The 288,358-nt window shown below is 44.0% G+C and overlaps 1 protein-coding gene and 2 long non-coding RNA genes across 4 annotated transcripts; 1 reads left to right on the plus strand and 2 right to left on the minus strand.

The window, feature by feature from the left end:
* The first annotated feature begins 27,128 nt into the window (after nucleotides 1–27,128).
* Nucleotides 27,129–43,174, plus strand: LOC115094029. Of its 2 annotated transcripts, none has more exons than XR_003857474.1 (7): nucleotides 27,129–27,384; nucleotides 28,129–28,254; nucleotides 29,593–30,971; nucleotides 32,952–33,049; nucleotides 33,422–33,492; nucleotides 36,994–37,024; nucleotides 40,897–43,174. It is a non-coding gene; the product is annotated as an uncharacterized LOC115094029 (long non-coding RNA). The 2 variants fall into 2 exon arrangements; XR_003857475.1 differs by having other exon boundaries at nucleotides 29,596–30,971.
* A 33,379-nt stretch (nucleotides 43,175–76,553) lies between these two features.
* On the minus strand, nucleotides 76,554–97,546 carry LOC115094030. Its single transcript, XR_003857476.1, has 3 exons — nucleotides 96,088–97,546; nucleotides 93,010–93,195; nucleotides 76,554–76,977 (listed from the first exon to the last, which is right to left on the minus strand). It is a non-coding gene; the product is annotated as an uncharacterized LOC115094030 (long non-coding RNA).
* Nucleotides 97,547–126,064: 28,518 nt separating this feature from the next.
* HPRT1 (hypoxanthine phosphoribosyltransferase 1) lies at nucleotides 126,065–238,361 on the minus strand. Its single transcript, XM_029606660.1, has 9 exons — nucleotides 238,154–238,361; nucleotides 202,845–202,951; nucleotides 182,247–182,430; nucleotides 179,210–179,275; nucleotides 173,688–173,705; nucleotides 166,953–167,035; nucleotides 154,262–154,308; nucleotides 129,169–129,245; nucleotides 126,065–127,353 (listed from the first exon to the last, which is right to left on the minus strand). Exons 1-9 carry the CDS (start codon nucleotides 238,172–238,174, stop codon nucleotides 127,306–127,308), a joined length of 651 nt encoding a protein of 216 aa, XP_029462520.1. The 5' UTR covers nucleotides 238,175–238,361; the 3' UTR covers nucleotides 126,065–127,305.
* Nucleotides 238,362–288,358: the final 49,997 nt, after the last annotated feature.

Genomic DNA, 288,358 nt, shown 5'->3' on the forward strand with positions numbered 1-288,358 from the left:
AGACACCTGGACGAGGACCTCAGGCATTAAGATAGAACATGGCATGACGAGAAGACATCACGGTGAGGAGCTCCACGAGACAAAGAAGACCTTACACAGGCTTTGGCAGGCAGGAGCCTCCAGAGCGAAGACTCCACGACGATACAAGGCCAGGAACAACAGACGGAGCAGCCCTTTATAGGGCTGGTACAGGAAACAGTCACCAAGGTGGGGCCAAGACACTTCCTGTGTCTGGCCCTTTAAATCCTGAAGAAGGGAGCGCGCCGGCGCCTAAGGAGAGTGCAGGAGCTGTTCAGGACCGCGGACAGCGGCCTGCACCGATGTACAGCGTGTAGGGCGTAGAGCAGGCCCTGATGTCGGCAGCAGCTCCAACCGCTGCGGGGAGCCCCGGGGGCGGCTCTAGCCGCCGGGCCATCCTGGGGATGCGGCCTCAGTGCCGCGAAGATGAAAAGGCAGCGTTGGGGGCGGTCCCAGCCCCGAAGAAGGCTGCGGTTCCAGCCACGGAGACCAGGAGGACACAGAGCGGCCTCCGGGCCACGTGGGCAGGCCGACGGCGGCGTCCTGCCGCATCGGTGAAGAAAAGACAGCACAACGTGGTAGGTGAGCCTGCTCGCGGGGGAGACCCGCGGGCAACGTTCATAACAAAAACTTGGAGAAGAAAACAAATCTATCCAAACTTGAGTAATTATTGGACCTTTTTTGTCAGCTACAAAAAACTTATAAATAACACAAAAAAATAATTTTTTTGCAATAAGATTCAAAAGTTCTCTCATAACCCTAAAACACTTTTTAATGTAGTCAAAAACCTAACAAAACCCCCGAATCACAATAATATAAATCTCTCTGAAAACAAATGTAACAATATTGCTTACTTTTTAAAAATAAAATATCAAACCTAATAGCCAACATTGACGCTACACCAAGGCAGGAAATAAATATGCATAAAAAAGAGGTCAATAAATGGTCAAATTTTGAAAGCATATCAAGGGTCGAAACAGAAAACCTTATAAAGACACTGAATCCTGCAAGTCATCCTCTAGATGCAGTTTCAACAATGTCACTAAAAACGATAGCAAATATTATTGCTCCTTTAGTAGCATCCATAATTAATCTTTCTCTATGTGAAGGGCACTTCCCAGAAATATTAACATGCGCCATAATCAGACCAATTTAAAAAAAAATCTTGATCCAACCTTACTGAGTAACTGTCGACCCATATCAAACCTTTCATTCTTATCTAAATTAATTGAAAAGGTGGTGCAGAAACAACTTACAGAGCATCTTGAAGAGAATAATATCCTCTACTCTTCCCAGTTCGGATTCAGGAAATACTTTAATACAGAAACTCTATTACTAGCATTAACAGACACAGTTTTGAGAGACTTTGACAGTGGGCAAAGTTACCTGTTAATTTTGCTCGATCTTTCAGCACTCTGATATGGTAAATCATTCAATATTGCTTGACAGACTGGCTGAGATAGAACTAAAAGAAACCACTCTAGAATGGTTCAAATCCTTTCTCAAAAATCGCTCCTATCAAGTCCAAGTTAATAGGGTAACATCAGATAGGATAACCCTTGATACCGGCATTCCTCAGGGCTCTGCATTGTCGGCGACATTATTTAATATATATATATATATATATAGATATATGTTGCCTTTATGTCATCTTTTATCTGGACTAGGTCTTATGCACTTTTTATATGCAGACGATATTCAAATTTTGATCCCGATACACGACACAATTGAAAAGACCTACAAACTAACATAAGAACATAAGAAATTGCCATGCTGGGTCAGACCAAGGGTCCATCAAGCCCAGCATCCTGTTTCCAACAGAGGCCAAACCAGGCCATAAGAACACTAAGAAGATCCCATGCTACTGATGCAATTAATAGCAGTGGCTATTCCCTAAGTAAATTTGATTAATAGCAGTTAATGGACTTCTCCTCCAACAATGTATCTAACAGTAATTAAACAACTGTTAACACACATGAAATTGGTGTTAAACACTGATAAAACTGAAATATTGTCAAAAAGAAAACCCACAAATGTAAGACAAACAAATCTATCACTCCAAGACAATATCACAATTAAACCAACTGACAGCGCTAGAGACCTAGGAATAATTATTGATATTGAACTTACTTTCAAAAAGTACATATCAAATTGAGGGTTACAGCAAACTTTTGACTCTCAGACACTACTAACTCAAAGTGACTTTAGAACAGTTCTACAGTCTCTGATCTTTTCTAGCACTGACTACTGCAAACCTACTACTGCAATTCATTCTTACTAGGTCTACCATCTTCTACACTCCGTCCGCTACAAGTATTGCAAAATGCAGCGGCTAGAGTCTTAACAGGAAGCAAAAAATGTGATCACATAACACCAACTTTGATAAACCTGCATTGGCTCCCAATAAAATATCGAATTCAATTCAAAGTACTTTGTATAACACAAAAACTAATCTATGGTGACCAAACAGATTGGTTAAACCGGTTGTATAAACCACAAAGAAGTTTAAGATCTACAAACAAAGGCCTGCTGGCCATTCCATCTGTAAATTCTGCCCATTTGAGCCAAGTAAGGGAAAGAACTATCTCTTTAGCTGGACCCAAGCTGTGGACTACTCTCCCTACAGAATTAAGGGGTGGATTTATCAAAATGCGGTAAGTACCGCATGCGATAGCAAAAGGGCCGTGTTTTATGCTAATATGGCATTTATTGCAATTTGTGCTAAATACCTGTGTGAAGAGCTATGTTAGTGCAAATTGCGATACCATTTTCAGATTCTGTGATAAGTGCCAGACCTGTTGTATCCTGGCCATAATGTCATGGCCCATAGGCAGGTATTTGTATCCCTATGGTAGGCCCACCTAGTAACTCGAGGTGGGGTTTAGGTAACAGTGTAGGGGGTTAGGGGCCACTTTGACATTCTACGTGACACCTACGAACAGAACAGTGGTCTCTTGTGAAGATTTGCTGGCCTTCGGAGTGAGGAAACTCACTCCAAGATGAGATTTGGGCAAGGTTCTCTCAACCTAGCTTGATGTTACCCAGGTAGAGAGTCCCTCAAGCTAGATTGATATTTTAGTGATATGTATAACACTTGTCATTTTAGATTTAATATGTGTTTTCAATATTTTAATACTGCTATTTTATATGATAATAATGTTACCGTTTTATATGAAGTTTGTAAATTGTTGTGAAGGCTCGTCTAAACGATGGTATAAAAAACCCCAATAAATAAATAAATGCAGATGCTCGAAACACGGTCCCGTGTCGGGGAGCCTGTTTGTTTTGGAAAAGCAAAAAGTACTTTTATCTGCATAATACTAAAAAACAAAAAAACTGAATTATATAGCTTGTGATTAAATGGAAGGCAACACGAAGGTGGTTTTCTGCTGGAAGTGCCTGTTATGATGGATACATGGATAGTTATAAATTAATAAAGAGGACTTATCCTAGTTATTGGTTCGAGTCCTTGGGATATCGCACCATGGTTGGTATCTTTGTGCCAGTTAATAAATGTTGGTTTGTTTTTTTTTTCACGTTAAGCAAAATGGGGTAGATTTTCAAAGGGTTACACGTGTAACTTATGCGCGTAACCCCGAAAATCTGCCCCTGCGCATGCCGAGCCTATTTTGCATAGGCTCGGCGGCGTGTGCAAGCCCCGGGACGCACGTATGTCCCGGGGCTTTGAAAAAGGGGCAGGAAGGGGGCGGGGTCATGGGCATGGCGCGGATCCGGGGGTAGGACCAAAGCCTCCGGCACAGCGGCTGTGCTGGAGGTTGGCACGCCGGCAGCTGGCCAGCGCACGCAAGATATGCCTGCAAGAGGCAGGCGTAAAAAAATAAAATAAAGGTAGGGGAGGATTTAGGTAGGGCTGAGGGGCGGGTTAGATAGGGGAAGGGATGGGAAAGTGGAGGGGGACCAAAAGAAAAGTTCCCTCCAAGGCCGCTCAGATTTTGGAGAGGCCTTGGAGGGAACGGGGAAAGCCATCGGGGCTCCCCTAGGGCTCGGCGTGCGCAAGGTGCACAAGTGTGCACCCCCTTGAGTGCGCGGACTCTGGATTTTATAACATGCGTGCGGCAGCACGCGCATATTATAAAATCAGGTGTACATTTGTGTCCGCCGGGTAGCGCCCACAAATGTACCCTGCGCGCCTAGGATTAAAAATCTGCCCCAATGTGTTTCTTGGTCGTAGAGTAGTTAAGCTTCCTCATTTATGTAGATCCACATGACAAAGGTGGAAGTTGTTTTTGAGTAAAAAGCAAAAGGTCATTGCTCTCGGGGCTTCCTTTATGCTTCTTTGCAAATGTGATATGAAACTGGAGGGCAGTAAATAAAGGTTGTGCTCATAGGTTTATATATCCCTGGCAGAATGTGTAAGATGTGCAGCATTTTCAGAAAACATGAGTAATCAGACAAAACACATCTGTTATTTTTAGTGTGTTTCTAATTAAACTATTTTATGCATCACTGAATAGCACAATCATTAAACAAACCATAGCAATTAAGGGAAATAATAAAATGGTCCTGTTCAAAGGTTTGCATACCCTTGAATAAGAACATAAGAAGAACATAAGAAATTGCCATGCTGGGTCAGACCAAGGGTCCATCAAGCCCCGCATCCTGTTTCCAACAGAGGCCAAAACCAGGCCACAAGAACCTGGCAATTACCCAAACACTAAGAAGATCCCATGCTACTGATGCAATTAATAGCAGTGGCTATTCCCTAAGTAAACTTGATTAATAGCAGGTAATGGACTTCTCCTCCAAGAACTTATCCAAACCTTTTTTGAACCCAGCTACACTAACTGCACTAACCACATCCTCTGGCAACAAATTCCAGAGCTTAATTGTGCTGGTGATATACGCTCAAGTTAACCCACACAGGTTGAGATGGCAATGAAGGGTAGGTATCTACATCTGTACCTTGTTTGATTGTAATTAGTGTCTGTGTATAAATTGTCAACGAGTTTCTTAGCTCTTGAGAAACCCTTGTGCAGTTCATTCAGGGCTGCACTGACTTTGGTGGTTACTGAAGCCTGGGGAAAGCAATAGAACTGTCAAAGGACCTGTGAGCAAAAGTAGGAAAAGGATACAAAAAGATATCCAAAGATTTGAAAATGCCAATCAGTACTGTTCAAACTCTGATCAAGAAGTGGAAAATTATGGGTTTGGTTAATACCAAGGTAGACCCTGAAAGATTTCAGACAACTGCCAGGCTTCTCTGAAACAAAGTGGTGTGGGTGTTTCAGCATGCACAATAAGGAGATACTTGAATAAAAATGGGCTGCATGGTAGAGTTGCCAGAAAAAAAGCCATTGCCGCACCAACGCCACAAAATAGCCTGCTTGCAATATGCCAAACAGCACCTAGAGAATCCTCAAAACTTCTGGAACAAAATAATTTGGAGTGATGAGACCAAAATTGAACTTTATGGTCACAGGCATAAATGCTGTGTTTGAAAAGGAGTCAACACCATCCCTACCGTGAAGCATGGAGGTGGATCTCTGCTGTTATGGGGGAGCAGGTGTGAGCTACAGCGGCACAGGTAATTTAGTCAAAATTGATGGTAGGATGAATGCAGCATCTTATCAGAAAAAATTGGAGAACTTGCATTCATCAGCAGGGAAGCTGTGCATGGGGTGCACTTGGGCTTTCCAACGTGACTGATCTGAAACATAAGGCCAAGTTGACCCTTCAGTGGCTGCAGCAGGAGAAAGTGAAGGTACTGGAGTGGCCTCACAGTCTCCTGATGTCAACCTCACTAAGCCACTTTGGGGAGAACTCAAATATGTAGTTCATGTTAAACCAGTGGTTCTCAGCAGGTGTGTCGGGACACACTAGTGATTCGTGAAGTCCCGGGAGGTGTGTTGCAGAGCCAGCAGAAGGCTGATCTTTCCTCATCAGTCTAGGCAGGAGTTGGCTGATCTCTCTTATTGGGTATGACAGGAAGCTGCTCTTGCTTCCTTCTCCTCTTCCTGGCCAGAGGGAGGTTGTTCTGTCCTCCTTCACCCAGATCAGAGCACAATATCACCAACTCCTGTTCATATAGGCCCGGCAGGACACCAACTTTATCTTCCTCTAATGGCCTGGCAGTGAGGCTGCCGATGCTGTCTTCACCCCAAGGGGCCTGGAAGTGAAAGCAGGAGCATAACAGAGAAATTTGCGTGCTCTGTAGATCCGCTGCTGCTGCCTCATCTTCCTCTCCTCAATGCTTCTTGCCCTCATCTGCTGCTGATAAAGAGGGAGGGAGATTCTGAATTGGACAAGTCTTTTCTGCTGGCTAGGAGTGGGGGGAGGGGGAGAAATGTACTGGACAGGAAGGTGTGGGGAGATAAGAGAGTCAGGAATCTGCTGTAAAGGAAGGGCTGGGGAAAGGAGGTTGGGGTTGCTGGATAGAGAGAGGTGGGGGAGAGAGGGGTTAGAGGCTGCTGGGCAGGGAAGAGAGATAGATGGAGGTTGGGGATGGTTGGGTTGGGGGGAGAGGGGAGCGGGGAGTGGGGGATGCTGAGCAAGAAGGGGTAGGAAAGAGGTGGTCAGAGGTATTCTGGGTAGGGAAGGGCAGAAAGTTGAGCAGGAGAGAGAGGTAGCACGAGGAAGAGGATGTGGGGTGAGGGTGTCAGGAATGTTGGATAGGGATATGAGCATGTGAAGGGATGATTGAGTTGTTGGGAGAAGTGAGGGGTGATGGGGACATGGAGGGGAGTGACTGAGTACAAGGGCCATACTATTTCAGTTTTGAGAATATGCATTTCTTCTCTTTTTGAACTCTGCTTAGTGTTGGAGGAAATATATTTGTTTTTCTAGTCTCCAGCTTTGCATTGCATTCAGAAGGTGGTCTTAGGGTTCCCATTCCAGGTTTTGTTTCCACATTTGTAATTTGTGGTCTTTTATTCTATATTTGGTGAAGGTAGGTCTGTCTGTGTTCTGTGTGTATGTGACTGAGATGAGGTACTTTACTAGAGGTTTGTATCAGCCTTATATGTTGTATTTTCTCAATATTATATTGGAGTGATGTGCAATCATTTTTGCCGAATTGGACTATTTCAAAGAAATAGTCCAATTCGGCATGGGTTGGAGGACCTGAATCCCAAGATGGATTTTCCCCAAACTTCGGGGAAAATTTGTTGTTCGGGTTAGCACGGGGGGGGGGGGGGGGGGGGGGGGGGGGGGGGGGAGGGGCACCTTTATTTAAAAAAAAAACAACAAAAAACCCACCCAACCCTTAAAATGTAGTTATTTACAACCCCCCACCCTCCGGACCCCCCCAAAACTTGCCTAAAATCTGTGGTGGTCCAGCGGGGGTCCCGGGAGCGATCTCCTGCTCTCGGGCTGTCGGCAGCCAGTAAAGAAAATGGCGCCAGTGGCCCTTTGCCCTTACCATGTGACGGGGCTACTGTGCCATTGGTCGGCCCCTGTCACATGGAAGGAGCAATGGATCATTTTTCAGCACTGGCCGGCTAGGGGCAGATCAAAAGAATCTGTTGCCTGAGGCGAGGAATGAGATGACGCTCCCCCATCCCCACCCCACCTCACCCCACCAAGGAACGGCACAGGTCAAGTTCTCAAGAGGGGAGTCTCTAGCGTCATCTCATTCCTCGCTTCAGGTAACAGATTCAGTTGTTTCATTTCTTGGAGTTAGTGCTGCTGAGGTATGGCAGGTTAGATACACATGTACAGAGTGGGGTTTGTTTGTATTATTTTACAATACACCTGGTAGTAGAGGGAGTTTGTGATGCTGTTATTAAGATGACACCAGAATCAGAATATCTTTTTTGTATGATGAGTTGTACAGGCAAATGTCTTAGTTCTGCTCTGCACCCACTGTTAAGAAGCAGGGGACTCCTGTGGGTGCAGAGTATAAGTTAATATTTAGTCCCATGATGCTCATGTGTTCAGTGTGTCACGCATGTGAGCGTCATCTCTCAGGTGTGTCCTGATAGAAAAAAGGTTGAGAACCACCGTGCTAGACAACCAAAGAATTTACAGGATCTGAAACCTTTTTGCCAAGAGGAATGGGCAACTTTACCATATGAGAAAATAAAGGGCCTCATTCATAACTATCACAAAAGTCTACAAGCCGTCATTGATGCAAAAGGGGGCAATACATGATATTAAGAACTAAGGGTATGCAAACTTTTGAACAGGACCATTTTATTATTTCCTTTATTGCTTTGGTTTGCTTAATAATCGTGCTATTCTGTTATGCATAAAATAGTTTAATTTGAAACTCATTAAAAATAACAGACGTGTTTTGTCTGATCACTCATGTTTTCTGAAAATGCTACACATCTTACAAATTTTGCCAGGGGTATGTAAACTTATGTGCACAACTGTATGTGTTCTATGAGCCAGATCAGCTTTATAGTTTTTTTTCAGGGTAGTGCTAAGTCCAACGATTCGACAGTTCACACTGATGCCAGTTAACTCGGTTCAGCTAATTTGGTAGTCTCCTTGATTTGTTTATGTAGTATTGATAGTGAGTTTAATTTCCTAGCAGTATTTTATGTGTTTTGGATCCCTCCATTTTTGTGAGCTAACAAGATATGGTAAATCTTTTTGTTAGTTTGTTTCAGGTTATGAATTTGCTGTTTCATATTGGGTTTACCAAGATCATGTAAATTATTAAAGCAAATAAATATATCAAAATGGACATGTATCTATCTATTTATTTCTCTGTGTGTGTGTGGTCCCAGAGTTATTACTACATTGTCAAAAGTCGTGAATTAACACTGTCATCAAAGTGCAGAATGCAGTGCATTGACAAGTCATTTTCAGGGTAGATGGTGAAGCAACAGGAAAGAAATTCTGCACAATGAGTGCTCCAGGAGGAACCAAAAACAGGAAATAATGACAGCAAAGAAATCTCTGGTAACTAACTACACAGGGCTTGTCTTTCTAGAGACAAATAAGCTGTGGCTAAAATGAACCATATTTATTTGTGATTTTAAAATCACCCGAATGGCAAAAGTCTAAATCCTAAGTCCAGCTGAGTTTGACCATATCCTTTTTATGCCTTAAAAGTCCTGCCGCTGCACACAACTAGACCTTCTTGCTCAGTAATCTATGGTCTGATAGAGGGGAGTCTGAGTGCATGCTTTCAGTGGCAAACAATTTTATGCAAGACAGATGTGCTTACAGACAGTAAGGTGCAAAAAAGCTAGTGGTGGAGGCAGAAGCCCCCATACAAGTGCTAGTGCTAGGAAGCAGCCGATTTGGATTTTTAAATGTAAAAAGTCCCCATTGGCTTTCCAGTGTTGTGTATCCTCAGGTTCCTCAGCTCCGAAATCTTACTATTGCACTAGAAATATAAATGTTCCCTCTGCTCCAGAGAAGCACCGGCAATGCTTTGGTTTCTCCTTCTCTCTCAGTTGCTGCTGTTTTCCAGGGAACATTTGAGCATGTTTAGAAGGAAACATAATAGAGGAACTAACAGAAAAATCTACATTTGGAAGATTACGATTTAGTACCATTCTTCAAATGAAAAACATGCTATTGTGTACATAGCCAGGGCCACTCGAACAGAGTGGGTACAATAAAATTGCACATTCTGCATGTAATTTCAGTTTTTAAATTTGTCTTTTTTAGGATTCTGCCTTGAACCCTTTTACCTACATGTAAAATGAACAGCACATGCCGCCAGCCCCACAAGCTGCCAGTACCCCGCGCCCCCACTCCACTGCTGAGCCTTTTTTAATTCTCCCCACCCCCACCAACACCGTCACTGTCACATTACAGGCTGCCGCTTTTCCAACCACCCAGCCCCATAGGCATTCAGTTCTCTCTCCCCCAACATCTCCCCTCGCTCCACCTACAGACCACTGCGGCTCCACAATCTCTCTTAGGCCGTTGCTCTTCCACCTCCGGCAGCTTGTCTCTCTAGGCCACTTGCCTCTCCTCCTTCCCTCCTCGCCCAAACAAGCTGTTCCATGTACACCCTCTCTCTTCCCCTGTAAGCCCCTGCTTCTCCATCCCACAACACACACCCTCTCCTCTATTCCTCCTACTTATTTTGCATATACCATCAAGCTCACTAAACATGGTAACACAGTAGATGTTGGCAGACAAGAACCATTTGGCCCAGGGGCATCTTTTGGGCTGGGTGACAATCTTGTACTGCCATGGTTGGCCATCCCTGACACTAGGATTTCAGCATACAAGGGCCCTATTGCGGTTGATTTGCCCCCACACCATCTTAAGGTCAGCCCTGATTTAGACCATCTAGTCTGTCTGGTTTCCCCTTCCTAACTATAAGTTGGAGCCTTCCTGCAGTTTTGTATTTGTTGACCATGCCTCCTATTCTTGAAAATCTGATGCAGCTGTGCTGCTAACCTGGATATGTTAGCTTTGTGTTACAAAGCGACCCAAGCCTTGCCTGTCCGTAGCATTTCCACAGCGTGCCAATAGCCTTCGTTGGCGGCGGCAGCAGCTCCCTCTGAGAGGAGCATGACGTGAGGCGTGCTCCGTTTTGGCCCTTCCTTCCCGCCACGATGAACGTCTCCGCCGGACGTCTCCACGGAAGAGATCAGGGACAGTCCGCATTTAAGCGGCACCTTCCTGCAGTTCTTCGCCTCAGCAACAGGTCTGGTGAGTAAGTACTTTGCTGCTTCTGTTGGATTGTGCTGATTATCCTGCTTCTAGTGCTCCCCTTGCTCCCTGGTCTTGCCTTGTGAGTTTCTCTTGTGTGTGAGTTCTGTCCTTGGGCTTCCTTTTGCTGCTTTGACCCATTGCTGGATTCTGGACTTGGATTGTTTGCTGCCTGCCCCAACACTCTGTCTGATGAGATTGGTTACTGCTTGTCTTGGTTGCCTGTTTGGCTCTGGTCGTTGGCGGCTCGTCAACTGTCTCCGCTTCATTCTCCATTTCAAGGTAAGACTGTAACTTTTTTCTTCCATTGGATCCACAAAAATCATAACACTTTGCCTTCTCTTCTCTAACAATTCATGTGATAGAACATATACCATGCAAAAGTGTTCCAACACCAGGCCCAGACCCTACTTCCTATGCCATTTCTTCTACCCATAACCCAGGGGTCAGGAACCTTTTTGGCTGAGAGAGCCATAAACGCCACATATTTTAAAATGTAATTCCATGAGAGCCATACAATATGTTTAAAACTAAATACAAGTAAATGTGTGCATTTTATGTAAGATCACACTTTTAAAGTACAATAAGTCTCTGAAAATATTACACCAGGACTTAAGACACCAATACATCTCCTATTAGGAAAACGGACCAAGTCAGGCTGCTATAGAGTCCTACACAGAAACTACACGCCAGCAGAAAACCTCACCTGAATCACGTGCTGTCCCTCACCTAACATAGAATAAAGAGACCAAAACGCATAACAAGAAGCATGCAGACAAAAACTGAATTGGAAACTGCAACAAGCCAGAGTCTCTGTATGCAGTGTAACAAAGGAAAAAAGAAACATCACACATCCTTATAAAACAAATCAAGAAATATAAAATCATCAGCAGTAAAACTGTACTAACAAAAAGAACATATTTCGAAACAGCTGATGAGTGGAATATCCAATAATTAAAAACTCATATAAAACATTTCCAGATACCAACAAAATATTTCAAAATAGCAGACACAAAGATCCAGTAATGAAAAATAATAAGGATACAAAAATTTTTTTGCTCTGCATACCTGGGAACGTTTGATATCCAGGTGTCCTGAGATTGTTCTTAATTAGCAGGAGGTGGGGTGGTTTGCTTGGAACTTTCTCCTCTCTCAGTCACATACCAGCGCTCTCTCTCACACTGGCTCTCAATGACACACCTATACACACATGCTCTCAGTCACTCACATATACAAATGTTTTTTCTCTCTCACTTATATAGGCTCTTAATTACACATTTACACACATGCTGTCTATCTTTTCACGCTTACACACACACAGGCTTTCAATCACATAAATACATGCTGTCTTTTTCTCTCACACACAGACTCTCATTCACATGCTTACAAACATGTCCTCTCTTTCTCTCATTTACACACAGGCTCTCAATCACATACTCACATGCTCCCTCACCTAAATCAGCTCTCAATCACACACATACACACATGGTCTCTCTCTCTCATTTAAACACAGGCTCTCAATCACATACTCACATGCTCCCTCACCTAAATCAGCTCTCAATCACACAGACACACATGGTCTCTCTCTCTCATTTAAACACAGGCTCTCAATCACATACTCACATGCTCCATCACCTAAACCAGCTGTCAATCAGACACAGACACACATGCTCTCTCTCTTACTTATACACACAGGCTCTTAATCATACATACACATGATCTCTCTCACACACAAAGGATCTCAATCATACACACATACTCTTTCAAACAAACAGGTTTTCAATTACAAACTTACACATACAGGTTCCCAATGGTAAACTTACATTCATGCTCTCTCTCTCACAGGTAGGATCTCAATCACAGACATACTCTCTTTCACATATACAGGCTCTCAATCATTCACATACATGCAATCTCTCACTCACACACACAGGATCTCAAACACACATGCTTGCTCGCTCATTCATTCACTCTCTCTCTCCCCCTTCCCCCCCCCCCCCCCCGGGAACTCGCGGCAGCAGCAGCCACCTCCCAACGCTAACCTCCTTCATTTTCAGCCCTCGCGGAGGCGAAGGCGGAGTCCCATCGGCCGCGGTTGAAGATTTTCATTTTCCTCCGAGCCGCGCTGCAATCTTCTTCCCGTCGGACACTAGCGTGCCTGCGCAGGTCTTCCCGCGCAGGCACCCGATGCTCTCCACTTCCTCCGGCGTGCTCTCTTCTTCCCGCGGCCCGGAAGAGGAAGTGGAGAGCATCGGGTGCCTGCGCGGGAAGACCCGCGCAGGCACCCGATGACTCCAGCGCTGGCACCCGGCTGGCACCCGATGACTCCCGCGCAGGCACCCGGATGACTCCAGTCGGCGTGCTCTCTTCTCCTCCCCCCCGCGGCCCGGAAGAGGAAGTGGTGAGCATCGGGTGCCTGCGCGGAAGAAGAGACCACGCTAGTGTGGTCTCTTCTTCCCGCGCAGGCACCCGATGCTCTCCACTTCCTCTTCCGGGCCGCGGGGGGGGGAGAAGAGAGCACGCCGGTGCCGCTGACTCCAGCTGTCCTGCCGCGTTCCGCCCGGGCTGACAGCATTTTAAGCCCGGGCGGCGGAGGACCGGGGAGCAGCTGGGTCAGCGGGGAACCGCGAAGTATGGCGACACTTGTCTGCGAGCCAGATGCAGCCCTCAAAAGAGCCATATCTGGCTCGCGAGCCATGGGTTCCCGACCCCTGCCATAACCCATCACCTGCTCTATCCCAATCATGCTTAAATTCTATCTCCAATGTGGTTGCTGCTAGCCCTGCTGATAGACTATTCCAGACATCCACCACCCTCTCAGAGGTGTGGTGTTAGTATGTCCCTTATTTGATACAGGTTTTGGCAATCAAAGTCCCACTAGGTGACCATGATTTTTCTTGGCAAGATGCTGCCCTGAGTTTCGCTGCACTTTCTGCAGTCCATAGCACTCGGTCTTCCTGGGCAGTCTCACATTCAAGTACAAGTCATCGCAGCCCTGCTTAGCTTCCAAGATCTGATAGGATTTAGGCTCACTCACAGGCCAATACAGGTAGCGGAGTGTTAAAACCTTGTGCGCTTGATTTCAGCGCACAGTTTTAATGCTCAGCTTAGATTATATTTTAACTCCTGATGCAGTAAGCTAATGCTATTCAAATACATTGTGAGTTAAAAAAAACCACACACCTAAACTTGAGCATTCAGCACAGGGTGAATACATGTTAACTTGAAAAGGGGGCTGGTGGCATCCCTGACAGGCTATTGAGTAAGTGACAGCAACCGCCGCTGCCACCACTTATCAGACATCCTATCTGGCAAAGCAAAGCAGCTGCCAGATAAGTCAGTACTTATCTGGCATGGGTCACCACTACTTAAGCCGAATAAAGTACTTTTCCAGCTAAGTAGTGGTGAACTGTGCCGATAGCCAGATAAGTACCTGCTTATCCAGCTATCTGGCAGATGCTTAGAACTCTGTAAGCTATTAGTCTAAGAAACTGTACGTATAGGGTTCTAGTTATCAGCCTACAATGTATGTTGTTAGTGAATATTCCCTACTATAAATAATGTAAGCTGTGGTAAATAGTGTGCACTACCGCACATCACAAGTTTAAAAATAGACCCTGTAGAGTCCATTTCAACAAAGATTTTTTTCTGTAGGCACAGAATGGGGAAAATGCCTTTTCTGAAGAAAATCCATAGAATACGGTTCCTGAGCATTTCCCAGCAGTTACCTAAGCACGAGCCCAGACGCCTCCTTGGGACATATAATAAGCTTTTCAAGACCAGAAAATATACTGCTTTTGCCTGGACTCTTTTGTCCAGCGGTCATTATTTAAATGAATGATATAATAAAGAGAGGCATGGCATTTCTCTCGGCTGCCTTTTTATTTAGACACATGTAGATTAGATTTTGATTTCAGCACTCTCTTGCCATTTAATTACTGCCTGTTACTTGCATTTATAATAAATGCAATTAAAAAAAAATATATATATATATAAATAGATATCAGAAATACCCTTGTTCCTTCACTTATGTGTAGCTAATTTTTGTTCATAAAAGGGGTAATGTTCAGCTACTAAACTGCTCAGCTAGTTAGCCAGATAAAACTTATCCGCCTAACTAGTAAAGTATTTTCAGCAGCGTGGTCGCACTGCTGATTATATCCAGTTATCTTAAAGTTAGCCGGATATGTTTATCTAGCTAACTTTAGGACAGGCCAGTGGCACAACCAGACTTAACCAGATAAATTATCCGGTTAACTCCACTCCTTCCTGAAACACCTCCTGCCTATCCCTGGAACACCCCTGATTTATCCAGCTAAATTCCAACTGGATAAGTCTCAAATATGCTGTTTTTGCAGTCTAGACTAATAACTTTTCAGTTTTCCATCTAAATAGTTTTAGAGTATCAACCTCATACTGTGGACAAAGGAATGAATGCACCACCTTTCGAAGTGAACCAAAAATGGTGAGATGAAAAATGATTTGCCTTTATAACTTCATTTCTCTTGCTTTGCAGTTTTACAAACGCTGGATTAAGGGTTCAACAAAAAAGTTTTATATGATATCGTTTCACTGGACTAACATTATATTATGACTAGTTTTCAAGACTATACTCCCTCCATCAGGTAAGTGCATCTTTTAAGAATATTTAAAAGCCTTGCTCTTGGGATTATCCCACAGTAGAATTGCAAACAAGTAGAAATGCATGCTGTTTTAAAAATGTCAAAATATACTAAGAAATGTTTTTTTGTTTTTTGCTGACCCTACTCTTGAATTCAGTTTCTAGGGAGATCAAGCTTACAAGGGGCTATCTGGCCTTTAGAAAGTAGTGCAAAACTTGACTTATTAAATTGCTTTTACTAATTCATTTTATTGAGAACTTATAACTTTGTTGTGGTTATTCCTTACTTACAGTAATTATTTTATTTGATGTTCATGAGGGTCATTTTTAAACAGCTCATATAAGAAAGGAAAAAACGTGTGCAAGTTACATGAATTTTCAAAACAGACTTATGTGCATAAGACAACTTTGAAAATTATCCCACCAAAGCTACCCCAAAGTTACACCTGCTATTAAGTGCACAGAAAATATTGGAGAAATTTTACGCACATCATTCTTTAAAATACAAAAATATGCAAGCAAGTCCAAACTGCATCCCCACCCTGCTCTAAGAATGCCTCTGCTCAGTGAGGATAAACTTACGTGCAAACATAACATACACATATAGGGTTACTGCATATTGAGCAGGCATTTTTGGAAAAGGCCATGTGTGCACATAAAACACTGTTTTACCCACTCAAGTCCCTTTGAAAATGACCCCATATGTATATTTAGATTTGTTATGGTTTGTATTTTATTTTATTTTAGTGTTGTGTGTGTGTATATGTTTGTTTTATATCATGCTATATGCTGCTTACAGTTCTGTTTAGAATAGGCGATATAAATTTAAATAAATGCAATAGAAATAATAGCACAAGTGCAATGCTGCAACAGCATCGTTATGCTGAAGGTCTTTAGTTCAATCCCCGAGTCAAGTGGTCCGCTCCTTGGGTCAGCTAAGACTGGTGAAGCTAAGAGGAAGTATTCGTGGCCTCTGATGATGGGGAAGAGGGAGGGAGTTGTGGTCATCACTCGAGGGTAGCATTTAGTGGCCAGATTCAGAGTTCATGATTACAGGGTCTGGATGGAAGCCTGGGGCATGGCTACAATAACTAGACTAGGTAGTTTTTGAGGATATAAAATAAGGGGAGAATCCCTGGCTAGTTATAAATGAATTTTGCAACATGCACATGTTTTTTTGTAAATAACTTACTGTAGAAATGTCTTGCCTCATCTTCTTCAGACCTGTTGATACAACGGAGGAGTTTCTAAGAATCTTGGATGGCTCCCTACGTATGCATCCTTAGGAATAGTCCATACAGCATCAACTGGAAAGTTACATACTTCCCAAGGATCCAGTCTCAAAATTTTGTTTCCCTCATCTTGAATAAGTTCTTTGTCAAAGAATACTCCCAATACAGAGAGAGACAATGGTAATTTTCTTTAAAAAAAAAAAAAAAAATTACCAAGTTCCCTACCTTCCACTCCAGCTTCAGCTTCAATGGGGAAAAAGAAGTAAGTTCAAAAAGGTTCCAAGTCAGTGACAATGTGGCCTGGCAGAAAATTGCCACTGGACAAGAGGACTGCCAATTCTGCTGTCCCACCCCTTGGGCAGCACCTTCACCTCGGAGTCCTTTTGCATACATAAATGTCCATACAGGAATTCTTTTTTATGGCATCTTTAATCCTCATGGTTTGGCCAGGGTCCAATAGTTGCAGGGCATTAACCCCAAAATTCTGTAAAACTTCTTAAAACTCAGCCATAAAACCAAGAAGGAACTATCCTCAGCTCATGATTAAGAACTTACCTTGGATCCCAACCAAAAAGAGGCCACGAAACAATCTGCTTTGGCATTATTTAGATCGTACCCTAAGGACATGGGTTACTATATGTTGCTAGGCCATGCTCATTATTTTTAGACTATATTGATATTCTGATGTGTCCTTTCTAATGAAAGAACAAATGGTGTCTGTATTTCAAAATTATTATTAACTATCAGTATTGATAATTACTGTAAAATTGTCTTTATGGTTGCATGCAAAAGTTTAGGGACCTCTGATCAAATTGTTTGTTTCAATTAAATCTAAGTGAACAGAAGCTGACACAACCTCTGCATGGTACAAAGTTAAACACAACCATCTTTCTGCAACACTTAATGCTAAATTAATATTTATTTGCTGATTTTAACAGATTGAATATGTTGTCAGCAAAGGTTTGGCTCCCCTTCCAGTCAAATCATTTGTACTTATTTTCAAATGATAATAGTAAGACCGAAAAATCTGACTCATTAGGTCTTCAGTTAGTAAGATGAAGACAATCCCACAGTTGAACAAATATTCCTACCCTTTTAACCACTCAGATTGCGATTGTTCTGTCTAGTTTCAACAAGCATTGGCTCCTCTAAGCAGCTATCCAAGCATTTGAAAATGAAGCTGGTTACGCCTGAAGTTATCTGGCTATCTTTAGCTGGATAATTTTAAATGTAATAGGCTATATTCAAAGAAAGCCAGTTAAGTTTAAAGTTATCCGGCTAAAGGTAGCTGGATAATTATTCTGGGATATTCAGCAGGACATTTATCCCACTGAATAGCCAGGGTAACTTATCCAACTAACTTTAGCCAAATAAGGCCTAGACTCATCATTTTGCTATAAATTTTGCGAGAATAGCATTTCGTGTTAAATTTATCACCTCTGTAGAGGCTCATCAAATAGTTAACTATTTATACCACTGAAAGAGGGGGCACTTTGGGGTGGATGAGCTGGGTGGTCGCCCAGGGTGCTGTGAGCTTAGGGGGGTGTCCTAGGTACCACATCACCCATCTCGCGCTGCAAATCCTATCCCAAAGAGAGGCCTGGGGGTAGGGAGGGGAAGGGGGGGGGCGGCTTTTTGCTCAAGGCGCCATATGCCTAAAATCCATCCCTGAATGTTGTGGCGGATCCTGAAGTGAAGCCATTCATACTGGGAAGCCCTCAAATGTCACAGAGTTAACACAGTTCTGTACAGAAGAATGGGTCAAAATTGTTTAAGGGTGATGTGAGAGGCTGATCAACAGTTACTGGAAATGTTTAGTTGAAGTTAGTGCAGCTGAAGGAGGAGCCACCAGTTACTGAATGAAAGGGTTCACATTTTTTCACACAAGGATACTTATTGATGAGTGTTTTTTTTTGTCAGAGTTATTTATTTGATGGAGTTATCTTGCTCTCTTATCAGGGTTTAAATCAGGATCCAATCATGTTGTGAAAGTAAACTGTGTTAAAATACAGACCATCCTAGGGGATTCATAAATTTACTCTTAGCACTGTAATCACATGGTAAATTTTAAGAAACGTATTTTTTAGTAAACATTAACTTCCAACACTATACGATATGTATAACTTTCCTTTTTCATACTAAGATGTGTAATGCTGGAGACAATCCGGATGTGGATCCTTGGGCCGACTGGCCCGAGGGAACAGTCGGTAGGCAGAACTCCCACTGGGCAACAGGATCTTCACCTGGAAACCCGAGACTCCTCCAGAGGAGCTGTGGGAGCCCGGGTTGCTAGGACTTAGGAGACTTCGCCCTGGAAGCCCGAGGTCCCCCCAGGAGGAGCCCGTAGGGACCAGGACCGCTGGGACTTAGGCGAGACCGAAGAAACCCAGGAGTGGAATCCGGACCGGAGTCTGGGCAGGCAGCGGGCGAGCAGAAGTCGGGGTCACGAACCGAGGTCAGGGCAGGCTGAAGAAGCAGGGTCAAAACTACGAACCGGAGTCAAGGCAGGAAACAGGCAAGCGGAGTCAGGCAAACCGTGGACAAGGCAGGTAGCAGGCAAGCGGAGTCAGGCAAACCGTGGACAAGGCAGGTAGCAGGCAAGCGGAGTCAGGCAGAGCGGAGTCAGGCAGGTAACAGGCAAGCGGAGTCAGGCAATCCGTGGTCAAGGCAGGTAGCAGGCAAGCGGAGTCAGGCAGGTAACAAGCAATCCAGAACGCAACTTAGAACTACCGGAAGTAGTGAACCTCGTTGCAAGGCAAAGAAGAGAAGGAACTGCAGGGCTTAAATAGCCCTGCAGCGTCTGACGTCAAAGAAGGGAGGAGCCGGGTTTTCCCGCGCTGGTCCCTTTAAAACGGGAGGTCAGCCGCGCGCGCGCGCGCCTGGGGGCGGGGCTGGCCGCGAGAGCACGCCAGCGGCAGCGTGGGAGCCGGCGCATGGCGCCCGAAGACCCTGCAGGCCCGCGGAGGACCGAAACGGCTGGGGGAAGTGGCGGCCGAGGTCCTGAGGCCGCGGAACGCGGCAACTCCCCGGGACCCTGGAAGAAGGTAAGGTCTCGGGCGCCACCGTGGCGACCGAGACCGCAACAGTACCCCCCTTCTTACGCCCCCTCCGCCGAGGGCCAGGTTTCCCGGGATGGTCCAAATGAAATTGAGTGAGCAATGATTTGTCCAAGATGTTCCGAGCTGGTTCCCAAGAGTCCTCCTCGGAGCCACACCCCTCCCATGCCAGCAGATATTCCCAGCGACGGGCATGGAAGCGAACGTCCAAGACTTCTCGTACCTGATACGTAGTCTCAGTAGACGTAGGAGATGATAGAGCATCTGTAGAGGGATGATGGTACCGGGACAGTACCACCGGTTTCAGCAAAGATACGTGAAACACGTTATGAATGCGAAGTGAAGACGGGAGGCGCAGTCTGTAGGAAACGGTACCAATACGCTCCGCAACCTGAAAGGGCCCGCAGTATCGAGGAGCCAACTTACGAGAGCGGTTAGGTAGTTGGAGGTTCCGAGTGCTTAACCACACTTTGGTACCTGGCAGGAAAACTGGCGCTGGTCGTCGGTGACGGTTGGTATACTGCTGGGATCTTTTTGCTGCGGTGTTCAGTTTGAGTTGAATCCTCTTCCAGAGATGATGCACTAGACGTGCTGTGGTTAAGGCAGCAGGCGATGGAATGGAAATAGGAAGCGGCAAAGGAGGCCTTGGGTGACGTCCATACACAACCTGGAAAGGGGTTTGTCCTGTGGCAGCATGGGTATGGTTGTTGTAGGCGAACTCTGCCCAAGGCAGGAGAGAAGTCCAGTTATTCCCTTTTTCGGAGATAAAACTGCGGAGGAAAGTTTTAAGAGTGCGGTTCGTGCGCTCCGTCTGACCATTAGTCTGGGGGTGAAAGGCCGTGGATAAATTTAATTGGACCCCAAATTTTCTGCAAAGAGCACGCCAAAAACGAGCCGTGAACTGTGGCCCTCTATCCGATACGATACTCTGTGGTAGACCGTGAACCCGGAAGACGTGTGTAGTGAAGAGGAGTGCGAGTTCAGGTGCAGAGGGCAGCTTAGGCAAAGGTACCAGGCGAATCATCTTAGAAAAACGGTCTACCGTTACCCAAATCACCGTATTACCCTCCGAGGGGGGCAGATCCACTACAAAGTCCGTGGCTATGTGGGACCATGGTTCCACGGGAATAGGCAGCGGCTGCAGGAGGCCCCAGGGCCGACCACTAGGCGGTTTTTGCCGGGCACATACTGGGCATGAGTCAACATATACTCGGACATCTTGTCGCATTCGAGGCCACCAGTAATAGCGGCTAAGCAGGTCGAGCGTCCTCTTCCTGCCGGCGTGACCCCCTGAAAGTGAGTCATGGGCCCAAGCTAACACCCTTCTTCGGTCTTTGTGGGAAACCACCACTCGTCCTAGGGTGGAGACTGTGGTGCTAGCTAACTGGATTTTAGCGGGATCAATAATGTGTTGTGGGAGGTCTTCCTTTTCCTCCTGAAGTTCATAACGGGAGAGCGCGTCAGCCCGTACATTCTTCAAGGCGGGTCGGTACTTCAGAATGAAATTAAAACGGTTAAAGAAAAGGGACCATCGTGCTTGTCGAGGATTAAGACGTTGGGCTTGATTAAGGAACTCCAGGTTCTTGTGATCTGTATAAATTGTAACCGGATGAAGAGAGCCCTCCAACCACTGTCTCCATTCCTCCAACGCAAGTTTGACAGCCAGCAACTCCTTATCCCCAATACCGTAATTGCACTCGGCTGAGGAGAACTTCTTAGAAAAATAGGAGCAGGGTAGGAGATGTCCGGAGTTAGAGACTTGTGAGAGAACCGCTCCTACAGCAATGTTAGAGGCATCGACCTCGACAAAAAATGGTCGTGTTGGATCTGGGTGACGTAAACAGGTATCCCGAAGGAACGCCTTCTTCAATTGTTCGAAAGCCTCACAAGCTCCCTCAGGCCAAAGGCGAGTGTTTGCCCCTTTCCGAGTTAGCGCGGTTAAAGGTGCCACCAGGCGAGAGTACTGAGGAATAAAGTGTCTATAGAAGTTAGCAAACCCCAAAAAGCGTTGTAATGCTTTTAACCCCTCGGGTCGGGGCCACTTCCTGATGGCGGATACCTTGCTGGGGTCCATCCGGAAACCCGTAGAAGACACTATAAACCCGAGGAAGGGTAATGACTCTTGTTCAAAGAGACATTTTTCGAACTTAGCATACAAATGGTGGTCTCGTAAAATCTGGAGTACTTGTCTCACATGTTGCCGATGGGAAGCAAGATCCGGGGAGTGTATAAGAACGTCGTCCAAATAGACGATCACACAGGAATGCAATAAGTCTCGCAGAACCTCATTCATCAAGTGCTGGAATACAGCGGGAGCGTTGCACAGTCCAAACGGCATTACTAGATATTCATAATGGCCGTCCCGGGTGTTGAACGCCATCTTCCATTCGTCCCCGGGGCGGATTCGAACCAGATTATATGCGCCGCGGAGGTCCAATTTAGTGAAGACTTGGGCTCCTTGGAGTCTGTCCAACAACTCCGGAATGAGGGGAAGCGGGTACCGGTTCTTCTTGGTGATAGCATTGAGGCCACGGTAATCAATGCAAGGCCGCAAGCCTCCGTCCTTCTTGGCAACAAAAAAGAAACCTGCTCCGGCGGGAGACTTGGAAGGGCGTATGAAGCCCTTAGCCAGATTCTCGGAGATATATTCGGACATGGCCCGGGTCTCTGGCTGAGACAAAGGATAAACTCGTCCCCGGGGAGGAGTAGTACCTGGAAGCAACTCTATTGCACAGTCAAAAGGTCGGTGTTGCGGTAACAATTCCGCTTTTTCCTTGGAAAAGACATCCTGAAAATCAGCATACGGAGCCGGTAATACCGGTACGGTGTGGGCCAGCGGAATCCGTTGGAATCTTTTCGCTTGGAGACAAGATTGGAAACACTCCGAACTCCACTGGATAATCTGAAAATCTTTCCAGCGAATCACAGGAGAGTGTTTCTGAAGCCAGGGTAACCCGAGAACTACCGGATGTACAGCTCTCTCCAACACTAGCAAGGAAATCTCCTCTGTGTGTAATAAGCCCGTCTGCAGAATCAACGGGACGGTCTCGGTGGAGATGCACCCTGATAAAGGAGTGCCCTGAATGGAAGTTATCCGCAAGGCAGGAGTCCTAGATCGCGTAGAGAGATTCAACTGTTGCACCAACTCTTTAGTAATGAAGTTGCCTCCAGCCCCGGAGTCAACTAGGGCTTGCATGAGGAAGGACCCACCTGGATATTCCAAGGTTACTGGTATAGTACATTGGGGAGCAGGACTAAGGCAGCCTAGGGGACACTCCTCCCTTACACCTAGGCGCGGGAGTTTTCCGCCCGTTCTTTACACTGGGCAAGGTAGTGGCCCTTTCCTCCACAGTACAGGCACATTCTTAAGTCCTGGCATCGCTGCCTTTCCTCGGGTGATAAAGATGAACGACCCACTTGCATGGGCTCGTCAGAGACAGTTCCAGGTGAAGATGTAGGTCCTCGCGACCCCGAACTTGAATTCGAGGACCTGGGAGTCACAAACGTCGAACGTCGGAAAGGGCGCCCCTCTTTCGCCCTCTGCTGCAAACGCCGATCAATTCGACCTGCTAAGTCAATCAGGGAACTCAGGGTCTCCGGCAGGTCCCGAGCCGCTAGCTCGTCCTTAATACGACCGGCTAAGCCCTCCAGGAACACCCCCCGGAGGGCCTCATCCTGCCAGCCTACCTCGTGGGCAAGGGTGCGAAACTCCAAAGCGTAGTCCGCCAAGGTCCGTGACCCTTGCCGGAGCTGAAGTAACTCTGAAGTAGCGGAAGCCTGTCGTGCTGGCTCATCGAAGGCCGCTTTGAACTCTTCCACAAAGCGATTCAAGTTCCCCAGTGCAGGATCATTATTCTCCCACATGGGGGAAGCCCAATTCAGGGCCCGTCCGTCCAGAAGGGCAAAAATGTACGCCACCTTGGTGCCATCCGTGGGAAACTGGTTTGGCAGTAGTGCAAAGCGCACATAACATTGATTTAAGAACCCTCGACATGCCTTGGCATCCCCGGCATAGCGAGAGGGCGCTGGGAGCTGCGTAGGGGACTGGAGAGTTACCAGTGGTGCAGGAACAGGTGCCGGTACTGGAACGGGCACGGGCGGCTCGGTATCCATGCGAGACGCCAGCCGCTCTACTGTAGCAGCCAAGGAATCCAGGACTTGCTGTTGCTGAACCAACCGCTGGGCCAAACCCGGAATGGCCTGTAGCCCGGCAAGGTCTGCCGGATCCATGGCCTTGCAAACTGTAATGCTGGAGACAATCCGGATGTGGATCCTTGGGCCGACTGGCCCGAGGGAACAGTCGGTAGGCAGAACTCCCACTGGGCAACAGGATCTTCACCTGGAAACCCGAGACTCCTCCAGAGGAGCTGTGGGAGCCCGGGTTGCTAGGACTTAGGAGACTTCGCCCTGGAAGCCCGAGGTCCCCCCAGGAGGAGCCCGTAGGGACCCGGACCGCTGGGACTTAGGCGAGACCGAAGAAACCCAGGAGTGGAATCCGGACCGGAGTCTGGGCAGGCAGCGGGCGAGCAGAAGTCGGGGTCACGAACCGAGGTCAGGGCAGGCTGAAGAAGCAGGGTCAAAACTACGAACCGGAGTCAAGGCAGGAAACAGGCAAGCGGAGTCAGGCAAACCGTGGACAAGGCAGGTAGCAGGCAAGCGGAGTCAGGCAAACCGTGGACAAGGCAGGTAGCAGGCAAGCGGAGTCAGGCAGAGCGGAGTCAGGCAGGTAACAGGCAAGCGGAGTCAGGCAATCCGTGGTCAAGGCAGGTAGCAGGCAAGCGGAGTCAGGCAGAGCGGAGTCAGGCAGGTAACAAGCAATCCAGAACGCAACTTAGAACTACCGGAAGTAGTGAACCTCGTTGCAAGGCAAAGAAGAGAAGGAACTGCAGGGCTTAAATAGCCCTGCAGCGTCTGACGTCAAAGAAGGGAGGAGCCGGGTTTTCCCGCGCTGGTCCCTTTAAAACGGGAGGTCAGCCGCGCGCGCGCGCCTGGGGGCGGGGCTGGCCGTGAGAGCACGCCAGCGGCAGCGTGGGAGCCGGCGCATGGCGCCCGAAGACCCTGCAGGCCCGCGGAGGACCGAAACGGCTGGGGGAAGTGGCGGCCGAGGTCCTGAGGCCGCGGAACGCGGCAACTCCCCGGGACCCTGGAAGAAGGTAAGGTCTCGGGCGCCACCGTGGCGACCGAGACCGCAACAAAGATGCTTGTCTTGTAGAAAAAGCCACGGCCTGCTCACAGAGAAATGCGCCATTGCTTTCCTGTATCTTAAGCAGACAGGAACTCAAACTCTCACTTACAGAAAATCCTATACATTCTGCATGTAACTTGCCTGCTGTCAGTTGATTTGTGCCGTATCCTTAAAAAAGTGAGATAAACAAAATTCTCTGCTGTAGCAAGCGCTCTGGCACATGCAGGAGTGGACAAATACTGAGAAAATTTGAGCTTGTGTCACTGTTTTTAGGATCCAGGGCAAAAATGTATTTTTGTCACCTTTTTCATGCTTGTTTTTTGTAAGTTAGGTTTGTTTTTGGGACTTTCTTTTTTTTTTGTTTTTTACTCATTTTTATTTTGTCTTTTTTGTTGTTTTCCTTTAGATTTTGATTTGTCAAAGACTTGCTTTTTTAAAATTGTATGTTTGGCTGTTTCCCTTCCTTGCAGTCTTTCTTATGTCATGAGTTTAGAACAGGAAGGGCTCCTCCTGTTAGGACTGGCCCCACTAAAGGTGTTGAGGCAGCTCCTCTTCATGTCAATTCCAGTGGAGCTCCTTCTGTCATGTCCAGGCCAGAAGCATGCACAAGGTACCCAAGTAATCTACCCCTTGGAATTTTCCACTTATGGTCACACACAAATAACACAGTCTAGGCTCTTTCATGTTTCTGAAAAATAAATTTAGAAAATGGCAAAGCAATATAAATTTTGTTTATGAAATAGGGAGAAAAAGGAAAAAGTCATCTATGTCACTTTTTGCAACAGCCTTTTAAATTTTTTCTTAAATCCCATGAAAAGGTAGTTCACTGATTATGCATTTTTACATAAAGCCTATGATAAATAATTTCACAACTTTTGCAGAAGTACACAAGAAAAAGTCTACCACAACTATAGCGAGGCCTTACAGAGTCTCAAATTCCAAAGTTCATTGAAGTCCACCATATATGATGTATTCTTCACTTGATCCACAAGAAGGTATTGCAGCGTACCACAACCCAAGGCCAGAGAGACTATTCATTATTGTTACCTTCAGTCATTTTCTAACCTGTGTATTTCCCTTTCAATACATGTAAAAGGAATATGAATCAAAACAATCCAAAAACACGCACGTAACGAAAAAATGCGGGCTAGCAGGGTAAAAAAAACAGTGGTCCAGCCCAACTCTTCCGCACCAGGAAGAGCAAGAAATGCACGCTGTCAACAGCAGCCACGGAAGAAACTGCAGCTGGGGCCGCGCGCACCGCTTCGTTCGGCCATGGGTCGGCACTCTAGTGTACAAATGAAGAAGAAAAAAAAAAAGTGGCACAATTAAAAAAATAAAAGCAAGCCGCTGCAACACAGGGGCAGATAGGAGGGAAGCATTCATCTTTATTTACTGACGCCATTCGCGGGGGATTGCATGCGGCAAATAGCTCGCTCGCCCCCCAGCAGAGCCGCCGCTGTTCCTCTTTTAGGCGGGGATAGGCAGCGCCCCCGCCCAAAGCCAAGGTTTCGGCTGCGGGGACTGAGTTTTAACAGTAAACAGGGAAGACCTGTTGTTGCCTGGTGGGCGAAGGCGCCTCGCCTGCCTTGCATGGTTAACATCTGTCTGCGAACGCCCGAAAAGAGTGTCTTAAGTAAACCAACTGGGGACCGGGTGGTAAAACGATCGGATGGGAGCTGTAAGCCAGCCAGTGCACCGTCTCTATACTTTTCTGGACCCTCAAAAAAAACAACAAACTTTTGTTTGGGAAGGTTTTGTATTTTTTAAATTTCCACAGAGCGCTTACAAAGCTTGGCCGAAACATAAACTTTGCTGAGAAAAAGTGTTCGCCCTCTCTTTTTGAAAAAAAAAAAAAAAAATCCCTAAAAGGCGCGTCAGCAAGTGTCGAGGTGTGGAAAGCTGAAAGAACCCTACGTTGAGAAATCGGATGACAGTGGAGAAGCTGAAGAGAAAAATACCACTTTCCAAAAAAAAAAAAAAAAGTGACAACTTCACAATATGGCGCCCACAGGGCTTGCTTTATTTGTACTTAAGAAAGCAACCGGAGTGTAGCAATTTATTGACATAATATGGTGTGGTGTGCCCTTTTTTTTCACAGTAAATACATGAAATTACACATTACCCTCATTGCAATGTTTTATGCAAGATGATAATGTAAACATTTCTGGAGAAGGGGCAAAAAGCTAACGACTGTTAACGACAAAAAAACCCCACTTCTTTTGCAAGTGATAAACGCAGAATGGCCCCCTAACAGCAGAGCCCTAAGCTTTTTCAGCAGCGTTCTTTCTTGTTTGTTTCGCTATATGCAAATGAGTCGATGTGTAAGTCACTCGGCAGTCACGTGTCGTTACTCTCCACGGCACACAAGCAAATCGCAGGAACGAATACCCACTCCCACGTCTTCCCTTTCTTAAACTCCTCCTCCGACGACTTCACTCTTGGCTTCTGGAGCGCGTGCGCTCCCTCTCCCAGCGGCTAACTCTCTCTTCCAGCCGCTCTGCGCGCGGCGCACGCACACTGACGTCCTGCCCTCCCACGGCGCTTTTGGCACGCACACTGACGCTCTCCTCCTCCTTCCCTCCCCCATCCACCAAAAGCCCCAACAGTCCCAGAAGCCATTGCAAAAGCCTACAATGAAATTTAAGAAGTTTTTTAGGTTTCGGCGCCATTTTCGATTGGACTGAGGTAAGGAGGGATTTTTTTAGGGAATTATTTACAAGGATTTTTTCTAACTGTCTCGATTGTGCCCGCCTGAAAAATATTTTAAAAATATTTTTAAAAAGCCCGTTTCCTGCCAGTTCGCCTGGCGCGCTTTGAGGGCTCTGGAGGAGCTTCTAGGGCTTCCTGAAAAATAGGTGCGGCAAAGAAAACAAAAATGAGCGGCGGTTCAGTGATCACATCTTTCTTTTTGGGCAATAGTTCTAAAAAGGAAGTGGGTATAATAAAGCAAAAAAAAAAATTGCGAAATTTTCAGTGGGAGTTCCTTGTTTTCAACTGGAGGAAATTAAAAAAAAAAAAAAAAAAGTTAGTGTTAGAAAAAAAAAAATTGTAACTCGATAAAAAAAAAAATTGATCAGTTCAGGTTGTAGCTGTGCCACCTGATAGTGAGTTTTGGGGAATATTTTTCTTAAACCTGGTGGAAGTCAGAAGACGAATTGTTGAAAGATCGAGAAGGAGGGGGAAGTAAACGCTTGTGTGGTTTTTTTTTTTTTTTTTTTTTTTTTAGACCACCATTTTACAGTAATAACGTTACATTTGTCAAATCAAGTCCGATAGGAAATGGTTTAATTGTATTCCTGGGGAGTTCTCGCCTCACCACCCCCCCCCCACTCTTAAAAAAAAAAAATACAAAACACACTGTTCTCTTAAAACGCTGAAGCCTGTAAAGTTTTGTTTTGTTTTTTTTTTTCTTTTTCCCCGCGCATGAAGAGGTGTTTCGGCTTCACAAAACCGTGAAAGATGATTTACAAAGAAATTGGAGATGTTTGAAAACTCCCAAAATTCATCGATCCCAGGCGGTTGGAAGCGCGGGTGACGCAGTCTGAAAAGTGGCGAGTAAGCCTGTAACTTTTTTTTTTCTCCTGAAACACCCGCCTCAGCCCTTCACCCCCCTCCCCCCTTTACCCAAAGCAACAAAAATGAACCAAAAAAAATAACACTTCCCTCCAGGGAGCGTGAAAAGGGAACTAGAAATGACGTCTCCTTTTGGGATGGGACTTGTATACCGTTACTCGGCTCTTGGGGGCAAAGAAAACGAAGCGAAAGAGTTAAAATATTTCGTTTTAATTGAAGATGCAGTTAATGTAAAGCAGATATATATATTTTTTTAATTCCAAGGTACAGTTGGTATCATATGTACGGTATTTTTATTTAAAATTGTTATTCCTGAAGTTCTTTGTAGCAGAGAACGGATTAAAAAAAAGTGGGTATTAATCTTTTTAAACTTTTTTTTTTTTTGTGATGTCAGCAATATGTGGCTCCATAATTTAACCAATGGCCGCCGTTCTGTGACATTTGATGACAGTTGGTTTAAAACAATCAGATAAACATGTAACATTTTTCTTAAAAATAGATTTTTCAATATATAATAAAAATCCAGAAGCTTGTCAGATGGTAAATCATTAGTTATTTTAAAAGTTTTAGACTAACTACATGGGGAAAAACAGATTTTAATATGTACTAGCATTGCTGGACTTTTAGCTTGGTGAAAAATTCTTTACCATGCCTTTACTGGGAATTGATTTTTTTTTTTTTACAGTTTATTAGTATGAATACAATAGTCTTTAAAATGCAGTAGAACCACTTACTTTAATACTCACATATCAGTATTTGTAGTTAAACTGATATATTTATATCCTAAATTTTATTGGTCTTATTTGTTTAAAAATTCCATAGGTATGTATAGCTTTGTTAAAGGCCTTTGGTAAGATAGAATTAAAGGCTATAATAAATTCTTCAGCCAGGTTTACTGTATTTAAATGCTTATAAATTAAATGTTTCCATTTTTGTGGCTCCCAAGAGTTCAAAATGCTAAATAAAATATTCACATAAGTAATTGGTATAATGTGTATTTTAAAGATGTTCTTTCAAGCAAACTACAGGGGTTATAATACATCACAATTGTAGATGAGTTTTTGATTTTGAACATTTTAAATACTTGCATCAGTTTTAATAGGGAGACTGTTGCAAGAGTAAGTATAATGTTTTTTTAAAAAAAGTTTTACACCATTCTGACTAGAAAGACTTTTAAAGTTTTATAAAAATATTTTACATTGTCCTTTCCCAAAGTTAAAGCTTGGTTATTTGAATAAATAGCAGTTTAAAAGTTTTGCATTTATATTTTGTGTGATTTATATTAATATAAATATCTGGCAACCTCTTATTTACTTCCAGCAGCAGCTGAAGAAATCCAAAGGGCAGCTATTGTTCATGCTCATCTGTATACTAAAGTCACCAGTCTATGTGCGGTAATCTGAAGAGAAACTGTTTTGTCAGTAAGATATGGAGGGGAGGCAATAATCCTCCCTTCAGGTACAGTAAACTGGAAGAGTTTGTCAAGTGCTAGCTCAGATAAGTTGTTTCAAATACAGTGTGTCCAAGCTACTACATAATCATTGTTCTTTGAATGAAAATTCTCCTTACTGAGCAGGCAAACAATCTAGCCTTATTTATCATCTGTTCTTAATCATGAAAAATATTTTTGGAAAACTGCTCCTATACAACTTGTAATGAAATTTTGCAAAGTTGCATAAAATTGTAGTAGAGAAAAGTAGTCTTGTGATGGTCTATATAAAATTGTGAGGGAGAAAAATCCTTTTGACAGTATTGTAAATACAGCAAAAATAAATATTAAGCAGTAATGTTGGAAACAATTGTTTTCAGAAAATTGGTGTTGATAAAAATGATTTGAATGCTCTAGGAAGTATTTGCAGCTTTCAGTTGTCAGCTCTTTGGTTTAGAGTGATTTTTCAAATGGATAGTGCTTTTCCTTCTAGGCAAGGGCTAAATTAGGAAACATAATTGTGAGTAATAAGTATGGGAAATCTTGTATGATTAAGAGGAGAGTTTGTTCAGACTGTATTCACATAGAAAATATTACAGATAATCAGTTCTGAGGTTGCTTTTGTGTAATTGGTTCCATAGAGGAAAATAAACTGTCTTGTATATCCTTTGTGTGTTCCTTCTCTTGTATTGCCTTAATAGTGTTTCTGGAGTCTTGTAGCGCTCCAGAAGTGCTTCTAATGTGAAATATAAAAAGATACTTGTGGTTTAGTGAATGTTTTTAGCATTATTTACCAATGATGTTTTTTTCTGAAGCCATAGAACAGGTGGAAATCCGTTATAGATTACAATTGTTTAATGTTGATAGGTAGACCTAACCCTTCATATATCCTCTACAAAACAGTGGTGGTTTTATTGAGACAATTATTAAACTTTTATTGAAAATGAATAATTCATCACTAATTCTTAACAATTGCTAATATCAACATATGGAAATTTATTTGAATGTATTTTGAATGCCTTCATTTTCAGTACTCAAATAGAAAAAAGTAATCTAGTTATTTTATAAGGAAGATTCTATTTTATAATCTTTTCATTCTACAAATCTATACGGTAATTATTTTAATATAAAACACTGGTGATTGGCTTGTTGAATCCATTTTTCTGTTATTTTCAGGTGAGATAAAATCAAATTAATGCTGCTATTACTGCATCCAAAAAGTCCTCTCTGCAATTACAAAGCATCCCATTTGTAAATTCATCAGGGTTTGGTATGACATAAATAACTTATTTTTGGCATGCTCTCTAGGCTGAATGTTAGAACTAGATATAAAGTTAAGAATAGTATTTATCCCATTACTAGAATAAAACATTTAACCTGTGGACTGGATACTTGGTAGGTTGTGATTGCTCTTTATCGAAATAATATTAAGATATTGTAGTACATTTGAGACAACATGGAATCTTTCTTCAGATGTCCTCTATGAATAGGATAGAATATTTCCCATAAGCTATTTTTCTGATGTGATCAAACCTCTCTGACTTCACCTTAGGTCTTCAATTTCTCCAGATAGGCCATCCCAGGACAAGTGCCTCCATATTTAGAATGCCACCAAGTTAAGACTTTTTTTTTTTTTTTTTTTTTTTTAAGAATACCTATCTAAGGAACTCAACATTTCTGTGGAAGTGCAATCCTTTGGCATTACTTGTTGAAAAAATTGTATATTGGGGGAAAAGTACAGTATTTACATTCTAAGAAATAAGTCTTTGCAGCAGCTTTTACAATTGTTGCTATACAAATGGCCAATATATGATTAGCAGCTAATGCAGTAATGAATAGGGGTCAAGGGATATCCTTTCAGGCCCAGAGGAGAAGGGAAGAAACATGTTACCATATGCCTGGGGATCCCTTCCCCCAAGGCTTAGAGAAAAGACCAGTTGCCATGGGTTTGGGGACCCCCTCTGCCAGGTATTGGAATAATTTCATTTCTGCAGGCCCAAGAATCCCTTCAGCAAACTTCAAGGATTGCCACTTGTGGTTTTATAAAACTTAGTGTACATTAATGCTTTAACTTCATTTAGTGGAAGCTGGCTGAAGGGCTTTTGCTCTTAAGAGGTTATTTAATAGTAAGTCATTACTTTTCACTTAGTTTGACCTCAAAATACTGGATGTATTGAACAGTTTAAAATAACATCTGAACCAGTTGGATGGTCATAGACAAGCAGCAGGGGCAGTTGAAATAAATTTGAAGTAAAAAGTTATTACAGTACAAAAGATATTTATTTATTTATTTTTTATATACCGACATTCTTGTATAATATACAAATCAAACCGGTTTACATTAAAACAGAAGATGCAGGCAAAATGTTTCCTTTGTCTAATACATTGAACATTTATAACAAGGAAATTGTTAACAATTAGATTGCATTATAGAAAGATTCAATTATATATGGTTGCAAACTGAAATAAGAACAGGAAGTTTTTAAATACATGGAGGGTGATTTTTGAAATAGAATGAAAGGTGAGTCAGTGAAGCATTTTCAAATCTAAGGTGCTCTTTCTAACTTGAGAGTAGATAGGAAAACATCTTGTTCTGTGTCTCTTGAAGGTGCATTACTCTTAAATAGGTAAATATGGCACATTGTAGTTTGAAAGGAAACTTGTAAATCTATGAACAAAAATCTCTGCTTAAATAGAGGTGAGTCGTGCAAACAATATTGCAAACATTTTTAAAAGGTAAATTACAGAAAATATTTAAGATAGCAAATATAGAACCAGCCAAGGACTTTGGTTTGCTGCTCATTCTAAATGAAACCTGTTTTGCTCATTGTACATCTTTCTCCTTACCACTGAACTTGTAATAGTTGAAGAATTTGGTTTATAACTTTAATATATTGAGCAATAGTGAGCCATTTTAAAGTCTTTTCTAATGAGGTTAGGATGCACTAAAGAAGTTGTGCCCTGAGGCAAATTCAAGAGCTCTTGGCACTATTTCAGATTCTTATTTGACTTCCTTCTTCTGAAGGACAAGTCCATATTACTATTTGAAATCCTTCTATTTTTTTGTTGATTATGTCTAGACTAGCTGATACCTGGTGAAATTCCTCAAAAGCCCCCATTCATGCCCAAGCTCAGAATTCTTTCCCCTCTTCATCACCCCACCCTGCACTTCTGCTCTGACGATCCAAGAAATATTTATATTTTTTCCCTCTCCTACCAATCTGTCTGGTTTTGTGGCCTCCTTTTGCAGACACTCAGTCTCTGAGGCTCCTTTCTCACAGAACTCTGGTTCCTTGTGGCCCTGCTGATAACTCCTGCGTATATATGCTGATTGCTCTACCTAGCTTGGTAAGTATATGCGTTAACTGTAAACTATGCACATAAGTCAAGCATTAAATTGCCAACAGACTCCATCTAGAGGGCTAAGCATATTCCTCTCTTTAGTGTGTGTGTGTGTGTGTATGTATGTCTGTCTGTATGTGAGAGAGAGAATGGGACGTACACATAAAAACACAGATTCTATTCTGCTTTTACCAGACAGACTTCAGGGAAGAGCATTCTATATCATGCTATAGGAAATGTCTGATACCATGAAGTATCCCAGAAAAATCCATTCAAACATAGGTCTTCAGTAATTTAATCTTGTAGGTTTGGAAAATGTTATGTAATATAATCGTATACCATGATGTACTGTTTAAACAAATCTTGTTTTTATTTTAGTACATTCTAAAAGATAAATACTTCATCAGCTAAGAGAGCTTCCATACCTCTCAGATTTTCTGTTCACCAAGGTAGGTGTGAAAAGTAGTGTTTTATCTTATACAATGCCTTTTAAGCCTTATCCAGGCTGTGTAATATTCTTGGAAACAGTGCGAGATCAGTTGAAACCAGTGACCTACATCAGAACTTTTTAAACTGGTAGCTTAATGAGTATTGTTAGCACTAGACTGGTAAAACAATGGGAAGGACAGTAATGAGCTTCCTTTTCCTTATCTTATGTTCCCTCTCCTCTTTTCCCCTCTTACTAATCCATTCCTTCTTTCTCATGCCCATACTTCACTTTCTTTTCTTTCACTTTGTTCTTATGTTTCCTTCTTTCCCCTTATCTATTGGGAAGAAATCCTCAGCTAAGTATTCTCTTTTTGTGCAGAGAAGGGAATTTCCAGCTCTTGTCCTGCATCTTCAGGGCTGGTAAATTATTCATATTAATGATGCAGGTAAACTGATTTAGGATAGTGTTCGGTTCACAGTGCCCCTAAACAGATGTATGTAAAATGAGTGAGAACCACTTTTAATTGTTTAAAATATGTACCAAATGTTTTAAAAGCTCTTAAACTGGTTTAGGTTTTTTATGAACTTTAATATAAACAGGATCATAGTGATGTCTTTTGTATGTAAGACATCTTGGCTACTGAAAGCATGTAATTGATATATCTAATTATTTACCAGCACTCATTTATACTGTATGTATCCTAGTAACTGTATTGCTCTTGGTGAAAACTGGAATCATCATAGTTTGATACTGCAATCTTTTTGTTAGTCCAATGAAATGTATGTGAGCTTTTGAGACCATATCAGTCCATTCTTTAGAGTAATTTTCATCTCATGCTCAGGTACTATATTTTGTATGGTGGTCCAATGAAAGATATTGCATTCTACAAAGATTTGGGGCGTTTTTTTGTTTGGTTTATTTTTTTTTTTCCAGAACCAGTATGGCTATTAGAAATGTTTGAGTATTGTATTTGAAACTTTTTAATACAGGTGCCCAAGTACTGATGTGAAACTTTACTTGGCATCTGTCAATAAAAGGACATGCTTTAATACCACTGGTTACTTGATAACTGTACTTAAGTATCTGTTAGCATACTGTATATACAAAATCAGTTTAACAAGACCAGATGCTTATGAAAATCAGAAATTTGGCCCACTTATTTCAGTAACTTTTTTTTTTGTGTGTAATGTGTAACAGTTTTGTGTAGTACATGGTTGCATTTGTAAATTTCAAATAAACAGTTGGGGTTTTTTTTGCATTAGAAGTCTTTTTTTTTTTTTTTTCTTTTCAATTAATCTTTATTCTGCATCTGCACAATATAGTAGCATGAGTAAAGCAGTATATATAGCGCTATACTTAACATAGTATAATGTGCATCGAAACATACCAGCAGAGAACAATAAAAGGCATTGCATGGACACGGTTTTTATTTCAACCATAAGAACATAAGAAAATGCCATACTGGGTCAGACCAAGGGTCCATCAAGCCCAGCATCCTGTTTCCAACAGTGGCCAATCCAGGCCATAAGAACCTGGCAAGTACCCAAAAACTAAGTCTATTCCATGTAACCATTGCTAATGGCAGTGGCAATTCCCTAAGTGAACTTAATAGCAGGTAATGGACTTCTCCTCCAAGAACTTATCCAATCCTTTTTTAAACGCAGCTATACTAACTGCACTAACCACATCCTCTGGCAACAAATTCCAGAGTTTAATTGTGCGTTGAGTAAAAAAGAACTTTCTCCGATTAGTTTTAAATGTGCCCCATGCTAACTTCATGGAGTGTCCCCTAGTCTTTCTACTATCCGAAAGAGTAAATAACCGATTCACATCTACCCGTTCTAGACCTCTCATGATTTTAAACACCATATTCTATTTATTCATTCACCTCCCTTCTCTCATAATTCTCTTATACAGACCCCTACTGAACATTCAACCCACCTCACACACTTTCAGCACTCAGTGCCCCCCCCCCCCCCCCCCCCCCCCCCCATTTAGTGCTTATCACCCTCCGTCTGGAACTCACAACCATACAAGTTAAAATGTAGCCAACGAAGGGGAAAAGATCACACGTAGAAAAAGTTAAGATCTCTTTAACAGAAATGTTTCCACCGTACTTGCCCATTCCTAAATTAGTTTTCCCAAACTTATTTTGACTAGTTACAAAATCTGTAGCTTCATTCTTATTATAAATCTTTTTTTAAGTAGCAGAGTTAATTTCCTAGACATTGGCATGCTATAGTAAACTAGCTACAGATTTTCTATTAGAAATTAGTGAAAGTACACCTAAGTTTCTCACATAGACTTTGAGGATGTTATCTGATGTTATATTCTATCCTGCTTGTTTTCACTTCATACTGAATTTTTTATTTATATTCTGCCTTTTCTGACACTTCAGATTACATTCAGATATTTCTCTAATCTGAAAGGGCACACTAGCTGACATTTTTTGTTTTGTCTGTCTTTTCACTCTGCTTTCCTTTGCTCTCTAGGCACTCTTCCTCCCCCTGATTTTAAGCACACCCCAGTTCAAATTACTTTCTCCCTCTCTCTGCACCCCATGCTTTCAAGCACTCATACCTTCTCTTTTGCCCCCCCCCTTTTTCCTCACCACTGTTTTCAAATACTTAACCTTCACTCTCCTTGTTTCCACCTACCCCCACCTCCCTGCCTCTTGACTCTTCCATCAGGTGCTATGGCCTCCATTTTGGGTAACCTGGCACCTGCAGTTTTTCCAGCTGTGCCTTACTTGATCTCCAGTTTTACCCTTTGTTTCATAGCAACTAAAAATTCTCTATGCTTGTTTCATGAATTTTTAATTCAGAAACTTTTTGCCGCTGCCACCTCTGTTACTGGGTAGGGGCCTGTTGTGTGCATCTTTCAATTTTTCTATAAAGAAATCATGTTTCTATTGCCTTCCAGCCAGACACCATAATAATGCTCTGTTCTTTTTTTTTTTTTTTTTGTAATCTTTTATCCTAAAATCTAAGCTACATAAGCTCAAAAAAAGTAAATTATCAAAAATTGAAACTGGTGGGCTGAGAGACGCATTATCACTTTAGATAAAAACCTTTTTGAAAAACATCCATTTATTTGTCAGAATTTGTGTGGGCAAACACCTTCCATTTTTACCAAATCTGTTAATGCAACTGTTTCCAAATAGCTCAGTAGCTATACTTCCTGACAATTGTTTATACCCCCAAATGAGATCTCCATTAGGAGAAATGCACCTTAATAGTCCAGTTACCAGATAGATTCTTAAAATCTTTGGACCAGTTTGTCCTGAGTATGAACAGTTGAAAATGCAAGAACAGGCTGTATTTTCTAATATTGACTTGATAAAGGTTGAATGCTTGTGCAGAATTGTTTTGAAATTGCTTTGTTGGGCTGGTTATGAGTATTTAAAATGCCTTATTGTGTAATTAGTTCTTATGTAGATTTTCAGACTTGTCCTGGATAAAAAGCTTTGGGGGAGATGAATTCAAAACAGCTATTAACCTAGATACAATACCTTTTGCAGATTCCTCCAGTTTATGGACAACCTTTGTAAGGTTTGTATGTACTGTATGTGTAGAAAGATGCTTTAAATGCCCAGTTGCTTCTATTTCACAATAAAATAAGAAGTTGGGAGTGCAGTGCTTTTGTTTCCAGTATGAAAAGTTGTGAGACTGATTATTGGAGTACCTTTTCTGCTATGCACGCTCAGTGTAATATAACACATTAATTGAAGCTTTTAAGTGATTTATTTTTAGTTAATATAAATGTATAAGTCCTATCTTTTTTTCCTTAAGTTTTGTCAAATTTGTAGCTAATTATTGCCTGGAACTGATATAAAGCATAACCAAGAATGTCTTCATTTTCACAAGGCAATACTTAACAAAATTTAATGGCTGTGGGGGGGGGGTTCTGTTAGAAAAAAGCAGAATTCTCAAATCACTTTTTGCATTTGAATGTAATCCTGTTCATAAAATAAAAAATATTTAGGGCTGAACTTACACATCTGTCCACCACATTTGCACCTCCAAAATGTCTGAGTGTTCAATTAAACCTTTCCTGGTGAATTTAACCACTTCTCCAGTGAATGTATGCCAGGCCCAAAAGGTTTGGGGTCCTTGAATAGGATGCAGGTTGTGTTTTGGTTTTTGTTTTGTTTTTTAAGAACCAATACTTGGATAGCTTTATCTACAATTGTGATCATAAGTTTACATATCTCTGGTAGAATTTGTAATGTGTATAGTAGTTTAAGAATTCATAAGTGATAAGATGTTTTATCTAATTTTTAATGTTTCAAACTAAAATATTATACATAACAAGATTAGCACAATCATTAAACCATAGCAATAGAGGAAATAATGATACTGTTCAAAAGTTTGCATACCCTTGAATGTTTGTGCTGGTGATATACGCTCAAGTTGACCCACACAGGTTGAGGTGGCAGTGAAGAGTAGGTATCTACATCTGTACCTTGTTTGATTATAATTAGTGTCTGTTAATGAGTTTCTTAGCTCTTGAGAAACCCTTGTGCATTTCATCCAGGACTGCATGGACTTTGGTAGTTATTGAAAGCAAAGGAACTGTCAAAGGATTTGTGAGCAACATTAGTTCGATTTTATAAATCAGGAAAAGGATATAAAGATATCCAAAGATTTGAAAATGCCAACCATTATTGTTCAAATTCTGATCAAGATGTGGAAAACTATGGTTTCTGTTAATACCAAGCCATGGTTAGGTGAGATTTCAGACACACATGCCAGGAAAATTTGATGGGATGCAAAGAAAATCCCACAAGCAACTTCTGCTGAAATGCAGGCTTCTCTGAAACAGTTGGGCTGCATGCTAGAGTTGCCAGAAAATAGCCATTGCTGCACCAGTGCCAGAAAACAGCCTGCTTACAATATGCCAAACAGCACTTGGAGAAGCCTAAAACTTCTGGAACAAAATAATTTGGAGTAATGAGACCAAAATTGGAGAGGAGGAGTAGAGGCCTATAAAGAGAAGCACACCATTCCTACTGTGAAGTATGGAGGCGGATCTCTGCTGTTTTGGGGGTGTGTAAGCTACAGTGGAGCAGGGAATTTAGTCAAAATTGATGGAAGGGTGAATACAGCATCTTAGAAAATATTAGAGGATAATTCTATTTAAAAATTTACTTGCTCCTACATTCAAAGTGAGGTACAATAAAACAAACTATTTCAAAAAACAATTGACGTACTACAAAAACATCAGTTTTATGTGATGTAATATTCAAGCAGCTAGGCAGAATAAGTTTGACATGGATATGTTTTCAGGGCTTTCTTGAAGAATCTGGGTTCTCTGTTTGATCTAATCTCCTTTGGAAGGGAGTTCTAGAGGAAAGTGCCAGCAGTGGAAAAGCACGTGCTCTTGGGTTTCTTCCAGCTGGACTACCTTCGGTGAGGGTACATCTAATAGGCTTTGGTTGAGGATCGAAGTGCTCTTGTCGGGGTATGGATTTTTAAAATTGCAGCACTCCGTGTTGAGGGAATATTGTGTAGAAGAGAGTGCATAATTACGGCAGGTTTATAAGGAATCCAATAAAAAATTGGAAGCCAGTGTAGTGATCGTTACACCGGAGTAATGTGATCACATAGGGGAGTTTAACCGCCTTGCCACCAAATTTTGAATTTGCAAAGGAAGTACTATGTAAGCTGGAAGACTGAGGGAAAAGTGAGTTGCAGTAGTTAAAGCTGGAAATGATTGCAAAACAGTATGAAAGTCATTCTGATCCAGGAGAGGCTTCAGATGATGATATAGACATAACTTGAAAAAAATAGATTTGTGTCAAGAGATTTGATATCTTGCATTGAAAGTGAAGGATCTAGCAAAATATCAAGGTTATGAGCAGTTTTTGATATGGGAATATTTTGATTTTTGTACATAGAGGAAGGAAATTTGAGAGAGAATCATGATTTTGGGTTTTTGTAATATTAAGGGCCAGTTTATTCTGATTAAGCCACTCATGGATTGTGGAGAGACAGTAAAAGGTAAATTCCTCTGTAAAGCCCCAGGATGCCTTGAATGGGAACAAAATTGAATGTTGTCTACATTTAACTTAGTGTACCCCAAGGCTGGTGAGGAGGCAGCTTAATGGAGTCAAATAGATGTTGAAAATCGCTACCAATAAAGCAGAGCCTTGGAGTACACCAGTTAAGTGGGATCCAAGAGGGGACGTATCAGAACCAACTGTGAGCTGATACACTCAGGTAGGATTTAAACCAGAAGAAAACAGAGCCCATTATCCCAAGAGACAGCAACCTTGAAAGAATCGAGTGATGGATGGTGTCAAATGCAGCAAAAATATCAAGTAGAATAAGGACAAAAGAAATTCCCCAATCAAATTCATGTCTAATAGTATTGAAATAAAGGTGTAGTATTTTGGTGTTATGGTATTTCTGAAATCCAAATTATTGATCTAGAGTGTGACTTTTCAACATAACTATCTGAAACACAAGGCCAGGTCTCCCTTTCAGTGGCTGCAGAAGAAGAAAGTGAAAAGGAGTGGCCATTAGTCTCCTGACCTCAACATCATTGAGCAACTTTGGGGAGAACTCAAACATGCAGTTCATGCTAGACAACCAAAGAATTTACAGGATCTGGATGGAGGCTTTTTGCCAAGAGGAATTAAAGGGCCTCATTCACTACTATCACAAAAGACTGCAAGCTGTCATTGATGCAAAAGGGGGCAGTGCAAGATATTAAGAACTAAGGGTATGCACATATTTGAACAGGACCATTTTATTTCCTTTATTGCTATGGTTTGTTTAAAAACTGTTATTGTGATGCGTAATTGTATAATTTGAAACATGTTAAAAATAACACATTTCGTCTGGTCATTCATAATATTGCTCTGCTTTTTTTTTTTTTTCAAAAATGTCATTTTATCCTAAATTCTAAGCTACACATCTTACAAATTCTGCGAGGAGTATGTAAACTTATGAGCACAACTGTATATTGTGAGAAGATTGTTGGGGTCAAAAAGTGTGATTCTGAGGAGTACTACTTGAATTCTGGAGAACTATATTTAGGATTACTTTAACAAACTACATTCTGTATTTAAAATATCCAATCCTTCCATGAAGTACCAGGATAGACTCCAGTAACTTTTATGGAAGGGCTTTGTTTCAAGTGGTTAGTACTGAAGTTGATAGAAATCATCTGCTGTCTTCCTGTGCCTCAACTTACTTAGCTATCAATAGACTGTGTTCTCCTTTCCCCCATATCTAGTCTAAGTGCCAAATTTATGCTGAAGTATTCAGTTGTAATGCCTAATGGAAGGCTGTATAAAAAGCTGGAAATTTTAGTGATTTCTTTATAACATATCATGGTTGTGGCAAATAGTGAACCATTTTGGCCCCAAAATTTACTGTGATAACATTTTTCTGTGACCAATTTTTTTTTTTTTAAGACATCTGTTGAATTGCATTGGGCATGCTGCAGAAGCAACACGTTTTGTCCCAAAGGGATGATGGCTACCCCCTACCATAGCCAAGAAGTGGTGCTGGGGTAAGCCTTGGAGGAGATCTCCCTGCTGACTGGCACAGGTACTTGTGCTACCTAAGCACATCAGTTAGGATGAAGGAGATATATCTATCTAATTTTATTATTTTTTTAATATGCATATTAAGCAGACCCTGTGGTGGTCACTCCACATTGCTTGTTACTTGGCAATGGGAGAACAACTTCTACTTGCAGACTATACTGGCAAATAATTTATAAAAATGTAAGGAACTTAATTCAGCACTATTCAGTTGACTTAAGCCCTTTGCATCAGTGACAGCCTAGATTTGAATGTAAACATTTTAAAACTAAAGGTTCTATTCATATAGCTTTTATTCCACAGAATGGGAGAAAAGTCTCAAATTAACTGGCCTAAATCCAGACCAGGATAATTTCCCATTTTGTTAATGGGTAGGTCTAATTTATTTAACTTTTTTGTTCTTCACGTTTTCTTCCAGCCAATGGCTTTTCTATCGCATTGTGTGAAAAGTAAATCTGTACTGTGTATTTTTGTTCCATTATAGCACCACCATCAGTAACAATAGCCTATTAAAATACCTCTTGGTGTAGGGAGGGGGGTTTCAACCAGTGAACCTTGGGGAGATGTAGCAGCACATCATGGTTTGTTGTGACAAGGAGATACAGACCATTCTGGGCTGCCTCATTACCTCAAGGATAATCCAAGAGAATAAGCTCAAATACCTACCTATTGTGGATATGGAATCTTGCTGTTAAATCATCTCTAAAAAAAAATGTCCTGTATGCTATTTTACGAGCACAATATGTTGATTGTTGTATCTGTCTAAAACACTGTGAATTGGTGGGCACTATATAAAACTAATCTAAATGTCTTCCTTTAGGATGGTAATAAACCTGCTTTGTGATTGGCAATATTTGTTGTAACTGGTCCAGTTCATCATCTGACAGCTGTTGTATTTTACTTATGAATGGTTCTATAATTGTATAATCTGTTTGACTATGCAAGCTCTGAAATGCATGTTATGAGCAGGTACAATCTTGCCCGGCTGGCATGAGGGGTATAGCAGAACATCAGGAGTAAGAAGCTGGCCAGCATTTGCTCTAGCAGCACATAAATACTGGAGTTTGGGATTGCCTATAGTTGCTCTCCAGTATTATATTGCTGCTGTAGTGAGGCTGGAACTTAATGGCAACTGCATGGTCAATAGAAACATTCTTACGGAAAGAAGAACACTTGATGATGTAACCATTTATTTAGGCACCTAAAGACATGATTTTAAGTACCAATGACTTACTAATGCTGTGCAAAAAAAAAGTGAGACATGCCTCTATATTTTGTGAAAAATTAGAAATGTGTACAAAAATGTTTTTATGAAATTAGAATGATTTGCTTCTACCTAAAAGGTAAGGGAAGAAATTTGGCTAGTCTATAGTAAGAATCTTTATTTTGTTTTCTTTACTGTCTCCTTCCCTATTGTGTAGACTTGTGCTTTTTTTTTAAACCCTGCAGAAAATATTACTAAGTAAATGCAGCTGTTAGAACTAAAATAAGTAAAAAAAAGAAAAGTGTAACTTTTGCAAAGTGATATGAAATGTGTAACACTATTGTAAGCTACAGTGATATAATTCATTTGTAAACACAATGGTTCTATTTCAGATCTGATTGTGCCCTCTTATCCTAGTAGAAATCTACCTGTAGCATTCTCTAAACCCATGCCTGTGCTGGGGTCAGAAGCAAGAACTGTATTGACTCTTCGCTAACCTTTCCTCTCTTCCTTATGCTAAGGGTGGTGGAATATTTCACAAGGTAGTGAGGTAGGAAAAGGGGCTAAGACCTTGGGTCAAGGCTTCCCACACCTGCCTTGAGAACCTCACACCCACCTCTGTTTTCAGGAGATCCACAACGCATATCCAGGAGATAAATTTGCATATTGTGGAGCATATGTAAACTTCTCATAAATATTTAGTGTGGATAACCCAGTAACCTTACTGGCTATGGGGTACTTACCATAGTATCTGGAAGCCTTGTTTTGGAGCATACTTAATATTACAATTGAGGTTTTACTTAGAGTTTGTGTTAGTGAAAATAAAGGTAGGGTGGGTTTAGGATGTAATCAAAGCCTGTTTCTATGACTTTGCTATAGGGCACATATGTTACGCAGTCACACCATTTACCTCTCAACTAATTAAAGTATTCCTAAAACCTTTTTTGCTTAAGCATTTCATTTTTGTCTCCTTAAATGTCCTGTACCTCATGGCCAGTTTAAGTTAAGTATTAATGGTTGGAAGAAACTGACTTTCTAATCTGCATGTTTTTTTTAAAAACTAATTATACTTTATGACGAAGCCCATACCGGAATTTATCACGTTATAAATGTGTACCTCTTTCAAGCGCCGTTGTTAATACATTTTGTAACAAGTGCAATAGCGCTGAACACTCTTTTGTGTTGTAGCCTGCGCTCGATTCCTTTAAAAAAAAAAAAAACCAAGAAGCGCACCCCTAGTGAAGGGTATGTGAGTCGGCACCGTGAGCGGCGGCTTCCTGTTTAGTGTAGACTCGGCATGGCTGGGGCGCCAAGCAGAAGCTGAGCTGCACGGAGAATCGCTGGGTCCGTGGCAATAGCAGAGCTGTCTTGTGACTGATTTGCCGAATGCACACTAAATCCGATGACAGGGCTGTATTACATTACCTCAATGAATAAGGAACCCATCTATGAGTAAAACAATCACACTTTTGAAAGCGATTTTGGCGTACAAAAGTAGTTAGTTGAATTTCAGCAGCAGGGTGATAGCCTTAACCACCGTTGGATCAGCTGCTAAAACTAAAAGTAGAAAGCCCTGGCCATCGTTAGTTTATTATGCAAGGAAAGGATTTCCCTGCCTCGGTTTTTAGCAGCGCTGAAGCACTACTGCATCTTAGAATGGCGGTAATAATTATAAAAAAAATAAACGTGCTCCCCAGGGCAATTTTTTTTAAAGAGCTTATCCCTTTGTAAGTTTTATTACTGTGTCATATGTGAAGCTGCCCTTCCATAATCGCCGCTTTCTCTATAAGGTCTAGATTTAAGTAAATGCCCGTGTATAGGTTTAGTTTGGAGCGCTATCATCTTTGGGCATTAGTGGCCGAAGCATAGCCAGAGCTCTTCAGTTTGCCGTTAACTGCCACCAGTGATGGTCTTTATATCTGTAATGAATTATATGGCCTTTTTTAAAGTTGACATTGGCCAGATAACAAAAGTGTAAGATTCAGGTATGATTATGATGCCTAATAATTCTTTTCCTGAACATCCAATTGCTCCTTTTAAACTTGTATCGGATACCTTCCCTCCCTCCTTTGGCAAATTCTGATCGATGGAGCTGTTTCATTTGGTGTTTTAAAGGGAGCTAGGTTTGAAATGAATCATCTCTTGGGACGCTTTATTTTAGGATCATTGATCTTCAGCGTTTAGGGGAGGCTAAGACTTCACTAAACGCATGTTTAAATGATGGGGTGTTGCCTTTACATTTTAAATTATGCGTGGTTTATTTAACAAATAAACGTTACCAAGAGAAGCATCCCACAGCAACCTGTATAACATTTACGGTGAAAAACATTTTCACTGGTAGGGACTGAAAGAATTACAACTTTAAATGTTCTACCTTTTGTAGGTCTTTTTTGGTGGTGTTTGCACTAAATGGTAATCTAATAGACTGCTCCGTTACTAATATGGTTGTAGGGTCTGTGCAGTCTTCAGTTCGCCAACAAGCTGTAGGGTTGGGTTAGGCGAGGAGTCCTGTCTGACAGTATAATAAGTACTTGGGCAGCAAGAGCGAAAATCCTTACTTTAAAGCGTGCTTCTACTCGTTCTCTAGATCAATTGGGGTTCAGCGATGGTTGACTGGGTTGCGAATGCTTATTGAGTTTGAAAAGGCTTTACGAGAGACTATAAAGGGAAACAATCCCGGTCTCTTAGTCCTTAACTAGCCTGGAAATTTTAGTAAGGGTCGGACATTTACACCTACGCTTGTGCATATAAAATCTGGTTATTTGTGATAAAATAACCAATGGTATCTACCTTTTCTGTTACTTTTTTTTTTTTTTTTTTTTATTGCTGTAGACGTACAATTGGGGTAAGCTTAGACTTGGTAAAAGTCTGGTCGCTTGTTCAAGCCAGGTGCAAAAGAAAAAAAACGTGACGCCTCCTATCAGCGAAAGATCCCATTCCTATAAAAGGAGTTCGATTTTTCTTTCACAGCAGTTATTAGTGATCGACTTTTGCTACATTAAAAGTGCGATTCACATTCCCTTAGGAAACTGGATGTCCAAAGGAGATAGCTGCCTTTTTTTTCCCTTAAAGTTTTTACTTTAATTGCCCTTAACCTGCTCTGTTTTTTGTCTTTGTTTTCACACAAGTTGTGCACGTGCTTCTTGGCTATTTGGAAACTAAATGGCACCCGTGCCTTGCGCCTGTAAAAAAAAAGAAAAAGCCTGACCTTTTAGTTCGTATACTAGTGGGGAACTACACGCTCTATTTAGGAAGAAGCAAAAAGATCCCACCGTCAGGCAATGCACGGAGTGTTTCATTGAAAAATATTCGAATACAGTGTCAGTATAAATGTGGAACAACAATGCTTAATTATAGTAAAGACATGATGGAGCTCTTAGCATAAATGAAAGTTGTAGTTAAGTGACATTTAAATATTTAAACCCAGTGAATTATGTTGAATCATTTGGGAAGAAAAAAATGTGCAAAATGAGGGTTTGAAGCTTAAACGTAGGCAGCAGGTACCAAAGATAGCTGACCGCTTGTTTTTTTTCCTGCTAGCTCTAGAAGATTAAAAAGAAATCAAGGCACATGAATAGATGTAAAGAGTAAATAAAACATGTAGACAAAATAATTGTCATACCTCCGATAAACAATAAAAAGATGATTAACACCCATACTGAGACACACTGCTTAGGTGCTTAAGGCAGTAGAGGAGATATTCCCACCACTTAGAAACTGAACATGAAAGTACATACATATTTTAAAATTTTAGTCATGGTCATTACCGCGCCTAGTGGGGGGTTAAACCTCGAGACTCGGTTATTAATCACACTATTATTAAGTCATACCAAATATTGTCATCTGGGAAAAAAAAACCAGGTCCAGATGGGCCAGCATCATGGTACAATTGGTATTTTATATCTTTATTACAGACTATTCCTCGTAAGAGAGAACCTAAGCTAATACTAGTGAAACCATAGTATCATAATGCTTTCAACATTTAATAAATAGGGATGGCTGAGAAGAGCACCAACCTGCTTGTGTGGTAGGTGCTCTTCATCTTATGTTGGGGCCAGTGCAGTTATTTCGGTTTGTGGTTTTTTTTTTTTTTTTAAAGCAATATCTAATTCTGAAAATAAAATATGGTGGAAGAACTTAGAATGTAGTTTATTGATAAACTGTACACGATGGAGGTGATTTCCTTATACGGCCCTGATAATAAGCCTCTTCAAACCCCAGCCAGAATAATCATCCATGTCCTCATTCTGAGTGTATTCAAAATTTTTCCCGTGACCCACCTCTCTTCACCCTCTAATTTCTCATTTTGTTTGTAGTCACAGGTTGCTCTAAATCGTCTTCATCTATTTTCTTCTGTAACTATGCACTAAAAGCTAATATGTATATTGGTGAAACGCAGCACCTGGCTATAAAACAAGTGGCAAGTACAATATGCGTGTTTCAATCAGGTAGTATAACATAGCACGCTACTTACACTCGGGGAAATATTTTATTCCTGATAATTGCCATAGTGGGTTCTCTTTTTAAAAAGCTGTGATTTACTGTTCTATGACTATTAAAGAATCTTTTCACATTTCCATAACTCCCTGATATTCTGGTTACAAGTCATAAAATTACGTTTATACTCTTTTGAATTTAATGGATATGTCGATATGAATTATGCTCGGTACTCTCTCTCCCTAGGCAAACCAGCACCTGATGCCATTCCTCTTCTACACCCTAGAACTCATCATTCGCTGACTCCTCCCAGCCCCAGCCTGATCCCTTTCCCTTCCCTCATCTCAACTGATATGCGCTGTGGGAGCGGCTCTCCACCCCTCCGAACCAGGAGCTCAAAGCATCCCCTTCTTTCCCTAGCCGGACCCCAATACACTCTTGTTCCTCCCTTTTCACCCCGACCCAGCACATGGTAATGCCTTCCGCCTGGCCGACTTCAACGCTCCAACTGAACTATAGTCGAGTTCTGTGCGGATGGGTGCACACTGCCCAGATGCGCATACCTGTCGTGTTGTATGCAGGGCTTGCACATATAGGCATAACGCGGAGATTGTGAGTAGGCTTCTCAGGAGATGGCAGGGTGTACATGTGTACTGTTCTGCTTGCAAATAGATCCTACAGTCTCCCCGCGATGTATTATGTAATGTGTGTATGCATAAAACCTAAAAATCCATTTTACAGACTGATATGCACGTTTAGTTAAACCTGAGAGGAGAGCAGTAGCAAGTGCAAAATAACTCAATCTTAGCATGGTCTTACCTTATGGATTTTGTTTAATTAGATTTTGAGTACAATCAAAAGAAATATAGTAGTTTAAAAAGTCATACTTAGCACCCAATAGGAAAATCTCTCACCTAAAATTGTAAATTACAGGTTTTCCCTATGAACCCCCCCCCCCCCCCCCCCCATCAAATTCACCGTAGCTATTTATATCAAGTTAGCATCTTGGAGATTTCCACATATTGCCGACATTTTTTTCTGTTTGAATTTGTGACAATAGCTGAAGCTATCAAACACAGCCCCACTAATGGTTGTAATCCAGAAACCGACTCCAATAGCTGAAACCCCATTATTTTAAAATAATGCAAAATTTGCCCGTTGCAGCAAGTATGCATTATATAATACTGATGATACTTAACATTTGCTACTGCGTTGACTGAATGGCTTTCTGACAATATCATTCACAATGCCAGCAATCCGTTTTTTGGTCCATGAGTTGATTGGGGCTGGATACGGTGTGGAGGTAGTAGCCACATAGCAGTTGGGGTTTGGGAATGCTGAGTAGCCAGAGCGCGCACACATTTGTGCAAGAAGCCAGTCTGACTCCTGCCCGAGGACTGCCAGGAACTGGAATAAAACGCAGAAGAAACTGATAAAGAGTTGTAAAGAAAGGCTTACAATGCCATTTGTCTTGAACCAGAAATCCAAAGGTGCTGGAGGAAACATGCACCAAAACTGAAAATAAATTGGCCCTAAAGGAAATTACTTTTACCACTATAAAAGCTTAAAAATGGTCATCTGCTGGACCAGTTCTGCTTACTGTACATAAGCTTTTACTACCATCAAAGGAGGGTGCCAAAAAAGCACTCTTCAGGAGCACATCCAAAAAGCCCTGAAAATAGCAGCATCCAAACTTATAACATGAGTTGTAGACAAAATCATTACGATGAAAGTCAATAAAACCAAACATCTTTTTTCATACACAGAACGTCCTCAAAGGCATTTTTCAGTTTTTTTTTTTTTTTTACAAAAAATGAGAAATGATGAATTGTGATTTTGAAAATTTACTTTGAGCGTACTGCTTTGCAATAAATATACTATATCTGGCACATTTGCAAGCCCCATATCTGCTGAGTTTTTAGGTGGTCAAATACTTTTGCAAGCTACTATAGGTCTCAGAAATATTACTACTATGGTAGGTCTACAAGAATACTTAAGTATAAATGAACCCAACTGTTCAGTAGTGGTAGAGTAAATGTAGTGCGTGTTGGAATCTCTATACAGGCACTGAAGGTTTTTTACCGATTAGGGGAAGAATAATCTTGAAGACACATCCTTGGCTAACATAAGCCTTTTATTTCTCCATAGATTAAGTATCCATAGGTAATTTTGGTGCAAGTATTTTTACTTTGAGATAGAAATGTTGATAAAGAAACTAGAAGTTCCACCTAATGCTAATGGTGCTTATTCTCTGGAATGCATGATGTGCTTGGGTAGATCCAGAAGAGAATATATCCATGTCTGACTCCTCTTGATGGCATCTCCTGAAAAGTTTATGTGGAACAGATGCAAAACCAAGATTTTAGGTAACATAATTGCACAAGCTTGGTTGTAGAATAATATGGATCTCCTCCCCCGCCCCAAAATTAGAAAATGGGACAGAAATAAAGACTTCCAAGAAACCAGAATCTGAATGCAGTGATCGCAGGGATGGAGAAAGAAGGAAAAGGAGATGGTGAGAGAACCAAAGATGAGTAAATGAGAGAGGGGAGATAGGGGAGGGAGGAAAGGGAGACAGGACGGGAAGAGTGGAGAGAGACCAGTGATGGAACAGGGGAGGGAGACTGCAGCCTTCTTTTCTGCCACTCGGGGCCCAACTTGTGCTTTGAACATGGTTCAAAGCATCAGTCAGCCCTGAGCTGCAGCGGACTTGGCCTCAAGCACTGCCTGCTCATCTTATTTAAATCTTAGATGCTCACTTCCAAATAAAACTCTGAACAACTTACAAACATAACATTTACAATAAGACAAACATAACATTAAAAACATAAAACAAACAAAAAATCCCATTAAATATTACAATTCTATCAAAATACTAATAATCAAACTAATTATCAATTATCATTATCATAAAACACTATAAAATTCATTCTAAAATACGATTCTAAAAACCATGCTTTACATTGTTTGCAGAAAATCAAATAATCCTCCATCAGTCTAAGCGTTCCAGGAAGAGAATTCTCTGATCTCCGCAGAGGATCTCTCACCGAGAAAGCCCCCCATCCATATCCCCTGAGCCTCCCAAATGCCCCCCCCCCAGACACACACACCCGAGTCACACATAGGGGGCTCAGGGATGTGTATGAGGGTTCTAGGGAGGCTGGGTCACATGTAGAGACTTGGGTAACCTGAGCATCCCAAACACATGTCCCGTTTCCCAGAGAACTTCCCCAGAACCTATTGAACACATCCCTGACCCTGAGCCCCCCAAACATGTGATCCATTCTCCAAAGCCTTCCCAAACCCCCTGTACACATCCATGAGTCCCTCAAACCATGACCCCCTCCCCATACCCAAGTCACATACAGGGGACTCAGGGATGTGTATGGGGGTTCTAGGGAGGATGGGCCACATGTAGATAACCATGTAGGTAACCAGAGTATCACAACATATAACACATTTCCCAGAGAGCTTCCTCAAAACCTATACACATCCCTGACCCCCTCCCCAAACATGCGATCCATCCTCCAAAGCCTTCCCAGCCAAGATCCCTCAGATAATTCATCTCCCAGACCCTCTCTTCACACATCCCTGAGCCCCCTAAACACGATCTATCCCTCCAGAGCCTCCCAGACACCCCCCCCCCCCCAAATACATATACCTGACATACACATTTGGGGGGCAACACTTGGCCCATCTCCTAGACCCCTCCCCCAAAACACATACCTGACCCTGAGCCCTGCCAAACACTTGATCCACGACCCCCCAGACCTCCCACCATCTAAGAGCCTCCCAAACAAGGCCATTTGGCTTGCCTTTACGTTTGCTACTGGTTCATTGGCAGTTACTGAGCATGGCTATGGGATGGGACTGGGAGGCAGTGGCAGTCGGGGGAACGCTGAGCCAGTTGTTCTTGCAGCATTCCATGTCTTGACTCCTTATGCTGCGCTGCATGGGTTTTCTTGGCTCTTGCTAGAGGCAGGCACAGGAAAAGCAGTGCCATACGAGGTGATGGGTGTGTGCATACACGTGAGCACGCTTCCCTGCCCACCTCTTCTCTTCCTTGTGTATTCTCCTCTGCTGGACTGTGGCAAACGGTTATGTCAGTGGGCTTGCTGATGAATAAGGAAGCCTGCTCTCGGCCCTGCAGTGATAGAGGCAGCGCCAGGGTCAGTGAGTCACTGCATTGGTTTAAATAGGCAGGTCAAGGGACCAATTGTTCTGGATGGAAGAGAGCCAGAGTGGAGGGGGGCAGGATACAAATGTGGAAAGTGCACAGAACACCCCATTTCAAAGTTGGCAGTAGCTGTGCACCACGGAGGCTACGCTCATGCCTCAACAACCACATGCAGGTCAAAATATGGCACATGAATAGCTAAGAGAGGTAAACCTAAATATGAGAATTTGATTAATGCAGCACAGGAGAGAGAACAACACAAGATGATTTACAGGATGCAAGATAATTTATAAGTATAGAAAAAATGGAAACAGACAAACGCAGGCTAGGCACGACATGCCACTGGCAGAAAGCCTTTTATAGAGAAAGGCACACTAAGGTAGCACAACTCATCCACTAGAAACTGTACTCATAAGTAGTCATGGTCACATGAGACATTCCCATGTCAACAGATTAGAAAGTTGATACTTGTAAACCAGACACAGTGGTAAAGGAGAAACACACAAAAACAGCATTGCTAACAGATACAGCAGTAATAAGCAACTACTGGGTACTATGGAAGGAGAGAAAGAGGTTCAAGACCAGAAAAATGTGAGAGGCAGAAATTGTCCAAATTGTCTTAGATGCAATCAGTCTGATTAAAAAGATCACCCAAGTGCACCTCTGTATGTTATCTGCATATCTTGCGCCTTTCAAGTAAGATGAGCACTAGCAGTATCCAGGCAGCCCTGACATCCTGGGTTCTATCCCGCCCCTGCCCAACCGGGCCCTCCACTCCACAATTACACGCAGACACAAGAAGTGCCTCAGTCATTGCTGGGATGCAAATTGGCCATAGCCATTTATTAGAAGGCGAATCTAAACTTGGCGCAGAGTCCCGTAACAATCCACAGGGGCAGTGCCGATGACTCCACCCCCCTTCCTGTCCTAGTGGAATCTGAAAGGGGAGGCATGAAGGGAGGGGTTGATCTCGCAATGAGCCCCCCCCCCCCGGTCCAGCGCCGCTGCCAGAGGGACCCCGTTGGGCTGCCACACAGCAATCGTCAAGGCCCACTCCCAGTGCCAGGCATGCATCCATGACAGCCAATCATCAAGAGATGGCTGCCTAGGCGCCTCTCATCTTCATCGCCGCCTCCCTGACTCATACACAGCATTCACAATTACATTAATCTTCTGGACTCTGTTGCCACCGCTGCGACAAGTTAACAAGCAACAAGCCATCATGACTGATAACACCTGGAACTAACTAACGTAGACTAGAGGGGGGATTGGGAAGGAAATCTTGCCATCCTGCACCGAGAGGGAGCCAGCAGGTTTTAAATCTCCCACCAGCCCCTCCCCCATGGCCATCAGCACATCGCTCCCCCATCCAATCGAGTGGCCCGGCGTTGGGGTGCATTCTTGTCATCGCGCCCGATGCTGAGCCAACCCAGGGGCATGACATCATCAGTGCCCCCCACAGAGCCTGGCGCTGCAAGCCTGCCTGAAGTATGCGGCCGGCACCATTGTCCGCCCAGCCAGAGTACGGAGGGGAGGAGAGCAGAACCCCTCCCTCAGGCCCGAGGTAAGCTGGCGTGGCGGAGGCAACACCCCCAGGGATGCAGCAGGCACCCGGTTACTCACGGTACCCGTACCTCCGTGCTAGGGGCACCTTCTATCAAATGTGAGAGACATGGAGATTGTACCTAACTAATGAGATTCATTCCTGTCACGGTATGTACAAAATAAAACAATTTGGACAAGGTGAGACAAGGTGTGGTCAAGGTCACTATAGGTCACGCCCCATTACCAAGAAAAAAAAAAATCATAAAATGCTTTGTGTCACTTTGTGTGCATTTAAGATGTGCCAGTAAGGGAATTAACTTGGATCATGTGGGAGGATTTAAAGTGGAAAAGTGGGAGTTGCATCCCAGATGAAAATAAGAGTAATAATTCAGCTCCAGAAATGAAGATTATCAAGGATGGTGCATGGTATCAGGCACCCTAGGTGAACCTTAAAACCCTCTTCCCCTCCCACCTTCTGCGCTGAAGCTCCTTCCTGGCTCCTCTTCTCTCCCGCACCTCTATCCCTCCTATTCTTCCCCTCCACCTCCAGCCCACCCAGCACCCTTTGCCTCTCATCTTATTGGTCCAGTCCTGGCTCTAGTGGAGATCTTCAGCCAGTTGTGGCAATCGGAAGAAAATTTAAAAATCAGCACTAGTAAGCTGGCTTGTGTTTACAGGCTCTGCGGTGGACCCTTCCTATTGCATGCATTTCCTTGGTACCAGAAAGCCCTGCAGTGTGGATTGAAGTGGAACATACTCAGTGCTGGAGGAATATTTCTCGTTAACTGTTTGGGGGCTGAAGCACGTGTGGGGTTGAGACAGGTCAGACAAAATTGAACAATTGTAGAAATTCCACTGAAGATAAAAAAAAAAAAATGTATCTGCCCAATAGCTCATTGGATGGAATGTGTATGGGCTGTAAATGTTTTCTTTTTTTGTAAACACCTATTTCAATCATACACAAAATAAAAAGAACAGTTTGGGAAAGAAACCTATAGTGTGGTGTCTTACTGACGCGCTAACAAAGCTGTCTTGATACTAGTGAAGCAGTGCAAGGCGGTGCCATTCAACGTACAGCAGCAGTGGCAAGAGGGCGGCTCTCGGGTCCCATCTGCCAGTGAAGACTGGGACTCTGCACTGGCAGGGATTCATTCTAGAGGGGCTGAACTAGGGTGGAGTTGCTTTTCATCAGAGGTCTTGGGATTGAGGGGACAGGGCCTTTGGGGTGGGGAAGAGCTTGAATAAGGGAGGATCGGGGCAATTTTGATGGCTGGTTGAGGCTGGTGAAATCCCGGGTTAACCAGCCCTTTCACTTTGAGCTGGCTAGCTCAAGGTATTGAGACACAGAGACTCTCCTGTCCCTCCTGCTGGTGACTCATTCCAGAGAGCTGGGGAATTGAGGAGGCAGTGTAGAGACTTTGAGGGAAGTTGGGGCCTAGATCCATATGGGGGGGGGGGGGGGGGGGGGGGGGGGGTTTGAATCTCTTCCTTGAGCTGCCTTCCACAGATTCAGTTGATATGTATGCTATCAGTGTGTATGGATGGAAACTTTTGTTTTTTTTTATGGGTTTGTGCAAAAATGTTGTGTTTCACCCACAAAGTGACGTTTCAGTATGCATATTACATTTTCTCTGCACCCTTGCAAACAATACCTTTAGAACATAGCATTCTTAGTATCTCATCAGCATAAGGTAGTTTCAAGAATAATCACTTAATTTACTCAAAGTAACTTTTCACATAACTTGAGAGATGCTTCTGCTTTCCTTTGTTTCCCAGGTCGTCCTCCGCAAAAGAGGAGCTTCTCACATTAGATGGCAAGACAGCATTAGAACAAATTCATTTATTGAAAGAGGTCAGTTGTGTTGTCTGCAGGGGCTCTGAAGGCAATTCTAGTATTCAAGTCATCTTTGCCAAAATGGATATAAGAAGGTACTAGGAAGATGTTTCGCCTTCAACATTTCTGAAGGTCCATTCTACAAAGGCACATTCATTTTATTGGGCTATAAAAATTTCAGCATCCGCCAACTGAGGTTTGTAAAGCAGCCCGATAGGTTTCATCACATACCTTTTTGATACAGAAGCATGGGTAAAAGCATCCTTTGGAAGGAAAGTATTTTCTGCAGCCATTGATGATCTACAGTCATTTTAAGTTATTTTAAGTGAAATATCAAAAAAATAAAGGAATTTCCTACCTGTTAATTTTGTTTCTTAGAGCGCCACTATAAATAGCCCAGATAACCTCAGTGGATGCAATTGGATAAGATTTTTTTTTCCTGTAGCTAAGTTGATGTAAGCATGCTAAATATTACAACGTATTTGAGAAGCTTCCAAATGAGAAAGCCTAGACCAGGGTAGCCAACCTGTGGCTTTCTCCTCATGTGCACAATGAGTCTCTTGCCCTCTGACAACTGATTAGCACTGCAGAGGGCAGGGACTGGAGCAGAAAGCACGTACAATAGAACAGAGCAGAGAAGAGCTACTCTGCTCCAGCCTCTCCTGAACTGACAGTGCAGCTGATTGCTGTGGAGACAGAAGGGAGGGGCTGGAGCAGGAATCAGAGGGTTTTCTCCGATTATCCCTGCTCTATTACGCACCCTGCTTTCTCTCCCCGCCCTACCCCCCACAGCATCTGCAAACAGCAACAGTGGGGGGACAGAAGGGGGATGAGGTTGGAGCAGATAGGACGGCAAAGAAGAGCTAGTCAGTTCCCTGTTGCAGCCCTCCCCATCCTATCCAAACCCGAACCCCACCTGTTGCCTGAAATAGAGGGTTCTTAGGTGGTCTGATGTCTGGAGGGGAAGGACTGAATTATAAACAGCCCCAGGCCCAGCAGTTCAAAACGCTCCCATGACTTGGGATTCAGGGGACAGTAAAGGGGAGGAGGGAGTCACCCAAAGCTCCAATCAGGCCAGAATATTTGTGGGAAGGGAAAGGGTGTTAACACTGAAACATAGTAATGACAGCCAAAAAAAAAGACCAAATGGTCCATCCAATCTGCCCAGCAATTTTCTTTTGGTAGTAACTGCCTCTCCCAAGCTTTGTGTTAAGGACAGTAACCGCTGCTCCATGCCAGTTTTCCCCAAGCCTTATATTAAGGGTAGTAATATTTACAATCAGAACTAAGCTACTGTCAAACCCATAACAAAATTACTTCTGGCCACATTTTTTTTACGGGGTGAGCAACCTGCCTAATAATGCAGACAATGTTGCTTGAATGTGCTTTACTTTTGGACTTGGCTGTAGCAGCGGTCCAGTGCTTTTTCCTTAATGTCTGCTTATCAGTACCCCAGACTGTGAACGTCAGGGACCAGCATTGGCTGTCATCTGAATCCAATTCCCCTTTTTTTTTTCCATCCACTGTCAAAGCAGAGAATGATGTTCCAGTTGCATCAAAACTAATTGGTTAAGGGTAGTAATCTCCATGCCTTCTGTTAAGGGCAGTAACTGATGCGCCGTGCAGGTTACCCCCATGCACCCTATTCTTCATTTCCAACCTCTAACCTTTGGAGGTCCACAGTGTTTATCCCATGCCTTTTTGAATTTGTTTACTGTTTCCATTCTTTCCACCTCTGAAAGGGAGTGAGGGGAGAATTGAGAGACAGGTGGAGAGTGAGAGGATTGCAAGACTCAGGGTGGAAGGATTACGAGAGACTTGTAGGAGGATTAAGAGAAAGGCTAGTGGCAACAGAATGAGACTGACTGATAGGGACAGGGGTGGAAAACTGAGTAAGAGAGACTGGTGTGGGGATTGACAGGGGAAGAGACACTGTTGGAAAGGGGACCTCCCTCCCACAGTCCTTCATCTTTTGAAAACATGAAGCTTTTTGCTACTCTGCAACCCAATTTCTTGGCTCTTGGTGCATGAAAGATTGCATGCCCCGACTTAGACATTGTATTAAGCAAATAGAGTTAAGTTTTAGTTTACATTGGGAAGAACCTGAGCTGCTGCAGAGAAGCCAACAGCAGATTTATATGGAAGAGGCCTACCTCTGCCTGAAGTTTTTATTCTGTTTCTAGCTGCTAGTAAGAAAGATAATTCAGTCTGTGCCATTCATGGTAGAGAAACCCCAATAGGTAAGGAATTTCCCTTATTTAATAAGGCATTAAAAATAGTTTATAACAAGAACAAACTGCTTGATGGATAGAAGACAGTGTGTGATGGTAAATGGAACCTACTCCGAAGAGAGAGCGGTGTTAAGTGGAGTGCCGCAAGGATTGGTGTTGGGACCGGTCCTGTTCAATATCTTTGTGAGCAACATTGCGGGATAGAAGGTAAAGTTTGTCTTTTTGCGGATGATACTAAGATCTGCAACAGAACGGCTACGCCGGAAGGAGTAGAGAGAATGAGATGTGATTTAAGGAAGCTAAACGGTGGTCAAAGATATGGCAGCTGGGATTCAATGCCAAGAAATGCAGAATCATGCATCTGGGGTGTGGTAATCCAAAAGAGCTGTATGTCTTGGGGGGTGAAGGGCTGAGTGCACAGAGCAAGAGGACCTTGGGGTGATAGCGTCTAGTAATCTGAAGATGGCGAAGCAATGTGACAAGGAGATAGCTAAAGCCATAAGAATGCTGGGCTGCATAGCGAGAGGAATAACCAGTAGAAAAAGGAGGTGATAATTCCCTTGTACAGGTCATTGGTGTGGCCTCACCTGGAGTATTGTGTTCAATTCTGGAGACCATATCTCAAAAGGGACAGAGACAGGATGGAGGTGGTCCAGAGAAGGGAGACAAAAATGGTGGGGGGTCTCCAAATGACTTTCGAGGAGAGGTTGAAGGACTTAAATATGTATACCCTGGAGGAGAGGATGTGCAGGGGAGATATGATACAGATCTTCAGATACCTGAAAGGTTTTAATGAGGCACAACAGACAAACCTTCGCTGTTGGAAAGAAATCAGTAGAACTAGGGATCATGAAATGAAACTCCAGGGAGGACGACTCAGACCAACATCAGGAAATATTTCTTCACGGAGAGGGTGGTGGGTGCCTGGAATGCCCTTTTGAAGGAGGTGGTGAAAACAAAAATGTTGAAAGATTTCAAAGGGGCATGAGATACACACTGTGGATCCCCTAAAGGCTAGAAGATGGAAATGAAGAAGAGTGCATGGGGGTAACTTCTTGGTGTGGTGGTTACTACCCTTAACCAATAAGCCTTCATATTGTTGCTGCAACTCCATTATTGGTCTCTGCTTTATCGGCAGGGGAAAAGGGGAATTAGATTTAGACAGCAACCAACAAGGACATTGGATTTTACAGTCTGGGAAAACAAATAAGCATGGAGGACAACCAATAAGCATGGGGGTAACTTGCTGGTGCGGCGGTTACTACCCTTAATCAACATGCTGATACTTTGGATGCAACTCCAACATTGCTCTCTGCTTCAATGGCAAGAGGTAACAGGGAATTGGACTCAGACAGCAACCAACAAAGGCCCTGACTGACAATTTGGGAAACTAAGTAAGGGGGTGACTTGTATGGTGCAGCAGATGCTACCATAAGCTTGCTGGGCAGACTGGATGGAGCGTTTGGTCCTTTTCTGCCATCATTTTCTATGTTTCTAAAACCACAAAAATAATCAGATTCAATAACATTTCTTATACAGTGCATAATTACATTTAAGGAGGAATAGCTGTTAAAAAATCCTCCACAGTCTCTAATGAATTATTTGTTCAAAAATTCACATTAAACTTCAACTGCAAACCCTTCATAATCTGTTCATATAAATCAGAAAAAAACCATGCATTAAGAACATACAATGCTGCCTCCTAGTCGAGGTTCATTGATATTTGTACACATAGTAGATTTTCATAGGTGCGCGCGCTTCCTGGCACACACACGGATGCGCTGATTTTATAACATGTGCGTGCCGGCCCGTGCATGTTATAAAATCATTGGGCCGCGCGCACATGCATGCCGGACTTTGTAATTCATGCGTGTGTGGGGGGGGGGGTGGCGGCAAAGTTCTGCATATTTGTGCAGCGACACATCGCGGCCTTCCCCAGTTCCCTTCCCAGTCCTCTCCAATTAAGGAGCGGACTGGGAGGGAACTTCCCTACCCACCTACCCTAACCTTCCTTCCCAATCCCTAAACCCTTTCTCCTACCTTTTTCAAATTTTATTTTATTGCTTATTGCTCCAGCAGTAGTAACTTGCACGTGCCTTCTGTCCCAGCAGCAAATGGCCGTTGTACTGGCTCCCTCCAGCCCTGCCCCTCCCCCTCAGATCGCCCCTTTTCTTTGGCCCGGCACTTCTGCGTGTAACGGGAGATACGCTCGTGGCAGGGCCCCTTTGAAAATGTGCATGGTGCGAGCAAGGCCCAGCCATACACATAACCTCCTGTTTTAACGCGCGCAGGGGATTAAAAAATCAGGCCAATAGTATAGCAGGATTTTAAAAAACCATAATGCATATGCACAAATTAACATAATGAAAAAGTAAAATATATTTAAATCAATCCCCTAGCAAAATAACTGGCAAGCATTCAAAAGAAAACAGTTGAAATGGGTGCATACCAGATGATTTGACAAAAGTGGTATTCCCCCAAAATCTATTTGATCAAAAATACCCTATAAAAAAAAAAAAAGAAAAACTGAATGTTTATACTGGACTCACATTCATACCATCTTCAGCAGGATGTCAAAAATGTAATCATAATGTACCAAAAAAACTCTCCAAAGAAGATATTTAAAAAAAATATTTCGGTAGATATCTAAATCTTCATTCAAAAATGGGTCTAAACACTCCCACATTGAAAATTAAAATAAAGGCCAGTGTCCCATTCACATCATTCCACTTATTCCCAGTCCCAATGTGGAAATCATACAGCCAAATACCCCTGGCCAAAGACCTTCATTTTTCTGAGACACTGCTTTCTCAAGGGAGTCTATGCAGAAGGGAACCAAATGGGAGACAGTTTGTTGTTAAAACACCATCTGTATAAATATCAGCACTTATTTATAAAGACGCATTCATTGCATTTAAAACCTTTTTGGCAGCTGAGGCACTATGAACCACCACCGAACGACAAATGTTTTCATTATTCAACATACTACATTGTGACGTGGTGGCAATATAACTCATATCCTACTACATCACGAACGTTTCCTCTTCCAGTGGTGTACGCCAGGTCCACTGGGTCTTAAGATTTGGAATGGCAATTTTTTTTTTTTTTGGGCAGCTCTGCAAATTGCCATTTTGTTTGTGTCTCTTGCCATTCACTTTTTACATATTTTTTTTTGATTGGCCATTTTTCCAAAGGCAGACTATGTGTATATATATTTCTATTTAAAATAATTTAATTTCCCCTTTTCACAGTTCAAGGTAGGGCACATAAAACAGTCATAACAAATTTGTATATGATACAGACACAGACAGATACATAATTAGGCTACAATAAAACCAGAGCCTGCATAGTCAAACTCCTTAATGACAACAAGCAGCCTAAGAGGATCATCATAAAGCTTAATCTTCAAGTTCAAAGGCCTGTCTAAATAGGAAGGCCTTTGCTTTCTAAATGACTGTATGCAAGTGATGGAACAAATCATCAGGAAAAGACTTCCAGAAGGTAGGTCCAGCCACCGAGAAGGCTCTCTCATGGGTTTCCTGTAAGAATGGGAGATTTGTGTAGAAGGAACCTCAAATAAGCTACACTGGGATGACCTTAATGCACAAGAAATGCTGCAAATGGGTAGGGTTGTGCAGATCCAGGGTGAGGTTCCATTACTTAGTTACTTGTGGATCAACACTACAATTTTATATTTGCTGCGTTCTGGGCCATTTGTAGCACCATATGGATATTTGCTGAGACCCCAATATAAACCAAATTATAATAGTCCAGGGCAGTAAGAACCAGTGCCTGGAGGACTGTCCAAAAGACCTCTGGACTCAACAATAACTTCAGCCAGCATACCATATAAGAACATAAGAACATAAGAAAATGCCATACTGGGTCAGACCAAGGGTCCATCAAGTCCAGCATCCTGTTTCCAACAGTGGCCAATCCAGGCCATAAGAACCTGGCAAGTACCCAAAAACTAAGTCTATTCCATGTTACCATTGCTAATGGCAGTGGCTATTCTCTAAGTGAACTTAATAGCAGGTAACTGACTTCTCCTCCAAGAACTTATCCAATCCTTTTTTTAAACACAGCTATACTAACTGCACTAACCACATCCTCTGGCAACAAATTCCAGAGTTTAATTGTGCGTTGAGTAAAAAAGAACTTTCTCCGATTAGTTTTAAATGTGCCCCATGCTAACTTCATGGAGTGCCCCCTAGTCTTTCTACTATCCGAAAGATTAAATAACCGATTCACATCTACCCGTTCTAGACCTCTCATGATTTTAAACACCTCTATCATATCCCCCCTCAGTCGTCTCTTCTCCAAGCTGAAAAGTCCTAACCTCTTTAGTCTTTCCTCATAGGGGAGTTGTTCCATTCCCCTTATCATTTTGGTAGCCCTTCTCTGTACCTTCTCCATCGCAATTATATCTTTTTTGAGATGCGGCGACCAGAATTGTACACAGTATTCAAGGTGAGGTCTCACCATGGAGCGATACAGAGGCATTATGACATTTTCCGTTTTATTCACCATTCCCTTTCTAATAATTCCCAACATTCTGTTTGCTTTTTTGACTGCCGCAGCACACTGTACCGACCATTTCAATGTGTTATCCACTATGACACCTAGGTCTCTTTCTTGAGTTGTAGCGCCTAATATGGAACCCAACATTGTGTAATTATAGCATGGGTTATTTTTCCCTATATGCATCACCTTGCACTTATCCACATTAAATTTCATCTGCCATTTGGATGCCCAATTTTCCAGTCTCACAAGGTCTTCCTGCAATTTATCACAATCTGCTTGTGATTTAACTACTCTGAACAATTTTGTATCATCTGCAAATTTGATTATCTCACTCATCGTATTTCTTTCCAGATCATTTATAAATATATTGAAAAGTAAGGGTCCCAATACAGATCCCTGAGGCACTCCACTGTCCACTCCCTTCCACTGAGAAAATTGCCCATTTAATCCTACTCTCTGTTTCCTGACTTTTAGCCAGTTTGCAATCCACGAAAGGACATCGCCACCTATCCCATGACTTTTTACTTTTCCTAGAAGCCTCTCATGAGGAACTTTGTCAAACGCCTTCTGAAAATCCAAGTATACTATATCTACTGGTTCACCTTTATCCACATGTTTATTAACTCCTTCAAAAAAGTGAAGCAGGTTTGTGAGGCAAGACTTGCCCTGGGTAAAGCCATGCTGACTTTGTTCCATTAAACCATGTCTTTCTATATGTTCTGTGATTTTGATGTTTAGAACACTTTCCACTACTTTTCCTGGCACTGAAGTCAGGCTAACTGGTCTGTAGTTTCCCGGATCGCCCATGGAGCCCTTTTTAAATATTGGGGTTACATTTGCTATCCTCCAGTATTCAGGTACAATGGATGATTTTAATGATAAGTTACAAATTTTTACTAATAGGTCTGAAATTTCATTTTTTAGTTCCTTCAGAACTCTGGGGTGTATACCATCATGTCCAGGTGATTTACTACTCTTCAGTTTGTAGTTTGAAGATTATTCCCTTTATAACATACTTCACTTGTCGACATGAGGATAGATTAGTTCTAACCAAATTCTGAGGTTCTTAACATGTGATGAGATCGGAATAGTGCAGCCTTCAAAGTGTAAGTTGGATGGGCCATTTAAAAAAAAAAATGGGAACCATCTGAGGGCTAACTTACTGTGGCGGAGCCATTGTTTGATGGCAGATAAGGAGACAGAAACCAGAGCAAACATATTAGACCAAGTAGAGGTTCTAAGCTAAACAAAATGGATGGCATCCATGTAAATACTATAACCTATGCCCAGCCCTGACAAAAGCCTGCAAAGTGTTAAACAGAGCTGCTGACAGGGCACAGCCCTGCAGTACACCTGTTGTCATGTCATGCCATGATGAAACTTCAGAGCTAATCCTCACTTGTTGGGTGCAGCTAGTAAGAAAGGAAGTAAACCAATCAAGTACTGACTTGGATATACCAATGGCCCTCAAATCTAGATATTAAAATACAATGATTCAGGATGTTAAAAGATGTTATATCTAAAAGAACTAACATTTATTTAATTTAACACTTTTTTATACCGACCTTCATAGTAAAACCATATCGGATCGGTTTACAAAGAACAAGGGATAACTAAGACAAATAACTGAGGATAATAACAATAGAGGTGAATAAGGCAAAGTTACAATTAACAAGGAGTAAAAAAACTTGGAAGCTTAACGCTGGAAGAAAGAACAGATAAGAAAGAAGACATGTAGGAAGAGATTGCTACATGGTACAATAGTGCAATACAGATTATTGTATACAGTACAGTATCAATGTGAGTTAAAGCTAAAGATGATTAAAACTGGAGGTGCCAAGGTCTGCCGTTTTTGAAGGTGCCAAGGTCTGCTGTTTTGGAGGTGCCGAGGTTCATCGTTTTGAGGGAGCCAAGGTCCATCGTTTTGAAGGATAGAGGACCGAATTGGCCAAGAAAGTGTAGGCGATTAGTGATTGTCTGGGGGATCGGGGAAGGCCTGGTGAAAGAGCCACGTCTTGAGTTTTTTTCTGAAAGTTGATAGGCAGGGTTCCAGTCTGAGGTTTGAAGGGATGTTATTCCAAATGGATGGTCCAGCAGTTGAAAATGCTCGGTCTTTGGTCGAGGAAAGGCGTGTGGCTTTCATGGGGGGGAAATTTAAAGTGCCTTTATGAATATCTCTAATAGGTCTGTTGGAGGAGTATAGAGTTAAGGGAATTTCAAGGTCGAGTTGGAGTTGATGATGAATGGACTTGTGTATAAGAGTGATTGATTTGTAGAGGATTCTAAAGTTCACTGGTAACCAATGAAGTTTTCCGAGGAGACATGTAGTCTCTGTCCCGCTATCAAAACCTTGTCTAAAAATATTGAATTTCTGAAAGTCTAAATAATATTGTTCACAAAAGGCTTACTTGTCCAGGTAAATATTTCATTGCTTGAAGACCACACTTTTGTAAAAAAACAAACAAACAAACAAAAAAAAACACAACAAAAGTAAAGATGAAATTGGGTGAAAATGTTCCAGATTAGAAGGATCAAGTGAAAGCTTTTTCAAAATTGGTTGCATAGAAGTTCATTTGAGCTCTGAAGTTAGGTAACCCTCAGAGTGTGAAAGATTGGCAATCTGGGTGAGAGTCTCACAGATATCATTGAGCAACACCTTGTGCATAGCAGCAGCACAGGGATTTAATGGGCTGGATGAGGTGTTCAATCCAGAGATAATCTGAACGATCTCATCTTTAGTCATCATGTTGAACATCTCTCACATCGGTTCCACAACTTCTGATAGATCTCTAGTCAAGCTAACTTCTGCTGAAACCTCTGTACAGATTTAATTTACCTTCTCGGTGAAGAAGTTAGCAAATTCATCTCAGCAAGAGGGAACTACGGCTATGTTCTCACTCTGTTGATGTGCCAGTGCTTTGAGTTAAGTACTTAACTGTATGAAAGAATTTGACCTTGTGTTTATCAATGAGGATCTGGTGATGAAAGACACTGTTTAGCTTAATATCAAGAAGGTCCCTTGGTCTGACCACTGTCTTCTTGAAATTAAAAGCTTAATCCACCTGGAATAAAATGCTAATAGTAAGACCACTCTCAGAATTTCTAAGCGTGACCATATCGATTCCATGAGTTTTAAAGAAACTAACTCCCCTTCAAGGAAATGTTGATAAATCTATTACAGCTGCTACTAATTCTTGGAATACTATTGAGACAAAGACACTGGAGATGGCAGCTGTAAATATTTATCAGATTAATCATTGTAAATCCGCATCTTGGTATACCAAAGCCTTGAAAATAATGAAACAGCAGCTACAGCATCTTGAACATCAGTGGTGGAAATATCCTACTAAGGAAAATAAAACTATTTTATCAAATGTTAGCTGCATATCGTGCCAAAATAAATCTGACCAAAAAAGCCTACTATTCAAAACAAATTCAGTCTGCTGGAGGGAACCCTGTTGACTTATTTCATATAATACAATCTCTTACTTCTGCTCCATCTAAACAGCTACATAATGATACTACTACTACACCAGAACGTTGTAATGACTGTTTTCTTTCAATAGAAAATTAGAAAGATAAGATCCAGATTTCCCTCATGTTATACCCTGAATTCATCAGCAGGCATTTCACGATCTGAAATTGTACAAACCATAGCAAGAATGAACTCTGCTCCATTTCACTTAAACTCTTGTCCTGCCTCTCTGCTAAAAATTCTTAGAGAAGGTTATCAGTGAGTCAGTTTCTGACACTGTAAACCTGTCCCTATACTCTGGCAATATTCTCATATTAAAACAAGAAGTCTGCTGCCAATCCTCTGATTTTGTCAAATTATAGATCAATTTCATCACTGTCATTTCTTTCCAAAATAATTGAAACAATAGGTCTCTCTCAATTAAATGACTTCACTATCGCTTTACAAAAGGGGCAGTCTGGGGGGCGGGGGCGTGGCCAGCTTGGCCGGCGCGCGCAACTTATTTCAGACCCAGGGCTGAAGTAAATTTTGAAATAAAAGAAGTCATCAAAGGTAGGGGAAAGGGCGGTGGAGGTAGGGGAAGGGAAGGTGGGGTGGGGGGTGGAACGGGAGAAGGCAGCACGGCTCGGAGCGGGGTCGGCATGTGCAAGATGCACAGTTGTGCACCCCCTTGCGTGCGCCGACCCTGGATTTTATAACATGCACGCGCCTGTGCGCACATGTTATAAAATCAGGCATACATGTGCGCGCGCAAGGGGGTGCACAATGTAGGCCACGCGCGCTGCTTTTAAAATCTACCCCTTAATGCTTGGGTACTTGCCAGGGACTTGTGACTTGGTTGGCCACAGGATACTGGGCTTGATGGACCCTTGGTCTGACCCAGTATGGCATATCTTATGTTCTTATGTCAAACAAAAGCCCTAGCTTATGATTTGCTATACAGGAGCATCATCATTAGCCAAACAACCCCTCAGTTTTTTTAAATTATTATTTATATGCTTTAAATAGTGAAAGAAAATCTATCCCTCTTAAAATTATTTCAAATAGACTAAGCTTATTCACATCTAATAGAAAATTCTTAAATTATCCAAAGTTGTGCACATAAAAATGAGCACTTATGCGTGTTAAATGGCATATACACAGGTATGAAAAACCTTAATATGCACACATAAATCAGGGAAGGACCCAAAAAACAAATCAGAAGCCGATCCAAGATTGCTATGTAGTGGTAAAAAAAGGATGGAGATCGGTGTATGAAAAAGACCTTTATTAAAACTTGCCCGACTCTGGCCGAATTTCGCTCACCATCGGAGCTCTTTCAGGGGCAACTAAAAACAAATTAAGACACATACATAAGATACACATAAAACCAAATAAATATACATGAATATATATACACACACACAAAACAATGACAATAAAAATACATTGATGTATGTATATGTGTGTGAGAATATCAGTAACAAAAAAAAGGTTCTACTTCTAAAATTATAAGCACATTTCAAAAGGAAAATTAGTTCTTACCTGTTAATTTTCTTTCCTGTAGTATCATGGATCAGTCCAGACCATGGGTTGAGCTTCCTGTCCAGCAGATGGAGACAGACCAAAACTGAAAGGGTATCCTATATCAGGACAGAGCCTACCCTGCAGCCTTTCAGTGTAAGCATTGTCAAAGCAGCAAAAGGCATAAGATCAAGCAAGTAACAGGATAACTATAAAAGTTGTTACAACAATCAAACAATAGACCAATTGAATGAACTGTGTGACTAATTGCTCTTGCATGACTACCCCAGATCATCGTAAAAGATGCTTCCGGTGTCTGTAATGAGAATCCATGAGAGCCATGCAGAGAAACAAAATTACTCCTATAAAAAGGAAAACCAGGAAAGAGTTCGAGTGGGCTGATCCGTGGTACTACAGGACTGATCCGTGGAACTACAGGAACGAAAATTAACAGGTAAGAACTAATTTTCCTTTCCCTGTACGTACCTGGATCAGTCCAGACAATGGGATGTACCAAAGCTTCCCTACAAAGGGTGGGACCGAGACAGTCCCGCTCAAAGTACCTGCCAACCGAAGGAACCAAACACCGGCGCCTGTACATCGAGGTTGTAATGTCTAGCAAAGGTATGCAGGGATGTCCACGTAGCTGTCCTGCATATTTCCTGCAGAGAGACCGATTGACTCTCCGCCTAAGAAGTAGCCTGAGAACGCAAGGAATGAGCTTTCAAGCCCTCAGGAACCGCCCGGCCCTTGCAGATATAGGCTGAAGAAATCGCTTCCTTCAACCACCAAGCGATCGTAGTCTTCGAAGCTTGGTTGCCCCTATTTGGACCACTCCACAGAACAAAAAGATGATCCGAGACCCGGAAGTCATTGGAAACCTGAAGGTAATGCAGCAAAATGTGTTTAACATCCAGTCTGCGAAGGTCACTGCTCCCTGACCCCGCTATATCCTCAGAAGAAAACGCGGGGAGTTCCACCGACTGATTGACGTGAAAAGAGGAAACAACCTTCGGCAAGAAAGAAAGTACGGTTTTGAGAGAGATGCCCGAATCCGAGAACTGCAGAAAAGGCTCTCCACAGGACAGTGCTTGAAACTCCGACACCGTCCTGGCAGAGCAAATGGCAACCAGGAAGACAGTCTTGAGCATCAAGTCCTTGAGAGTAGCCCGATGGAGAGGTTCGAAAGGAGCTGCACAGAGAACCCGAAGGACCACATTTAGGCTCCACGAAGGACAAATGGCCCGGACGGGCGGCTTCAGGTGCTTAGCGCCCCTGAGGAAACAGACAACATCTGGGTGAGAGGCCACCGCATGACCCTCGATGGTGTCCAGAAGGGAACCGAGGGCGGAAACCTGGACGTGCAAGGAGCTGACGGAAAGACCCTTGGAGAGGCCCCGCTGAAGGAAAGTGAGAATCATAGAAACCGAAGGCGAACGAGCTGAGACACTCGATTCTGCTCAGACATTCTCAAAAATTTTCCAGACACGGACATAGGCCAGGGACGTAGACTGCTTACAAGATCGAAGCAGAGTGGAGATAACCTCTTCTTTATAACCCTTTCTCCTCAATCTTCGCCATTCAAACACCATGCTGCTAGACAGAAGCGATCTGCCTGGTCGAAATATACGAGACCTCGCCGAAGAAGACGTGGGAGATTGCCGAGGTGAAGAGGACCGTCCGTCGCCAGATTTACCAGATCCGCGAATGACCGGGAAGTTGATTATCCAGCTGAGCAAAGTGAGGAGAGCAAGGACCCTGTCGACTGCCCGACCGCAAAGAGCTGATGTCTTGGCCCGCACGAGCCAGTTGTCCAGATAAGGGTGGACTAGGATTCCTTCCCAGCGGAGTGCAGCCACCACTACCACCATGATCTCGGTAAAAGTGCGGGGAGCGGTGGCAAGGCCGAAGGGTAGAGCCCAGAACCGGAAGTGTTGGTTCAGGATGTGGAATCGGAGATATTTCTGATGCTCTCGTCGAATTGGTATGTGAAGGTAAGCCTCTGTCAAGTCAAGGGAGGCCAGATATTCGCCTGGGCGGACCGCCGCTATCACCACCCTCAGGGTCTCCATTCGAAAATGGGGTACCCTGAGAGCTCGGTTGACTCGCTTGAGTTTCAGGATTGGACGGAAGGCATTGTCCTTCTTGGGCACAATGAAGTAAATGGAATACTGGCCGGCGCCTTGTTCCTGCACTGGTACTGGGATTATCGCCCCAAGTTCCTGGAGCCTGGCTAGGGCTTGACAAACCGCAGGCCTCTTTAGTGGACCGCAAGGAGAGACGAGATGAAGATCCGGTAGGTCCCAGGCAAATTCTAACGCGTAACCGTTTTCTATCACCTCGAGGACATATTGATCGGACGTGATTTTGGCCCATTCCTTGCAAAACAGAGAAAGACGCCCACCTAAGTTTCATGCAGAGGAATGGACCGGCTGGATCTCTTTGGGGAGCGGACTTGGCGGCCGGGTGTTGCTGACTACCATCTCGGAAGCCACAACGGCCCCGAAAGGAATGAGACCATGACTGGGACCTGGAGGTGCCTCCTCTGGGAAAGGAACCTCGCACCCTGTTGTTGTACTGGCATTGTTCCCGGAAGTGGGTACACGTTGGGAAGAAAGACAGACTGTTTAGGGCAGTCCTCTGGCAGCTTATGGGCCTTGTTTTTGCCCAAGGATTTGATAAGCTGTTCCAGGTCCTCTCCAAAAAGCAACTTGCCCTTAAAAGGAAGTGTGCCCAGCTAAGCCTTAAACGAAGAGTCCGCGGACCAGCTGCGCAGCCAGAGGAGGCATCTGGCCGAAACCATTACCTTGGCCTGTACGTGAAGAAAGTCATACAGGGCATCCGCGCCATATGCAATAGAGATGTGAATCGTGTCCTCGATCGTCTTAACGATCGATTTCGGCTGGGAGGGGGAGGGAATCGTATTGTTGCCGTTTGGGGGGGTAAAATATCGTGAAAAATCGTGAAAAATCAAAAAAAACGTAAAATCGCAAACCGGCACATTAAACCCCCTAAAACCCACCCCCGACCCTTTAAATTAAATCCCCCACCCTCCCGAACCCCCCCCCAAATGACTTAAATAACCTGCGGGTCCAGTGGCGGTCCGGAACGGCAGCGGTCCGGAACGGGCTCCTGCTACTGAATCTTGTTGTCTTCAGCTGGCGCCATTTTCCAAAATGGCGCCGAAAAATGGCGGCGGCCATAGACGAACACGATTGGACGGCAGGAGGTCCTTCCGGACCCCCGCTGGACTTTTGGCAAGTCTTGTGGGGGTCAGGAGGCCCCCCCCAAGCTGGCCAAAGTTCCTGGAGGTCCAGCGGGGGTCAGGGAGCGATTTCCCGCCGCGAATCGTTTTCGTACGGAAAATGGCGCCGGCAGGAGATCGACTGCAGGAGGTCGTTCAGCGAGGGTTCCGGCGCCTCGCTGAACGACCTCCTGCAGTCGATCTCCTGCCGGCGCCATTTTCCGTACGAAAACGATTCGCGGCGGGAAATCGCTCCCTGACCCCCGCTGGACCTCCAGGAACTTTTGGCCAGCTTGGGGGGGGCCTCCTGACCCCCACAAGACTTGCCAAAAGTCCAGCGGGGGTCCGGAAGGACCTCCTGCCGTCCAATCGTGTTCGTCTATGGCCGCCGCCATTTTTCGGCGCCATTTTGGAAAATGGCGCCGGCTGAAGACAACAAGATTCAGTAGCAGGAGCCCGTTCCGGACCGCTGCCGTTCCGGACCGCCGCTGGACCCGCAGGTTATTTAAGTCATTTGGGGGGGGGGTTCGGGAGGGTGGGGGATTTAATTTAAAGGGTCGGGGGTGGGTTTTAGGGGGTTTTAGTGTGCCGGCTCACGATTCTAACGATTTATAACGATAAATCGTTAGAATCTCTATTGTATTGTGTTCCATAACGGTTTAAGACGATATTAAAATTATCGGACGATAATTTTAATCGTCCTAAAACGATTCACATCCCTAATATGCAATGGCACCTTCTAAGCGTTCCGCCTGCTCTGCTTCTGCAGACGGGAGGTCCTGGGTGCTGAGTAATTGCTGAACCCACCAAAGGCTTGCCCGCTGCATGAAACTGCTGCAGATTGTCGCCCGGACACCTAAAGCTAGGACCTCAAAGATCCGCTTAAGAAAAAACTCGAGCTTGTGGTCTTGAACATCCTTCAAAGCTGTAGCGCCCACCGCTGGGATCGTGGTATGCTTGGTGACCACAGAGACAGAAGAATCCAGTTTGGGGATCTTCAGCATGTCCAGGCAATCTTCGGGGAGCAGGTAGAGCTTATCCATAGTTCTCCCGATTCAGAGACCCATCTCTGGAGCTTCCCATTCCTGTAAAAGAAGTAACTTATGCATGGGATGAAAGGAAACGTGTGCGGGAGCACCCTAAGTCCCGCCAGGATCGGGTCCGAGTTAGCCGGCATCGTGGCTGTCACCGTATCCTCTGGGGGAGCATCAATCCCCAAATCCTGTAGAATGAAAGAGATGAAGGGCTCCAGCTCTTCCCGCTGAAATAGACGGAGTACGTGGGAATCATCGCCCTCGAGCGGGGGGGCCTGCGTAGAAAATTCCTCATCAGGATCCTGAAGGAGGTCCGCGGGAGGCTGCGGCGGATCCGGAGGGAGGGGGGCCGCTGGGACCACCTGCACCCAAACGGGGCCCTGCGCATCCAGCACAGCAGGGGGTAGCGGCACGGGCATCAGAGGAATCTTTGGAGGGGGGACCTAGAGGGGGATCCTCATCCTCTTGCAGGCTAGCCAAATATGATTTGTGCAAAAGGAGCACAAATTCAGAAGAAAATTGGGCCTGATATGATATCCCCACGGGGGAGGGGCGGCGAAGGTGGCGAGGGGGGAGCTGGGACATCCCCCTGAGAGTGCACCGGGCTCAAATCGGGAGGTAAAACGTGCAGGTCCTGCTCCTCTGCCCCCTGTAAAGCAGAATCGGCATCGGGACTAATTCCCAAGATGGCCACCGTTCCCACAGTTTGTCGGGTCGGGAACGGCCTGGCCATGCGTCGGGGAGCACGTCCCCAGGCTGAAGTTTTCGGCGTTGCAGAGGAGGGCCCTCCCCACCGGCAGACATCCGGAGCACAAACCATCTCGGGAGAGCCGGGAAGCCGGCTCTCTGGCATTAAAAGTTCAGCACAGCCGTGAGACAAACAGGAATCAGCTGAGCAGGGAGCCCCCGGAGAGAAGTGCAGGTGATTGAACCCTGCTCTCTCCCTAACAGACAACAAATGCCAAATAAACCTGCCTCTCTGCAATTTCCCCAATCCCCCCCTTTTTTTTTTTTTTAAATATGACAGGGGAATAAAATGTCCCTGAGAACGCACCCGAGGAATGAACGTCTGGGGGCAAGGCAGAAGGCAAAAGGGGAGTGACTGGCACCACCAGTATCGCCCCAAGTAAAAGGGTCACCGGGAAGGGAGTCTAGGCTGAACAAGTCAAGGGGCAAGCCCCCCCTAGGCACCCCAAGAGCGAGGGAGACAGGTCTCCTTAACACAGTCGAAGAAAGTGACAATTTAAAATCTGTTTTTTTTTTGTTTTTTTTACATAGAATCAAATCCAATCAATACTTGCTTGAGCTTGCCCACCAAGAAAAGAAGCAAAGAAGGAACCCCATAGGGTAAGGGCAGGGTGAGCTGCCTGCATCTGCTGGAGACAGACAAATACTGAAGGGCTGCAGGGTAGGCTCTGTCCTGATATAGGATACCCTTTCAGTTTTAGTCTGTCTCCATCTGCTGGACAGGAGGCTCAACCCATGGTCTGGACTGATCCGGGTACGTACAGAGAAAAATACGTATATATATATATTATAAAACCAAATGACTAAACAACATATACATGAATACGTGTAGAAATATATAAAAAAGGAATAATTCACCGTACATTAAGATAACTCCTCTACAACTCCTACAAAACGCAGCTGCGAGAATCCTCACAAATTCTCGTAAATGTGACTACATCACCCCAATACTCAAAGACCTGCAACTGGCTTCTCATTCAGCATCGCATAACTTACAAGACACTCACTATAATACACAAGACCCTCTACAAAGAAAACATGCACTGGATGAAAGACACTTTTCTCCTCTACCAGACCCACTAGATCCACTTACAAGTGTACCCTCCACACCCCCCCCCAAACATATCCACCTCAAATCTACAAAAGACCGGGCTTTCTCAGTCGCCAGCCTCTATGCCTGGAACACCATGCCACCTGAACTCAGACTAGAGCAATGTGCTCATAAATTCAAATCAAAACTCAAAACATGGCTCTTTAAGCAAGCCTACCCTTAACTCCTCTATTCTCCACCCTTTCAACACCTCTCCATCTCTCGATACTCCCCCTTTCCATAGAGATCCCCTGCCCTCTCCTTTAGCGCCACCCTCTCAAACTAGATATATCCGCCTATGTGTAAAGCATTGTCCCTACATCCTGTAATGCCTCGCAAATCCCAAAATTTGTGAAATGTACAGTTTATTCATCCTGTTTACGCATGGTACACGCTATTGGATCTTGCACTACTTCTTCCCACCTTAGAGGTTGGGAGACACATTATGTATATAAGGTTTGCGTTAGCGCCTTCAAGCCTTATGCCTGAATATGTATATAAGTTTGTTATATCGCCTTCAAACTTTGCTCTCTTTCCTAGGTGCACTCTCTTCTGCACATTCCAGTTCTTTCTTACCCTGTTTTTTGTAACTGCTCCCTTCCTTCTTTTGTTCTCCCCCTGTTACATGTAAACTGGCATGATCTCTCTGATGATGGTCGGCCAAGAAAAAGCACAAATAATAATAATAATAATAAAGTAAATTGTGTGTGAGAGAATATCAGTAACAAATTAAAAAAGGGGAGGCTACTTCTGAAATTGAAAGCACATATAAAACCATACATGTATGGGATTATATGTATTACCAAATGACTAAATAACATTTACATGAATATGTGTGCATATATAAAAAAGGAATAATTAACCATGCATTGAAATAGTAAAATTACGTGGTTGTATATGTATGTATGCATGGATATCATATCGGTGGATAAAAGACCAGATTGACTTAAATTGTAAAACAACTGGAGAGGGGTTAAAGGGTGCATTTATATTAAAACAGGGTACTTGTGTAAAAAACTACCTAAGTCAATGCACAACATGGTATAAACATGCATATAAACTTTTAGGAATCCTGAAGAAGGCAACTCGGTGTTAAAGTAAGGCACATTCGTGTATAAATTTAATATCGATATCGCAAAAAACGCATAAAAAGAATATATGAAAATAAGAAAAAATAAATGAAAAAATGAAAAATTGCACAGACTCTTAATATAAGAAAACATCGAGGATTATATAGTGAACCACTGCGTAGAATGATTCACTCTAACATGGGTGAGTGCATTCCTTGCTGGAATACACCAAAAGCAGTAGATGGGTGCGTATTGTACTAGTGAAAATTACTATGATTTAGCTAAGAATCCTGAACCAGGGATCAGATAACGAAGTCTATTTAAAGCTGCAAAAGGTTATAACCTATGTAAAGGGGATCGTGAGAATATGACCTGGATGTGAATCTAAATTTTAAAATGCAATATGATTCTAGAGAAATAGCATTCTTGGACATCCTGATCAGAAGAACACAAACTGGTTTTGAAACGGACATATACCGAAAACTGACAGACACAAACAAGTTTTTAGCATACGACAGTTGCCATAACAAATCCCTTTTACATAACCTACCATACTGCCAGTTCCTATGATTAAAAAAAGACTATGTACAGACAAGAATACTTTCACACAAAGGTCCATAGAAATGAAGACCCGTTTTATAGAAAGGGGATACCGATTGTTTCACTAGAGCAGACAAACAGAAACGTTCTACCCTGTTAAAACCTCACACAAAACCTGCCTACTTCTTTTGCAGGGAGTGGCAGGAAGATACCATGAGCACGTCCCGAGGAACACTGTGAAACTCCAGCACATATCCTTCTCATATCGCCTCCAGGACCCACTGATGTGATGTGATCTTGAGCCACCTCTGATAAAAAAAAAAAAAAAAAGAGAGAGGCATCCTCCTATCTCCTGTTCCCGGGGGTGGGTCGGAAAACCTTCATTAGGAGGCTCGGAAGGTTCCACTGCCTGAGCCCATGTCCTGTCTGGGCTGTCTGGGACAAAAGGAAGGTTGCTCCTCTGTAGGGTCGAAAACGCTGGATCCACGAGCACGACCTCTCATGGTAAAGGAGCGCGGCCATCTGCTTCTTATCCTGCAGCAACCGGAGAAGCAGGGATTCGCCCCACTTACTGGCCATTTTCTCCAACTCGTTTCCAAATAAAAGCGAGCCTTCAAAGGGCAATTTCATAAGGTTAGCCTTAGAGGTTGCATCAGCTGACCAATTTCACAGCCGAAGTGCGGACCAAATCGCAGCCCGCATCTGCCAGAAAGGCGGCTGCTGGCTCCATAACTGCCCTAGAATTTACTCCAGAGCCACTGACCTCCTGAGAGAGAAGTAAACAACAGTAAGCCACCAGGGAACAAGAAGAAGCTATCTACAACATTATTGCCACTACTTTACATACCTGTTTAAGGATGGTCTCAATTCTTTCATGAAAATCCTTCAAGGTCGCTCTTCCCGCTATGGAGATAGTTGTTCAATTTGGAGACTGCACAAACCAGTTCGTCCACCTTCAGAAAACGTAAATGCTCTCTCACTACTGGATCCCAGGTGTATAGGCCTTCCAAAACCCGGTCCCCTTTGAAATTAGCCTCCAGGGTCTGCCACTCAAGATCAATCAGTTCTTGAATGGCTTCCATGACAGGGGAAAAAACAAGAGGCTTTACACGCAAGGAGACCAAAATGGGATTTTTCTTTGGCTCAGAACTGGAATCCATCCCAGGCACTCCCAGCATTTTCAAAGTCTTGAGAAATCAGAGCCGGCAGCTCATCTCTATGAAAGAACCGCAACATGGTGCTATAAGGTTCCAGTCCCAGAGGAATTTCCCCATCCTCCAGGGAGACAGGATCAGACTCGTCATCCGTGGCATCTGGATTCTTATCTGGAAGTCCAACTGCTGATCTACCTGTGCTTTACAGCAATAACAGCTCTGCTCTGGCAAGACTGAGCTGGGCTGAGGACTGCGCCTGAAGAAAGGATTGTAACCCTTGAAAAAAATTCTGCCCAGGAAAAGGATCCAAACCAGGAGGTACCTTTGCTGTGCCCAATGAGCTACCTTCTCCTGCTGACGAACTAGTTAAGGGAGTTCCAGGATCAGGCGTTCCTCCTGACACGTCTTCACCCAGGCCCTCATCAGGATGGGAAGAACCAGGTTTAGTAAAATCAGAGGAAGGTAAATTTCCCCGAGCCTCCAAACAGCGTTGGCATAAGTTAGAGGGCATGCCAGGCTGAGATGCCCGAATACGACAGGCAGCGCGCATAGGGAAAGGCACTTAGATTTCTTAGCTATAGGCGCCACTCTTTTTTATTTGTCCAAAAATTAGACATCTAAAAATTAAGTGCCCAAATTTTTAGGTGTCCACAATTTTAGGAAATCTAGGTGTCCCAAAGATAAGTGCCCAAGCAATGCGCCCAAGCAAAGCATATGGCTTAAGCACGCGTCTAGCCCAGACACTGCTTAACCTGGACGCCCATACTGACATCCACCTAAGTGTCCAAAAACTGGATGCACAAACAGGCGCACTGCCTGAACAGACGCTCCTGAAGAGGGCAGCCGAACGCACAGGCAAGCATACGAAACACCACCGCAGCCTAGCACAGAGCGCACAGGAGAAAAAACCTCAGCGTGGGGCCTAGCCAATAAAGACTGCTCAACCCACCAGGCTGCCCATGTCCCTTAAACCTCCCTCAGATCTGGACGAATGTCAGAATGGCACGCCAAGCATGGAGACTGAGTAAGGAGGAAGCCCTACACAAAAGACACTCCTTATGCATCTCTGTATTTAAAAAAAAAAAAATATATATATATATATATATATATATTTTTTTTAAATCTTATTTGAGCTCAAGTCTTTCCCGGCTGAGTACAGAGATGGTCTTCAGTTGCAGAGGGAAAAAGCATATGCCGTCACTGCCGCGCTCGGCTTTCTGTACTTGCTGCCTTTCAGCTGTCCAAGCAGCTAAGTCCATGCTGGCCGAAAAACAAGCTACCGGACCAAGGCACTTATCTGAGGGACCACGGAAATCACCTCAAGAATTCTCAACTGGGAGGAACCAGGAGAGCAGGGCGAATTATTTTTTTCTTCTATTTCTCCTTCTAAAATCTAAATTAATCCCCAGTAGGGAAATGCACGTCCACCATCTGCTGGAGACGGAGAATACTGGCAGGCTGATATCAATGCAAGAGTGTGATGTCAGCTTTGCTCCATCTCCATCTGCTGGTAGAGGTGCATAGCCCACTGGTCCTGAACTCATCTGTCTATGTGCTAGTAAATTAATAGCATATTTTTTTTTCTAGACATGAATTAGCTAGCATATTTTAGTTACCCTATTTTATAATGTGCTGACACTAAGTGCATTAGAATATTAGTACAAGCTTCTTTTAACAATCAGAGGCACTTCTGGCATATCCATTATAGTGGGCATAGCAAAATATGAAGCATGTTCAGAACTGAAATATAAATGCAAAGCAACTCTGCTTGAAATGCACCAGTCTGGCAATGGTGGCTCATTAAAATCTCATTCACATTAAATTCTAATACATAACAAATAAACAAACCATTAGCGCAAAAAATAGAGCACAATACAACTCAGTATTTTAATTTACTATAATTTAAAGTATTAAAAGAAAAAATTTAGACACTTTCTCTCTGCTGTAATTTTTTTATTATTAAATTATATATGTTTCTTGGTGTTTAATGTTTCCATGGAGCTGGCTTTTTCTACAATTTGAATAAAAAGAGATTGTAGTAAGGCACCATTTCTGGATTGGTCTATTTTTAGCACCGGGATCATGTGCTGTATTTGAAGTTTGTTGATGTTCAGAGCTTTCAAACCTTCCAATATCTGACCTAAGGAATGAAACGAAAATCAGATTAAACACTTGTGAGCATTGCTCACATATTGCAACATGAGAAACCAAGTGACAGGGCCAGATTTAGACATAGACAGCATAGGCAGGTGCCTGGATCAACAAATTCTGAAGGTGCTCAGAAAACTGGGATGCCCCTTCTGCTGCTCTCTGGTTTCTAGGAGTGAAATCCACCACCTTCAGTCTTCTGCCTATGGGTGCCGTAGACTTAAATACGGCCCTGCTAAGTGTCCTGTTACAGTAACCGTTCAAAAAATGCCAAAACATACTATTAGCTTTCTCCATTGTTAGTGCTAAATAAGCTAAATAGTGTATAAATAGGAGACATGTAGTTTCATATCACAATAAGCTAAAAATAGTGTACCAATAGGATACTTGCAGGTGCGTTAAGTTCACAATTGTCTGATTTATTACCGTTGACTATTATATAAATGGTCAGCCATACTTGTTTTATGCATGCATAAGTACACTGAACATGTTAACTCTACAGATTTGTACAGAAACTCCAGTCCATATATTTGCACGTACTTAGCTGTCACACACATCTAGGCTTTGTCACATGCACTCACCACTTCCACAGCCCTCGATTCTCAGCTTTTCTTCATCACCCAAACTCTGGCTTCCCTTCTTCATTCTCTCTCTCTCCAGTTCTTATCCCATAGCTATTTTCTTCCTCTCGTATGTTTCTCTCTCATCTTTCTAGCATCTTTCTTCCCTAGATATTTTATCGCTAAGGAAATAATACTGGTGTGGTCTTCACGCTAGCTGGGAGCAGGGGCGACTGGCCAATCAGGGGATCAGGCTTCTCCCAGTGGCCTGGTTGCTCCCATCACGTGTTTTTTTTTATTTTTTAAATATAGATTCCCGCCAAAGAAAATGAGAAGGGCTACTGTGGTCCGGAGAGAGAGTTATACAAAGTTGCGGCAGAGCCAATGAAGCTGTACTGGAAGTGAGGCCTGTGGGCTGCGTCAGGAGCTCATACTGCTGTGCCTGAAGAGGACCTGCGAACTGCGGCAGAGCCCATCCTGCTGCGGTGTGAAGAGAGATCTGCGGGGCCGGTGGAAGTACTTGGCGGACGCCTAGGGCACCACCAGTCTGGGGGCGGCGATGGCAGGACCTCTTCTTTCTGCCCGCATGGCCCAGAAGAGGAAGTGTTGGGGGCCACGCGGGCGGGAAGAAGAGGAGGCCATGCAGTAAAAAGAAGAGCGCAATCCCCCAGCCGTTGCAGGCAGAGGCAGCATTGGTCCCAAGTTCGCGCAGCGTCCAAGAAGCAGCAGCAACAGTGCTACCTCCTCTGCCTCCACGCAGGAAGAGGCATCAAGCACCGGAGGAAAAGCAACGGCGCTACCTCCCCCACCCCCGCAGGAAACAGCAGCATCAGCTCCTGCGGCCTAAATAAAAATGAAGAGTCCCTCTGCCGTGGGGGCTGAAAGAGGAGGTTGCAGCTGTACTTCTACTGGGGAGTGGGAGTAGTGCATGAGAGGGAGTGAGGGAGCGTGTGTGTGTGTGTGTGAGGGCATGTCTGTGTGTGAGGGCATGTGTGGGTGAAAGAGCATGTCTCTATGAGGTCATGTCTGTGTGAATGTGAGAGCATGTATTTGTGCATGTATGTGAGAACATGACTGTGTGTGAGAGCATGTCTGTATGTGTGGTGTTGCAGTGTTTAACAGCACATCTGTGTTTGCGTGTGTGTGAGAGCATGTTCTATTATTGAGCATGTGTGTATATATCATAGAGAGAGAGTGTGTGACTGTGAGGAACAATCCCTCACCTCTCCCCTGCTAATCCACAACAGTCACAGGGCATCTGGAAATCAAAAGATTCCAGGTATGAACAACCGGGGATTTTTAAAAATCTTTTTTAAGTATTGAATGGTGTTTGAAATATTTTATTGGTCTTTGGAAAATGTATACGAGTTTTCAATTATTAAATGTTGTTCTGTGTGTCAGCTATTTTGAAATATCCTTTTTATTAGTATGATTTTACTTCTATTGATGTATATTTACTGATTTTGATGTCTTCTGAGGAATTGTAATATTTCTGTTTTTCCATTGTTGCACTGCATATTGCATAATAATCTGGCCTGTTGTAGTTAACAGTTCAGTTTTTGTCTGTACGTTTGTAGTAATACTTTATGGTTACTTTATTCTGCATTTTTGTGAGGGTCTGTTTGTATTTTGCAATGTGTGACTGAGTTGATGTATTCTGCTAGTAGGCAGCTTGGCTTTTTCTGTTTTCCTAATAGGTGTATTGGATTTTTAGGGGCTGGTGTAATAATCGCAGTGCTGCTTTTTCATAAGTAGGGCTGTTAGTGTTTGAGTCCTGGCAGTTATTGCAGTTTGGATATGGAGATTTACTCTATTGAAATTATAATCCAGTTTACATGTGACTTTCTGAAGGCTAAGCTCATTCCCAAACACACATTACAATAGACCTAATACCAATTCCAAGGGTCTTTTTTTTACTTTTTTGCAAGGTTTTACAGCAATCCATACATATATAATGTACATGTTGTGATATTTTTATCTCACAAGACTAGTTAAATATTCTTGTTCATGTAAATCTATTATAAATGCATAATTTTTAATTGTGTGTAGAGAAGGTGTGACGGGGGGGGGGGGGGGGGGGGGGGGAGGGGCGGCAGTTTGTAATTTTGCCTAGGGTGCCTAATACCCTTGCACCGGCCCTGCCTGTGAGCTGGGGAAGAGCCCATTCTGCCACAGCCCGAAGAGAGTCCTGCAAAGCTGTGCGGCCCCCTCCCCCCACCTTGCCTGGGAGATCCTCTTTCAGAAAGAAATGCCTCATGGTCCGATATGGTTCAATCCCCGAGGGAAGTTCTCCCTCCTCGGGGGGTTCGTTGTCTTCCTCAGGGCAATCTGAATCCCCATAAGTGGGGGTTCCGGGCGGCGAGTGGCTGTGCCTAGGCCTTGAGGGTCCAGGGGCCGGGTCATCCGGTACGTATGGACCCGTTCGGGGAGCAGCCTGCATTGTGACAAAGGCATGAATCCCCTTGAATAATTCCACCCAGGAGAGCGAAGCAGGATCTGGCCTTAGGGGCACCAGGTCTCTCGGGTTTCCTGGCTGCTCACTGCTGCCTGCTAGGTCCGGGGTGTTCCCTGAAGAATCGGTAAGTACGCTGGGCTGCGACCGGCCCTGGCCTGGAACTCCCAGGGCCTCTTCACATTGGGCACATAGGGAGTTTGCTTCCTCGCTCTGTGTGGCTCTGAGGTTGCATGCAGAGCAGAGGCTTATGCCTGATTCTGGCGGTGCTGGCTCCGCTGACGCATGGGCTCTCGTACGCTCCATCTCGTCTGTTAACTCAGCTGGAGTCTGCGCTTTGTAATATGCGCGAAAGATGTGTGCCTACCAATATGCGCTTATCCACATGCGCGTATCAAATCCACTGGCGCCTATCAGCGGGCGCCTAAGGACGTGCGCCTATCAGCGGGCGCTTATCAACGTGCGCACATCCACGTGCGCCTATCAACATGCGCTTAGCAACAGGCGCCTATTGCGCGGTGACGAACCAGGGCAGACAGGCAAAATGGCGACCCCCTTGGCGGGTTGCCACGTAGGCAGACTCTGCTACTCCTCGCTTCCTCGGAGACCACAAGTAAAGATGTACGCCTTACCTTGTCTTCGGCGCTTCCCGGCTGCGACCCGGGCGGTCTCCGGCTGCGGGGGGAGAGGGTGATTACTGTCACCGTCGTGCTCGAGGAAGTGCACCCGCTGCCTCTAGGCCGCGCCCAAACTCGTCTCGCTCGGGGGCCAAGTCCACGCCGGGACCGAGGCTGCCTCTATGCCGCGCCCGAGCCCTTCTCTCTCGGGGGCTAGGTCCCTGCCGCGAGTCGGCCACCGGACAGAGGCTCTTACCTCCGAGGGACCACAGAAATCACCTTGGGAAACTCAACTGGGGGAGGGACCGAATGGTATCACCGCAGGAGTGCGGGGCTCGTCTTCAGGTAGGTTTATTCTATGAATTTAGTCGTTAGAATTTGGAAAAACGCTCAGCGAGCGTGAGGTAGCTCTAAACTGCTTTGGAGACGGAAATTACTGAATTGCTGCACTTCCTGCGGGGGAGTATGTACCCGTGCTGACGTCAGATCCGTCTCCAACTGCTAGCACGAGCACACTATACCCACTTGTTTTGAGTCCATCTGCTACACGCTAGGAAAGTTTATTTTGAGGTATTTTGGATCAATTCTGTTGGGCTCCAGAGTTAACTTGGCATGCTTTTGGGACCGACACATGTGCTGCAGGCAAAGTACATGAGTGCGTCAGTTACCCCATGGGCTGGTTTTGGAAAAAGTTCCCCGGGCCAATATTTCCCTGCAATCTGGCCCCGGCTGGGAGTCAGGGGGGGGGGAAGGGAGACATGGGGGAAGAGAAAAAAAAAAGAACCCTGATGATCTTAGGCCAATTTTAGATCTCAAGCTGGCCCTAGCAACACTAATGTGTTGGGAGTGTGGGGGAATCCCAGCGGCCAAGTGATATCATCAACCCTGATTCAATTTCTTAATGGTTAGGGATCAGTGGCATGTGGTCAGGGCCTTCAAGGAATGCAGTGAGAATCCTCAGCCCTTGATCTTTTTCTTTTCAGCCGCAGAGCCGCGTGCCTGCATGGAAGGCAGGCTATGGCCTATAGGTACAACAGCAGTAGCCTGTGGCTGCTTACAGGCTGCATCACTTCCCCTACAAGGGCACAACAGAGAAGGGGAGGGGGGCAGGGCTGCTGGGCCAATAAGGCGGCACATAGGGAGTAAGCACTCAGCTGCAGGAAGGGATCCTCATGGCGACCGGGCCTATCAGCAGCAGACGCAGTTCAGGCCCATGTGATGCTGTACGAGATGCAGAGCAGCACAGCACGGGGCAGAAGGCAGGACCTTGCTTCAGCTCAAGGCAGAGTCCAGCCTTCTGCCCCATGTGAAAAGCAAAGAGTGGAAGTGTGGGACTGGGCTGGCTGCTAGCTGAAGCTGCGCCCGTGGCCTGGCCAGCCCTGCCCATGCAGATCTGAGAGGAGGAAGAGGAGGAGGGATATAAGTGGCAGCAGGTCTGGTCTGGACTTGTAATAAAAGGTCGCAGTCTAGGAGAGGATTGTGTGGCCATTTCTTTTGATCAAGGTGCTAGCGGCAGCTTTTGAGTGTTGGTGTCAGGGAGAGAGAGAGTACGGGAGGCCTCCAATACTCTCACTGACCTTAACACAGTGGGGACGAGGGACTGGGAAAGTGGTAGCAAGACTGCTGGGGATGGGTGTGGGGAGAGGGGGCTGGGCAGCAAGACTGGGAGGGTGCTGAGGAGTAAGACTGCTGGGGACTGGGAGTGGAGAGGGGGTTGAGGGACTCAACTGCTGGGGACCTGAGGGGGTGACAGGGTATGAGCTGTAGCTGCTCTTGGTTCTGCTTCTCTGAGATAGAAAGTAGGGCAAATTTGATTTTCTCTGTTATTTTTGGGAAATGTGAATATGGACAGGCTGTATAAGCTTGCTTTGGACAGCCGATAATTCGTGGCTAGCGCGGGAAGGAGCAAGGAGCTGAAGGGGGGGTGGGGGGGAGAAGTAGGGTAAAGGAGGAATGGAAGGAACCTGAGCAGGTTAGGGAGCATGGGAAACGGTGGAAAGCGTGGGGGTTTGAATTGGGGTGATTGGCAGTAGGAAAGGGAATGACTTCTTCAGTTCAGGGACTGGCAGCGGCTACCAGTGCGTTAACGGTTTCCTCTGAGGCTCGTTTCGCGGGGATGCTTCGGTTCATATTTACATCATTTTTGCTCACAGACCCCATTATTCCAGGTAGTTCCGCGCTGGGGCTAGCACAGGACCTTCGGTGGGCCTGATATGATGAGGAAAGGCAGGGAGCGAGTAGCACGTGCGGCCCTCTGTCCGTCCAGGCCTCCGGTCAGCAGACGAGGCAGGGAGATAGCAGCGCATAGCATCGCGGGGCCGGCACCTATGGCAGTGCTGCCTAGTGGGCTGGGAGGTAATGTTTCCGGGGCTAGCTCGGGGGAAAGCGGGCCAGAGGCAGGCCCGGACGCAGCGTCAGGGGGGAAGAAGTTGGCGGGGAGGATTTTTTGCCATTGGATTTGTCCATGAATGCGTCAGGTGGGAATTCAGTTCCCAGCCTAAGACATCTTATGGGGAGAGTGTGCAAAGGGGATGTCAAGGAGTTCGGATTTTAGCTGGGAACGTAGAGGGGACAGAGGTTTCTCTGTGGGAAGAGGGAAAGGCACAGGTGAAGGGCTCAGGGGGCGACGAGGAGCTAGAGGGAGAAGTCACAGGGAGGCAGGGGATTTGGGGATGGGCAGCAGGCAGATATCAGTATGCAGACACGGGGAGGGGAGATTCCAGGAGCTGGGATACGACCGGAGGAGGCCTGGGACAATCAGGGAGGAGTCGGGCGTCAAGAGATGGACCCTTGGTCGGGGCGAGGAATGAGAGCTGCAAAACTAGGTCCTCATGCTGGCGTGTGGCATAGAGTGTTTTCCTCGACAGGGACGCGACTCGAGGGGCCGCATGTAAGGGAAGAAGGTAGGTATACAGGAAAACAGCCAGCGGAGGCACATATTGCTGGTGAATGGAGCGGACAGCATGGTTTTGGGGGATGGTCCACATGGCAGGAGAGGGGAAAGGCGAGGGCAAAAGGGGGACACATTGGAGGGGGTGGGTGGGAGTAAAGTGTGGGAGGGAGAGGCAGACAGGAGCATGAAGCTGAAGAACAGGATTTGGGCACCGAGAAAAGGGTATGCCATGGTGAGGTTTCTGTGGCTGTATTTACAGATGAGGAAGATATGGCAGCACCATCCACATCTCAGCACGAAGCTTGGAGAAGTAGAGCCCAGCTGCGCATGCCAGAGTCAGGTCTGGTACACCGGGTAGCGGAGGCAGGGAGGTATCCGAAGGAATGCAGGGAGAGAGTGGTGGCGCAGGTGAGTTGCAAGGGTCAGTGGAGGCACAAGAAGGGCGTGGAGCTCATAAGTGGGAACGAAGGCGGAGGTCAGCAGGGCATAGTACCAGTTCGTCATCATCTTCTTCATCATCTTCCTGCAAGTCAGAGAGTAAGGTGATCCAATGGGGGGAGGGTCCGCGACAGGATATGGGGCATCCTGCATTGGCATCCTTGACAGAATTATGGGAGGGGGTTCCACATAAATTGAGGAGGAAAATTCGTAAGAGGAAATATATTAAAATTTTTCTATTATTGGAAGGTAGAAGGGGGGCAAGAGCGATAGAAAAAAAAGTAGGAAAAAAGGGAAAAAGGCTTCTAAAGGGATTAAGGTGTCTAAGAACATTATTAACTGGGTGCAATGTTTTTTCCGCTTGGCTAGTGTTGTGGAGCATTTCCAGCCGGATCAGTATGGTGCGCTGTTGGCGTATGGGGATAGCAATTTAGGGATTATGAAGGTTGGGCCTGGCTCAACTACGACGAGAAACTTAAGGACAAGATGGCAGGGAACCGATGTATGTCTTGAGGGACACAAGATATTAGCTTGTGGTTAACCCAAATGATGAATAAGAGTGTGGGAAACCTGAAACGCAGAGCGAGTGGGGTTGTGGCGATGGGTGGGGCTGGTTTGGGGGGGGGGGGAGGAGGGGGCAATAATTCCTTTTGGGCCGGCGGAACAGTTGGGAAAGGGACGGCAGGAAGAAAAGGTGCGGCCGGGAGTGGTGACGTCTGTTGGAGATTTAATAAAAGTCATGTGTCTCTTCCCGGATTGCAAATTTCGGCACGCGCTAATTGCAATGGGGCTCACCCAGCTTCCAAGTGCCCGCAAAGCGTCACCCCTGCGGTTAAAGGAGGAAAATCGTGAGTTGTCGAGGCTGGCGGGCTCGCCAGTGAGGTTTGCAGCCATGACTCCGTGGCTGTAAATTTACCCAGATCATAAGGTGGCGCATTTGCTTTTTTGGTGTTTCAAAGAGGGTTTCCAGATCAATTTAGGGATGGTTCAGGTAATTAATAAGGTGATGGTGCGATGTTTGAGGGTCTCCAGGTTGCTTCAGGTATTAATTGCGAATTGTTTAAGTAGCAATATAAGCATTAGGGCCAAGCATATTCCGGGTGTGCAGAACCTCATAGCTGGTACTTTGTCTCGTTTCCAATGGAAGGTTTTTCGAGAATTGGCACCACATGCGAAGGAGTCACCGGAGAAGTTCCCGGAAAAATTGTGGGATCTTGGACGGACGAAGAATGGAATTTGATCCGGCGGTCTGTGGCGCCGGCTACACGGGCGGCATATACAGCGGGCAGGGCAACTGTGTCTCGTTTTTTATGGTCCGTGGCGTGGCATTCGGGGCCTGTTTCGGATGGGAGTTTAGTGCGGTATATTTTAAGAGCCAGAAAATTAGGGTATTCGGCGGGATCGGTGCAAGCTCAGCTGGCAGGATTTGCCTTTTTCCAGAAGTTGCAAGGATGGGGCAACCCGCTGTGTAGTTTCCGGGTAAAGCGGGTCCTTGGGAGGGTGGCAGAGGGATAGCCAAGGCGAGGGAGATTTACGAAGACCGATCGGGTATATGGATTTGATTCAGTTAACAATTCACTTGTCGGTAGTATGTTGGTCCGATTACGAGGTGCTGTTGTTCATTACAGCGTTTTCATTGGCTTTTTCAGGGCCATGAGGATCAGTGAATTGGTAGCGAAATCAAAGGGGGATTGCTCGGAGCAGGGGCTCTTGGTCCGGAATGTTAAGCTGGATACAGCAGTGGTTGAGTTGTTTTTACAGAAATCTAAAACGGACCAGAAAAGGAAAGGGCAAATCATCCCGCTCCTACCAGCAGCTAATGTGGAGGTTTGTCCAGTGCGGTTAACCAAGCTATTTATGAGGGTTAGGCCAGCTCTACAAGGTCCTTTGTTAATTCATAGGAACGGACAGCCGTTAACTAGGTCAATTCACAAGGTATTGCACCTGGTTGTTAGACAGGTGAGGTGGAACACGAAGTTTTACCACTCGCATTCATTTCGAATTGGGGCAGCGTCAGTGACGGAAGGGGGAATATCGGGAGCTGGCATTCAAGCTATAGGCAGATGGAAATCTAATGTATTTTTGACATACATCAGGACATAAAAAAGACAAACAAAGAAAAGGAAAAGAGAGGGGGTTGCAGAAGGAACAAGTCGTACAAGGGGGTAGGGGGTGTGAAGAACGCTTAATAACATCATCTTGTTTTATTACAGAGATACTCAGGGTGGTGTGCAGAACAGGGTGCATCTGGATTGTGGGCCACTCATTCATCCACAGGGTGCAGCGGACAGCATTGAAGTGGCCCTATGGGGAACACTTGGATCTGGACCAGAGGCAGTGGAGCGTGTCCTGGTTCAGCAAGAGAGGAATGCTGTGGGATGAACTCTTGACATTCCTGTGGGAACGAGCAGAACTGTGGGGTGTGCCGGATGTCTTGCTCATTCACCTTGGGGGAAACAATGTGGAAAAAAAAGACATGCCGGGAATTGATCACTTGTATCAGAAAGACCTTTCGCAAATTTGGATACAATGGCCAAGGGTGCTGCTGGGATGGTTCGATATCATTGTCATGCTTCGATGCAAAACAGAAATGTTATGGAAAGCGGGGGTAACGAAAATGAATCGGCAGTTGGGTAAATGGGTAACTAGAGAGGGAGGTTTTTGGGTAAGACATATATGGGCATGGGGGTGGAGGCCGGATTGTTTCAGGGGGATGGTGTCCACTTGTCAGACGTTGGCATGGACTTATTTAATAATTCCCTTCAGGACAGTTTGGAGGTGGTGGTGTTTAGGAGGTTTGAGGCCGCAGTGGGGGGAACAAGAACTGGTAAACAGTTTCTTTTCTGTAGCAGTAAACCCGAGCCCTAGTTAATATTGAAGAATTTGTAAGGTTAAAAGGGGGTGGAATGGGGGGGGGGGGCAACACGTGTAGTTGGGGGGGCTGCTGCACAAGAAGGCCTGCGAGCTTGGGGGCTATAGCTCAGGGCCAGGGCTTGCCCTCGCTGGTGTGAGGTGGGGCAAGGGGGGGGGGGGAGGAGGGTGGCAGTGCTTTACCTCAGGGATGAGGGGTAGGTAATGGGGGATGGGGAGTTGGTGGTTAAAAGATATAATTGTTGTAAGGGGCTCAGGTTTGGAAATAAACTGCGGCCTATGTTAAATGCCAAAAAGTGGTTCATGTTTTATTGGGTGGGGGAAGGAGCGATATGAGAGCAGGCCTAACCTCCCTGAGTTAATCTATTGTGTTCAGTACAGGAAAAATGCATTTGTTTTTATTTCTCTGGTGTTACACATGACAGAGTCTGGCATTTTGGGTTTCCCAGTTAAGCTTTGTCTCACTGTTTATATTTCTAATGTATGGTCAGTTCAATATTTGGTGAGGGTCAATCTGTGTTTTGCATCTGGGGACCTAGGTGAGGTATTCTGCTATTGTGTCGTTTCAGTGAAAGGGTCTGTAGCAGTCAAACTTGTTTTGTTTTCCCAATCTGCACCTCCTAGTACAAGGGTGTATTATGCTCTAGAGCACTGGGCATGTATGTGAACCTGAGAGATAGTATGCGTGTGAGCCTGAGAAAGTGTGCGTCAGTCAGCATGTGTGCGAGAATGAATGTGTACATTAGAGTGTGTGTGTTTGTTCAAATTTTTATGGTATCTCTATTCCGTATTTGGTGAGGGTCTGTGTTTTCCATGTATACCAGGGATAAGCTATTCTGCTAGTGAGTTAATTTCTGTATAGGGATCTATAATCAACCTGGCTTGTTCCACTTTCCTAATAAGAGGTGTACTGGTATTTTAGGGCCTGTTGTATTATTTGAAGTTTGTTTTTTTTCATAGGTAGGCTTGAGTGCTGTCAGTTAGTGCTGTCTTGGTTTGTGAGGTGTACTATATTGTAATATGATCAAATTTGAACTAATGACTGGAAGGGGAACAATATGTAAATCTACAGCTCTAATGGCATGATGTTCCAACGAATGTCGGTATATAAAAATCAACAAATAAATAAATAAAATAAATAATAATACATTTTCAAAAGGAAAACATCGATAAAATGAGGAACGTAGTTAGAAAAAAACTGAAAGGTGCAGCTGCAAAGGTTAAAAGTGTATAACAAGCATGGACATGGTTTAAAAATACAATCTTGGACATGGTTGTTCTTATTTCCTAATGTATCTCGTATTTCAAATGGAAAAGTTTATTTTGTAAGTTATTTTGAAAGATGATAAATAATAAAAAAAAAAAAAATACAATCTTAGAAGTGCAGTCCAGATGTATTCCATGCATTAAGAAAGGTGGAAGGCAAAATGATTACCAGCATGGTTAAAAGGTGAGGTGAAAGAGGCTAATTTAGCCAAAAAAACATCCTTAAAAAATTGGAAGAAGGATCCATCTGAAGAAAATAGGAAAAAGCATATGCACTGTCAAGTTGTGTAAAACATTGATAAGACAGGCGAAGAGAGAATTTAAAATGAGGTTGGCCATAGAGGCAAAAACTCATAAAAGCTTTTTAAAATATATCAGACGCAAGAAACCTGTGAGGGAGTCGGCTGGACAGTTAGATGACTGAAGGGCTAAAGGGGCTCTTAGGGAAGATAAGGCCATTGCAGAAAGACTAAATTAATTATTTGCTTCTGTGTTTACTAATGAGGGAGATACTGGTTCCGGAGATGGTTTTCAAGGGTGATGAGTCAGATGAACTGAAACAAATCACTGTGAATCTGGAAGATGTAATAGGCCAGATTGTCAAACTAAAGAGTAGCAAATCACCTGGACCAGATGGTATGCACTCCAGGGCTCTGAAGGAACTAAAAAATGAAATTTCAAATCTATTAGTTAAAATTTGTAACCTACTATTAAAATCATCCATTGTACCTGAAGATTGGAGGATGGCCAATGTAATCTCAATATTTAAAAAGGGTTCCAGGGGCGATCCAGGAATCTATAGACCAGTGAGCTTGACTTCAGTGCTGGGAAAAATAGTGGAAACTATTCTAAAGATCAAAATCACAGAATATATTGAAAGACATGGTTTAATGGAACAGTCAGCATGGATTTACCCAAGGCAAGTCTTGCCTCACAAATCTGCTTCATTTTTTTGAAGGTGTTAATAAACATGTGGATAAAGGTGAACTGGTAGATGTAGTATATTTGGATGTTCAGAAGGCGTTTGGCCTAAATAAGGAAGGGAGGGGGAGGGAAAGGGTTTGTTGAATTTTGTGGGGAGGGGCAGCGCTCATGAGATAGATGATTCTGAATGCATTAAACTCTGTCTGTACCATGTAATAGCATCCATATTTGGGATATGTGGCATTCATATTTCCTCATACTGTAATAATATCAGTTGACACTGTTTGTCTGAGTGCATATGCTGTTATTTCAATAAAAATTGTCAATAATAAAAAAAAAAAAAAAGAAGGCGTTTGACAAAGTCCCTCATGAGAGGCTTCTAAGAAAACTAAAAAGTCATGGGATAGGAGGTAGTGTCTTTTCATGGATTACAAATTGGTTAAAAGACAGGAAAGAGTAGGATTAAATGGTCAATTTTTTCAGTGGAAAAGGGTAAACAGTGGAGTGCCTCAATATATTTATAAATGATCTGGAAAGGAATACGACAAGTGAGGTAATCAAATTTGCAGATGATACAAAATTATTCAGAGTAGTTAAATCACAAGTGAATTGTGATAAACTGCAGGAGAAAACTTGTGAGACTGGAAGATTCAGCATCCAAATGGCAGATGAAATTTAATGTGGACAAGTGCAAGGTGATGCATATAGGGAAAAATAACCCATGCTGTAGTTACACGGTTAGGTTCCATATTAGGAGCTACCACCCAGGAAAAAGATCTAGGCATCATAGTGGATAATACATTGAAATCATCGGCTCAGGGTGCTGCAGCAGTCAAACAAGCAAACAGAATGTTAGGAATTATTAGGAAGGGAATGGTGAATAAAACAGAAAATGTTATAATGCCTATGTATTGGTCCATGGTGAGATCACACCTTGAGAAATGTATATAATTCTGGTCGTTGCATCTGAAAAAAAGATATAGTTGCGATGTGTTGCGTCCGTCGGTGCTAGACGGCTTCGCCCCATTTGCCTCACCTTGTTCACGGCTCCTCCCGCATCTCTAGGGCAAATGACTGCCGCCACATCTAAAAGCCGACCTCTCCGGCACCCCCGGGACGGCTATGGTGCTGCCTCCCACTATGCTCCTCCCAAGGGCCTACTAGGGTGCACGCGCGCACACCACCCACGTTTTTATTTCAGCATTGGCGTGAACCTTGGGGGCGTTCCCCTCTACAGACGTCACGCCATCCGGGTATATAGCATGTACTAAGTTGTTAGCTCGTTGAGTTAGCAAAGGATTGGTTTCAGCCAGTTCTAAGCTACTCTGCCGCTTCCGTGCTGCCGCTGGTAGCTCTCTCTCTCTGCCCTTTGGGGTATTGCTAACCTGGGTACCCACTCCTCGGGGGCCCTCTGCTTTATTTCAGGTGCCTTACAGGGATCAGGTACTCGCTCCTCGAGGAGCCACTGCTATTAATTGCATCAGTAGCATGGGATCTTCTTAGTGTTTGGATAATTGCCAGGTTCTTGTGGCCTGGTTTGGCCTCTGTTGGAAACAGGATGCTGGGCTTGATGGACCCTTGGTCTGACCTAGCATGGCAATTTTTTATGTTCTTATGTTAGGTTCCATATTAGGTGCTACCACCCAAGAAAGAGATCTAGGCATCAGTGTGCTGCGGCAGTCAAAAAAGCAAACAGAATGTTGGGAATTATTAGAAAGTGAATGGTGAATAAAACGGAAAATGTCATAATGCCTCTGTATCGCTCCATGGTGAGACCGCAACTTGAATACTGTGTACAATTCTGGTCGCCGAATCTCAAAAAAGATATAATTGTGATGGAGAAGGTACAGAGAAGGGCGACCAAAATGATAAAGGGAATGGAACAGCTCCCCTATGAGGAAAGACTAAAGAGGTTAGGACTTGGAGAAGAGACGGCTGAGGGGGGATATGATAGAGGTGTTTAAAATCATGAGAGGTCTAGAACAGGTAGATGTGAATCGGTTTTTTACTCTTTCGGATAATAGAAAGACTAGGGGACACTCCATGAAGTTAACATGTGGCCCATTTAAAACTAATCGGAGAAAGTTCTTTTTCACTCAACGCACAATTCAACTCTGGAATTTGTTGCCAGAGGATGTGGTTAGTGCAGTTAGTATAGCTGTGTTTAAAAAAGGATTGGAAAAGTTCTTGGAGGAAAGGTCCATTACCTGCTATTAATTAAGTTGACTTAGATAATAACCACCGCTATTACTAGCAACAGTAACATGGAATAGACTTAGTTTTGGGGTACTTGCCAGGTTCTTATGGCCTGGATTGGCCACTGTTGGAAACATGATACTGGGTTTGATGGACCCTTGGTCTGACCCAGTATGGCAATTTCTTATGTTCTTAATTGTAATTCAGTTTACCCAAGGCTTTCCAAGGGCCAACCTCTTTTTACTTTTTTTCAAGGTTTTCTGGGGGACACTACTGCAGTGCATGTAAATATAACATACAGTTGTAATATTTTTCCTCAGAAGGCAGTATTATGAATGTTGTTTTTTCATCTAAAATCTGTTGTTAGGAAAGTGCCTAGGATAGAGCTGGGGGAAGAGGAGATCTAGGATGGTGTTGGGAAGAGGGGAGGGATTTGGGGGTTTTTTGTGTGTGGGATTAAAGTGAATTACAATATAAATGAAATTAATGAAGGCTAAATATTTTGTGTTCCTTCTTTCATTTTCAAAACAATGCAGTACTGAAATCTTTTACCCCAGACACACCACCAGAAAAATCTTTTTAGCCTTGAGTCTTATTGGGACATTAAATCTCACTTTTTGAGATAAAGAGGTGGGGTGGACAGTGCAAGTTAGGTAATTAGGCCAGGAAGGGGTGGCAGGGAGGGAAAATTGGTCAATTATGTCTGGGAAGGAAAGGGGAGGCAGAGGGAAAGGAATGCTATTATGCTGGGATGGGGGGGGGGGGGGGGGGAAGGGAAGTGGATGTGCATTTACAAAGGCAGTTAGTGTAACTGGGTTTAAAAAAGGTTTGGATACGTTCCTAGAGCAGAAGTCCATAAACTGCTATTAATCAATAAGGATTAGTAGCTTGGGATCTATTCATTTAATGTTGGGGTACTTGTCAGGTACTTGTGACTTGGTTGGCCACAGGATGCGGGGCTTGATGGACCCTTGGTCTGACCCAGTATGGCATGTTCTTATGTTCTTATGCTTCCTTCCAGGGCCCTGCAATTACAGGCCTTTACTCTGACCACTAGATGTCACCATTGTGCAGTCCTCCCCACCAGAGGCTGTGAACACTGCCTCTGCAGCATCCTCAGCCTATCTGACCCAGAAAGCAGAAGACCTGACCTGGAAATCGAACACAGGCAGTGCCACTGAGCTGACCTCAATAAGCCTATTCTAACTGCACCCTTATTAACCAGCGTCCATTTTCCAAATCCCTGCCGGTGCTTTTTTTAAACTTTTTTAAATTATTATTATTATTTTTTTTTTTTTTTTTAAAGAGTTGTTCCTCCCATTTAATATCCCAAGGATATTAAGTAGGAGGCAGTACAGAAAAGCAGTTTTTTTCTGCTTTTCTGTACTAGTTTTAGTAGCGATCAGCAATTAACACCTGTTCCGGCACTTTTTTTTTTTTTGCATAGGGAGTGAATAGCTAATAGCCTCATTCACATGCATTTGCATGTGATGAGCACTATTAGTTTCTCTCCGTGTTGGATGTGCTTTGTAGAGGCACTAATCCCCTTATTGCATAAGGGGATTAGTGCCTCTACATAAGGGACATAGTTTAGCAAGGACAGGCAATTTTTTTCATTTAGCCTTTTAATCATTAAGATTTTTTTTTTTTGCCCACTAATCAAATGGCATCCTGTTGGAAATTGGTGACTTACAGTTTTTCTTGGTCTGTATCAATTATTTGTTGAGCTAAATCCATATTTTTATTCATGGAAATCTGTTGCCATGATAGCTCAGGATCAGCAATGCTGGGGAGGCATTTCTCTTACCTGCTTATCGTCTGTTAGCCTCGTCAATCTGGGCAATGTAGGTTAAAGTGCCATCTTCTGACCTAGGAAAGACAAGGTCTGCCGTTTTGATAGTTTCCATTAAGCCTCCTTCATGCCAGGATCCCTACCGCACAGTTCTTCCTTGCACAGTTCATAGGCTTCCCCAGCATTACTGTAGGCATAAGACTACAAAGAGAAACCATGTTAGAATACGAGCATACATGCATATTACACTCATGCAAAGTCAACATCCTCTCACAGTGGGATGAGTCTGGTCCAGATTAACAGAAACAGCATTAGCAGGTAAGAGAAATTACTTTCATGTCTGCGCCAGTATCTGGTAGGGACTCACTTCAATACTGGGTTAAACATGGCTTACTGAACCCTCCTTCCAAACTATCAGGCCGATACAGTACAGTGCGCTCCGACGGATGTTGATGGCCCTATTAGGTATGCACGCAGGATACAGAAAGTAAAATGTGCAGCCAAGCCGCACATTTTACTTTCAGAAATTAGCGCCGACCCAAAGGTCAGCGCTAATTTCTTCCGGCACTGGGAAAGTGCACAGAAAAGCAGTAAAAACTGCTTTTCTGTGCACCCTCCGACTTAATATGACAGCATTAAGTCGGAGGTCCCGAAGAGTAAAAAAAAAAAAAAATTTGAATTCGGCCCGCGGCTGTCGGGCCGAAAACTGGATGCTCAATTTTGCCAGCGTCCGGTTTCCGAGCCCGTGGCTGTCAGCGGGCTCGAGAACAGACGCCGGCAAAATTGAGCATCGGCTGTCAAACCCGCTGACAGCCGCTGCTCCTGTCAAAAAGGAGGCGCTAAGAACGCGTTAGTGTCCCTAGCGCCTCCTTTTACCCGGATCTACCGCCGGACCTAATTTAAATACTGAATCGTGCGTGCCGGAAGAGCGGGCGGTCGCCTGCTCTCCCGCAGACTTTACTGTATCGGCCCGTATATATCTGTTATTAGCTTTATTAAACATCACAGGAATCAGTGGGTTTGTCACAGCTCCCACAAGGCAGCCTCATAAACTTCTGCCACAGGCACTTCCAACTTTCTCTGCATGTGAAGCTGCCACAGATCTCACTGAGAGCTCTGAAGACAGTTTTTAAAAATCTAAAAATGGATGTCTTGGAAGCTTATTCTTCTTATTTGCCCCCAAAAATACAAACAGTTCAGATTTCTTGAAAGATTTTGACTTCTCCAGTAACGTTTTAAACATCTCTTCATGCACAACAAACCTTTCTTTAATAGATACTTGGGCTCCAAGTATAACAGATAATACTATCTGCTGAGGCAACTAAAATATTGAACTAGGATCTGTCCTTAAAACCACCTTATCCCTACATGAAAAAAAAAAAAAAGAGAGCAAAATGAAAGACAGCTTTCTAACTTTTCTCACTGAGCAGAACACCACCAGGAAAACTTTTGATTGACAAGAAATAAGGAAGCTAAGGCCAGTAGTTCAAAAGATGGCTTCATTAAAGCCTTTAAAACCAGGTTTAAACTTCAACCTAATAACAGACTTCTAAACTGAGGGTAAGACAACTTGGCAGCCCTCAAAATCCTTTTTTTTTTTTAAATTTTTTATTTATGCTGATTTTTACAATCTTACACAGAAGAGAAGAAATAATACAGATTCTCAATTATATAACAATATAACATTCCATAGAATATATTTATAATCTGCATTGCGGAATAAAGAAAAGTAATGCTCAGGATTGAGAAAGAATTTTGAGCGGTCTAAGGAAAACAGGATGACCTTTTACAATTGAAAATTAAAGACTTCTCCTAGATATTATATTTATATCTGCTTCGTTCCTATTGCTAATTTTTCACGGGGAAAAAGAATCAAGAAATTTTTTTAACTGTGTTATTTCAAAATAAACATATTTGACCATTTCTCCACACCTACATAGATATTTTACAATCATTTTCCCACCCTTACGTTCCACGTCTGTTCTTAATTCTAAGAATTTTTTTCTCCTTAGTTGAGTTGTTCTGGAAAGATCTGGGTGAACCCAGATTTTTCCACCGTGGAAGTTTTCTGTTCTTTTTTTCATGAACAATCTAAAAACAGCATCTCTATCTGTTGCAAAAACAAAATTAACATGTAATGTTGTTCTATTTTCAATTTTAGAGTCTAACGTTACCTCTAATACCTCAGATAAATTTAATGATAGTCCTTCAGCTTTATTCCCTTCAGCTATGTTACTCTTAGTATCAACATAGTATATTTTTGATATAGTAGGCATTGATTTTTCAGGCCATTTCAATATATTTGTCAAATACTCCTTGAACATATCTAAAGGTGAGATTAAATTTAGCTTGGGAAAGTTCAATACTCTTAAATTTAGGTATTTTTGTTGATTTTCAATCATTTCTAATCTTTTATTATGTAATATCTCTGGTCTTGTAAACCTTTGATGACAGGTTTCAAGAGTATTTAATCTTGTTTCCATCCCTTGTTTTTCTTTATCAATTTTTTCTATAGAGGATTCCAGTTTTTTTGATTGAAGATTTGCATCGATAGTTTGCTGGGTTAATTTTACTATTGCTGTTTCCAGAGAAACTATGGCAGACCATAGAGAGTCCAGTGTTATTTCATTTGGTTTTATTGGTAGTATTTTCAATTCTGTTCCTAATCTTGATTCTTCTTTCCCCTTATTAGCTAGGTCCTCTCCATTGCCTTCATTAGTTAAAAAGGATATTTGCGATGGTTCTGAAGAAATTACTTGTGGCGGTGGAGGGGTACACGGAGCTCCGGGGCTAAGAGATGTTTCGGTCGGTAGATCAGGCACCCGCTCAGTGCCTCCATCTACAATGACCACCTCCTCCGGTTGAGTTCTAGGAGTGGACGAAAAGAATGTTGGTATCTGGGATTGAATTGGCTCAGATAGAGAGGTTGTTGTTACCTCTCTTATCTTTGCCTTTCTTTTTGTATGCGGCATTTTTTTTTTCTAGGAAATGTGTTGTTAGTACCAAAAATTACTTTTCTCCAAAGTCTTCTTAAATTACACTCTAACCTGAGCGGGTCGGGAGCGTTTAGGAAGATAAAAAGTGATTACTCACTTACAAAACTGTCCAAGCGGGCCCAGGTGCTTCTTAGTGGCGACAAGCGCCGAGGGAGACTGGCTTTTGAAGCCGCCAGTCCCAGGATGATGACATCAGCGCTGCTGGTCCGTGGGCGGCGCTCCGGGGACCGGGAACCAGGGCTCCTCCACCCCTCCACAAAGCAAGAAACCGGGTTCAGCAAGCAATTTCAGAGGTAAAAAGTTCACTTTTTTTCCCCGCTCCTCCTCCCCAAAATCCTTTTATCATCTTGGTGGGAAGATAATTATCTTCCTCCTGTTGTCAACAGTGCTGCTACGCATACATTTATGTGGCTACTTTTAGACTTTTATTAGGACCACTGAAGAAAATTTCAAAACAGGTCTCAAAGACGCTTTAGAGGTGGAAATGTTTATCTCCCAACATCAGAGAGTAAACTTTCCCCAAATGATATAAAGGAAAATTGGTTCTTACCTGCTAATTTTCGTTCCTGGAATACCATGGATCAGTCCCGAGTCCCGGGATTATGCCTCCCTTCCAGCAGATGGAGACAGAGAAAGTTTCATTGGTACTGGCATATAAGCTGGAGTGCCACCTGCAGTCACTCAGCATTGTTCTGTACTCAAGTCAAGATTATTCCTACAACAATCCTAATAAACATGCAAAACATGCAAGGGGAAAGAGGATAAACCCCACCTTGAAAGAAAACTCTTTACTTTTTAACTCCCAACCAGGAGAACACACTTGAAATCTGAAGTAGCTCTGCAGCCTATATACTATACAACCATGACAGAAGAACGAGCAGACTCTCTGCCACATAGGGCGGGACTCTGGACTGATCCCATGGTATTCCAAGAATGAAAGTTAGAAGGTAAGAACCAATTTTCCTTTCCTGTTCATACCTGGATCACTCCAGACTCCTAGGATGTATCCAAGCTTCCCTAATTAGGGTGGGGCTGCAAGAGTCCTACTCGAAGAACACTCTCACCAAAGCCCATGGCCTCTGGAGCCTGGACATCCAAATGATAATGTCTGTCGAAAGTGTGCAACGACTTCCAAGTAGCCGCCCGACAAATTTCCTGCAGCGATACCAGCTGGCATTCAGCCAAAAAAGTCGCCTGAGACTGAACTGAATGAGCCCTCAATCCCACTGGGACAGGGTGCCCTTTACAGATATAAGCTGTGCTCAATGTCTCCTTCAACCATCATGCTACTGTAGACTTTGGAGCCTTCTGCCTCTTCTTAGGACCATTCCACAACACAAAAAGATGGTCAGACACCCTGAACTTATTAGTAACTTTGAGGTAACATAAAAAAGCTCGTTTCACATCCAAGAATTGTAGGTTTGTAGCGTGTGGAGCCAACGCGTTCAAATCCAAAAAAGCTAGAAGTTCCACGGTCTGGTTAAAATGAAATGCTCTGTACCAACTAAAGGACATGAATATCTGTTATTATACACAATAAATTTCACATACATATATTCAGCTATTATAACCATTTAGCAAACAAAAATTAATTTTTAAAAATTTGTATAATTTATTAAACATACATCTTATCACAACTTAACATCTGACATATAAATATTGCATCAATATCATTAAACAAGAAAAATCTTATCTAAGACATATATATTATATTTTTCAACTTTGTGTGGATACCCAAACTACCCGCAATTTCCCACATAAATACACATAAATACAAACACTAAATATCCCTTAAAATGTACTAACCATTCACTCATCCATCCAACCATTTACTTAAAAATCTCCCCACCACTATTCCACCTTTCCCAAAAGACATATTTTACATACAAGAAAATCACAGTACACAGATTCAGAAAACAAGAACCCTAAAACAGTTTTTTTTTACAAGCATCGTATCTTCAATATCAATTTTAATTTCTCGCGTATTCAATACTGCATGCAGTATTACGATGCTTGTACAAAACTGTTTTAGGTTCTCGTTTTCAGAATCTGTGTACTGTGATTTTCTTGTATGTAAAATATGTCTTTTGGGAAAGGTGCAATAGTGGTGGGGAGATTTTTAAGTAAATGATTGGTTGGATGGATGAGTGAATGGTTAGTACATTTTAAGGGATATTTAGTGTTTGTATTTATGTGTATTTATGTGGGAAATTGCGGGTAGTTTGGGTATCCACACAATGTTGAAAAATATAAGAAAAATATAATATATATGTCTTAGATAAGATTTTTCTTGTTTAATGATATTGATGCAATATTTATATGTCAGATGTTAAGTTGTGATAAGATGTATGTTTAATAAATTATACAAATTTTAAAAAATTAATTTTTGTTTGCTAAATGGTAATAATAGCTGAATATATGTATGTGAAATTTATTGTGTATAACAACATATTCATGTCCTTTAGTTGGTACAGGGTTTTATTAAGTTAAGGACTGTTATACCACTCTTGTCTTATTTATCAAATGAAATGCTGACACCACCTTCGGGAGAAAAGAGGGCACCATCCTCAAAGAAATCCCAGAATCTGAAATCCTCAGAAAAGCTCTCTGCATGACAGCACTTGCAGTTCCAAAATCCTGCAGGTGGAACAAATGGCCACCAGAAACACCACCTTTAACGTGAGATCCTTCACCATTGCCTTTCTCAAAGGTTCAAAAGGAGCCCCACACATCCCTCTGAGAACTAAATTTAGGTTCCTTGAGGGACATATTCTCCGCAACGGGGGACGCAGTTTCTTTGCCCTGCAAAGGAAGCAAACCACATCCAGGTGAGCAGCCAATGACACTCTGTGCATCTTGCCTTGAAGACAGCCTAAGGCCGCAACCTGCACCTTAAGAGAGCTAAAGGCCAAACCTTTCTTCAAACCCTCCTGCAAGAAAGCCAAGATGTGAGATATGAGGCTTGAGTGGAGACCACTCCTTGACTGGTACAACAGGACTCAAAAACATTATAGATTCTGACATATGATAAAGAAGTGGAAGTCTTCCTAGCCTGCATCAAATTGGAAAGGACATCCTCCAAATATCCTCTCTCTCTCAAATGCCGTCTCTCAAAAGCCAGGCTGCGAGACAAAAGCGATCCGCCCAATCAGAAAATATTGGGCCCTGCTGCAGAAGATTTGACAAATGATCAAGACACAGTGGACCATCAACCACCAGGTTGACCAGATCTGCGAACCAAGGGCGCCTCGGCCACTCTGATGCCAACAGAGTCACTTCTCCAGGACAATTTTCTATTCGCCTGATCAGTTTCCCCACCAGGGGCCATGGAGGAAATGTACAGTAGAGTTCCCCGGGTCCACGGTAGAACCAAAGCAACTACACCCTCTGCTCTGTGCTCTCTTCTGCGACTGAAAAACTGGGGTGCCTTGGCATTCTTTTGTGACGCCATCTGATCCAAGCTGGGAGTACCCCACTGGCAACATATCAGAGCCAGCGCCTCTTCCGACAGCTCCCACTCCCCAGGATCCAGTTTCTGCCAACTGAGAAAATCCATCTGCACATTGTCCACTCCGGCAATGTGAGAAGCTGTGAGCTTCGCCAGATGCTGCTCCACCCAGAGAAACAAGTTGTGAGCTTCCTGGGCTACTGCCTGACAATATGCGCACTGAGCGGCCGCTCAAGTCACTCGAAAAAGCAAGTAATGTGTATTGCGCTGCCCTCGTCTCCAAATGATTGATAGACCAGGACTTCTCTTCTGTAGACCACTGCCCCTGGGCTGACTGATTCTGGCACACTGCCCCCTAGCTGGAGAGACTGTTGTCGGGGGTAACTACCACCCAGTCTGGAACCTCCAAGTCCACTCCATGGCTTGAGATGTTCCTGAACAAGCCACCATGAAATTCTAGACCTGGCAGGCTCCTCAAGCAACAAAGGAAGGTGAAACTGCTCTGACAATGGATCCCAACGCGAGAGGAGGGTCTGCTGCAGAGGCCTCATATGGGAAAAGGCCCAAGGGACCAGCTCCAATGTCAAAGCCATAGAGCCTGACACCTGAAGATAATCCCAGACTCTGGGAATCGCTGCATCCAACAATCTGCGCACCTGCTTCTGCAGTTTGAGAATACAAGCATTTGTAAGGAACAGCTTCCCTATTCTGGTGTCAAAATGTGCTCCCAAGAATTCCAGAACTTGAGACTAGGTGAGATGACTCTTCGTCAAATTCACCACTCAGCCCAGAGACCGCAGCTGCTCCAAGACCTGAGACACCACCTGAGCCCCCAGGGCCTCCGACTTCGCTCAAATGAATCAGTCATCCAGATATGGGTGAACCAAGATACCCTTCTTCCTGAGCATTGCTGCCACAACCATCATCACACCTTGGTAAATGTTCACAATGCCGTGGCTAGACCAAATGGAAGAGCACAAAACTGAAAATGTTTCCTGAGGACCATGAAGCGCAGAAACCGCTGGTGATCTGGGCAGATTGGAATGTGCAGATATGCTTCGGTCAAGTCTAGAGAAGCCAGGAATTCTCCTTTGCGCATTGCTGTAATAACTGACTGCAGAGTCTCCATTCGAAAGTGAGGAACCCTGAGAGCCACATTCATCTTTTTCAGATCTAAAACTGGACGTAAGGTCCCTTCCTTCTTCAGGACCACGAAATAAATGGAATACCTTCCCGGCCTTTGTTCTCCTATAGGAACAGGAACTATGGCTCCCAGCACTTGTAACCGATCCACGGTACCTTGAACCACCTTTCTCTTTCAGTCAGGGATGCACGGGGAAACCATAAATAAGTTCTGGAGCAGATGAGAGAATTCTAACAAGTAGCCATCTGTATCATACTGAGGACCCACTGGTCTGTTGTGATTTTGGTCCACTCCTCATAAAACAGAGTCAGACATCCTCCCACACGAGGGAGAGAGGAGTGGACCGGCGTTGCTTCTTTGTGAGGACTTTGCTCCACCACAACCCTGGCCATCTTCTCTGCCTGATTTCCTGCCCCCTCGAAATGACTGATTCCAGGATTGCTGCCTCCCTGCGCTTTTCCTCTGAACTCCTGCCGAGGACCTACCAGGACGAAATTGCCTGCTCAACTGAAAATGGGAGCTCCCAGCAAAGGAACCTCTGTTCCGTTTTGGCTTAACCTCTGGCAGCCTATGGCCCTTGGACTCTCCGAGTCGCTTCACGAGCTCCTCTAAAGTCTTCTCCAAACAGAAGCTTTCCCTTGAACGGTAGGGCTCCCAACTGAGACTTAGACCAAACATCCGCCGACCAGTTCCTCAACCAGAGGAGCTTTCTGGCCGACACCGTAGACATCATAACCCTGGAAGAAATTCTGATAAGGTCATATACAGCGTCTGCCACACAAGCCACTGCTGCTTCCAGGCAGTCCACCTGCTTAGCCTTGGATGGAGATAGCGTACTAGTAGCCTGTAACTGCTGCACTTAGCGTAAACTGGTCCTCTGCATGAAACTACTGCACACTGCAGCAGGAATGTCAAGGGCGGACACCTCAAATATCTTCTTGAGGTGAATCTCCAACTTCCTGTCCTGCATATCTTTCAGCGCCACTGAGCCAGCTACAAGAATGGTGGTCTTCTTAATGACAGAATCAAACCCGTAGATAAAATCCGTGCACGTGCTCAGATACACAGACACGAACGTGTGGATAAAACCCAGGCATGTGCCCAGATACACAGACGTGTACACAGGCTGGAGTTAAGTTATCTCTAATGGAACAAGTCGGGTTCTTGTAGTACCACACTCGTCCCTGACTATGGGTAATTGCCAGGTTCTTCTGGCCTGGTTTGGCCTCTGTTGGAAACAGGATGCTGGGCTTGATGGACCCTTGGTCTGACTCAGCATGGCAATTCCTTATGACCGCCGACACTGACACGTCCACCTTAGGAAGTGCCAACAATTCGAGCGTATCCTCAGGCAATGGATACAGTTTAGCCATTGCCCGGCCTACCTTTAGGTCAGTCTCCGGAGTCTTCTACTCCCTGACCACCAGCTTCTTAACCGACTTGTGAAAAGGGAAGGCTTTTGCCAGACCCCTCAGGCCATCCATGACTGGGTCCACTCCCTCCTGATCTGATTCCTCCTGAGAGACCTTGATACCCAGGACCTCGAGAACATGAGGGATCAAGGGCCATAACTCTTCCTTCCAGAAAAGACGCACCATCTTCGGTTCGTCCTTTTCTATCACCGGCATCTGGTCCAAACCTCGACATCTGGGCTGTTATCAGGCACTGCTGGGTCCCTGTCAGTCCCAGCCGGGCCTGGAAAAGCAGGCCCCTCAGGAGCTCCATCTTCTAAATCGTTGGAGTCGACATCTGGACCACCCAAAGCTATCCTCAACCTGAGGACCCTAGGCACCTTTCACGGCACCGGACCACCAGGACCCTCCAGCTCTTTTGCCCAGCTGTGGCCCACCAGCCCTCTCAGAGAAGTTGCCAGCGGCCTGGAGCATCAAAACATGCCTCATGCATAACCAAAATGAACTCTGACAAGAATGGAGGCCTCAATTCCTTGACCGGGAGAGCCCCCCTCACCATCTGAATCAGCATCTCTTCGGTGAAGAGTCCTGCTCCACTGGCGATGACGGAGGAGGAAGGTCTTCACACCCCCCCCCCCCCCCCCCGAAACAGCCCAGGCAAACCATCGGCACCTGACATGACCACCTTTCCCACACCCGGCGGGGGAGGGGAGGCTGATTTCAAAGGCACTCCCACGCCTGAACACTGCTTCAGCTGCTAACCAGACGCGGTGCTTGCCGGCCCCTATCCACCCTCTCCACCAGAGAGGCAACAGGAACACAGTCTGGCGTGGGACAGCCATATGTAAGCGTCATTGCACGAGTGGCATGCACTGCTGCTCGCCATCACAAAACGGAGTGCCGCTCCGCCTGCACATAGGCCTGATTGCTTGACAAAAGCAGTCCCACCTCCACAACATGGTGAACAGCAGCATTGCCCGCTGCCCAAGAACTCACCTCCAAACAGCTTCAAAAGCTTAAACGTAGCCTTCCCAGCCACTAGTACTCTTGCTGCTCAGCACCTCTTCCCCTGCTTTCAATTAAGCTTTTCTTTTTTTTTTCAATAAGAGAGGAAGCAAAAGGGTACTTCCACTGTTCTCCTTGGGGGGGGGGGGGGGGAGGGAGGGAACTAGCCCCACTAGCTAATCACCCCCCAGCAGCGAAAAGCAGAGGCAGAAAAGGGTCCCCAACTCCCTGCTCGTTCCCCTCAATACTAGGAGGGAGAGCCCCACCAGGGCTTAATAACCTCCAGGGAGGGATACTAACAAATAATTTCACTCTCTTCTCCCTCTTTTTTTTTTCTAGACTGCAGGGATTGTACCTCTACAATCTGCTGGAGACAGAGAATTACTGAGTGACTGCAGGTGGCACTCCGGGTTATATGCCACTGCCAGTGAAACTTTCTCTGTCTCCATCTGCTGGGAGGCATAATTCCAGGAGTCTGAACTGATCTGGGTATGAACAGGAATAAGCTTTATTTGTGGAAGTCTTTGTTGACTTTAGTAAAGCTCCCACTTCTCTTGTTGGCATATACATGGCTAATTATGAATGACTGATGATGAAAACTTCACCACAAACATGGGGTTATAAAGCACTATTCTATGTGCTTATACTTGCTGAGATTAAATCCCTCTGACTGTCCCAAATAGTGTCTCCTCATTTGACCAAAGCTGCATCTGTTGAAACGAATCTTTCTGAACAATGACCTTCCTATTTCTAAAATAGTTTCTCCAAGCCCACCAGGTTAGAGACTGGACAAATTCTTGGGGCAGCTTGAAACTGTCCTGTATCTTTTTTCTTAAGAAAAAACCCAAAAGTGTAATAATAATACAAACCAACAAAAACAACAATCTCACTTCAGAAAAGAAGATGTGTGAAAAAAATCTTATACCTTGAAATATATGAATGACCATCTTATGTCACAAGTATAAGCACATAGAATGGTGCAAATGCACTGAAAATGCGAGCATGGTTATCCTTAAATTTCAAAGAAGTTGAAATGCCACCGGCATTTGATGCTTTCCCAATAGCGGTACCGCTGCCTTATTGAGTTTCAATTATTTCTCCATAACAAATACCAGGTTGTGCTGTTTACTAGTTTTGTGTGTTCTAACTATCCCCTGAAGAAGGAAGGAATACTCCTTCCGAAACGTTGCAATGTCGGGTCAATAAAGATGGTCTTTCTTTAACATCTTGGACACTAGACACACATCAGATTGATCTCTTCGGAGGCATATCTTGGAGATGCATTCATCATCCCGGTTCAACAAGCATGCAGATAAGTGCATTTTATTTATAAGAAATTTGATAAGAAACTTGACATTTTACATGTAAGAAATTTAATATTTTACATGCAGTACAAAAATCTTGAAAAACAAGGGAAAAGTGTGAGCATATACACGTCTAACTATGAATGACTGATGATTAAAACTTCAGCACAAACACGGGATTATAAAGTACCATTCTATGTGCTTATACTCGTGCCATAAGATGGTCTTTCATTTTTGAAGTGAGATTGTTATTTTTGTTATATCTTTTCTCAGCAGCTTCTATTACTTTAGCAAAAGAAGTTGTAATGTTCTCAATATGGAACCTAACCCATGGTACCATCTCTATTGTCACCCACATGAAAACTAGTACTACTGTAATCACACTCATAGTTTGTCTGATCTCCTGCATCAAATGAGTCACCTTGCTCTCCGACAGTGTTATGTTGTTCACAGATGACATGGGTGTTCAGACAGCACAAATGATGATCCAGTTGTAATACTGCAAGGACTGAACAAACCTGAGGCGGCTAAGCCTCCCCAAAGCCTGGTGGGCTAGGGGACAAGCAGACATACATGGGGTGGTGGAAGGAGAGCTTGAGATGTGAGCAGATAGTGGGAGAAAGGATCCAAGATGGAGGGATCAGATCCAGGATGGGAGAGGGAGAAAAAAGGAGAGAAATGACCGCAGTGTGAGGACTTGGATTGGTGTAACAGAGAGGAGACAGGGCTACATTAGGGGGTGAGGTAGACCAAAATTGGAGAGAAGGGCAGGGGGTAGAGAGAAAGGACATGGGGATGGAGAGTGCTGGAGAGGAGATTAGGGATGGGAGGATGAAGAGGGAGAGAAAATTTGAGATGGCAGAAGGACTGGAGCCAGGGAAGAGGGTGAGTGACAGAGAAGAAGCTTAAGTTGGCGAGGGGATAAGAAGCAGAAGAAAGTAGATGAGAGCTGGAGATGGGGTGAGTACAGAGGGTGGAAATGGGGGACTAGTGAGTGCATGAAAGAGTGAAACAGAAGACAGGAAAGAGAATGGTAATAATAGGGAGGAGGTACGAGAGGGGGAAGAAGGTCCAGAATGGGGTTGAAATTGGGAGATAGAACACTAGTAAGTAGGCGAGAGATGAAAATAAGGAGTTTGTAAGGATTGGGAAGGACAATCGGGTTAAAAGATAGAGAGGGAGGTAGGGACAAAATGTGGAGAAATGACAAGGAAAGAGATGTAAGGAAATGAGTATAGAAGAACCTGAAGGAAGATGTGTTGGAGACAGTCAGCTTGGTGATGATGGTGTGAGAGTGAGAAAGTCAGAAAGGAGGCAGCCATTGGAGGGATAAAGACAACAAAGCCAGATATTTGGAGAAGTGGGTTATGCACCTCTGCCAGCAGATGAAGACAGAGAAAAAGCGATGTCATGGCTATATAGTCCTGCCCCAACATCAGCCTGCCAGAATTCTCTGGAAAAGCCAAACTGTGTACAAACCTGATTAAACTTGAACATTATTAGCAACAGGCAACCATTTGTATTTCTTAACCAACAGGAACACAACTCAGCCAAAAAAAAGGAACATATTTTGCCAACTAAGAGCTAGAGAAGCCATTTACCAATTGTTAATGAAGAGCAGGAATAGCGCTCACACTAGGAAAGCTAACTACAAAATCCAAATCTGGCAGCCGAGGGCGGTTCTGGGATTGACCTATCCTTCACTAAAAGGAAAGAAAATTATCAGGTAAGTAGTAATTTCTCCTTCTTTAGCATTTGGGTAGGTCAATCCCAACGAGTGGGATGTAAAAAAACTAATCCTGAAAAGAGGTAGGAGGCTGCGCGTGGCCCAGTCACAAGTTCCCATGCAAAAGTGGCATCCTCCCTAGCCCTAACATCCAAGCAGTAAAGCTTGGAGAAGATGTGCAAAGATGACCATGTTGTTGCTGGGCAAATTTCAGCAGGCGACGACGAAGCTCCGCTCACGATACCACCTGAGCCCTTGTGGAATGTGGTCTAATCTGATTTGGTAAGGCAACTTCAGCAGTCACATAATGACCTCCTTAACCCAGCAGGCAATTGATGTCCACATCGCTGGTGCTCCCTGCTGACCTCCACCATGGAGCACAAATGGGTGATCAGACTTCCGACAGTCTTAGTCACCTCCAAGTAGCGCAGTAAATTACGCATGACATCCACGGCCTTCGAACCCAAACCGGAGCCACTAAAAGGACAGTGTTGGCTTGACTTGCAGTCTTCTATACCAGCCTATCAAAGGCCAAGGCGGGAACGCATACAGCAGGACACCATGTGGCCACTCCTGAACGACAGCGTCTATGCCCATCGCTTTTGGGTTCTGCCAGCGACAGAAGAAGCGTGGAACTTTCGCATTGTTGAAGTTCACCAACAGGTCTAGATCCAATAGGCCCCAGCGGTCCACCAGGAGCTGAAAGACCTCATCTGCCAGCTCCGAGGCTCTTATATCCAAGCTTCTCTTGCTAAGGAAATCGGCACCGATATTGTTCTTTCAAGGAATGTGAGAGGCGGATATGCTTAGGAGATGCTGCCCTGCCCATACTATGAGCGCATCTACCTCCTCCAACACCTGTCAACTGTTGGTGCCTCTAGTCTATTGATCTTCCAATGTTGCTCCACTGCATTCCAGTGCCCTTGCACCAACTCTTGACAGTGAGCCCCCCCCCCCCCTCCAGCTCCGAAAGTTCGCCTCTATCACGAGTACCAACCAATCCGGCGTCTTCAGAGAAATTCCCTTCCTGAGATGGTCTGCATGTAATCACCAGTTCAACTAGAATTTCACCTCTAACGGAAGAAGCAGCCTCACCGCATAGTTCTGCATCTGCGGACTCCATCAGGAGAGCAAGGCACCCTGAAGAGGGCACATATGTGCCCTCACCCAGGGAGCCATTTCTAATTTGGCAGCCATCAACCCCAGAAACTGTAGATAAGGCCACATGGTCGGATAAACAGAGTTCCGAAGGGATCGGACTTGCAATATTGAGTGGATACGAGACTCCGGCAGAAACACTCTGCCTTGTCTTATATCGAATTGAACCCTGAGATACTCAAGAGTCTGAGATGGCTGCAAATTGCTCTTGGCCAGATTTACCACCCAGCCTAGTTCCTGTAGCAAGGAAACCACCCTGCAGAAAACACGAAGACTCTTTTCCAGTGTCTTGGCTCAAATCAACCAGTTGTTCAGATGGGGTGAACTAGAATGCCCTCCTTGCGAAGGGCTGCCGCTATCAATATCATAACCTTGGAAAAGGTCCTGGGAGCTGTGGCTAGTTCGAAAGGCAAGGCCTGAAACTAATAATGATGATCCATATGGCAAATCGGAGGAACACTGATGTTCCTGCCAGATGGGAATATGCATATGCCTCGGTCAGTTCCAGAGACATGAGGTTCTCCCCCTGCTTGAACCGACATTATGACAGCTCACTGTTTCCATCCTGAAATGTGTGACTTATAGATGTCAGTTGACGCACTTGAGTTTCAGTATGGGCCGAAACGACTCTTCCTTTTTGGGCATGACAAAATTAATTGGCCCATATTTTGCTGCAATTCAGGAAGAGGGCTCACCGCTTTCAGAATCAACAGTTGCTGTAATGGTGCTTCCGTTTCTATCCTCTTTCGAGGGGAGTTGCATGGAGAGACCATGAAGGCATCTGGAGGAATGCAAAGAAATTCTAGAGCATAGGTGTTCCGAACCACTTTGAGAACCCATTGATCCGAAGTAATCTGGACCCACCCATGAAACCGGGATAGATGACCACCTATGTCCTGCACCAAAGGTGAGCCCACAAACCTTCACTGAGAAGATCAAGGGGATCCATTTCTGAAACTTGTATTCTTTCAAGGTCTTCGGGGCTGAAAGGACTGAGATCTGCGGAAGGGACAGGATCTCTGGGAAGAACCTCCACTGTAAGGCCAAAAAGACCAGTAAAATCGAGAGCGGCCAGTCGCCCAAGAAGTCTGGGAAACTAGCTTCTTTATCCTCAGGCAAATGCAGGACCTGGGTCTCTCCCCATTTACTTGCTATTTTATCCAATTCACAGCCAAACAAAACAAGCCTTTGAAAGGCAGCTTAGTCAGATTGGACTTTGAAATAGGATATGTAGATCAGTAGGGCAGCCATAGCTGTTGTCTGACTGCAATAACTGAAGCAGCTCCTCCGGTGGCTGTGCATACCAAGTCACAGCCCGCATCAGCCAAGAAGGCGGCCCCTGGTTCTATCATAGGCCCTAAATAGGACCCAACGCCACCAGACTCTTGACAATGCCGCAAGGTATCACAAGCTACCAAGGCGCAACAAGAAGCAATTTACAAGGTCATTGTCACTGCCTCAAAGGCTTGCTTCAGGATAGCCTCAATCCTCCTATCATCAGCATCCATCAGAGCCGCACCTCCCTCTACCTGGATGGTAGTACTTTTCATGACAGAACACACCAAGGCATCCACCTTAGGGAAACGCAACTGCTCTCTGACCTGCAGATATAAACCTGCTAAGAAACGTCCTTTAAAAGATGCTTCTGGCATATTCCATTCCAGATCAATCAACTCCTGAATTGTATCCAAGAGGGGAAAGAAACAAGAAGCCTTACGCAGAGTGACCACAATAGGATCCTTCTTCTGCGTTCCCAAGAAGTCAGGCCCAGCCACTGAAGACCCTCGGGTCTTCAGGGTCTGAGATATCAGACCTGACAACTCATCTTTCTGAAAGAAAAGTTCTATATGGTTCCAAATCTGGGGGCATTTTCTCTTCCTCACCAGGAGAGCCCCCACCTTCATCATCAGTATCATCCTGATCCACCTGCATTTGAGCTCCGTCAGACCTCACTGCGCTATGGCACTTGACCCTGGAACAGGCGGAGGAGCAGCCTGGACCTAGCTTAGTAGGAACTGCCGCTTCAGCAGACCAGCCCTGTAGAAATGTCTGCAATCCCTGGAAGAATTCCACCCAGGAAAAGGAGACTGGGTCCATTCCAGGCCCCATAAGCCTGAACCTAACGTCCCACGAGCCAGAATCCCCTAAGGATTCGCCCCACAGATCAATCAGGGGAGGAGACACCCCTGCAGTGACTCCCTCAGTCCCACTCCCCTCAGACAATGGAGCTGGACCATCGTCAGCAAAATCAGAAGGAGGCAAATCTCCCTGAGCAGCCAGGCAGCGCTGACACAGGCTTAAGAAAGCTCCGGTTGAATGGCTCTGACATGGCAGGAGCACAGAAGGTGCTTAGGTTTCTTCACTGTGGGTGCCATGATATAAGTGCACAGCCCAATGAAGGCTCGCGCCTAGTTTTCCTGTGTGTACAAGCACACCTCTAAATACGGACACAAAAAATGTGCATCCACGCCCACACGCCTAGGCCGCTCGTCCTACTAGATGCCCAAACTGGGCACCTATAAGAATGTCCAATTGCATGCACAAATGAAAAAGGGCGCAGACCCATACGTGTAAGCGTGCGCCGACGGTCTGCAGCAAAAAAGTGCATGAAAGTACCCCGCAGCCTACCATGCGTCAAAATGGGAGAAGCCTGTAAGCAGAGCCTAGCCAAACAGCTGCTCAACCTGTTACGCCTGCACTCTCTCTTTACCTCACAGAACACCCAGACATATGAGCGGGACAGCCGAACACCAACGAAACAGACCCTTCTCCTGCTGTCTTCCTGTCACTAACTTTTTTTTTTTTTTAAATTTAAAATCTTTTAACTGAGCTCAGCCCTCCTTGACTGAGAGCAGGAACGGGTCCTTGCTATAGGGGAAGTGGGCTAAAGCCTTCACTGCTCAGCCTCTCTCGGCCTGCAACCACTAAGTAGAATTTAGTTTCATGCCAGTCAAGGCTACTGGAATGAGGCACTCTACTGAGGGAAGGACTGCATGGTATCAACCCAGGAGGCAAGCAGTGCTACTTAGACATCTCCTTTCCAAATTATTTTTCTCTTTTTTTTTTTAGTCACAGGCAATCCGCCCAAAAGGAAATTTATGTCCACCTATCTGCTGGAGATGGAAAATACTGGTGGGCTGATGCTGAGGCGGGACTATTTAGCCATGACGTGAGCTTTTGCTCCATCTCCATTTGCTGGCAGAGGTGCATAACCCATTCTTTGGGATTGACCTACCTGAATGCTAAGGAAGGAAGCAATACAAATTTCAAAGATGGAAGTCTATAGAATGGCATCCTGACTTTCCTTCTTCCTTGATCTATTTTTCCTCAGGCTCATCTTAGATGACTAACTTCCACATATGATAACCCTTCAGCCTCTACAATCCTTGACCTAACCTCAGTTGGTCTCCAACTAGCTTCTGCAGCCTCCACTCACCTCACCAACATGGTCATCACCTTGACTTAATCTTTTCTAATTGTTCCCTCAAGCTTCTCCACCACTGTTTTTCCCCTATCTGCATTTAACTACCTTTCTCATAAGTCTTAACCACCCTATATCAACATCTTTAGGAATATCCAAGCTATGACCCCTACATCCTTTCCAGTACTGTCTCTTCTCTTCTATGCTATGCTTTTTAACCACATCAGAATCTTTCAATAAGGCTGTCCTTTCTTACAATATTATATTCTCCTCCACTTTGGACAGTCTTACATCACCCCTCCCTCCGTACTGTAAGATAGCAAAAATCCCAATCTTGGCTCACCCCTACAGTTCACTTACATTTCTGGACCAATTATGCAGAGGATCTCTGGCTTAAGACCCACTCTCATGCTGATTTCAGGCACTTCAAATTCATGCTTACCTCTCTTCAATCAGCTATTGCTCTATCAAGCCTATTACACCCATCTCACTGACATCCTGGCCTCCAACACCCATCTACTCATCACACTTAACTCTCTCCTCATTACAGCCACAGCAGTCTTCCTCTCTTCACTTACTGCCCACAGCTGATTTCTTGCATGACAAGATTCCTCTTGAGTTCTCTACCAGTCCTCCATTACTTTTTTCCCCATCAGTCCTCCCTCTCATCACCCCTGCCTCTATCCCATCACTCTCTCCTTTTTTGAAATAGCATAAAAGGAAAACTACTCACCTTTTCTCCTCTTTCAAACTATTGTCTCTCTAATGCCATTCTCACACAGCTCCTCAATGCATCTCCACTGCAGTCATCACTTACATCTAGCGCATCCTCAATCTATCACTTTCTATGGTGACCTTCCCTGCTGCCTTCAAACATGGTGTGATCAAACTGCTTTTCAAAAACCCTTTTTCAGATCCTTCCCCTCTACCAATTATCATCCTATCTCCCTTGCCTCCTTTGTGTCCAAACAACTTTAATGAGCCGTCCAACTCAGCTTCGTTATGCCTCATTCTTGATTTGCTTCAATTTGAATGTCACCTTCTACACTTCACAGCAAGAGGCCTTACCAAAGTCTTCAATAACCTTCTCATGGCCAAAGCACTTTACTCTGACTTTATCCTCCTTGACCTATCCACCACTTTTGACACCATTAACCATCATCTTATCTTTATTCCACATGTATTACATTACCTGCTGCCTAGGTTCTAGACAATTTACAATTCAAAACAAACATAACAAAATGATTAAAACATATAAAAAGCAAATTTAAAAAGTGTAGGTTAATATATAAACAGAGCTAACAAGACATCACATAAAATAAAAAAAAGATCATGTTATAAGCCTCATCCATACCTTACCATATACAAGCAGTGTGCCACATACCCCAGTGCCATCTTAAGCAGCAGTTGATGAAAATCCCAAATACCACACAAGATATGCGCCCAATATGCCACATACCCCCACTACCATCTTAAGCAATAGTTGATCAATTTCCAAATGTCACATGAGATCATCATAAACAACCTTAGATCCAAATCCCTTAGCTGTTTCAAGTTTAAAATATAGGCAATATAAACTACTCTGCCAGTAAAACATCAGAGTAAAATTTCAATCAATAAAATATCTGCTTAAATAAAATTTTAGAGCTTTCTATCAAGCACATCATTTTAGAAAGAGTGTTCCATTTTCTGATGTGGCAATCAAAAAGGATCGTTCACATGTCCCCACAAGGCAGGCCTGTTTAATAGATCGCACATCCAATAAGCTGCACTGTGAAGACTGGAGACAGTGGGTAGGATTATATATTTTTAACATGGCATTATTCCAGTGAAAATAATTATGCCTCAATAATAGGTGTATAAGCAATGCTACCTTGTATTGGAAACAATATTGTATGGGGAACAAATGAAGATCAAACAAGACTGGTGTAATATGCTCTCATCAAGATTTTCTTGAAATAAGGCATGCTGCTGAATTCTGTAACAACTGCAAAGCCCTTAGCCGAAAAGCCAATATACACAGCATTGCAGTAATCATTCAAAGGAAGAATCACTGCCTATACTACAGCACGGAAATCATCATTATAAAGCAGGGGTTTTAGCCCACTCAAAACTCAGTTTAAAAAAGCCTAATGTTACCATAGCTTTAGTGTGTTGGTTAAGAGTACGATTACATCTATCCACACACTGAGGCTTTTCACATGAAGTAATTTGAACTTCAACATCCTCGAGGAGAAAAGACTGACACTTGCCTGCTTTGGTACGTAAATTACCATAATTTCTGATTTTGCAAAAGAGAGCCAGTTTATTAAACAGCCATTGTTTAACAGCAGACAAACAAATTTTACCAATTCACTGGTCCATTTGGCTTGCACCTCAATTTATAACTGGATGTTGTCTGCGTATATTCTGTAACCTAGAGTTTGCATATAGTTCTCACATATAAACAAAGCGGATGATAATGCTGATTCTTGGAGGACTCTGATGAGTATAGAATCCCAGTGTGACTCTTTGTGTCCAAGTCTAACCAGATGGTAACACCAATCTAATACGACATCTTGTTTTTTCTTGGACTGAGATTGTGTTAACCCGATTCTCATCTTACCTTTGCCTATGTACTTTTGGTGTATCCTCTGATAGATCCTCTTCCACTGCTATCTCGTTATTGGTTGTTGTGCCTCAGAGCTCTGTCCTGGGCCCTCTTCTCTCTCAACATTTCCCTTTGGTAAGCTGATCTTCTCCTATGGACTCCAATACTTTATCTTTGTTCTCCCTTTCTTATTTCCTACTCCCAGTTAAGGCATCCTTGTTATAATGTAACTTTATGCTCCTTCAAATTGTCTCTTGTTGATTGGTTGGTTATAGTTACTGCTTAGTTCGATGTAAACCGAGTTGATTTGATTTGTATCAAGAAAGTCGGCATATAAAAGCCTTTAATAAATAAATAAATAAATACCATTTTCATTTGGACTCCTCTCACACCTACCTCTCTGCAGCAGAGCTTTCACCAAAAATCCAGTTGAAAATCTTAGCGCAATTACCCAACATTGCTACTTGGATGTCCCACCATCACCTCAAGCCCAGCATGCCAAAACAGACCACCTTATTCTTTTCCTAAAACCATCTCTCTCTCCCCTCTTCTTTGATCACTGTAAACAAACTTTTCTCTCTTATCCTGTAAATTCAGGTCCTTCAACTCATCTTTCTTCCTCTGCTCACATCCAAACTATTGCTAAGAAGTGTCATTCATTTTGCACTGTCTCCAAAATCTGTCCCTTCTTTTCTGAACATATTACAGAACTCTTATCCACTATCACCTCCTGCCTAGACTACTGCAATCTGCTCCTCATGGGTCTATTGCTGAATAATTCCAGTAGAATCTGCATAAAATTCAAGCTTCTTATACTTGTCTATAAATGTATTCACTGCAGTTCATCACTCTTTTTTATTTTCCCATACACCTCTCTTCCCAAACTTTGCTTATTCGTACCCTTTTTTCCCTCATTGCTAAAGCTAGTTTCTGCACCAAATGCCTAGAATAGTCTTTCTGAATGCAGGCACCAGGCCCCCCTCTTTTACCAGATTCAAATCCAATCTAAAAACTCACTTCAAGGCTCAATCTTCCTCAATTCTTCTTTGATCAATCTGCCTTCTAGACTGGGGGAGTGCATTTCTCACTCTTAAGACAGAACGAAGGCTGATATTCCATATAAGGCCGATTACCAACAACTTACAAACAAGAGATCTCCCTGAAACATTTACAAAAGCAAAACTCCAACGCCATATGTAGCACTTCTGAATTTAGGTTTCAACCAATCAAGGCCTCCAATGCAAGTCACTTCACCCTCCATTGCCTCAGGTATGAACTTTCGATTGTAAGCCCTCTGGGGAAAGGGAAATACAGTACCTGAATGTAATCTGCTTTGAAGTGTCACAAAAGGCGGAATACACATTATTAATAATAACACTGGATAAACATTAGAAAAGCACCAATTCCCCTAGTACTCTTTTCTCTCCTTGCCTGTTTTGGTTCCACCACTCTGAGCCATTTTTTGCTGACTCCTCAGCTTCATAAATATATGTACCGGTATTTGATTCAACCAGAAAAAAAAGTAACAAGCAACTGTACTTGTGCCGCAAAAACACCCACACACTCCGTTCTTTTGTACCCCCTTTAGCTGGAAAACAACAATTAGATTTACAATTTTTTAACACCTAAAAATATCTGCTCAATTAAAAGTTGCTCCTATTGAATTTAACCTCACTGTTCTTAAACCTTCTCACAGTTAAAGCCTTGATGCCTTAATCAAAGCCTCTCATTTTTCACTGTTTCCTGTCTTAACTAGACTGTAAGCTTCAAGAAGTAGATGCTATTATTTGAGTCTCTGTACAGTGTACATTTGGCATGCACTGTACAAAATGACAATAAGAACATGAGGGGAACAGTTAACAAGGAAGCAGTCATTTTAGTAGCATGGATAGGAAATAAATATTGAAGAAAATCACATTGCAAGTATTTATAGTTTAAGCTTTTCAGAATTAATAGATGTTTCACAAACGTATTCTAAGGCAGGAACCCTAGCATCTAGAATTCTGGAACAAATGATGGTTGAAACAAAGATACCAAAAGTAGAGCAATGACAAAAATATACCTAAAATCATAATATACATATTCAAAGTATAAACTCTCTGATCTTTGCTGTAAAGCTCAAAAATATACCAAGGCCACTTACAATCACATAGGGCCTCATTTTCTAAAGTATCGCAGGCCTGTGATACTTTAGGGAATGAGGGGCGGGGGGCCGAAACGAAGGGCGGGCCTGCACTAGCCGGCAGCGATCGCACCGTCGTGGTGCGATCGCTGCCGGTTTCGCACCCAATAGCGCCACCATAGAAGGTGTAGCTATTGGGCGCGAACTCAGACGCGAAAAGGGCCTTACCTTTTCGTCGTCCACGGCGTCTTCGCAGAGTCGGCCCCGGTGACGCTCCGACTCCTCCTCTTCCGGGGCCGACTCTGCCCCCATTTTGGTATCGCACGTGATAAGGGACTTTTTGCGTGCGAAACGTCCCTTATCGCATGCGATCCCTCTGGAAAATGAGGCCCATAGCTTGCTTTTCTGGGAATTTTGCTGCAAAATTTGCTATGAATTGGATCAAATACATATTTGCATTACAGCCCAAAAATCACTTGTGATAACGAAAAGAAGCTATTAAATGCTGGCAAAAGAAAAAAACTAATACAGTATGCTGTTTAAATGTGTAATTACTGCTAATAAAATACATGTGGTTTGGCTTTTACAAACGTAAACAGTAGCAATTCAACGTGTTGATTTGGCCCACAAAGCTGTACAACATTTTAAAAAAATAATACATTTTTAGGTATATCAAATAAATAGCTGCAGTTCAAGGGAAAACTGTGAGCCAACTTTAACCCTGCCAAATAAAATATTTATTAAACATTTTACATGTCCAACAATAGTACTTCCCAGTATATCAGATAACTTTTGAATACCTGAGCAGTAAAAACGTGTAAACAGTTTCAATTTTTTCCCACACAAATAAACTACATATTTTCCAGTAAGGCAATCTGATATAACCATCCTACAGATAAGGGTGTAATAATTTAAAACTGCAGTCATCACTTTTCAGCAGCTTTTTAATTCTGTAAGAGACATTACAAGACAATTTCTTAAAGATGGTAAAAGCAATAGAAGGTTCTAGACTCCTTGCAGCTAAAGCATTTTTTAAATAATTGATAAATTCTTTCAAGTGCAGTTTTTTCTTTCATAAATATAGTTTTCAACATGTCTGTGCACAGACATGTTGAAAACTATATTTATAACCTAAATCCAGAGCTACAAGTACATTACTACAAATAAAAATACAAATTACAAGTGAGAACCATTCTGGTGCATAGGACTGCTTTAATATGTGGTCCTCACTTTTCTTCCACAGATAAATTTTAGATTTACATTTTACATACAAAGCAGAGTTGATTACCTGTAACAGGTGTTTTCCGAGGACAGCAGAATGATAGTCCTCATACATGGGTGACATTAATAGATTGAGCCCTGATGCAAAAAACGTATGTCATAGTTTCTAGAATTTTGATTAGGCACACTGAGCATGCCCTAAACCACATCCACGCGGGGTCCCTCTCCAGTCTTGTAGCATAGAATTATAATTAAAACAAAAATAGGAGAAACCCAACTCCGCAGGGTGGTGGGCGGGTTTTGAGGATTAACATCCTGCTGTCTTCTGAGAATACCCTATTAAAGTTAAGCAACTCTTCTTTTTCCAAGGACAAGCAGGATCATAGTCCTGATACACATGGGTGAATCCTAGCTACAGGCTGCTCCCCAACATAAAAGGAAACCAACAGACATCCAACCGGGGCCAATGGGCACAACAACAATGATGCTGTTGGTAACAAAAGGGGGAGATAGCCTGAACCCAAACAACAGGAGAGTTGGGTTATATACCTCAAACAGGTTCCGAAAGACAAACTGGCCAAACCTACTGACTCGTTGGCCATTTCTATTCAGGTAATAGTGTGATGTGAATGTGTAGAGAGAACTCTACGTCGCAGCTTTACAAAATCAGCCTATGACCTCCAAGATGCAGTCCCGTATGGGCATAACAGAAGGCGATGCAATCTGCTAGCCAATTGGATAGTGTCTGTTTGGCAACAGGAAAACACAACCTATTCCTATCAAAAGAAATAAAAATTTGGGTGGAATGTCTATCGGCTTCTGTCTACTCCAGGTAAAAAGCTAAGGCTCTCTTGCAGTCCGAACTGTGCAGGGCTCGTTCACCTTAGTGTGAAAGGGGTCCGGGAAAGAATGCTGGAAGGACAATGGACTGGTTAAGATGGAAGTCCATCACCACCTTAGGCAGGAACTTAGGGTGTGTAAGCAAGACCACTCTGTCATGATAAATCTTAGTGTAAGGTGGCTAAGTCACTAAGACCTGAAACTCACTGACACCTGCGCGCTGAAGTGATCGCCACCAAAAATGTGACCTTCCAGGTCACATATGCAGCAGCTCAAAAGGAGCTTTCATCAGCTGAGCTAACACCACGATGAGGTCCCAAGATACGGTGGGAGGCTTCAATTGAAGCAGGCTCTGCATGAATTGTACAACTATAGGCTGTACAGAGATGGGCGTACCATCTACACCTCAGTGGTATGCGCCAATTGCACTGAGATGAACTTTAACAGAGTTGGTTTTTAAGCCAGCCTCCGATAGGTGTAGAAGGTAATCAAGCAGTTTTTGTGGGGCAGGAGAATGGATCTAGGGCCTTCTGCTCACACCACACAGAAAAACTCCTCCATTTCAGTCCATAGGACTTTCTAGTGAAAGGCTTTCTAGACGCCACCAGGACCTGAAACACATCCTCTGAGAGATCGAGCGGTTTCAGAATTAACCTCTCAACATCCAGGCTGTGAACGACAGGGCCTGGAAGTTGGGATGCCGCAACCTGTCTTGATCTAGTGGAATAAGATCTGGGAAGTCCCCAGACTGATTGGTCTCCAGATGGACAACTCCCATAGGAGTGGAAACCAGACCTGTCTTGGCCAATAAGGGGCTATAAGGATAATAGTCCCCTTGTCCTCACGAAGCTTCAAGAGTATTTGCTACCAAGGGAATCGGAGGATACACATACAGAAGACCCTTGCCCCAATGACGGGTAAGGGCATCTGAGGCTGGTTTGCCATCTGACCAGTATAAGGAGCAGAACCAAGGCATCTTCCTGTTGCAAGGGGACGCGAATAGATTTACATCCGGGCTCCCCCGAGGCGCAATATCTGATTCGCTATCCCCTGGTCGAAAGACCACTCGTGGGGTCTGAAGGCAGACTCAGCCTGTCCGCTACCATATTCTCTGTCCCAGCTAGGTACATGGCCCTGAGCTCCTTCCCATGGAACAGGGCCCAGGACCAGATCTGGACCGCTTCCTGACACAGGAGGTACGTTCCCATGCCTCCCTGCTTGTTGACATACCACATACCCACCTGGTTATCGGTTTAGGTCAGGACACCTTTGTTGGACAGCTGATTTCTGAAAGCCCATAGCACGTACCTGATCACCCGAAGCTCCAGGAAGTTGATTTGACAAGAGCGTTCCTGAGCGCATCAGAGACCCTGGGTGCTGAACCCATCTACCTGAGCTCTGCAGTCCAGGGTGGATGCATCCATGGTTAGGACAATTTGGGTAGGGGGACTTTGAAAAGAGATTCTCCGTTCTAGATTTGAAAGTGCCCACCACCAGGACAATGAGTCCCAGAGAGACAGGGTTACTTGGATGCAATCCTGGAGGCTTTGAGTGGCCTGGTGCCACTGCGAGCTTAGGATCCATTGGGCTCTGCGCATGTGTAATATGGATGGTTGCAGCCATGTGGTCCAACAGCCTCAATATGTGCAGGACGATATCTGCTGGCTCTGTTGAATCTCTGCCATGATAGTCATCAAGGTGATGGCCCTTTGACGAGGCAGGAAGGACTTGGCCGTAGCCATGTCTAGCAGGGCTCCTATGAAGTCCAATTGAAATTATGGACTGAGATGGGACTTTGGGTGGTTGATGACTAACCCTAGTGACTCCAACACCTGGATGGTCAAGCTCATGGACATGGCGGCTCCTGCCTGATATGTACTCTAGACCATAAGGGAAAACACGTACTCTCAGTCTGTGGAGGTGCTCTGTCACTATGGCCAGGCATTTAATGAAGACATGTGGGGCTGAAGCTAGCCTGAATGGCAACACCAGATACTGGAAGTGCTGTTTTCCTACCACAAATTGGAGATACTTCCTGTGACCGGGAAAGATCTCGATGTGAGTATATGCATCTTTTAGATCTAGGGAGCATAGCCAATCCCCTTTTTGGAAAAGTGGGATCAAGGTGCCCAGGGAAACCATCTTGAACTTTTCTTTTTTCAGAAACTTGTTCAAGGCCCTTAGGTCTAGGATGGGATGGAGTCCTCCTGTTCTCTTGGAATAAGGAAGTATTTGGAATAGAATCCACGCCTTCTTTGCTCTGGTGCTACAGGCTCGATCGCTCTGGTCGTTAGAGAGATGAGAGCTCAGTCAGTATTACAAATGTGATGTGCTACTGGCCCCCAAAACAGGTTCGGAGGGCAATCTGGCAGGACACTCAATAGATTCAATTGGTACCTTTGACGGAAGATGGAAAGAACCCACTGGTCCAAGATTATACTGGACCACTGGTTCACAAAGAACTGCAGCCTTCCTCCAACCAGAGGGTATAACGTCTTGTGTATGAGCGACTGGCCTATGCTGCCAATAATCTAGCCAAAACCCCGTCCCTGGAGTTGACAGAGGTGCCAGCTGGAGCTTGGGGCTCTCTGCTGCCTGGGATGAACGCGGGAGTCCTAATGGTGATGACAGGAGCAAGGGGGCGAAGGATAGTACTTCCTTTGGTGAAAGAAAGACTTCCTTTGTCCTTGTCTTGCCAGCCTTCTCAAAGAGCCTCAGGTAGGGAGTGCTGGAAGAGAGTTGTTGGAGAGTTTCATGGTGGTTCCGAAGTTGGGCCACAGCATCCCTCACCCTATCTCATAAGAACATGCCATACTGGGTCAGACCAATGGTCCATCAAGCCCAGCATCCTGTTTCCAACAGTGGCCAATCCGAAGATATTCTTCCCAGTACACGGCACGTCAGCAAGTCATTCCTGTACCTCTGGTTGGAGATCTGAGGCCTGCAGCCATGTCATTCTGTGGGTGATGATTCCCACAGCAGAGACTCTCGATGCAGTCCTGAAAACATAGGTCGCTTGGGTCTCGTGTTTTCCATACTCCAGGCCCTTATGCACATGAGGGTGTCCTGCTGCTGTTGAGGTAGCTGCTCGGCCACCTCCTGCACCTGCTTGTAGATGTCCCGCGAGTATTGGCTCATGTAGAGCTGGTAGGCAGCAATGTGGGCAACGTTCAAAGAGCCTTGAAATACCTTCTACCCAAGTGCGCAGAGGAATGAGTCCAAGAATGCCTGTCCCTCTTAAGGGTGGATTTGACTACCATGGACTGGTGGGGTAGCTGACTCTTATCGAATCCGGGAACCTTCTGGATGAGGTAGATCCTGTCTGCCTTCTTTATTAATGACAGGCACTGTGAGGGAGTGTTCCCATATCCTCAGCAGCAGTTCCTTAAGAATTTTGTGCACCGGGACTGCCATGATCTCCTTAGGAGGCTCCACGAACTGAAGGATCTCAAGCATATTATGACTGGCATCCTCCTCCATTAACTGAAATGGGATGGTTTCTGTCAACACCCTCACAAACCCTGCGAAGGTCAAGTCCTCCAGTGGAGACTTCTTTCGCTTTTCTGGAGGAGAAGAGTCTGGTGGGAGACCATCTGAGCCACAGAGGAGGATTCTGAAGCATCACCCCTTCCCGTGGTCATAGGTTTCCTCATCCTCAATCATAAGCTACAGGGGATGGAGCCCTAGTTGCTCGGCCTTCATCCAGAGGTGCAGGTACCAGTAAAACTGGAAAGGGGGCCTGCAGGCTTCGGCATTTCTGCTGGCCTAGGTGCAGCTTCCTCCTCTTCGGAGCAACCACCATATCAGTAAAGGGAGGCTTCGGTACCCTGCTGGGCACAAATGCTATCCCAAGAACTGACAAGCTGGGTGGATAATGCACCAATGAGCATATTGTGCTTCTCCAGAGGGTACAAGGACGAGTGATACAGGGTGAGGTGCTGACAGTGCACAGGACCAAAGCCCTGCAGTGCCTGCTCCACCGTCAGCTGGGCTTGGTGCTCCAGCTCCTCCTCAAATATTGCCAATGCCAACACCAACTGGGAGGAAGGAGGGGTGGCCAGATCTTCTTTGGACCTGCAAGGTGGATCGATGACGGGCATCAGGACTCATGGAAACCATCGCAGATCCCTGGCAACAATGGAGGACTGGCTCTCCTCACCGTGGGATCGCTTCGGGGCACCGTGGCATAAGCCAGTGCATCCCCATGCCCGGAACTGTGCATTGACGGGGACTGGTGCTGATGCTTCTTCGGCTTCCCTCGTTGTTCGGCCCAATTCTTCCCTGATGCCAATGCCGAGGAACCAGATGTGCTCGGCCTAGAGAAGATAGAAGTTAGTCTGTCTCCAGTGCCCATATCCACTTACATAACCGACAGCCCCACTGATGTCCATGATGGGTGATCCATCTGTGCAGCTCCCAGGTCCATCTATGCCGATTGTTCATTGACCCGAAGTGTTGCTCCATCTTGTCGAGTCGAAGCAGACGTCTCTTCGGGGTCATCTGGATGCATAAGCAGCAACCCCGGATGTCATGCGATGCCCCCAGGCAAAGGACACATATCTCATGCGGATCAGTGATGAACATGGTCCTTGGGCACTGGGGGCATCACCAAAAAATGGATGTAGCCATGTTGGGACGAATAAAAGAGGTGCAAACTAAAATGATGGTGGCAAGCATCAATGGCCAGCAGGCACCAAGGCACCACTGCCGTAAGGAATCGACCGCAAAACGAACTTACCAGAATCACTGGAAACCCTGACTAGTAACACCATGAGGAGGCACTGAGAGGGACCCAGCAATGGAGAGAGAGAAAAAAAGATACGAGAAAAAAAGGAAGTTTTCCACAAGGCTAAAAACAGCCAAAAGTGAACTCATTCACTCACACCACAAGGCTTACAGCTCTGTGGAAAAAGAGAATGGAGAGGGACCCCACGTGGATGCATGGTATAGGGTATGCTGGGCATGCTCAGTGTGCCTAGTCAAAGTTCTAAAAACTATCAAATGTAATTTTTCAAAGCTTGTATCATGAATTATGTCAATAACATTATAAATTTGTGACAAATTTAACTTAATCTCCATACTATGCACATCTCGTCTTTTGGGAGGGGATTTTCAATTCAGGAAAAAAAATTATTGCCCAGAACTTCAAAATGCAACACAGTTATCTAAAAAATAAACTAGTAAGAAAAGAACTGCAGAGGAATTCTTATGAGTTGCTTTTTTCCTCTCACAATATTGTAATTTCTTGGGAACTCATGCTATCCATTTGCCAATGAAGGCCACAGTACACCCAGTGGCCACAAGGTGTCAATATCATCCATTATAATATAATGCTGACACCTTTTGGCCAGCGCTGGCACTCAGCTGAAAAAGTGATTTTTCTAGATCCCCAAGTTTTCTGGAAAAACATGATTCTGGTTTCCAGTTTTTATATAGATCTACCTTTCCTGAAAATGTAGCTACTCTAGGTTGAATTGTTTGAGAGATAACACAGTAACAGCTTCCCTTGAGAAAAAAAAAAAGAAAGAACATTTACATATCAGGGACTGACTCACACCAAATCCTGACAAGACCTTTATGGAGAAAATCTGGAAATGCTGTACATTTAACTGTGTGGTTAAATGTACTTGGTTGTAATGTTTTGCACTACTGAGATGTGTGAGTAAATTGAGATATGGGGTAAAAGTTTGATTTGGGATAGTTATGTGGGGTAAGGTTCATATAATGTCTTGGTTATTTCATTGTAGTGATCAAAAGTTGATTTGGGAAGATATGTTCATCTGGAAATAACCCTGAACTAGATTGATGGTAGAATAAAAATTGTGTGGAGATTTGTATTTTTTAAGAGGTAAGTTGTGGGTTAATATAACGGTTATTGGTTGATTTATCGACTTTTGGAAGAAAATGATAGAAACGTTTTGTGTTTTGTTTTTGGTCGTCTAGTAAGGATAAAAACATTAAAGTCTCAAGACAGAAACATTGAGAGAAAAACAACCGGCTTTTTGAGACCGAGTCCCTGAGGAAGCCTGATTGGAAGGCGAAACAAGGAGATCCTTTGTTGGACAGGACATGGATAGGACATACAAAAAAAGTCAAGCAACATTGAGAAAAATTTTGTCTTAAAGCAGTAATAATGATGTGCATTGGTCAATTGTAATTCAGAATTACTTGTGTAATACAGAATTTTTATGTTGGTGTGTGAATGGTGGTTGAATGTGTGAGTTTAGATTTTAAAATGTTTAGATAGGTGAATATCTTGCATTTTCTAAATAAATAATAAATTATATTATTATGTATGTTGTCTCTCTGTGAAGTAATATAGTACATTTAACTGTGACAGAGAAAGGCATGAAAAATGAGACAGCAGTAAAATATAATGTAATAAATAGAGTACAAAAATATCAATTTCAGAACTGTGCATCAAGTACAAGACAGTGATTAAATATGGGATAAAATAATTTGCACAGAATACTTCACTTTTTTATAGCTGCATTACAGTAAGATTTATTAATTTTGAACAAGTATATATATCTATATATATAAATAAAACAGTCAGGCTATATTTTGCCAATTCGTTTGTTTTTTTTTAATGACTTACAGTGCACTACCAGCTGTATTGATCTGAAAATCTAACAGCTTTTGTTTTACAACACTGACAGCATAAACAGAAAAAAAAAAGTTAAAAAAATTAAGCTGGAATGATCTGACATTGTAATGTGTTCCATGATTTCTTTTTCATCTTTTGAGTGTCATACACAGAAAAAAAAAAAGAGCTGGAAACCACAAGCACAGAAGACTTGTGAATTAAAGTTGTAACTCAAGAGATGTTTTCTTACAATGTAAATTGTCCCCCAATGTTAAAAGTGATTTTACATTGCTTTGCAGAGGCACCAAAACACAAAATTAATCTCAACTAAAACCAAGCATGATATAACATTACTGAGAAGAAGTGCAAAACATTTTCATTAATTTTAAGTGCTTTGTTGCATGGAATTTGTACAACAAAGCTCTTCTTTAGAAGTAACTCCCTCTCCAAAATACTTACATTTAAAAGGACACTTATGTATACATGAGTAAACTGGATTCTCATCTCTGAGTGAAAAGCAACAATAAAACAATTTAAAAATATTTTAAAATTTATTTTGTTAAAAAAATATTAGGCTATAATTTTTTACCTTTTTTTTTTTTTAAACATTTCTCGTGAATTCAGTGGTCTTGAAAAGTGCTGGGTTGATAGCACTGGAATATGACGTCCTCCATTCATTAGCAAAACAGCTACAATACAGGCAGCTGTAGTACAAGCTTCCTCCACAAACTGCCTTGCTAATGTGCTTGGTCTACCTCTGGAAGGATAGCTTCCAGGCATTAGAAAGTAATTCATTTTCTACAACTGTTCAATATTTGGCCTCTCTGCTGAGACTGTTAATGACAACTCATGATGGTATTTTTTTGAGAAGTAAACAAATGTCCACTGGGAAATGTATTGAGAACATCATAAAGCACATAGTAGATGACAGAAAAGGATCAATCGGTCCATCAATCTGCCCAGTTATTCTTTGTCCACACTTGCAAGGATGTATCCAACCTATTAACCATGGAACACAAGTGCAAGTAAGATATCTTTATTTATCCAGCATAGTTTTTGTCCTCTTCCTCCTTTTCACGCTATCATTTTGGGCAGATGAGCACAAAAGATCCCCCATTTTATTCACATCCAACACCCTCCCTTCCCATATCTAACTACAAAGCATTGTAGTAATCTAAACTACCACCAATATCAACGTAGCTGCTGCCCAAACATCCAGCCTCCTATGTTCCCATGGCCTTTCCAGATGATACCTTGCCACCCACCTGATCTACAAGAAAATTATATGCAGCCTGCCGGAAATATCAAGCTAAAACTAAAAAGGTACCATATAGCTTTCAGCTAGTAATGATTTAGTGCCCTAATGATCTCAGCCAAATATGTGCTATGATCCAGAGGTGAAAGGCTCTTTAAAGCTGTGCCAATCCACAAAAGTCATTCAGTTCTTCCAGCCATTTTGCTCTTAACCTGTTCACATACTACTATTTATTCAAAGAATCATGGGACAACGGCATATTCTCATCAGACTAACCAAACCATCTACTCTATACTCATATTTACAAGATACAGTAAGTTTGAAATTTTTTTTTTTTTTTAATGTGAGAGAACCCATTCCCAGTAGAGACTAAAGTATTGTACTGTGCCATTTTCTGGTTTCTGCATGAGAAACAGAAACAAATACATTGTTCCAGGACAAGCGTGTGGGAGGTATCATAAGGCCAATTAAACAGATTCAAAATCATCTATCTACGGTGCCTCATTATCACTCAATTGGCTTTGCTGGAAGGGCTTTTGAAGGTCCATGCTCAAGATTAGCCCTTGGGAATCTTTTTGAGAACTGTTATCATAAAAATGGATTTAGCATCTTTTGAAGTAGTTTGAGGACTCTAGCGTGGACATGGCCTTAGAGTGATGCAACCTGAGGAAAAGAATGGAAAACAGTTATCACATTCCAACAATCCCAGGTGAAACCAGGTAAAAGACACTGGAATCTCTACAGGTATCTGGCTTTTAAGCCAAATGTTACCAAGCCCTTTAAAAATAAGTATCTAGGACCATTTGTAAGCGCAACATTGAAATAAATGAGTCTACATTAAGCCAGTGCATACAATACATTAAAAAGTGATCCCCCAAGCATTTTAAGAATGCGACTGTAAATGGACTCCATAACCACTTACTATAGGAGGCTGTGATTTTATATTTTTTCTGTTCTTTTAACCAGGTGCTTGTAAATGATTCCAGTGCTACTGCAATAAGGTGATGATAGACTGCTGCTATCACTGCAAGAATGCAGCACCATATATGGAACTGCAGCGACATCACTGCAGGAATTTCATGCCTATAGTAACATTAAAAGCTAATATTGCAATATTTAATGTAAAAATCAAACGATCCCCTCTTTTTCAAAATCACAGCCTTTGATGGTAAGCAATGAGCATTCATTTACAGAAATTTTCTTAAAAACCAAAATCCATAGTAGTAGTCCTCCTTTAAGCTCACTAACGATAAATGACATGGAATCTCTATGACACTGTCATGACATGTTCACTTATGACACCCCCCAAAAAAAAAAAGATCTGGAAATATTTTTAAGAGGCGTGTAAAAAAAATAGCTTTCACCATTTTAAAATAAGTAGGGGAAAATAAGATTTTTCTCTCTCTTGACCAGCAGTTTATTCCTTAGAGGTGCACTCATACTTGCCATCAAACAATCCGTACGATTAATGCAGAACCTGATTTAGTTTATATAAAACTGGAGAGTCAGCTTCCATCTTTGTCATTTCCCTTTCTTTCTGAGCAAAAAAAAAAGAAGAAAACTAACTTCCTGAACCAGCAATAAGGCAGCTGCAAAGATGTGGTTATGCTGTAGTTTCTTTCCTTCCTTCCAGGTATTAAAGGTTACTCCTCATTTTTAAATACCTCTGAAAGCTAGTTACTTCTTTTTTCCCTTCAACAGATTTTTCAGTGACATTAAATGGCTCTCATTTCAGAACCCTATTTAAAATATTCAGATATTTTATTTGTTGTTTAGACTCAACTCAACAAATCAGTTTATAGTTCAATCTCTGCCCTGCTTGACCACTGCAGCTCAGTCAGGGCTGGCGATCATTTTCACAACCATGCAAATCAAAATTGAAGGCAGAACTTTGACAATAATATTCAAAGTCTCTAAAATAAACCAAAAAGGACATAAGACTCATGCAAAATGTTAGCGCGAGCATATGGCATTGAGCATCTTGCAAGCTGAGCTGGTGCAGCAGAGTTGCAGCCTGCGAATGGGAGGACTCGGTAAACAATGTGTGTCAAAGCTCTACGGTCCTAGTAGTTCAACTATTCATTTATGCTTTGTACCGCTCTTTCCCAGTCTCACTAATCACACAAATATGCTGAAAAATAAAACAAAAACAAGCATGTTAATATACAAAACAAAAAGTGCAGAAAAATTTACTTCTAGATAAACAAAAATTATATTTCTAATTTAAGCAATAAAAATGTTACAATATAAGGTAGATTTCAATGTATGATTCAGTTCCATTGCTGAGTTTTTCTGGCCTGTTTAGGTTCCTCTCAGTCCCCACCATCACCATACAAGCATCTTCTCAACACTCAGATACCTCCAAACCACCTTTCCCTGTATGCATCTTTCCTAGACGCTCCAGCCAGATGGGCAACAATCCAGACAGAGATGATCTGGAGGCAGCAGAAGGTACCAAAGCTAGATGAACTATTGTTTATAGCTTTTTTCTCTTTTTCCCTCCTATCCCCCCCTCCTACCTGAAGACCTCATGCATCTGCATTCTTTCAGGTAGCCAGGAAGTTAGACTGCTTCTCAAGGCTCCAATGAAGATATTGGCCAGTCATCAATGTGTGACAGTCTATTCCCTACTTCTGTGGACACTCTGGAGCATCACCTTCACAATGCCCCCAGTACTAGTCAGCTCTAAGAGCAAGGGGAGGTCAATTTCAAACCAAAGACTCTTGCATTGAAAGACACAGTGCAAAGCCAACCTACTGTCAATGCCAGTTTACTACTGAATCTTGTGTCAAACATGCTACAGAAGATCTCGCTATCCAAAAGGGTAAAGCTTGGTTATCAAGGAAGTCTAAACAGAGGAGTTGATTTTGCTGATCAGTACTAACACCTTATTCCCGAAACCAAACAGCTTGACTAACACAAAACACAGCAAGCAGAACTAATGATATGACTGCAGAGGAAAGGTTATCTCCGTCACCTGCTTCATCACATTATAGTTACACTTCATGCAGGTATGTTCTTCAGGTGAACATACCTGCATGGTGACCTAAACAAATTTTCCTCACAGATTCACCTTGGAATACTGCATAACCCTGACGAGGTCGAGCAACGCTACTTACCATTGCTTTCTATTGCAAAGGGGGGTAAGATTTATACCAGGAGTGGGGGGGGCAAACTATTGTCTGCAGGCCATATCCAGCCCCCCCCACCCCCATCAGCTTTTCATCTAGCCCATTAGTTCTTTTGCCTTATAATGCAAAGGAGAAGTATTTATAATTGCATTGTTCTCTGCGAGGCTTCATACACTGTTAGTCTTTGTCCTTCTGTACACATGAATATTTTACCATTCTACAAGTGCTAAATTAAAAAAAAAAAGATAGGGTATTTACCCCTCTTCAGATCCTTCAGTTTTTCCCCTGCTTCCCTCACCCCTAATTCAGCTTCTTTTCCCCCTCAGCCTGTTCATTTTCAAATCCAGCCTCTCTCCTCTTTCCCCAGCCCAACTTACTTCTCCCCTTCTTCCCATTCTACTCTCGTTCTCTCCTCTTCCCCAACTCTCAAGCTGGCAAGTACGCACGGCTTAAAATCCCCAGCTCTCCTCTGCCACGTGCTTTATATTATGTCAGTGAGCCCGAGGTGAGAGGCGCCAACAGATCTCATGCTGTACCTGCCGGTGCTGCACACTTCAAGTTTAGCAAACCAAGCCAGTAGGAGGAGTGCTGGCACGTCCCTTTCTGATAGCTTAGGGGGAAAGTGAATGCTGACCTGGAGCTGAAGCGGAGTGGTGAGAATCTCAGATATGAAGCACAAACATATACCACCCCCACCTCAAACTGCATTTTTTGTGCAACTTTAGAAGAAGTGCAGCTCGCAGAGAAAACAAATCCCAGTTTGTCATATTAAAAATGAGCAACAAATGAAAAAAAAAAAAAGAAACAGTACTTACATTCAAATCTCTAAAGTATTCATTATAATCTAGCGCATATCCCACCACAAATTTGTCTGGCACTTCAAATCCAACAACTGGAAAGAAAGAAATTTCAACTTTTTGTTAAGACACCAGAGGTAACCTGGATTCAATTACTGAATATGTACAAAAGTTTACAGATGCAGGAGGCTTTAAAAAAAAAAAAGGCATTTCTTTTTGGCCTTCTAAAGTTAATCAGACCTAAAAGTACAATGGGGTAAAATTTTCCAAAGTTTAGGTGGGACCTATGCGTGTAAAAGTCACATAGAAAGAATGGCTGAATGCGCTTAATTGGATTTTCAGTTGTCTAACACCACATGCTGTGTAGTTCATAAATGTGCATACATTTTGGCTGTAGAAGAAGCTTCCAGGGGCGTGTTAACATTACTATGGCACATAAAAAAAATACCTCAAAAAAATTGGTACACCTGGTATTTTCTTTAAATCATTCAAATATAGCTACTATATATATATTTGTAGGACCTCTCCTCACGGGGTCAATGGTATTTTTACCAGACTCTCTCTTATGGTACAAGGTCCTTTTTACTTTATATTTTTTTCAAGCATTTTTCAGACATTTTTTTCAAACTCATTTCACCTCACATTTTTAGTAAATTAAACCTTCAAACACAGTCATATGTTGGAAAAAGTCACTTTTCTCATTTGCCAAGATCAATATATTCAGCAGTACTTATCTGCATAACCCAACGCGATCGCGTTTCGGACCCCCCGCTCTTAAGGTCCTGCTTCAGGGGACAAAAATTTCCATCTTATTCTGTGACAAAAACAACCAGTAAGAAGAGTTCAATAGCTATATTCTATCATTTTATATTTTTTAGCCGCGACCCCAATGTTGGAATCGCCTTACTTTGAAACATGGCTCATACCGGATGGCTTTTAAAGAGCTGAAAACGGAAGTCCTTCCCCCTCCTGATTTCTTAATTGGTTGGGCACTGTCGTCCACCAGGTCGGAACAAAGCGTAGGCTTTCGCAAAAACTCAGAAATGAGTTTGAAAAAAATGTCTGAAAAATGCTTGAAAAAAATATAAAGTAAAAAGGACCTAGTTCCATAAGGAGAGAGTCTCGTAAAAATACCATTGACCCCGTGAGGAGAGGTCCTACAAATATATATATAGTAGCTATATTTGAATGATTTAAAGAACATACCAGGTGTACCAATTTTTTTGAGGTATTGTTCACAATTGGGGTACCCGGAATACATAAGGTATATGAGAGCTGATATTGTGTGATTGATAACATAAAAAAAATATTCTTTATTTTTTGTTTGCATTTAAGAATATCTAACCAATACACTAAGTACAATAAGTCAGCAAACAATATAGAACAATTCTATGTAAAAGGAAAAAAACACAATAATTAGATTAGTGGAACAGGTAAAATGGATCTATCATGGAGCTTAAGGAGATTGAATTAGGAATAATACAGGTAAGTACTAATATATTTCAGGGCTCAAATAGGCCATTTCTCGATATAGAGGCATTTTTAGACATTAACTCCACTCTGCAATATCAACTACCATCACCATCATTCTTTTGAGTAATTAATGAAGCTACTTGCGACCTAAAAGGTTACTATTCTTTTGGAACATCATAATAACAACCTCTAACATAGAAGCCAATGTAATAAGACCTGTGATGAAATCTGCGCTGATTTATCTGCACAAATTTTGGGGGCGCGCGCAGCAAAAACTAGCGGAAGCGCGGGAGGTAGTAACGGCTGCATATGTTAATTAGATATGTGCATAAAATCTGTGCATGCCAAACATACGAGCCAGAATGAGCACAGTAATGTGCGCTCAGGGCCCCATGTAGTAAAACAAGCAGACATCCATGCAGAAACCCGCGCGGACACCCATCGGCATATCAACTCCAGTGATTGATTCTCAGAGTGAAAGCTTTTCTTTAAAAAAAAAAAAAAATGAATAAATTAGAGGTCCAGAAGTTGATGTGAAGGTGGGTAGAGCAATATAAGAAAATTGGTTCTTACTTGCTAATTTTCGTTCCTGTAGTACCACAGATCAGTTCAGACTCCTGGGTTTTGCATCCCTGCCAGCAGATGGAGACAAAGTTTTACTGACACTGTACATAACCTAAAATGCCACCTGCAGTCCCTCAGTATTGACCTGTACCCAAGCCAAGACGATAAACCCACTATAAACCTTAACAGCAAAAACTCACCACCCAAAAACAGGAGGGTGGTGATGCTGTAACCAACTGGAATCTCTGTCCCAGAAACTAAGGTAAACAAAGAGTGGATAACCAGCAACTCTGCATTAGCAACAAACCATCAGAATGAGCGGCTGACTCTCCTCCTTCAAGGGGGCAGGTCTCTGGACTGATTGGTGGTACTACAGGAACGAAAATTAGCAGGTAAGATCAGTCAAGACTCCTGGGATGCATCTAAACTGGATGGAACCTGGAGAGTCCTGCTCGCAGAACATTCTACCAAAAACCCCAGGGAGTTGGCGTCCCAACATCCAAGCAAAAATGTCTGGCGAAAGAGTGCAGCGACTTCCAAATCGCTGCCCAAGAGGTCACCTGAGAACATACTGAGTAGGCCCATAAACCCTTGGGCAGAGGAAAACCTTTACAAATATAAATCGACCTGAGCGCCTCCTTCAGCCACCATGCAAATATAGCCTGAGACGCTTTACATCCCTTCTTCGGACAATTCCTCAGTACAAAGAGGAAAACCAATCTATGGAAATCTTTAGCAGGCTTCAACCAACTCAATAATGGACGCCTTACAATCAAGAGAAGGAGGAATGTAAAACTGTCAAATCTGTAACTTCTACCGTTTGATTCTGATGGCCTTTCGACTGAGATGGCCGGCTGGAAATATCTTTGCTAAAAAAAGAAGGCATCATGCGCAATACCACCAAATCTGAAATCTGTAGAAAGGGATCTTGCCACAAAAAAGCTTGGAGCTCAGAGATTCTCCTTGCTGGACAAACAGCCACCAGAAATCCCAGACAAGTCCTTTAACTTTGCCCTCTTTTATGGTTCAAATGGAGCCTGACACAATCCTATAAGCCCCAACTTACAATTCCAAAATATACAGATCTTTCGCATTGGAGGATGATTTTCTCATGTGCGAACAGAGGACAAGCCCTGGCCCGAAGACATTCCCCAGGAGGCTACCTGGACTCACAGAGACACAGGGCAAGCTACTGACAAGACTCCCCTGTGGAAAAGCCAAACTATGTGACACTATAGCCTGAACAGGCTGCCCTCCAATAACAGTAGGCCAGGACTTGAAGACCATCCAAATTCTCCATTATGTCAAGGATGTGGAAGGTCACCTGGCCTGCTATAAGGTGGTAACAACTGCTAAGGGATATGCCCTCCAATGTAACCTTTTCCTTTCAAAAGCTAGGCTGTGAGAGAAAAGTGAGCTTCTTAAACCAAATATTGGCCCCTGGCGAGGAAGACCCAACAGTTGACCGAACCTCAGCGGACCATGTACAGCCCTGATGACAAGAACTGCAGAGCTTTAATGATACGGCCACACCAGAGTCACCAGACTCACATTGCCTGGATCAGACTCTATTCACTGTCGACCATGGAGGAAAAACATAAAGAGGAATGCCTAAGGACTATGGTATCACCAGAGCAGCTATTAGCTGTAAAACAAGACACCTTGGTGATCTGGCTGGTCGCCATTAGGAGAATGAAAATCATCACTGACTCCAACAATTCCCACTACCCGGGATGTAGCTTCCCCCCCTCCCCCAACCAAGGAAAAACCTGCCTAAACATTATCCAAACCAGGCCACAAGAACTTGGCAATTACCCAAACACTAAGAAGATCCCATGCGACTGATGCAATTAATAGCAGTGGCTATTCCCTAAGTAAACTTGATTAATAGCAGTTAATGGTCTTCTCCTCCAAGAACTTATCCAACCCTTTTTTGAACCCAGCTACACTAACTGCACTAACCACATCCTCTGGCAACAAATTCCAGAGCTTTATCGTGCGTTGAGTGAAAAATAATTTTCTCCGATTAGCCTTAAATGTGCTACTTGCTAACTTCATGGAATGCCCCCTAGTCTTTCTATTATCCGAAAGTGAAATAACCGATTCACATCTACTCGTTCAAGACCTCTCATGATCTTAAAGATCTCTATCATATCCCCCCTCAGCCGTCTCTTCTCCAAGCTGAACAGCCCTAACCTCTTCAGCCTTTCCTCATAGCCTTTCCACCTTCCTTAAACACAAAAACTGGGCAAAACATTCCTTACTGAATCAGCACTACAATCCTGATCCTCTTTCCACTTGAGGAACTGACCCAAAAGTCCCCTCCCCCCGAATGCTGCAAGCGGTCCACCATCTACCAGCTCAGTGAGAGGAGTGCAAAGAGAAAGACTTAACCGTCTCATAGCGGACAAGTAAATTCTACCATACAGCCACTTGACATCACCCTTAGGGCCTACTGGTCCCTGGCAAGTATGGAATAGCCATTGTGGCCCACTTCTCGTAAAAGAGAAGTTGGCCTCCGACGGCCAGACCCATCCTTGCTTCATCATGAGGGCTTTGCACCACCTACAACTATACCAAGGCTAACTGCGTTCTGGTTGTGGATTGCCCTGCAGCCCCAAAGAACCTCTAGTTTGACAAAAACCTTTAATGTCCCAAAAATGTGCTTCCGTCACCGACATAGAAACGGGCAAGACCTTCGCTGGACTCTGCAAACCATCCAAACCAATACTTGATGTGTTTCCCGGTTGGACTTTGCATGTGAAACCATGATTCTAAGCCACCTAAGGACACATGGCACAAGGACTGTACCAAACCAGGATAATACAGAGAACCTTAAGTGGTCAACAAACCAAGGCCCAACCGCCATGAAATAGCTGACTCTCCCAAGCCATTCTGCCACCACAACAGCACATATAGGCGAAGCACATCACTGGGAAAAAACAGCAACCTGGTTTGGCCGCTAGGGCAGAATCCAGCTGCTTTGTCCCTTAGGATAATCGAGAAGCGCCACACACCTATACTGGACCCATCAGCTGGCTCAAGCACTCCCCAGAGTAGGACACAAAGTAGAAATGCCAGAACCGAATGGAAGGAACTCTGGACAGGTCCCTGAAAAGGGGTTCCTCCAAGGCCATCCTCTTGGGAATAACCGGCCACACTCTGAACCCTTCAAGGAGGAAAACCCGTAAGAGCTGCCAATTGCCAGAGACATGAAAATGACTCCTGGCCTATACCCATCCAAACTTTAACTGGAGAGAGAGAGAGGCCGCGACCAAAAAATAAATTTGCCACCTGCTAGTCTGCAATGGCTTAGAGAGGAATCAGACATGAAGGAATCCTCCCTTTTGCCACAATAACCAGAGGAGCTGAATCAGTTCCACAGACCCTGCACTTTCCTGCCTATATTAGGGTGAATCTGTCACAGCCCATGGAACTTTCCCTCTCATCCTCCGCAGGAGCACTATTCCTCTAGCTTTAATGATGAGCCCCTGAAACTCCCTTCTGAAGCAAACACAAAGGAGCCAAAGTGAGCAGCATGCGCCGAGAGTTCCTGGTCACCTAGAGCCCACCCCTGCTCGCTTCGATGCCAATGGCCTTCTCTCCCCACCAGAGAACACACAGGCACAGCAAATGCCCAACCTGCACTGAGTGCGAAAAACCATTATGGCAGCCCGGGATTCCACCTCCTGCCCTCAGCGGGAGCACATACAAATGCAGCAAGAGTTTGCAAGCGGGCTCGCTCTCAGACATGCTCAGACCGTCTGACTGCAAGTGGGAGTGCATTATCCTAGGCCTGCCTATTCTCCTACTACCGCAGAATAGAACTAAAAAACTTTTTTTTTTTTTTTTTGGTGAAGGGGCACAGAGCAGCACTTCGCACTACACCAAAATGGCTGCTGTTCCCATGCTTATCAGAAAAGGCCCGGGTTCGCCTCACAGAAAAACTTTGTGGCAACATCTTCAAGTCAGTCCCGCCACAACAGACGTCTCCACTGTAGGTGCTGAGTCTACACAAACGCTCGTAGGAGTGATTCACCACAGGCCCGGCAGCTCTCAGATTGGTGCTTCATTGGCACCATTAAACCTCGTGCACCGCAACACACTGCCACAGTCTGACTGACAGGGTCCCCCCCCCAGGCACCACCTGAAGCCGTCTGGCCTGCTGCACTGTACCTGAAGGAGCTGCAGGAGCCTCACACCCCACACAGACACAGCTCTCAAGTTGTCACTTCTATTTCTTCCATCTTAAAATTCTTAAAAAAATTTTTTTTTTTTTTAAACAAACTTTACTTCCCCCCGACAACAAATAAAAGAAAAGGAATACTTTCCTGAACAGTGGCAAAGTTGGCTGCTGGATCCATAGAGCTCAGCAGGGGAAGGAGGGAACTGGACCACAGCTGTCCTAAACCACTGGAATATTTTGGGCATGAGCTAAAATCGATCAGGAAGGATAGCCCCACCAGGACTTGACAACCTCCTGGGAGGACCCTTCCAATCTTCTATCTTCTTTTTTTCCTCCCACTCTAAATGACAGGTTTTAATGCCATCTACCTTCAGCTGGAGACAGAGAAATACTGAGGGACTGCAGGTGGCACACTAGTTTATGTACATTGTCAGTAAAACTTTCTCTGTCTCCATCTGCTGGCAAGGATGCAAAACCAAGGAGTCTGGACTGATCTGGGAATGTACTGGAACTAACCCCTTCATGATCAGACTCCGACCACCGGCGAGAGCATGAAATGCAGATCAACGATTCTAAGAACATAAGAACATGCCATACTGGGTCAGACCAAGGGTCCATCAAGCCCAGCATCCTGTTTCCAACAGTGGCCAATCCAGGCCATAAGAACCTGGCAAGTACCCAAAAACTAAGTCTAGTCCATGTAACCATTGCTAATGGCAGTGGCTATTCTCTAAGTGAACTTAATAGCAGGTAATGGACTTCTCCTCCAAGAACTTATCCAATCCTTTTTTAAACACAGCTACACTATCTGCACTAACCACATCCTCTGGCAACAAATTCCAGAGTTTAATTGTGCGTTGAGTAAAAAAGAACTTTCTCCGATTAGTTTTAAATGTGCCCCATGCTAGCTTCATGGAGTGCCCCCTAGTCTTTCTACTATCCGAAAGAGTAAATAACCGATTCACATCTACCCGTTCTAGACCTCTTATGCCTCATTGAGAAGCTGCCTTCTCGCTACTGTTCCATCTGCTGCTGGGCTGACCTGCAAAAGAAACAAAAAACCTCCTGCTCTGATCCAGGCACTAAAAACCTGCATTAAAAAATCCACGCTAACCCAGTCTTCCCTGCTAGTATGGCTCCCTGCATTGCCCGTAAATAGATAACTGCTTCCTTTGCATGCCATTAGCATGCACTTGTGCAGAAAAAAATGTGGGTCTGTAAAGCATGCTTATACATGTTTTTTTCCCCACACACAAAACTTTATTACATACCCGTATAGGGATCTGCGCAGCAAAACACGCAAATAGGCACACACAAACCCGTGGCAGCTTCAGCGCACCTTATTACATCGGCTCCATCAAATGCTATGATTTCCATCCTATATACCATATATACTCATCTATAAGTCTATCTCATGTATAAATCGATAGATGATTTTGAGACCAAAATCCATTGAAATGCATTGACCTGTGTATAAATCGAGATTTAAAATGAATGATTTATCAGGAAGATAAGAATTCAAGAAATGCCATGTCAGAATAAAAAAGAAAGGTTAAATGACTAACTGCAGGACAGCTCAGCAGCACAACCAAAGTCAGTTGCCTCCATTGCATGCAAATCTATCTCATGCATATCCATTGTGGATATTCTGAAAATCTGGCCTGTTTGTGGCACTCGAGGACTAGAGTTCGCCATCACTGCTTTAGACGGTAGGCTAAGAAGGATAACAGTAGGATCTAAAGGTAGCTGGATCCCAGAAAGCAGAGTTGCTTTCTCCAAGGACAGCAGGATGTTAGTCCTCACACATGGGTGACATCATCAGATGGAGCCTGGCATGGAAAACTTTTGTCAAATTTTCTAGAAACTTTGACTGACACACATGAGCATGCCCAGCATGCCACTATCCACGTAGGGGTCCCTCTTCAATCTTTTAACATAGAATTCACAAAAAATAAAATAATAAACCAAAAGAAACCCAACTCCGCAGGGTGGCAGGTGGGTTTCGTGAGGATTAACATCCTGCTGTCCCTGGAGAACACTTGTTACAGGTAAGCAACTCTGCTTTCTCCAAGGACAAGCAGGATGGTAGTCCTCACACCTGGGTGAATATGTAGCTATAGGCTGCTCCCAACACATGCAGCGTATAACAGGTGCAAATGTACACAACAACTAGAGCTGCTAGAACAAGGAGAGCAAGCCTGCACCCCAAGAAAGGGTCCATGGGTTTTCATGGTTGAAAAAGGTTACGGAAGATCGACTGGTCGAAATGACTGTCACGTCGTCCATCCTTGTCCAGGCAATAATGAGAAGTGAAGGTGTAGAGAGAACTCTAGGTCGCCGCCCTACAGATCTTGTGGATGGGCACTGCATGCAAGTGAGCCACAGAAACCGACATAGCTCAAACTGAATGAGCCTTAATATAACCGTCAAGCTGCAAGCCCACTTGGGCATAGCAGAAAGAAATATAGTCTGCTAGCCAATGGGACAGGGTCTACTTAGATACTGCGACTCCTAACCTGCTTTGGTCAAAGGAGACAAAATGCTGAGTGGGCAGGCGGTGAGATGCTGTCCGTTCCAAGTAAAAGGCCAGGGTCCTTTTACAATCCAGAGTATGCAGGGCATGCTCACCCTGTGAGTGTGCGCCTTCAGAAAAAAGGTGGGAAAGACAATGGATGGATTGAGATGGAACTCCGTGACTACCTTTGAAGGAATTTCGGATGCGTACACAGAACCACCTTATCATGAAATTTTGTATAAGGGTGGGGTACGACATCAAAAGCCTGAAGCTCACCAACTTTGCGTGCTGAAGTGACCACTACCAAGAAGATGATCTTCCAGGAGAGGTACTTCAGATCGCGAGATCTCAGGGGCTCAAACGGAGCCTTCATGAGATGGGTCAGGACCACGTTGAGGTCCCAAGAGACCACTGGGGTAGTGTTGGAGGCTTAAGCTGTAACGAGCCATGCAAAAACCGCTCTATGAGTGGATGGACAGAAATGGAAGCGCTATCCACCCCCTGGTGATATGCCCCGATAGCACTTAAGTGAATTCTTACCGAAGTGATTTTCAAGCTGGCATTGGAAAGGTGCAACAGGTAGTCCAAAAGTCTCTGTGGGGAGCCTGAGAACAGGTCTAGACAGTGCTCATCACACCACACAGAAAACTTCTTCCACTTGAGGTTGTATGATTTCCTCGTGGAAGGTTTCCTGGACTCCAAGAGAACTCAAGACATGCCCTCTGAAAGGTCCAGGGCCTGCATAGTCACCCAGTCAATATCCAAGCCATGAGGGCTAGGGCTAGGGCTCGAAGGTTGGGGTGGCAAAGCTTGCCGTGGACCTGAGTGATCAGGTCTGGAGCACACCCTAACCAGATCGGAGGAAGGAAGGCCAGTTCCTGCAGAAGAGGGAACCAGATCTGGCATGGCCAAAAGGGCGCAACCAGGATCATGGTGCCTCGATCCTGCTGGAGTTTCTGAAGTGTCTTCGAGATCAGCGGGAGGGGAGGATAAGTGTACAGCAGACCCGCACCCCAGTGATGTGAAAAGACGTCCAACATAGATCCCCTGCCTGGCAGTCCCAGGGAGCAGAAGCGATCCACCTTGTTCTCTGCAGAAGCGAACAGGTCTATGTCCAAGGTCCCCCCATAGGTGGAAGATGTAGTCCGCAAACTCCTATTTCAAGGACCATGCATGGGGGCGGAAGGCCCGACTCAATGAGTCAGCTAGGATGTTGTCCGTCCCCAGGAGATATACAGCTCGGAGGAAGATGCCGTTCTGGAGAGCCCAGGTCCAAATCTGAACTGCCTCCTGGCAGAGGAGGTACAATCCTGTCCCTCCTTACTTGTTCAAGTATCACATCGCCACCTGATTGTCGGTCTGAACCAGGACCACCTTGTTGAGCATGTGCTCTCTGAATGCCCGCAGGGTGTAACAAATCGTCCATAATTCCAGGACGTTTCTGGAAGTACCTTTCCTGTACTGATCAAAGGCTCTGAGTGTTGAGACCCGCAACTTGAGCTCCCCAACCCGTGTGAGAAGCGTCTGTGGTGAGGACGACCTGGGGCTGAGAGATCCAAAGGGCATCCCCCTCTCCAGATTGGACGGCAATTCCCAACATGTGAGAGAATGCCTAAGGGGCATGGTGATCAGGACACGAGTCCGAAGGTCCTGAGTTTCTTGACACCATTGAGAATGCAGCATCCACTGTGCCCTGCGCATGTGCAGCCGAGCGAACGGGCTGACGTGAACAGTCGCTGCCATATGCCCCAAAAGGCGCAGAAACTGGTGTGCCAAAACATGGGGGCAACAGGAGACTATCAGGGCCAGGGAAGCAAGGGTTCGGGGGCAAGAAGGCCTTCTGGACAATGTCCAGCCTGTCCCTGATGAAGTCTAGTTGCAGTGAAGGCTGAAGATGGGATTTTGGGTAATCTATTAGAAATCCCAGACCTTCCAGGGTACATATGGTGGACTGTAGGGAGAGCAGTGCCCCGTCTGGAATTGCTCTTGATGAGCACATCGCTGAGGTAAGGAAAGACATGTACTCCCTGCTTTCGGAGACAGGCTCCCACTACTGCCAGGTATTTTGTGAAGACGAGGGGCGCTGACGCTAGGCCGAAAGGCAACACACAATACTATTTATTTATTTAGAGATTTTTTCTATACCGCAGCACGTTAATAACATCACCTCGGTTTACAAAAAACAATAACATTAGCAACAAGCTTTATAGATAAAATGAAATGAATGAAGAAGAAGAAGAAGAGCACTACTAGTGCTCTTCTTCCTGGTAGAAGAAGAGCACTAGTAGTACTCTTCTTCTACCAGGAACCGCAGATACCTCTGATTCGCGGGAGAAATGGGGATATAGGCATATGTGTCTTTGAGATCAAGGGAACAGAGCCAGTCCCCAGCCCTGAGAGGGATCAGAGCTCATAACAAGACCATCTTGAATCTTTCCCTTTCAAGAAAATGGTTTAAAGCCCTCAGGTCCAGTATGGGGCGAAGGCCACCAGTTTTCTTGAGAATCAGGAAATACCTGGAGTAGAACCTGTTTCCCTGTTGGCCAGACAGGACTGGTTCGATCGCTCGAGCCATTAAGAGGGCGGAGAGCTCTACTCTGAGTATCTGCTGGTTCCCTACGCTTCTCCAACGAGGACACGGAGGAGAATGAGGAGGAGTTTGTTGGAAATGCAATCTGTACCCCTACCTCATGATGGACAGGACCCAGTGATTCGAGGTAACTGAAATCTTCGCTCAGCGAAGTGCTGCAGACAGCCCCCCCAACCGGGGGGGGGGGGGGGGGGTGTCGGTGCCTCATGGTTTGCTAGCTCAAACTCCCTGGCCGCCAATCAAAATCCCACGACGGGGTTCTGAGGAGGGGGGTTGGACGGAGTGCATGGGGTTGACATGCCCTCGACCTAATAGACACCCACTGGGGTTTTGTTCTGGACGCTGGCGGGTAATATTTGTATGGCCGGTAGTAAAAAGGCTGTCTTGATTATTGCCTGGCAGGCTTTGTGCCCAAGGGCTGGGTTCCGAAGTGCTGGTGGACAACCACTGAAAGGTTTCGTGATAGTCTTTCAGTTGTGCTACCGCTTCTTTAATTTTATCCCCAAAAAGGTTTTCCCATGTACAGGGAAGATCAGCCGGATGGACCTGCCCTTTGGATCAGAGTTAGGAAGCACGCAGCCAAGCCGTGCGACGAGCACCAATGCCCACTGTTGCCACCTCATAGCTGTCTCACACACGTCATACGCTGAACGGACCTCATGTTTATCACAGTCAAGGCCTTGTAGGACTATCCTCTGAAACTCCTCCTGAAATTGTTGTGGGAGGCATTCCCCTAATTCTTGGGCTTGTTTCCAGAGGTTTCTGGAGTACTTGCCCATATAAAGCTGATAGCAGTCAATCCTGGCTGCTAGCATTGAGCCCTGAAATACCTGCCGACCAAGAGGGTCAGAGCTCTATGTTCACGGTCTGGTGGGGCCGAAGCATGAGTCCGGAACCTCTTTGCCTTCTTTAGAGCCAATTCCACCATCACCGATTGAGGTGGAAGCTGTCAGCATTCAAACCCGGTGGTGGGCTGGACCAGATAGACAGCATCCGTCTTGCAGTTCACTGGAGGGATGGAGATGGGATGCTCCCAGAGCCGTACTACCAGCTCCTTAAAAATATCATGTACAGAGGCGGAGAAGGAAGGAGGTGAGAGGAGTCTAGTGACTAGCCGGAGGTGAGGGTTGTCTCCAGGCCTCGATGGGGGTCCTGCCTGGTTTACCTACATCTGACGTCACACTAGAGCAACGCTTCGGAGGCCTATAAGATCGGTCTTATTGCAGCATGCAGCCCCCGCCGGTGCGTCGCCTAAGCCACACGCGGCTTTGTGGCGAAATTTGAACTTTTCATAATTTCCTCCGCTCTCTAATCTCCTATTTATTTTCCTGACCTCCGTGACTTCGAGAGGTCAGGAAAATAAATAGGACCTACACAATTGATCATGGGAGCGTCCACAAGAGTCCTTTAGCTACCTTCAATATGCCTCATTCTGTAAGGAAGAGGAAGGCAAGGGAAAAGGAAACCTTGCCCTCAGGTACAATGATAACAACGGGCCCGATGGACGCACATGTGAAGCGGGGAGATACACAGCTGGGAATTAGCTCGCTGGGAGAGTGTAGGGAGGAAGTTTTAACCGACACCTCCCATGAGCACCAAACAACTTTGTCCCCAGCTTGTCGGGTTGCACCTGCGAATCCGGCTGAAGACAGTATCTTAGAACAACTGAGAGCTGAGGCGGCTGGCCCCACGCACGTAACGCGAGAGGGAAGCACCGAAGCGAGGATGGATTCCCGTATCTTACAGCAGAATACAGGTGAAATTGCCAGTGGGGATGAGACTCTGCCAGTAATTGGAAATGGACTTAAGTTGTTGGAGATGAAGAAAGAAGAACTGGTAAGACCTCCTGAGATAACATTAAATTCAATTGGGGATGCTTTACAAACATTAAATACCAACTTGTGAAATCAAGTTTCACCTATATATAAAAGTTTATGGAAAATTTTGGTCCTTGCTTAATTGAAGAAGAAAAAGAAGTAAAAGAAACCAAAAAATGTATAGCCTCTATTGAAGAGGCAAATAAAGAAAAATCTAATTTGTATGCTTCTTTAATAAAAGAAAATCAAATGTTTGCTTTGAGGATGGAGCAATTGGAAAATCAGTCCAGAGTAAAAAAATCTCCGTTTTATTAACTTCCCCAAGGATCAATTCACACCTCCTAAAGAGATGTGGAAAAAATGTGTGTGTGAAGTGTTAAAAGTTCCTGAGCAGACTCTTCCGCTCACTTCTAGAATATATATTATATCCTATCTTTTAAAAAGAAAGATGTGCAAGATCAAAAGGGAATACAGGAATTTACTCCTACTGAACCAGTTGCTCCATCCTTAAATTTAACTGAAATAGTGGAGACATTGCAAGAAAAATCAGTAACACCTGCAACTCTTGTGGTATCTTTTCTCTTAGAAACTTTTCTCTTTTTTTGTGACTCTTGAGATATCTGGGATAACACTAACTTTTAAGTTTAAGAAAGTATCAGTATGATGTCTAAAGTACATCAGGATGTTATCCCAGATATCTCAAGAGTCACAAAAAAAGAGAAAACAATTTCTTCTGCTAAAACCTAGGGTGAATGAGATTGGAGCTTCTTTTTTGATCAAATTTCCTTGTAAGTGTATCATAAGATACCAAAGTAATACACATATCTTTTTTGTGTATATAAACTCAGGCACTTTTTTGTGTATATTATATTGTGTATATGAGTTTATATTGTGTATATAAACTCAGGCACTTTTTTGTGTATATTAACTCAGGCAAATACACCGGACATACCATCTAACCTAGCTCAATCAAGAGCGGATGAGCTAGCACTCTTTTTTAGTAATAAAATCACGAACCTTCTAACACAACTTAAGCCCAGTACAAGCACAACAGCCAGCACATACGTACTCCACAACAAGGAAATAACCCTCCAATCTTTTGAACTCACCACATCCGCAGAGATCCAAACACTTCTGAAGAAAATGAAACCCTCTTCCCATCCCTTCGACCAAATCCCATCTAAACTACTACTTCTAATCCCGGACACCATAAACAAAACTCTTGCAGACATCATAAATTGCTCATTCTCTCCCAGGGTCACTACCCCGATGACCTTAAACTAGCTTCAATCAAACCGCTTCTCAAGAAACCAAACTTGGACCCCAAAGATCCTAATAGTTACCGTCCAATTTCCAATCTTCCTTTCATTGCCAAGGTGATGGAGAAACTAGCAAATACGCAACTATCGGATTACATAGAAGAACACAAAATTCTATTCCCTACTCAATTCGGTTTCAGAAAAGCCTCAAATACCGAATCACTACTCATATCACTGACGGACTACCTGACTTTGGGCCTTGACAAAGGACAGGCCTTCCTTTTGATTTTATTAGATCTATCTGCAGCTTTTGACACTGTAAACCACGCCATATTACTAAACCAACTGGCTAACATCGGTATTGCAGGATCAGCGCTGACTTGGTTTAAGACTTTTCTAGAAAACAGAGGTTTCAAAGTCAAAATCCTGAACAAAGAATCCCATAGATACCCATCATCACAAGGAGTTCCTCAGGGCTCCTCTCTCTCACCTACACTCTTCAATCTATACCTTCTCCCACTTTGCCAACTTCTAAACAAATTGAATCTAAAACACTTTATTTATGCCGACGACGTCCAGATTGTGATCCCCCTCCAAGAATCCATTAATAAAACTCTACAACTGTGGGAAAACTGTTTCAAAGAAATTAATGACCTCCTATCCAGCTTAAACCTAATTCTAAACCAATCAAAAAGTGAATTCCTGCTAATCTCACCGGATAACTGCAAAATCACTACGAACCCGCCAGCCAACTTACAAATATCAAAAGTAAGAGATCTAGGAGTATCCATAGACAACAGACTAAACCTAAAAGCATTTATTAAGCAAACAACTAAAGACTGCTTCCACAAACTACACACATTAAAAAGAATAAAACCCCTATTTCATTTCCATGATTATAGAACAGTGCTCCAAGCAATAATCTTTGCGAAAATAGATTATTGCAACGCTATACTACTAGGCCTCCCATCATCCCATACCAAACCTCTCCAAATGATTCAAAACACGGCAGCAAGAATCCTAACTAACAAGAAAAGAAGAGATCACATCACGCTGGTCCTTAAAGACCTTCACTGGCTGCCAATCCACTTCAGGATAATCCATAAATCCCTAACCACAATCTTCAAAAATATCCATGGACTAGCTCCACTCCATCTACAAATAGCACTTAAAAAACACTCCTCCAACAGACCCACTAGAGAAGTGTACAGAGAACTTCTACAGGTACCACACGCCAATACCACCCAACACATAACCCTGAGAGACAGGGCCTTCTCTACAGCAGGCCCCCCACTATGGAACTCAATCCCCTTAGAATTACGACAGGAACCATGTCTTCCAACCTTCAGAAAGAGACTTAAGACATGGCTGTTCAAGAAAGCCTTTCCGGACTCTGACTGATGATCTCACCAAATACAGAAAGACGGTCTATCTCCCACTAAACTGATACGGACATACCAAACACTACACGTTCTTATTCTTGTTAAATTTCTATCGTCTTATTCTTCTTCTTTTCCCAGTTAGAACCATCCTTGTTTTATTGTAACTGATTTTTTCTGTGCACTGTTATAACTTGTTATAATTTGTAAATATATAAAATGTATACTCATGTTATATTTATACACGTTTATAATGTATTGATCACCCCTGTTTTATGTAAACCGACATGATACGAATCTCCGTGAATGCCGGTATAGAAAAACTCAAATAAATAAATAAAATAAAAATATAAACAATTTTCTAATTTTTTGTCAAATAAGGAAATTCCTTCAAGTAGTTCGTCTCCAATACTGACAGAACATCCATAAATCTGGTATGAAATCCCATAAGTAATAAAGATTGCTCCCTGTTGCGCAGGTATTTCCTTTTGGTTTTATCCCCTCATTTTCTTTTGCAGTTGTGGAATTAGGTCCTACAAATAAATATGGAGGACTAGGATGGGAGTGGAATTCAACAATGTTTCTGAATGAGTTGTTTCTTTTTACAGGAAAGGAATAGATAGTTTATTTTATGGCAACTATGGATAAATATATTTTGCTTAAGCATATTAAGATGCTATATATTTGGATATTGTTTAAATACTCTCTTGTTTTCATATCAAGATGTACAAATGCTTGAAAACATTTTTGAAAATTAATAAAGATTAAATTGAAAAAAAAATCATGTACTGGTACTGCAACCACCTCCTTAGCAGCATCAATATATTGCAGGATTTCTAACATGTTATGACGAGAATCCTGTTCCGTTAATAGTTGAAAAAGCACGGACTCCGCTATGGCCTTGACAAATCCAGCAAAAGATAGATCCTCAGGAGGGGATTTCCTTCTCTTCGCCAGTGGGGAGGGTTCGGAAGGTAAATTAGATTCCTCCGTGGAGGAAAAAGATGCCTCATCTTCCCAAGGATCACACGGGGCTTCCCCTTCACTCTTAATGTCCGGAGATGTGGGAGGTAAAGCCCCCATCGGAGCCCTAAGCCTCAAGTCAGAAGGCCCTGGGGGCATCGGTGGAACCGAAGATGGCACCAGAGGCACTGATGGAATCCTGGGGCATAGAGGCTCTGATGGATCCCCGGGCATCGGTAAACCCCGGGGCATCGAGAGCACTGAACGTGCTGGTCCCGATGGCCCCGGGAGTGCTAAAGGCTGCCAGGGTGCCATGTGTGACTTGGATGCAGTCGACCTCGATGGACCCTCCTCGTCACAGGAATAGGAACTGGTGAAGGCAGCAGCGATGCTCCCTTCAAACTCAAAGGCATGCAGGGCATAGGCGCTGGCTGCATCATTAAGACACTGAGCAGCAGGTCCAGCCACTCCAACAGAGGTGCAAGCACCAAAGTAGTCAGCTCTTGCAGTGGTGGCGGTCCCGGTGGAACCGGAGGCTTGATGCCCTGCAGGGTTGGCCAACTGCCAACCACATACGCCTCTCCAACTCTTCCTCAAAGGCTGTCAAGGACAGCCTTTGAGGAAGCTGAATCGGATTACCCCCCGGAATCACCGGGGAGGATCGAACCTTTCACCGGTGCCGGTGGGGACCGCTGCGAGTCCTCAAGAGGACCGGAGGGTGTGACTTCCTCCGCATGGGACTGGTCGATGCCTTCCCGAGGTCCAATGGCTTCGAGGAAAAAGACTGGTATTGGTGCATCCTGGACTTCTCCCGGTGTTCACCCCGGTCCTTTCCCAGGACCGATGGAGACGTAGAAGAACCCAATCTGGACTGCGAGGATATAGAACGCAGTCAGTCCCCTGTCTTACCTCAGGATCGAGGAGCAGTAGCGGAAGGGATACAGAGTGGGTAGAGGCCAAGACTCCTTTTCCTTGTGGCGTAAACGTCCCTGACACCGAGGGTTCCGATTTTTTGGCACTGAACAGCTTCTCCATTTTCTCCAGGCGTGCTCAGCGACCCTTGGGGATCATCTGGGCACAAATATCGCAAGCATGGACATCATGTGCTGCTCCCAGGCAGGAGACATAGACCTCATGGGGGATCTGTGATGGACATGGTCCGGGGGCACTGGGGGCAGCAGCAAAAGCCGGATGACACCATGGCAAAACGAATGCGCCACATAGTTGATGCTCGGCGGCCACTGGGAGGCGAAACTATTGGCAGACCACAAAGAACCGAAAAACATACTGATACCGAGAGAAAAAAATCCGAAAACACGTAGAAGGGCCCAATGGGACTCAGGAAGAAAGAAAAAGAGAGATTTCTCACCAAAAAAGCACGAGTTCCACAGCAGCAAGGCTTCAGCTTTGCGGAAAAAGAGAGACTGAAGAGGGATCCCGCGCGGACACTTGGATAATGGAATGTTGGACATGCTCAGTGTGTCAGTCAAAGTTTTCCATGCCAGGCTCCATCTGATGATGTCACCCATGTGTGAGGACTACCATCCTGCTTGTCCTTGGAGAAAAATGGTATATCCAAGAGATAATTTCAGACCAATATATCTGGATAAATGGGCATGCCTACCAAATGTGAAAAAATGAACCTCTCTCTCCATAATCCTGCCAACATCTATCTTGAGAAAGGTAACCCATTTTAGATAATTTATCAAGTGTGCAATACCACTGGTAGAACAATTTGTAACCATTTTCTTGGGTGGTTACAAATAGGGAATTGCCCTTACTTGTTCTCAGAAACATTTTAGATCAATAATTGTCAGGAACCTCATGGTCACTATCTTTTGCTTATAAGTGCTTAACTCTCTTCAGAAGGTCTCCCATTCTTTCTATTAGCAAACTGTATATTTTGGAAATTAGACACCTTGCTAGAAAAGGTATCTGCAATCAGGATTTCAAAGGCTGTTAAAGTTCTATCCCCACAGATTCCTAAATAGGGCTTTCATTAATAACTATTTCAGATGTAAGTACTGAAACATAGAAGTATTTACTGTCTTGCAAGTTATATTAAAATCTTTAAGAGACAAACTTTCCCTTCTCAAATAATTGCCTCATTGCACAAAATCCATGATCATTCCAAAAAGAGAAATTGTGAAGTGTGCCATTAGGTCAGGGTTACCCCATAAAAGGGACAACGGGAAAGGAATAGAGGAGATAGCCGCTCTGTGTAACATTTTTCCAAGCGTGTAGTAGTGAACCCATAAAGGGGTATTCAAGGTTCGGGACAGATATGTCCTGACTATGCCATGCACTTTATACTTTTTTTTTTCTTAAAAAACCAGTAGTCTATTCCTGCTCACTGGAGTCAGACTCTATTGGGCTACACCCAAGAATCTTCATTCTCTGAAGACAAGCAGGATGGTAGTCCTCAACATGGGTGACATCATCAGATGGAGACCAGCAAGGAACTTTGATCTCAAAGAATCTAGAACTTTCAAACATGCCCTGAGCATATGCAGCTGAAGTCATCATCCTGCCCTCTAGGCAGAGTCCCTCAGTCTCTTTTTTACATGGAGCCGTGTGGTCACAGGAGCCGGGTTTCTCACGGTATTCAGCTTTGCTCTCTCCTCACAGTTTTTGTAAGTGATTTTTTTCTAGAGCTGCAGCTGTTTTCTTTCCTTTACCTTATAGTAGTTTTATTTCTTTTCCTTATTCTTTCCTCGTCTGCCAGTCACATGGCGGACCTCAGTCACTGTGCAGTTGGGCAGAGTCTATTTCTATCCCTTATTTAAAAAAAAATATATATATATATCCTTGCTCTGTCCGTTTGTGTACCTTTGTCAGATGCTGGTAGGACTGACTGCAATCTGTGGGTGATCTGTGTAGGTTGCTAGGCCTAGGGACTCACCCAAGTTCTACCCGGGTAGGAGTACCACATCGTTTCACTGATCGATCAGCATTAATGGAGGTTCAGACGGTGCAGAGATCAAGAACCACACTTTTCTTGTGGGAGGGAGAGCTCATCCTCCCCATATTCAAAGGAACTAGTTTCCATGGGCAGGAGCCCTGGATGACATAGTCTTCCCTCCTGCTTGCTGGTGATGGCAGTACAGTCTCCTCATGAGATAGGGTAAGCAGGAGTCTGGGCAAGCAACTTGCTGCAGTACCTTTGGTGCCATGCCCAGTAACTGTTGCCCATGCACATCTGTGACCAGCGCACCATTGATCTGGATGCACTGTCAGGACCAGGTTGGGGACCAGGATTGCCATCGAGCGCCATGGTCAACCTTGACGCCATCGGGGTGCATGACTGCCTTCGATGCCGTAAGGGCCTTCTGTGCTGTAGGCATTGAGGATGTGAAGTCTCGATGCACCAGAGTCATCCAGCATCTTGGGCCTCAATGTGGCGGAGTAGCAGCACCAACCTCTAGCGTCGGAGACCAGATCTGTCATCAAGTGCCATGGTCCCCCTCGATGCCATTGATGCTCTCGATCCCATCGAGGTGCTTGAGTGGCCACCCTTAATGCCGACAAGGTGCATGGCTCAATGCCGGGGCTGTCCTCAGGGCTGTCGCGGTACATGGCCTCGATGCCCTGGCCACCCTTGACGCCATTGTGATGCAGAGCTGCCCCAATGCCATCGAAGTACGGGGCCGCAATGGAAGCCATCGGGTGTGTTGGCCACCGATGCCTTTCGTTTCGTTCTAGACAATGTTGAGCACCACTGAGGCACTGGGATCACTACTGAGAATCCTGGTCGTCCCTGAGGCCATCAACGACTGGGGCTCGAGAGCCCTTGAGTGCCACTGAAGCCCTCGAGCGACAGGAATTACGGCCTTAAATGGACTGAGCGCCAGGATCATCATTTACTCAAGTCACCCTGGTACACTGAGGCATTCAGGCGCAGTGGTCTGGTGCCCTCGCTTCCTTGGCAGTATCCCAACGGGGCACTGAGGGGCATTGTGTTGTCCCATCACTGGCCTACAGCTATCAGGCACCATAGATGTCAATGATCTCGGGGACCCTGAGCCACTGGGATTGGGGGGGCATTAGAGGCACTGCCTGGATTAGAGCACCATGGTATTATTGAGTGCTAGCGAGGCTATCGTCAGCCAAAGCCATTGGTGAGGGATGCTATCGAGCTCGCAGCATTGACATCCTCGGACGTTTAGGTGAGCAGAAGAGAACAGTCGATGGCGCTGGCATTCATTGGTTCCTCTGGGAATCAATGGGGAATGTTGGGGCCATGTCGGGGCTGCAGAGTCTCTGCCTGCAAGCGCCCTTGGCATCCTTGATACTGCCGGTCCATCGATGCCTTCAGGCACTGGGGTCTCTATCGGTGCCACCGGGCTATTGAGGTCCATGGGCGCCTGTGGCATCGGGAATGGCGCTATATACCGTCCAACTGATCAAGATTCGGTCAAGTGCCATCAAAGTCCTGGATGTAACGTCGTTTGGTGACCTTGATGTGCTCCATCATTGGTGAGCGTGAAAACGCTATGGGCCCTGTCACCACTGTGGGCACCAGTGGACACGGTCAGATGCCGCAGGACACGACTGCAGAGCATCATGGGCACTGTCAGTCGCCATGGACTTTGCTGCTGACATTCCATAAGAGAAATGGCAGTAAGCCATTCCCGACGCAGTTTCAAGAGCTGTGTCCAGCCTCTTGGAGTGTTATCAGATACTGGAGGGGACGGCAATAGAATACCACTCTCCACCATGCCATACCCAGATCTCCAGTGGTACTGAGGATGCCATTGTCACACTGTTTCTACACACTCCACTGGGAGTTACTGTAACAGTGGCACGCAGCATGTGCAGTCAGGTATAGCAAGGCATCTACTCCAAGTGCCTTGGACAATGGCAGGCGGCATTTTCCCTGTCTGTGCAGTTCTCAGTCATGCCAGGGTTCTGCATCATCACATCAAAATCTCAGCCTCCTCATCAGTTCTACACCACAAAGTGCCTGGAAGCACTGGCGAGGAAAGTGTCTTCACACACTCTGATTTGCCTTTTGGCAGCATGCAGCCACCGACTCCTTTCTGTGCCATGGGATTCTACCCACAAGCACGGCGAGTGAGGTCAGAGATATGCCGCCATCCATAAGATGGGATACTACTAAGAACATAAGAATATAAGAAATTGCCATGCTGGGTCAGACCAGCATCCTGTTTCCAACAGAGGCCAAACCAGGCCACCACAAGAACCTGGCAAGTACCCAAACACCAAGAAGATCCCATGCTACTGATGCCAGTAATAGAGGCCATTCCCTAAGTCAACTTGATTAATAGCAGTTAATGGACTTCTCCTCCAAGAACTTATCCAAACCTTTTTTGAACCCAGCTACACTAACTGCACTAACCACATCCTCTGGCAACAAATTCCAGAGCTTAATTGTGCACTGAGTGAAAAAGAATTTTCTCCGATTAATCATAAACGTGCTACTTGCTAACTTCATGTAGTGCACCCTAGTCCTATTATCTGTATGCGTACTGGTCAGCGTGCTTTTACAGCAGAAGGCTCTATTCTCCAGTTGCCCTCTACTGAATGGGGGTGTGTATGTGTGTGTTCCCTCGCAGCGAGCACAATAGGTTGTGTGCTGCAGCCACAGGACTGACCTAGGACTGCATTCCTGGTTGAACCTTAAACTTAGTAGACACCTGGAGGGTTGTGTCGGGGGTCTTCTCCTTCCTCAGAAGAGGAATATGTCTTTCTACTTCTTCCGTGTCACAAATCCCCTTTGTGGGGAAGCCCCTGGGGCTCCATCCCTGGCAGGTTTATCGCTGAACTGGAGCATCGATTCTTTGAATCAGTGCATCTCCTTGCAGGCCAGGGCTGGAGGACAGCAGCAGTGGTCTTCTGGCCGTTTTTCCTGGGGCCCCTTTGCTGATTACAGTGCCGGTCTTCCCCATCAGAGGGCGGCTGCCAGTGGCAGATTGGTCGCTTCTGAACCTCAGTGATCAGTGATTGTGACAACTCTCAAGGGGTATCCCTCATTCTCTGTCTCCCAGAGAAGGCATGTCGCTGCTTCTGATTGGCGGTTGATCTTGGTTCCTCATAGGATCCAAGAATCGGTTGAGTGTAGCGCTCTCCTTAGGTCGTCATATAGCTCCCTAGTGAAAATGAGGGGTTTCTCCCATCCAGGAGTCACCTTTGATACATGGTGAGCTCAATGGGCGGTTTTTAATTAGGACCACTATTGCCAGTCATTCTTGCCTGTGGAACCCTAACTCAGCAAGGAGGGTTCCAATCCATTAAATTGTTGAGCATGTCTTTCAACCTATTGCCATATCCAGGGCTAAGGGAGTTGGGGGATGAGGGACTCCGCAACAGAGGTGCTGCTCTTTGGTTGCAGTGGCTTGCAAGCTATACTTCCCCATTTTAGGGCTAACCTTGTCTGTGGATAGGGGAGTCCTGGTTCATGCAACAATTATTCCATTACTGGACCGTGTGCTTCCTTAGGGGAAGTATATGTTATCATGGCTGAGGTATTAATACCTAAGCCAGGTTCGGGGTAATCTGTTTCAAGATCACCCTTGCCCTGGTACCCTTAGGCTTTTCAGGCTAGTGAAGAAATCCTGTTCAAAAGGGGTTTGCACTTGCAGCACCCCAGCTTCCTGTCTCTTAGTGAAGTGCTTCTGGATTTCTTACCTGTGAAATTCGCTCTCAGTTTCAGATGTTCCAAGCAGGCTCTTTCTCAATGGGTAACTCCCTACTTGAATCAGCATTGAGTTATTCACTTGGAGTTGAGTTATAGAACCTAGAGATTTATGCTTACCCCAGCAGACCAGCGATCTGCCTCCTTGTTCTTCACGCTTCCGACTTCCAGTTGGAATTTCAGGATGAGGGGGAAAAAGCTAAGGCATTCATATCTTAGTGTATACCTAAAAGGAAAGATGCACCACTGTTTCCCTATATTTTCACCAAGCTCTGGCCAATACTGCCTTTAGCTTTTCTCAATTTACTAGGTTGCCCAAGTGTTTTCCTGCTCACCTGAACTGTCCTGTAGACAGGGGATAGCCCTGCCCTTGACAGGGTGCTGTGCAGGTGAGGTTCAGGCCTAACATCTCCCTGCTCGGGGGTTTAGGCTAGCGATCCCATTTAGGGATTGCCTTTCATCCCTTGAAACTCGATGTTGTCCTACTGGTCAGCTATGTCTGGTGCTTTGGCACATAGGGTCTGTCACAACCCTGCTGTTGCAAATTATTCTTCCAAACATTGTGTTTTCTGCCCATTATGCCTATTAGCCAAACATGAGCATACTTCCGCAGAGAAGTTCTGTCCTTCGGATGTCGGTAGACCGTAGTTTCTTTCTGGGGAGTTCTCGAGCCCCAGTTGGTTTTTCGGTAGTCTTGTATCACCGAAGGAAACTGTGCAGTCTTCATCCAAGAATCCTTCTCTTGTTTACATCTCTAGACTTTTTCCTGTATCTGGAAGGTTCTAGACCTGTCGTCAGGGTTTACTGATCCAAAATCGTACTGGTAATGTTTTCCGTGATGCAGAGTATGTTTTTTGCTGGCACTTGCATCACTCCCCTGTCTTAGGTGACTCTGCTGTGCATCAGGGTTTTGTGTTTCAGTCTTTTCTATGGTTTTCTCTTTGTAGAACCCAACTCTTTTCCCACCTAGACCCCTTTGTGGGTGGGCTGCCTCACAGGCAAATGACAGCGAGATGGTCTTATAGTGCAAGGTAGTTTCCCACTTTGTTCTGCTCGGACAGCCTAAAGCTTGAGATTCACCCATGTGTGAGAACTACCATCCTGCTTGCCCTCGGAGAAAGCAAGATGTTAATCCTCACAAAAACCACCCACCTCCCCTGGGAGTCTGTTTTTCCATGTATGAGCTATATCATGGGCTGAGGGCTGCCTAGATGCTCAGTAGGGCATGTTGAAAGTTCTAGAATCTTTGAGATCAAAGTTCCGGACCGGGCTCCATCCGATGATGTTACTCATGTGTGAGGAACATCATCCTGCTGTCCTCAGAGAACACCTGTTACAGTACTACTGTGCATGTTTAAAAAGTACAGGCGTCAATTTGCAGTTAGGCTCGCCATTGACAACTGACCCCACTATTCCTAAGCATAATGAGATAACTAGAACCCAGAAAGCTACAGCTGAGTTCTTGCACCATAATGTAAATGAATTGTTGTACTGCTGCTGACACCAGTTTGCTTCTTAAGCAGCTCTAGCACTTGTGCTATATATGCAGAGAAAAAAATGTTTATCAATTAACCAAATTTTTATTATCTAGTCAAAGAAAATGTCATAGAACAAATTAACTACTCCATTATTATTTTTAATAGTTTTAGTTAACATACTAAAAATACTAACACTGGTAAGAAACTATACTATTAAAAACATAACACTTACAGTCAGGCCGATATCCTACACTGCGAGGAGTTCTTTTCACCAGCAGGCTGTCCAACAAAAAAATACAATCACACATAATAAATAGGATAAAATAAACACAAAATTCCAGACTCAAAGTAATCATTGATTTCTTCTGATTGGTTGACTGAAATTACCGCCATTATGTACTCCCAATTGTACTTTTATCATGTTAAATTTGGGGAAAAATCCTGTCCAACATCACTGCCAGGATGGTAAGCACTGATGTCTGAAGAGCATGCTAACATTATAAATTCCTTCACCTAGGAAGAATTCTGGGTGCAGCTGGACACACCAAATTGTAGCCAGAAAAAGTTGCCCACTACAGCAGATTACCGAAGTCCTCTACACAGTAAATTTGTATTTATTAGTTTTGCTACAAACTATCATTTGGAGTTCCTGGCTTCTTCCTGCATTCTTCAGACATTCAAAAGCAGCATGGTGATATTTTGGGTGAGAAAATGGAGAAATTACTTACCTGATAATTTCGTTTTCCTTAGTGTAGACAAATGGACTCAGGACCAATGGGTATAGTGTACTCCTGATTGCAGTTGGAGACGGATCAGATTTCAATCTAACGTCAGCCCTAGTACATATACCCCTGCAGGAAGTGCAGCTCTTCAGTATTTTCCTCGAAAAGCATTGTGGATATGTGTGGCTGACTAATTTTATTAACTCGAATAACTTCATAACTTGGTTAAACTCTATAACTTGATCTGGTTGAATTGGCTATAGCTGGAGACCGCCAGTGCCCTCAACCAGAAAGCGTCGACACCCAGTAGGGTGGGTGTCCTAAGTGAAGGAAAGCATGGCTTACCCTTGTATCATTCGAAATTCCATGAGTAACAGCAGCCAAGGGTGGGATGCTGAGTCTATCTGTCTACACTAAGGAAAATGAAATTATCAGGTAAGTAATTTCTCCATTTCCTAGCGTGTAGCAGATGGACTCAGGACCAATGGGATGTATAAAAGCTACTCCCGAATCAGGTGGGAGGCTGCCCGTGACCCACTTAGTACTGCCCTTGCAAATGCCGTGTCCTCTCGAGCCTGAACACCCAGGCGGTAGAACCTGGAGAAGGTGTGGATGGAGGACCATGTCGCCGCCCTGCAAATCTCAGCAGGTGACAACATTCTGGTTTCTGCCCAGGACACTGCCTGAGCTCTAGTAGAATGGGCCTTGACTTGTAGAGGTGGTGGCTTGCCTGCTTCTACATAGGCCGCCTTGATGACTTCCTTGATCCAGCGGGCTACAGTTGCCCGAGAGGCCACTTCCCCTTGTCTCTTCCCGCTGTGAAGGACGAATAGGTGGTACGTTTTTCGTATGTGTTTCGACATTTCCAGGTATCTGGATAGGAGTCTGCCGATGTTGAGGTGGTGTAGACTTCAGGCTTCTTCCGAATTCTTAAACTCATCCGGCGATGGTAGCGAGATGGTTTGGTTAAGATGGAAGTGTGACACCACTTTGGGAAGGAACGAAGGAACCGTGCATAGCTGGATGGTAACCGGGGTGAGCCTGAGGAATGGCTCACGGCAGGACAGTGCTTGTAGTTCTGAGATGCGGCGGGCTGAACAAACTGCCAGCAGGAATGCTGTCTTCAAAGTCAATAGTCGGAGAGACAGTCCGCGGAAGGGCCTGAAGGAGGCTCCTGCTAGAAAATCCAGGACCAGGTTGAGATTCCAAAGAGTACCAACCACTTTAGGGGTGGGTGGATGTGTTTGACTCCTTTCAGGAAGCGTGAAACGTCCGGGTGAAAGCTATGCTGTCGCTCTCGGTGCTGTTGCATGACAATGCGGCCACCTGTACCTTGATGGAGTTGAAGGACAATCCCTTCTGTAGCCCGTTCTGTAGGAATTCCAAGATTGCGGAACTTTGACTGAGTAGTATGATGTCGTGGTCTTCGCACCATGCTTCGAAGACTCTCCAAATCCTAATGTACGTTAAAGATGTGGAGAACTTGTGTGCTCGGAGTAGGGTGTCGATTACAGCCCCCGAGTATCCGCTCTCTCAGGCAAGCCCTCTCAATGGCCAGGCCATAAGAGAGAATCGAGCTGGATCCTCTTGGAGGATCGGCCCTTGTTGAAGCAAGTCTCTGTGTGGAGGCAGTGGCAGGGGGGTCCCTGCCAGTAGTCTTCTCATGTCTGTGTATCACGGTCTACTTGGCCAGTCCGGGGCCACCAGAAGTACTAATCCCCTGTGTAGCTGTATCTTGTGAATGATTGCGCCCAATAGGGGCCATGGCGGGAAGGCATATAATAGAGTTCCCTGTGGCTAGGTCTGTACCAGGGCATCGATCCCCTGGGACTGAGGTTCCCACCTGCGGCTGAAGTACCTGGGTACTTGGGCGTTGGACCGGTTTGCCAGAAGGTCCATGTCCGGTGTTCCACACCGGATCACTATCATTTGGAACGCTGCGGTCGACAGCTTCCATTCTCCTGGGTCTAGACTTTCTCTGCTGAGGTAGTCCGCCGTGATGTTGTCTTTCCCGGCGACGTGGACAGCCGAGATCTCCTGGAGATTTACTTCCGCCCACGACATTAGGGAGTCTATTTCTAGAGACACCTGTTGGCTTCTGGTTCCCCCCTGACGGTTGATGTAGGCCACAGTTGTGGCGTTGTCCAACATTACTCTGACCGCTTTGTCCCGGAGTCTGTGAACGAACTATAGGCAGGCTAGTTTGACCGCCCGCGCTTCTAGGTGGTTGATGTTCCATCCCGACTCTTCTGCGTTCCACTGCCCTTGGGCGGTTAGCTCCTCGCAGTGTGCACCCCATCCTCTTAGGCTGGCGTCTGTGGTGAGCAGGGTCCAGGGTGGTGAAGATAGTCTTGTTCCCTGGCTCAGGTGGCTGACCTGCAGCCACCATCGTAGCTAGGTCCGAACTCTGCCCAGGAGTGGTAGACGTGCGGCGTAGTTCTGAGACAGTGGATTCCATCGCGATAGGAGTGAGCGCTGGAGGGGTCTCATTTATTTATTTATTTATTTAAGGGTTTTTTATATACCGAGGCACGTTTGCAAAACATCACCTCGGTTCACAATGTAACATAACTTAGCAACAAGCTTTACAATAAAATCATTTTTTAACAGGAAGTGGGTTAACAATTTTGGAGAAGATAATACGAAAATTATATACATATGTACATATATGTTTAACAAGGGAGTTAATCAAAACAGTCATATTATTAGCAAGGGGAAGGTAATAAGAGTGGAGGGGAAGAAGGGGAGGAAATCCACAAAGGGTAGGGAGTAGAGAGAATAAATATATTGTGCGTGAGTCAGTAGGATGGTCATATCATAGCTTTGGGGGGAGTCTGTTCGTTAGTCAGGGTACGCTAGTTTGAACAGCCAAGTTTTTAGATTGTGAGCTCGCGCCCATGGCACTACTTCCAGAGTGGATGCCATCAGACTGAGGACTTGCAGGTAATCCCATGCTGTGGGGCGAGGTTTGCTCAGCAGGATTTGTAACCGGTTCCTCAGATTTGATCTCCTTGTGGGAGTCAGGCTGACCTTGTCTTCTTTGGTGTCGAATCGGACTCCTAGGTATTCTAGAGACTGTGAGGGCTGCAGACAACTCTTGTTTGTGTTGACCACCCATCCGAGGCTCTCCAGGAGAGTTTTGACTCTGTTGGTTGCTTGGTGACTTTCCTTTGGGGATTTCGCCCTGATCAGCCAATCGTCTAGGTAAGGGTGTACAAGGATTCCTTCCTTCCTCAGTGTTGCTGCCACCACCACTATGATCTTGGAGAACGTCCGGGGTGCTGTGGCTAACCCGAAGGGTAGTGCCCGGAACTGGTTGTGACGGTCCAGGATTTTGAAGCGTAGGAAGCGCTGATGTTCCTGATGGATCGGGATGTGTAGGTAGGCTTCTGAAAGATCCAGGGATGTGAGAAACTCTCCTGGTTGTATCGCCCTTATTACAGAGTGTAGGGTTTCCATGCGGAAGCGGGGAATCTTCAGGTGGCGATTGACCGACTTGAGGTCCAGGATGGGCCTGAACGTCCCCTTTCTTGGGGACGATAAAATAAATGGAATAATGGCCAGTATTTATTTCTTGTGGAGGTACTGGGGTTATGGCCTCGAGGGCCATTAGTCTGGTCAGTGTAGCTTCCACTGCCACCCTCTTGGAGGTGTCGTGGGAGGGGGATTCCACGAACTTGTCTGGAGGGGTTCGCAGGAAATCCAGGTAGTACCCCTCTCGAATGATGGTTAGGACCCACTTGTCCAAAGTTATCTCGACCCATCTGTGGTAGAACAGAGCTAGTCTGCCCCCTATGGCTTCTTCCCTTGGACGGGTCGACTGAATCTCATTGTGGGGTGCAGCTTGGGCCTAGACCCGAGCCAGTTCCCCTTTTGTTGTGCTTGTTCCGAAAGGGCTGGTTCCTGCCTGTAGGGCGGGGCACTTGACAATTGTGTCTGTATGGATTGAAGCGCTGTGAACCTCTGCCCCTGGATGATCGGGGGAAGGGTCGCTGGTTTCTCTTGCTTTTGTCCTCCAGTAGCCGCAGTAGTGGGGTCTCGCCCCATTTGTTAGCCAGTTTCTCTAGTTCACTGCCAAACAGGAGGGATCCCTTGAAGGGCATCCTTGTGAGTCTCGATTTGGAAGACGCGTTGGCCGACCAGCTTCAGAGCCAGAGATGTCTCCTGGCTGCCACAGCTGATGACACTCCTCTAGCTGCGGTGCGTCCCAGGTCGGAAGCGGCATCCGCGAGGAATGATACTGCTGGTTCCATGGCTTCCCCAGGGGTGTTGCTCCTGGTCTGTGATAGGCAGGCACGTGTCACAACAGTGCAGCAGACCGCTATTTGTAGGGACATAGCGGCGACGTCAAAGGACTGTTTAAGGATGGATTCCAGATGTCTGTCTTACGCATCTTTGAGTGCTGCACCTCCCTCCACTGGGATAGTGGGGCGCTTTGAGACCACGCAGACCATAGCATCCACTTTTGGGCATGTCAGAAGGTCTTTGGCCGCCGGGTCCAGTGGGTACATGGCTGCCATAGCCTGTCCACCTTTGAATGTGGACTCTGGAGCAATCCATTCCAGGTCAATTAGCTGTTGAACGGCTTGGAGCAGAGGGAAATGGTGGGAGGTCTGACGGAGTACCTCTAGCAGAGAATTCGTCTTAGGTTCCCCCGAGGCACTTGTGCCCGGGATCGCAAGTTCCTTCAGGCTGCTGGTGACCAGGTCTGGGAGCTCGTCTTTGGTGAAGAAGCGTCTCATGGTCCGGTGAGGCTCTGTCCCCAGAGGGAGCTCCCCTTCCTCTAGGGGCTCTGACTCCTCCTCCGAGATGTCTGTGTCCCCGTAAGCAGGGCTTTCGGGTGGTGGATTCACTACCCTGGGCCTAGCAGGGCCCAGAGCGTAGCGGTCCTCTGGTGAAGGCTGTGGCCGTGTTACCGGAGGCTCCGTCTGCATGTGAACGAAGGTGTGTAGGCCTTTGAAAAATTCCACCCAGGAAATAGACCTGGATCCAAGCTAAGAGGCGCTGTGTCCCTGGGGAGCCCCGTTTGAGGGGGGTCCCCGCTGGGGTTTGCTAGGTCCAGGGTACTTATTGAGGAACTAGCACTCAGGCCCAGGTAGGGCTGGCCCTGGGCTTGATCCCCCAGGGCCTCCTCACAATGGATACACTGGGCGTCGGCCTCTTCGTGTTGTGCGGCTCTGATGTGGCATGCTGGGTAGAGGCCCTGAACCTTGAGCTCTTTTTCTGATGGTGCCATCGATATAGACGCGTAAAATCTCGTGCGTTGAATATGCATGTATGGATGGATGTGCGCGCTGATGTGCGCACAAGTCGCAGTTATGCGCCTGGCCTAGTAAACGTGAGTTGCGCGCGTAACTTGTGCATGCAGCACTTGAGCATGTAACGTTGTGCGCACAAGTAATGTTGTGTGCACGACTCGCCCTACGCGCACGGATCGAGACGGCGGTCAGGGCGGCGAACAGGGCCAAAATGGCGACGGTGACCACGCAGGCAATATGGCGACCACCTCGGAAAGTCCCCACGTGGGAGAGCCCTTGGCTCTAACCGGGATTGAGCCCTGCTAGGGCGGATCAACCCGGTGGCACTGGTTCCGGCCGGTGACCTGTGCGACTCCTCAAGCTTCGGAGACCAGAGTCTTTAAACAAGATTTCTACCTTATCTTGACTTTGGCGTTTCCCGGTTTCATTCCAGGCGGTCTCCGGCTGCGGGGGGAGAGGGCAAATACCTTCACCTCCACGCTCGTGGTTGCACCCGCTGCTTCTCAGTCGCGCAAGAGATCGGGGGCTAGGTCCCCGCTGAAGGTCGGTCGCCGGACCGAGGCTCACCTCCGAGGGACTATGGAAATCACCTCGGGAATTCTCAACTGGGGGAAGGACCCAAGGGTGTCACCGCAAGAGAGCGGGGCTCGTCGTTGAGGTAAGTTTTCTTCTTATTTTGGGTTTTCTCTGTTAAATTTTGCTCGAATGCTGTGAGAGAGTGCAGATAGTCCTTAACTGCTATGGAGACGGAAAATACTGAAGAGCTGCACTTCCTGCAGCTATGTACTAGGGCTGACGTTAGATTGAAATTTGATCCGTCTCCAACTGCTATCAGGAGAACACTATACCCATTGGTCCTGAGTCCATCTGCTACACGCTAGGAAACTGTTTTTATTTTGTAATAGTCACATCAAAGCCCGTGATGTGCGACTAGCTTACGTATTGTGACATGAGTAGCAAAGTATAATTTTTAAATTACATGAATACTTTGCTAACAATGCAAATTATGGGAAAGGAAATTATAATTTTCTCCAGTACTAGTGAATTTTATAGTGTATGCTACATAGTAGTGGAGAAAACTAGATCGCCACCAGAAATCAGTGTGTCACATCACACAAGACAAAAAAAAAAGGCCCAACATCCTGTTTCTGAAAGTGTCAGGCACTTACAAAAAGTGTACAAAACTGAGAGTGTGAGGGTGATTGTGTGTGAAGTCTGTTTACAGAAAGCAGATGGGGAGAAGATGGCGAAAAGAGAAGTATCTGCTTGGTTTCTCTCCCCTACAGCCAGAGTATAATGTGCTATTAAGGTCTAATTTTAAAAGGTCTAAGCACGCCTATACCAGGAGATATACACGTGGCTGGGCCACACACTGCGTATATTTTTGAACACCCGCAGTAACGCACTTATCTCCTCGTACGTGCCGAAGAATGGCGTGAGGTAGAAGGAGCGGACCATGGGCAGGGTCTGGGCAGGGCATGGGTGGGCCAGGACAGCACCATTAGGCGCTGTCCCGCTGAAGCACGCGCTGGGATCAGACCGGCACGCACAAAAACTAGTATAGTTAGTGGGGTTTTAGGGGTCAGGGTGGATAGAGGAAAGGGGAGGCAAGTTAGGTAGGGAGTTTAAGAAGGAGTGGACTGGGAAAAGGCCTAGTCTGTCGCCATGCACATCATATAAAATCTCCCCCCCTTATGTGCACGAGCTGGCAGTTGGGTGCAGGAAGCGGATGCTCAATTGATAAGCGTCTGTTTCCTGAACCCCTGGCTGTGCGCTGTTTAGGAAAACAGACGCCGATAAATTCGGTTTTCCTAACCGGCAGACAGCCGACGCTCTCGGGCTCCCATTATCAAGGAGGCGCTAGGGGCACACAAGCGACCCTAGCGCCTCCTTGATAAAGTGACCCCCTAATTTAAATATTGCATGGCATCCCCAGGAGGGGCGCCTGCGGGTGCGTTAGGAAAGCGGGCGCTGACTATTCAGCGCCCGCTTTCTGCGCATAAATATTGCATCAGCCCCTTTGTGTTTTAACTTTGCTACTTGCTACCTTCAGGGAGTGCACCCTAGGCCTTGTGTTTGAGGGCATAGATGGCAAAGTAACATTTGCCCTTTCTAGTATTTTCAAGGTCTGGTAGACTTATATTATATTCCCCCTGCTTGGCATATCTGTGCTGGGCCTCCTTGGTCTTTATTCGGAGGGGGCGGGGGAGCCATCCCATGCCCCTTTCTCATTTTGGTCTTCCTTTCTCTATATCTTTTCCAGTGCAACTATATATCTTTTGAGATGCAGCAATCAAAACTGAAAGCAGAGCAGAGAGTGTTGTCTTGCCATGGAGCAAGGCAGATGCATTGTGGCATTCTCCGTTTTTGTACACCATTCCTTCCTGGTTTCTTAGCATTCCGTTTGCCTATTTTTTTTGTAAGTTATTGTTTATTAAGAAACGATCATAATAATACAACCATACTATATATTAAGTGTCATACATTAGTCAAATAAATGAAACAATATACATACTCTGAATCAAAGTCAGCGCTTATTTTCATTCCCATATAGCTTCCCCTCCCCTCCCCCCGGGGGGTTTCCCTTAATGTATTGTTTTCCCTCCAGAAGGTGACACTAAGGGGATACCACTGTATAAGACACTCCGCGAAACCCAGCTATCATGACCCTAGCAATTTAAAGCATCAAAGAGACATCAAGAAGGAGGATCTCAGCCCCCTCCCCACTCTGCAAAATGATAACCTATAAGATTCCTGATTTGTAGCGTTGGAACGCATATGCAAGGGCAACACTGGGGGAGGGCAAATCGAACAGATCAGCTCATGTCTTCCCCTCCAACCTAGTGATATGTGCCATAAGAACTGACCATCTCCTATAATATTGAGACATGGAGTCCCACCGAAGAGCTGCAAGTTTCTCCATATATCATACCTGTCAATTTAATATAGAGTTGTGTCATAGTGGGGGGCTCTGGAGATTTCCACATGTTATTAAGCGGGCGGCCGTGGTAATGTAGAGAAACATTTTCTGGTGGTCATCTTCCAAATCCAAGTAAGGGATTCCCCTAAGAGCCAATACTCTGCCTGAAGCGGAACCTGCTTCCCCAGGACAGTTTCAACCAGCCCTTGACAGTTGCTCCAGAACTGTTGCAGTCGGAGGCATTGCCACCACATATGCCAATACGTTCCGAGTTGGGAACACTGTCTCCAACAAAGAGGAGAGCTCCCCAGAAACCAGGCTGCCACCTTCACTGGCATATAGTGCCTTCGATAAAGAAGCTTATACCGATTTTCCAACTTAGATGCAGACATCGAGAATCGGCCCATGGACTTAAAAACACTCCTTCCATTTTTTGTCGCCCCACAGGGTCCCTAAGTCATGTTCCCACGCAACCAAGTGGGCTGCCTTCCTCCCCGTATTTTGATTGATTAATATCTGATAGAGCTATGAAATTAACTTTTGCACCCACCCAGCCAATATACAATAACTTTCAAAAATAGAGTGGGGGAGCTGCAAATCTGTACGGGGACCTTTGGTTCATTCTGTTTGCTTTTGACCGCCAAAGCGCAGAGGGCAAATGGTTGTAGAGCACCATCCTGTATGATGCCTGGATCTTCTCCTAGATGGTAATGCTTACTGTGGAATCGGGCATTGTGCGACTACAGCGTGGGTTGTTTTCCAGGTGTGCATCAATTTACACTTGTACACACCAGATGTCATCTGCCTTTTGGATGCCCAGTCGTCCATACTATTTCTCTTTTACAGTCCTAGATGCAGTAACTGACTACAGTTTGTAGCCTGAGCGTCATCCTTTTCTCTTACTTTAGCAGGTCATTTATGGCCCCCAGGCACACATCACCTTCAGCGATTCCCCCTTATTGGGTGGCTCATGTGTTCCTCAGCCTTAGACAGAATGCACCGAGGATGTTATGAAATTACGGGCATCTTTGGGTCCAAAAGTTAATTATTATTCTGGGGCACACACGTTAATTATGTTTCTTCAGGTGCACACAGATTTCCTGTTTACAGTGCCATGGTGTTGACAGTTTACATTGCTGATCACATCTGCGAATAAGACTGGTGCACTCTTGATCCTTAGAGTTCTACAGTTATTTTTATGGACGACTACAGGAGGTACTAGCCTGTCAGGTGTCTCTGCCGATGGCATTCTACTTTCAAGATCATTGCATATGGCACAACATCGTAAGCGTTTTTCTTGGATTGCCCTCAGCTCCTTTTCCAGGACCTGTCATCTCAGCTAATGGCTGATAATCTCAAGGCAGGACAATTCTTCGATGCTGCCATAAAGTTTTTCAGTTATTGGTAGATTATACCTGCTAGCCAATGTCCTTCTTATTATTCCTTTGGAGTTCTTATGATAGGACTGACTTCAGTTATTGCTTTGGAATAGACTTAGTTTTTGGGTAATTGCCAGGTTCTTATGGCCTGGATTGGCCACTGTTGGAAACAGGATGCTGGGCTTGATGGGCCCTTGGTCTGACCCAGTATGGCATGTTCTTTGTTTTCCCAGTTCCCTAGAGAGGCCATGACTGGCATAATGCACACGCCGGATGCCTTTGCTCCGGCATTTGCATGTCGGAAGTTTCCAAGACCAGGTCATAAGGAACATCCTTATAAGGTTAATTTATAACTGCACCTATAGCAATAGTTGCTCTTGCACACTGGATTTCTTTTTCTTTTCCAGGAGGAGTGCCCCAGAAAAGACAGGGTTGATGTCATTTAGAGTTTCACAAGGGGCATCACAGTTTGCACAGCATCGGAGTTAACTTGAAATTAATTTTTTCATTGCTGCAAATGAATGGAAGGGTGATTTGTAAATGCCAATAATTTAGTCTTTAGCTTTTACAAAATGTCGTTGGAAGGACCCCCTTTGAAAAGTAACCCCCAAATATTATGGGCCAGCAATCGCCCAGTATTTGCTAATACAGTAGCTAAGTTTTTATTCGGTATAAGTTCAATTTTTTTGACTTTCTGGCTCTTGCAACCTCGCACTATACAATAGTTATAACATTTCTTATCGCATGTTCTCCAGACCAAGCACTAGGCAATTAGCGCTATTTAACTATGCTCTAGAAATGAGCTTAGGGGACCCCCGGCAGTTAGGGGTGATTCAGGACTACCATGTGCTCATTCAATGATTACTGCATACAGCGCATCCAACGTAATAAACCCCATAGGTTTTGGGATGGAGGGCTTGACAGGCTCATGGTGATTATCAGCACATTCCAGAATGGAAAGAGTCACATAGATGGGTGACAATATGCAGTATCCTCCTATGGATTTTGGGGGGGGTGAAGGTGCTATCTCCGGAGTAGCATACATTTCAGGTAAGATATTGAACAAAAGCACTGTTAAAATTCTAGGCAGTATCAGTAGTTGTACGATATGGCTGCAGCTGGGTTGGTGGGGTGCCCACGGCAAGTGAGATGTGACTACTGTGGGCTTGTGGCGAGGGTTGACCATGACCCGGATTGCACAGCATGTGCAATTCTTGAAAGCTGGCTGGGTAGAGAATACCACGCTCCTACGTTGCATCGGGGTGACAGCGAGATGAGTTGATTGTCAAGTCTTTGGCTTAGACGGCCAGGACTGGCCTGCGCATCACCCAGAATTGTGATGGCATGCTTAAGGAGTGATACCTGTTCTTTTAAAGAGCAGGACTTCAGTGAACTGCTGAGAATTTAGTCTGTGATCAGGATTGAATGCAGGATAACCTGAGGGAAGGCTTCGATGACCCTGTGTCCACCAATAGTGCTACATTGCTGTAGCTTGATATTATAGAGCCCTTGAGAAATTGGAGCACAGCTTAGATGGCCCTGCATCCACAACAGTGCTACACTGCAGTAGCAGGATCCTATGGAGCATTTAGCGAATTGAAATTCAGTAGGCGAGGGGTGGTCACACCTGGGGATTGAGAATATTTTTTTGTAATTGATGTTTTGTAAATTGAATGAATGTTAGTAACTGTTTTATAATGTAATAGGTTATATGCTATGACCTATGTTGTGGCCATATCCAATAAAGATCTTCTTTCAAATAATGGACTGACAGTTGTTTTTTCATAAATATGACAGCATGGGACAAGTTTGGGGTTAATTATAGATGGGCTAGATGAGGCGGTTGCACCTAAGATGGTTGTGAATACAAGTAAAAGGTCAGCAAAACAATGCTCTGATTCGATGCCTTTCTGGGTCATTCAAATAAAGTATGAATACAGCACGTGTAGCTGTACAATGCAATCTGGAAAGGAGATTTTTAAAAAGAAAAACCTAGTAGAGAGAGGGGAAGGAATGAGCATAATTAAAATATTCACACATTTTATCCTCAAAAGTCTAAAATACAAGACATGAAATACACTAGCAGAAAAAGGACTTGAACAACTAAATATGGTGAGCAATCTGGAGAGCACTGCATCTTTAAATATGTACATAAATACACTAAATTATATAGTACATTTATAACAGGAAAACATTGTTTGATTTTAACTTAAATGCATATTTTATGTATGCCACCATCTTTATTTCCTAGAAACATCAGTCATTTTTTTTTTAACATCATTTGTTCAACTGCCAAAAAAAAGATCTAGTCAAATTACAACCACTGCTAGAACATAATTGTCTACATTCAGGATTATATTAACACTGCAAGTCCAACTTGCATTGTTTAGGGTAAACAACTCTTAACACCAAAATTTAAATTGCTCTCCAAAGCTTACGGGGAAACTGACCATGAAATCTGTGTGTAAAGCTCTAATCTGAATAAATGACATGAATCTCAATAGGCTGCGATACTTTTAATAGGACCAACAAAGAAAGATGTACATGAGCTCTCAAGAAAACATTTATTAGTCAAGAAAAACAAAGTTGTTTCAAAAATAAAGAAGAAATGCATATAGGAAGATGTGACAGAGGGCAAGCTTACCTGGCAACTTTAACCATTTTTGGGTTATATTGCTTAAGCAGAGAAAGCAAGGTTTTCATTGTTTTTCCAGTATCAATGATATCCTGATGATGAAAAGAACACAAAGTAAGTAAAACAGAAGCAATGCCGTTTTTGGCTTCAGATATTAAAACTCTACATATATATTATACTGGAACAATAATCTTGTCACCATAATTCGTAAAAGCATAACTTCAGCCGAAAGGGTTCTCTGCTGCTATTTGTTGGACAACGGGTTTAGCACGGGGCTACTCGAGAGTGGGGAGAAGAGACATGCAAGACAGGGACAGTGAAGTAAGAAATATTTCACAGCATTCACTCATCTTGTTCTTACAGAATCACTGTACTTTCTTTGAGTAATAACTCTGCAAATATTTGTTCTCAGGAAACAAATTCTCTGTGAACATAGTAATTTAAAGGTTCAAAAACACCAAGCATAGGAAGAAATGCATAAAGTTGGAGCATAAACTAGGCAAAGACAAATATCCTAAAGATATTTATCCCTTGGCATTTGATGCTCTGTCCCATACAATTTTGATAGTTTAGGTTTGGATGGAGTAGTTCTCAAACAGTTCAGTTATCATCTCACAGAAAGAAGCCAAAGGGTTCAGAAGGGGAACACCTACTCTCAACATGGAAGTTTCTCTTCACAGGAGTCCCTCAGGGATCATCCCTTTCATCAGTACTTTTCAATACATATTTATCCCCTTCAGGACAGTTAATGGGGGTCCAATTCTATATTTATATGGACATACAGCTATATATCCCTAATGAAGAGATTCATACTTCACCTACATCACAAATATGTCAAACTTCAGATATTATGAAAAACTGCTTAATAAAAAATATCAGTTATTAAATGCTGCAAAAACAAAAAGAACTTTATGAGGCAAACATTCAATATTTTAAAAGTTCAATACGACTGTGCTCTTTTTATCTGACGTTTTAGGTTCGGAGTCTTGGAGTTATTTTAGACTCGCAATTAACAATGAAGTCCCACATTCAGCATTTGGCAAAATTATTAAGAACTGTTACCCAGTCTTTGATACTCAGAACTTAAGATTATTATAGCAGTTTATCAGTAGGTTTGATGTTTTCTTTGCTACATGAGCTGCAACTGATTCAGCATGCGACCGCTAGGCTTTGTGGCATCAATAAGTTTAAGAACATAAAAACATAAGAAATTGCCTTGCTGGGTCAGACCAAGGGTCCATCAAGCCCAGCATCCTGTTTCAACAGAGGCCAAACCAGGCCACAAGAATCTGGCAATTACCCAAACACTAAGAAGATCCCATGCTACTGATGCAATTAATAGCAGTGGCTATTCCCTCAGTCAACTTGATTAATAGCCGTTAATGGACTTCTCCTCCAAGAACCTTTTTTGAACTCAGCTACACTAACTGCACTAACCACATCCTCTGGCAACAAATTCCAGAGCTTTATTGTGCGTTGAGTGAAAAAGAATTTTCTCTGATTAGTCTTAAATGTGCTACTTGCTAATTTCATGGAATGCCCCCTAGTCCTTCTATTATTCGAAAATGTAAATAACCGATTCACATCTACTCATTCAAGACCTCTCATGATCTTAAAGACCTCTATCAGCCCCCCTCAGCTGTCTCTTCTCCAAGCTGAACAACCCTAACCTCTTCAGCCTTTCCTCATAGGGGAGCTGTTCCATCCCCTTTATCATTTTGTTTGCCCTTCTCTGTACCTTCTACATTGCAACTATATCTTTTTTGAGATGCAGCATACAGAATTGTACACAGTATTCAAGGTGTGGTCTCACCATGGAGCGATATAGAGGCATTATGACATTTTCCATTTTATTAACCATTCCCTTTCTAATAATTCCTAACATTCTTTTTGCTTTCTTTGACTGCTGCAGCACACTGAGCCGACAATTTTATCCACTATGCCGCCTAGATCTTTTTCCTGGGTGGTAACTCTTAATATGGAACCTAACATCATGTAACTACAGCAAGGGTTATTTTTCCCTATGTGCAACACCTTGCAATTGTCCACATTAAATTTCATCTGCCATTTGGATGCCCAATCTTCCAGTCTTGCAAGGTCCTCCTGTAATGTATCACAATCTGCTTGTGATTTAACTACTCTGAATAATTTTCTATCATCCGCAAATTTGATAACCTCACTCGTCATATTCCTTTCCAGATCATTTATATAAATATTGAAAAGCACTGGTCCAAGTACAGATCCCTGAGGCACTCCACTGTTTACCCTTTCCCACTGAGAAAATTGACCATTTAATCCTACTCTGTTTCCTGTCTTTTAACCAGTTTGTAATCCATGAAAGGACATAGTCTCCTATCCCATGACTTTTTAGTTTTCTTAGAAGCCTCTCATGAGGGACTTTGTCAAATGCCTTCTGAAAATCCAAATACACTACATCTACCGGTTCACCTTTATCCACATGTTTATTAACCCCTTCAAAAAAATGAAGCAGATTTGTTAGGCAAGACTTCCCTTGGGTAAATCCATGTTGACTGTGTCCCATTAAATCATGTCTTTCTATATGTTCTACGATTTTGATCTTGAGAATAGTTTCCACTATTTTTCCCGGCACTGAAGTCAGGCTCACTGGTCTTTAGTTACCCGGATCGCACCTGGAGCCTTTTTTAAATATTGGGGTTACATTGGCCACCCTCCAGTCTTCCAGTAAAAGGATGATTTTAATGATAGGTTACAAATTTTAACAGATCAGAAATTTCATTTTTGAGTTCCTTCAGTACCCTAGGATGCATACCATCCGGTCCAGGTGATTTGCTACTCTTTAGTTTGTCAATCTGGCCTACTACATCTTAAGAACTTAAGAACATAAGAAAATGCCATACTGGGTCAGACCAAGGGTCCATTAAGCCCAGCATCCTGTTTGCAACAGTGGCCAATCCAGGCCATAAGAACCTGGCAAGTACCCAAAAACTAAGTCTATTCCATGTTACCATTGCTAATGGCAGTGGCTATTCTCTAAGTGAACTTAATAGCAGGTAATGGACTTCTCCTCCAAGAACTTATCCAATTCTTTTTTAAACACAGCTATACTAACTCCACTAACCACATCCTCTGACAACAAATTCCAGAGTTTAGTTGTGCATTGAGTAAAAAAGAACTTTCTCCGATTAGTTTTAAATGTGCCCCATGCTAACTTCATGGAGTGCCCCCTAGTCTTTTTACTATCCGAAAGAGAAAATAACTGATTCATATCTACCCGTTCTAGACCTCTCATAATTTTAAACATCTCTATCATATCCCCCCTCAGTCATCTCTTCTCCAAGCTGAAAAGTCCTAACCTCTTTAGTCTTTCCTCATAGGGGAGCTGTTCCATTCCCCTTATCATTTTGGTAGCCCTTCTCTGTACCTTCTCCATTGCAATTATATCTTTTTTGAGATGCGACGACCAGAATTGTACACAGTATTCAAGGTGCAGTCTCACCGTGGAGCGATACAGAGGCATGACATTTTCCGTTTTATTCACCATTCCCTTTCTAATAATTCCCAACATTCTGTTTGCTTTTTTTTAACTGCCCCAGCACCCTCAACCGACGATTTCAATGTGTTATCCACTATGACGCCTACTAGATCTCTTTCTTGGGTTGTAGCACCTAATATGGAACCTAACATTGTGTAACTATAGCATGGGTTATTTTTCCCTATATGCATCACCTTGCACTTATCCACATTAAATTTCATCTGCCATTTGGATGCCCAATTTTCCAGCCTCACAAGGTCTTCCTGCAATTTATCACAATCTGCTTGTGATTTAACTACTCTGAACAATTTTGTGTCATCTGCAAATTTGATTATCTCACTCATCGTATTTCTTTCCAGATCATTTATAAATATATTGAAAAGTAAGGGTCCCAATACAGATCCCTGAGGCACTCCACTGTCCACTCCCTTCCACTGAGAAAATTGTCAATTTAATCCTACTCTCTGTTTTCTGTCTTTTAGCCAGTTTGCAATCCACGAAAGGACAACGCCACCTATCCCATGACTTTTTACTTTTCCTAGAAGCCTCTCCAGGTTCACAGTGATTTCGTTCAGTTCGTCTGACTCATCACCCCTGAAAACCATCTCCGGAACTGGTATCTCCCCAACACCCTCATTAGTAAATTTGGAAGCAAAGAATTCATTTAGTCTTTCTGCAATGGCCTTATCTTCCCTAAGAGCCCCTTTAACCCCTTGGTCATCTAATGGTCCAACCGACTCCCTCACAGGTTTCTTGCTTTGGATATATTTTTAAAAGTTTTTATTATGAGTTTTTGCCTCTATGGCCAACTTCATTTCAAATTCTCTCATCACCTGTCTTATCAATGTTTTATACTTAACTTGACTATGCTTATGTTTTATCCTATTTTCTTCAGATGAATCCTTCTTCCAATTTTTGAAGGATGTTTTTTAAAATAGCTTCTTTCACCTCACCTTTTAACAATGATGGTAATCATTTTGGCTTCCTTCCACCTTTCTTAATGTGTGGAATACATATGGACTGAGCCTCTAGGATTGTATTTTTAAACAATGTCCATGCTTGTAGAACACTTTTAACCTTTGCAGATGCACCTTTCAGTTTTTTCCTAACTATTTTCCTCATTTTATCAAAGTTTCCCTTTTGAAAGTTTTGTGTTAGAGCTGCAGATTTACTTATTGTCCCCCTTCCAGTTATTAAATTTGATCATGTTATGATCACTGTTGCCAAGTTTGAGCACATAACTCCAGTACTGCGAACTTTGAATTGGCTGCCAATTAGATGGAGGCCTCAATTTCACTTAATGATTATTTTACACAAACATTTATATTCAGAAACTCATTGCATACTTGCAATAGTCTGCACTGGTATGAGGCAGTCTGAACATTAAGATTATCAGGGATGAATTTATTAGCCCTACCATTATGTAAATCTTATAGTCTGCAAGCTACATATGCAAGGGCTTTGCTTTATGCTGGCCCACAGTTATTGCAATTGAGAATGGAAGCAGATACTGAACTCTAGGGAATTAAAGCATGGCTTTTCTTGCAAGCTTATATATAAAGATCACTAGTATAGTAAGCAAGTCAGTTGATATACAGTCTTAGTTATAGCATTTTTAGATCTTTAAGTTTTAATATGTGTTTTATTTTATGAACATTTTATTTGGAATCCGCACTGACCACAATTTATGGAATTGCGGAATACAAATTTATGTATAAATAAATAAGTGCGCAAATTTCTCCATAAAAATGTGATGCACACCACAGTACATTATAAAAAGTGGCCACTAAAATAACTTTAGAGGGCTGCTTTTTTTTTTTTTTTTTTTTTTTTAATTACACAGAATATTATTGTCAAACTCTATAGTCCCTTATCACAGGATGCTGTAATTTTGGAAACAGCACCAGTCAAAAAAAATGTATATGATATTTTTAAAGCAGTAGAGTGATAGTAAGAATTTGTTCTTTTTAGGTTACTGCATACATGGAGCTGCATTCAGGCAGTGGCATCACCAGCCAACTGCAAATGTCGCAAGACCTTGAGAATCCATCAAAGTATCCATTAAAATATACAGAAAAGGAAGGACAGGTTCTTAAACAGAGGCTGCTTCCAAAAAAAAAAAAAAATAAAATCACAGCTCCTACAGTAAATGATTAGGTTCTTTTACAGCAACAAAGAAAAGCAAAAGTAGAACAGATGGTTTAAGCCATTACAGGCAATCTCCATCACATAATGGAAAAAACAAATGTACCATGAAGCAAGTTTAAAAATGATATGGCATGAAGCTCTGGCAATAAAATACCAATTCTAAAAAAATCTGTTGCTTATAACAACTTAAAAAGTTGTTTATATTATTTTTATATTACAAAATAAGGTAAATCATCTATATTCATTTAAAGCTTTTTGGTGGGCAGTGCCATGTTCCATGATTGCTATTGTATATATAAACGTCTTCTGGGTGATAAATATACAGGTGCACCGAGTTAAGAGACATGATAGTCACCATGGTGTCACTCTATAGCTAACAACTATGGATAATTAATGTGGATGACTTCAAAGTGCAATTTCATACAACATACAGAACATAACAGAAACAGGAGCCCCATATAGTATTTTAAAAAAATCTCAAAAAAGTCATCTTTTTAACAACTAACCCATTAGGTTAATCCAATTTAAAAAAAGGGCTTTCCTTGCACTTTATTTCTATACAGATTTAAGAAGAAGAATACAGGATCCACATTATTTGACCCATCCCATGTAGGAAGCAATTTTCAAATTGTCTGCATCAGGGGAAAGTCACAGGTACTTTTTACCTGCCAAGTCTGGAACCAATTTCCAAAGAGAAAATCTGCACACATACTTTCACTTCAAAAGCTCGCTACGGATACAAAGCAGCCGCAGATATTTGTGTTCACTTTTTGTGCGGGTGGATCTTTCCGTGGAAACAATAAATGTGCGTAGAGTTGAAAATTAAACGTAAACGCACTATATCCACTCCCCCCCCCCCCCCCCCGACCAAAACATACCCTCAGGAATGCCATCCCCTAATTCGGCTAAAAGCATACACTCTGCCTGTATTTTTAGCCATATTTTCAGAGGTGGGGAGGGAACAGGGAACAAATTTTAGACAATCAATTTACTTGTGTAAATCACGCCGCCCCCCCCCCTACTTCATGAGGTTCACCATAAGCCAGTCACACAGGAAGGTAAAATGAAATCAATATACTTACTTCTACAATCAAGACATTCTAAAAAAAAAAGAATAAAAACAAAAAAAGAAAGAATTACACACAGCAGAAAAAATGAAACTGTCTTCTCTGTCACATGCTATTTGACATAGTTCTTTCTTCGTTTACCTTTTGCGCTGAGGCACTTACTTCCCTTCCAGATAAACAAACATAACAGAGGAACTGGATGCAAAATACTACCACTTTAGACACAATTAACCAAAAGGAAGTGGAGGAGCAGCCTAATGGTTAGCCTAGTGGGCTGAGAACGAGGGAAGCCAGGAGTCAAATCTTGCTAACACACCCTGTGACCTCTGGCAAGTCCCTTCACCCTCCATTACCTCAGCTACAAAACTTAGGGTCTGATTCACTAAGGCTTTTCTCACATTCTGTCTCTATGGGAAAAATGCTTGGCGAGCGAGGCCCTTAGGGGCCGGTGCAATAAAAAGCGCAGCTAGCGGGCGCTGAAAAGTCAGCGCCCGCGCTCTTAACGCACGCAGGGCACCCACAAGGGGGGGCACCATGCTATACCCAAATTAGGGGGTCGCGCTAGCAAGGAGGCGCTAGGGGCACTTGCGTGACCTTAGCGCCTCCTTGGTGCCGCGGCTGCCGGTTATGAAAACAGACGCCAGTAAACTCATAACGCGGCGGTCTGCCGAGAGAGGTTTTTTTTTTTTAAAGTTAAAAAAAAAAAAAAAAGTACAGAAAAGCAAAAAAGTTCAGAGAGCAAAATATGCGTCTGAGACGCATAATTTTTTTTTTTAATGCGGAGTGAATGAATAGCAGCCTCATTCACATGGGTCGATGCGAGCGTAGACTTCTTTTGATGGTCAGCGCGTTTCGCTGCCTGTGTCAGTTTTGACCCTTCGCACTAGACAGATGACGCTCCTGGGCCCTAGGCCACCAATGCACTGTCCTACACAATGCTCCATGGCAAACCTTGGAGAGGAGAGAGCAACATGGTGGCAAGCACCGTCTGGCTCTTGATGGCCCCTTTACCTTGTGGTCCCAGAGAGGAGGCTCTTTTGCGTTTCTCCGGGCGGTCCATCTTCGGCCAAGGGGAAGAGGGGGGGAGAGAGACGCTCTGACGACAAGGCACAGGAGCCATCTCCCTCTTCCTTGAGATGCGCGATTTTCTGGGCGTACTGTCTCTGGGCTCGTGGCGACATGCGACCACAGTAGTGGCATGTCAACTGGTCGTGGTCAGGCCCCAGACAGACATAGCAATAATTATGTCAGTCAGTGATAGACATCACTTTACCGCACTGGCAGTATTTGAAGCCAGGCGGTTTGGGGGCTATGGTAGCACTGAAAAGTGCTGTTTTAGTCTTCTGAGTGAAGAAAACTCTGAGGAGAAGTCGGGAGAAAAAAAAAAACAACACTCCGCGTGTGGATGGTAGCGCAGAAGAAACAAGACTGAGAAGAAAATGGCACTCGATCAAGCGGGAAGACGCGCAGCCGCACAGAGCAAAGCTCTGCGACTGCTAGGGGAAGCTCCACCTCAGGGCCGCCGGAGGACGTCCCAGACAGTATTGGCTAATTCAGCCCTGCTATCGACGTGTAAAAAAAAACATTCATAAATCAGACTGAGTTTTTCATGTTATGTGTACTTTAGAGAAAAGTACAATGATGTTATTTCTAATGATTTCTTTTCATCTTGACATGAATGGGGGACATGTTTTTACAGTGAGAAACTACAATTTAAATCATCCCTACGCAGAGAGTAACCATATCAAAAGTGCCAGGTTGAGCCAGTCCTGGTTTTGCCCCACTGCATGCAGTGGTATGTTTTTCCAATTTCTTCAGGATGATAGGTCCCCACCATGCAATGAGTGAAAACAATCAAGACTACTTATGCAGCCCAGTTTAGTTTGTACTGCATACATAACTAATCATACTTACAGAACAACCTAACTATGCAGACATCAACTATCTGGGGAACTTTTCTGCTCAGTCTAACGAAAAGTGTCTAAAATATGCACATACAGATTTATTTATACACAACACCACAGCCTGTTTTAGAAACAATCAAAACTAATACCTGCAATCAAACCTAATTCTATCTGTAGATCAGCCTGATGCCTATAATGAATGTCACTAAAGTATCAGTTTTAGCTAAGCATGAACACTGCAGCTACCTTTCAGCAAAAACAAATGCATTACTCAATTATGTATATTTCTGGAGTCTCACATAAGGCTTTATCATTAGTCTCATATATGGGCCAATACAGTACCCGCCATTGGATGCGCGTTTTCGACGTGCTAGCGTTACGGGGCCGAAAACGCGCGTCCAATCCCCCGAACTTAATAGCGCCCACAATATGCAAATGCATGTTGATGGCCCTATTAGGTATTCCCGCGCTATTCAGAAAACAAAATGTGCAGCCAAGCCGCACATTTTGCTTTCAGAAATTAGCGTTGTTGCAATGTCTGACATTACCCCGACCACTCAACTCTGCAACCTGCCGCTGAACTGCAAGCATGCCAACAGGACTGCCCGGGCTTCCAGCTGATTGATGTTCCAGAGAGACTCTTCCGCTCTCCAGCGCCCTAGCGCTGTTAGTCCCTGACAGTGAGCTCCCCAACCCTGGAGGCTTGCACCTGTCGTGAGAACTAACCAGTCCGGCGATTTCAGAAAATCTCCCTTTCTTAGGTGATCCACTTGCAACCACCGCTGGAAGTAAAAGCAGACTTCCATCGGCAGGTGGAGCTGAATCGAATAGTCCTGAGACTGCAGGCTCCAACAAGACAGCAGGGAGCACTGAAGAGGATGCAAGAGGGAGATCAACTTGCAGGTCACCAGGCAGCTCTCTTCCAGAGACTTGGCCCAAATCAGCCAGCCCTCCTTCTTAGGCACAATGAAATAAACGGAATATCGACCCGTAATTTTCTTGAGCCGTGGGCACTGAGACAACAGCCCTCAGACTGAGAAGCCTTGACAATCTACACTCCACTACCTGTTTCTTCTGCGGGGAAGGCAGGGAGACACCATGAACATGTCCCGAGGAACACTGCGAAACTCCAGCGCATATCCGTTTCGTATTACCTCCAGGACCCACTGATCCACTGTGATTTCGAACCATCTCTGAAAGAGAGAGGGCGCCCCTCTATCTCCTGTTCCTGGAGTGGGTCACCAACACTCAATGGGAGGCTTAGCAGGTTCCACTACCCAAGCCCGCACCCCATCTGGGCTGTAAGCACTGAGACCTACCTAAAGATCGATTCCTCTGAAAGGTTTCTCCTCTGTAGGGTCGAAAATGCTTGGAAGCCTTGGTACAACCCCTCATGCCAAAGGGGCACATCATGTGCTTCTTATCCTCCAGCAACTGAGGAACTGGGGATTCGCCCTCATTACTGGCCAGTTCCTCCAACTCGCTCCCAAACAAGAGTGAGCCTTTAAAGGGCAATTTCTTAAGATCAGCCTTGGAGATTACATTGGCCAACCAATTGCTCTGCCATAACGGATGCCTTTCCGCTATTATCAAAGCCACCCCCCTCTGGCTGAGATGCAGACCAAATAGCAGCCTGCGTCTGAGCTGGCTCCATAACTACCCTGGAATTCATTCCAGAGTCACTGACCTACTGAGAGAGAAGTAAACAAGAATAAGCTTCTTGTTGTTCCCTGGTGGCTATCTGCCACTGCTTCAAAAGCTTGTTTAAGGATGGCCCCAATCCTCCTATCGTGCATATCCTTCAAGGCTGCTCCTCTCTCCACATGGATAGTTGTCTGCTTAAAGATGGTATAGACAAGCATATCCACTTTCGGAAAACGCAGGTGCTCTCTCACCATTGGATCCAGGGAGTACAGGCCTTCCAAAGCCCGACCCTCTTTGAAATTTGTTTCCAGGGCTTCCCACTCAAGATCAATCAATTTTTGAACGGCCTCCATATCAGGGAGAAAAACAAGAGGGTTTACCCAAAGAAAACAAAATGGGCTTTTTCTTTGGCTCAGACATGGAATCTGCCCCAGGTATTCTCAGCATTTTCAACGTCTGGGAAATCAGAGCCAGTAGCTCATTGCTATGAAGGAACAGCAACATAGCCTTATTCGGTTCCAGTCCCCGAGGAATTTCCCCATCCTCCAGAGAGTCAGGATCAGCCCCATCATCAGTACCATCTGGATTCCTATGAGGAGGACCTGCTGCCAATCTAGGTGTACTTCGGCGCTTAACACTAGTATTGGATGAGTGAGAGGCCACTGCCTGTGATTCTGACCTGACAAGATTGGACGGGGCTGAGGACTGCGCCTGAAGAAAGGATTGCACCTTGAAAGACATTCTACCCGAGAAAAGGCAGAAGGATCTATGGCAAAGGCAGAAGGATCTATGCCAAAACCATAATGCAGGTGTAACCACAAAGTTACACCTGCATTATGGAACACACTCAAACAGTTACAACCCTCTCTATGAAAAGGCAATACTGTGCCCACTGAGCTACTGTCAAACCAGTTAAGGGAGATCCAATGTCAGGCATCCCTCCTGACATGTCCTTACCCAGGCCATCATCAGGCTGGGAAGAACCAGGCTTAGTGAAATCAGAGGAAGTTAATTCTCCCTGAGTTTCTAAGCAGCACTGGCACCAATTAGAGGGCATTCCAGGCTGAGATGCCCGAATATGACAGGCAGCACAGAGGGAAAGGCGCTTAGGTTTCTTAACGCAGGCATCATTAGTCTGTCAGTATGCTTAACAGGCGACTGAAGGTGCACATCCAGCTGAACTCATGCTGCAAAATTTAGGAGCATAAAAGTTAGGCTTCGTAAAACTAAGTGCACTTCCACCGCACCAAATTTAAGTGTACAACTAATGCTTCCCAGATTGGGAGCACAACTCGGAGGCACAGCTAGACACAATTGCACGCATCAACAGTCCTGAAGAGGTCAGCTTAATTCGCAGGAAAAAAGCACGCAAAAATGCCGCCGGGGCTTACCACGCGGCGCACAGAAAAGAAAGTCTAACAGGAGGGCCTAGCCTACCCAGCTGCTCAAGTCACCAGCCTGCCCAAGTCCCATAATCTCCCATGGGAGCGGGAACGAACGTGGAATCACGCACTGAGCATGGAGAAGGCCTACAAAGAACCCTTCTCCTGTTTTTCTTTTTTTAACCCTAACCTGAGCTCAGCCTTTCCTGGCTGAGTACAGAGATGATCTCCAGCTGCAGGGGGAGAGGGCATATACCGTCACCACCACGCTCGGCTTCCTGCACCCACTGCCTTTCAGCTGTTTTAATCAGCTAAGTCCATGCTGGCTGAGAAATCCAGCTACCGGACCAAGGAACTCATCTGAGGGACTACAGAAATCACCTCAGGATTGGTCTGAAATATCCTATTGTCCCAATATCTAACTACCTCCTTTGCAATTTTATCCAATTATGTGTCATCTGATTCTATTTTCTGATATATAGAAATGTGAAGTGCTCCGTACTAGAGGGGAGGGGAATAGAAGCAAACTGGAGAACACAGTGGCTCTTAAACACCCTGACCACAAGGGGATCACATTTTCTAGTTTACTCTTAGCATCTACACATACCTTTCCAGTCAATGTTGACAGATCATCCCCACCAATTACTTTAATGTCTCCTGTTGATTGATCGTTCTGAAATTGTAAAAAGTTCTTTTGTAAAATCAATATAAATGTAAACAGATAGCCATGCATGAAAATATTGTCCACCATAATCCAATAAAGTCCAAGAAACATTTGCCAAACTTTGCATTAAACATCTGAATTCAAAAGTGTATTGGTATGAAATATAAAGCTAAATAAGCCAAGCAGAACCGGAATTGTACATACTGTGCACTGCTATATATAGGTACAGCAGGTCTGTCTTACCTGATGGGAATCAAAAATGTTTTGGCTGTAAAGTTTTGAAGAGCTCAATGGTCCAAAGACCTACAACCTTGGGTCAGCTAAAGCTGAGAATGCTAAGAGGCAGTATCCACAGCCCCCAGGGAGGGCCTGGCTGACAATCTACAACTATAACTGGCTGCCTCAGAGAGAACTTGCACCAGGCTCTGAAAGGGGATCATGGTATGCACTTCTCTGCAGAGAATCATTGCTATGATAGGCATGCGTGAGTGACTGGTTGTGGGCCCTAAGAAGAGGATCGTAAGGACAGAGTTTCAGCAGCCGCTGCTGCTTGCGCTTTTGGCCTGCAAGAGAAAGGATTAGGAGAGTTGCTGGAGATGGTAAGTAAAGTTTATTTTTCTTGATTGACTGCCATTTTAATTATTGGGTATTATGTAATCTGTCTGTTTTGAAATATTTAATTGGTATTTGGACAACTTATTAATAATTTTTATGAGTTTTTAATTGTTGGATGTTATTCTGTTCATCAGCTGTTTTGAAACATTTATTAGATTAGCTTTACAATTTCTTCTGTGGGGTTCTATAGCAGCTTGGCTTATTCTGTTTTTCTAATAGGAAGCATATTGGTGTTTAGGGCCTGGTTTAATATTTGTAGTGTTGCCTTTTCATAGAGAGGGTTGTTACTGTTTGAATGTGTTCCATAATGCAGGTGTAACTTTGTGCGGGTTTAGTTTGTGCACATTATTGCAGAACCTGGGACTGTCGGGCCGATACAGTAAAATCGTGGGAGAGTGCACACTCCTGTGTGCGCGATACAGTATTTTGATTTATTTAAATTAGGCCCGGCGGTAAAAAGAGGCGCTAGGGACACTACCACGTCCCTAGAGCCTCTTTTTTGACGGAAGTGGCGGCTGTCAGCGGATTTGACAGCCGATGTTCAATTTTGCTGGCGTCAGTTCTCGAGCCCGCTGACAGCCACGGGTTCGGAAACCGGACGCCAGCAAAATTGAGCGTCTGGTTTTCGACGCTCAATTTTAGGCAGATAAGGCAGAAAGGATCCAGTGCACAGAAAAGCAGTTTTTACTGCTTTTCTGTGCACTTTCCCGGTGCCCAGAGAAATTAGCGACTACCTTTGGGTAGGCGCTAATTTCTGAAAGTAAAATGTGCGGCTTGGCTGCACATTTTGCTTTCTGAATCGCGTGGGAATACCTAATAGGGCCATCAACATGCATTTGCATGTTGTGGGCACTATTAGGTTCGGGGGGTTGGACACGCGTTTTGGACACGCTATATTAACCCTTACTGAATAAGGGGTAAAGCTAGCGCGTCCAAAACGCGCGTCCAACCCCCCCCCCCCCCCCCAAACCTAATAGCGTCCACAACAAACATAGCATCTAACATACGGGCCGATACAGTATAGTACAGTGCGCTCCTTATTCATTAAGGGGTAATAGCGCGTCCAAAACGCACGTCCAAATGCCGGCTAACAGTGCACTCGTCGGAGCGCACTGTACTGTATCGGCCCGTATGTTAGATGCTATATTTGTTTCCATTTCTCCAGGTTTGCACTGATGCAAAGTGGCTTTTTTAGGTTTCCATTCCAGTTTCTGTCTCCATATTTATAATATGTGGTCTTTCTGTACTTGGTGAAGGTCGGCTTTGTGTGTGACAGAGGTGAGGTATTTTACTAGGATGTAGGCATTTGTATCAATCTTATTTGTTGTGTTTTCTCAATAGGACATGCATTAGTGGTAAATTACTCTCTTTTCATAAGGAAGGCTATTGTACCTAGTAGTAAAGGGAGTTTGTTTGCTTTTACTGAAATGTCACCAGAACATCTTTTTTGTATGGTGAGCTGTACAGGGTAATGATCTAGTTCTGTTCTGACCCATTGTTGGGGGTTGACGAGGTTCCCATGGATGCAGGGTGTATGTTTACATATAGCCCCATGACAGTCACATGTTAAGTGTGTCACGCATGTGAGAACCATCTGTCAGGTGTGTCCCGGCCGAAAAATGGTTGAGAACCACTGCTCTAGCCTTTAGGGATCCACAGTACTTATCTCATTCCCCTTTGAATTTTTCATTATTTTGTTTTCACCACCTCCTCCGGAAGGGCATTCCAGGCATCCACCATCCTCTCCGTGAAGAAACATTTCCTGACGTTGGTTCTGAGTCGTCCTCCCTGGAGTTTCATTTCGTGACCCCTAGGTCTACTGATTTCTTTCCAACAGAAAAGATTTGTTGATTGTGCATCATTAAAATGGATATAAAAAGGGAAAGATCTGCTGGCAGTCTTGCAAATGAAGGTTCTCTGCACCCAAGAGAGCTGCTGCGCTAAATACCCAACACTGTATAGCAGGAAATCTGACAGGCGAATAAACAGAACAAAAAGAATCCATACAGAAATACACTGGGATGGATCCAGATGTGAAGTACTAATTGGGCCCAAAGTAGGATATTACACCTAACTTATTCCAACAAAGTAAAAACTAGGGGATCCTGTACCATTAAATGTTTCTCCCTTGCTTAAATGGGGATATGGAGTGAGAAAAATTACCACAAACTTTTCTTGTGTGTATCTTGGATTACACATGGTTTCCACTGTAAAATAACTCTCTCTATTGGGAGGGACGCAAGTACAGCAGACTCCCTTGTGTGCAGATACATCATCACCACCATCCATTAAAGGTTCTTCTATTTAAATTTGCAGGAATAATTGCTTTATCATCAGGTAACTCTGACAAATATCCCATACTTACGCAATAACTTTTCAGCCTAATAAAGTCTACAGTCATTGGGATAGATTTGTCACTGTTTCTGTTCAGTGCTTTGATATAGTCTAGCAGGTCAGCAAAGAACTTATAGCCACCCTTAAGTACACAGAGTGCTACAATGTGGTGACCTCCCATGTCCTTCATAATGTCTCGAGCCAATCTTTCTGTCCTGCAAAGAAAAAAATACACAGATTTAGCAACTCTAAACTGAAAAATGTCTCAGGTGCTCGCAAGCCCCAGCTCTTACAGTCCATGCTGCAATAAAATGGCTACCATTTCCCATGCAGCAAGTCACTGCAAATGTGTGTTCACTGCTTCTTACTCAACTATTCCACTTCATCTCATGTAGGCATCGATGCAAATGCAACACAGTCTAGGAATACAATGACACCAACTGCATTTGTAGGAGGTTTATCGTAAACTAGAGTGTACTGAACAGCACTGAAGAACATTAATTATAATAAAATACATTTTCACATCCATTCACCTGAAGAATAAAATGTAATAAAAGTCAATGGAACCAAATTACAATGATACTGCAAAGGGAAGAGGTCCCTGTCATACATCACACATCATTTTACAACACAAGGAAAATGTAAGTATGTGTGTACTGGTTTTAGCTTTGCTCTTTATCAGAAACTGCCTAATGTACCTTATGGAGGAAGTTGGTTTACAGGAGGAAATTGAGAAGCATAAACATTTCAAATGCTGCACTAGCACTGTCACAGAGGGCTGTCCAACTTAAAATCTTATAACAGCTGATCAACTTATGGTTAACAATTGGCTCAGACATTCCAATCGGGGTCAGTTTCTGAGGTGTACAAGCTATGTGGCTGCAGAGATCAACATGCACAAGGAGCTGCCCTGCCCATGCCCTTGCCCTCTCTTACACGGTGATGGTAGCACAAGCCCATCGCCCATATAAGAGCACACTGCCGACAGCCTCTTTCTAGGATCTCTGCCCCTCAACCCAATATGCAATCCCTATCCCAAGTAGGAAGAGGGCCTGACAGTCCACCACCCTAGAAGAGATCTTTAGGCAGCGGCATACCAAAAGGAGGAAAGATCAGTGCGGGGCCTGTCATCTAGTGCGTGCTCATAGACTCTGCAGTGGCCCCACCTCTGCTCCCTACACAAGCTTCCTGTTAACACAGAAATCTAAGCAAGAGACAGAACTGCTGCAGAGCTTGTGAGCACATGCCGGCTCACAGGTCCTGCAATGAATTTTCCTCCTCTTGCTGCCACAGCCTGACAATCTCCATTTGTCTAGTCACAGGTCTAGTAGCAATGAAGTGAGCCAAGGTGAGGGAAGGATCCCAAAAGATGGTCATGGTGGAGCTTTGGGGGGGGGGGGGGGGGGGGAGAGAAGAGAATGGTAGGGCAGGATAGAAGGGAGCAGATAGGGCGGAAAGGATCCAGGAAAAGCGAGAGGATAGAAGGGAGAGGAGCCATGAGTGGGGAGGATAGAAAGGAGACAACTGAGGAAGGGGCCATGAAACGTGGTAGGGAAGGAAGGGAGAGGAAAAAAGGCCAAAAATTCCTCCTTTTGTGCCAATCTGCAAGCTCCTATACTTTTAAAAGCGGAGGGGATGGGATACTCCTGCCCATAAAGATGCAGGGGCTTGCAGGCCAACTTTAAACATCAAAGAGAAGAATTGCATCTTTGGAGGGGACCTTCCCCTTGTTCTGACAGCTACAGAGAGAGACACTGCCTCAGCCTCTCCTTCCCTGGAATGAGCCATGAGTGGGCTGAGGGGCACTACCTTCGGTTTTTTTTGTACAGAGTTCTGGTAAGCTTAGAGCCAGCCCTGATGCCAAAAGCATTTAAATTACTAAACTTAGTTCATGTTGGTGTTTTAAAACCTCAGCAAATCATACCATATTGGAAATATTGCCCACTCAAAGTTTTAAATCTATGTATTGGTAAAATATTTTTCCTCCAAAGAATTGAATAAGGACACCCACATTATCTAGCAGATGATCACAATGCAATCAAATCTGACAATCACTGGAGAAAAAGACATTAAGTAAAACTACTGTTGAGGCATTTAACTTTAAAAAGGAAGAGAACACTATATACCCAGAGATCCAAGATGGCGCATTAGAGTGAGGACGTGAATTGTCTCGCTCTCCCATTTCGATTAGTTTTTCGTCTGAGATATTTCCCCATGCCCCACTCTTGATGCAAAAGAAGGGCCAGAGAAAGGCTGAATTTGGAGTCTCCAGCTGGAGCGATACGGGGGCCGAAGGACGCTCTCCTCCTCAGAGGAGCGGACTTACCGGGTGAGGAGTTGCTGGGGGAACGCCGTGGAAACACGGATACAGCCGGCGTCCTCCTTGACTCACTACTCTCTCCCCGGATGATAGAACAGCCCCCGGAAACTCCGCGGCAAGTCGAACACCCGGAATTCTCTTCCGGGGTATACTGAGAAGGAGGAAATGCCGAGAGCCGGAGACAGCTCCAGGAGGACGACGCTTCCAGAAACCGCTGGGTCAGAGGGTAAAATACCCGATGGAGGAGAGAAGCAGGCGCTCGACTAGATAACTTCATGGCAAGTGGCTGAATTGAGAGAGGAAGATTTGCAGGATCTATGTCCCAAATTAACAACACTGGTAAGGCCAGAAACTTTCTCTCTTGAATCAACATGGATGGCAAATCGAAGCAATGAATAACAACATGATAGCACAATTCAAACCTATTGTAAGAAAAATTGGACAGACTGAATTACAATTGCAAAAAATAAAAGAAAATTACAGATAACAAAAGGGAAATAACACAATTAAAATTCAAAATGGGGGAAATGAAAAAGTTAAATCAAGGCATGATTAAAGATAACCTGTATATATTGAGGAAATTGGAAAATCAACAAAGTAGTAAAAATTTGAGACTGATCAATTTCCCCCCAAAAAATGTCAGTAACTTCAACAGAAATGTGGACAAAGTTTGCCTTAGAGACTTTGAAAATACTCAAACAGCCCTTCCCCCATTATCAAAAATATACTATCTCCCTATAAGGAAAAAGATTCAAATAGAAGGTAATGACTTGCAACAATTATCTCCTTTGAATATATCAGCGATCCTGGAGTCATCAATGGAGGAAGAAGCCCAGCCAACAACATTAATACTTTTTTGCTAGATTCCAATAGGGGCTGGGTCCTTAGGCAATACTTTCGAAATAAAACGGAATTATTTTGTGGACTGAAAGTATTCATTTTTCCAGATTATGTAAAGGAGAGACAGACCAGGAGGAAACAGTTTCTAGAATTAAGAGAGGGGGGTGATCCAAATGGGAGCCCAATTTTTTTTTAAAGTTTCCCTGCAATTGACTCATAAAATTTCATGATATATCTTATACTTTCTTTCAACCACAGCAGTTAAAAATGTTTTTTGAATGATAGAATCAATGCTTTGCCAGAGGATGTCTCAGAAGTAGCACCTGTGTAAACCTCATTTAAGGTTAAAATTGTTCAATATAATGTAATATAATCCGTCTCCAACCTAATGCTTTCTGATTGTTTGAGGTGGTAAATGGTAATATTAATTTCCTAACATAAGACGTCTCCTGTGAGGATCTCCCCGGTTCATTGAGGGCTAAATAATAGTTAGACAATAGTACTTATTTCTTATTATGTTAAGTGGTTGATATAACTGAACTGTATGTCATTAATTTTCTTTGAATGTTTACAAATGTTGTAACATTTGAAAAATTTAATAAAGAGAAATTAAAAAAAAAAAAACTTTAAAAAGGAAGAATATGAGAAAATGAGAAAAAAAACCACTAAAAAATAGTTACTAAGATTAAAAGTTTCCATGCGACATGGACATTGTTTGGAAAATACCATTTTGAAAGCATGTGGGAACACGTGCACACGTTTGTTAGCCCGCACCCAGGGACACGGCCATTTTACAACATACATGCGTATATGTATATCATGTTATAAAACAGCCTAGACGTGTGCACGCAATTTTAAGTGGACGCGCGCCTGTGTGTGCAAATGCCGCTTCTACCATGTAAATAGGATTTTAATAGACAAGTGCACCGATACAATTACCAGTTTTCCCAGTTCGCCCAGGTAAGGGATAGGACTTCTAAACCCCTCTAGTTTAATAGCCTCCCTTCTCCCCTGTTAGCCCCGACCCTTGAAACCACGTCAATTTATTTATCTTTATTTTATACTTACATGTCCTCCATAGCAGAAGCAAAGTTACGTGGCAGGGGACTTATGCACTAATTTAAGCTGAAAGCCAGGAATACCTATGCCATGTCCATGCCCCACCCAATTTTTTTGTAACTTTTCATTCGTGCACACAGAAGGAGATCTACGTGTAATCAGGTGATTTTTAAAATCCTCTCTGTGTGGGCCGGCCCAACATATTCAAGATTCACTCTGTTTTGGCTCCTGTCAGGCTTTTAAAATTCAACTTTAAATGAATTCTTTGCCTCCTTACTAAGGAGGATGTTGGGAAGATACCCACGCTGGAAACATTCTTTGATGGTGATGTTTTAGAGAAACTGAAGCAAATCACTACGAAAATGGAAGTTGTAATAGAACAAATTAACAAACTAAAGGGTAACATCACCAGGACTGGATAGTATTCAGCCCAGATTCCTGCAAAAACTCATAAATGAAACTTCAGACCTGTTACTAGTAATCTGTAACCAATTACTAAAAACAATCACATTACCTGAATAACAGAGGGTGGCCAATGTAACACCAATTTTTAAAAAGGACACCATAGGCAATCCAGAAAACTATAGACTGGTGAGCCTGACGTCTGTGCCGAGCACAATGGTAGAAGCTACTATATAGATAGACATGGCCTAATGGGTAAGAGCCAATATGGATTTTTCAATCTGAAATCTTCTTACCCTATCTATAAGATCTTTATGAAGGTGTCACTAAACAGGTGGATAAGGGGAGCCGGTTGATACAATATATCTGTCAAATGCCTTCTGAAAATCTAGAAGTCTCTCATAAGAGACTCCTCAGGAAGTGTGTCCTACTCTAGGTTAGTAACTCGTTAAAAAATTGTAAACAAAGAATAGAACTAAATGGTCAGTTTTTCCAATACAGAAAAGTAAATAGGGTGCCCCAGGGGTCTGTACTGGAACCAGTGCAGTTTAACATTCAAAGTGATCTGGAAAAGGGAGCAATGAGTGAGGTGATCAAATTTGCAGATACAAAATTATTCAAGAATGAGCAGATTATGAGGAACTGCAGAACAACCTTGCAAAGCTGGAGCACTAGCATTTAAAGTGGTAAATTAAATTTAATGTGGACAATTGTAAAATAGGGAAAAATAATCCCAACTACAGGTACAATACGCTGGTTCCATATTAGGAGTCACTATGGACAATATAATTAAATCCTCAGCTCAGTCTGTTGTGATCAAAAAGTAAATAGAATGTTAAGAATTATTTGGAAAGGAATGGAAAATAAAACAGAATATCATATTGCCTCTGAATTGATCCATGATGTGACCGCAACTTGAATAGTACGTGCAGTTCTGATCCTTTCATTTCAAAAACGATAAAGCAGAACTAGACATGCTGACAAAAAGGGACATGCTACCAGCGAGCTGAAAGGCACTGGAGCAGATAGTTGAGCCTGTTGCTGTACTGTGCAATTCAAATCAGCACTTTACCTGGTTCCTCGCTGTGATCGCTGGGATTCCCAGGGCCTGCAAGTCTCTCCCCCGTGATGTCGTCGTCATGCCACATCAACCTGCCTGCCAAAAGGGAAACGCTGCCGGCAAAGGGCCACAGCAAAGGGCCTGCCAATTTGCTGGAACCTGAGTGGGAACGTGAAGATGTTTTTTCTTTTGTTCTGATAACTTTGGATTATTATTTTGTCCTGAAGGAAATGGAATTGTCTTGCACGCCCCACCCCCCGAGTGAGGCCGTTGCTATTTCAGTCACAGTGGGTCAGGGTAGATATTTCCATCTAGCTTCCCCTAAGCAAGCTTTATAGCATTCCACAGGGATCAATGGCTTCTAATTTAATTTGATTTCCGGGGTGAAACGATACATACATATTACTCCAACATTTATAGAATTACACATAGAACAGCGCATTGAATATAAAGTTGGTCTCACTGTATTTAAACTCATAGAGTCGGGCATTTACCCTTGGTCAAATGCCCTACTTAAGTTGTATCAACCCTCACAACAGTTAAGATCCTCTCAGAGAGGTCGTCAAATGTTCCTTTTCAGTGGCAGCTCTCACGCTATGGAACTCCTTTCCTGAAGAAACGCGTCTTTGTTCGTGCATGTATAAAAGGACAAGATTTATCACATTCATCAAATAGTATTTATTATGAAATTATGTAACCGAAACTTAATGGCACTTGTTTAGAATGTATGACCCTATACATTTATCAACATTAATTTATGTGCCTCCCTGTAAACCGTTGTGATGGTATATAACTTAACGACGGTATAGAAAAGATTTTAAATAAATAAATAAAACATTCAGAGGTCTTCTCAAAAGCTTCCTTTTTAAGGCGGCTTACTTTTGATCATTACAGGCTTATTATGGAATGCTCTCAGGTCTATTTAATGTTTTTGTTTCCTTTGATTTGTTCGTTAATTGTATTTAACATACTGTTTTATGGTATATTTTAATCATGTGTAGCATATTTTTATGGATGCTTTACTTTGTACGTCGCCTAGGCCTTCATTGTGTAAGGTGACATACATTACAGGCATATTATGGAATGCTCTATAATCAGTTTTAGTTAAATATATCACATCACCCCCCCCCAAGCAACTAACAAATTTTAATAAATCTAAATCTAAACTAATTTGTGACAATGAGATGAGGTTATTAAATGCATATTTAAATGTGTTTATATTAATGTCTTTTCAATCAGAAACAAGGTTGAATTTTGTTCACTACCCTCAATGGATTCAAAGCCCAGTTTGTTTTTTTTGTCACTGAATCATGACATTCAGATGCTGATGTTGTAATTTATTTATTTATGAACTTTTTTATACAGACATTAATGTGAAACATCATATCGGTTTACAATAAACTGAAGGTAGAAAATACATGGAACAGGTAGGGGGAATAGACAAAAAGAAATAGAACAAAATATACACAAACAAGGAGTTTGAACTAGATAAGGAAAACAGAGGGAGAAATGAGAGAGTAACTATATCAATGCATAATAAGGGAAGCAACTATATCAATAAGGGAGAATAACTATATCAATACATAAGGGAAGGGATAATAACATGACAACAACGAAAAATGTGACAATATATATAAGTATTGCACGCGTTAAGAGTTGACATAACAATAAATAAATTAGGGTGGGATCATGGGGCAGGGCCATAGTCTGGTTAAGCCTGCTTGAAGAGCCAGGTCTAACTTTTTCTTGAAGTTGATAGAGCAAGGTTCGAGGCGGAGATTCGTGGGTAGTGAGTTCCAGCAGGTGGGGCCTGCAATAGACAGGGCTCGATCCCTTGTGGAGGAGAGGTGAGCTCTCTTAAGGGATGGGATGTGGAGGGAGCCTTTACTGGTTGCTCTGGTGGGGCGGATGGAGGGTTTGCAGTGGAAGGGCTCATCAAGCCAGTTAGAGTTGTGTTTGTAGATAGATTTATGTATAATGGTTAGAGTTTTGTAAAGGATGTGTGATTGGATCAGGAGCCAGTAAAGATCTTTAAGGATAGGGGTTATGTGATCAAATTTACGGGCATTTGTGATGGTTCTTGCAACAGCATTCTGCAGCATTTGGAGCGGTCATATCTGGCTATTTGTCCACCTGGTTCATCATACCCTCCAAGATCAAAAAGGGTGTGGTGTAGTTTTGTTTCATCAAATGTCCATACCTGTGCACCCTACTCATCATAAAGCTGGCAAGGGCAGTGAGAATCTTGCTATTCTCTTGGGAAAGTGGGCTTTTTCTCTACTCTATTGACCCCAGGGAGGGTAGGTATATACTCTGAAGTTTTGTTAGATTTGATTACATCTTTATATTTTTCGTTATAAAAAGTTGTTGGTGATTGATGACTTTAATTTGAGGATAAACTGCAACCCTGAAAAGAAAGCCAAAGAATCTGAGATATCAATTCTTTAGAATTATCTCAAATTACGATTTTCTCCACACATTGTAAGAATCATACTTTAAATTTGATTTTTGTTCCTGGTGACCCGATACCCAACAGTGTAGTGTCCAACCTACAGGCTGTTGATCTGACCATTCTATGCTTACTTTCAATCTTTGCCTCCTGTTAACTCAGTTATATGTTATTGTCAGTCAAGAGGGGAGACTAATTTAAATAATTTTACTTTTAAATAGCACAAGTATTTAGCTTATCTTTTAATTCTGCCTCATCTTTGGGGGGACTCCTTTAATGAGAACCTAGTTTTGACGATAGAGAAAGTAGCTCCTCAAAAGACCATAACTTTTTCTACACTGCATTTACAAGTCCAATGGTATACTTCTTCCCTTGATGAGTTAAAGAGGGCTATGAGACACATTGAGAGGCATTGGAGAAAAACTGAGACATCAAACGAGGGTTTTCTCTGCAGCATTTGCTGCTTATTGTTCTGAATTTGAATATGTTAGAAAGCTCTATTTTACATCTCGTTTACAATCTTCATTAAATTGCCCCAGTTAGTTTCCCGGCTTTCTTCTCCTACCAGGGGACATGAGAAATCAGGAGGTCAAAATTCAAAAGCCATTTAGACAGATAATACAAATCCATCTAAATCACCAACATGGCATATTAAGCTACTCACATGGCTAAATTGTAGCCAGGTAAGTAATTATCCAGTTATAATTTAGCTGGATAAACAAGGGGCGTTTCACGGACAGTCTAGGGAGGGGTAGAGTTATCCGACTAACCAAGCCAAATACTGGGTATATCCAACTAGGTTAGCTGGATAAATTAGAATTTCTTCTGAGCAGGTCTAAAGTTATCCAGCTTCATATGTCTGGATAAAGTGCTACTTAACCAGATATCTTTAAAGATATCCAGCTAAATAGTGCTGTCAAAATTGAAAAACAAATAAATACAGCGGGCCATCCCCTCCCCCCCCAAATATCTTGTAAAGGCCCTGTCGGACTGTGCCCTCCTCACCCCCCAACTCCTTAAAATATTAACAAGATACCCTCCCCCCGGTGAATTGTAAATTATAAAATCAGGCTGCACCTCGCTTCCCTCGCACCCACCCACCCGCAAGGGTTTACCATATCACGGTACCCACCGCTCTTCCTCCGACCCTCCTGATACCTTAAATTAGATTGCAGGAAGCAAAGGACCCTTCGCCCTACTCCCGGCACCTCCGAGCTGCTCCGAGACACACAGCGCTGGAAGCATAAGCTTACGTTATTTTTACCCTTCCAACGTTACCTCTAGCCAAGGGAGGGGATAGTCAGCTGTATTTATTTAATTGTTTTTCATTTTTGACAGTGCTACTTAGCTGGATATTTTTAAAGATTTCCAGTTAAGTAGCAAGTTATCCAGCCACATGAGGCCGGATAACTTTAAGCAAGTATATTCAGGACGTTTATCCCGCTGAATATACAGGACACATTATCCAGCTAACTTTACCCGCATAACTTGATCACTAAATGGCCTACCAAATATTGGCCTCCAGATCAGCAGAGCTGCTTACCTGTAAAAGGTATTCTCGTATGACAGCAGGATGTTAGTCCTCACAGATGGGTGACATCATCAGATAGAGCCCGGCATGGAAAACACTGAGCATACCCAGCATGCCACTATCAATACAGCCACATAGGGTCCCTCTTCAGTCTTGTATCTTAGCAAAAAAGACGAGCGAAAATATAAAACAACAAACCGATAGAGAACCCAACTCTGTGGGGTGGTGGGCGGGTTTCCTGGGGACTAATATCCTGCTGTCTTAGGAGAACACCTGTTACAGATAAGCAACTCTGCTTTCTCCTTGGACAAGCAGGATGGTAGTCCTCACAGATGGGTGAATACCAAGCTACAGGCTGCCCCCGGCAATAACAGAACCCACAGCACTTAACCACATGCCAATGGGCATAACAACAGAAGTGCTAAGGGTGAGAATGGAAGGCAGCACGAAGCAGACCCTGGGCACTAGGTAGAGTTGGGTTCTTATGCTTGAAACAGATTATGGAGGACAGACTGGCCAAAGGTACTGTCATGTCGACCATCCTGGTCTAAACAGTAGTGGGCGACGAATGTGTGTAGGGAGCTCCACGTCAGACTTGCAGATCTTGGCGATGGGGACTGCATGAAAGTGCACCACAGATGCTTCCATGTCTCTGAGCGGGCCTTGATGTGGCCTCCAAGTGGAAGGCTTGCCTGCTCATGGCAGAAGGATATACAGTCTGCCAACCAGTTGGACAGGGTCTGCTTGCCCATCGCAATGCCAAGTCTGTTTTTATCAAAGGAGACAAAGAGTTGCGTGGACTCTCTGTGGGCTGCCATGTACTGAAGATAAAAGTCGAGAGCACGCTTGCAGTCCAGGCTGTGCAGAGCCCATTCACCTGGTGGGAATGGGGCCTCGGGAAAAAGGTGGGCAAAACTATGAACTAATTGAGATGGAAATCAGTCACCACCTTAGGCAGGAACTTAGGGTGAGTGTGCAGAACCACCCTGTCATGAAAGAATTTCATCTAGGGCGGATACGTCACTAACGACTGAGGCTCACTGACCCTGCAAGAAGGTGATCGCAACCAGGAAAATGCCTTTCCAGGTGAGATGTCTGAGCTTGCATAGGCTCAAAAGGAGGCTGCATGAGCCATGCTAGTACCACGTTGAGGTCCCAGGACACAACAGGAGGATGCAGAGGGAGTTTCAGATGCAACAGGCCCCTCATGAAGCGGCCCACCAAGGGCTGCACAGAAATGGGTGCACCACTTACCCCCTGGTGATAAGTGCTGATCATACTCAGGTGGATTCGGATCGAGGTGGTCTGTAGCCCAGACTCTGAGAAGGACCACAAATAGTCCAACAGTCACAGGGTGGGGCATGAGAAAGGGTCTAGGCCTTTCGCCTCACACCAGACGGAGAACTTCCTGGTGAAAGGCTTTCGGGAAGCCACCAGTATCTGTGACACAGTATCAGAGAGGTTGAGGGACTGCAAGATTAAGCAGAAGTTTGGATGGCGCAATCTCCCCTGGTCCTGCGTGATCAGGTCGGGGGAGCTGCCCAGCCGTATGGATCGGGAACCAGACTTGTCGCGGCCAATATGGGGCAACCAGGATCATGGTGCTCCTGTCCTGCTGGAGCTTCATGAGAGTGTTCCCCACCAGTGGGAGCGGAGGATACGTGTACAGTAGGCCCTTGCCCCAAAACTGGGCAAAGGCATCCAAAGCTGGTTCCCCGTCCTCCCTGTACAGGGAGCAAAAGTGGGTCGCTTTGTAATTTCGAGGTGAGGCAAAGAGATCCATGTCCGGACTGCCCCACAGGCGGAAGATCCTGTCCGTGACTGCCAGGTTGAGTAACAAGTCATGGGGGTGGAACGTCCGACTGAGGTGGTCCGCCACCACATTCTCTGTCCCCGCAAGATAAACTGCTTACAAGAACATGTCCTTGCACAGGGCCCAGGCCCAAATCTGTACTTCCTCCTGGCAGAGCAGGAAAGAGCCTGTGCCTCCCTGCTTGTTTATGTACCACATTGCGACTTGGTTGTCGGTCTGGATCAGAACCACTTTGTGGGCCAGGTGATCCTGGAACGCCGAAAAGGGCATACCAGATGGCACGCAGCTCCAAGAAATTGATTTGACAACTCGCTTCCTGCTCCGACCACACGCCCTGTGTGTGGAGACTGCCCACACAAGCTCCCCAACCCAAGGTGGAGGCACTGGTGGTCAACACCACTTGGGGGGGGCATTTGGAAGGGAAGACCTCTTTCCAAATTGGGCAGACTCTCCCACCAAGAGAGGGAGGCAACTTGGACTGGTTCTGAGAGGGCCTGGGTAGCTTGGAGCCATTGAGAGCGGAGTGACCACTGTGCTACTCACATGGCCACCCAGGCAAGCGAAGTGACATGCACCATTGCTGCCATGTGGCCCAGTAAGCGGAGCAGTACCCTGGCAGAGACCATCCGATGGTGGCGGACAGAGTGCACCAGCGACGCCAGGGTCTGGGTGAAGTACCGGGGAAGGAATGCTGTGGCCAGGGTTGTGTTCAGCAGAGCCCCAATGAATGCTAGCCGTTTGGATGGACTCAGTTGGGATTTGTGGAAATTGATCAGGAACCCCAGTGACTGTAGCACTTTGGCTGTCAAGCGGAGGGAGCATAGAGTATTGTGCTCCTGATGAGCCAGTCGTCCAGGTAGGGGAAGATGTGCACCCCACTGAGGTGCAAGTGTGCCCCTACCACTGCCAGATATTTTGTAGAGACCCGAGAGGCTGAGGCAAGGCCAAATGGCAGCACCCGGTATTAGAAACGTCTGTGGCCCACAATGACGTGGAGATACTTCCTGTGAGATGGGAATATTGCAATGTGTGCGTAAATGTCCGTCAGAGTGAGAGAGCAGAGCCAATCTCCTTTTTGAAGGAGAGGAATTAGGGTGCCCAGGGAGACCATTTTGAAGCGTTCCCGCTGCAAGAACCTGTTTATGGCTTTGAGGTCGAGAATGGGCCGAAGGCCACCTGTTTTCTTTGGTATCAGAAAATATCTTGAGTAGAACCCCCGGCCCTGCTGGGTGCAGGGTACGGGTTCTACTGCAACTACCTGAAACCAGGCTGAGAGCTTGAGCTTGAGTATTTCCTGATGCTCCAACAGGTCCTGCTCCGGAGAGGGCGGAGAATCCGCCGGAACTGTCCAGAAATTTAAGCAGTAACCATGTTGTACAATGGCCAGAATCCAGTGGTCAGTGGTAATAGGAGGCCAGCTGTCTGCGAACAGGCACAGACATCCCCCGACCGGTAGGCAGGGATCTGGAGGCACCGCAAGGCAGTCTCCTCTCTCTCGCTGCCAGTCAAAAACCCACAGCTGGACTAGGCTGTGGCACAGGTTGAGGGTGCACTGTTGGCGAGGCCGGCCCCTGGTTGAAGGATGCCCTGGTGCGGGATGTTGGAGGGTAGTATCTCCTCTGACAGTAGTTGGGTTTGTAAGGATCCTGTTGCAGGGGCCTATGCACGGAAGACGGAGGGGTGAAGTGCTGGCGGAGAGCTGCTGCAAGGTCTCATGGTGGTCCTTGAATTGAGCGATCATGTCCCTGACCTTGTCTCTGAAGAGATTCTCTCCGGTGCAGGGTAGATCCACCAGTCTGTCCTGGACCTCCGGGCTGAGGTCAGAGGCTTAGAGCCAATCCATGCGGAGGGAGCTAATGCCTGTGGCTGAATCATGGCCATCGTCTCAAAAACATCATAGGAGGACCTCACCTCATGTTTGCTGGCCTCCAGGCCCTTTTGGACTATTGCCTCCAGCTCATCCTGCTGCTGTTGAGGCAGATGCTCTGCCTGTTCCTGAACTTGTTTCCATGTACATATTGGGCCATGTACAACTGATAGGTGGCGATGCGGGCAATGAGCATTGCCTAGCGCATCCAGGGCTCCATGTTCTCCGTCTTGGGAGGGGGGGGTGTGGAGGAATGCGTGCAAGACCTCTTGGACTTTTTAAGGGCAGATTCCACGACCACAGATTGGTGGGGGAGCTGATCCTTCTGAAAGCTCAGGACCTGTTGAATTAGATAAAGGGCATCAGTCTTCCCGTTAACCGGAGGGGGGGGGGGGGGTTTGCAGAGCCCGGGTGCTCCCAGATCCTGTAGAGAAGTTCCAATAGGATCTCATGGATTGGGATGGCTACCACTTCCCTTGGTATATTCACAAACTGGTTAACCTCCAGCATTTTGTGGCGGGTGTCCTCCTCTGTGAGGAGTTAGAAGGGGATGGCTTCTGCCATGGCCCTAATGAAGCCTGCGAAGGAGAGGTCTTCTGGAGGAGAGCGACATCTTTTGTCTGGCAGAGAAGGCTCGGACGGCAGGTCACCAGAGTCCTCAGACGAGGAGTCAGTGTTATCAACACCCAAGGGATCACAAGGCATCTCCTCCTCACTGATGTCCACTGGGGGGATGGCAAGAGGACCCAGCGTCCATGCTCCTCGGTAGCAGCATAGAGGGTGGTCTCGGAGTGAGAGGCCGTAAGGGCATCTTTGTCTTTATGTCAAGAAGGTGACTATTAGGCATTTAGGAAGTTTTAAAAACTCATTTATTTAGGGAGGTATTTGCTAGTACTGTTTGGTCCGTTTTATTTTAAGTCATTTAAATTTTATTACTGTGTTTTACTGTTTGAATTATATTTCATTGTTTTGCTGATTTTATATTGTCATTTATCATCAGATATTGTTGTTTCTTGGAATCTGCCTAGAACAGGTTCTGGAAATAGGCAGAATACAAATTATTGCAAATAAATAAATAGAAAAGGAACAGAGAAGAGCAACAAAAAATAATAGGGGATGGAATGGCTCCCTTATGAGGAAAGGTTAAACAGGTTAGGGCTTCTCAGCTTGAAAAAGAGGTGACTGAGTGAGGTGGAAAAGGTAAATAGGGAATAGTTATTTACCCTTTCAAATAATACAAAGACTAAGGGGCATGCCATAAAACTAAGAGGTAGAAGATTTAAAGCAAACTGGAGAAAGCTTTTTTTCACTCAATGCAGTCAAGCTGTGGAATTTGTTGCCAGAAGATGTGCTCAAGGCATCTAGCATAGCTAGGTTTAAAGGGGGTTTGGCCACGTTCCTGGAAGAAAAGTCCATCAATTATTGGCCAGACAGATTTGGGAAAGCCACTGCTTATACCTAGCAGTGAGCAACAAGAAATGAATGTATTTTTTTATTGGGATCTGCAAGGTACTTATATGACCCAGACTAATCACTGTCAGGAACAGGATGCTGCTTGCAACTGACCTTTGGTCTGACTCAGCATGGTATCTCATGTTATTTGCTTCCTTGTCCACGTCTGACATGCGGAACTGTATGTAAGCAGATATTTTTCCTCTGAGTTAGAAACAAAACTTACCAAAGATTTCATTTCTTCAAGATTCAAGTAAATTCTCTCAGGAGCAAAAAAACCATTATAGACCTCGGGCAGTATTGTATTGTTTTGTTTATTATTTTGAGGCTGCCAGTGCTGCAACAAAGTAAGATGAAGCACACAAACACAAATGCTTGTGAGGGAAGACTGATTCAAATCAAAGTCTGAGACTACCTTGGGCAAAAAGGATGGAACAGTACGCAGTTGTAACGCCCCCAGAGTCACCCGAAGGAACAGCTCCTGGCAAGACAAGGTCTGCAGCTCAGAAATTCGACGCATTTAACATACAGCCACTAGAAACACAGTCTTCAAGGTCAACAACCGCAAGGAAAGGCTAAGCAGCGGTCGGAACGTAGGGCCCACCAAAAAATCCAGCACCAAGTTAAGAGTCCACAATGGAACCAGTAACCGCAAAGGGGGCCTAAGATGCTTCATTCCCTTCAAAAAAATGGCCACATCAGGATGAGACGACAAGGAAATAACATTCACCGGGCTTCTAAAACAGGCAAGAACCGCAACCTGCACCTTTAAGGAATTAAGGGCCAATCCTTTATTCAATCCATCCTGCAAAAATCAAGAATGAGTGGGATCTTACTGAATGAGGAAGAACACCCTTCTCCTCACAACAGGCCTCAAACACTCTCCAAACCCACACATAAGCCAAGGAAGTGGAGAACTTGTGAGCACGAAGTAAGGTGGCAATCACTGCAGAGGAATAACCATGCTTCAACAGGCGAGCCCAAACTGTAAGACAGAACTGAGTCAGATCCTAGTGAAGAACCAGTCCCTTCTGTAACAGATCCACGTGTGGCGGAGGGCGAAGGGGGGGGTGTCTCCACAAATGTGCATACCATGGATGCTTGGGCCAGTCAGGTGCCACCATGAGTACTAGTCCCCCCCTGTGGCCTTCGATCTTGCGAATTATCCTGCCCAGCAAGGGCCACAGAGGAAAGGCATAAAGCAATCTGTCTTCCAGCCATACCTGTACAAGGGCATTTATTCCCAGGGACCATGGATCTCTCCTGCGACTGTAGAATTGAGGAACCTTTGCATTGTGAGAAGTCGCCAGCAGGTCTAGGAACGGAAGGCCCCAGCGAAACACCTTGGCTGACAACACCCACTCTCCTGGGTCCAGATTCTCCCCTGCTTAGAAAGTCCGCTCTTACGTCATCTTTTCCTGCAATGTGAGAGGTCAAGATCACATGCAGATGAACTTCCGCCCATTCCACAAGCTGATCTATTTCCTGTGACATTTACTGGCTCTTGGTTCCTCCCTGGCGACTGATATAGGCCACCACTGTCGCGTTGTCTGACATCACACAAACCGCTTGATCTCGCAGCCTGTGGCTGAACTGCAAGCATGCCAGCCATACCACCTGGGCTTCCAGGCGATTGATGTTCCAAAGGGAATCTTCGGCATTCCAATGCCCTTGGGCCATTAACTCCAGACAGTGAGCGCGCCCCCCCCCCCCCCCAAAACCATGGAGACTCTCATCTGTCATGAGAGGACAAAGACTTCCTTTCTCAGATGATCCTCCTGCAACCAACACTGGAGGCGGGAGCAGATTTCCATCGGCAAGTGGAGCTGAACCGCATAGTCCTGAGTCTGCGGGTTCCAACGAGACAGCAGAGAGTGCTGAAATGGTCGCATATTTATTTATTTAACATTTTTCTATACCGGCCTTCATGAAAAGGATTCATATCAAACCGGTTTACATGGAACTTAGGAACTAACTAAATAACCATATAACAAGAGGCCAAAGCAAAGTTACATATAACAAGGAGATTGAACTTGGGGGCTAGAGTAGCCAAGAAGTAGAAAGACAGCAATAAACTAGAAGTTAAATACATATGAAAAATACTGGGACTGGACCGAGCGTCTCGTCAATTGGGCTGAGTCTGGTTTGACATTTTAGAAATTAGGGGAAGGTGAGTACCATGGTACCAAAATGCATATGCACCTTCATCAATGGTACCATTTCCAGGGTAGCAGCCATCAAGCCGAGCTCTTATAGACTGGACCACACTGTCGGGTGTATGGTTTTCACAACTGACACACTTAAGACATTAATCTCTGAATCCAAACTTCCAGTAGGAAGCCTCTGTCCTGCCCCGTGTCAAACCGGACCCCCAGATACTCCAATGACTGGGATGGCTGAAGATTGCTCTTGGTCAGGTTCACCACCCAACTGAGCTCCTCCAATAAGGAGATCACCTTGTGTGTGTCACCAGGCGGCTCTCTTCCTGAGACTTGGCTCGAATCAGCCAGTCGTCCAAATATGGATGCACCAGGATACCTTCTTTTCACAAGGCCACCGCTACAACCACCATAACCTTGGAAAATGTTCTGGAAGCGGTGGCTAGACCAAAGGGCAGCACCCGAAACTGATAACAGCGCCCCAACACCACAAAGCGTAGAAAGTGTTGGTATTCCAATTGGGTGGGAATATGAAGGTAAGCCTCTGACAGATCCAGGGATGTCAGAAATTGCCCTGACTGCACCACCATTATCACAGAGCATAAGGTTTCCATGCAAAAATGAGTCCCTTTCAAATGATGGTTGACCCACTTGAGATCCAGGATAGAACAAAAAGAGGTACAACAAAATAAATGGAATATCGCCCAATACTTTGAGACATGGGCACCGGAATCGCAGCCCTCGGCCTGAGGAGCCTTTGAAGCGTGAACTCTACTGCCTGCTTCTTCTGCGAGTGGCAAGGGGACACCATGAACACATCCCAAGGAATACTGCAAAATTCCAGCGCATATCCTTCTTGTATAACCTCCAGGACCCACATGATCTCGACTCACCTCCGATAAGAGAGAGAGAGACGTCCCTCTGTCTCTTGTTCTGGAAGGTGGGTCGGCAAACCTTCATTGGGAAGCTTGGTACGGCCCGCCACCCGAGCCCACTCCTCTCTTGAGCTGTCGAGGACAAAAGGACTGAGACCTACCAAAAGCCAGAGTCCACTGAAAGGTCGACCCTCTGTAGGGATGAAGCTGCCTGGAACCCCGGAGACGACACCTCATACCAACAGGGCACTGTAACTGCTTATCTTCCAGCAACCGAGGAACGGGAGACTCGCCCCACTTACTGGCCAGTTTCTCCAACTCGCTCCCAAACAAGAGCGAGCCTTTAAACGGCATCTTGGTAAGATTAGCTTTGGAGGCTGCGTCAGCTGACCAATTCCGCAACAAGGGTTGCCGCCTGGCCACTATCACCAAAGCCACTCCTCTGTCCAAGGTACGGACCAAATCACAGCCTGCGTCTGCTAAAAAGGCAGCAGCGGGCTCCATAACCACTCTGGAATTCCCTTCTGACATCAACCTCGTGAGAGAGAAGCAGACAAGATCACGCCACTAGGATGCAATATGTAAAGTCATCAACACTGCCTCAAAGGCTTGCTTAAGAATAGCCTCAATCCTTCTATCATGTATATCCTTCAAGGCCACTCCTCCTTCTACGGGGATAGTCGTTCGCTTAGAGACAACATATACCAGTGCATCCACTCTGGGAAAATGCAAACACTCTCTAACAGCCAGATCCAGGGAGTACAGGCCTTCCAATGTCCGACCCCCTTTAAAATTTGTCTCTAGGGCATCCCATTCCAGATCAATCAATTCCTGAATCCAAATCATGGAAAAAAGAGGTTTTATATAAGGAAACCAAAATTGGATTCTTCCTCAGCTCCAACATGGCATCCGAACCAGGGGCACCCAGCTGTTTCAAGGTCTGAGAAATCAGGGCCAGCAGTTCATCTCTATGAAAGAGCCACAACATGGTTCGATATGGTTCCAGACCTGGAGGAATTTCCCCATCTTTCAGGGAATCAGGATCAACCTCAGTGTCATCCGGATTCCTGTCGGGAACTCCTGCAGGGAGCCAAGGCGAGATTCTGTGCTTAAGCATAGGACTGGAAGAGGGAGGAGGCACCGGCTGAGGGTCAGACCAGACAGGAATAGGGGAAGTGGAGAACTGCGCCTTAAGAAAAGCTTGTAAGCCTTGAAAAAATTCCACCCAAGAAAAAGCAGCCAGAATCAGACCAAGCCCAGGAGGAACTGGTCCCACAGAACCACCCTCACCTGCGGAGGAGCCAGTCAAGGGAGAACCAAGGTCTGGCATCCCCCCAGTCAAGGCTGTGACTAACCCATCATCAGAATGGGAGGAGCCAGGCTTAGCAAAATCCGAGGAAGACAATTCTCCTTGAGCGTCTGAGCAGCGCTGAAACAGGTTAGAAGCCAAGTCAGGCTGAGAAGCCCTAATATGACAGACAACAAAAATACGAAGATGCTTAGTCTTCTTGCTTACTGGCGCCATCGCGGTGATATACATGCATCTGAATGGCTCATGCTCAAAAGGGGAATGCATACAAAAAATAAGCGCCTATAGAAGGAAGTGCAGCAAAGTGCACGCACAAATTGTGCTCCAAGCTAAGCGAATGAACAATTTAAAATTTGTGCATGTAAAAATGTGCCGACGCACTGCACACACAGATGGTAAAGGGCAGCAGAGCACACAAAGGAGCGCATGAATAATGCCACCATGACTTACCACGTGGCATGCAAGAAAAAAGCCTAAGTACAGGGCCTATCCCACCGGGAGCCACTCAACCTGCCAGGCTGCCCAGTTCCACAACACCAAAGGGAGTGGGAACGAATGTCAGTATGGCGCGCCAAGCATGGAGACTGGAGGAAATCCTGAAACCCCTCTGTCTCTGATTCAAAGGTAAAACTTCCCTTTTGGTTTATTTTAAACCTTACCTGAGCTCAGCGTTTACCGGCTGAGTACAGAGACTGTCTCCGGCTACGGGGAGAGAGGGCATCTGCAATTACTGCTGGGCTCAGCCTCCTGCACCTGCTGCCTTTCAGCTGAACTAGCAGCTAGGTCCACGCCAGGAAATCCAGCTACCGGGCCAAGTCACACCTCTGAAGGACCATGGAAATCACCTCAGGAATTCTCAACTGGGGGAGGGACCTTTAGGTATCACCGCAGGGGAGCGGGGCTCTCTTTTCCTTAATTTAGAATTTCAGATTTCTCCTTCCAAAAGGTTTGAAGCAATCCCCATAGGGAGATGGCACATCCACCATCTGTTGGAGGTGGAGAATACTGGCAGGCTGGGGTCACTGCAGGGATATATATTCTGTGACGTCAGCTTGCTCTGTCTCCATCTGCTGGCAGGGGAGCATAAACCCACTGGTCCTAAGTCCATCTGTCTACATGCTAGGAAAAAACAAGTTATTCTCATTATCCTCTTTCCCAGCCAACTGTGCATATGGACCGGGGCTTTAACAGAGAGGCCTCGACGTGCCTCAACTCAGACACACCGTTCATACCTACACTCATTCCTGGAGTCAGTGCTCATACGCAAGTCAAATCACTTCTTAACCAGTTTGCCACTCGTTAATTATTTCAAAACACACCTGGAATACTAAATACCACCTTACACATGAGGATAGATTTTAAACATTTTATGAGTCTCATTTTTACTATTATGCTGTTCTGCAAAACATCACATTTCTAGTATCATGGTATACCGTGCTGGAAAAGTGTCAGTAAAATACACTAATAACTATCTTGTTTAACATCACACTGACCTGTCCATGATAAGCCCATGAGGAATGTAGACTTTCTCCAAATCTTTTGCATAATGTTTAGGTATGCAAAACAAGTCTAGGTCATAACCCTGTTCATCATCAGCCAGCTGAAAGGGATAAAAAAATGAGCAGGTAAGATCTAAAAGAGAGGGGTACAATAACAAAGCTTGTAGATTATATAGACTGCAAGGGAAAAGCAGCAACTGGGAAAAAAAGTCAAGCAGTAAATGTTTTTTTTTTTTGTTGTTTTTTTTAAATGCTCTACTATTGACCCTTTCCTTAAATGCCAGAGACTAATCTTCTGAAGCATCTACATGAGAATCTCCTTTAATCTTCTAGGATTACCTCTGACCCAAATGCGAAACAAACATTCTCAACACAACGCAAAGCAAATTAAGTAGAGAGTTTCAAACATGCCTGCTTTAAAAGCACAGTGCAGAATTTCTGCCTTGTAAATGGACATTAAAAAGATTTAAAATAAACTTTTTAAGATCAAAAGCTGTGTTTGGTCTAATTCAGCTGTCCTCACACCCATGGTTCAAGTAATTTCCTTTGCCTTTTCACTGAAGAACATTTTTAAGAGGAGTTCCAACTGAGAAAGGATGTTAAATTTGACTTTGAAATTCAAACTAAATTACAGTATTGTCAGCAGGTTTTCACAGTGAAAGCAGCAGCTTTCCACCAGGCACTCTTATTTCCAGTACAAGAGCAAGTTCTGAAAGCACAATTAGGTATTTAGAACAAAATGGTAACGTTCTCACAGCATCAAAAGTTCAACAACAGACACAATTTTGAAAAAAAAACAAACCCCAAAAAAACACTCAGCACTCAGTCACCATAGAGCCACATTGACTCAAGATCCGAACCAAATAATTTCTGCAAAGCCATTAACAAATTTACATTTCTTGCCTGGCACCTTTGGGGTTCAATTGGCAAGGTTTCAAGAGCAAAGATTTTTATTTATTTATTTTTAATTTGTATATACCGGCGTTCCTAATTAACTGGATATTTTTCTGGATATTAAGCATTTTCTCCTGCTCCAGTGCAGATATGTGGCTTGAAATTTCTTGATAACAGCACATATAATTATTATGTAAATGTGCAACAGGTCCCAAGTCTCTCCAGACATTTTAGTCTCAAGGTACTAGAATGTTTTCTCTTTAAAAAGCAGCAGGAAGAAGGAAGAAAAAAATACTAAAGTGCTTTCTAATACAATCAAAATTGCAAACCAAGATTATAAAATACATTTTAATTGCCATTAATAGTACTTTAGTTTGTTTCAAAAGATTTGAGTTTGGGCCAGCCCAGTGGTTCAAAATGTTCAACCACAGCTCGGGTATTCTGCTCCCTGTGATAGGGTTGCGATGGAGACAGCATTCACAGTTCCTGATGGTGGTGGTGGATGGGGAAAACACAAGATCTTCCATGTTGGATAAAGAAGAGTTGCTTACCTGCAACAGGTGTTCTCCAAGGACAGCAGAAAGGTAGTCCTCACACATGGGTGACCATCATTAGATGGAACCCTGATGCAGAAAACTTATGTCAAACTTTCTGGAACTTTGACTAGGCACACTGAACATGTCCAGCATGCCCTATACCACACGGGGTTCCTCTTCAGTCTTGTAACATAGAAACCAACTCCCAGGGGAGGCAGGAGGGTTTCAGGAGGACTAACATCCTGCTGTCCTAGGAGAACATTTGTTTTAGGTAAGCAACTCTGCTTTCTCCTCCTAGGACAAGCAGGATGGTAGTTCTCACACATGGGTGAATCCCTAGCTCCAGGCTGTCAGAGCAGGACAAAGCGGTAAACCACACAGAGGCATCCGACCCACCAGGATGGAGAAGAGTTGGGTTCTACAAAGAAAGCCAAGAAAAAAAAAACAGACAAATCCTCATCCACAGTAGGGATGCCTGAGGTAGGGGAGTGATGCGAGTGCAAACAGAAGCAGGGTTTCTGACAAAAATAGTGGATATAGATCCTCTTGGATACAGGAAGGACCCAGAAATGTAAACAAGAGAGACTCTAGGACAAAAACCGCACAGTTTCCTTCCAATGTTAAAAAAACCAACCGAAAAACAAACTGGGGTCCGAAAGCCCTCCAGAATAGACTGTCAACCATTGACAGTCATAGGTCTGGAGAAGAGTGCCCAGGTATGGCTGGTAGGCCGAATGGGCAGAAGAAACCTATGCCACGCTTGAAAGAACAAGCAGCAAACCATGGCAGGGCCTGGAACAACACTGCGTGCCGAAGCATCAGACCTAGCTGATCACGCAGGATAGTGTCAAGGGTTTCAGGGGATGAGACAGAATCCCCAAAACAGACCTGTAGCCCATAACTCCTGAGCAGGGAGATGAGATAGGCCTGAAGCTCACTCAATAGCACCTGTCAGAACAGGTTCATCTATTGTATCACAGGATCGCAAGGGGAACAGGAAGGCCCTTTGGGCAACCTAGAGAATAAGAAAAACTAAGGCAGTATTCACCAGAGAATGGCGAAAATAAGTGGAAAAATGAAGTGTATCCTTCCCTGCATGTATACAGAGATATACCATGGGCGCCTTAGCTTTATCTCCCCTCCCCAATCCAACTGGAAGTCGCAAGGAGCGAAGATCACAAGGAGGCAAACTGGTGGTCTGCCGGGGCAAGCACAAGTCATTCGGTTGTCTACCAACCACAAGCAAACAACTCACTGCCGAAATTAGCAGAGTAACCCACGGATATGAAGCCCTCAGTCTTCTTGAAACAGCGGAAACTGAGAGCAATTGCTCCAGGGGAGAAACTTCCCCTTCCAAGGGAGCACGTGGCCCAGCAATGGACAACATTGCATGACCCAGGTTTCTTCTGTCCGCAGACAGGGTGATCCTGAAGGGGGGGGGGGGGGGGGAGAGAAGAACAGCTTGCACGCTACTGTAAGCAAAGGGCAGTGCCTCTGTTGCAGGGTACTTGGCCCCAAACTCGCTCAGCCATGGACATGGCAAAAGGGTGAAAGGCATGATCGCCCAACTGATGGACAAACTCTCCTCACAAAGGAGGGTTCCGCAGGCAAGAATGACTGCCCACCAAGTCCAGCAGAATCCAAAGTGACTCCTAAACAGGGGGAAACCTGGAGAGTCACCAGGGAGCAACACTGGACAGGCTCCCTCGTGTACAGACCTGCTGCATCTTAAGACCACCCAAGGGAGAGTGCTATTCTTGACTATTTTCAGAGCTGGTGCCAGTCAGAGCAGTACCACCCCTTGACCGGGAATGGAAAATGAGGGACACCCCTCAAAGGGGTGCACAATCGGGCATCTAGACGGGAACCCGAAAGGGTTGCCCTGGAACCCAGTCAAATCTCCCCTTCCAGAGGGGAGAGGGAAGCTGCAGGATCAGGACCACCCGATCCCAAAAGACCTAGCAACCCCCCAAAGGAAAGTTGAGGAACAATCACTGGCAGCCAGCCATGGATAGGGGATGTCACTACTGCAATCCCCAGAGGGGCCCCCCAGCTGACGTCGGTCCAATGACCACGATGCTGCTCCCCAGCCCTGGCCTCCAAGGAGACGCGCCAATTCAGAGGATCAGGGATCCAAATCAGAGAAAAAACATTTATCAGGGACAGAGCCCCAGGGACTGTTCCACAAGAACATGGTAGAGGGTGAAAGACATACTCCTCTGCTGAGAAAAGAGAGGATGCTGGAGTCACTCTCACGATGTCCACTCACCTCAGGATCCAACCAGGAATGCAGGCCTAGGCCAGTCCTGCGGCGGCAGAACACAACCTGTTATGACCGCATGGAGGGAACAATCCACAACACACATCCCAATGCCCAGGCGACAGAGGACAACTGGAAGCCCTCTGCTGCAAAAGCATGCTGGGTGGACTCATGCAGTGGATACCCATCCATGGAAGGAAGCACACCCAAGATCTTGAGCGTCATGCTTGTGGGTGAAATCCCATGCCCCAGCAAGGACAGAGAACCACCTGCCCGAGTCGGTGGCTACATGCCACCCCATGACCAAGCACATGGTCATGACACCTTCCCCGCCAGTGCTCTTCAGCACTACGCGGTACAAACTGATACAGAGGCTGAGACCATGCCGAAAGATGGCAGAACTCTAATGTGGCTGAGGACTGCACAGTCAGGGAGAATGCCGCCTGCCAGCAACCAAGGTCCTTGGAACAGATGCCTTATCTGACCCAAGCACCATTAGCGCTCTGGGTAAGGCATGGTGGAGGGTGGCGGTCTATGGCGTTGCCTCCTTCAGTATCTAAAAACGCTCTGGGAGGCAGGCCATCGAAACTGCGGCAGAACCGGCTCACCTGCGAGTCCCACAGGGAACGACTATAGTGAAGTCCTTGGCGAGCGCAGGTGCTTATGGAGGATTGCAGACATGTCCTGCGATCTATAAGCAGTTTGCCGGTAAATAGCGCCATTCATGGTGCCACAGGTGCCCACAGACGTCGACCGCCTGGGGATCCCAATGCCCGAAGGTATGGACCAAAGAAGCCATGGGCATCTGCAGGGAGAGGTTTCTACAGCCCCCTGACAGGTCATTGATATCTAAAGGACCAGACGACCGCCAGTGCAGACAGCAATTTTCCTTGGCTCACCAATTCATCTGGTGGTGTCGATGCTGCGAACTCTATGGCCTTGCAAGCATTACAACTGACAAGATCCTCGCTAGCGCCCATTAATATACATAGTGTGCACATCTTGTCGCGGCCCCCAACACTGGGATCATCAGATGAAAGAACAGCTCTGAGCTTCCCAGTGCTCTGGAGTGGACTCTACCCAAAAGCCCCGAGGGCGCTGGGCCACTGCATAGAGATGCACCAGTGTACCAGGGTGCTCGAGTAGATGGCAACCTCTGCACTCGAACCATAAGAAGTCAAGAACCCCTGCCCCCCGAGGGCTGAAGGGCCATGCTGGGGCTTCAGAAAGTCCCAGCAGTTGATTGCCACAGGGGCGACAAGGGCGCTCAATGGAGAATCCGGTGCCTGGTTGGTGGGGCTTGATGTAGTCGAGGCAGTAATGAGAGGCATCGGTGGTCTGAAGGCCTCTCCAGTGGCCCCACACCTCGATGGTATTGGGGCAGCACTGCATCACAATGGCACAGAGGTCAGGTTGGTACAGAGGTCATGCACCTTGACGACCTAATGGGTCACGCTTCAACCTCGCCAGCCCCTATGGCGGCCATGCGCACACCTCGATGGATCAAGGGTGTCGATGGGCATCGAGAGCACAGCAGCATCGATGGTAGCGTGATCACCACAACACTGAGTGCAGCAAGGGTATCAAGGCATCGATAGTCACAAGGGCACCAAGGCATTGAGTGCACAGAGGGCACTGTGCTGAGGGATCAAGTGCCCTGAAGGCACCTTGACATCGAGTGCACCAAGGGCACCGAGGCATCGAATGCACAGAGGTCCCCGAGGTACTGCGTGCACAGAGAGCACCATGCCAAGGGATCACGTGCACCGAAGGCACTATGACATCCAGAAAGTGGAGTTTGCCGTCTTTCTCGCCACTTTCTGCCCTCCCAAAGGCTAGCAGCTCAATTACTCTTGGGGGAATTCTGTGCAAAAAAATTTAAAATTCTGCTCACAAAAAACTTAAAATTCTGCAAAATTCTGCAAACGTTATATTAGTCAAAATAACACTATTTACATGACAGTCTTTAAGCAATTACATTTTAAATTAGTACAGAAAAAAGTTATTAAATATTTTGTGCAGAATTTCCCTAGAAATTCACTGTAAGAGTGTCCCTTCCCCTCACTCTCCCTACTCCCCTGGCCACTTTGCCCTCTCAGGCCCCAACTCCACCTGCCAGTATAGGCTCAACTCCTTCCACTATATCGCCAGTCCCAGAGTTTGACCCCATTCTCCGTACTGCCCCTCACACAGGCTCCCTCTGTCCCTCCCTCTCTCACACACATGCTCCCTCTCTCTAGTACACATACATACACCCTCATACAGGCTCCCTCACTCTTGCATACACACCCACACAAGCTCCCTTTCTCTCTCACACATACATTTATTTATTTATTTAAAAATGTTTATATACCGCTTTTACAATTCAAAGAATTAATCAAAACGGTTTACAACCAAACATACACAATAAATAAACTAGACAAAATAAAACAAAATAAAACAAATAAAAAGCTAACATAGCGCAGTATACTCTTCACATAGGCCACCTATGTCTCTCTCTCATGCACCCCTTCACACAGGCTCTGTCTCAAACATACACAATCCCTTTACACACCCTCACATACACAGGATCCCTTTTTCATACACAAGCTCCCAATTTCTCACACACATGCACACTCCTTCACAATCTCCTCATATAGGCTCTCTCTCTCTCTCTCTGGCACCCACACTCAAGCATCCCCCCCTCTCTCTCACACACACACACTCCTGCTCACCCCCCTGCTCTCTCTCTCTCACACCCTCCCCTCCCCCACACATCCTCCCCTCTCTCACACACACACATTCACTCTCACCGGGGCCTTCATCTTCACTGCAAGCAGAGCATACTCCGTTTGCGGCACACGGGGGCCTTCATCTTCGTGCGCTCCGATTGCAGCATGCCGGGGTCTCCTCTGCTATTTTCTGCAGAGAAAATGGCAATTCTGCAGAGAAAATGGCAATTCTGAGCAAATTCTGCGCTCTGCAGTAGCACAGAACTCCCCCAGTTCTACACAATCTCTTGATTGCCCTGAAACTCTGACACCACCTTCGGTAAAACAGACAGTACTGGGCGCATTGTTATTCTATCCTTATGAAATGTCAAGGAGACCCTATATGACCAGGTCTGCATCTCTGAGCTCATTCTGGCTGAGCAGATTGCTACCAGGAAGACCATCTTTATTGTGAAATCCTTGATCATCACCCATTTCAAGAGTTCAAAAAAGGCCTTTGATAAGACTCTTAGTACCATGTTTAGATTCTATGTAGGTCCTACTTGCCTCTTAGGCAGGCACACATGCTTTACAGCTCTTAAAAAATGTGCAATGTCTGAATGTGAGCCTACCAAACATCCTTCCATTCGCTCCCCCCCCCCCCCCTAATATGTCAGCGCTGCTGCCCGCACCTCCAAAAAGTTCACGGCCAGTCCCTTTCTAAGCCATCCTGCAGAAGTTGCAGAATATCCTTTACCTGTGTTTCATTTACCAAAAGCCCCCTTTCTCCTGCACTCTCTCAAATATCTTCCATATTCTGCCATATGCCAGGAATGTGGAGCATTGTCTGGACTTCAGCAATGTGGAGTTCACTAAATGTCTTCCTCTCAAGAGCCAGGCTGTAAGACAATATCAACCTGGGTTTCATATCAATACTGGACCCTGCTTGAGCAGGCCCCTGGTTATTCCCAGCTTTAAAGGACCTGTCCTTGGCTAGCCTCACCAGGTCTGCATACTAAGACCTTTTGGGCCAGTCTGGTACTACCAGGATGACTCATCCTCCATGGTCCACTATCCTCCTCAATGTCCTTGCTATCAGTGACCAAGAAGAGACATGTATTAGCTGGTCTTCTGGCCAGGTCTGAATCAGCGCATCCATCCCCTTGATTTCGCTAAGCTGCAACCCGCCCCCACCAGCAGGAGCTCTCACTAGGCCAAGCTCAGACTTGATCTAGCCGCCGCCTTGAAGGATGCATGACGCAGCAAGGCCAGACCTATAAGTACCTCCCTCACACTGCTCAGTGCCTCATCATTGAGTCAAACTGACTCATTGCTCTGGCCAACATTGCACTTGTTCTTGTTTCTGTGTGGCCTTTGTTTCCACTGTGGACTATTTAGGCCTTCTTCTTTGGACTTGTCTTGTCCCTGTTCTTTCCTTAGTTCCTTGTCTGGGCCTCTCAGTGACCCTCCTTGTCTGTTGCTCACCTTGCTTTGTCTTGCTTTAATATTGGTTCCTGTTTGCCTGTTTTGTGTATACTTTGCTCTGTTCATGTGTTCCTGTCCTCTTCCGAGTCTTCCTGTGGTCCTTCTGCTTCTTTGGGTCTCCAGATGGCCCTTTTTGCCTGTGGGTCTAGATCTTCCAGTGGCCTAGCCTATCTGTATAATCCCTTGTCTTGTCTGTGTACCCAGCATTGCCTGTTTTTGACCTTCTTGTCTTGTTCGGTTGTTCCTTTGTTCCTTGCCTGATTGTCTGGTTCCCAGTAGCCCTCCTGTTCCCTGTGGGCCTCCCAGTGTCCCTCCTGTTCCCTGTCTAGGTTTCACGGTGACCTGCCTTTCCGTGCCTTGCCTAGGCCTCCCAATGGTTTATCCTGTCTCTGTGTTCCTTCTCTTGCCCAGGCCTCCTGGTGGCCTATCTAGCTTGTCTGTGCCCTGTCTTATAAGCCTGTTCTAGTTTAGTCCTTATTTTACCTTATTCTTTCCCATATGTTTTACTTTAAAGTAAAGAATAAATATTCTTTCCCATGTTTTATACCTGTTCCTGACTTGTCTCTCCATGCTCCTGCTCTGCCCAGCCATGCCTCTCCACCCAACTTCATTTTCCCTGTACTGCTTTGCCTTGCCTCCTAGTCAGCCTCCCATGGACTGACTTCTGGCCTTGCTTTGCTGTTCTCAGCCTGCCTTGACCTCTTTCTAGACCAGTGATTCTCAACCTTTTTTCGACCGGGACACACCTGGCAGATGGTTCTCATATGTGTGACACACTGAATGTGTGACCGTCACGGGGCTAAATGTAAACATACACTCTGCATTCTCAGGAACCCCCTTGACCCCCAACAATGGGTGCAGAGCAGAACTAGGGCATTACTCATACAACTCACCATACAAAAAAACTAGATATTCTGGTTCTGGTGACATCTCAGTAAAAGCAAAACAAACTTCCTCTGCTACCAGGCGCAATAGCCCTTCTTATGAAAAGACAGTAATTTATCACCATTGCATGTCCTATTGAGAAAACACAACAAATAAAATTGATATGCCTACATGCTAGTAAAATACCTCTCCGCGGTCACACACACAAAGCCGACCTTCACCAAGTACAGAAAGACCACAAATTATAAATATGAGACAAACTGGAATGGAAACCTAAAAAAGCCACTCTGCATGCAGTTCAAACCTGGAGAAATGGAAAAAGAAATATAGCATCTAACACACTCCCAGGATCCGCAATAATGCACACAAATTAATCTGCACAAAGTTACACCTGCATTATGGAACACACAAACAATAACAACTGTTCATATTTTTTAATATGAACATATTGTATTTATACACAACCCTCTCTATGAAAAGGCAATACTACAAATATTAAACCAGGCCCTAAACACTAATATACTTCCTATTAGGAAAACAGAATAAGCCAGGCTGATATAGATCCCCACACAGAAATAATTGTACAGCTATATAAATAAATGTTACAAAACAACTGATGAACAGAATAACATCCAACAATTAAAAACTCATAAAAATTATTTAAAATTGTCCAAATGTCAATAAAACATTTCAAAACAGACACATCACATAATACCCAATAATTGAAATGGCAGTCAATCAAGAAAAATAAACTTAAAAAGCCACCTTTAATTATCCTCTCCAGCAACTCTCCTACTCCTTTCCCTTGCAGGCCAATAGCACATACCAGAAGCTTCAGCAGCTACTGCTGCTATGTCCTCACGGTCCTCTTCCTTAGGGTCCACAACCAGTCTCACACACACACACACACACAAATCACCTCCAGTCTGTCTCTCACACACATGTCATCTTCCTGAGGAGTCTCTCTCTCTCTCACAGAAACAAATCACCTCCGACCACTCTCTCTTTCAATCACAAACAAATGCTCTTGCTCCCATTGTACCACACACACAAAGCTGCCACTCACACACACACAAGCACGTTTCCTCTCTCACGTGGAGCCTCTTCTCATTGTTCGGCCCACTCCACTCTTCAGCTGCCGTCGGCCTGGTCTCCGGCGACGGCACACAGCGTCCCTCCACAACCAACTGCATCGGCCCACCAGGGGATGACCAAACCCCTTATAGACCAATCTGCCCCTGGGGAGTGGGACACCAGGAGCCACGACACACCAGACATCGCTGGTCTAGACACTGACCTTGCTTGAACACTGCCTGCCCTGACCATAGTCTGCCATGCACCTGGCCAGAGAACTCTGCCAGTCGCCAGAATCTGTGGGCTCAACCCAAGGTGGAGGAGGCCGGCCAGACAGAAGACCCTGCCCTTCTCTGCTGTATAGCCCTGTACTGCTTCTGCTGAGAGATTTCCCGCGTCCATCCAGCATGCCAGGCTGTGACACTTGAGTTCTCGTCAGGACTTTTGCTGAAGAAATTTGTCACTTTGTCACAAGAGGGACTTCCCCCACCTTTCTACTATTCTCATGAATGCTTTGTCTGCCAGTTCCCATTCTCCTTGGTCTTGAGTGACTCTGCTGAGATAACCTGCTTAAATGTTTGTCGGCCACATGCACCTGGCTGACAACCTTAACAGTCTGCCCATCTCATCAGCCATGCCTCCTCCCTCTCTAATAGAGGGTTCTGGGTGCTTCCCTGCATGTTCACTACTGTCGTTGCACTGTCTCTGAGGCACTCTTATCACTTCCTCCTTGGGTATAACGCCTGGAGAGCCGGTCTTATTGCTCTTGATTCCGGCGGGTTGACAAAGCAGACTCCTCTTCCTCTGTCCAACCGCCCTGCACCAACTGCCCTTTGCAATGGGCTCCCCAACCTGTCTGGCTGATGTCTGCCACCAAAATGGTCCCTGTAGGCGGAACCAGGCTCACTCCCTTGAGCAGACTGCACTCGCCTCAGCCACCACAGGAGGCTAGCATTGGCTTGAGATGGTAGTCTGATCCTCTCCTCATATTTTTGGCTGTTGGGTTTCCAGCTGGAGATTAATTCTCTCTTTAGTGGATGCATATATGTCCTTGCCCAGGGGATTATCTCTATTGTTGCTGCTACTGAGTCCAATACCTGTAGGTGTTCTTTTGCTCTTGGTCCCTTGTTCACTGCCAGCTTACTCACCTGTGCTGTCAGCTTCTCAACACTCTTTTGCATTACAAAAACTCTCCCTTGATTGGTAATCAGGCAGAACCCACAGATACACCAAGATTTGGGATGGATACAAATAGCTTTTGGCATTGTTCATCACCCATCCCAATCTAGGCGAAATCTTACTCTGAGTAAATCTCTCACACTCTTCCTTTAATGTCTCCCTGATCAAGTACAGATGGACTGGAATGCCCTCCTTTTTCAAGGAGGCTGCCACCATCACCAGCACCTTTGTAAAGGTTTGAGGTCCTCTGGCCAACCCAAAAGGAAGGGCCTTAAATTGAAAGTTGTTTCCTAGAATCACAAATCTTAAAAGGTTCCAATGGGCACCTCTGTTTACGACATGAAGATAGGCTTCGAGTAAGTCCAGGGACATGAAAAATGTCTCCTTCCAGACTGCTGCCATCACTGACATCAAGGTTTCCATTCTGAACAGAGATACTCTGTGCAACTTGCTCACCCTCTTTAAATCCAGCACTGAGCAGAATAGTCCTTCTTTCTTGGGAACCAAGAAATAGAGGGCCTTTTCTCCTAAGACATTATTGCTTCCAAAGTCAAAAGCCAGTCTTAGGTCTCCCTAATGGCCCTTTCTTTCACTTTAGATATGCAGGGAGACAACAGAAAAAACACTGGATACCAGGACAACCAATTTCAGGGCATAGCCCTGTTGAATAATCCCATCTGTTTTTGACTATCCGGACCCACTGCTCAAAAAAGAATGACAGCGACCACCCATGAGGGAATTGAGGTATGGGCCCCCAAACCATCATTTGGTGCTTCTAAAATCCCCGAGCTTCTGAGGCTTTGTCCTGGAGCCCCAAGAAATGACTGCCTTAGCTGGGGCTTGACTCCCTGGCTGCTCTGTGCCCTGCCCAGCCTATAGAGCCTCGTTTCCTTTGCCTTGAATCTCAAATACCTCCCGGTTGCTCTACCCAGCTCCTACAGCAGCCTTTCATCAGGATATCCAACTCCTCTCCAAAGAGCAGACACCATTTAAATGGCAGTCCGCTCAATTTGGTTTTTGAGACTGTGTCCACCACCCATTGTCTCAGCCACAGGAATCTGCTTGCCACCACTGCTGCTGCAACCTGTTTGGCTGATGTTCTGATTAAGTCATGTGTGTCTGCCAAAAATGCTGAACTTGATTTCAACCTTATTATTTCCAATTACACTACTTCAAGTGGATCTAGTGCTGTCTCCCTGTGCTGCTGTATCCACTTCACTAATGTTTTAGTCACAAATCCTCCAAACACCGTGGCTTGTAAGGAAAAACTTGCAATCTCAGATTTTTTTTTTTAAACAGAGCCTCTATTTTCCTGTCTTGCGCATCCCTGAGGGCTGTGCCGCCTTCTACCGGGATCATTGTGACCGCCACTACTGGCACATCTAATTTCAGCACTTTAAAAAGTCTGTCCACTTTTGCCTGCTGCAGCAGGTACAGTGTGCCCATCACCCACCTTGCCCTTATAACTGTCTGTATCTCCCATTCAGCCCTTCTCAACTCTCTGATGGCTGGATTGAATGGGAACGCTTTGGGTGTCCTTCTGATGCTTTGGAGAATAGGATCCACCTGCGAGTCCTTCTCCCCTTCCTTTACTACTACTTGCAGACTCAGGGCTTACATGACTTTTGCAATAAAGGAGCATAATTCCTCTCTTCTAAATAGTTTCATCATGGCATCGTTCCCCTCCCCCACCAATTCAGAGTCTCCCAGAGGGCCTCCATCTCCTGGCTCATTATCTGAATCTATCGGGGAGGTCGGTCAGGGAGTCCTTCCTTATTCTGGGCCTCTTTGCTCCTGGTGCCTTTTGCCCCAGGATCTCTAGCAATAATCCAGGACTCTCTTCCTGCCCTACCAGCTTGTTTTTCATCCTTTTATAGGCTTCATGTATCAATTGGATAAACTCAGTTGAAAATTCTGAGTCTTCCTCTAGTTCCAACTGCCCCTGGCCTGCGGAAGTAATTGCCACATTGCTCGGGCCTGCCAGAGCTTCAACTGCTTCTGATGCGACGCCACTGCGGGACATGCCTGCAAGTGGCCTCTGACCTCTCACCAGCCTGATGCCATGCTGCTGTTCCGACGCCAGCCAGCATTTCCTTCCTTCCTTACAGCTGGGGAGCCACTGCTGCTTGTCCTTGCAGCCCGGGTGCCGCCGATGCTGCTTCCCTCGCAGCAGGGCCGCCGCTACCACCACCAGCTCCTCATGGCCCAGACACCGCCACCAATGTTATCTTCACGACCCATGTGCCGCCAGCGTTTCTTTCCTTGCGGCTGGGGAGACGCTGCTGTTCATCCTTGCGGCCGGGTGCCGCCGGCCCCGACACTATCTTTGTGACTGAGTGCTGATATTGCCGCTTTTGCTTCCAGCCATCTCCGCGGCAGGGATGCCATCAATGCTGCCGCTCTGGCATAGGTGAATGCATGCGCCTCTCTTCTGGATTTAAAGGGCCAACTACGGGAAAAGCCATGCGGCCCTTGTTGATGACCTTTCCACCTCTTCATTCCTTCAGCCCTATAAAAGGGATCTCTGCCAGTTCCTCGGGGCCTTCGCAAGGAATGTTCATGGTCATCCATGGTGTGTCTTCCTTCAAGGTCTTCCGTGGTCTTCTCCTGTCTTGATGGTCTTCAATGGATGTTCCTGGTCTTCTTGTTCCATATTTCTGGTTCCCTTGTTCCCTGTTGGAGCTCCTTCATGTTGCTTGTTCCATGTTCCTGGTCTCTCGTCGATTCATCATCCAAGTCTTCTGAATCTTTGCCTCGGCTGAATCTTCAATCAAGTTCCTGATGTTCCAGTCTTCGTTCCAAGGTCAGCCTTCTGGATTCTCCCTTATCCTTCCTCCAGGCATGCCAGCGCCATGGTCCGAGACCAGCCCACGTGGGGCTATGTAGGGTGCTTCCTGGCACAGGGCCTGTTTCCAAGTTCGTCTTCGCAGGATCAAGCCTTCGGAGTCCATCCTTGTTTTTAAATTTCCAAGTTTCAAGTCAATTCTCGAGTTTATAGTCATGTTTCTAGTTCCGGGCTCGTGAAGCTTGTCCAGCCAGCGGATCTTCATGTTCCTCATCCAAGCCTTGTTCCGACTCTTGTCCTTGTCCGAATCTCAGTCCTGAGCCTGTCCTGCTCCCCGCGTCGTCCACGACCAACCTATGGCCAGTTGTGTAGGGTGCACAGCGGGACAGTGTGGTCTGTGACCAGCCCACAGGGGGCCGTGTAGGGCACTCTGAGGTGCAGTGCCCCGGGAAGCTGAACTCTTTCCTGAACCTGAGCCTTCATCCATGTTCTTCATCACCCAGAGTCTACGACTCAAGTTCCAAGTCTCCAGAGTCCTCGTCCCAAGCTGTTTCAAGTCTCAGTTCCTCGTCATGCCATGTCCTGTCCTCAGCCTTCGTCTGTCCTGACGCACACGCTGTTCCCATGCGGCAGTTCTGAAATGGCTATCGAGTGGCCAGAGAGCCACTCCAGAGACCAAGCCCTGCTCGTGCCTGAATTTGTTCGCCTCCCATGGTGTCTATCGTGGAGCCTCACCCTAAGGTTGCGCTGTGGTTCAAGGGCTCACTCTTTCTCGTCAAGCAACCGCATTCCCTGCGCTCGCCAACAGCTTCCCCCATGTTGAGCCCTCTGCTCGCACTGCTTAGACTCACCCCTTATGCTGCTTCTGTAGCAGTGATCCATTCACTTCTGTGCTTCCCCAGTGTATTTGAACTTCCTGGACCTCTGGAGCATCACAACGGGGCTGAACAAGCCCACTATCAAGCTTTGTCTCTTTCCTCCAAAACCTGCACACTTCCGGCCTCGCTCAGCCATTGTGTGGAGAGAGGGAGGTCGCTGAAGGGAGAGAATTGTATCTCCTTGGACTATCCCTCACGCCCGTTGAGCGAGAGTCTTCCCTATTGAGGAACTGCCCCCTATGTAGTCTGTGGCTCTCTCTTTTTGATCCCCCCCCTCCTTTTTTTTCCCCCAAGCAGCTGTAGCTTTTAACCGGCTTCAAACAATCAGACAGGTCACCAACAAGGAAGAAACCAAGAAGGAAAAAAAAAGGCTAACATAAAACCCAGTTTTGCAGGGTTTTTGGGGAGGGGGTTTGTAGCCTACCACTAGCCTGGAAGCAGAGAAGGTCCACCTAGCTATCCCAGAAGATACAGAGAAAGGGAAAGTAAGAAAACGTGATAAGTTCTCTGCCTCCACCTGCTAGCCAGCAGTAAAATCCCATTGGTATGGACTGGTCTGCAGGACAAAGAGGTATGGCCTGTTTTTAGAAAAATAAACTGCAACAGAAATATTGATTTTCAGATATATGTAGGTTTCTAGCATAATTCATTCCCATATAGTACTGGGCCACAGTAGGCATTTTGAGTCAGGTTTGCTAAAGCACCTCTTTAGAGGGCATCCACTGATGGTGGGAATATAGTCTTGAAACTACACTGGTCATGTCTGTTTAAACAGCTGTGGCTATCCTCTGTCAGCCTTGACTTGAGTGAGATACACCATGTTTCTCTACCCTCTCTGGCAAAGTTATCCAAGCAATGTCAGGCCTCATCTGAACTTGCTCCAAAATTTAAAAAATTTAAAAAAAAAAAAGAGAGAGAAAGAGAGAAAAGAGTCAGAGGAAAGAAATGCAATACTATCATAGGGATGAGACTAACAAAACTACCACATTTCTGGATGTTTCTAGAAGGCAATGTTACTTTAATTTACTTCTTTGCAAATAATATCTTCATGTTTAGATTTCCATGCACCTTTTGCCAAGCTCCCCCTACAAAGATAGATCAGCAGAGAACGTACATGACTGGCTGATGCCAGGGGTCACAAAAAGATTTGACACCTGGTGGGGATTTCTTTGATGACAAAATCATTTTCAATAGGCTAAATTCCAGGCCCAGTGTTGGCCTTCGCCCAAATCTGATCCTGAGCCGCCTACTCTGAAGGAATATTATCATGCTTCCGGATAGACAAAGCAATTTAAATCGCTGTGTAAGCGCTTTTCCAACTCATGTTGAAAAAGCATTAAAAAAAAAAAAAAAAGGATTAACATCAGCTAAAGAAATTTAACACAAAGTTCACCTAGCTAGCACAAATATTCAAGCCAAAGGCCTCGTTTTCATCCCCTATTTTGTAGCAAACAAGTGTTTTAAGCATAGTTAGGGTTCCTTCATTTTCAGTTTTTATTTTGCCTGGGAATTTCAATGTAACAAAAATGAAAATGGGGGAAAATGACTTTTCCATTGATGTTATTCTTGTGTGTTAAAGTCATTTTTGGTTATAACATTGAAATTCCCAGGCAAAATAAAATAAAAATTGAAAATGAAGGTCCTTATAGTCAAAAGAAATTCACATCAGATCATAAACCTTAAGTGTTCAGCATTTCTGGCAAGGAAAACGTTGAACAATTTAAGAAACCGATGTGTTTTTATTTCAAAAAGGAAGATTACTTCCAAGCTCATGGTTGTATTGCACATCTGCAAAACTGCATTTGTATTAAAGAATCAGTCAGAAGATTAAATTTGATTCATTGCCTAATCATTTGAATAGTAAAATGCACATATCAAAAAGCAAAATGCATTAGAACCACAGTGTATAAGCAATCAAAAAGCACCACTTGTAAAGATCACCTTCAAAAGAATCTGTCAAGGTAATTGACTTTACAACATATATACAAAAGCAAATAAAGGCAATAGAAGTGAGAAGTGCTTATAACTCACATATGCAACTGAATAGCAGGCCTTCACAGCAGTAAGGCTGTTACAACTACACAAATATTCATTAGTGAAGCTTTAAAAGCAAAGCAGCAGCAGCAGCGCACAGCAAAGAACATCCTAGCTCCCACCAAAAGCAGTGCCTCCACACATGGTATTTTTTTTTTTTTTAAACAGAAATGAAGCTTTTCCAATGGAACCCTCCTTCTTACTGCCAAGATCACCAGACTGTGCTCTCAGCAGTGATGCAGACGCCTTTTGAAACTGCTATTTCAAGCATATTTCACAGCCTCCTCTTAAAAGATGTAGAAAACTTCGTTGTAAACCATTATGATGGAAGTTACTGAATGACAGTATACAAAAACGTATAAATAAAATAAATAAGTAAGAACTGAAACTAGAGGAGCAAGAAGAGGTGAAGGTTCTGGCAAAAAAAACAAACAGAGCTGCTGCTGGTGCAACAAGTGGAGGCAGTAACAGAGGTTAGACTGACGTTGGTGTGGTGGTAGCAAGCCAGCTAGAACTGGATACATGTCTGGCTGGTTTTATGGTTGTGTTGCCAATATAGCATCTAATTTGAGATAGGTGCAGTATTACTAAATTCATGCTGCCTGCCTGAAAGGAACACTTTGCATTCTATTAAATTACGAATTTGCAAAATTTAAATCCACAAGTTAGTAATTAGGATAACTTTTCAATTTGAAGTAGATATTTAACAAACACTTATACTCTGTGCGCAAAGTCTGGGGGGCCTAGAAACTTTCATTACTGTCTTTCACATTTTAACAGTCATGGAAGACTAGTCAAAGTGCTCATGGACAGTAAGATCAGTATAATCCTATATACAGATAAAGAATTCATCTGGTCTGTAAAGCAGCAACCAAACAAGTCAGAATTCAGCAATATACACTTTATTTTATACCACTAGATCCTAATATCATTAATCACCTATCCCCCCCAGTACACACCATCCAAATGATCTCATTGCATTCTTGACAAAAGATGTTTCAAGAGATTTTTTTTTCCATCATTTAATGGTGTACTGCCCATTTTATGACTTGGTTCATTCTCTTTCAAGTTACTCAGAAAAATAATACATCTACTAAGAGCCAGAAGGCATGCAAACCTACAAACTAAAATAGGGAACTAATTCCCCACAAGGAAGGCAGCAACTACATAAATATTTCCAACCTAATGGCTTGCACAACATTAATCTGAAAGAACACACTCTAGATCATATGGCTCTATATTCTGTACTAAAAAATAAGCTGCTGACAAATATACCAGTACAGAAAAACCTTCTTTCATCTTCAATAAGTACTTTTTGAAAATAGTCTGCAATCAAATATGAAGACTTCATATTTCCAAACAAGTTAACCGAATCAGATTAACACGTTTCAAAATGGCTGCAAGCTAGACAGACATTTGTTTTGTATTTCTGCCTCTAAGAGAAGAAATGTTCCCGTTAATCTTTTTTCCCCCTCTTAGGAACATAAGAATTTGCCATACTGGGTCAGACCAAGGGTCCATCAAGCCCGGCATCCTGTTTCCAGTAGGGATCAATCCAAGTCACAAGTACCTGGCAAGTATTCTCCCCCCCAGAGGGAAAATTTGTGCGTTTCCCTCCGAGAACACACACTTATCTCAGCTGGAAACAGTCCAACATTTTGTGTGTGCCTCGACTTGAGCCAGCCTCCCAGCCCTGACTTTCCATAGCTTTAGAAGATTCACAGATCGGATTTGCCAGAGCCAGGATCACTCAGCATTGTTTTTATACCGCTAATGGTGGCAAGAGCAAATGGGGCGCCCACAGGCGTCTTCCATTGGCATTTTGGTTTCAGCCTCCTTGGCTCTAGTGGGAGTAGTGCTTGAAATGGCCATGGCCAGAAGAGTAGATCAGGGTTCAGCTGTTGTGCACCTACATGCCCATAACTTAGGAATAATAAAATCGACAAGGAACTATCTTTCAAGAACCACATCTCCACAAAAATCAAAGACGGATATCACAAACGCCTAACCCTACGATACCTAAAGCCTTTCCTCTCCCCCAACGACTTCAGAACAGTTCTCCAACTACTCATCTTCTCCAACCTGGATTACTGCAACTCCCTGCTTTTCAACTTACCTCTCACCACCATCAGACCGCTCCAAATCCTTCAAAATACAGCCGCCAGAAAACTCACAGGAATGAAAAAATACGATCATATTACTCCGACTCTCGTATCACTACACTGGCTCCCAATAAAATACAGGATAGGCTATAAAATACTATCCATAATACACAAAATAATATATGAAAAACAAACTGGCTAAGTGCATCCATAAAGCTATACTCACCAAACCGAAATCTCCGCTCAGCTAACAAAGGCTTATTAAAAATTCCATCTGCTCGTCACAAACTTACCTCAACTCGGAAGACAGCCATATCCCTAGGAAGTCCCAAACTATGGAACTCCCTCCCAACCGAACTGAGAACACAACAAAATTTAAAAACCTTCAAAAAAGAACTAAAAGCTTGGATGTTCACCAAAGTCTACCAAAACACCCTATGACTCTTTGATACATCTTCCCTCTCTATCGACCCATATAAACATGCAGATCCAATCCAAATCACATAATTTAACTTGTACAATTTACAACCAAGATATGTTTATAACAAATAAGATAAATATGTTAACAAATGTATGAATTTTTGAACACTCTGTTAAACATCAAAACTTTGTAAACCGTTGTGTTGGCGAAACCAAACGACAGTATATAAAACTCAATAAATAAATAAATACAGAATGTTTCTGCCAGCGATTCAACTCTGATGTTATAGTGTCTCTGGTTTCAACAAGATTGGCAAAGAGTAGGAAGCTCCCTGGCACACTACCCTGGACATGGAGTCTGTTTCTAATAGCAAGTTGTAGGTTACTGCTGAGAGATTTCTAAGGAGGTCACACTGGACCTTCTATGGCTTGAGGCTGCTGTGGTGGTGGACTCAAAGTAGGTGGTGAATTCTACAGCATCACACACACTAACGAAAACATGCACCAAAGTTTCTTCCCTACAGCAGCTCTGCAACTTTGGTAAAATATAATCTCTCTCAGATGTAAAATTGAGAACACTGAAAAATACTGAAAACACTTTCAGGAAACTTTTCTAAGGAGGCACATTCCCTGGGCAAGATCTTTTTAATGTTATTTAAAAGACATATAATACCTTAGATTTCTTTGCCACCTTAGCTTGAAGTGTATTATCTTCCTGCTAAACTCACTAGAGGGAGGAATCCACAGAGATCATTTCTAGTAAATATGTACTGGAAAGTATTGCTGATTCTTTAAATCTTGAAGTATCTACAGAGCTCATGCTATCATCTCTAGGCAAGGTTACATTATTGGTTTCCTTTGTTTTAGAGCTAAACCACAACTATTTTAATTAATTTTTCAGCATATTTCAAGCATTTTTGGATCACAGAAGAATATATCCAGATGTGGCCAAAGGAATCCAAATATGCAGACAGATAGGAATGTTTGAAGTTTAGATAGGAGGTGCTCATCAATGGTGCCAAATTTTATCTTGCAAAATTATTTTCAATCAGAAGTTATATGTATTTTATGACGCTGATCAGAGATTTTTTAAAAACACAAACATCGGTTCTTTACAGTGTGATACCTTATCGTCTTCATACTGAGTATTGAGAGCTAATTTATCTGGGTATTTCTGTGGTATATACTTTCTGAACATGAGATTGGAGTTATGTGGTATTTGTGTTCTATTTTTGCAGTTTGATAATTATCATTTGTTATTTATGAGGTCTTTTTTTATCCCTTTGATTAGGGAATATTAATATTTCCTGGAACCACTACTTTGTTGGAAGACTAACAAATGAAGTGAAGGAATAAAGACCTTTTTGGATTATGTACTGATTTTGCATTATGTACTTTATTTTTTTATAAAATGTATTTTTAATTTATTGCAAGCCACTTTGGGCACACCACTGGGTTTGATAAGGAAGTGTATAACTATAATAGAAAATACATTCTTAATTGATATGCTGAGTACAATATAGAATTTCTTTCCTCATTTATGTGTAGATTTGTTTTTTTCTGAATGCTTTAAATTATAAATAATAAAAAAAGAAAGAATGAAAGCAGCCTGCACAGTCAGATAGAACACAATGACAGGGAAATTGACTGCCTGCACTGAGCAATATCAAACAGGAAGACCAGAGTTCAATTTCCAGCTTACTCCAAGAGCTATCCAAGATTAGGAGTGCTGCATAGTGACATTCATAGCAAAGGCTACCCCCAAGCATTGTCCTTACTGTGACTTAATAAAAGACCAAGTCCAAGCATAGAAGAAGCATTGAAGTTACTGCCACAAAAGATTGCAATTGAGTGTTCTACACATCAGGAAAAGTGAAGTTATGGAGACTGTGCATGGTGACAAACTGAAAGGTCATGTTGAGGGAGATAGAAAAATGCACTTTTCATCTACCAGTTTTGTTTCACAGCTCCTTAACTGAGGGGAAAAAAAGTCAGTGGCAGAAAATGATCTGAGAAAAAAAAAAAAAGAGAGACACCTCTCCCCTACACTTAAAAGTTTAGTCCTGGGGGAATTCTGCACTACTGCGGAGTGCAGAATTTGCGCAGAATTCCCCACGTGCGCAAAATTGCCATTTTCTTCGCAGAGTTTGGAAATTCTGCGCAGAAAATGGCAGAGACCCTAGCATGCCGCAAACGGAGTGCACAAGATGCGCTACGCTGGCAGCGAAGATGAAGGCCCCCGTTGCCACGGGACATGCGCCATTCGTGGCAAAAATGAAAGCCCCCATGTGCTGCGAACGGAGTTTGCTCCGCTCCAGTTGAAGATGAAGATCCCGGTGAGAGTGAATGTGTGCGAAAAGGGAGGAGGTGAGAGGGGAGGTTGAGAGAGCAGGGAGGGGGTGTGAGAAACAGCAGTGGAATGAGCAGGAGGGGGTGAAAGAGCATGGGAGGTGGGGGGGGGGGGATGCTTGGGTGCCAGAGAGAGGGAGCCTATATGAGATTGTGAAGGAATGTGTATGTGTGTGAGAGATTGGGAGCTGGTGTGTATGAAAAAGGGATTGTGTGTATGTGAGGGTACTAGCCTGTGTGTGAGAGAGCTTGTGTGAAGGGCTGCGTGAGAAGAGACATAGGTAGCCTGTGTGAGGATGTATGTGTGAGAGAGAAAGGGAGCTTGTGTGGGTGTGTATGCAAGAGAGAGGGCCCTGTATGAGGGAATGTGTGTGTGCGCGAGTGTGAGGGAGCCTGTATGTGTACTAGAGAGAGGGAGCATGTGTGTGAGAGAGGGAGGGACAGAGGGAGCCTGTGTGAAGGGCAATACTGAGAATGGGGTCAAACTCTGGGACTGGCGATAGAGTGGAAGGGGTTGAGCCTATAGCTGGAGGGGAGAGATACTGGCAGGTGGAAGAGTTGGGGCCTGAGAGGGCAAAGTGGCCAGGGGAGTAGGAAGAGCGAGTGGAAGGGACACTCTTACAGTGAATTTCTAGGGAAATTCTGCTCAAAATATTTAAAATTCTGCCTCTAAGTAATAACTATTTTCTGTATTAATTTAAAATGTAATTGCTTAAAGATTGTCATGTAAATTGTGTTATTTTGACCAATATAAAGTTTGCAGAATTTTAAGTTTTTGTGCGCAGAATTCCTTCAGGAGTAAAAGTTGTTTCCTGTAACAACCAATAGAAACTTATCTCAGGCCCCAAGATGGGAGTAACCCAGTAATCTGTTGCCTGCTAGAGACCAGACAACCACAAAACCATTGAACTGCTTAATTCACTACTTTTTGTGCAAGGTGATTACTATACATTTTGTTATATCATTCAGTCCATCTCTCCCAAAAGAAATGCAAGATCATATCATGTAAAATAATATTGCACAAGTAGCATATTAATTTCCCCATTTGCAAAAAATGTTACCAAAATGTGTTTTCAAATGAACACAATGTAACCAACTTTATTAAAAATAATACTGCTGTCTTATAGAGTGGTTTAATGATTGTAGATAAAGCTAGACCTTTAAATATGGCAAATGAGGGCCTCACTCAGGATAATGTCTCAGATGAGTTTGTTTTACATACAGAAACCTAATAAGGTGAAAAAGTATGGGGGGAATTACATTCAATTCCCATATGTTATCCAATAATACATTACATAAATGAGAGTCAATATTTGTTTGTATATTTTATTATATACAAATGAAGTGTTAATGGTGAAGATAAGGTTTTATTGTATGAATGAGTGTGAGTGTGTTGTGTGTGATGTAATTTGTTGATATTGTATAGTTTTGTATGTAAAATATTTTGTATGCAAAAATTTGATAATAAATATTGACTCATTTATGTGATGTGTTATTTGTTTTACATACACCATGATAGGTGTGTGTAAAACAAAATCTGGTTAGGGAAACCCGAGAGTACCTGTGCCGAAACGAGGAGGTTTCCGATTCCAACGTGGGCACTTTGAGAGACACCTTGCCTCAGAGGACTCCGAGGACCTGAAAAGCAGGCGTGCCGCCGCCACACACCAAAGGGGCACGCCCCTTCTGAATTTTTTCTCCCCAGTGTTAACATGGGGAAGAAAAGGAAGGGGAAGATAGTGTCAGCTGCAGCAACTTCAACTCCAACTTCAGTTCTGGAGACCATATCTCCAAAGGGACAGAGACAGGATGGAGGCGGTCCAGAGAAGGGCGACCAAAAAGATGGATGGTCTTCATAAAATGACTTACGAGGAGAGACGGAAGAACATAAATATGTATACCCTGGAGGAGAGGAGGAGCAGGGTGATATGATACTGACTTTCATATACTTGAAAGGTTTTAATGATCCATGGTAAACAACAAACTTTTTCTGTTGGAAAAAAAATCAGTAGAACTAGGGTCACGATTTGAAACTCCAGGGAGGAAGACTCAGAACCAATATCAGGAAGTATTTCTTCATGGAGAGGGTGGTGGATGCCTGGAATGCCCTTCCGGAGGAAGTGGTGAAGACTAAAATTGTGAAGGATTTTAAAGGGGCATTGGATAAACACTGTGGATCCATAAAGGCTAGAAGATGGGAATGAAGAGAAAAGCCATGGGAGTGGCTTGCTGGAATGGAAGCTACTACCTGGTGATTACTACCCTTACTCAATAAGCCTTTACACGGTTAATGCAACTCCAACATTGCTCTCTGCTTCAACGGCAAGGGGAAATGTGGAAAAGAGGATTTGCATTCAGACAAAACCAACAAGGACTGAACTACACAGTCTGGGTAAATAAATAAGCGTGGGGGTAGCTTGCTTACTGCAGCGGTTACTACTCTAAATCAATTAAGCCTAATACTTCACTTTGAATGCATATACAGTGTTGCTTTCTGCTTCTATGGCAGGGAGAAATGTGGAAAAGAGGATTTACATTCAGACAACATCCAACAAGGCATGGATCTGTGCAGTCTGGATAAACAAGCATCGGGGTAACTTGCTTGATGCGGCGGTTACTACCCGTAACCAATAAGCCTTATGCTCACCTTTGATGCAACTCCAACATTACTCTCTGCATCAATGGCGGGGGGGGGTGGCAGGAAATTTGAATCGAACAGTTACCAAAAAGGGCCCTAAACTTGGTGGACGGTGAAACAGATAAGTATGGGAAAATAAGTGTGGAAGCTTGCTGGGCAGACTGGATGGGCCGATTGGTCTTTTTCTGCCATCATTTCTATGTTTCAGGTCCGATGGTAAGAGCTAATTCAACACTGCAGGAACTGAGAATTGAGTTAGCAGGGATTTCATTATCCCCGGAAGCACGTTCTCCACTACCCATGCCACAGGCAACGACAGGTGTTTCTATACTTGGACTGAGTGATGTTCATAACATTTCAAGTGGGACGGGTTATAATGATACCTCAGGTTTTCAAGGTGTATTGCCTTATGCCAATCATGAAGTTCTTCCAGCTGGGGAGCAACGGAACCCAAATACTGAGCCTTCATCAGAAGATACCCCCCAACTTATTCCACAGCCTGTGAATTTTGATTGTGCAAAAGAGGATCCCTTGGTGGAAGTGCAAGGAGAACCGTTAGAAGTGTCACTTAAGGACATTTGGAGAGTAATTACAGGATAGATAGTGTTTTAACAAATTCTGTAAAGCAGTTATCTTTATCTACAGAAAAAGCATCCCTTAAATGTTTAGAGCTTGAGAGGAGATCTTTAAAATTGGAAAACGAAGTTAAACTGCAATCTGGGGCTATAGCCAGCTTACAGCAAACATATGTTGCCTCAATTAAAGATAAGTTAATTACCCATCAAAAATATGAAGCTTTGGAAAATTGTTTAAGATCTAATAATTTACGACTTTTGAATTTCCCAGTAACTTTATTCCTTTCAGGAATTGAGTTAAGAAATATGTAACTGAGAATTTGCAATTCACAAATGAGAAATTATTTTTTATTTCAAATTCTTACTATATGCCTACGTAATAAGAAAAGGATGGTAAGATTTCTACCTTACCTTGTCTTCGGTGCTTCCCGGTTTCGTCCCGGAAGGTCTCTGGCTGTGGGGGGGGAGGGCAAATACCTTCACCGCCACGCTCGAGGGTGCACCTGCTGCCTCTCAGCCGCGCCCGAGGATCAGGGGCTAGGTCCTCGCCGCGATTCGGCCGCCGGACCGAGGCTTACCTCCGAGGGACCACGGAAATCACCTCGGGAATCTCAACAGGGGGAGGGACCCGAGGGTATCACCGCAGGAGAGCGGGGCTCATCTTCAGGTAGGTTTCTTCTTTAAAATTTGGTTTTCTAACACTGTGAGAGTGTGCAGATAGTCCCTAACTGCTATGGAGATGGAAAATACTGAAGAGCTGCACTTCCTGCAGGGGGTATATTTACTAGGGTTGACGTCAGATTGAAATCCGATCCGTCTCCAACTGCTAGCAGGAGTACACTATACCCATTGGTCCTGAATCCATCTGCTACACGCTAGGAAATTCCTCCTTTTTGCAATCTGAAGAAATACAAACTAGGGCCACCTTTGTGGTCACATTTGTATTAAAATCAGATAAAAATGTATTCTTTCGCCAATACTCTAAATATAAGCAGTTAAATTTTTGTGGCCAGAAGGTACAGATATTTCCGGATGTTTCGAAAGAAACTCAAATGAGAAGAAAACAGTTTCTATCCTTGAAACCTGGTGTATTAGATTTAGAAGCACTTTTTTTTAATTGAAATTTCCTTGCAAATGAGTTATTTCATTTCAGAATAACAAGTTTATTTTTCTTGACCCAGCAGATCTTGAAAGGTTTATTAATGATAAAAGAAATCCTGTGTAATGATTGTGGCATGGTTGTTTGTCCCGGCACAGTAAAACTTTTTGTATACTATTGGTAGACTTTTCCTAAAGTATCCTCCTGGATGTGGGCTTGTGTATGATTATCTTCTGTAATTTTGTATTATTGTTATTTTCTTATGTTATTTCTTTGATAATGATACTTTACCAGTCACCATTGCTGTTAAGTATGATGTGAAAAGCTTAATTTAAAAAGTAAATTTAAAAAAAAAAAATCTGATTGACTGACAGATGAGACAGCAAGTGGTGGTAAATGGCACTCTCTCAGAGGAGAGAAAGATAAGAATGCCTCAAGGATCGGTTCCAGGGCCAGTTCTGTTCAATACCTTTGTGAGCAACATAGCAGAACTGTTAGAAGGAAAATCTGTCTCTTTGTGGATGATACTAAGATGTGTAACAGAGTGGACATACCTGGAGTAGAGAGAATGAAGAGTGACCCAAGAAAGTTCAAGGAGTAGTCAAACGTTTGGCAGCAGGGATTCTATGCCAAGAAATGCAGTCCATGCACCCTAGGTGCAGAAACGCAAAGGATCGCTATTGTGATGGGGAGTGAAATATTGATATGCACAGATTGGGAGTGAGATCCCAGGATGACAGTGTTTGATGACCTGAATGCAGCGAAGCAGTGTGACAAGGTAGTGGCTAAAACTAGAAGGATGCTGGACTGCACAGAAAGAGACATGATCAGCAGGAAAGAGGTGATAATACCCCTAATACAGGTTCTTGGTGAGGCCTCACTTGGAGTACTGTGTTCATTTCTGGAGACCGCATCTCGAAAAGGATAGGCAGGATGGAAGCAGACCAGAGAAAGGAAACGAAAATGATGTACTGGAAGACTTATGAGATGAGAGTGAAGGACCTAAATATGTATGCCTTGAAGAAGAGGAGGAATAAGGGAGATAAGATACAGACTTAAGTACCTGAAAGGCATTAATGATGCATACGAATCAAACCTTTTCCAATGAAAATAAAGCAGTAGAACGAAGGGACATAATAGGAAGCTCTAAGGGGGTAAAGAACAACATCAGGAAATATTTCTTCAAGGAAAGGGTGATGGATGCATGGAATGCCCTCCCAGGAGAGATAGTGAAGACAAGAATGGTAAAGGAATTCAAAAGGGCATGGGATAAGGACATCTAATAGTTAAAAGGTGGAAATGAAGAAAAGGGGTAGGCTCCGCAGAATGGCAGTTCATACCCTAGGCAAAAATGGGTAGAATAGATGGACCACTTGTGTCTTTTATTTGCCATCACTTACTATGTTAGGTACACTCTCAATCTCTCAAATTTATTTTGATTTGATTTCCCATTTCATCAGCTCAACTCAAATTGGAGTGCAATTCATAAACTGATTGTTCCAATTTACAAACACCAGTCCCTACTGCAGTATAATAATCAACCCAATCTCAATGCCACAACAATAATACTTGCATTGTGAAAAGGAGAGCTTCCTTCTGGAGCTCATAGGGTTATAATATGTACAGGCAACATATCAAGATAGAACTTGCAAGCTCTTTCTAATCAAGCCAGTGACACCCAATACAACTGGGACTATTTCCATATCTTTCTGTCTCATTTTCCTAGTCTGAGTGCATCTCTTAGTACTTGATAATCTTCTGTCTCTCCTTATATTTAAACATTTTATATACAGTCATTCCATGTAATGATCACAACGGTTTACAGGATAACATTCATAGCTATTAATAGACAACTCTTGACAGTTTACATAAGTAGTATTCATAGGCAGGGATTAACATCTCCCAAATGAAATGAATTGTTCCAATACAAAATAAATTGCTTACTAAAGATCTAAGACTTAAGGCAAGTAATACAGGAAAATAATATAACAAATATCACATAATAGTCTGCACATTGTTTTAATATTTTTACGTTCTCTCATTGTTTTATTCCTCATGCTTCAATTAATATCTCGTCTATCTTGTTATTGTAGCTCTTTACACTCTGATGTTTTTAAGTTAGGTTATATGCATTTCTGAATAGCCATTTTTTTAGCTCGCATTTAAATCTCTTTCTATCTGGTATCACACAACATCTCAGGTAGAAAATTCCAAAGCTTTGGACCTGCTATGGAAAACACACGATCTCTTACTTGAGTCAGATGTGTACTCCGTATAGTGGATATATTGTGATTTTAGTGTTCACTGAGGTGTGTATAGTTGTAATGTCACGCTGATCATACCAGTATTACTAGAATGAATGATTCTGAATATTAACATTAATACTTTAATAGATTTGGGATTGCATAGGCAGCCAATGCAGCGAGATCACCAACAGTGTAATGTGATCAAATTTCCTGGTTCCTAATAAAAGTCTAGCTATAAACCTCTCCCCTATAGCGGGAGGGGAAAAAAATAACTCCACCTCTCAGCTGTGTGTTTAGGGCCAGACACATGTAAAGGGTCTCTCAGGGATGGGGAGGAGAGGCTAGAGCAGAGAATAGAACAGTAAGTGATAACATAAAATTCATGTAGCTACAGCAAGTATTGCATATAAAATCAGTGCATGCAGTTACAGAGCACATTAAGAATTCTTATACTCAATAGCAAACACAGACAAATAGCATTATAGTAAAAAAGGAAAGGAGATTTTATTAACATTGAAAAGTGTGGAAAATCAGATTGCAGGATATAAAAGAACAATCACTAGCCCTACTCTGTATCTCAGTTCAATTCACTTGCAAAATACTTCAAACTCCCACTTAAATTCTGATTGGATAAGAAATTGATCCTGTTCTTGTGATGCTGTAGCATACAAAAGTTGCTTTTCACCAGACATCTCTGTTTACAATGCTATTTTTGTATATTTTCTCCTTTACTACAGCAGCAGATTTTCTGGCATCAAGTTTTTTTAATCAGTCTCCTATAGGTGGTGCTGCTTCAGGCTGCCAAACCAGCTCTCCCCAGAGTCGAGGCACATTCTCTTCCTATACGATGTGTATGCTGTTTCTGGCATTTGGTAAAGTCACAAAAGTCACACAACTGAATTCTTTTTCTTACAGTGCACTGCTGTAATTTCTGGAGACCAAGTTTCAAATCAAACTACCTTCACTATTGTTTGTGCAAACCAAAAGCAAGTGGTTAGTTTTCCTTTTAAGAGGCACACAGTTCATTCCCCTATGCAGCCTCTTCCATCATGCCTACTTTGTCTATTGTAATAACAAAGACGTTCTACTGACAAATAACTACAAACAGCACTTAGCCTTGAATTGCCTGCGGTGCAAAAGAAATGTGATTTATAGGCAAATAATCTATATAACAAATATCATATAAATGGTGCTTGTGAGCTCTTGACCTATTTTTTTTTTTTTTTTTTTAATCATTCCATCTTTTTGTTTCACAAATCTGTTTTTCTAAGTGGTACTCACCATCCCGCCTAGAAAAAGGATGCCAGTACAAATGGAAGATTTCATGTAGACAGCCTCCCCCCCTCTACCGTTTGCTTGTGGACTGAGGTTTACAGCAGTAATACAAGAACAGGATTCACAACTTTAAGCTACAAAAGCAAGAACAGTATTTTGCCTCTCTTTCCAGGCCAATGCAATACTGGCGCGCAATAAACGGGCGCTCATGATTGAGCGTCCGCCCTCTTAATGCGCGCCGATCCACTTCTCCAGGGCGCCCGATTTAATATTTTAAATCAGCTCCCGCGGTAAAAAGGAGGCACTAAGGAAACTTTTGCGTCCCTAGCGCCTCCTCGGCATCGGGAATCCAGGAGAGGTGCCTGTGCGCAGGTTAGGAAATCTGACGCCTGTAAAATTGAGCATCCCTTTTCCTAACCTGACTGCCGGCACGCTTTTTTTTTTTTTAGGGTTCTCCTTTTTCGCTTCCTCTAACTTTATAATCGCCATGAAATTAAATCAGAGGAACTACTTTTTGGGCTCCTCAAGAATTAAAGCCTGCTCCGGGACAGGCGTTAATTTTTGAGGGTAAAAATGTGCAGTCGTACATGTTTTTTTCTTTTTTTTGCATTGGAGGGAAATAGCTAATAGCCTCATCAACATGAATTTACATGCGATGAGCTCTATTAGCTACGCACTCGGTTGGACGCGCTAACTCCCATTTTGCATCAGGGGTTATGAACACGGGTGTCAAGCCATGCGTTGCAGCCAGCGCACAGTATTGCATTGGCCTGATTGGATGCACGAAACATTACTAAACCCCCCCCCCCCCCAAAAAAAACCAAAACTTTACTTTCATGATCTCTCCTACAAGAGGATTTAAAATAAATGTGTAAATCATAACTAAAAATGGGATACAAATTTCCTTTTGCCCTTGCTCAACCAACTGACTGTAACAGTGTCTCACTTTGCTTAACATGGGGATTTATTAATGAGGACTGTTCGCTGGGTGATCGCATAATGTGCTGAGAATCCGTCCTTCGTTAAGAGTCCCTTTCTGTTTTGTAGCCTGCCCCATAGACTTCCAGCACAAAGACGTTAAGATGCACAACTATGCCGTGCAAGCCTGAAAAGGGAAATCTTTGAGTCACAATATCCATAATACTGCAGATTGTTCTTTATGTCAAGGTTAGGAACATATTGCTAACTCCAATAGGGGCAATGTGTGTCAACAAGACAATCAAGGGGAAGTCACCTAGTAGCTGCATGAGGATGAATTTTAGACAGGAAAAAAAGAAATAAGCCCTACAATTTTGAAATCCATGAGAGAAAATTCAGTGAAAGTCAGAGGGACCGATGCAATATCATGCGTGCTCATTTTCCTCCTGTCATGGGGGTCTGAAGTTATACTTAAATGAGCTGTCGCGTTAAAAAGGACAAGCTAGGGAAAATTGTGCGTCCTTAGCGCTCAAATGCATTGGGCACCCAGGAGACTTGACTGTGCGCCCATAAGAAAAACGAAGATAATTTACATGCACAATATACATGCGGCGAAATTGGCATGTAGCATGTAGATTGTGCCACCAGAAACATTTTTTTTAATCGAGCCCTACCATTTTTCCTTAAATTTTAATCACCATAAGCAGTAGATCTTAAGTATTGCAAGGATACAAATTAAGAGGAACCACAGAGAGCAGTATTCTTTGTTTTTTCATGTGCCCTTGACTTGCATATGATTTAACGCCACCCCAGAGCTAGCGTTAAATTTGTTGGGTTAAAAAGGGTGCATTGGGCAACCGACGATTTTCTGCAGCGCAAGGTAATGGCTAATAGCCTCATCTATATGGAATTTACATGTGATGAGTGCTATTAGCTAGGCATTTTTTGGGTGCGCATTTTGGATGCACTAATCCCCTTATTGCATCGGGTGTTATTCTAGCACGTCCAAAACGTGCTTCCAACAGAGGGTAAACCTGTGCGCTAAGCTGGGCACACTTTATTGTATCGGCCCCAGAGTGAGGCTCATCTTACACAACAAGACCTGATTTTCGGGCCATAGCAAGGTCTATAAGAACAGCCCACCAACGACCGGGGAGACAGGCGCTTTGACAGGCAAACTACCACCACCACAATGCAGAAAATCCCAAAACAGAAAGATCTGCTTTAGGATCCACCTGAAATATATAAATAAAATAGCATGATTTTTTTTAAATAATCTGCTCAATCCAAAAATCTGGGTGGAGCACAATAAAACATTATAATAAAAAATAAAAACTTGCTACAATCTAAAAATAAAAGTAACAATACAAAAATCTTTGTTAAAATACAAAAATCCTAATTGCATATAGAGACACTTCTGAAAAAAAGAAACCAAACAATTCCAAACACACAGCTGAAATAAGCCTGCAGTTGGGTCTGCTTGAAAGATATCCCCTTTAAATGAGGGAACACAGGGGGTTTGGTTCTAATGCCTTGTAATGTTTTCCAGTCAAAGTGCAGAATATTAAGTGTTTAATAAATTCAAAATCAATTTACAGAATATTAACAGGGTTTGAAAAATTCCTCCAGGACTTTCTAGCACTCACCATGTACTTCCGCTATCACCCACAAAAATTTAGGGAGGGAGAGAGTTTTTGGGGGAGTGGCAGTACATATTAGTACACACGTCTCCCCCCCCCCCCCCCTTTTTCCCACTCTCTCTCTATCCTGCTGGGTCCCCTGAACAGTGGTTGAAAATGCCACTGCCTCTTCACCAAAAAAAAAAAAAATACACTAACCGCAGGCAAGCACAGTTTTCAAATCCTATGCATAAGACCTATTCAGTTTTAGGATACAGCTATGTGTTTCACACTTTTCATATTGTTTTATCAGAGAAAGCAGAAGTCTGCATTAGAAATATTTAAATGTATGCTTTTCTAGGTGGATGACAGCTCAGCGCTGTGCGTGACCATCATGTCTTTCACTCCCAAGGTCAGCTAGGGCTGAACTGCTGATGAGCAAGTCTCTGTCATCGTGCAAAAACAATATCTAGAGGCCAGATTTAGGAGCAATTGATTAAAGGGTTCATGAAGGGTGCCCTGGTGCCTGTCCCCAGGTGAGGGACTATCATAAATATTATTATTATATACTAGTTGTAAAAGCCCATCCAAGGACAGGGGAATACTATGAAGTGTAGGAAGAGCGTAATTCTAATGTTTGGTAGTAGAGAGTGCAGGCTGAGTTCTGGTATACTGTGTGATAGCAGATAGGGGCCTGGACAATTCAGAGGGAGAGAGGGGCAGAGCTGAAGAGTTCAGCTAGTCTGAGGAGGGAGCTTAGTTTTCATGTGGTAGTAAACAGTGGATTGGACAATATAGAAAGAGAGGGGCATAGCTGGAGAGTACAGTGAGAGAAAGGAGTGGAGCTCAATTTCCATAGTCAGAGGGGCAGACAGTGTTGCCAGATGGGCAGTTTTCATGCCCAGCTGGGCTATTTTTTCCAAGCGTGTGTAGGAAATGTTTTCATTTTTTTGGCTGCGGAATTTTGGGCTACTTTTTTTTTTTTTTTTTAACTTGTGCATCTTTTGGAAAGGGAGCAGAGTGGGCGGGGCATAAGGCCTTAAAGCAGGAAGTGCTTGCCTTTCCCCTAATGTGTTACAAGCTACTGCACGAGACACAGGCGGTGACGGTACAGTGTCGACACTGGCACGAATCTGGTGAGAAACGGGTGAGAGCAAGGTTGGGCCTTCTGGGGTATTTTTCCCTTATTCTCCTTCCTTTAGCCACACTATTGCAAAAAATAAGAATTTATATATGTGTATTTACACATGTATAATCTGTTACAAAAAAAAAGACAATCCCTTACAAGCTTCAAGTTCCTGCAAGATGCGTGAGCGAGAAAAGAGGCAAGGGTGTCCAGTCTGACAGCTCCTATTGAGAAAAGGTATAACAAAGATTTTGTTTTGTTTTTTTTACAAAAAGGAAAAGAGTAAACAGCTCAGGAAGGCTTTTTTTGGCAGGGGGGGTTATCTAGGACTCTACTGCCTTTGCATGGTGACCCTTCACTGTATTACATTTTGGAATTGGCCCCTGAGCTGTGGACCGCAGTTGTTGCTGGGGTCCCCTAGAAAGCAGCAAAAGAGATAGAAGAATCTGCTGAGAGCCCCCCTCCCCCGCATGAGATCAAACTATAAGGCCAAGTAAGGCTATCTGCAAAAACTGCCACCCCCCCCCCCCCCCAAGCAGGACAAGGGTGAGATTTGGGCAGAAGTAGATCAGTAGCTCAGCTCTGCTTGTTCCCTCAAAGTGAACACCAATGATGGTTTTAAGGAATTGGAGGGGGGGGGGGGTTCTAGGGTGGAGGGGCCACTAGCCAATGTAATTTTTTAAGAGCTGGTGGGTGGAAGGCTCATATTGATTGACTTTTATACTTTCCTATCAATCTTTTTTAACTTGTTTATTCAGATTGTTAATGTTGTAAACTTGCGTGCACGCAATGCAGGATTATGTGTACAATCATGCATAATAAAAATTATTTTTGCAACTTCAGAGTTTTGGGCTACTTTTGAGCTAGATTTGGTGACTGATTGGGCTCTAAAAATGTTTGGCATCTGGCAACCCTGGGGGCCGAGCTGGTGAGGGAAAGAAGCGGAACTCAATTTGCATACCAGCAATGCAGGGGAAAGGCAACTTTCTTTGTTATGAGTTAGAAAATTATCAACACATGCTTATTGGAAGCAAGTGGACAACAATACATTTTTTAAATAACTAAACAGAGGTGAGAGAGGATATAAAAATAAAAAGGAGAAACATCCACAGGTAGTTGTGAATGAAAGCTCATAGCATGGTCGCTCAAGGGAGGCTGGTCATGAATAAGCTGGAAGCACAAAGGAACAGTTACAACTACCAAACACTGTCTTGGATAAGCCACATCACGAGGCCCCTTCTCCAAAGAACTTCTGAAGATATGTGAACAGTCAAGGTGACTTGTTCACGAGGAGGGGATCCGAAACGACTCTGCCAACCAGAAGGTAGCACTCCAACACATTCACCTTTATCTGACCAATAAACTGGCTTCTCCAGGCCCACGTTTATAATAACAATAATTTATATTCTGGCTAAGAAATTACTACAGGAGTCTAATCTTTTTAGATAGCAAGCAATCATACACTTTTACTTTATCATCACCCTCTCATTTTGAAATGAGAAGCAAGTTGACGTGCTTCCCTCCAGACGGCCAGGCTTTTAACCAGGAAACTTTATTAGCATGACAAAGTATGTGGGAAGCGATTAGATCATTTGTATGCCACTTTGATGTGGATGGAAAGGCAGAATATTTAAGCAATATGTAAAAGTGATTCAAATAAAAGGAATAATGGAAATATTTATATAATAGAGATAACAGAAAAGTAAAATTACAGGATATAAAAAGGAGTGCACTGGCTTTTCCAGTCGAAAGGTGAAGGGCGCAAAAGAAACGCAAAGTGGTTTTGTACTCTTTACTGAAAATCAAGGGCTGCTCTTCATTTTATGTGCGACCATGGTTTGGGGATTATTTTTTTTTTTTTTTGCAATGGGCGCCAAAAAAAAATATCTCCCGCTAGCATTGCGATGGCGCGCACTGTCCCTCAGTGGGTGGACCTCGTCCTGTTCCCCTGTGAGCCTTTTTTTTTCTTTTTTTTTTACTATCAACAGCGCCGCCAACGGAGCCCCCCCTCATCCTAAGGGAGGCGGGCAAGTGCCAGTAGAGCTCGTGTCCCAGGGTCAGGCCACCGTCCTCCCGAGCCCCCAACCAGCGCCACTACCACCCCGGAGCCGGCGACAGGCAGGCCATGTGCGCTCCGCACGTAGGCAGCTTCCCGGCCTCCGGTGCACACCGAGGGAACTAGAGGCCCCCCCTGCACGAAGGAGGTACCTCCAACAGCCGCCGCGACGCCTCTTACCACGATGCAGGGGCTCGCCATGGCTCTGTCCGCTGCGGCTCCTGCAGAAGCGACGCGAGGCTGCGAGTCCGAGTCCGACTCCTCCACCCGACAACAACAAATCACTCCGGTGGCGGCCGGCGCAAGCTCCGCCCTCTTCTCCACCTCCTTCTCCTCCCCCTCCCGCAGCGAGAACTATGGCCGGGGACGGGAGGCGCGTGCTGGTCGTGCACCGCTCGCGCCCTTCGCTCTGTGCCTGTTACTCCTATGGCTTCCCGCCCCCTACCCCCTTCCTTCCTGGTAGAGTGGCAAAGCCCGGCTGACATCATCTGTATACATCGACAACATTGCTGCTGCCGCCGCCGCCTGACCTCTTTCATCCCCTCAAACATCAACCTATGTCCCGAACAGGCGACAAGAGCAGCAGCACTCTAGGGTTTGCGTGGAGCATGAAAGCACCTGTCACAGGGCTAACACACAATCTGAGGGGAAGAGAGAGGGATGAAATAGAGGCTCTTACGAGAAGATGCTAAAACTACCTAACAGAGATGAATTTCCCTTTGACTTTTCTATTAAACGACAGGAGAGAAAAATCACATCTGATGAAAAGGTAGCAGCAAAGTCACCATAGAGGAGATAGGGGTTGGAGCCAGGGTTACAGCTCCCAGTCGAAAGTTTTTGGCATGGATTGGGAAATGTAAATGTTTTACAGAAATTTGAAGAAATTGTATTTTTCAAAAAATGTTCACCGTTTTAGAGTGAATACCAAATAGATAAAAAACATAGTAACATAGTATTGTTGGCAGAAAAAGGCCAAATGGTCATTCCACTCTGACCAGCAAAGCAACCCATACCATATACATACAGGGAGAACTAGATATAAATACACACAATGTCTTTTTAGGGTCCTTCGGAATTGAAAGAGCAAGGATAAGTGCCCTTTATGGTTTTATCCGTGTTTAGGAAGTATAAGAACATAAATTGTCATACTAGGTCAGACTGAAGGTCCATCAAGCCCAGCATCCTGTTTCTAACAGTGGCCAATCCAGGATACATATACCTAAACATAGCAGGGTTGCTTACATAGAAACATATAGAAATGATGTCAGAAGAAGACCAAACGGTCCATCCAGTCTGCCCAGCAAGCTTTCACTTTTTTTTTTCTTTTTTCCCCTATACTCTTGTCCCTTGTAAGAGACTTTTTTTGTTCTATTTCCCTTCCACCCCTGCCATGAATCTTTCCCTTCCACCCCCGCCATCAATGTAGTTGGCAGTGCTGGAGCTGCATCTAGGTGAAGTATCTAGCTAATTGTTTAGGGGTAGTAACCGCCATCATAGCAAGCTACTCCCACGCATGTTTATCGAGCCTGTGCAACTCAGTCCTTGTTGGTTGTTGTCCGAATATAAATCATCTTTTCATCATTCTCCCTGCCGTTGAAGCAGAGAACTATGCTGGATATCATTGAAAGTGAAGTATCAGGCTTATTTGGTTTGGGGTAGTAACCACCATATCAAGCAAGCTACTCCCCTGCTTTTTTGTGGATGCAAATCCTTTTTTTCACCTGTAATAGGTGTTCTCACAGGACAGCAGGATGTTAGTCCTCACATATGAGTGACATCATCAGTATGGAGCCCAATCACGGAACACTTTTGTCAAAGTTTCTAGAACTTTGACTGGCACCGACTGGGCATGCCTAGCATGGCACTAACCCTGCATCCAGCAGGGGTCTCCCTTCAGTCTCATGTATAGGAAAAAGAGCGTGCGAAAAATAAAACAAGTCACAAGAGTACCCAACTCCACGGGGTGGCAGGTGGGTTTCATGAGGACTAACACCCTGCTGTCCTGTGAGAGCATCTGTTACAGGTAAGCAACTCTGCTTTCTCACAGGACAAGCAGGATGGTAGTCCTCACATATGGGTGAATAACGAGCTGAGGATGCCAGCGCATGTACCAAAACCACCCAAAGACGTGCAACAGGCACAACAACAGGGGCGATGTTTGGAGAACGGGCAGCCTGAAACTGCCAGTGAGCCGTTGTAGGAAGTTGGGTATTAAGCTGAGAATAAATTGCACAGAACCAACTGGCCAAAAAGAGAATCTTGAGTGCCAGATTTGTCCAGGCAATATTGGGCTGCAAAGGTATGGAGAGAACTCCAAGTAGCAGATCTGCAGATATCAGTAAGAGGCACAGACCAAAGGTTTGCTACCGACATTGTCATTGCTCGAATGGAGTGCGCTTTAACACATCCCTGTAGCGGAAGGCCTGCTTGTTGGTAGCAGAAGGAAATACAGTCCGCCAACCAGGAGGACAGGGTCTGCTTTCCCACCAGGATACTCAGTTTAATTTTATCAAAAGAGACAAATAGCTGGGTGGACCTCCTATGGCCTGCAATGCGTTCCAAATAAAAGACTAACGCACATTTGCAGTCCAAGGAATACAGAGCCCACTCACCTGGATGTGAGTGGGGTTTCGAATGAAAGTAGGCAAAATTATAGATTGATTTAAATGGAACTCAGCGACTACTTTCAGCAGAAATTTAGGATGAATGCGAAGGACCACCTGATCATGAAGAAATTTTGTGTAAGGGGGGGTATGATACCATTGCCTGTAGCTCACTGATCCTGCAGGCAGATGTCAAAGCTAAAAGGAAAAGTACTTTCCAAGTAAGAGGTCGTAACTCGTAGGAGTGCAGAGGCTCAAACGGAGGTTTCATGAGTCTCACTAAAACCACATTAGGGTCCCAAGCTGGGGTCGGAGAGGGGGTTTGAGGTGAAGCAAGCCCTTCATAAAGCATACTACTAAGGGTTGTATCGAAATAGAGACATCCCCTGTACCCCAATGGAAGGCGGCCACCGCACTGACATGTACTCTAATGGAGGAAGTCTGTAACCCTGACTCCAAAAGGTGCCAGAGGTAGTCTAAAAACTGAGTTGTGGGGCAGGTAAAAGGGTCCAACTCCTTTGAAGTGCACCACAATGAAAATCGTTTCCATTTATGTTCTTCTGTACATAGGTTTTTGCCTACTTTCCCCCTCCGTTAATTTTCTTGATTACCCTGTCAGTTTCTTGAAGTTCTAATCCTGTTAATTTCAACCTGTTCAATGTATTTTTTGACCTTGAGTTATATGTAAACCGGTGCGATATGTCTTTTCATGAGCGTCGGTATAGAAAAGTTTATAAATAAATAATTTAGAATGGTAAGATTTTCTAGTAGAAGGCTTTCATGAAGCTATGAGGACCTGAGATACAGATTGAGAGGCCGCAAGATTAGCCTTTCAACATCCAAGCTGTCAGTGACAAGGCCTGAAGGTTGGGATGGCGCAACTGTCCATCCTTCTGAGATATCAGGGACGGATCTGTGCCTAGCCGAAGTTGCGGACGCACTGAGAGGTCGCGAAGGATGGGGAACCATACCTGTCGTGGCCAGTAGGGGGCTATTAGAATCATTAGGCCCCTGTCTCTGTGTAGCTTCACGAGAGTCTTGCTGATGAGAGGAAGTGGTGAGTAGGCATAAAGGAGGCCTGTCGCCCAGGAAAGGGCAAAAGCGTCCAGTGGTGGAGTTTTTTTTTACTGCGATGTAGGGAGCAGAAGTTCTCCACCTTGCGATTGTGAACCGACACAAAGAGGTCGATGATCGGATACCCCCCACTTCTGAAATATCCAGTCCGTCACCGCAGGGTTGAGGGACCACTCATAGGGCTAAAATGTACACGTGAGTTTGTCCACTAGAACATTGTCCACACCCGCCAAGTAGGTCGCTCTCAGTAGCATGGCATTAGAGAGAGCTAAGGCCCAAATTTGTGCTACTTCCTGACATAGGAGTTAGGACCCGGTCCCTCCCTGCTTGTTGATGTACCAAATCACTACTTGATTGCCCGTTTGGATTAGGATTGTTGTGTTTGATAAGCAATCCTTAAAGGCGCAAAGGGCATACCTGATCGCTCGGAGCTCCAGAAAGTTTATTTGATGTTGTGTCTCTTCTGCAGACCCTGGTTTGTCCCTGAGTTTGCAGGTGGTTGACATGTGCTCCCCAACCTAGAGTGGAATCATCGGTTGTTAGGATTATCTGAGGTTCTGGAGCTTGAAACGGCAGCCCTTTGAGCAGGTGGGACTCTTGGATCCACCATGCCAGTGAGAGTCGAAGCTGCCTGGTGACATGGGCAATGTTGGACATTGAATGATGTGCCTGTGAAGACTGGGATTTTAATGTCCACTGCATTACTCTTATGGCAAGTCGAATCATTGGGGTAAATGATAAAGGGGGTGGAAAAGCTCCCCTATGAGGAAAGATTAAAGAGTTTAAGATTGTTCAGCTTAGAGAAGAAACGACTGAGGTGTTTAAAATCATGAGAGGTCTAGAATGGGTAAATGTGAATTAGTTATTTACTCTTTCGGATAATAGAAGGACTAGGGGGCACTCTATGAAGTTAGAATGTAGCACATTTAAAACTAATCAGAGAAAGTTCTTTTTCACTCAATGCACAATTAAACTATGGAATTTGTTGCCAGGGGATGTGGTTAGTGCAGTTAGTATAGCTGTGTTTAAAAAAGGATTGGATAAGTTCTTGGAGGAGAAGTCCATTACCTGCTATTAATCAAGTTTACTTAGGGAATAGCCACTGCTATTAATTGTATCAGTAGCATGGGATCTTCTTGGTGTTTGGGTAATTGCCAGGTTCTTGTGGCCTGGTTTGGCCTCTGTTGGAAACAGGATGCTGGGCTTGATGGACCCTTGGTCTGACCCAGCACGCAATTTCTTATGTTCTTAATTCAAGAGCTTAATTGTACATTGAGTGAAAAATAATTTGCTCTGATTTGTTTTAAATATGGTACTTGCTAACTGCATAGAGGGCCACCTAATTCTTCTATTATCTGAAAGAGTAAATAACTGATTCACATTTACCCACTCTAGTTCTATCATGGATTTTATTTTTATTTATCATTTTGCAAAATTTTACAAAGATAGACTTTGAAATTTGTAAGCAAATATGAAAAGAAATAAATTCCAAATAAACTTATAACACAAAAAGAAAGAAACACAAGAGATACATTACAATCATGATCCCTCATATCTCCTTCATACCCCTTACTCAAAGAAAGCAACATTGGAGGAGTATTTTCTAATACTTAAGGAGCAAATATTACAAGAAAAATCAAGAAATAAGTAGGCAAATTACCAATCACAGTATTATATTATTAAATCTCTTGATATTAATCATTAGCAGTTTGTTGTCTTCTACCATCTAGGAATTCCCTCAGATGTTCTGGATTGAAGAAAATAAATGTATTACTGGAAATTTTTACAACGCATCTGCATAGATATTGCAACTGAAAAACACCTCCAGCTGCGTTTACCTCAGATCTCATAGAAAGAAAGGCTTTACGCCTTAACTGCGTTGGCCTCGCCAAGTCTGGAAATATACGAACAGGTTGACCTTGATAACACTGGGAAACAATGAAAGCGTTACTGACCTAAAAAGGTCCTACTCTGTAGTATCTTGATGTGCTGAACACGAATATGACCATGAAAAGTTTTTATTGGCGCTCGTTTTGAAGATATTTAATATAGTTCACGTTCTATGTTTAGTCATGTAAATTTATCCAGGACTGTAAATAAGCCTAGAATGATGTAATATTGCATCATATTGCATAATACCATCATGCACACATCATCCAGAGTTTATTACATCATTTTCTGATGCAATGCAGTTCTACTGCCATGCTGCTGCTGAGTAAGCTGACGTCAGCAGTGTACTATATGAAGCCCAGTCAGAAAGGGTGAGCATTTGAAATATTCATGCTGGCTGACTACTGCTGGACACTCCGCCGAGATGCTCCCGAACAGGTGTACAAGAGACAAGCAAAGAAATCTAAGACGTAGTCTATGACTTCATTTTTCAAACGGTATTAATGGTAGGTCTCCTACTATTGGCATACAATTCAAGATGTAATTATTTTATTGCATATTACAAAAAGAACTAGAGCCAATTTTGCATTTTCACAGTCACATTCATGTTTAGCACATGGAAATTTATAAGAATTGACTAATTTCATTTCAGTAACATGACTTTTGTGAAAATTTGTTGCCCAGTGAGCTATTGGCATACAGTTCACGATGTAATTATATTATTGCATATTACAAAAAAACTAGAGCCAATTTTGTATTTTCACAGTCACATTCGTGTTTAGCACATGGAAATGTATAAGAATTGACTAATTTCATTTCCGTAACATGACTTTTGTGAAAATTTGTTGCCCATTGTAATTCACATTCAAATTTTTTAAATATGCTCTCATAATTAAGCTAAAGTCCTGTTCAGAAAACAAAGACACAAATAGCACGGCTCTTTCTATAACTTCAGGATTAGAATTTTCCAAGTATTGGGTTAAATTTAGGAAATCAGGCTTAATTTCTGTCATTCCTTGAGTTTTATCAGTTCTCTGAACTAAAAAACTGATCTTATTAACAGCTGGTATCTGAGTTGAAGGAATTTTTAAAGCCTCTTGAAGGTAATGCTTGAAAGTTATAATAGGTAATTCCCCCATAATCTTTGGAAAATGTAATATTCTTATATTCAGATGTCTGAGGAAATTTTCAACCAATTCCAATCTCCTTGAGGAGATTGTAGTTTCTCTAGCAAGGCCAGATGAAATATCTTGAAGATTTTTAACATCGTCTCTTATAGATTCAGTAGCATGCTTCTGCTCTTGCAGTGCTAGTTGGTTTACTTTGGCTACTGAGTCTGTCTTATTTTCCAAAACATCCACTCTACGGGTTTGTTCCTTAAGCAGTTTAGACAAACCTACCATCAAATCTCATAAAGCGTCCAGCGTGACAATCTCCGGTCTGATAATATCCTCGGGCTGCATGACTGATATTCCCAGCGCCAATCTTTCCTCCCCCACCTCGGGGCAGACACCTCCAGCTGCTCCACTCCTCACGAGTTCCTTGGAGTGAGCGACCCTGCTACAGACATCTCTTCCGGGTCAAGGCCGTCTTTCCCGGCCGGTCTCAGTTGATGGACAGTTTCCTCGTCCTTCCCCTCGGCAATGGTGGCGATTCCCAGTGAGGAAGCCAATGAAGGTTGCCTGGGATCGGGTGGGCTGAGCGAAATCTTCCCCAGCGACACCAGGCCTCCTCCGCCCATGGCGCCTATGGGGCTAACAGCGTATTCAGATATAAGTCTCTGCTCCGTGGAAATTACAGGTACAGCCGGGTAGACCCTTATTTTTCGTTTATGTGGCATTGTTTTTAAGGATTCCAGCCAAAAGCCCAGAAATCAATTCTTATTTAGGAAATCAAGCAGGAGCAGTGGTGAGCACGTTTGTTTCAAATCGCCATCTTGAAACTCCTCCTCTATCATGATTTTATTGATCTCTATCATGCACTCCCACCCCACCCCCAGCAGACTCTTCTCCAAGCTGAATAGCCCTAACTTCTTTAGCCTTTCCTCATCAGGGAGTCATTCCATCCCCTTTATCATTTTGGTCAGCCTTCTCTGTACCTTCTCCAGTGCATCTGTATCTTTTTTTTATGAGATACAACAACCTGAAATGAACACAGTATTCAAGATGTGGTCTCATCCTGGAGAGAGATAGAGGCATTATAATATTCTCTTTTTTATTCACCATTCATTCCTAATAATTCCTGTTTGCTTTTTTTGACCATACACTGAGCCAACAATTTCAATGTATAGAAAATGTTGCTTACCTGTAACATGTGTTCTCACAGGACAGCAGGATGTTAGTCCTCACATATGGGTGACATCACAGGATGGAGCCCAATCATGGAACACTTTTGTCAAAGTTTCCAGAACTTTGACAGGGGTCCCCCTTCAGTCTTATTTAAAAGCTACAAGCAGTGCCAAAAAATAAAATAAAATGTTACGAACCCAACACCGCGGGGCGGCGGGCGGGTTTCATGAGGACTAACATCCTGCTGTCCTGTGAGAACACCTGTTATAGGGAGGCAATATTTGCTTTCTCAAAGGACAAGCAGGATGGTAGTCCTCACATATGGGTGAGTACCGAGCTGAGGATGTCCGACCATGCACCAAATGTACCCAGGTGTGCAAAGCACTAGGACTGGGATAAAATTTGGCCGAGGGCATCCTGAACCCTAATGGGCAGGCGGAAGGGTGTTGGTACGTTACGTTGGAAACAGGTTACGAAGGACAGACTGGCCGAAGATGGAATCTTGTCTTCCGGCTTTGTCCAAGCAATAGTGGGCTGCAAAGGTGTGGAGAGAACTCCAAGTGGCAGTCCTACAAATGTCAGGAAGCGGCACCGATCGTAGGTGTGCTACTAAAGTCGCCATGGCCCTCACAGAGTTTGCTTTAACACGGTCTTGAAATGGAATGCCAGCGTGCTGATAGCAAAAGGATATGCAGTCCGCCAACCAGGAGGAGAGAATCTGATTACCCACAGGCTTCCCTAACTTGTTAGGATGGAAAGAGACAAACAATTGAGTGCTTTCGCTGTGGGCAGCTGTACAGTCTAGGTAGAATGCTAGAGCCCGTTTACAGTCAAGGGTATGCAGAGCCTGTTCTCCTGGACTGGAATGAGGCCTGGGAAAAAAGGTAGGTAGTATGATGGATTGATTTAGATGAAAATCTGAAACTACCTTGGGTAAGAACTTAGGGTGAGTGCGGAGTACTGCCCGGTCCTGCAGAAGTTTAGTGTAAGGCGGATACGTAACTAGGGCCTGTAATTCACTAACTCTGCAAGCTGAAGTGATTGCCAAAAGGAAAATCACTTTCCATGTGAGATATCGAAGGTCACAGGAGTGAAGAAGCTTGAATGGTGGTTTCATGAGCCAACCCAAAACCAGGTTAAGGTCCCAAGAAAGGGCCGGAGGATGCAGTGGAGGCTTGAGGTGAAGCAAGCCTTTCAGAAAACGTGTTACAAGGGGTTGTACTGATATGGGAACATCCCCGACACCTTTATGGAAGGCGGCTACCGCACTGACATGCATTCTGATGGAAGAAGTTTTTAGACCTGACTCTGACAAGTGCCAGAGATAGTCCAAAAACTTTGTGATTGGACAGGTAAAGGGGTCAAGGGACTGAGAAGAGCACCATGATGTAAACCTGTTCCATTTGTAAGAGTAAGATTTTCTTGTGGAAGGCTTTCGTGAAGCAAGACACGGGAAACTGGTTCAGAAAGGCTAAGTGGTTGAAGGATTAACCTTTCAACATCCATGGCGTCAGGGACAAGGCTTGAAGATTGGGGTGACTGAGGCACCCGTCATTTTGAGTGATAAGAAGCGGGTCTTTTCCCAAGGGAATGTGCCTGCGAATGGAGAGATCCTGAAGTACTGGAAACCACACTTGGCGTGGCCAGTGAGGTGCTATCAGGATCATGGTTCCCTTGTCCTGACGTAACTTCACGAGAGTCTTCGAGAGAAGAGGAAGTGGAGGGAATACATAAAGTAGACCGGTTGCCCACGAGAGGGAGAATGCGTCCTAGGGTTGAGAGTGTTTGCTGTGAATGAGAGAGCAGAAGTTCTCTACTTTGCGGTTTTGAGGAGACGCAAATAGGTCTATTTGAGGATATTCCCATTGTTGGGAGTTCGCTACTGAGGAGTTGAGAGACCACTCATGCGGCTGAAGGATGCGACTCAGCTTGTCTGCCAACACATTGTCCACTCCCAGCAACCAGGTGGCCCTGAGGTACATCGAATGGAAGAGAGCTTTCCCCCATATCTGTGCAGCTTCCTGACACAGAAGGAAGGAGCTCGTGCCGGGAATAGAATCCTAGGCCGTGCTGAGATTAGGGTACGGGTTCCATTGCCTTGGACTGGAGAAGGAGGGAGACCTTCTCCCTCCTTCTCCAGTCCAGGAGTGATCGGCTGCTCTCCACGTTGGTAGAGGTGGGGAGTCTGGTGGCACGGAGAGAAAGTTCAGATGGTAACCCTGAGCAATTATCGCCAGTACCCATTGGTCTGAGGTGATTGTGCCACTTCAACAACATATGGCACTCAATCGACCTCCCACTGGTATGTGAGGCAATGGAAGCTGGCTGTTGCTCTCTAGGTAGAAGTAAAAAACCTGAAGCAGGACCTGGTTGAGGAGCTGCTTGCGGTTTTTGTTTCCATGTCTGACGAGACTGGGCTTTTTGAAAAGGTCTCGTGGAACGGATCTGGCTGGTGGCGGGTAGGACTTCTTTTAGGGCGGAAGAATTACTTTTTAGAGTCCTTTCGGAAGGGCTGTTTTGAAGAGTACTCAGAAGGTATCAAAGAGAGCTGTATAAGGGTCTCATGATGGTCCTTAAGTTCCGCCACAGTCCGTTGAATCTGTTCTCCAAACAGATTATCTCCTACACAGGGTAGGTCAGATAACCTGTCTTGTACCTCAGGGCGAAGGTCGGAAGACTTGAGCCAGGCCCATCTTCTTGCCGAAATAGCTGCTGCAGATACTCTAGTAGCAGTATCAAAGATATCATAAGATGATCTGATCTCATGCTTGCCTGCCTCAAACCCTTTGTTTACTAGGGTTTGGAGTTGCTCTTGAAATTGGTGAGGCAGGGAATCTGTTAAATCCTGTATCTGCTTAAAAATGATTCTATTATATTGGGTCATATAGAGCTGATAAGCGGCAATTCGGGAGATGAGCATTGATCCTTGGAAGACACGGCGACCAATGGCATCTAGAAACTTCTGTTCCTTGCCAGGAGGAAAAGAAGTGTGAGGCTTTGATCTTTTTGCTCTTTTCTGTGCAGATTCTACGACTATAGATTGGTGATCCAATTGAGGTTTTTGAAAACCTGGAGCTGACTGCACCAAAAAGGTAGTGTCAGCTTTTCTGTGAACTGGAGCAATGGAGCCAGGATGTTCCCAGTTCTTCTTGAGGAGATCCAGAAGAACCTGGTGGATAGGGATGAAGGTTATTTCCTTGGAAGCATCCAGGAATTGAAGCAACTCCATCATCTGATGTCTATCATCCTGTTCAGTCTGTAATTGGAAGGGAACCAATTCAGACATTTCCTTCACAAAATTTATAAAGGAAAGGTCCTCTGGAGGAGAACGCTTTCTACTTTCAGTGGGTGAAGGAGGTGAAGGCAAATCATCAGTGTCTGGGGAGGAATCATCAGTCCAGGTATCATAGGGATCAGCACCTATCCCTCTAGGAGCTAGAGGGGGAAGGGGCTGGGGGATACCCAAGGGTCCTGGTCTAGGCTCCAAAGGAATAAGTGGAGGCATCGATGAAGGCATCGAAGGTACCGGCATAGGCATCGAGGGCATCGATGGATGGCTCGGTGGCGCCGACGGGTGTATCGGCACCGATGGTTGGATCAGTGGCGAGGGACGTATCGGCATCGATGGCTGAGGCAGAACTCCGGATGGAGGGATGCGGAACGGTGTTTCTCCTCCCGATGACAAAGGAAGCGGGGAGGGCACCGGAGCCATCGGTGACCCGGGGTCCATCGGTGGAAAAGCGGCAATGAGAGTTTCCATCCTGGAGAGCAGCGGTGCCAACGCTGCTGGAATCGGGTCAGTGGTCGGTGCCGGAGGAACCTGGAATTGATGCATCGCCTTGTCGAAGGCCTCCTGAACCATTCAGTCCAGTTCTTTTCAGAGTCCTGGAGCAAGCAGCCCTGGCTCCGGAACAGAAGAAGGAGGCAGAGGCATAGCCGGATGGACCACCGTTAAAGGCGGAGTCGCGGCTCCCGATACCCTGTCGGGTGAGGGTTGCTTCTGTGACCCGGTCACCGAAAAGGTCGGTGCCTTTTCTGGACGGGGTTTCTTCGACGGTGGCTTGAACGATGGCAAGGTCGATGATTTCACTCCCTCGATGGGCTGAGATTTTCGATGTTGATGACGATGTTTGTCTCTACGATCCCCTCGGTCGTGAGGGGGAGTAGAGGTTGTCGAAGGCCGAGATGTCGTCAACGCCGGTCATGGCCGGTGGTTGATGCTGGCGCGAAGTTGACGGAGCCGGTTCTGACGACGTCGATGCAATGGACGGAGTCGGGGTTTGAGCACGGAAGAGAAGTTCCATCTTCTCCATTCTGGCCTTGCGACCTTTTGGTGTCATTAGGGCACATTTGGTGCAGGTCAAGACATCATGCTCTCGTCCAAGACACATTACACAGACTTTATGGAGGTCTGTGATGGACATGGTGCGATTACAGTCCGGGCACCGACGGAACCCCATCATGGGCCATGGAAAAAATTGAGCTGCGGTACGGTGGATGGCAAGTAGGCCGCGAGGGCCAAACTTGACGGTAATTGACGAAAAATGGGTAAAAACTTACCGGAGTACCGCGGCTTGACAAAAGTTAAAGGAGGGACCTCTGTGGGGCAAATTAACTTTTAGTAATTCTGTGAGGAAAATTCCTGTCCGGAATCTCTGCAGAGCTCCTTAACCACGAGGCTACTGCCACGTGGAAAAAAGAAGACTGAAGGGGGACCCCTGCTGGGTGCAGGGTTAGTGCCATGCTGGGCAGGCCCAGTAGGGGCCAGTCAAAGTTCTGGAAACTTTGCCAAAAGTGTTCCATGATTGGGCTCCATCCTGTGATGTCACCCATATTGAGGACTACCATCCTGCTTGTCCTGTGAGAATATCCACTATGACATCTGGATCTTTTTCCTTGGTGATAACTCCCAACATGAAACCTAACATCCTGTAACTACAGCACGAGTTATTTTTCCCTATATGCATCACCTTGCACTTGTCCACATTAAATTGCATCCGCCATTTGGATGCTCAATCTTCCAGTCTCGCAAGGTCCTCATGCAATTTATCACAATCTGCTTGTGAGTTAACTACTCTGAATAATTTTGTGTCATCTGAAAATTTAATCACCTCACTAATCGTTCCCTTTTCTAGATCATTTATAAATATATCAAAAAGCACCCATTCAAGTACAGCAATGAGAGACTAGTCAGGGAGGTCACTGGTGTATATGAGGGAGAGAAAGAGACTGGTCAGGGATGTGACTGGTGTGGGAGAGACTGGTCGGGGAAGTCACTGGTGTGTAAGAGCCAGAGACTGGTCGTGGGGTCTAATTGTGTGTGTGTGTGTGTCTCTCTCACTCACACACATGCTCTCAGTCACACACGCTCTCAGACATCGCCAATCACACTTGCACAAACATGCTCTTACTTATATACAAGCTCTCAATCACTCACATATGGCTCTCTCTCCCTCTTGCGCTCACTCATAACCCCTCCCCCCCTTTCTCTCCAGCACAAATGGAAAGCTGCAATAGCTGCCTCCTCCAGCCCCTGGGGCCTGAGAACTAAGAATCCCATCAGCTGTGGGAGCTAACTCTGTTCTGTCTCATATCTCTGATCGCTGGATGCACTTCATTTTGGTCCAGGTCCGCTAGCTGTCAGTACTTTATGCAGCATGTCTTCTCTTCTTCCCCTGCTCCCACTGTACATCACTTCCTGTTCCAGGCCATGGGGGGGGGGAGAAGAAAAGGCCATGCTGCTGATGTTGCTACTAATACTGCTGCTGTTTCTGCCTGGATGGAACAGCAGCAGTGTTAATAGAAGAATATCTGCATCTCATTGGGATGGAGACAGAGGGAAGCACAACAGAGGCAGTGGGACACCGGGAAGCTGCAACACATCTGCCAGTGCTTGGCGACACAGTGGTTGAGAATTACTGGACTTCCAGCTATTAGGATCACATACTTCTTCATTGGCAGTTATAAGACACACAGGCCGATGCAACATAGATGTGCTAAAAATGTGCATCCAAACTGGGCAAAACTTTTTTTTTTTTTTTTTTAATGCACACACATTCACCTCTCCTGAGCACCCGATGCAATAAATACATGAGGTGCTATGCTAAAAAGGACACACCAGGGATAAATTCTGCGTCCATAGTGCATCCATGCCCAGGAGACATGGCTGTGCACAGATTTGGAAAACAGACACTCAATTTCTGAGCATCAGTTTTTTTTCCCATGGCAGCTATTTTACCAGCATAATACGCACGCACAATATAGATGGTCTGGAGCATGTATATTGTGTGCCCCCAATTTTTTTTTTTTTATGTCAAGACTTTTTTTTTTTTTTTGCATGATGCTGCTTTCTGTGGTTCTTTCTACTTAGTATCACAGGAGGAACCACAGAAAAGTAGGGCTTTTTGTTTTTAAGTTGAGCCCTTGACGTGCAGGAACTCTTTATGCCTGCTCCAGGGCAGGCGAAAAATGTTATGGATCACAAAGTGCACCTTGGGCACACAGGGATTATTTTTTGCATGGCAGGAAAATAGCCAAGTCTCATCTACATGGCATTTACATGTGATAAGCGCTATTAGCTACACTTTTGTTTGGAAGCATGTTTTGGATGTGCTGATCCTCCTTATTGCATGAGGGGGGGGGGATGGGAGGTTTATGCACGTGCGTCCAACCGCCATTAAGCTGAACACTAGACTGGGCGCACTTTATTGCATTGGCCTGCAAATCTCTTCCTCTCCCCCACTTATTAACTCTTCAAAAAGAAAGCACAACCTGTAAGTGTCCATCATAAACCAGTGTTAATTGCTTTTTCTTTGTCTTTCAAAAGATCATTTGCTGTGTTCTACAGTTTGGCATTTCCTGACTTCAAAAGAAGTGTCCAGGGCTTGTTTTACATTTTCATTTGTCCATTGAATTAAACCGTGGCTGAGCAGAAGAAACTAATCATGGTGAATGAATGACAGCTGATAAAGACCAAAATGGTCCACCCAGTCTGCCCAGTGAGTTCTTAATAAAAAGGCTGAGCAGAAGAAACTAATCATGGTGAATGAATGACAGCTGATAAAGACCAAAATGGTCCACCCAGTCTGCCCAGTGAGTTCTTAATAAAAATTTTATTTATTTTTTTTATTATTATTATTTTAAGGGTAGTAGCAACTGCTGATCCATGCAGGCTATGCCCAGGTAGAAATGTGAATTTTAGGTATAATAGCAAAACTACTCCATTTTCTTCATTTCCATCCTCTATCCAGCAGGGATCTTCCACGTTTCTCACCCCCTTTCAAATTCTATTACCGTTCTCGTCTTTACTACCTCTTCTGGGAGGGCATGCCATGCATCCACCACCTTGAAGACATTTTCTGATATTGTTTGAGTTTTCCCCCTTTAAGTTTCAGATCTTTTTTTTTTTTTTTTTAATTCTTTGGGGTAGATTTTTAAAAAATGCGCGTTCGCGTACTTTTGTTGGCGCACCAGTCGCAAACAAAAGTACGCTGGATTTTAGTAGATACGCACGTAACCGCGCGTATCTTCTAAAATCCAGGATCGGCGCGCGCAAGGCTGCCGATTTTGGGCAGCCGGCGCGCGCCGAGCCGCGCAGCCTGCCTCCATTCCCTCCGAGGCCGCTCCGAAATCGGAGCGGCCTCGGAGGGAACTCTCTTTCGCCCTCCCCTCACCTTCCCCTCCCTTCCTCTACCTAACCCACCCCCCGGCCCTATCTAAACCCCCCCCACCTTTGTCCACGGATTTACGCCTCCCGGAGGGAGAAGTAAATCCACGCGCCAGTGGGCTGCTGGCCCGCCGAGACGCAACCCGGGGGCGGTTCCGGAGGGCGTGGCCACACCCCCGGGCCGAAACCACGCCCCCGGGCCCACCCCCAAAACGCCACGTCCCGCCCCCAAAATGCCGCGTCGATCGGCCCCGCCCCCGACAAAAAACCCCGGGACTTACGCGAATCCCGGGGCTCTAGGCACGCCGGCACACAAGGCCCTGCTCGCGTAAATCCGGGCGGATTTACGCGAGCAGGGCTTTTAAAATCCGCCCCTTTATTTTCATATTTAGCCAAAACAAATTGACATTCTTGCAATATTGAACAAATTTTTAAAACAAAGATTTAAGTAATACATTATATCAAATAAGCAATCCAATCATTATAAGACTTCAATTGGGGACTGTTAATTATTTATTAACAAAAACTCAGGAAAATTACCAGATAAATTTCTAAATATCCGCATTATATTTCTTATTCTCCTTCAACACTTGAACTAAGAGGAAATAATTTGAGGGATTTATCTGTTCTGTAAAAAAAACTTTCCAATTGCTCTGGCTCAAAAAATAAATATTTTGTAGTACATGGGAATGGTAATTGAAATATTGCTCCAATATTTAGCGCTTGTTGTCTCATTAATAAGAATTTTTTCCTTCTCAAATCAGGAAATAAAGCCAGTTTCTGGCCATTAAACATTTTCTCGGATAACCGAAAAAACATTTTCATGGTCCATATCTTATCATGGTCTAGGGCAAACACAACTATTAATGTAGCTTTACCCACAATTTCGTTTAGTGATTCTTGGAGAAATTCAGGTTTTTTTTAAAGGAGGTGCTTGCAGAGGTATATCTGATTTTCTACCACTCTAGAGGGAATGTAATAAGCTTTTGTTATTGGGGATATTGCATCGTGCGATATTTTTAACACCTCTAAATAAAATTTCCTGATCATTTCAATAGGGGACATAGTTAGAGATTTCAAAAAATTTAAAATTCTCAGATTTAACCTATTTGAATTGTTTTCCAAAGACTCCAATCTACGATTATTAACCTCTAAACCCTTTATCAGAGCCAAATCACATTTTTCAAGTTTTTCACATTGGTTTTCCATTTTAACAATAGATTCTATATTATTTTTAATCTTAGTATCATGCTCAATAACCATAGGTTGCAATGTTTTTGCATCCTTTGAAATACCCTCAATTTTTAGACCTAGGGAAATCTCTAAACTTTTAATTGCACTCCAAAGTGTTTCTAGAGTAATCTGTCTTGGGATCTCAGGTAGTCTTGAAATACTCTGATGAAATCACTGCCACAGGAATTATCTTCCACCGACAATGCCTGGGACCTTATAACTGCTGGATTCCCCATCAAGGATGAACCTAAAGCGATATTACTTGTTTGCCCTAGGTTCTCTTGCAATCCTGCATGCAAGACAGAGTCCAAAATTGGAGGTGAGCGGATTTCGGGGCTAAGGGAGATGGAATTCCCTAAGGTAGAGGGTAGAGGCATCCCTCTACCCATTTCATTTTCCCCTAATGGAGTACTGGTATCTGTAGGTTGCAAAAAAACAACTATAGTCTGTTGGGATATCGAGAGAGGCGGTACTGAGTGAATTGATGGGTAAACCTCTCACTGTTCCCTTCCTCTTCTTCCCCGTAGACAAATTGGGTTTTGCTGATATAAGAGAGAGAAGACAGATGATCACTTACTTCTGGGTAGTGGAAAATCCATAACACCTTGTCAAGATGTAATTTTTTGGGGCAAAGCCACATGCCCCTTTGGCGCGCACGGCTTCAGCGACACGCCGGCAGCGGCTGTGCACCACAGTGGAGCCGATTTTAAGGGCCCAGCTGTCTCACCCAGATGATGTCGGGATTCTGGCCACTCCCCGGCTGCAACTCCGTCGGAGATTTGCTCAGCCTGAGCCCTCCCGGAAGACACCGGTCTCTCCTCTCTCTCCAGTCCCGCCAAAGTTTCATATCTTGACCTCTAGTTTTGTAGCTTCCTTTCCATCAGAAATGATTTGAATTTTGCACTACTTAATTTCTTTCAAGTATTTGAAGGTCTGTTTCATATCTTTCCCCTCCTCCAGGATATACAGATTAAGGTCCTCCAATCTCATTTTATTTGCCTTTCCCTACAGACCTCATACCATTTTAGTCACCTTTCTGGCCCGCTCCCATTTTGTCCTTATCCTTTTTGAGATGAGGTTTGAAAAATCAATACTTCTAAGTTAATGACTTACACCATCACTTTCTAGGGGCAAAAACTGGAGGCAGAAGGCAATACTTCTCCCATCCCCTCCATGATGGCACATCTGTTTCAAATTCCATTTCACCCACTTAGATTATAAGCTTTTTGGGACAGGTATATGTTATCTGTATGTGATTGGTAGTGGAGCATTATATAAATACTGAAATAAAGAAGGGCAGGATTAAGAAAGAAATGATTACACATGCCACCTTAATCTGGAGAGCTCCCTTGGTGTGGTGGAGAGTAGGGTTTGGGCAGTTTCTGATTAGGCTAGAAGATTAAAATTCAGAATGTGGCCGACAGGCTAAAAGGAGAATGTACAGAAGGATGCCCATATGTTGTATACTTGGCTTTCTTAGTACAACATTTTACCTCAAATTTTGCCCAGCATATGTTTTTTCTTATTCTGGCTATTATGATAAAAGAATATGGCTGGGTGCTGATAATTTGTCATGATTTATATGAAGATTCCAGTCCCTTGGAACAGGGTTTTTAATTCTTGCCTCCCTCTCTCTCTCTCTCTCTTCATGCATAATTGTCAGAGCTTACATGAGAGCTAGATTCCCACTAATAGCATAAAGCAAGCTGAAACAAGTTTCTGTGGGACTCTTGCTTTTAATTAGATGTTTCTCCTGATTAGACTATTTTTTTAAATTTAGAAACTGTCAATGTAGGGGGGGAATTGCAGTGGGTGGCTGAGGTGCTTTCAGTTCCACTTTATTACTGGTTTTCTTTGTGAATTTTCTCCACTATGACTTACACATTTCAGGAAATAAAAAAGCAAAGAATTAAGTTGCCACTTACATATATTGAAATAGAGCTCAGCAACCAAACTGCAAATGCCTTCTAATGCATCTACTTTTTACATTGGTGAATAGTTTAAGGATTACATCTCCTTGATCAGGTGAAGTTGACATAGCAACCACATGACTCCTGTCTAGCTTGCAATATTTGTAAGCAGTGTTGGAAAAAAAAAAAAGCACTATAGAGGAACATTAATAACATCATTGGAAACAACTCGCTCTATCTTGGATTTTTTTTTTCAGGTTGAATAATTTCTCTGTTCTTTGGGCCAAGCAGAACATTTCAGCTCATGGTCATTACAGGTTATGTTGGCCAGGGCTCATATGCAGACATGAGAAACAGGTCGACAGAGTATTCACTGAAGCTGCAGGAAGCTAGTTAGTTGAGTTTGATAGTATATTTTGCAAATTATGTATGAATTAATTACAGTAGTCATTGGGAATCCCAGAAACTAGGAACATAGGAGCTTGGATACTACTGATAATACTGACCTGTATATTCAGACCTCATGAATTGAGCATTTAAATGTTTTGAGACCTGATTACCAATTATTTTTTTTAATGTTAGGTACAAAGCAGGCAAAAGCATTTAGAGAGCAGAATCTAAGATTTATTAGTTTGACAGTCGGGATATTTGTGGATTATGGATATCCCTAATTCCCTTTCCAGTTCTCTCCATTCCCATGTCCTCTCTCTCTCTCTCTCTGCTCTCTATTCTCTCTGAATCTGGTCTGCCCTGCCTCTGAACTGCTGTACACACTCATTCTTTCCCCCTCTCCATCTTGGGTTCTATCCCTTTATCCTGGATTCTCTTTCTCACTTCATGACCCATCTCAAGTCATCCAACACACTTGCTGTCCTCCCTCCACCATTCCGTGTACAGTCTCTCTCTCCCTGTTCCACTATCCCATTACCACATATCAATGTTTAACTCGGTCCTCAGGGCACATCTAGCCAATCAGGTTTTCAAGTTATGAAAATCTCTCTCATGCATATTCATTGTGGACATCCTGAACACCTGACTGGTTAGGTGTGTTCCGAGAACTGGGTTGAGAAGCACTGCCACATATGATGTAGGTCTTCTAATCCTTGACCAATTCCTGGTACTTTCAATCTTCCCTCCCCCTCCCCTGCAGCTGTATCCACAGCTTTTCTTTGGGTCCCCCACAGCTGAGAAGCACAACACTTAACAGCACATCAACTTCCTTTTTTGCACAGAGCCAGTTTTACAGTTTGAACACTGAGATACCCATTTAGACTTGCTTTCTATTTTTTTTAAGATGCCTTTTTAGCTTTAATAACTTTTTCCACTTTATGTTGGCAGTCATTTTGTCTTCCTTTGAATTTTTTTTTTTTAATAAGTAGAATACATTATTGTCCTCCCCCCACATACTTACATAACCAGTCAGATTTTCAGGATATCCCTAATGAATATGCATGAGAAATATTTGCACACATTGGAAGCAGTGCATACAAATTAATTTGCATATTCATTAGAGAGAGCTCGGGGGACCCCTAGGACTGGTTTAAGCACCCCTGCTTTAAATAGTATTACAATCTACATAACAACAACATAAAAACATCAGAATGTATAGATCTACAATAACAAGAAGGATAAGAGATACTAATTGAAGCAGGAGAAATACATTTTTATTTTTTATTTATTGAAATTATAACTTTTAACAATCAATATAATCTTGACTGAACAAGAAAAAATATATCAACCATATATCCATAATCCACAAATATTATTTAGGTAATAAACTAAACAATACATAGTCTAACATTGATATTTGGTTGTATAATATAGTCCTCAAAACGTGGAGAGATCCAATTCTCATGAAAGCTTTAAATCATAATAATATTTACTAAAAAAGAAGAAACTTAGTATTTGGACTTATAACTTACATATATAGAATTTCTCAGTTTACTGAGGGGAAGGTTCATCTGGGCCTAGTTTCTGTGCTAGGAGTTATTCTATCTGATATAAACTTTAACAATTGAGATGGAATATAAAATATATAATTAACTTCCTGGTACCTGATGTAACACATACAGAGGAATTTTAGTTTAAATTTTGCTCCCATATTTAATACCTGGGGCCTCATAAGCAAAAATTGCTTCCTTCTTTCCTGTGTTTTCTTCGCTACTTTGGGGAAAATTTGCACTTTCTTCTGAAGAAACTCTTTGATATTTCTAAAATACATTTTCATCACTAAATCCCTGTCCGAATCCAACAGGAAGGAAACAATTAATATTGCAGGATGTGCTAAATTTGTATCTGTTGTTTCTAGCATCTCAGATATATTTAGAGGGAAAAGTACTTGAAATTCCTGGCCTTCGGTAGATTTTGCTTTTAAGGGTGGCACATAATAAATTTTTGTTAATGGTGGCATTATCTGCATATTTCACCCACATATCTCTTGCCGAGACTATCGGCAACCTGGGGAAATTTATCAGTCTCAAAGTTTTCCCATATTCACAAATCTTTTCTCCAATGACTGATTTTCCTTTATCACATTTAAATACAGATCTTTTAAATTCCCTATATTCTGTTGTACTGACTCCATTGCACATTGTTGTTTAACATTTTCTTCTTGTAGGACTTTAACTTGTTTGTCCAAGTCCTCCATTTTAGTTACAACAGGATTTAACTGAAGAAAAATATTTTTATTTAGGACTTCTAAAGTCTCCCAAATAGTTCCCAATGTTATATCAGTAGGTCTCACCAGCGATACAAAATTTCTCCATTGCTCCATTTCTGGCTTCTCCACGATTAGACCCATCGATATTAGCTTCACTCCTCCCGCTGAGATCCGCCGAGAACCTCCGATAGCTTCAGGCTCCACCATGGCATCTGCTGTTGACTCTGCCCTCACTCTTCCAGGGCTGGTAGACATCATCGGTTCACGTCGGAGTCGACTCCCGATGAGCCTCCCTGACCTCCGCAAGATTTTCTGGCGGCATTCTAAATACCGGGGACATCGATGTCCTGGAGAGGATCCGCTGTTCCAGAGCTCTCCTGATCCATCTCCTGCGGACGTCCTCCCGGTTTGGTGAGTCCAAACACCACATGGGCGTCCATCAGTCCAGATTTCGGGGTTCCCAGTGGGGTCTCCATCGATTCCCGCTCTTTAGCCCCTTCTTTTCCAGGTTGAATGCGGTATTTTGAAGACAAAAAAGGGTTTTCCAACCAGAAAGACAGAGCAACACTTCTGTGGTGTAGCTACATCGCCATCTTGGATCCCTCCCTCAGGAGAAATAAATTTAATGAGAAATTGTAAAAATCTCAATACAACATACTGACTAATATGTGAAATTTGTGATATCTTATTTGCTGTACATCTCGTTTTATGTCCTAGATCTTTAGTAATATGAATTGGAACATGTCATTTGATAGATGTTAATGCCTATTTATGAATACTATCTCTGTAACCCATCATTATGTGCTGATTTATAGCTATGAATGCTACCTTTCTAAACTGTTGTGATCTTTACATGTCTAAATAAATAAATATACTTGTCAAAGGGAAAATACTAAATAAAACTATCGAAATAGCATTCAACTTCAAAAAGGGTGACATAAGATGAGAAAATTGATCAGGAACAAATTAAAAGGGGCAGTTGCAAGGATTAAAAATTTGCATAAGGCATGGGAGATTGTTTAAAAATATCATCTTGGAAATTACACTGTACCCCCACCCCCCGCCAATAGTTGTGAGACCATACTAGTCATTCACATGGACATATTTTAGACCTAGGTTTTTTTGGGGCTTTTTTTTTTTAAAGATATTCCTTTCCCATTTTGTTTCAATTAGAATAAAATGTGAGAAAGTTCCATGGTCAGATCCCTCTTTAATTGAAATTCATGCTAGAGTAAGGAAGTGTAATAGTGTAGCCAAATCTCCTAGTTATTCAATTAATAAGAGGAAAACATTTGAAGATGATACTTTAAAAGATATTTGGATCCCAAAGCTTTGTGATAAGTCTATAATTAATATTGAAGATACTGTATCTTTATGGACCCAATCTTTAAATTATTCTTTAAATCAGATAGCTCCTTTGTTAAAATGTGTTCCCCAGAGGTGCTATAAAGCACCTTGGTTTTGGACAGGAATTGGTCATCAGTAAAAAAAAAAAAAACCAACTTAGAAATATATAACATACATGGCAAAAATCTAAGTCGGAGATTGACAGATTAGCTTATCTAGCTAAACTAGATGATTATCAAAGAGAATTTATATAGCTAAAACATCAATATATCTCAGCACAGATACAAATTGCTCCAAATCAGCCACGAGAACTATTTCATACTGTAAAATCACTAACATCTAGTTCTTCACATCAAACTGACCTTAGTGATCAAAAACTTGGTTGTTTAAAAAAAAAAAAATTGGAGAAGATAATTTCATTTTTTCCTCATAATTCTTCAATAGAATCTGGTGATTCTGACATTCTTTGGGATACGTTTGAACCCACGGAGTCATCTGAAGTCTTCAATCTTAATTTGAAGCCTAATTTTTGCCCATTGACTAGCTGTTCAAACACTTGTCTCCAGGATGAAATTTCCATTTTTTTGAGTGATATGATAAATTGTTTAAGAAGGTCATTTGCCTAAATCATTAAAATTAGCAATGATTAGGCCTATTTTGAAAAAGATTGCATCTGATCCAAATGATGCTCATAATTATCGACCAATTTCTAATTTGCCTTTCCAGGCTAAACTTATTGAAAAAGTGGTGTTGAATCAATTTCAGGATTTCTTAGATGTCCATCATGTGTTGGATGATCAACAGTACGGTTTTCATGCCAACCATAATACTGAGACATTATTGTTAACTTTTTGATATCTTTAGGTGGGGGTTTGATTGTGGCACTGGATTTTTTTTTCTTGTCCTCAGACTTAGCAGCTTTTGACACTATTGACCATCCTATCTTAAACGTTTATCTAATATTGGGATAGGAAATACTGTTCTGAAATGGTTTTCCTCTCTTTTGAAGGATCGAATCCAATCAATTTATATCTCAGGGAAAAAAAATCTGGTGAGTTTCAATTAAGCACAGGGGTTCCTCAAGGTTCAGCTCTTTCGGCTTCTTTGTTCAATGTTCACATTGCTCCAATGTCACATCTTGCCCCAACTGGATGTAGGATATGATCTTTTGGCTGACGATCTTCAATTTTTTGTATCTAACACTGATTCAATTAATTGATTGATTACTGTTAAGTATTGGTTAACAAAAAATACATTGTTTCTCAACATGTCAAAAACAGAAATCTTACATTTAGCTAGATTTTCTGATCCAAATATTCCACAATCGTTGATTATAGATGGAGCAGGGATACCAACAGAGACAGAAGCAAGAAATCTTGAAATTGTTATGAATTCAACTTTGTCTTTAAAGTCTCACATCAAAAATAGTGAAATGGGTTTATTTTAAACTGCATATGTTGGAAAGATTCCAGCCTTTTCTGAGTGAGACTGATCTAAGAACAGTAGTACATTCTTTGCATTGTCTTCATTGGTTTATTGTAATGCCTTATATCTTGGTTTTCCGCAAAAATCTATAAAGGCTTTTCAATCCGTACAGAATTCAGCTGCAAAGATAGTGGCTGGGTTATCAATTCTTGAACATATCTCTCCTATTTTAATGAATCTACATTGACTTCCTATAAAATGGAGGATTTCTTTCAAGATCTTAAGGTTAGTCTTTAAGGGGCTAAATGGTCTGGTTTCTTCTAATATTAATGATGCTCTTAAGCTTTATTGTCCAGTGCGAACCTTGAGGTCATCGAGAATCTCTTGAATGTGCAGTCATTTAAAATTATCCGTTTGGATGAAACCTGCAAAAGGGTTTTGGTTTGTTTTTTTTTTTTTAATGTCCAGTGCCTGACTTATGGAATGCTTTACCCTAAAGTTTAAAGTAAGAATCCTCCCTTTTGAAATTTAGGAAAATGTTAAATACCTTTTTGTTTTCTCAAGCCTTTCTGAGTAGTGATGAAGGAATATTTTAATGAAAATTAGTTCCCACCAAAATGGTATTTGTGGCTGAGAAGCCTTAGGCTTAAAAATCTTCTGCTTAAGTGATGATATTTTGAAGATCTAGTGTGATATGAGTAGATAATTCTACAATATAAGAAGGAGAGTATTTTGTTGGTCTGTATGGTTTGTTTTATATATATAACCTAAAACTTAACCAGGAATTGAACATATCTGAGATGAAGGCAGCAGTGCGGCAGCAAGAGGGGGCCTCCCAGTCTTTTGCATCGAGTATCACGTGTATGATTTTTTACCCACTGATGAGAAGTTGTATGTGTGCATCCAATGCAAAGAGCTCCTGTCTCTCAGAAAATGAGTCCGATCTCTGGAGGATAGAGTGGCAGACCTGGAGGAGCTGAGGCAGACAGAGAAGTATACAGATGAGAGCTTCAGGGACATAGTAGCCAAGCCCCAACGTCAGACTGGCAGCCCTGGTGCTGCCTTGGAGGAAGAAGGTCTCATGATCGAAGAGCATCAACCTGGTGCAGCAGGAAAGGATCCTGTAGCAAGGACCTGCTCTCCAGGTGGTGCACTGTCCTTTCACACCAAGGATGTCTCCCAGGGCTACTGCCCAGGAGGGAAGGGTTAGGTCGGCCATCATAATTGGTGATTCGATTATAAGGAATGTAGACAGCCGGGTGGCTGGTGGGCATGAGGATCGCCTAGTAACATGCCTACCTGGTGCGAAGGTGGCAGACCTCACGCGTCACCTAGATAGGATTTTAGACAGTGCTGGGGAGGAGCCAGCTGTCGTGGTACATGTGGGCAGCAACGACTTAGGAAAATGTGGGAGGGAGGTTCTGGAAGCCAAATTTAGGCTCTTGGGTAGAAAGCTGAAATCAAGAACCTCCAGGGTAGCATTTTCTGAAATGCTCCCTGTTCCTCACGCAGGTCCCCAGAGGCGCGCAGAACTCCGCAGTCTCAATGCATGGATGAGACGATGGTGCAAGAAAGAGGGATTCAGTTTTGGAAGGAACTAGGGAACCTTTTGGAGAAGAGGGAGTCTTTTCCAAAGAGATGGGCTCCACCTTAACCAGGGTGGAACCTGACTGCTGGCGCTAACCTTTAAAAAGGAGATAGAGCAGCTTTTAAATTAGAACAAAGGGGAAAGCTGACAGTCGCTCAGCAGTGCATGGTTCGGAGGGAGGTATCTTCAAAGGATACTAATGACACATTAGAATCAGGGCATCCTAAAGGTGAGATTCCAATAATAAGAAAAGTAGTCAAGTGCCTGTAATTTAGAACTCACCTGAGCTAAAAAATTCAAATTTATCCCTATCAATTAAAAAGCAGATGAAAATACAAACAGAAAACACACTTTGAAATGTTTGTGTGCTAATGCAAGAAGTAAGATGGGAGAATTAGAATGTATAGCAGTGAATGATGACAGACTTAATTGGCATCTCAGAGACATGGTGGAAGGAGGATAACCAAATAGGACAGTGCTATTCCGGAGTACAAATTATATTGCAATGACAGAGAGGCGCATCTGGGAGGCGGGATGGCCCTTTATGTCCGGTATGGCATAGAGTCCAACAGGATAAAGATCCTGCATGAGACTAAATGTACAATCAAATCTTTATGAGTAGAAATCCCTTGAGTGTTGGGGAAGAGTATAGTGATAGGAATATACTACTATCCACCTGGCCAAGATGGTGAGACAGACAGTGAAATGCTAAGAGAAATTAGGGAAGCTAACCAAATTGGTAGTGCAATAATGATAGATTTCAATAACCCTGATATTGACTGGGTAAATGTAACATCGGGACATGCTAGAGAGATAAAGTTCCTGGATGAAATAAATGACAGTTTTATGGAGCAATTGATTCAAGAACAGATGAGAGAGGGAGCAATTTTAGATATAATTCCCAGTGGAGCACAGGATTTGGTGAGAGAGGTAATGGTGGTGGGGCCGCTTGGCAATAGTGCTCATAATATAATCAAATTTGAATTAATGATTGGAAGGGGGACAGTAAGCAAATCTACAGCTCTAGTGCTAAACTTTCAAAAGGTAAACTTTGATAAAATAAGAAAAATAGAAAAAAACTGAAAAGAGCAGCTACAAAGGTAGAAAGTGTGCAAGAGGCGTGGATATTGTTAAAAAATACCATCCTAGAAGCACAGTCTAGATGTATTCCACACATTAAGAAAGGTGGAAGGAAGGCAAAACTATTACCGGCATGGTTAAAAGGGGAGGTGAAAGAGGCTATTTCAGCCAAAAGATCTTCATTCAAAAATTGAAAGAAGGATCCAACAGAAGAAAATAGGATAAAGCATAAGCATTGGCAAGTTAAACGTAAGACATTGATAACACAGGCTAAGAGAGAATTTGAAAAGAAGTTGGCCGTAGAGGCAAAAACTCACAGTAAAAACTTTAAAAAATATATCAGAAGCAGAAAGCCTGCGAGGGAGTCAGTTGGACCGTTAGATGATCGAGGGGTTAAAGGGGCACTTAGAGAAGATAAGGTCATCGCAGAGAGGTTAAACGATTTCTTTGCTTCGGTGTTTACTGAAGAGGATGTTGGGGAGATACCCGTTCCGGAGAAGGTTTTCATGGGTAATGATTCAGATGGACTGAACCAAATCACGGTAAACCTAGAAGATGTGGTAGGCCTGATTGACAAACTGAAGAGTAGTAAATCACCTGGACTGGATGGTATACCCCCTCCCCCCCAGGGTTCTGAAGGAACTAAAAAATGAAATTTCAGATCTATTAGTAAAAATTTGTAACCTATCATTAAAATCATCCATTGTACCTGAAGACTGGAGGGTGGCTAATGGAACCCTAATATTTAAAAACGGCTGCAGGGGCAATCCAGGAAACTACAGTCCAATTAGCCTGATTTCAGTGCCAGGAAAAATAGTGGAAAGTGTTCTAAAGATCAAAATCACAGAACATATAGAAAGACATAGTTTAATGGAACAAAGTCAGCATGGCTTTACCCAAGGCAAGTCTTGCCTCACAAATCTGCTTCACTTTTTTGAAGGGGTTAATAAATATGTAAATAAAGGTGAACCGGTAGATGTAGTGAATTTGGATTTTCAGAAGGCATTTGACAAAGTTCCTCATGAGAGGCTTCTAGGAAAAGTAAAACGTCATGGGATAGGTGGCATTGTCCTTTAACGGATTACAAACTGGTTAAAAGACAGTAAACAGAGAGTAGGATTAAATGGACAATTTACTCAGTGGAGGGCCTCAGGGATCTGTACTGGGACCCGTGCTTTTCAATATATTTATAAATGATCTGGAAAGGAATACGACAAGTGAGGTAATCAAATCTGCAGATACAAAATTATTCAGAGTAATGAAATCACATGCGGATTGTGATAAATTGGAGGACCTTCTGAGATTGAAAATTGGGCATCCAAAATGGAAGATGAAATTTAAAGTGGATAAATGGAAGGTGATGCATATAGGGAAAAATAACCCATGCTGTAGTTACACGTGTTAGGTTCCACATTAGGAGCTACCACTCAAGAAAGAGATCTAGGCGTCATGGTGGATAATACATTGAAATCGTCGGCTCATTGTGCTGTGGCAGTCAAAAAAGCAAACAATGTTAGGAATTATTAGGAAGGCAATGGTGAATAAAACGGAAAATGTCATAATGCCTCTGTATAGCTCCATGGTGAAACCGCACCTTAAATATTGTGTACCATTCTGGTCTCCACATCTCAAAAAAGACATAGTTGCGATAGAGAAGGGTGACCAATATGATAAAGGGGATGGAACAGCTCCCTTATGAGGAAAGACTAAACAGGTTAGGACTGTTCAGCTTGGAGAAGACACGGCTGAGGGGGTATATGATAGAGGTCTTTAAAAAGCCTGCCGAGTTAAGAACCTAAACAGAAATAAAATCATTCAAAAAGAAGTTGAAAACATGGCTTTGTGAAATTGCATTTGGAGTAAAGGCGCCAAAAGGGGGAGGGCCAAAAGGGGGGGTTTTAAATGTGGCCCAGAACCGGAGGCATCGTGCTACAAAAAAGCTGCCTTCCACCCCACCCTGACCGGCACACTGACCTGTCATCGCTGCGGGTTCTCCGTCTCTCCCTCTCTCTTTCTTTTTTTAGGAGCTGCCCCAATGAACCCGGAAGAAGACCCGAACCCCGACTCACTAACCAATCCTATTTATCTCTCCTTTTCTCCTCTCTAGCTAGCCGCAGACGTTGCCCCGAGGAACCGGAAGACCGACTCCGCACCCTTTGGCTGACGCTGTTGACATCACCAGCATCAAAAACGCGCCAAAAGGGGGGGGGGGGGGGGGGTTAAAAGCGGCCCAGAACCGGAGGCGTCACGCACCGGAGGGGCGCAACAGAGGGGCATGCCCCTTTGTACGCCCCTTCGTACACCCTGAACAGAGATGAGCTGAAAACAAACTACCTGGATAATACTGATGATGGATATTAAAGGAGAAGAACAGGTAACACAAAGAATCAAAGTCTGCCTAAACAAAGGTAAATATGCAGGAAAACACAAAGACAATTATACTGCAAAGAAAACTAAACAAACACAAATTACCTTGTACACATAAATAGAACCAAGAGTACAAACAATGTTGTGATAAATAATTTATTAATGATAACCTTCCTGCTCGTAAACTCACAATCCATAACAAAAAAGTTCCCAATTATCACGGATCTATTGTATGATGGCAAACCAAATTTCATCGCAATTACTGAATCCTGGTTAAAAAAATCTGACATAGTCCTAAAAAACCAAATAGCACACAGAAACTATGATGTTTTTTCAATTCCCCAAGCAAATAAAAGAGGGGGCGGGCTCCTTCTAATAACAGAAAAAAATTAAAATGGAAACTCCTACTAACAATACCCCCAAGTCACCACGAAATTGCAATTTTTGATACAATTAATATGCAGATATTCCTGATTTACTGTCCGCCCAGCCTCCTCGAACTAAACATCTCACCACTGATTGAATTCCTCACTACACACTTAAACACATCACAACCCACTATAGTGCTAGGAGATTTCAATCTCCACATGGATATTCACCCATTATCGAACGCCTGCCAAACACTAATGGACATAACAGCACTACGCTTTAATCTAATTATGAAAAAACCAACACACAAAGCATGTCACTCCCTCGATCTGACATTTATAAATCACAGCTACCTTGAACACATAAAAACAGATTATTCACAAATCCCATGGTCAGATCACTTTCTCATCCAATCCACCATTATCTAGGACCCCAATAAGGAAAAGAACAGAACCAATAGAATTTAAATACAGACCCCCTTATAACATTGAAACATTAGGTAAAGAATTAGATGAAAAACTGGTCGAACTCGACTATAAAGATTGCCACTCGGCAACAAAAGCATGGATAGAAACAACCAACAAACTAGTTGATGAAATCAACCCTTTAAAATATAAACGCATCAATGACCCGAAACAAACAAACCCCTGGTACAACGAAAAGATAAAAGAAATAAACGTAACCTTAGAAAAAAAGAAAAAGAATGGAAAAAACAAAACTAATGAAAACTTAACTAGATTCAGAAAACACCAGCCTATTACAAACAAATAATTTTTGACGCAAAAAAACATTACTACAGCTCAAAAATGGAAAAATTTGCAAATAACCCAAGGACATTATTCACCATAGTTAAAGATCTCACCAATGATAAAACAGAGTCCTGCCTGAATTTACCTGAAAATAAGTGCAACAAAATAGCACAGTTTTTTAAATGACAAAGTAACAAGTCTAAGAACCGAACTCCCCAAATCAACCAAACAAGAAATTAATATGCAAAAAAGAGACACACTCCATGGTCCAGTTTTGATGAGGCAACAGAACTAGAAGTGGAATCCTTGCTGAAAAAGATAAATCCTGCCCCACATATAACTGACACCTTGCCCACTACTGACATTAAAAAATTAACGAACATAGTTACCCCTACACTAACAAAGATCATAAACCTATCCCTAGAAGAAAGATACATGCCTGACACACTAAAAGGGGCAATCATCAAACCAATTCTGAAGAAAAAAAACAGTGACCCCCTTACTCTGATCAACTACAGACCAGTATCAAACTTACCACTCATTGCAAAATTAATAGAAAAATCTGTACAAAAACAACTGGCTGAGCATTTAGATAACAATAATATACTATACTCCTCACAGCATGGATTTTGCAAACACTACAGCACCGAGATCCTGCTGCTCTCACTGAATGACAACATTCTGAGAGGATTTGATAGTGGAGAACACTACATTCTGATGATGCTAGACCTTTCAGCAGCATTTGACACAGTAAATCATGACATACTTTTAAAGAGACTGGAAGAAATAGGCCTACAGGAAAAAAACTTTAGCCTGGTTCAAATCATACCTAAGTAACAGATTTTACCAAGTCTGCATAAATAACGTATTATCAGAAAAAGTAAATCTAAAAACAGGAGTACCACAAGGATCAGCTCTATCTGCAACCCTGTTTAATATTTATCTGCTGCCATTATGCCACCTCCTAGCGGGCCTGGGAATCATACACTATATTTATGCAGATGACATTCAACTACTACTTCCCATTGAAGACACAATAGAAAAAACACTAAAACTAGCAAACATGTACCTAGACATCATCAAACAGTTACTAAACCAAATGGAACTAGTCATCAACATAGAGAAAACTGAATTTTTACATTTAGAACGTAAAAACTTAACGATCATCCAAACCCCAATACTGCTGAATAATCAGAAGATAGAATTAGCTGAAAAAGTACAGAACCTCTGTGCAATAATAGATACGGAACTCAGTCTCAAACCACACATATCCTTAAAAGTCAAAGGAGGATACGCCAAACTTATGGTACTCAGGAAATTAAAACCTTTACTAACAATGACAAACTTCAGAACAGTCTTACAAGCACTAATATTTGCTAGCACCGACTATTGTAATGCCCTTTTCCTAGGACTACCATACACAACAAAGACCACTCCAAATACTGCAAAACTCTGCCGCAAGGGAACTAACTGGTAAAAGAAAAAATGATCACATTATAGATACCTTAGCAGAATTACACTGGCTTCCAATTGAATACAGAGTTCAATACAAAACACTTTGCACAATTCACAAATTGATTCATGATGAAAAAGCAGAATGGCTGAACACAATCTTACATGTTCATGTCCCACATAGAAACCTGAGATCTGCCACCAAAGCACTCCTAACCATTCCATCCATTAAAACAGCCAGACTGACCCAAGTGAGAGATAGGGCTTTATCATTAGCTGGACCAAAACTATGGAACACCATGCCCTTAGAAACTAGACTTCAGAGAGAATTCAAACTTTTCAAAAAGAGAGTTTAAAAACCTGGCTTTTCAAACAAGCCTTCTACAAAGAGAACGGAGAATAGTGGAATATGAAATCTGGCAGCAGACCATCAGCACGCAGCACCCTGTATTGTGCATGTTGTGTGTCTTTTAAAACAAAATATACATTACGGTAGAGTTATACATGTATCTAAGACTGATATACGTAGAAAAGGACAAGATTTATATCACTATACAAATAGTATATTTTATGAAACTTTGTTACTGAAATTTAATGGCACTCCCTAGTGACAGTACTCATCTACACAAGTAACCAAAGATATATTTATGTGCCTCACTATAAACCGTTGTGATGGAATACAACTGAACAACAGTATAGTAAAATATTTAAATAAAATAAATAAGAACTATTTTATACCATCACATATGCTGTACATGAGGCACTTAATTTTTTTAACAAATGAGAGAGAGAAATCCATTGGTTTTGTGTTTTTTTTTTTTTTAAGTATTTTAATTTTTTTGTAGAATTGATTTTACTGTATTTTATTTGCCTATAGTATTGTATTTTGTTTTTACGCACCATATTGTATGATTAATTGCTCTTTATTTAATTTTATTATTTATGTTTTTATACATGGAAACCGTTGTGATGGCCAGTCTGAACAATGGTATATAAGAGTTTAATAAATAAATAAATAAATAAATAAATAAAATCATGAGAGCTCTAGAGTGGGTAAATGTGAATATTTACTCTTTCGGATAATAGAAGGGCTAGGGGGCACTCTATGAAGTTAGCATGTAGCACACATTTAAAACTAATCGGGAGAAAGTTCTTTTGCATTCGACACACAATTAAACTCTGGATTTTGTTGCCAGGTGATGTGGTTAGTGCAGTTACTGTAGCTGGGTTTAAAAAAGGTTTGGATAAGTTCTTGGAGGAGAAGTCCATTACCTGCTATTAATCAAGTTGACTTAGAAAATAGCCACTGTTATTACTAGCATCAGTAGCATGGGATAGACTTAGTTTTTGGGTACTTGCCAGGTACTTATAGCCTGGATTGGCCACTGTTGGAAACAGGATGCTGGGCTTGATGGACCCTTGGTCTGACCTAGTATGGCATGTTCTTAACTGCTTAGAATTTATGATATATACAATTTTATATACATATAAATAATCTGTTTGAGCACCCATGATATAAAGCAGAGGTGGGTCTTAAACAGTCAGGTTTTTAGGATATCCCTAGAGAATATGAAATGCTCAGGCACACTGCCTCAATTGTATGCACATCTATTTCATGCATATTCATTAGAGTTATCCTGAAAACCCAACCAGTTAGGGCCCTCAAGGACCAGAGCTGCCACCTGATTTAAGGGGCCAACTAAATAAAAAGAAAAGATTCATAGATCCCTTATTTACATATGGCTAATACTAATATGGCTAATAATATGAATAATAATATGAATAATAATATGGCTAATAATAATATAAATCTACAATAGTCATCCAAGAACTTTTTTTTCCTATATAAAAGCTAACCCTACTATTACTTCCTCCAATGTTAGAATTTCATAGATAAATTTGGGTATGTTAAAACTCTGTTATTCTCCTAATATTTTTTCCTCTAAACTGTTATGATGGCAAAACCGAATATATGGTATATAAACATGTCAAATAAATAAAGGATGAAGATTTATTTCTAGAGAATGTTGTGGTGTAGGAATTACAATAGATGTCAGCATGTATTATTTATTTATTTATTTATTTAGCATTTTTATATACCGACTTTCCAATAACAGAATTACTGATCAATTCGGTTTACATTTTAACAGAACAATAACATTGACAAGTAAATGTCTTACAAAGAACAGGTCGATATAACTTGGATAAGTAAATATTGGGTTAACCAGTAAAGATACATTGCCTAATATAGGTATAAGTAAAAGATACAGTGCCTAATGTAGGTTAAATATTAAGTATTAAGTATTAAATATTAAGTATATTAAGTATTAAGTATTAAATATTATTTAATATTAAGTATTAAATATTAAGTATTAAGTATTAAATATTAAGTATTAAGTATTAAGTATTAAGCAGAGACTAGCCTGATGAAGACAGGGTAGTTCCCAATAGTCAAAAAATATATTATTAATCCAATAATAAGTTATCACCTCATTTTTCTGTTTGTGCACCTTTATTAACCCATAAATAGCAGACATTTAAACCTGGAGGTACAAGAATCATTGTAAATAGGATATTAAGGTAACATAATGAGGACTGAAAGCAAAAAGTCTTAAAGATTCCCATAGTGTGACAAATCCGATGTCTTGGTTCAGTTCATTATTCCTTTTTAAATCTAACATGAATATATTTCAGTCCCCATGTCCCCCTTCCTGCATTTTTTAAAAATTGCCTTTAAGGAGGAACAGAAAAGGCAAAGACTAAACATCCTGGCTGAAAAGAGTGCTATCCTACAGTTTGGGCCACATACAGGGTTTCAGTGATGGTGCCTCCCCCATTTTTGCTTATTGAGGTATTTCTTGTACTGGATAAGGTCTACCACACTGCTGAATTTTCAAATTAATAATTCATATTTCTAAGGGTCTGTGTACATATGTTTGCAAGTCCATAATCTTTTGTTGATCCCTTAAAAGGTCTCACTACTTACAAAGATTCTACTTTGGCATCTGCAAACAAGCATATTTTATTTTATTTTTTTTAATTTCAAATCCTTCCATAATGTTGCTTACAAAGATATTGGAAAAACTTACACATCCTAAGGCACTCTGCTACTTTACCTTCAGCAGAGTAGACTTCATTCACCAGCACTCTCCTCCTTTATCAGGCTTCAGCTTAATGTTAAATCATGTGTTAGTTTTTTCATTCTAGTCTCGCTGTTTATTTATTTATTTATTTAGCATTTTTATATACCGACTTTCCAATAACAGAATTACTGATCAATTCGGTTTACATTTTAACAGAACAATAACATTGACAAGTAAATGTCTTACAAAGAACAGGTCGATATAACTTGGATAAGTAAATATGGGGTTAACCAGTAAAAAGTTTATTTGAAGTTCACTTCAAATTACTCATATCCAATAGTCTTGGAGTGAAAAAGCAGAGTTGCTTACCTGTAACAGGTGTTCTCCCAAGACAGCAGGATGTTAGTCCTCACAGATGGGTGACCTCATCAGATGAAGCCCTGTCACAGAACACTTGTCAAAGCTTCTAGAACTTTGACTGGCACACTAAGCATGCCCAGCATGCCACCAACCCCGTGGCCACACGGGGTCCCCCTTCAGTCTCATTTTATAGCAAAAAAGAACTAGGAAAAAATAAAACAAAACATCGGCGAACCCAACTCTGCAGGGTGGCGGGCGGGTTTCTTGAGACTAACATCCTGCTCTCCTGGGAGAACACCTGTTACAGGTAAGCAACTCTGCTTTCTCCCAGGACAAGCAGGATGGTAGTCCTTACAGATGGGTGAACAACAAACTGCAGGCTGCTCCCAGAATACCCTGGGCCAACAGACACCCAATAACGTGCAACAGGCACAACAGGAGTGCTGTTGGTAACAATGGGGCAGCCTGAACAACATACTGGGCCCTAGGTAGGAAGAGTTGGGTTCTTGCACTGGAAACAGATTACAGAGGACAGACTGGCCAAAGAGACTGTCTTGTCGACCATCCTTATCCAGGCAGTAAAGGGCTGCGAAGATGTAGAGGGAGCTCCATGTCACGGCCCTGCAGATTTCGACAATAGGGACTGCCCAGAAGTGTGCTATTGACGTCGACATGGCTCTCACTGAGTGTGTTTTCACTTGGCCCACGAGTGTAAGGCCTGCTTGCTGGTAGCAGGAAGCAATACAGTCCGCCAATTAGAGAGGGTCTGCTTGCCCACCAAAACTCCAAGTCTATTTTTGTCAAAGGAGACAAAGAGTTAGGTGGACTGCCTGTGGGCTGCGGTGCAGTCTAAATAAAAGATGAGAGCATGCTTGCAGTCCAAGGTATGCTGAGCCCGCTCACCTGGATGAGAATGTGGTCTTGGGAAAAAGGTGGGCAACATGATGGACTGATTTAGGTGGAAGTCAGTCACTACCTTAGGCAGGAACTTAGGGTGAGTGCATAGTACCACTCAGTCGTGAAAGAACCTCATGTAAGGCGGATAGGTCACTAGGGCCTGCAGCTCACTAACTCTGCGAGTAGAAGTAACCACTATGAGGAAGGTGACCTTCCAGGTGAGGTGTTTGAACTCGCAGGAGTGCAGGGGCTCAAATGGAGGTCACATGAGCCACGCCTGCACTATATTGAGGTCTCAGGCCACAACAGGAGGACATAGTGGAGGCTTCAGTTGAAGTAAGCCTCTCATGAAGTGCCCTACTAAGGGCTGCACTGAGACTGGAGTATCGCCCACCCCTCAGTGGTAGGCGCTGATGGCACTCAGATGGACCCGGATTGAGGTAGTCTGTAAACCAGACTCCAAGAGGCAGCAGAGGTAGTCCAAAAGCCTAGGCATGGGGCAAGACCCTCCTGTGTGCACCAAGACGAGAACCTTCTCCACTTCGCTTGGTATGACTTCCTTGTGGAAGGCTTAGGCGAAGCTACCAGGACTTGCGAGACATTATCAGAAAGATTGAGGGACTGCAGAATTAGCCTTTCAACATCCAGGCTGTTAGGGACAGTGACCGGAGGTTCGGGTGGCATAGCCTGCCCTGATCCTGCGCTATGAGGTCGGGCGAGGTGCCAGGCGAATGTGCTCCTGGACAGAGATATCGCGGAGTATTTATTTATTTATTTAAAATCTTTTCTATACCGTCGCTAAGTTATATACCATCGCAGCGGTTTACATGTAGGCACATATTTAATGTAAGTAAAAGTGTACTATAGTACATTCTAACAGGTGCCATCAAAGGTTCGGTTACAATATATCATTAGACAAAATAATTTTTAGAGAAGTGGGTCATGACAGAGTGTACTGAAAGTACTTTTACGGGTAAATTTATTATACATAGTGTTATCAATATGCTAGTTGTGATGTGGGGTTCATAGACTACTCTACTGTATTATCATAAGTACTGTGTGTCGGTGTTTATCTGCTTATTCCTGAATAATTTCTATTCTCCCGTCTCCTTGTAAAATGCCTGTTTAAAAAGCCATGTTTTTAAACTTTTCTTAAATGCCTTGAGATCACTTTGTAATCTGATCTCTGGAGGCATTGTGTTCCAAATTGTGGGTCCTGCTAATGATAAGGCCCTTTCCCTCACTTGGGTTAGTCTTGCTGTTTTAACTGAAGGGATGGTTAGGAGTGCTTTATTTGCTGATCGAAGATTTCTGTGTGGGACGTGTACCCGTAATGCTGTGTTTAGCCAGTCTGATTTCTCATCATGAATTAGTTTATGGATGGTACATAGGGTTTTGTATTTAATTCTGTGTTCAATCGGTAACCAATGTAGTTCCGCTAGGGTTTCGGTTATGTGGTCCCTCCTCCTTTTTCCGGTTAGTATTCTAGCTGCTGTGTTCTGAAGTATTTGGTTATGTGGTCCCTCCTCCTTTTTCCGGTTAGTATTCTAGCTGCTGTGTTCTGAAGTATTTGAAAGTAGTCCTAGCAGCAGGGCATTACAGTAATCCGTGCTGGAGAAAATTAGTGCCTGTAGAATTGTTCGGAAATCATTTTGAGTTAGTAGTGGTTTTAGTTTTCTGAGTACCATGAGTTTTGCATATCCTTCCTTTACTTTTAGTGATATGTGCTGTTTTAGATTGATTTCAGGGTCCATTATTATTCCAAGGTTACGTACTTTTCCAGCTAGTTCAATTTTCTGGTTGTCTTTGAGGATTATTGATGTTTGGCTGATTTCAGTATTTTTCCGTTCTAGGTGTAGAAATTCTGTTTTATCAATATTAATAACAAGTTCCATGTGTCAGTAGTTGTTTTATAATGCTTAGGTACATGTTAGCTAGATTTAATGTTTTCTCTATTGTGTCATCTATAGGTAGAATTAGTTGGATATCGTCAGCATAAATGTAATGTACAATTCCTAGTCCTGCCAGTAAGTGGCATAATGGCAGCATGTATATGTTAAAAAGGGTCGCAGACAGGGCTGATCCCTGCGGAACCCCTGTTTTGAGGCTGATTTTTTCTGATGTGTTATTGATCTGAACTTGGAAAAACCAGTTTTTTAGATATGAGCTGAACCAGTTTAATGTTTTGCCTTGTAGTCCGATTTCTTCTAGTCTATTTAGTAGTATTTTGTGGTTAACTGTGTCGAAGGCTGCCGATAGGTCGAGCATTATTAGATTATAGTGTTTACCGCTATCAAAACCTCTTAGTATGTTATCTGTTAGAGAGAGGAGCAATGTCTCCATGCTGTAGTGTTTTCGAAATCCGTGTTGCGATGGATACAGTATGTTATTGTCATCTAGGTGTTCAGCTAGCTGTTTCTGTACTGTTTTCTCAATTAGTTTAGCTAATAAGGGAAGATTCGATACTGGCCTATAGTTGTTCAAGGTATTGCGTCAATTTTGTGTGGGGCGGGGTTTACATTTTAGCATTTGTTCCACTTCCATTTCAGATATGGGAAATCAGACCTTACGCAGCCAATGCGGGGTCATGTGGATAATGGAGCCTCTATCCTGCTGGAGCTTCATGAGAGTCTTGCCTATTAGTGGAATCAAAGGGTACATATATAGGAGGCCCGCACTCCAGGAGTGGGTGAAGGCATCCATAGCTGGTCTCCTTTGGTCCCCGTGCAGGGAGCAGAATCAGTCCATCTTGTGGTTCTGCGAAAACAAAGAGATCCACATCCGGCTGACCCCACCGGCAGAAGACCCTGTCCACTACACAGGGGTTCGGGGACCACTCGTGGGGTTGGAATGTCTGGTTGAGGAGGTCCGCTACCACATTCTCGGTGCCTGCCAGGTAGATGGCCCGCAGGAGCATGGAACGTGACAGGGCCCAGGCCCAAATCTGTGCCGCCTCTTGGCAGAGGAGATAAGACGTATGACTTTGTTGGACAGGAAGTCCTGGCATGCGTAGAGCACATACCGCATTGCCCAGCGTTTCAGGAAGTTTATCTGGCAGCGTGCCTCGGCTTTTGACCAACCCTTTGCGTGTGTAGGCCATTGACATGGGCTCCCCGGCCTAGGTTGGAGGTGTCCATGGTCAAGGTCACCTGAGCAGCTAGGGGCTGAAAGGGAAGTCCCTTGCTCAAGTTGGATTCTCGCACCCACCAGGCGAGGGAGTGCTGGAGTGGTTTGGTTATGTGGACCAGTGCTGAGAGGCCGAGTGGCTTGGTAACACTGAAACCGTAGGGTCCACTGTGTGACCCTCATGGATAGGTGGGCAATGGGGGTGACATGCACTGACGATGCCATGTGGCCCAGCAACTTCAGGAGCAGGTGGGCCGAGGCCATTCGTCGGCGATGGATGAATGTGGCCAGCCCTGCCAGGATGGTTATGCATTCGCTGGGAACGAACACTTTGGCCACAGTGATGTCCAGGTCTGCCCCAATGAAGTTCCGTTGCTGGGATTTTGGATAGTTCACGAGGAACCCCGGTGACTGGAGGAGGCTCAACATCACTTTCAAGGACTGAAGAGCCAGTCATCCAGATATGGGAACATATGCACCCCATTCCAGCACAAATGTGCTCTCACCACTGCCAGACACTTTGTGAAGACCCGGGGCAGGGAGGCCAGCCTGAAAGGGAGAACCCTGATTTGGAAGTGCCGGTGGCCTACTACGAAGCGCAGATATTTGCGATGAGGTGGAAAATGTGTGCGTAAGCATCTTGTAGATCCAGCGAGCAGAGCCATTCCCCTTGATGCAGAACCATTCTCTGCGAAGGAACCTGTTTAAGGCCCAAAGATCAAGGATGGGATGAAGGCCACCTGTTCTCTTTGGGATGAGAAAATACTGGGAGTAGAACCCTTGTCCCCGCTGAGGCCAGGGAAAAGATTCCATGGCTCTGGACCAATGCAGGAGTGAGAGTTCAAACTCGAGGGTAGATGCGTATTACATGAGTGGGAGTCTGGAGGAACAATGAAGAGATTCAGGCGGTAACCTCGTGCTATGATGGATAATACCCATCGATCAGTGGTACTTCCCCTTTCACAGTAATCCTATGAATATTCTCCATTAAATCTCTATCTAGCTCCTCAATCTGTGATAGAAGTCTGTATATTACACCAGTATAAATAGATATTCCATTCCCTCTTTCTAGGTTAACCCACAGTGCCAACCCTTACCATACAAGCCCAGCTGTTCTGTTGCTTTAATATTGTTCTTTACATATAATGCCATGCCTCCTCCCTTGCTGCATAGATTGTAGCCCGGTATAACTGCATCCCAGTCATGGTTTTCCCTGTGTACCAGGTCTTTGTGACAGTTACTATATCAAGTCAGCTTTTTCCATGGCTGCCTCTACATCCGGGACTTTATTTCCCATACCATGAGCATTACTGTACATAGCTTTCCAGATATTGCCCTTTTCCTCATTTCTATAAGAGTATTTGTTTTACTTACCTTAGGGCTTTGTTCATCCATCCTCAATGATTTAGTTTAAAGGCCTCCTCAGTAGGTTTGCCACTGTTTTGAAAGATGCTGTACCCCTTCTTTGACAAGTAGATCCCATCTCTGCTCAGCAGTCCTTGGATCATAATCCCATGATCGAGGAAGTCAAAATACATTAGCACCATCTACACAGCTATTCATTTATCTCCAGAATGCGAGCTTCCCTGCCTGGGCATTTATCCTTAACTGGGAGAACTGAAAGGATTGAGAATAGCACAAGTTCACCTATCGGATTTACTCTCTCTCCCAGAACCATGACATCACTTTTGATATGATCAGAGTGGTACCTAGCAACATGGGATAGTGGTCAATAGACTTGAGGATTTTCGGCAATCTCTCCGTAATGTCTTGGATTTTGACACCTGGCAGACAGCACACTTCCTGAGACGACATATCTGATTGGCAGATGGATGTCTCCGTGCCTCTCAGAAGTGGCTCACCAACTACCACCCTCCATCTCCTAGGTGCAGTGGCTGCCATGCTCGCAGCTTTGGGGTTTGCATGTCTTGGTTCCTCCTCACCATGGGACGATCTCTCTTCTTCCCCTTCCAGGGCCACATAACTATTCTTCAGTTCAAGGGAAATTGGAGCCATGGTGAAAAGTACCTACAATAATCTAGGTCCAGCTTTGTTTCATGGACCGGTTTCACCTTCCACTCTGCTTGAGTTCTCCATCTTTGATGCCTTGATAAGCTTTTCATTGATGTAGTCAGTCATTTCCTGTTGATAGCAGAGCTGAATTAGCTATGCTGTCTGGGACATCCTCTGGGGCGGCCTTGAGGCAGAGCTTCTCCTAGCTGTTAGAGAGCTTTGCTCAGTGCAGCTGCGCGCATCTTCCTGCACAATCTAGCGCCCTCTTCCCCTTCAGTCTGTCTTTTCCATGCTGCTGATTGCACACGGAGCTAATTTCTCCTGCTCCCTTCGGTATTTTTTCTCAAGAACAAAAGAAATCAACAGAACTTTTCAGTGCTATAATGGGGCTGAGGCTGACTGGCTTCAAATACTGACAATGTAGCAAGATGATGTCAATCACCGACGGCCACAATTATTGTTACATCTGCCTGGGCCCGGACCACGACCAGTCATCTTGTCGCAACTGTGGTCACATGTCCCTCTGGGCCCAGCGGCAACAGGCTCTGAAAATTGCACAACAGAGGGCAATGGCGGCTCCTATGTCCTGCCATGAGAGTCCCACTCCTCACCAGGACCCAGCACAGAATGACCCAAAAAGAGGAAAAAAGCTTCCTCACCGGGGCCAGAAGGTATGGGAACAACAAAGTCAAAGATGCCCACACCAACAGTGCCTGGCCTGCAATAGCAGTCGCCACAAGCCTCTTACCCGGACAATGCATCGAGGGGCCGAGAGTGGGAGCGCCGTGTGCCCAACGCGATGCCGAAAGTGTCAAAACTGACGCAAGAGCTCAAATGCTTCAACCAGCCCAGGAAATCGACGCAAGATCATTCCACACATGCATCGAGAGATCGATGCACAGACGCTTGATGCAGTGCTTCGAGTCATGATGCACAACGCAGTGCGCTCACGTGACGTGCTGAGGGTTCCCTCTGCGGGATCTGACTTCAATGCATACTGCATCGCACTCAAAAACCCTCCTCGATGCAGCCTACGACCCACAAGTATCAGCATGGCTCAGGAGGGAAACCCGGGGCCCCCCAGTAGGTCTTCACTACAGATGAGATGTGTGAGATGGGATTCTCAGACGTTGCATCACTGATTACCCGGATTCTGAGGTCTCTTCCTCATCACTATGTGTACTCTGACATCTCCTCCATATCCAAATATAAGAGGAGGTCCCCACAATTGCAGGAGTCACTCACAAAGCGAAACAGACTTCCACAGGCGATACTCCCACATGCTTATCAGCCCCGGGGATCGAACTCAGATATATTACTTGCCGCCATCCCTAGTACCTCTAGAGGCCAAACACCTACCTCTAAGCAGGAGAACAAGCAGTCAAAGCCACAGGCTCCTTCCGTTTCCAACAGAAAAGATCTAGCTGAGCAAGCAATCTCACGAATTTCAGCAGCCCTCTTTGCATCCGTAGAGCCCAGTGACCAGCCACCACCTCTGGCTAGCCCATCATCCGGGGAAGATCCTCGAGGATGAGGCGCAAGTTCCAGGGGGAAAGTCTCCGAAGAAAGTACATTCACCTCCACCCCAATTCTCTCCCCAGTCAAGTTCACATTTGCAGGACTCACCCCCCTCTTCCCTGGGGTCATCCACGGGGATGCTGTCAGACCCACCTGAGAAGCCGCCTGAATCCTCCTCCCCACCAGAGGACCTATCCTACTCAAAGTTCATAGAGAAGGTGGGAGCGAAGCTTAATATCGGGGCTAAGAAGGTACCAGACCAGAGAGCTGAGGTCATAGGGATACTGAAAATGTTTGAGGTGCCGGCCGAGCCTATGACCCTCCCCTCCCAAGGAGGTCTGGACGTAGTCTTGGAGAAAACTTGGGAGCCACCCTTCTCCACCTTACCGACTTCTAGGAAAACAGACCTGAGGTTTAGGATGAGGCAGTCTCCTTACTGTACCTCCCCTCAACTCCCACATGCCTCCATAGTCATGGAATCACTATGAAGCGGGCTAAGTTGAGGCTCCATTCAAATATGCCTCCAGGGAAGGACAACAGTTATCCAGATGACTTTGTGATATGGTCCATCCAATCCACTATGCTGGGGGCCAAGATACAGCAACATCAATTTTACATCACCCAGTATCTTAATGAGTGCCTCCAATTGATCAAACCCCTGTTCGGCTATGGTTAGTCATCTGTGGGGCTACCGCAGTAGTTGCTGGACATGGAGGAGGGGTTGCAAAACCTCCTCCACACCATCTAACAAATCATTCAAGACGTCATCCAGAACCTCCGCATCAGCCATAGCAGCTCATCGTCTAGCCTGGCTAAGGGCCAGTGCAATCAGGGAAGATATGCACAAAAAGCTGGCAGACTTCTCCTGTAGAGGAGATAACCTGCGGGAAACGGTCTCACTGCTAAAACAACAAAATGTAGCGGTCCTTTCCTTGGCCTCTCCAATGGACCAGTCTACAAGCACAAGGAGATACTACCCAGCTTACCGTAAGCCTACTTTCCAACTATGTCCATTTCACCCCTACCCACTATACAGGTGTGGCAGCTTTCCAGCTATCTCACAAGCAATAACAGAGAGGGAAGACCCAGGGGCTAACGCCAGCTGCATCAGCCAGCCACACCAAAGCCCCCGCAGAGTTTTTAAAACCAGCAGGGGTACCCTCGTCGACCCCAGTGGGGGGCAAAATAGCACAGTTTTTCAATTCCTGGTCCATGATAATATCCAACTGATGGGCGCTGGACATCATTATCAAAAGTTACCAAATCAAATTCAAGCATGCCCCCACGCTTCCCCAACTTGCTGTTCTCCACAGGGGCCTGTCAAAACCTCCGTTCTTCCAGACCGAGCTAGCCACGCTGCTCACCCAGCAGGTCATCCAGGCGATTCCACTGCATCAATGGGACAAGGGATTCTATTCCCCATATTTTCTCATTCCTAAGAAGTTGGGAGGTCTTTGCCCCTATCTCGGACCTCAGAGAGCTGAACAAATTTCTTCTCAAAGAGAAGTTCAAGATGACATTCCTAAAGACAATCCTGCCCTTTCTGCAGCCCAACAACTGGATGTGCTCCCTGGACCTTAAGGATGCCTATTTCCACATTCCCATGCACCGCTCCACATGGCGGTACCTGTGCTTCCAGTCCAATGGGCAGTACTACCAATTCAAGGTGCTTCCCTCTGGCCTGTCCTCTGCCCCCAGAGAGTTCACCAGATGTCTGCAGTGGTGGTGGCCCACCTCTGATGAAAGGGGGGTGCAACCATTTCCATACCTGGACGATTGGTTATTATAGCCTCGGACACCCTGACCCTCCAGAAGCATCTATGGAAATCAATCGACTGCTTTCAGAGACTGGGGCTAGTCATAAATTATGAAAAGTCCAGCCTCCAGCCAATGCAAATCCTACGGTTCATAGGAGCAAAAATAGACACAATGTCAAACAGAGCGTCCCTGCCCAGCGAGTGGGCAGATACCCTATGCGCATTGGCCAGATGATTACAAGCCACTCAGAGGCCTTCTGCCCACCAGATCCTCACGATTCTAGGGGCACATGGCAGCAGCAATCTACATGATTCCACATCCCAGACTACACGTGTCACCTGATTGGAGTCTCAAAGCGCAGTGGACTCAATATAGGTAGCCCTTGATGGACAGTCTGTCTTATCCAAGCCATGCGCACGGACATAGCTTGGTGGCTGCGCCCGCAAATGCTCATGACAGGTGCCTTATTCCGGAACCCATCTCACAAAGTAATCCTCACCATGGACACTTTGCACACAGGATAGGAAGCCCACCTAGGCCACCTGTAAAAGCAAGGCCTTTGGTCGCCATCGGAGAGGGCTCAGCAGATAAACCTCCTGGAGCTGCCAGTGATTCGGAACACCCTTCTAACTTTTGTAGATCAGGTTCAGGGGGAAGAACCTCTCGTTCACACAGACAACCTAGTGGCCATGTTTTACAAAAACAAAGGAGGGGGGTCTGGTTTATGGAAGTTGTGTAAGGAAGCAATAACCATCCTGGATTGTGTGGTCCAGCACTCAATCACATTGCAAGCCATCTATCTTCCGGGGGTGACGAACGTGCAAGCAAACTGTCTAAGCAGGATCTTTCATCCACACGAGTGGTTGCTGAACCAAAGAGTGGTAGATGACATTTTTGCCCAGTGGAGTACCCCGATCATGGACTTATTTGCCACAGTGCACAACAAAGGTATGTAGATTCTGCTCCGTGTTTCCAAGTCCTCTAATATCCACACAGGATGCCTTCCTAATCCCTTGGTCGGAGGGCCTTTTCTACGCTTACCCTCCCATACCACTCCTATCACGCATCATCCAGAAATGTATGGACGATGTTCCTCACCATCCTGATAGCCCCAATTTGGCCTCGCCAACCGTGGTACACCTTATCTCGTCCATCTGTCAATAGCTCCTCCCATTCCGCTAGGCCACGACAGATCTCCTGTCGCAGGAAGGGAGATCTCTTCTGCACCCCATGCATTCCTCTCTCCATCTTACAGCCTGAAGGTTTAAAGGACACTACTGACTGAGCAAGGGGTATCACACGAGGTCCAGAACATCCTGATCTCCTCGCATGAGGGCTCCATGAAGAGGAATTATCATCTCAAGTGGAAATGATCCTCCATCTGGTGCCAGAGGCATCAGGTAGACCCATTCGCCCGAAACCCTGCTGGATTACCTTCACATTCTTTACCAATCGGGGCTGGCGATGGCCTCAGTGCAAGTACATGTCAGTGCAGTAGCAGCCTATCACTGCCCATACAATGGTCTTCCGGTATCGTCTCATGAAGGGCCTCCTGCGCCTCAGGCCCCCAGTGGCCAAACCTCCGATGCCGTGGGACCTGAATCTGGTACTAAACAGCTCATGTAACCTCTTTTCGAACCAATGGACAGTTCTCACATGAAATATTTAACCTGGAAGGTTGTGTTCCTCGTGGCTTTGACATCTGCTAGAAGAGTTAGTGAACTAGAAGCAGTAGTTCATTACCCACCTTATCTGCAGTTTACCCACAACAAGGTAACCCTTCGAACTCACCCATTCTTCTTGCCCAAGGTGGTCTTGGCGTTCCACCTTAATCAGACTTTTGGTCTTCCCAAGTTCTTTCCAAAATCACATAGCAATGTGAAAGAGCGCCGGTTGCATACCCTGGACTGCAAAAGAGCGCTAGCATACTACAAACGGAGAACACATGCTGATCACAGAGCATCACAGCTGTTAGTTTCTTTCAATCCAAATTCACCTGGTCTTCCAGTGGCAAAATGAACCATTTCCAGTTGGATCTCGCAATGCATCCAGTTCTGCTACTCCAAGTGATCGCAGTCACGTCCCAGCAGGGTGAAGTCGCATCAAGTCAGAGTGGTAGCTACCTCAATTGCTCACATTTGTAGCATACCGCAAATAGACATCTGGAAGGTTGTGACTTGGTCATCATTGCATACCTTCACGGCTCATTACTGCCTGGACCAGCATACCTCATCAGATGCAGTGCTGGGTGTGGCGGTATTGGACCACTTCACACAGGAGAACCCTCCACGGCTGTCCACGGTAAGACTGGTTGGGCTCGCACAGTAGAAGTGGTATACTGGGACAGGGGCCTAATAACATGCGAGACGTAAGCCAGGAGCTGGGGACTCTCAGACAACATGGCTAATTTTCAATCCTATCAATGGGAAAAAGCAAGTTTACTTACAATAAATGGTGTTTCCGAAGATAGCAGGATGAATTAGCCATGTGGACCCGCCCACCTCTCTGGACAGCCCTGGAAAGGGGTCTATTACAAATGCTTGTTCTCTGCTTTGTTACAGACTGAAGGTGAAGAGGGTGCTAGATCGCATGGGAAGAATTGTGCAACTACACAGAGCAAAGCTCTATAATAGCTAGGAGAAGCTCCACCTCGAGGCTGCCCCGGAGGAGATCCCAGATAGCATGGTTAATTCATCCTATTTATGGAAACACTGCTTACGGTAAGCAAACTTGCTTTTCTCAAATCCAGGGAGGAAAAAATTCTCCTTTCCGTACCGCTGACAAGGAGTCAAGGTCTCCATTTGTAAGCGGGGTACAGGCAAATACTTGTTAACCCCTTTAGGTCTAGCACAGGGCAGGAGTCGTCGTCCTTCTTTGGTACCACAAAATAAATTGAATGTGTCTCTTGCCCTGATCTTCAGGTGGGACAGAGATTATGTCCCGCAGATCTTGAAATTTTTGCAGGATGGTTTTTATAGTTTCCCCACTTGATTTACGAAGCACAGGGGAGATCATAAAGATATGTGGGTCTGGCATGGTTTATTTTTCCTCTTTCGTTTGCTCTTTTTGGGCCACTCATAAGTGGCCCTGTATAGTCAATACGTTTATCGGAATATTGCTTTTGCATTTATCATAACCATTGATTTTACCAGAATACACATATACATACATATATAGTAGTGTGTGTGTGTGTTATTTCTGCCGAGTACCATACAGCAGCACCCCGGTAAAAAAATTGTTACAGGCTCAGAGAGCAGCCAGTAGGGCCACTAGTAGGTTTGTTTTTTTTAAAAATGTGGTTTCCACTTAATCAGCTATATGCTTTGAATATAGCCAAAGTTATCCTTGAATAAATATGTTCCTGGATATCTTTAACCCTGCTCTTGGCCATATCTAGAGTTAGCCAAATAACTTATTTGCCTAACTCCAAATACTGGAATTAGCAGAATAACTTATCTGGCTAACTTCTCCATCCTGGAACGCTCCCACTCACCTGGATAAAATGTATCTGGTTAAGTGGCAATGATATTTAAATATCAGCATTTATCCAGATAATCCAGAAACAGAATCTTAGACCTCTGTGTTCGGTCACACTATCTCTCTTCCCCTTATGAGCTAGCTTGGAGCCCTGCTCTATCCCCTATACTAAGTTCCATTTGTCTTCCAGAAGAAGGGTGTGGGGTGGAAGCACAGAAGGTGGAAATAATCCTGTTGCAATCGAACTAGACTCATGTATTAATTATATAAAAAAATACAAGATGTATGAAATTCATAATTCATTTATTGAATGATTATAATATAGATGCAAGGATATCAATAAAAAGAAACTAATACCATGAGCTATTAATTCAGGTAGTAAAGCCAATAACAAGAACAAAATATACATAAAATATCAATTAGGAATGTGTTCAAACAATTTCTTTTATACATTCCTTGTCTTCTCATGAAGTATAGATGTGCACTGGGGAAACAATGTGCCAATAATGTGGGACGAACCTGACTGCTTTTCAACAAGCGACATTCCACAAGAATCCTCGAGTGTTTTGCTGTTGAAATATGGGTCCTTCTGTATTACATCCTTCCATGCCATCAACAGCAAACCTCCCAAAGCGGTTTCAGTGCTGGCTATTCAAACAGAGTACATGAATGTATAAAGGTCATCTACAAATCAGTTACACACAAATTCCTCAGACCCTCAAGACTGCTGTGAGAGCAAACACTGAAAGCTGCATATGCTCGATTTAAGTGCTATCAGCATTAAATGCAGTTAACAGATCAACTTCACCTAGAAAGCTTTCCTAGAAATTCTGTCAACACAGTAACTGTTCCAGAATAAAAAAAACAAAACTTCAACATTTGCCTGCAAAGCTTTCAGAACATTACAGAAACGAGAAACTGAAATCTGAAACAGACACCCTTCCTTCTCTTCCGAAAGGCAGTATTTAAAGTAACTGATGTAAATGTGACATACCATAAAGAATTTGTTCATGCCTAGCTATTGAAACTACAGGTAAGGACACAGAAGACACACAGTAAATACACTGCTGAGGTACATTTTTTTTCCATTTCTAAATATCTATGTCCCCAGCAGATGCTACTTTAGAACATGAAAATACACCTTTTTAACATTTTAAGGCACTTTTACTCAGCATACATAACAAGTGTGAAGAAAACAGTACATTGTAACATTAGTCTGAGGCTTGTAAGAGAAATAACATGTTTCCTTTTTAACTCCGAGTTGATGACTGCCCAGCAGGTCTACCACTACTATGGGCTGACAGATAGCCAAGGGATAGCTGGCTAGTCAAAACCAAAATGCCAAGACAGATGAGAGGAGGGGAGGAAAACTGACACTATATCAACATTTTGGGCAAAATGAAAACCTGCAATTCATACCTGATTAAAAAAAAATAGGCTGCCTTGACTACAATTGAAAAGTCTCCCTCTGTACTTTAAATTTTTTTTTTTCACTTTTCCCTTAACTAAAATGCTAAGGCTGCAAATAAGAGCACCCCTCCCTTCATTGATTTGCTGTATCTGTGACACAATTTTCCAGTCATGCAGAGATCACAAGTACCTTAAAATTAGGCTATATCTATTGACATTAAATAAAAGAGATAAAGATATAACCACCAAACTTGTTAAAGAAGGCTTCATCAATAAACAGATGTCACTGCAATTTACTGCTACCATGAATTGGGAGCTTTAGGTTGACAAGGCCAAAATTCGCCATATAGATTCATCAGTTCGGTGGGGTCTCGTCATGTTTAGTATAAGGAGGGGGAAGTATGACAAATGTCAATTCTATTAGTTAAGTTACAATTTCTCCCACTCATCCATCGACAAAAAGGGACCAATTTCCAAGGCTGTCAGTATTAGCTAGGCAAACATACATCTAGCAGTCATGACTAATTTGTGAGTCACTTGTAAAACATGCCATTTTTAAGTAAACATGTGGAAATACATGGACACAAATGTTTTCTTTCACGAGTAAAAATTGGATCACTCATCACAGTTTAATTTTCCACCTAGTTTTCTGTACAACTGAACAAACAGATTAGCACATGGAAAGAATATTCTTCACTGTCTGTGACAGTGCTTGCTTGCATTGTTTCTTGTCAGGACGACTCAAGACTAAATGGAACAGAATCCCACCTTAACAAGGAGATGGCTAAGGTGGCAGGTTTGGGCAGCTATTCATTTGGTAAGATTTAGTCTTATTTATAATCAGAAAATCTGCTGTACTACTCAGATCAATGGATGTAAAACCTAATAGCTAAAGACAAGAGTATTAAAACTGAATGAAATAACTCAAGGTACATTATAGGTGGGACTGGCCAAATCATCCTCCCAGCCTGCTGGTTAACTTTAAGTGAACCTAGATTAAAAATGTCAGAAAAATGCAAATTCAAAACATAAGGATAAAAATG

Source organism: Rhinatrema bivittatum, chromosome 6 (genome assembly GCF_901001135.1).
Source record: "Rhinatrema bivittatum chromosome 6, aRhiBiv1.1, whole genome shotgun sequence".
Lineage (NCBI taxonomy): Eukaryota > Metazoa > Chordata > Amphibia > Gymnophiona > Rhinatrematidae > Rhinatrema > Rhinatrema bivittatum.

Bases quoted from the DNA above. Each gene is read 5' to 3' on its own strand.
- HPRT1 (XM_029606660.1), bottom strand. From the start codon at position 238,174: ATGGCGAGCCCCTGCATCGTG. The intron at 179,276-182,246 runs GTAAGTATGGGA...TTACAATTTCAG, and splicing joins TTAGGCTGAAAAGTTATTGC to AACGATCAATCAACAGGAGA. The intron at 129,246-154,261 runs GTAAGTGTTATG...CTTTCTTTCCAG, and splicing joins TGTAGGATATCGGCCTGACT to TTGTTGGATTTGAAGTGCCA.